Below are 288,358 nucleotides of genomic sequence, written 5' to 3'. Positions count from 1 at the left end.
TGTGCTCCTGTTGGGGAGGTAGGTGAAAGTCTCAGGGGATGCTGCATGTGCACCAGGTCTTCCACGATTGGTCCAGTAAGGAGCGTGTGAAGGAACAGAGACTGATCCATGGCAGAGACAGTTTATGGAAAGAGTACTGAGAGGTGAGGAGGGAAGCACTAAGCCAGCCTGATACAGAGTTGGTGCTTCATAAATATCTGTTGAATGGGGATTTGAAGGGGAAAAAATACTGTTAAAAATACCCAGTATACCAAGGCCAGATTAAGGAGTTTAACTATGATCTATGTAGGCAGTGAGAAGACAGAGAATCTTTTAAGGCAAGGAATGATGTAATAAAAAGGATGGTTCGGAAAAATTGATATGGCAGATGGTGCAGCAGAAGAATTAAGGAAGAGGGAGGACAAAGGCAGGGATAATGTGCAGTTAGGAGGTTTTTGCAGTTCAAAGAACAGATAATGGTTGGCTTGTTTCTGCAGGGATATTTTTTATAACTCTTTTCCTCATTATAAAGTAGCACATGGTCACTGTAGGAAATTTGGAAAGTACAGAAAAATGTAAAGGTGAGAAACATCCATGAGACCAATACACTGGGATAATTACTATTCACATATTTATTAGCTTACAGTTGTTTTTCTAAGCTTATAACTTCTAGGCAGATTGAGAGATAAAGAATGGATGGATGGATGGATGGATGGATGGATGGATGGATAGATGGATGGACAGGTAAACAGATAGATAGACAGACTTGATTGACAAAATTGGAATCATATTGCTTATAGTTTGGGATCCTGGGTTTCCTGCACATCGTTCATGTTGAGAATGTTTCCTGCATGCCATTAAATATTTCTTTAAGCAACCACATTTTAGGTTGACTGAAATATGATGTAAGCAATTTGCGGATTGTTGGATATTTTCATTGGTTCCTTGTTTTTTTTTTTATTTTATTTTTAATTTTTTTAACTTTTATTTTGTCGATATACACTGTGGTTGATTATTGTTGCCCCTTACCAAAACCTCCCTCCCTCCTCCCTCTCCTCCCACCCCCCCCCAACAATGTCCTTTCTGTTTGCTTGTCTTATCATCTTCAAGTAATTGTGGTTGTTATATCATCTTCCCCCCCCACCCCAGTTTTTGTGTGTGTGTGTGTGTGTGTGAATTTATATATTAATTTTTGTTTTTTGTAGTTGCAGATAGTGCAGGGAACAACCTGTACGTCAACCTTAGCCCTGTCTCTGAATATTTCTTCAGGTTCAATATTTCTTAAGAGCGCAATTACTGGGTTAGGTTAAAGCATATGAGCCTTTTTAGAGTTCTTGAGCTGTATTTCCAAATTGCATTCCAGGAAGACCGCAATAATTTGCACATCCACCAGCTCTGGGCCAAAGTCCTACCAGTGGATTGCACACTTTGCGTCAGCTTGTGAGTATCTAGCCCTGAATCATGTGGCTTATGCCAGACCACAGTTTCAAATTGGATTTTGAATATTTTGACTTGGATTATGTGTGAGATCAGGACAGTTCTTTCTTGAAGCCAGATTTGCTCAGTGTACTGGGGATTGGATAAGTGACCGGTTACATGTGGTAGTAGAAACAAAGGCTGATGCATTGAGCCCATAGAAAGGAATGCGACTGAGAGAAGGTCTTTAAAGAAATGGGAGGACTGGTTTTTCAGACACCTTATTGTTAGGTCCACTTCAAAATAGGTAATCCTGATTATTTGGGGCCTGATTACCCTGAATTTTTATCCCTTTTCTATCTCTTCCTGCTAAGCAGGGATTTAATCATTTGCTTTTCATTAACACCTCTACCAGAGGTCTGGAAGAAGGAATAAAAGGAAAAAATCAAAGCTGCCTAGGTTTCTTTTTTGATTGTGGGAGGATAAAATTAGAATGTAAGTGAACAGCCTGTCCTCTTTGATCTCCAAATCACAGAAAATTGAGAGGATGGAAAGGTTTTTCTTTCAATCACAAAAGATGCCTGATTTTCAAGCTCTGAGTAAGTCTCATCTTCATAGAACCTCTACCCTAAGAAGATCTCACATTTCTTCAAGAGACTCCCCGGGGTTTTGTACTATCTTAGCCGGCTTGTCTTCACAGCGTGCCCGAGTCTGCTTATCTGTATGATGAGCTGGAGGGGGTGAATTAGAGTACTGTCAACTCTAACCCAATGATTCTTTGATTCTAACATCTTAATCGAGGATAAATGACCACAAGGAAGATCTGGAGAGCAGAGGACCCTCTTTCCTTGGCATTTTCTACCATCAAACCATAGTTCCTTTTTATAACATGTACATCTATTCTAAATGCTCTACAAATATTATCATATCCAGTCCCCATGAAGACAGGCACTGTTAATAGTGCCATAATTTACAGATGAAGGAACTGAGACACAAAGAGTTTAAGTAAATCTCACAGACACAACTAGCAGGTGGCTGAGATGGATTTCAAACTAGGCCAGCTTGGCCCGAGTGAGTGCTCTCAACCACTGCACTGTGCTGCCGCCATCGTAGAGCCTTCTCACTTAGCTTCTGGATGGTTCAAATCCTGTGGCCCCTCCTTCCCAATATTGACACCTCAAGCAGATCTATGTCTCACCTTCCTCAAACCTAAAATGGAGACACAAATGCATACCTCACTGTGGTGCTACAAAACATAAACAATATATTGTTTTGCTAAGTAACTTTATTTATTGACATTTGCTAAATGTGTAAGCTTGGTCAAGTTTACTTTCTCAGTGCCTCTATTTGCATATCTGTCAAACATGATAATAGCCCATTTCAGGGGACTGTTGTGAAAATCAAATGAGTTAATACATGTATCGTACTCAGTATCTGGTGCAGAGAAACTACTCTTTACGTGTTGTTAATATTGTTATATGTCAGATGATTATTACATTATGCCAGGCACTGTGCAAAACATTGGAGAAACAGAGTTAAACAAGTAGGTGATTTCCTCCCCTCAGGTCTAGTGGAGGAAATATTTTGAATAATGACAAATGGTAAATGTTAGGAGAACTGCAGGTCACTGTGGGAGCAACCAATATAAAGCTGTAATGAGAATTGGGGATAAGGAAATTCCTCCATAAGAAAGTAATTTAACATAGCAGACACTGAAATCTTCATTTCTTCCCAGTTTTTCCTCCCTTGCTTTCCCTATTGCCTCCTCTCTTGTCTTTACTTCCACTATCCAATCCATGAATAAGATCTACAGGCTCTAATTCCGAACAATCCATGACAAGATCCATAGGCTGTATGCCCCACTCTCTTCAATTCCACTGCTACTACCTTCATTTGAGCCACCAGCTCCGCCTTGCCTCCCGGAGGGGTCATCCAAAGGTTCCCCCCCATGCTTTCTTAGTCATCTCTACCAGCCATCCTCCCCACATAACATCAAGGCAGATCTGAACCCTTGACCTCGGTGTTACAAGGCAGTGTTCTAACCATCTGAGCTAACTGATAAGCCCCCAGGGTAATTTTTTAAAAATGTAAATGTAACTTAAAATGTACCAGTGGCTTCCATTTACACTTAAAATCTGAACCCCTTATCCAGGGCCTAGAAAGAGATAGATTCTGCCCCACCTGCCTCTTTGATCTATCTTATACTTCTCTCTCTCCCTTACTGTGCCCTAGGAACCAAGGTCTTCTTTTTCTCCTTGACTTTACAAATTCATCCCTGCCTCAGGGACTTTGCACTTGCTGCTGTCTTTCTCTGGAGTATCCGTTTTTGGCAGTCAGGTCACAGCTCATATCACTCACAGGTGATCCAATCCAATGCATACTGCCCTCTCCCACCCAACTGCCACCCATAAGAGAACCTGAGCTGCCCTATCCCATTACCTTTTTTCTTCCTCTCAATATTTATCACCAAAAGAAATTATCTTGTACATTCATTGCTTGCTTTTTTATACTCTAACTTCCCAGTGCTAGAATATGAGATTCATGGGGCCAGGAGGCTTTGCCTTCCTGTTCACTACTTTCTCCAGCATCTAGAAGAGTACCTGGTATGTCGCAGGCACTCATTAAACATTTGTGATTTGAAAGACAGATTAATTTAAGCTGAAACGTAACAGAGAGATGAGAGTTAGTCAGGTAAAGATGAGGGGCAAGAGTGTTGCAGGCAGGGGCATGATATGAGCTAAGGCCTAGGTTGGGAAGAGCATGGCACTTTAAGTGAAGTAAACGAAGGCTAATGCAGCTGGAGTCCAGAGAGCAAGAGAGAGGGCATGGTCCAAGAGGAGGCTGGCACATGAGTCAGGCAGGGCCAGAGCATACCTGGACCTATAGGTCATGCTGAAGATTGTGAACTTTTATAAGGGCAATGGGAGGCTGTTTTATGGCTTATGCGTTCAGTTTAGTGTTTTTAAAAGAACTCTCTGTAGCCAATGCATGGGTTTAGGGAGGATATATAACTCCTTATGCCCAACCTCAATCCTAAGAAAAACCCTGTGGGGCAAGTATGATTATTTCCAAACTGTAGATTAAAAAGTAAGGATTCTGATAGTATAAACGAGTTGCTAAAGGTAAGAGTGACTTTACTCTGGCCTGTCCTGACTTGAAGCAGCCATGGACAAAGGAAACAGGGAGGTACTGAAAGAGCTCACCCAACCGAATGCCCTTGGCAATGATCGCAGGCATCTCCATCTCCCCTCCTAGGCAGGAGGGCATCGCATAACACATACCAGAACCTTTCCTGCAATCAATCTTCTACTTCCTTGCAAAAAGACTGTCATGAATCTTGTCTCTCAAAGAGATTCTCTGCTCTGTGAATTTTAACAACCTTTGTTAGGTAGAAACTTGGCCTCTTGTTGTCCCTGGTTAAAATCTGAATCTCAGATGAGTACATACATTATACTACTGGGCTGCAAGAATGATAAGGCCATTCATCCATCTGCCTTGAACAGTTTAGGGCAAGCTTTTCACCTGTAACTGATGAGCTCACTACCCTAGTTTGCTTTCACAACACTCTTCTCCTCCAGAAGAATGATGAGAGCCCAGAACTGGAGCTGCCGCAAGGGGAGAAAGGGAGGCAACAGTTACTGAGCACCTACTGTATGCCAGGTTTCAGGCATGGAGCCATACCCACTAATAGCATTTAATCCATACCCACAATCCCTGCCCGGTTTTGCTAATTAAGAGATCCAAATCACATCTTTCAGGGAAAAAACACTAAACCCCTAAGAATCTAAATAGATATCACTCTCTATTCTGACTGTCCTCATGCTGGATCTAACCTCAGCATCTCTCACATTGTAAGAACCATTTTAAAGGTGATTTAGCTCTTTTTTTTTTTCCAACTATTCCATCCTCTAGTACCACCAGCGTCATTTGACAGAAGCACAAAATATGATTGTATTTCTCCTCAGCTCAGAAACATTCCCTGGCTCCCCATTGCTTGCAGTTTACTGTCCAGTAAGGAATAAAAACAATAATGCTAGAAGTACAATAATAAAAGAGTGCCAGTAGAGCAGTGGGGGGGAATGATTCCTTAGGCTTCTGCTGGGGGAGTGGTGGTGGGGGCCAGAAAAGGCTTCACAGAAGGTAGCTGAGCTGGGTTTGATGGATAGAAGGGTCCCTCTAAAAAGACGGCAGCAACCAGCAGGAAGGCACAGAAAAGTGAAAGCTTGGCTCTGGCTGCCCCCAGGACACATGACTGGCTGTTATTGCACAACGGAATCTTTCAGGCTCTAAAGAGCAGCATAGCAACAAGCAATGATTTGTTTCAGTGAGGTTGTCAGGCAGTTTATCTGATGTTAGTGCTCACGTGAACTGCATGATGATTTATGAAACTCAGTTTCTCCACTAAAATAAGCAAACAGATTTAAATACACAGTTAGGTGAGGGCTTGGAGAAAGGAGGCCTCTAGAGAGAGACCAAGACTACCCCCTCCGTTGCTCCAACTCCACCTCTATGGAACACTAAAGCATTGATTTAGATCAAAGCTAAGGAAGATAGAAGTACAGCGTTGGGGCACAGCTTCCAGTACAATAAAGAAACTGATTAAAAAAAAAAAATCTCTGGAATTTGAATGTCATGTCTTCAGGTTTTCTCTTTTTGTCTTCTATATTTGGCTTTGGAAATATCTCTTCTCTCAAGAGGCTAAGAAAGGGGTATTTGTGCCCTGGGAACATTAAGTAGACATGACAAGGGTACCACAATACAGGGGTTCAGGAAAAAGGAGAAATGCCTCATCTGTCTGATAAGCCATTTCCTAGGCTAAACTTTAAGCTAAAGGGGCAAAAAGAGTCATTAACATTTTCCTAGTTCTGCTTATCTGGACCAAGAGCTCTACTGAGGGATAAGGCTAAAATCTTAGCTAATAATTTGTCCAGTCTTGTTCTCTATTCCTTTTGTTGCCCTTTAAACTTGACAGCCTAAAGTCGATAGTAGTTGGAGATTTGTCCCTGAGGAAGATCTGCCCCCAAATTTAGAGTTGCCATGTCCCAGGGCCACATAAAGAAGAAACAGGACTCACACTTAAGTCCTGTGATTGGATTGTCTGGGGTGATGGTAGCAGGAGCACAGGAACCCACAGCAGGCTCTAGAAGCACCAACAGGGACACTGAGTCAGCTTCCATTCCTGCATTCCACCGGAGCAGAATTCCCACCAATAAATGCAAATTAGCCATCCTGGGCCACCTGTCCTCTTGTGCTGCTTCTGCAAGCTCTTACACCTCCTCTCTAGGCTGGTGCAGTGTTTAGCCCGTCCATAGAGTCACTTTCTTGTAGGCTGGTGTTTGCTATACGCTCCGAAGGATATGAGACATGCACATCTTCCAGAATATGGCACCTCACTTTCTTTGGTCTTTATTTTGTGCAAGAAATACCAGCACAAAATATGGGAAAGGATAAATGGAAAGAAAATCAGATAACCTGGGCTTTCAGCATGGGGCCTATTGTCAGAACATGAAAAGAGGCTCCTTTCTTGATGTAAAAAAGGCACCTATAAGAAAATTGAAACTCCAAGAGGTTTAGAACATGATCAGTAGACAGGACATAATATGAAATTTGACATAGTATTAATCTTACTAGATATGCCAACACTATGTTGTCTTTGTAACTGAATCTAAACTTAAGTATGAATATATTTATAAATATTTGCTTTCAAAATATTTACGGCAACACACCTCCTCCTCTTTAAATTCAATGCTATTGTGCTAATTTAGGCACTTAACATCTCTTTAATTTGACTATTGCAAGAGCCTCCAGCTTCTTCCCCTTCCACACAGTCACCAGAGAGTATCTTTATCTGAAGCAAGCATGATCTTATCCCTACCTTGCTCAAATCCTTTAATGGCTCCTTGCGGTGCCATTGTGTTGATGTGGTGAGGCAACACTTCCCAGTTATTCAATCAAACACTGACCTAAGCATTGCTGTGAAGGTATTTTACAGACATAATTAAAGTTCATAGTCAGTTGATTTTAACTCAGGGAGATTATCCTAGGTAATCTGGGTGGGCCTGATCCAATCAGTTGAAAGACTGCAAGAACCAAACTGATGCTTCCCTGATGAAGAAGAAACTCTTCCTTTGGACAGAAGCTTCACCCCATGACCTAGATTTCCAGCTGCTCTTTCTGATGGCCCATCCTTCAGATTTTGGCTTTTCTAGCTAGCTTCCACAATTGCTTATGCCAACTAATTGCAATAAATCTCTCAATATATATCTCTTACTGGTTCTGTTTCTCTGGTTGAACATTCTATTTTGGCCATTCTTAGTTGGTGGAGCAATTAGTTTGGTTAACTCTAATTTTTTTAAAAAGAAAAAGGAGATTCTGGCACACTAACTAGTTATGCAACTCTGAGTCCCAAGATTCTTAGAGGGATGAGATAAGTGGATCAGCCACCCCAGATTGAGCATTAACAAGTTGGTGATGCCCTAAGATGGCCAGAATTGCACAGCTGCTAGCTACACTGATTGGCTCAGGGTGTGCCTGCCATATGCCAGAGGGTGCGAACAAGGGGTTGAATGCCATTCAAGATGCGAATTGGAATTACAATTATTCTACATGAACGAGGAATTCCAAGTATGAGTCATAAACTTGCATTGATTAAATCTTCATATATACAGCCAGTCACAAGTACCAATTATACGGTTTAGTGATGCCTTCAAATTGAATTCATGGCAAAGGCTATGGCTCTGGTTGAGTGCCAAGAAGATGGTTGAATTTGACTTTGTAAAAGAAGTTAAAGTTATAACAAGGTTTTCGTAGGTCAACCTGGAGAAGAACCAAGATCAGTTGTTTCTTCTTCCATGCCACACAGAGGGACCTGGTGCAGTGTGGTGGGCTGACTGCAGTCAAGAACCATGTGGGGAAGGCTCACCTGTGGATCATCCCAGGAGTGATCAGAGCTCAGTTTTTGATTGGACAGACTGACAGACATCTCTGAGGGAAGGTAAGAAGTCAGACACAGAAGACCACATATTGTATGATTCCATGATATGAAATATCCTGAAAAAGCACATTTGTAGGGACAGGTAGTAGATTGTTGTTTGTTTGGGCTGAGAATGAGAACCAGGAGAGTGAAAAGGGGCATGAAGGATCTTTTGGGGATAATAGAAATGTTCTAAAATTCTACTGTGGTTCTGGTTGAATAAATAACTCAGCAAACTCACTAAAAATCATTGAGTTTATACTTAAAAGGGGTGAATTGTATGGGATATAGATTATACCTCAAGAAAGCTGTTAATTTTTAAACAGTGAGTCAACTTGAAATTAGTTTACAGATAAGCTATAAGAAATGTGTAGCACAGTTAGTGTGCAGATAGAGTTTGAGGACAGTGCCCAGGTAATAGAAGTTGGGGACTCTTTCCCCCATGCCATTGAGCTCCATTCCAGGACTGATATTCCTTGATGCTAAGATGCTGAGTTGAAATCAAAATTTACCATGGAAGATCACAAAGACAGTGGATCTGCCGGTAACTTGCGGCACACTGTATATTCAAAATATCAGACCTCCATTTCCCAGAGCTATCATTATTAAAGAAATAACGAGTTTGTGGAGAAAATGTTTCATGTTAGAATTTCCATGTTGAATTAAGAAATCAAGACAGTATCAAAACTTGAACTGGTCCATCCTGTACCAGTGTCCTGATTTCATTAGAAAAATTTCACACAGTGAAAAATCCTAAGTGCTGTTTTACCCAGTTTTACCCAGTTCTCTGACATTCTCAAGTTCACTTCCAGATTTGAAAAGTGTGGGAAATATCTGTTTCTTGTGAGGAAGGTTAGCTATACTTAGGGAATAAATGAGCCAAACTAGAGAATTCTGGTGAGAGATCAACATGTGGGTTGCCATTATTTGTTTGCTAAAAATATGTTTACTGTAGTAGAACATATTTTCAGGCTGCCAAGATGTAGAATCCTCAGTTCATTCTTTTAACTCTCCATCTGTTCGGTGATCTGCCACTTTTATTTTTATAACATGAAGATAATTCAGTCTCAATAGAACAAGAGACTAAGAATAGGACAAGGCATATATATATAAAACATAATATGGCATATCTTAATCTATACACACACATACATAAGTAATGATGTGTAAAAACCTCAGAGTGTTTTTTTCCTAAATATAGTTAATTTTTTTTTCTATTTTTTCATTCTAAAGAGGAAACTCTTCCTTCATGGCCATGAGCAATAATATATCAAAATATTTGAAAATTGTGTTATGAAAAAGAGCTGTCTACAAAACAAGCTCATGTATAGGAGCAATTTGGGTATTGAAAAGAAGACTTCAGTTCTGATCTGTCTCACATTTTTAGGCTTCCCTTCTCTCATCTTTGAAGTACTGTAAGAGATTTAGGGAAGATGATCTATAAAGTGATTTCTAGGCCTAACATCTATGATTCAGACACTGTGTCTTTTAAAAAATGAATTTATTCAACAAACAACTGAACAACAGTTTTGCAGAAAATACTTTGCCACATCTTGGAAATACAATGGTCTTTGGAGTCAGATACTGCCTCTGCTACTTTCAAAATTTTGACCTTGGTTATTTCATCATTTTGAGCCCAAGTTTCACTATCATTAGACATGAGGTTAATCTCACATGTTTATGTTTTGTGAGGTTATACTTCATAGTGTTGGAGTATGGTTAAAGTAACACTAGCTGCTGTAACAGATAAAAGTCTCAGTAGATTACACAATAGAAGTTTATTTTTTGCTCATAAAAGATTACAATAGTGAAAGAGGCCAGGCTTCTACATCATGGTTCCACTGTTATTGACACATAATTTCCCAGGTTGCTGTGGAAGGGGAATGAAGCGTGGAGAAGGCATGTGCACTTCCTAACCATGTCACCTCTGCACAGATTTCACTGACAAAAACTAGTCACGTGGCCATATCTAGATAGACTTGTAGGAAGGCTTACAGGAAATACTGTCTCAGGTTGGGCAGCCAATTTCTACAAACGACTCTATACTACGGAAGGGAAGCACACATTTCATATGGAAAGCTAACTAGCTCTACCACAAGTTGTTAGAGAAATTAAATGAGCCTTTATTTGTAAAGTGCTTAGTATAGTGCCTATTACAATATAGGCACTAAAAACTTAAGATTTGGTAGGTACAGGGGAATAGAGCTAAAAAATTTGGGTTGGGAATATATGTACATACTCAACCATTTTTTTAAAATTTGTGTAGTACAAGATTAAAAAGTGGTGTCATCAGAGAATACATTGAAAGTGTAACGGGTCATTGTCTTAGTTTCCTATTGCTGCTGTAACAAATTACCAGAAACCTAAGAGCTTAAAGCACCACAAATTTATTATTTTACAGTTCTGGAGGTCAGCAGTCTGAAAAAGATCGTATAGGGCTAAAATCAATGTGTTGGCAGGACTGCGTTCCTTCTGGAGGTTTTAGGGGAGAATTCATTCTTTGACTTTTCCAGTCTGTAGAGACTGCCTGCATTCCCTGGATTGTAGCTGTATCAGTCCAATCTCTGCTTCCACTGTCCAATCTCCTTCTCTGACTTTGACCCTCCTGTCTCCCTTTTATAAGTATCTTTGTGATTATACTAGGCCCACACAGATAATCCCCAAAATAACCTCCCCATCCTTACCTTAATCACATCTGCAACACCTCTTTTGACTTGTAAGGTAACATATTCAAGGGTTCTGAAGATTAGCATGTGGATATCTTTGTTGGAGCAGCGAGGCCTCCATAGACATCAATGGAAGGAGAGACACTGGTTATAATTTAGGATTTAGAAAGTGATACAGACTTGGAAACCACCTGTCTTTTGCTAGCTAAAGGACCTTGAAATTTGCCCCACTTTCCTCTTCTGTAAAATAAGAATGGTTATAGTAACTACTTCATGGACATTGTAAGGATTTATGAGATAGTGCTTGTAAGTTCTCTGGCACATGTGTATGCTCAGGACAGAAGATCCATTATTATTTTACTATTTCATGGTATATGCTGGAGCCCACACATACTACTTGATCATCCTAGGGTCCTCTAATATCACAGCTGAAGCAGAAATGAGTAGGATGGTTACTTAGTATTATGAAAGTACAAAGGAGACTATCAATCATTTTCAGCATACTGACCTACTCTTCGCAGGAAAGCAGATTAATGCATTTTAGCAAACTTTGCAATAGCAAAGATTGACCAATATGGTTCCTCTGCTATACTGGTAACCCTTATACCCCAGGGTGTCATCATGACCTGAGTTGTCTGATGACTGTGGTTTTACTGTGTATTCAATTACTCGAGAAACCATTTGGGAGCTGGCTAGTTAGCTCCCTCAGTAAAGCAGGGTGTTGATAACACCAAGGTGAAGGGTTTGGATCCCTGTACCAAACAGCTGCCAAAAAAAAAAAAAAAGAAAGAAAGAAAGAAAAGAAAAGAAAAAAGAAACCGTTTGGCAATTTGGAAGGAGTAAGAAAACTGAAGCATTTTCTCCCATGAGATAGATGGTCACACAGTGAGCAGGAGTAAGGACAACTTCCTGGGAGGTCATTTCCTAGCACAAGAGTATCAGGGCTTCAGTGAACACAAGCTCCAGTCCCTTCACCCCACTTTTAGATGGTGTAGAAGCTTCCCTTGTTATTCTTGCCACAGCTATAAGATTTCATTCCGGATTAGAGAATTCTGGCTGGTATCCCACCACATACCAAAGATTTGCAGACTAGATTTATCATAAAAAATATTGCTTTAAAAAGCGATGATCATATTATAGTTAACTGTCAGGTAGGGTCTCATCATCCAACATAGCTTCAAAGTTTCTTAATTTCCTCATCAGCAAAACAATTACACTAATATAAGAGCAACTCCATTGTTAAATGGGGAGACCCCCTCCCAAGGTTAGCTTCAGATGTCTCAACTCGTAAGAGCAGTCCTTTGGTATGATCAAAGAAACGTTCATTTCTCAGATAGATGGGAGAAGTCCCAAGGCAAGGGATCAAGGCAATGGGTCTCCTGAAGAAGGTCCAGAAGAGAGAAGGTAGTGAGTATGAGCATTTTATAAACGGGAAGTCCTGCTGATGGGAGGAGAGCCCACTGTGGTGAAGGTTAAAAGAGGCAGAAAGACTGCACATAAGCTTAAGAGGCAGGAGTGAAGGGTGTGACCCTTATTGTACAGGAGTTGACAGATGGGTAAGAGCTGAGACTTAGAGTTTACTGGCACTAAATCAAATGTCAATTGAGGGTCCAAGTTTCTTTCATATTTCTTACCTGTTGTCTTCACAATTCATCCATGATACTTGGGTTAGCACCAGCAACCTCCCAGGTTCCCTATAAATAAATGTGTATTTGAGAGAGACCAAGTTTGCAAAACCAACCCAAAATAAAATAGAAATTATTATTTTAGTGCTCTGAAAAATAGTAGGGACTCAGTTGTCCCAAGCAGAAGGACACAGACAGGAGAAGAAATCCGTGGAGTCCAGGGAATCTCTTGAGTAATAATATTGACTATTTTGGTTTGTTGTTTTATCCATTTCACTCTTCTGGAAACCCTTCCTCAGTTTTTGACCCACATGCGGTAGGAGGTTTCCATCAAGGCACAAAATCGACTTTGAAATGTAAATAGATATTCTAATGCTAATCTGTTACCAGCTACTATAGCAACCAGAGAGCTTTGTCTCTTATTCATGGCATCTAAGGCTTGGGCTGTTTGATGTATGTGGGTTTCTGGGAGTTTTGACATTGTCTCTGTGGCCCCTCTGAGTTGAGCCTATGTAACAGAATTGAAAATACCTGAATTTATGTCTGTTATACCAAAGATTGTGATGAGGCCCAATGTAACAGAAAAAAAGGTGACTTTTTTAGGGAAGGCTGCATGAGAGAAGTGAATTCTCTAGGTGGATGTAGGGCGACCTGGGTAATCCATGTCCACAGGATGCAGGCCAGGCTGCATAGGTTAGAACGGGTGGGGGAGAGGGGCAGGGTATGACTCCCTATTGAGCAGGAGCAGTGCCACAGGGGAAGCAGGAACCTAAGGGTCTTAGAAGGAGGTATTTCTAGTGGGCAAATTTATATCATGGCAGACTTGTGAAGGCCAAATTATTTCAAAGGGTGTGGAGTGGGGTGGGAGATGCATAGCTGTATATAGTATTGATTGGTAGGGGAGGCTGGTAAGGGCAAGGGGTTCATGAAGTTAAGGTTCATGAGGAAGCACCTGGACAGGTCAAGGGAGAGCTGGGGGAAGCACAGGGGAGGGAGGATGACTGGACAGGATGACAAATATTTAGTATGAATATTACAGATCTTCAATGGAGCAGAAATTAGTTGTATAAGTGGTTGCTCAGGCTGGGGCACCTGGTAGCAGTCCCAGCACTGCTGGTTGTTTTGCTCTCAGGTGCCACACTGTTACTATTACGTAGATGTCATCCATCAGGTAGAGGAAAGAAAGGAGTGAAGGTGGTGACGGGGAAGAGTGCAGAGTGAGGGGTGGGTAGTCAGATGAGGGGAAATCAGATCTAATATGGTTGTAAAAATCATAGTGGGGAATGTTGTGGGGGCAGTTATAGGGGCAGTTATTGTAGCCAGGTGTCAACTATTTAGCATGGTGGGAATGGAGTTCTTCTAAGTTTTTGCATAGGGATAGTAGAGATGGGGATCCCAATTCAGGTTTTAGGTACCCGAGGGGAGAAATAAATGGCTAAGACCAATGAGTGTAGGTCAGCGAATTTGCAGAGTGCTGCCTTACATCAAGAGGGAACCCAATGAAGAGGAGAAAGTATGGGTCAAGCGCAAATCTAAATAATTTAATGGGCGTTCCTTGATGCAGTGGGTTAGGTAATGGACCAAGGCAGATCCCTGTGTAGTGTCATTCATCTGGGCTTGGGTATGGTCTAGGTAGTTAAGGGCCTGCCAATAAGAATTGGCTTCTTGCAGAATGTCCTTACCTTGTGTAGGAGAGGAATGGAGTTGCAGAGACATAAGCAGCATGGATGGGACCTGTAATTAAGCAACCATGATAGCTATGGTGACATTGCCATCAGCTGGGTTGAGAGCAAAGAGTAAGCAGGCCTGTCCACAGATTAAAATGCTGGGGTAAGTTAGGAGGTAAGAGGGGACATTTGGGAAGATGTAGGGGGTACAGGTGGTGTGGAAGAACCACAGTTGGGTTTAGGAGAAAAAAGGGGATTGGGAGCAGAATTGTTTTCGGGCAGTTTTCAGCATGGTGGTGTTGTCAGGACACCTTGGGTTACCAGTGTCATGACATGGACTATCAGTTGTCTTAAAGTTATCAGCTGGGATGCCTTCGGCTGCTAGGCTGAGGTCATTATCTGTGATGCATTTAGCTGCTGGGCTGAGATCATTATCTGGGATTCTTTGGTCTGCTGGACTGAGCTCATCATCTGTGATGCATTTGGCTGCTAGGCTGAGGTCATCAACTGTAATGTTTTGGTCTGCTGTGTTGAGTCATCGTTTGGGATTCTTTAATCTGCTGGACTGACCTCATTATCTGTGATGCATTTGGCTGCTGGGCTTAGGTCATCAACTGCGATGTTTTGGTCCACTGTGTTGACTCATCATCTGTGACACATTTGGCTGCTGGGCTGAGGTCATCATCTGGGATTCTTTAGTCTGCTGTACTGAGCTCATCATCTGTGACACATTTGGCTGCTGGGCTGAGGTCATCACCTGTGATGTTTTAAGCTGTTGGAATAAGTTCATCATCTGAGATGCTTTGGTCTGCTGGGCTGAGGTCATCCTCTGGGATGCCCCCCACCACTACCCTGCCTACCGTTCTACTCTGCTTCTATGAATTTGACTTTTTTAGATTCCACATATTAATGAGACCATGCAGTATGTCCTTTTTTAAAATTAATATATATATATATATTTTTTTTTTTTTTACATTCTATGATGTTGTGGAGCAGTTAGGAGGGAGGGGGAGAGGGGAAAGGGGAAGGAATTGGGATGGAAGAAGGAGGAAGGAGGGGGGGTGGGATTAAGGCCTATGGCACCTCCTCTTATTCCCACAGGGGAGACCAAGGGGCTTCCAATGGTGGCTTGGTCATTGCTGGGCTGGGTACAGATGTTGGGGGTATGTGGCAAAAGCCCTTGCCCCCCACCACCCCAGCTCAGGAACCTGGGACCTTTCTTGCTCTGTGGTCATCGCTGGGTTGGTGTTGCATGTGTTGGCGGGTCATGGCAGAGGACCTCAGCCCTACCACCGCCCCAGCTCAGGAGAGCCCAAGGTGCTTCCTGAGGCAGCATAGAGGTCATTGTTGGGCTGCTTGCAGGTGTCGGGAAGGCATGGCCGAGGCCCAAGGCCCCCCTATGACCCTGGCTCAGGAGAGCCCCGGGGGCTTCCTGGAGCGCCTCAGTGGTGGTTGTGGGTGTTGGGGGTGTGTGGCTGAGGCCCTTGGCCCCCACCCTCAGAACTGGTTGTGGGTGTTGGGGGCATGGCTGAGGTCCCCGGCACCTCCCACTTTCTGGTTTGGTAGTCCAGGGGACTTCAGTCCTTCTAGGTGTTACAAGTATTCTTTGGTGAAATGAGACCTTTACTAGTTAATATCAAACTTTGTTTCTGGTTGTAGGTATTTTGTTTTTTCTTCCAGTTCTGTATTAGATTATTTGCTGTTCCCACCACTTAAACTCTGTGACAGAACTAATTTGTTGTCTTTTGCTTACTTCTAAAATGGGGGAACTTCCTGTGCAACCAGCACTTGAGCTCTGCAGTTGAGCTAAATTGCTGCTTTGCTGCTGATTCCCTAGGGAAGGCTTTTTGTGCAGCTCAGGTTTTAATGGTTGACTTTATAGGTAGGTACTTTCAGGTCTAGTGAAATCTGGTGAACTTGGCTTGTGTAGAAACTCTGGTCTGGGCCTGAGTCTTTTCATCAAACTGCACCCCCTGCAGTTCTATATTCCTGACCAGTCTCCTCTGAGTGGTCCTATGCTGACTGGGGGGCAGATCAGTTGTTCTTGCTGCACCCGTTTTCCCCCCGCCATTGCCCATGCTCCAAACACTTCCTATGGGACGGGCCATGCTCCAGTCCCTTGTGATGACTCGCTGGCCCCTGAGTGGCTCCTTTTTTCAGTTGTTGTGGCTCCTCGCTCCTGTGTGGGTCCATGGGAACCCTATTAGTGGTATTGCTGGCCTGGGGGCCACCAAGACCCTCTTCTCCCCTTCCACCTCCAAGCAACTCCATCTGAAGGGCATGGCTGAGATTTTTGCCTGGTCCTGCTCCATGCACTCAGCAGCTACAGCCTGGAAGCAGCCAGGATTTGAAATGGTCAGAGAGGTTTTTTTCTTTCTCTCATTGTGGCTTCTCCTGCCTTCATGCACTCTGTAGGTGTCTTCTCCTCTTCCCCTGAGCTCTAGTGGCACCACCTAGGCTGTCGTTGCTTTTTTATAGCTGTAAATTGGCTGATTTGTGGGAGAGAGTGACCCTGGGGACCATCTATTCTGCTATCTTGACCAGAACTCCCATGCAATATTTCTGTCTGTCTTATATCACGTAGTATAATGTCCTCCTGGCTCATCCATGTTGTTGCAAATGTCAGGATTTCCTTCTTTGTTAAAGCTGAATAATATTCTACTGTGTGCTTGTGTGTGTATATATATTCTTTATCCATAATTTCTTTATCCATTTATCTGTCGATGGACACAGGCTGTTTCCATATCTTGGCTGTTATGAATAATTCTGTAATAAACCTTAGAGTGTAAATATCTCTTTGAGATACCAATTTCATTTCCTTTGGATATATACCCGGAAGAGGGATTGCTGGATCATATTGGTAGTTCTTTTTCAATTTTTTGCAGAACCTTCATACTATTTTCCACAATGGCCATATCAGTTTACATTCTCAATGGCTTATGAGGGTCTGTTTTTGTTGCTTATAACAAAGTACACTGAACTGAGTGATTTATAAAGCAAATGAAATTTAGGGCTGGCCCTGTGGCTCACTCAGGTGAGTGTGGTGCTGGTAGCACCGAGGCCGTGGGTTCAGATCCTATATAGGGATGGCCGGTGCGCTCACTGGCTAAGCATGGTGCGGACCACACCATGCCGAGGGTTGTGATCCCCTTCCTGGTCAAAAAAAAAAAAAAATGAAATTTATTGCTTACAGTTTCTGAGACTAAGAAGTCCAAAGTCCATCTGGTGGTGGTGACAGTGACCCAGGGGTCTCACATTGCAAGATGGTGGGAACAGAGAGAGCAGAGAGAGAGCAAGAGAGACACTCTCCTCTTTTAAAGTGCTCAGAACCACACCCCTGATCACCATTTCTAATCCATTCACTGTGGTGTAGTCCTACTATCCAATCACCTCTTCAAGGCTCCACCTTCCAATTACCATAATAGGATTTCCCACTCTCTTAACAGTCATAGTGGGAGCTAAGTTTCTAATACAGAAAACTTGAGGGACACAACTGAAGCATCAATGAGTTTTGGGGGGACATAATTCAACCCACTACAGTCCCTTTTTCTCCACATCCTCACCATCACTTGTTATCTTTTGTCTTTTTAATAATGACCATCCTAACAGATGTTAGGTGATATCTCATTTTGGTTTTAGTTTGGGTTTCTCTGATAATTAGCAACATTGAGCACTTTTTCATATGCTTGTTGAATGGGCCACTTTTTCATCTTCTTGCTGAATGTAATCCTTAAGTAAATGTTGAATCACCAAGCAGGTTAAATCCCCAATCTCAATCTAGGTTTCAACAGTAGTCATTTGGTAAAATCAAAGAAAAGTTTGTTATCCCCAAGGTAAGGAGAGAGGAAATGGTTCTCTGGGAGAAGGTCGAGAACAGGGAGTGTAGCAATTGTGCAGGCCTATGACAGTCCCACCAGCCAGAGGGCAGCACGTGGCTTGAAGCTTAAAAGGGGCAACAAGAGCGTGCATGTGCTCGTGGTGGTGGTGGTTGTTTGTGAACTTTATTAATGAACCTCATTGCAAGAGTCAGTGAACACAGGCAGGAGACTAGACTTAGAGGGTGCTGGCCCTAAATCAAATGTCATTGATTCCAAATTTCTCTTCTATAGGCTGTGCTATATAAAGCCAAGTAATGTCATAAGGTCTTTGAAAGTTGAAAATATGAGACATGAAAAAAAAACCCAAAACATTTAAAAAACTAAAAAGTGCTATAACAATGTAAAGTATTATTATTCTTTTGTAGCTAAGTTATTCAAGCTAATACTCATTCGTTGAATACCAGTTACCAAATCACAATTAAAAACACCGTTTTCCTGGTCAGCATGAATGATAAATGAATGAGGCAAAGGAAGAAGTTTCAAGAAATAAATATTAGGCAAGGTGATTACTGAAGAATACTAGGATACATAAGACACGAAAGACAGATGCGTCTATAAGGAGGAAGAGGGGGGAAGAGAAGGAGGAGAGAAAAAGGTAGAAAGCAGAGAGATTTGTTCTGTAGGTGGCTATAAGCAGAAGAACAATGGTTACAAAAGAAGCCAGAGAGTGAAATGTGCTACTTCTCACTGGAGCAGAGGCGCTAATGATGGGAGGAGTGGGAACTCTCACCCTTTCCCAGTGTACTTAATAGCTTCCTCTAATGCCTCTTGCTGAGTGTGTCATTTGTCCGCATTAGCATTTAGTTCTTTTTAAAATTCTTGAGATAATCACAGTAATTATTCTGAGGCTACAATCCACATAATTAATATATCAGGACCGGCTGTGTGAATTTTAGAGCAAAATCAAGGTTGCAAATTGAAGTTATACTTTCTTTTCTTCCAAGCTGGAGGCAAATGTCTCCCATCTCTGAACTTCCATAGCATTTATCTGTCTTGCTTTGTCCTCTGGCTTTTGTGTAAATTTGAATCATCTCTAATAGACTGAATTCCTTGAACAGAAGGACTACGTTTCTCTTGTCTTTGCTCTACACTGCCTAACACATATTATGGGTGTCATTAGATGTTGCTGAGTGAACAATGGAAGAATAAATTATTATCACATAAACTAGCCTATTCCTTGGCTATTCATTCTGGACATTTCTGGGGTGGATGGGAATGTCTACCAGGAACCACTAAGCTGAGATATTAGGGAAGGATATTTGACCACATTTTGGAAGTAGGCAGTTTTTGGCATTCTATGAAAGACAACAACAACAAACAAACAATTTTAATCACAAGTACTGGCAACTCACTCTGCCGAGAATTCGCAGCAATCTGAGGATTGTTCAGACCTCAGTGGCTTGACAAGACCATTCAATAGGATTTCTGGGAAGTTTATCAGTTTGAATTGGATACATAAGAAGGGGAGGGGCATAAGTTGTACAACGCAGATTCCTGTCTTGAGAGAACATAAGGGTTACAGCAGAAGCAAGACTTACCTATTTTGAACAATAAGAGCAAACTTCAAATCAGGAGCTAAATTGAGAGGTCAGGATGAGGGAGAGGTACCTGCACACTGAGAATCAAAATGGAAGGCTGAGATTAGGCATAGTGTGACTTAGTAGGAAAAGAATGAAAGTTGCTGCCATAAGACTCTGGAGTTGCAGCTATGTGAATGAATGATCTGTGTTAACTTAGATTCAAGCTTCAGTTTTCTCATCTGCACAAAACATTAATAATAATGTATACTGTGCTTACCTACAAGGCTGCTTTGTAAATCAGACAAGGTCATCTATATGAATGCATTTTGTTGGTAGAAGTGCTGGGCAAAGATAGTTAATATGAATGGGCCATGAAGGGTGGGTAACATTAAGACTGGCAACAAGAAAGGGTAGAGTGTCCCATAGAGATGAATAGCATAAGCTATAAGGTGTGGAAGTAAAAAGTTACAGGGAAGAATGAAAATCCTGGCCTAACTGGAGCATGCTATATAAGGCAAACATATATTAAAAAATAAATAAATAAATAAAATTGCCATTCATCTGAAATTCAAATTTACTTGTGTATCCTGTATTCTGATTTGCTAAATCTGGCAAACTACCCAGGCTTCCTCATCTGTATTGCCAAATTCCAGCCCATCTATCAAGGGCCAAACGCCATCTCTTCCACTGGGTGTTCTGTTTCTCCTGGTTGGGAGGTATTTCTCTTCAGCAAGGTGGGTGAACAGGGGGATGAGCTGTATGTATCATTTAGCGTTTAAGAGCTTAGAACAGCTGTGGGGTCACGTGTTCAGGTAAATCCTTTAAATAAGTTCATTCCTCCTATTGACCAATTGTGTGATCTCTGGGCCCTTTTTTTTTTTTTTTTTCTATATAAGAAAAGTACCTACTCCGTGGGATTGTTTTAAGGATTAAATAAACTCCACACACATTACTTGGCAGAGAGTAATTGTTTCATAAAATGTTCAGTGTTGCTTTTATGGCAGGTTTTCCTCTTGAGACTCTCCTCCTGCCTTTGGGGGACACCACTCTTTCCTGATTTTCCTCCACTCAGCACCCTTTGTGGACTCTTCATTCATTGCTCATCTCATAAATGCTAATATTGCTCAGGGCTCTATTGTCAGCCCCTATCTTTTTCTTGGCATGTTTTCCCTGCATAGTATCAACAATACATCTGTCTATAACATTTTTGAGTACATACTATATGGAAGGCAACTAACATACAGAAATGAAAAGACACAGACCTGCCCTCAAGGAATTTATAATCTAGGAGTGCATAGAAGTTTACACAATTAAAATAATACCAAGCTCTTCCAGTCCCATGTCTTTCCTGGGTTCTATCTGCTAGTGACTAAAAATCTTGTAGTTCCTTCCCAACAACTCTCCTGTATTCCAAATCCTACTATCTCCTGGACTACCTCCACAGCCCACAGACACATCAATCTCAAGTCCAAAGTGGGGCCCCAAACCTTTTGTCCTTTTGTCTTCTTTTACTTGATAAACTACATCATCTAGTCACAAAAATCACTTAGTCTTTTCCTGTTACCTGTTTTTTCATGCTATTAGGAACCAGTTTCCATCTAATGTAGTTTTTGCTGAAGTTCTTATTGCAGTTGTTGTTTTGTACCACCTGTGGTTGTTAAAATTCTAAGAAGTCTTCCAAGATTTCCTGCAACATACACACCATGCATAAGAAAAGGAGGTTATCAGGGTAGACCTAATCTAAGCACATAAGTCCTTTTTACTTTTTTTTTTTTTTTGCGACCGGTAAGGGGATCACAACACTCAGCACAGTGTTGCTCATACCATGCTCTGCCAGTGAGCACACCAGCCATCCCTATGTAGGACCCGAACCCACGGCCTTGGCACTACCAGCGCCGCACTCTCCCGAGTGAGCCACAGGAGCCGGCCCAGCACATAAGTCTTTTAAAAGCAGAGAATTTATTCAGGCTGATCACAGAAAGGGAAGTCAGAGAGACTCAATCCAGCTGACTTGAAGAAAACAAACATCGTGCTGTGAACTGTAGATGGAGAGGGGCAGCTTCCAGGAACGAAGAGTGGCTACCATCTGACAGCTAGCAGGAAAACTGTGGCCTCAGTCCTACAAGTGCAAGGAAATAAATTCTGTCAACAACTTGAATGAGGTTGGAAGAGGACCCTGAGTCCCCGATGAGAACTACAGCATGGATGACACTTTGATTTCAGCTTTGTAAGACCCTGTCCAGGGAACACAACCACACTGGGCCCAGTCTTCTGACCTGAAGAATTCTGAGCTAATAAGTGCTGCTGTTTTAAGCCACCAAGTTTGTTGTGCCACAATAGAAAATAAATCTACCATCTAATGGACGTGCCACTTTCTCCTCTCTCTCATGGTGCTTTGACAAAGTTGTCACCTGGACTACTGCAGCTGTCTCTTAACTAATCTCCTTGCCTCCACTCTCAAACCTTCTCATCCAGGTTTCACCTGATAGAAGGATTTTTCTAAAATGTAAATCTTCCCACAGCACTCTACTGCTTAAAAGCCTTCCATGACCTTCATTAACAGGTAGATTCCCAAACATCTTTAGCATGGTTTAAATGTACCTTTCATATTTTCCCTGTGCCCACCTCTGGGGCCTATACCACACTAGTGTGATAGACCTGCAGTGCCCCCAGCCTGTAAGATGCCCTTGCCCCTCTGCTCTTACTATTCCTTCTATCTGCATATCCTTCTCCAATTTCTGCTTTCAAAATGGAACCAGACTCAGCTATCCTATGCCTTTCTTGGGTATTCTTGCAGAATTAAACTCTTCCTTCTGTATCCCACAATATCTAATTGAGATTTCTATCACAGCACCTAAAATAATCCTGTACATGAGTGTTTGTTTATATATCTGTCACCCACGTGGAGAGGAAAGACTACACTTGGTCCATACACAGGTCCAAACACAGCGTTTGGTACATTCTGGGTGCTGAATAGATATGTGATCAACAAGTATTCTTTCAGTGAATAAACAATCAGCTATTGTGCTCCTACTGTGTTCTTTTTTCCTTCTTTCAGATTCTGTTCTTTACAAGTCAATAGTTAGAGACAGGTGCCTAGTCAAGACGAAAACAAATAGGATATTACCTGGGGCAGAAAGAGCTGCCAATGAGAGGCTGACATTAAACTAGATTGTTCCTGTTGTCTGAAGGCAGTTGCCTGCTCTGTTACTTTGTCCAGCATTGTGACACAACATTCAGGTATTCAAGATTACATATTATATGGGCATCTTGTTTCTCTGATTCCTTCTGTTCATCACTACCTTTTAATGTTTCTTTTTACTGTTTAAGGCTAGGCAAGGCAAAAAAAATAAAAATAGAAATAGACTTTATCAGTTAATTTCATTACTCATTAGTAATTCCCAAGATGTTAGGACAGTAAGAAATCTTAGAATAATTTGGTCCAAATCATCATTTTACAGACATGGATGTGCAGCTCTAAAAAGATAGGTATGCCCTGTAGGACACCACATCATTAAATGAAGGACAAAAAAACACAATCATCTCAATAGTTGCAGAAAAAGCATTTGGTAAAATTCAGCATCCCTTCATGATAAAAACTTTAGTGCAAAGCCATTCTATGCTTTCCACCCCTCCAGCCAAAATAGTTGAATCACAGTACTTGAATCAAGATGGGCTCATGATCCAATATGGTCTGGGACTTTTGTTCAGTTCTTAGAAAGAGAAACTGTATCTCCTTTGTAGAACTAGGAGGACTTGTCTTGGAGCTATTTTGTCACCTGAGGATAAATTCAGTAAGGAAAGGGGCAAGGTTGAGAAGTACAAAGGCTCTGGATCTTGCTAGAAATGTTTTAGTACTTGAATCAACAGCACTAGCTCTAGCCCTAGACTTTGCTGTTATATGAGGAAATACTTCTATCCATTTTGTAAAGAATCTATCTGTACAGGCTGATAGAACAAAATATCATGAATTGGGTAGCTTTAAAAAAAAAAATCATTTCTCACAGTTCCAGAGGCTGGAAGTCTAAGATCAAGGTATGGGCAGATTCAGTGTCTGTTCAAGGACCAGAAATGGGCAAGGACCCATTTCTTAATTTATAGATGGAAACTTCTCACTGTGTCCTCACAAGGCAACCCTTTGGGGCCTCTTTTATAAGGGCACTAATCCCCATTCACAAGGGCTCCACACTCATGACCTAATCACCTGCAAAATCTCCACCTCCCAATACCATCACCTTGCGGGTTAAGATTTCAATATATGAATTTTGGGAGTGACACAAACACTTATACCATAGTGCTATTGATTTACTTACCTGTTTTACTCAAGTCAGTTTCAGTTGGATTTTCTGTCTCTTGCCATCAAAACAGAGTCCTAATTGACACATATGCTAAGAATATAATTAAGGATATCAACAAAGATTTTGATCTAAGTAGAGACATTTCAGAATTACTTACTGTAGTGAAAAACTGGAAGTGACTGAGATGCCCAACAACGAAGGATGAGTTAATAATAACATCTAACACAGTCATAGAGGCACATTCTATTCTTAACAAGGCCTGCCCTCAGAAGAAACAATGTTATCAGAGCCTAAATTATTGAGGATATTTTAGAGCCTATCTGACATGGGGGAAGGATATTTCAGACCCTATGCAATCCACCACCAGCCCTTTCTAGCCCTTCTGTCCCACCTATGGGGCAGGAGAAACTGAGACGCACTTGTGAAGTTCACAGTCCAAGGGCACAGGCTCACTAAAAGACTGAGACCTAATCATAAGACCATAGAATACTTTTCCTCTCCCCACACCTTTCAACCACATTACTAAAGGCCTATTTACAGCAGTTGCTTTTACCAAGTACATTATGTCTATCAAGAAAAAGTTAAAAGGCATACTAAAAGGCAAAAAGTATAGTTTGAAGAGATAGGTCAAACACTAGAATTAGACTCAGATATGGCAGTGATGCTGAAATTATCAGACTGGGAATTTAAAACAACTATGATTAATATGGTAAGGAATCTAGTGAATAAAAGAGCATGCAAGATCAGATGGGCAATTTAAGAAGAAAATGGTATATTAGTCCATTTCTATTGCTTATAACAAAATAGCTGGAACTGGGTAATTTGTAAGAAAATGAAATTTGTTGCTTACAGTTTCAGAGGCTGGGGAAGCCAAAGTCCGGGAAACATATCTGGTGAGGGCCTTTTCTTGGTGGTAACTCTACAGCAACACAGGATATCACATGGTGAAATGGCAAAAGCAGAGAGAGAGCAAGCTTCTCATGTGCTCTCTTTTTAAAGCTATCAGAACCATGCTCACAACCACCATTAAATCATCAGATGGATTAATCCATTCACTATGGCATGGTCCTCACAGTCTAATCACCTCTTCAAGGCCCCAATTTTCAATTATAATAATAGGATTTCCCAGCCTCAACAGTTACAGTGGGGATTAAGCTTTAATGAGTTTGGGGGGACATTCAATCCACAGCAGATGGAAATTCTAAGAATCAAAAAGAGCATGTACAGATATGCTATCAAATGTGTAAATGTGACTATTTTTTCTTTTTACTTACCCGCATTTTTTTTCTTCAGAAAATATATGTTTCTTATGTATTAAATATATAACAGTAAGTAAATAGTAGTAAAAAATCACTCTTCTTTCCTTTTTTTCTTAAACTTGGGTCGTTGCTAATTGAAGCTACAATTATCTTAGATAAAAAAGTCGAATATCAGAAATTTCATATGGTTCAATGTAATAGCTAAGCCTCTTTGGCCACTGGAGATAAAAAAAAAAAAAAAAAGCATGGAAATTCAGCTTGTTTCACTGCCTTTCTACTCCCTCACTTTATCTCTTACATCTAAAAGAAAACTTACACGACCTCACCTTCATGGATCTCCTGTTTAAAAGTGTTGCATTGATTACCTGTGAGCTTTGTTTCCTTCTCAACTTGCCCTGCTCTTAAGATTTGAGCTGCACATTACTGCATTGTGCCTCATAAATCTAGAACTAAAACAGTAGGTTAATTGCCTACTGTTCCAGGAATTAACACACACACACACACACACACAACTAAAACTAGGTTACCAAAAATTATAACACAAGTATGACACAAAGATTACTTTGGTGCAGCAAAATAGAGTAATAAAATAGGGTAATAAAAAGTAATTTTTTTAAAAAAGTATCTTTAAACATTTAATAGGTATGCCTCAAACTCCACGATACTAGTGGAGCAAATGGAATTGCATATGAGTCCCATGATTCATCAGCCCAGAGAGCTCCCACTGGAATGAGACTATGCCCATGGGTGCCAATAGCAGATAAAAGCAGAAGGGAAGGAAAAGGGTCATATCTTGAAACAGCAGCTAGCGTATCCATTAGGAACATTGCTAGTAACAGAATCCCCAACTAACATTAGCTGAAACAAACATAGGCATTTGTTTTTTCCATAAGACAATAAATTTTGAGATAGGTGGTCACTAGCATGGACTCAGCCTCTAAAAGATAACATCAGTGAAGTCCTTTTAATCCTTTTACTCCCCTATGCTTAGCCTACTGGTTTTTTTGTCCTTATACTTGTGTCATGAATACAACATAATCATTGTAGCTTCTCACAACCACAATATGTATGGCACATAGGAGCTTTTCACAAATGTTAGTGCCTTTCTCTGCCTAATATCTGGTCCTTAGTGCAAGGCATAAGAGAATAAGAAAAGATCCACTTCCTCTTTGCTCACCCAGCAGGTATCTTCCTCAAAAGATAGAATTGACTGATTTACCCTCTCTCAGTACAAAGTGCTCCTACTGGGTATGAATTCTGCCTGCCCCCGCAGAGAAAAGAAAGAAAAGGCTTCCTGCTGCATGGTCAGGTAGTGGTCTGGTGCAGTCAGCCAGGCTGAGATACCAGGGCTAGATTCACCACAAGGGCACTGCCTGAACCACAGGCGTTCATAAAGAGGAGAGCCAAGCCATCTGGGCTTCTTTCTTTACCAGGTAGCTGTGTATGGGGTAGGATTCTGACATCTGAGACTTCCAAGGTTCCTCCTGTAAATTCTGCTCAGTGGAGTGACATATGTTTTTATGTGAAAAGCAGTCACAAGAGGGATGAGGAAGAAGGGAATGGTGACCTATGGGAAGCTGCTAGCACTACCAAATCAGATGTGAAATTGTCTACTTTTCCACTCATTCAACAGATATTTTTTTGTACACTCACCATGTGTCAGGCACTGTTCTAGGTACTGTATATAGCAGTGGATTTAAAAGGCAAAAATCCTTGTTCTCTATTTGCAACACACACACACACACACACAAAGCAATCCTTCCTCCTCCCTCGTCTACCCTGCTCTGTGTTCCAGGAGGACACCCCCTTGTAGTCCTCACCACCCAGGCTCCCTTGCCTTCTAGCTTTCGGCAGGTTCGGCCAATGGAAGACATAGCTGGAGACTGGAAGCTGAGAGGTAAGAGAGGTCGAGGTATCTCTTCCCCTCACTCCCAGGGCTATGGGCTGTGCATTCTGGTCATGGCTGCAAATGATCACAACCTCCTATTGGGTGACCCCTCCTCCATGGTCCCAGTTCTCCCTGGAATCTGTAACATATTTCTCTCTTCTTGCTTCTACAGTCATAAGTGTGGTAGCATCTCCCTACCACTGCTAATCTAAGTTCCTTCAACATTCCTGCTTGGTTAACCCTGCTCATTCTGTAACAAGGCCCTTACTTAAAGTCTCTTGAACCATCTGACTTGCATTCTATTTTCTGCCAGGTCTTTGATTCAAGGCTGGCTACAGAATTTGTAAGGCCTAGGGCCGGCCCGTGGCTCACTCGGGAGAGTGTGGTGCTGAGAACACCAAGGCCCCGGGTTCGGATCCCATATACGGATGGCCGGTTCGCTCACTGGCTGAGCGTGGTGCTCACAACACCAAGTCAAGGGTTAAGATCCCCTTACCGGTCATCTTTTAAAAAAAAAAAAAAAAAAAAGAATTTGTAAGGCCTAGAGCAAAAGGAAAATGGGGAATGGGGAGGGATTATTAAAAAAGCATTTAAAAAGTGTTGTTAAATGTACAAAATATAAAACTTTTTCCTTTAAAAATATTCTACTACTTATAAAATGTAATAGAAGTAATAGTGATACATGAATAACATCATACACTTGCATACTGAAAAACAATATTTCTGGCATACTATATACAGTATGTAAATATTGTATATTTAATATGATAAATAATATATTATTGTAATATCTTGATTGATCATAAGATTTTTGTCTAGCTCACTTTTCTGCAAATTAACTTATTAGGTCATCAAAATTTATACTCCTAGCAACTTCATTTCAACGGATATAATTAAAGAGACATTAATCATTCTTGGCAAATGCAAGATTGCTTTTTTTGGTAGCCAGCCAGTATGGGAATCCAAACCCTTTTCCTTGGTGTTACAAGGTGGTACTCTAACCAACTGAGCTGATAATTTTTTATAATTTTTAATTTTGAGAAATTTTTAATTTTGATAAAAATTTTGAGTAATAGCTGATGCAACTCTATTACTGAAGCTGATAAGAGTATTTAATAGGCCATGACAACATTGGGATAAATTTCAGAAAAATTATTTTGAAACATAAATTTTATTTTATTTAGAGTTGATGATTCTTATAGGACAATTTTTCTAGAAATATTTAACTCCATACTAAGGAGTTTCATGTAAGTCTACATTTAATTTCAAATGTAAATTTACACAATGGTAATTACATGTTTCCTCTGGTTTTCTTTAACTTAAAAAGATTGTTTAAAAAATTGAAAATGGCTTCATGATTGTATGTAATTCAAAATGCCTGTGTATGCATTCTATCACTGTATCTTCAATTACAGGGAAAAATTAATTTTAAAATTGTCTTGTTAATAATTGGTTCATCTGAAGCTTCATATGAAAATGGTGTTCCTTTCTGTTGAATTTAACCATCTTTAAATTTAATTTCTATTTCTAAGCTTGGGAATATTTATTTTGTAATGTTGCAGCAGTTTTTAAAATCAGGGATTCCAGACTCTGAAGAATTATAACTCCCTGTTATGCTTTATTGCAATGTCATTGTATATACTTTTGTTTTGTAATTATTTGCTGACAAAGTTTACTGTCTGAGCACCAGCAATTTCTGTCCTTGCACTTAAGCAAGAGTTCATATTTGTATAAAACCTCAGGAGCAGGCTCCAGGGATGGATGGGCAAGTCAGCCTCCCACCAGGGTCCAGTAGCTGCCCCCATGTTCATGCCTTCCTCTCTCCCACAGCCATGGCTACTGCTGCTTCTGCCACTGATTTCACTGTCACCACTGCCAATCTGAGCCTGGCCCTGGCCTTCAGCACTGTCTTGAGGCCCCTCAGCACATTCCAATGGTGTATGCAGCACCTTAGCTGGCCAGCCAACCGTGTGTGTAGGCACTGCTGCTGGACCACAGCTGCATGTGTGTGCTACTGTCCCATGTGCTACCACAGCTCGTCCTCCCCGTGCATGCCCCATTATGACACTGGACTTCACCCACAACACACGAGTTCAAAGATATTATTATTAAGAACTTCAAGACAGCAACAGCAGAGGATGAAACCAAGCACAGGGTCCTTCTTAGCCTCAGGCCCTGCTCAACTGCACAGATAACAAACACACTCATGAAGCCAGCCCTGGTGACAAGTACCCTTCAGGAAACGTATATTCTGGTGGAATATAGACAAGGAAATATATCTAAAAATAGCCGGTAGTGATAATTAAGTATTATAAAAAATAAGGCAGGGCAAGGAGACAGCGTGACAGGGGGTGGGGTGTATTTACTCTAGCTAGGGTGGTCAAGTAAAGCCTCTCTGATGAGGTACAATGAGCTGAGAGAGTGAATCTTGGTAATGACAGGGGCGAAGCATCCCCAACACAGGGAAGGGCAGGGGCCCAATTCCTAGTATGGGGACATGTTGGAGAGTTGAAGCAAAAGCAAGGGGGAGAGTGTGGTGGGAGGGCAACAAGCGGGGCCAACAGTGATAGGAAATGAGATTGGGGGAGGTCGGTGGGACCTTGGATTTTATTGTAAGCGTGTGGGACGCCACTGGGAGCGGACCGGCGGGAGTGGCGAGTAGCGATGTGATTCCGTCCCCCAGCACCTCGTCCCATCCCGGTCCTCCGAGGCCTCCTCCCCCAGGGAGCCGCGCTGCCGCTGTCCCCTCCGCCCGGGTGCGCTCCTGCCTGCTCGGCTCGTCCCGTCGGAGACGTCCCCCCACCCCAGGAGCCGACGCCTTCTGCCACGGATCTCCCCCAGGATTGCGTCCCAGCTCTTTCAAAGTTTCCTTCACAGCGTTGCCCACGGCTTATTCCGTGTTATCTGTTTATTTGCTTGACTGCCATTTGTAACTTCGTTTATTTATCTGTCTACTTATTTGGGGATTATCTCCCCAGCCAAGTGTAGACTCTGTGAGGGCGGAGACTGTGCCTGCTTGTTCCCCACTGTAAGGGCACAGCCTTCTCCCAGCAGCTGTGACAGGGTAGGTGATGAATAACTATTTGCCGAGTCGACGAGCCTCTCCTCTGTACTCTGTGGCTTGGCAATTCTTCTCCTGTGCTTGAAATGATAGAATTTCATTTCCACCCTTGCCATTTAATAAGTGTGTACTTATTGTTTAAGCCTTGGCTGCATACTCACCTCCACCGAGGGACGACTCACGTGTTACACATAAGCACACAAACATACACAGTTCAGTAGATCCGTCTATTGTTTCTTCCTTGTATTTCCAAATTTACCTTGTATCATAGTGTATTATGATTATTTCTTTATATGTCTCTCTCCTCTTAATGCTGCAAGGCCCTGGAAGGCAGAGATCAAATTCAGCTCATCTGGGCAATCCCAGCTGCTAGCACTGCCCTGGCACATGGAGGTGATCCATATATGTTTGGGAAATGAGTTGATGCATTCTAGAAGCTTCTTTATTGCACTGGCTGCTTCTGTGCAGATGAATGAGCATGACATTATTTACACAGTTTTATGATTTTTAAATAAAATTTTGAATGCAGTAATACACACTCAATTGCTTTTAGAGTCACACTGCAATTTGATATCCCACCCCACCCCCAATTGTGAAAGAGCACAGTATATTTGCAAAGCCTCAGGCCCAAAGAGTGAAGTGCTGATCCACAAAGACACCATGTTGTCTCCCAGCTGCTGTTATTAACCAATAACCAATGTTTATTGCAGGACAGAAACAGACCTGCAGTGGGAACAGGAGAAGCTAGTGGTGGAATGAAGCTCTACTTGGTGTCAGCTCTGAAACTAGACAGCCCAGTAATTTTTCCATTATAGGTACATACAGAAAGCCAATCTCTAATTGGCTAGGTGATCATTACCCTTAGGCTGGCAGCCAAAACATCATGCTGCCTCTGCCCCAGCCTGGCAGATGGAGCAAGCGCATTGCAGGGTGTGCTTATTAAATTCATTAGCGATCAGGGCTGCTCCTCAGAGTGTGATCAGTTCTAAGCAGGGCTTGCAGCTTGCCCTATCTCCTCACTTTCTGACTCTCCTGTCTCAGGCATAACACGTGGCGATCCTCTAATGTAATACCTCTCTCCCCAATTTCCTGTCTTTGGCTCCCACTTTTAAAAAAAATTATAACCTGTCTTGGCTTTATAACTCAAATATTTTAAGTGTGAAATTAAAAACTTAGAATCATAGACTCAAAGAATTATGAGGCTAGAAGGGACCTTAAAGATTATCTAGTTCATCTCCTTCATTGGACAGTGGAGGATAAAATGATCACAGACCCAGTAGCGGTATTCCTAGAACAGCCCAGTATTCCTGACATTCAGCCTGTACAGCCTGGGATGAGAATGCCCCAGATTAGGACTGCCCCATTGGAAACTCCTTTTCCAGTACTCAGCTATGATTATAGCCTGAGTCTGACCTGGTCCTGGTTTTCCTGTTTGTTCCCTTTCCTCATTAAACACCTCAGAACCTAGCATGAAGACAATATCCTCTCACCCACCCCCATCACAGAGGTGTTAACAACATTCTGCCATCCCAGAATATGAGCTGAGCCTTCCAATTTGCAGACTTTTTCCAGGTGAAAAATGGATGTGCTACCAGAGAAACTTGTGATGGAAGCAATTTTTGTACCACGCGGGGGAGAGGGGAGGGGAGAGGCCAGTGTTCTTTAAGTCCCATAGGAAGCTAGGCCCTTATAAGCCCTGAAAAGCCAAGACAAACTTGTTTCATTGTTCCAAGACATATGAAAGGAGTTTGATGTACAACCACTCAGGACAAAAATAAGCTTTCTGCCCAAATAAAAGCTATATTATGAGATCCCCAGAGTCACCTCTTTGGCTGGTGGCCTGGATGCTGAGCTTCCAAATCTGTGCACGAGCACAGTGGGAAGCCCTTAGCCCAGATGTCCACTCCAAACCCCTAAGGGAACAGGCCCATGCACAACCATGAGTCCAGTTCTGTCTCCACTCACAGAGCACAATACAGAAGAATCTTGGGGGAAAGCTCACATATGAACAGATACCAGAACCCACTTCAGCAGTCTTTTTTCCATCAAGCAGTGAAGACTAAACATGCTTACCAGCCTACAAGCAAAATTATTGCCAATGCCTTAAGAATCAGCTCAGATTCCCCCCTTCTCTGTGTTCCCTACCCCCCACAAAGCAATATGCATGGCTGTCTCTTCTGCGTTCCCCTCTCTGACTTAAAAATGTGAGCCTATAGGGCTCTATGGATCTTTTCCATGTCTTTTATGATACAACCACTGAGTTAGTAACCAGTGAGTTAGTGACCAACCACTTTCAAACCCAAGTTTCTCTCTCAGTCACTAGTAAATGTTTTGATAGATTTGTATATCAGCATGCATATATTGACAGAAATGAGTTTTACTTCTGGCTATTCCCCTTCTTTATGCAAATTATTTAAGCCAGTGGAGGCCAAGTTTCCTGATCTGTACAATGAGAACAGAATGCCTACTTCACTGGGCTGTCCTGAGATCTCAGTAAGAGCACACATGTAAAGCGATTTGCATGGTAGTTGATAGTCAGTGGGGTACTCAATAAATGTTTTGTTCCCCACTCCAGTCTCTCTATACAGGTATGTAATCCATACATAGAAATTCTTGCAGCCATAAGCATTTAAAACTTTAGAATTTTCATATTCGTAACACCCCCCTCATTGGGTCTGGGGTGGCACAATATATATTTAACATATTACTATTTTTCAGTGATATGTCTGAATACATGGCATTGTTTAAATAATTAAAATAAAGTTTAGCAATGCCTTTAAATCAGTCTGGTCAGATTTGCTGTCAAACAAGAGTTGTAAACTTCTGAAAAGTCTTTCAATCTCAGAATCCTTTGGACTTTGAAACTCTGGCCGAGGGATTACGGATCTGTGTTATGACAATTTATAAAGACGTTGGGTCCCCACTAGGTTTTAAGGTCAGGTTTAGCATGTTTTCCTTAGTGCCTCACTCAGTAGTAACTCAATAATCCTTTTTTAATGACTGAGTAAATGAAGAAAAGAATGTACACTCCTTAAGAAACATAAGGTCCCCTCCCTCCATCTGTCACAAGTCCCTTTGTTTTTCTTCCATATTTCACTTCCTGCACACATACAGTTAATCAGATACTGAAGGATGGGGAAAAGATACAACATCAGAGTAGACCCATGCTCAAAGACAAGGGAAGCTCAGGCTTTTTTCCTCCTTATAGTTGTGAAAATTATTCTTCCTGAGGAAGAAATATGATTGGAGATTTTTCTAAAAGATTTGACTTGAATGATTGCTCTGGCACTGTAAAAGAAATCAGCCAACTTTTAATTATGGTATAAATGCTCTTAAAGACATAGGTTAAAATTTAAAATTGCTTTGTACCCAAAGAGCTGAAATGTTTGTGATTTAAGTTTACCATAGTGCACTGAATATTATTTTCCCACATTTATGCCAACTAAACAAGAGGCATGATAAGAGTAACACTTTGTGCATGTATAACACAGCCTTGAGTTAAATACTGGGCAAGTGCAGAACAAGTCAGAGACGTCGAAGAGTTGGGAGAGTGTTTGAATGACCCATGAAGGAGTCCAAATGAAAAGGAATGTTAAGCACAAGATGAGGGATGGATTTACCATACTTGGAAAGAAGAATACCTTTTCTACTAATTTAGGAATAAAACTATGAGTGGGAGTATGGATTGGTTTATAGGTAGGGGGTATCCAGAGGATGAGGAAGTATCAACCCAGTGCCTGTACTTCCTTGGTGAAATAGGACACAGGGTTATCTGCTGAGTGGGGGAGCAGGGGGAGGGAAGGGTTGGGGGACTTGAGCACAGTGAAGCTGGAGAAGGAAATATGGAGAGTGGGTAGAAAGCTCACTTGAGAAGCAGAGGGATGGCCTGCTGCTGAGAGTTCTATAGGCAATGTGGCCATAACTTCATAATTACAGCAGTTGCCAAAGCTCTGTGGACTTCTCCAGCAGTGTTCAGTGTCCTGGCTTCAAGAGCAGAAAAAGCATCCCATTGATTGATTCAAGTTGCAGAGGCGGGGGGTGGGTCTTGTGAATACTACTGGAAGTATCAGAGGAAAAAAAGAGTTGAGAATATCACAAGGGAGTGCTGAAATCATTGACCATGTACTCTGATTTTAGGAGTAAAGGATATGAAGACATGGAAAAAGATTTTATCTTTTTCCCCAGATCTGCTCTTCCACATGGTGGAATTGCGTAGTGGTTAAGAACAGACTCTGGAATTGACTTTATGCTCTCAAATCCTGCTTGCTACTGATCTTGGGCAAATTACTTGACCTCCCTGTGCCTCTTCATTTTAATTTGTCAAAAAGGGATTGTGTGGAAAATTCTGTGGTTAAATAAAAGTGGGGAGGGAGGGAGATGTTAAAAACACTTACCTTACTGGGTTGTTGTGAGGATTAAATGCGTTAATACACTTAGACTGGAATCGACATAAAATAGTACCTATTTAAGTATTATCTATTATTCCTCTGGAAGTCTCCATTTCAGTAACTGCCCCTCATCTGCCTAGAAGGTCATCATACTAACTTGGCAGTCATCCTTAACACCGTCCTCACTTCATCTCAAATTCTTGTCACTTTTATCTCCAAAATAGATTTGAAATCCCACTACTTCTTTATTTCCACTGCCACTATTTAGTCTCAAGCACCATCATCTCTTGCCTGGACCACACCATTTCTCTCTAATTCATTCCCTGGCTTCTTGTCTTGCAGACTCTACAATCTATTTTCCACATAATAATTGTGTTTCTCAACGTCAGTACTATTGGTATTTTGAGCCAGATAATTCTTGGGTGGGGGGAGCGATTGTAATCCTGTGTATCTTAGTGTGTTTAGTAAGATTCCTAGCTTCTACCCAAGACACCAGTGGTTCCTCTTCCCCCAGTTGTGACAACAAAATCTCTCCAGACATTGCCAAATGTCCTCTGGGAGACAAAATCAGCACAGTTGAGAGCCATTGCTATAGGAAGATAGGACATAATGCAAAAAGATGCAGAACATATATGAAATAATATATCTTGACAAAAATAACTTAGCTAGAGATTGGTACAGTTAAAAGTAAGAGCATAAATATTCCAACTCTGATTTCAGTCCTCTTTCCATTAGGCCAAACTCCACCCTAGTGTTTAATTTAAATAAAATACAATTGAACACCAACATAAGATGATTATGTTACATGGCAAATGAGAATTAAGGTAGCTAAATCAGCTGACCTTTAAGATAGGGAGTTATCTTGCATTATCCTGGTAGACCTATTATAATCAAAGTGTCCTTAAGTTCGTAAGAGGGAGACAAGGAAGGTCAGAGTGAGGCAATCTGAGAAGAATTGGACCTGCTGGTGTTGGCTTTGAAAATGGAGGAAGGGGCCTTGAGCCAAGGAATATTGGAGCCTCTGGAAGCTGGAAGGGCAAGAAAACAGATTTCCCTTTAAGCCCCTAAGTCTGTGGTAATTCATTGCAGAAGCAACAGAAAATTAATACAACCTCTTTCTAGCTGTGGAGCCTTAGAGTTAGCTACCTAAGTTCTCTGGACAGGAGTTTCCTCATGTATTATAATAATAATAATGCTTAATCCTTGGTTTACTGTAAGGAATAAATGAAAAAATAGAAATAAAGTGATTAAATCAATTCCTGGTGTTGTGGACTGAACTGTGTTTCCCTAAAATTCATATGTTGACATAACAACCCCCATACCTCAGAATTTGACTGTATTTGGAGATAGCATCTTTAAAGAGGTTACTAAGTTTAAATGGGACTCTAATCCAATATGACTAGTTCCCTGATAAGAAGAAGGAGAGATGTCAGGGATGCTCAGGCACAGAGGAAAGGACACAGGAAGACACAGCAAGAAGACGGCCACCTGCAAGCCAAGGAGAGAGGCCTGAGGAGAAATCAAGCTTGCAGACACTTCCATCTTGGACTTTAAACCTCCAAAATTGTAAGAAAATGAATTTTTGTTGTTTTAGCCACCAGTCTGTGGTATTTTGTAGAGCAGCCTTAGCAGACTTACATACCTGGTTATATTAGACAGGTGATAATGAAACAGGTATTATTATCATTTCTTATTAACAAATTTGGAAAATAGTACTACCTTGTGGGATTGTATTAAGGAAAAAGGATGATATAAGAAACCTGGGTTCTTCTTTCAGCTCTGAATCCCTGGCAGCATCATCTTGTCAAAATATATCCATCATATGTGTTATACATTGTGTTGTGTTGATGTTTTCCCTCTTTGGTTAATGAGGGTCGATTGAATTACATGTGGATTTCCTCTGATCCCTCAGTTCCATTAAAAAGATAATAAAGGAATTCTCTTTTAAAAGTATAAACCCACAAGAACATGAGAGGAAATGAAAGTAACAAAATATTGGAAGCTGGAAGACAGAAGGATAAAGGGCAACTGCCTTGGCAGACCTCAGAACACTGAACACTCACCCCACAATGAGGAGTCCAAAAGCAAGCTGACAGGTCCCACCCAGCTCCAGAATGACTTGATCACTGGTTGCACCAGGGATCTCTGAGACTGGGGAAGGGGCAGCGATGGCTGGAAAACAGAGGACTGGTTGAAAATCTATTTACAATATAGTTAGATTTCCTCTCTTTTCAAAGCTGACAACTGCCCTTTGCCTAGAGAGAAAACAGAAAATGACTCTCTGGAGAGAGTAGACCAAAGGGACTCTGGATGATGGTCATCTGGCCTCCAATGTGAATGGAGGGCAAGGATAATGTACTGAAAACAGTGGGATTTGATAAAAATCCACAAATCAAGTTCTGAGAATCCCTCACCCCTTCCCCACTAGGTTCTCAGAAAGCTGACAGTCTTCAACTTATAGTCTGCAGGCTGGAGAAGGGAAGAGTCTCCTTTGAGTAATCTGATCAGCCCAAGAGAAAAGACATGTAGATACTGACATTACTGATTCTGACCCACCCACCATAAAGCCCACCAGCCCTGCTCATGCCCCTCCAAGCCCCCACTTGATGTTTTAACATCCTGCTCTTAAATATGTGCTGACAGCCAAGATTGGCAGACACTTGAAGAAAGCTTCTAACCTGAACAATGGAGACCAAAACTAACAAACACCAGGGAATTTGTAGAAAACAGAGACAATGAAGAAATAACTTAAAAGAGAAAAATAATTATTATTAATATCTTCATAGGAAAAGGAGACTCAGTTGCAGTCACAAAATAAGAACAAGCTGTTATTTTTACAAGGAGCATTCATAAAACAAAAAGAGCACTTAGAAACCTAAAAGTAAGAGAGTAAAAGGGAAAAGCTCAAAAGAAGAGCTAGTCAATGCCAAACCAAAAAAGTGTACAAGTAAAGTGTATAACTTATGGCTCCACTGTGAATACAATTTTCCTGGTCAGACTGATGTCATCAAATATTATAACTATTTTAAGAGGATGGGGAAGCAAAGTTTATAGTGTATGTGTGTGCACGTGTGTGCATTCATGCATGTGTATGTGTATGTGTTTTCTAAGAGAGGAGAGGAGAACTAAATCCTCATCTTCCATAGCAGGATGTCAAGACACAAGACCTAAATTGGAGAAATAGCAGTGTGAGCCTGTTATTGAGAAATACCGAGATAACTAAGGAAAGTGTTAAAAAGTGATCAAAGCAGTTGCCTCTGGGTAGGAGGAATGACATGTTGGGGTGGGGTGAGCATGGCAAGTGGGCTGATTTTCCTTTTAATGAGCATTTTTAACCATGCACATATAAAAGGTTTTTTTTAATTTAAAATTAAATTTTAAAAGACTAAATAGGTATAGCAATTATCACAGTGTCTGGCACACAGGCATTGTATATAAACATCATCATTTTTCGGTTCTTATAACTTTTCAATTGTTGCTTATACTATTCCATGGAGCATTTTTTTTTTTCAAAACTCCTTTCTGTGTATCAGCAAACACACTTAGGAAATGTTTTAAGCACATATGGTGACAATGCAGTAGGTGTCCTGCCCTCTTTGTGACCAACCCACCTCCCTGCCTCTGCCGATGAACTCAGGTACAGAACATGTCTAACTCCACTAGTTTAGACAGGGCCTAAGTGAGATGGGTCTGGGCATGGAAGGCAGGAAAGCTAATGGTCTTATTCACACAGACCTGGTCCAGCAACTATACAGCTGCAAAACTGAAAAATGAGATCGAGAGAAGATGAGGACTTGAGCAGCTCAGTTTCTAGGCAGCAGGGAGAGCTGGCAATTCTGATGCTTTATGCATGTACACTTAATTTGTTTCTCTGGTCCTTCTAAGTGGCAACTCATTAACTTCTCAAGGCTAATGGCTCACATTTTACATTCTCATTAAGTGTACACTAACATAATGGAATGTGTGGCTGCTTCTCTGGAAAAGCTGCCCTATTTATTCAGCCATCCTGGAGAAAACAGGCAGACTTTGCTTACAGAGGCAAGAAATACCCACACGTTGCTATTAAACACCTTGGAGTTTTAACTTTTCAAATGTTGTTCAGTTATGCTTCCTTGTAATGTTACATCTTACATATGTGACATTACATGATGATGGAAGAACAGGTAATATTATTGTTTGCACTTGGCAAATGAGAAGACCAAAACACAGAGATGTATACATGATTTGCCTGTAGTCACACAGCTCAATGAGAATGCGTCAGGGAATCCCACTTTGATTCTAATCTTGGGTTCTCTCTACCACACCAGATAATCCCATTACATTTGCTTATGTCCATGGGGGTCTAACCCAGACGTTTAGAACCAGCAGAGGAATACAAAGATGGAATGGCATTGCTGGGACACCATAAAAAAGGGCATTAAGGTAAGGAAGAGGTGAGAGGTATGATCAATGGCCTTGAGGCCATTAAAAAATATTCTAGAGAGTTAGGACATGGGCAGATGAACTATAAAAAGGGATTCTTCTCTAGTGAGATGCTTGCATGACCTGAGCCCTGGTAGAGGGAATGGGATGTAGAGATGTGAGCTACAAGCGTAATCCCAGGCAGCAGAGTCCCCTTCATCACAGAGTGCCAATCGGGGAGGGCTGGGGCTTCATCATGACAACATTCATCAAATGGTGGTAGCTGAAAAGGATTCTGTGGCAGGGACCAGATTTAGCAGGAAAGAATACCATGATCAGTTTGCAGTGTCTGTCAAGGGCTTAGGAGGGTTTTGAAAGCTGTGGCTAAAGTATTCGTCATCCCTGAGCAGGAGTCTCTATCAGAAACGACAGCGTTGTCCTTCAAGCCATACTGCAGCACAGGCACAAAGGTCCCATCAATAAGTCAACAGGTGATTATTGAACACCTACCACGGTGGTGCTCAGCCTTGGAGGTCCCCTAAATCAGTAATGGCACTTTACAAAAATACACATATCTGGGCCTCACCCTTTCATTCTCATTCTCATTCTCATTCTAATTCTGGGCCTGGAGTGGGGCCCAGAGTCAATATTTTTTAAAACTCCAAAGTGTATTTTCATGCCTATTCAAGATAGAGAACAATTAATCACCTATTTTGTGTGGGAGACCAAAACATGCTTTCCCAAAATATGGATGACTGTTGAGCTGAAGACAGATTCAGGAAAACTCCCTGCCTTCTCTGTATGCACCTAAAAGCAGGACATTGATTTACAAAGACAAAAGATACCCTGCACAACCATCACCACCAGAAAAAACAAAGCATAACCACTGAAGACAGTTTTAGACCCTCATCGACCTGAACATGATACCAGAGGAATTTATATTAACAAGCTTTCCTAACTAGCCTTTATCTGCCATTTACTTGCCTTTCCCCAAGTCATCACCCCTTAGAGACTCCTTTTCCTTTTCTTTCTCATTTGTCTTTTTTTTCCTTTTCCTTTGTCTTGTTCTCTCTCTAAAAATTTACTGTTCTTTGTTGAAGATGCTATATAAGCTGGAATTCAAAGCCACCTCTTTAAGAACTACTCATTCCCTCGGTATTTCCCATGTATATATGAAATATACATTTTAATTAACTTCTGATTGTTTTTTTCCTGTTGCTCTCTCTTTTGTATCAGGTCTGTTCCAATTACAAACTTGTGGGGGTTATTTTTTTTCCCCTGACATCATGATCATATCTATTTGGGGTGGGGGGGGGTGTCTTGTTGCCTCCTCTTCACCCCATTGGTGAGGGAAGGAGTCTTGCCCTAGGGCTCTGAGGATGACCAAACAACACCTGGATTGGACAAGTGAGACAGACAGTAGTGAATTAGTCACATATACTGACAGCCTGGGTTAGGAGGCACTACACACAGGGCCACACAGAGTTGCACTCAGCAGAATGAACAAGCAAGGGCTGTGGAGACAGGCTTTATATTAATAAGCAGGTGAGGTGACTCCTGGTTCCCACAGGAGGATGTGATTGGCTTGTTTGAATAACTCCATGGGCTGGCAGGGAGGTGAAACCCATTAGGTTGAGGACCAGATAGATGCAAATGATCTGGCTGATAGAGAACTTTTCCCACTGGGTGGGGGGCACATCTGGTGAGAGCAGGGGCACTCACAGCCAGGCATTTTGAGCCAGAGAGGCTCAAAGATATCAAGGCAGAACATGAAAATTAAGCCTTCCAATACAGGTTGTGTGAGGAGGAAGGGACATAACACAATGAGTGGGACAGAAATGGTTCTCTGGAGTTTAGCGGAAAACAAAGAAGGGCAAGCAGATTGTAACTTAGAGTGCTAGGATATGGGAATGATGCTCTAGGGCCACATAAGCAGGGCACTAAGTTTGATTTTTTTGAGGGAAGGGGGTTAGGGAAAGTAACATTTAACCAAAGAGGTAAGGGTCCAGAGGAGCTGGCACTATCCAGGGCTTTCTGACTCCAAAGCCCAAGCTCCTCTTTTTACTACACCAGAATGCCTTCTTCTTCAAGATTTATCACATTTATTAGCGCCATGCTGGACACATGGTAGAGACTCAATATGTCTTTTTAGCATGAATTTTTTCCTTAGAGCAAATTTAAAGGCATGTGGTAAGACTCAACCAAAGAAAAGGCAGGTAATATTCACATTTGTCTGGTTAAGGAAACATGTTTTTGTTTTTGTTTTTGTTTTTTACTGGGCACCTCCTGTGTATTTGCAGTCATTCCACCAGGCACTGGGGTACAAGGAGTAAACATTGACTCAAGCTCATTGAAGTTGTATTCTATTAGGTGACACAAGCAAAAACAACAGAAAAAACAATGACAAATGGTGATAAATGCTCTAAGGGAAACTAGTCACAGAGATAGAGAAAAACCACGGGAGGAGAGAGGGACTTTGGATAGTAAGGTAGGGGTGGAGGAAGGGCTTTCTGGGAGATAAAACCTAAGCTGAGACATAAAGGATAAGAAAGAGCCTGGGATGTGAAGGACGATTGCTGCAGGCAGAGGAATTGGTATGTGCAAGGACCCTGAGGCAACAACTTGGATTGTTGGTGGAGGGGGTGGTGGTAATGAGAGACAGCTCACATATCAGAGATGCAGAGAGTAAAGGAGAGAATTGACAAGAAAGAGGCAGCAAATGTAGGCAGAGATAGAGATACATAGACCAGGATACAGAGTTTGGATTTTTTTCTGGACGCAATGGAAAGATTGAAAGATTTTAAGCAGAGAAGTACTATGGTCTAACTTACATTCTTAGAAGGTTACTCTGGCTGACATTGTGGTAGACACATTGTAGGGAGAAGGGGAACAAAAGTAGCAAGCAACCAGTGAGGAGGTTGTTAGTTAAGGCAGGAGAAGGGTGTGTCCTCATCCAGGTAACAATGGGGGTGGAGAGGACCAAATGGCCTTGAGATGTATAGTGTTTTAGTGATGGAACCAATAGGAATTACTAGTGGGTGGGATGGTAGGTGGAGTATGGAAGAAAGCAATTCCCCTTTCTCCACATTCTGGCCAGCATTTGTTATTCCTCGTCTTTTTGAAAATAGCCAGTCTAACTGGGGCAAGATAATGTCTCCATGTGGTTTTGATTTGCATTTCCATGATGGCTAGTGATGTTGAGCATTTTTCTATGTACCTGTTGGCCATTTGTATGTCTTCCTTTGAGAAATGTCTATTCAGCTCCTTTGTCCATTTTTTAAACAGATTATTTGTTTTTTTTACTGTTAAGTTGTTTGAGTTCCTTGTATATTCTGGATTTTAATCACTTGTCAGATGTATAGTTTGCAAATATTTTCCCCATTCTGTAGGCTGTCTTTTCACTCTGTTGATTGTTTCCTTTGCTGTGCAGAAGCTTTTTAGTTTGATATAATCCCATTTGTTTATTTTTTCTTTTGTTGCCTATGCTTTTGAGGTCTTATTCATAAAGTCTTTGCCCAGTCCTACAACCTTAACTATTTTCCCTATTATTTCTTCTAGGAGTTTTATAGTTTCAGAAATAGAAAAACAATCCTAACATTCATATGAAACAACAAAAGACCTCAAACAGCCAAAGCAATCCTGAGAAAAATAAATAAATAAAGCCAGAGGCATTATACTATCTGACTTCAAATAATGCTACAAAGCTATAATAACCAAAACAGCATGGTACTGGCATAAAGACAGACACATGGACCAATGGAACCGAATACAGAACTGAACCCACAAATCAATCCAGATACTTACAGCCAACTGATTTTCAACAAAGGTACCAAGAACATACATTGGAGAAAGGACAGCCTCCTAAATAAATGGTGCTGGGAAAATTGGATATCCATGTGCAGAAGAATGAAACTAGACCCACACCTCTCACCATATGCCCAAATCAACTCCAAATGGATTAAAGACTTAAACATTTTTGAAGATGCAGAAGACTGTGAAAGAATGGGGTTTGGCAGGTAGAAATCAAGGACTCCTAGGAAGTCCAAAACTTAGTAACTTGCTTGAAGCCACACAGTAGAGAATGACAGAGCTTAAATTAGAATTGATCCCATGATTCCCTCATATATGTGAATAAATCATTACAAACTACCATGGTTTAATCTTGGCAAAAAGGGAAACAAATGCATTATGATTTACAGGCAATTATATTAAGCTGCAATCAAACCTTTGCTCTTTTGGAAATAAACCTAACAAAATAAAAATAAAAAATGTATAGGGAGAGGATTGCTAGAACAGATTATCAATGTGTATGTGCTAACTACTGTTTATGTGTACAAGACATTGCCAGGCACTTAGGAGATGCTGATATTTACAAGACTTGGTTCCTGCCTTCAAAAAGCTCATAGTCTAATTAAGCAGTTTCTAAATGGTTGTGTTCCAAGAAATATCTGTGGATGTTATGAAAATTGTTCCATGGGCAATGAGTTTAACAAACATAGGCAGATTTCTTTACTGCAAGATTTCTCAGAGTCTTTAGTCAATTAAGGGAATCTGTGAGACCCAAGTGGGGTCAGGAGTGGGGGGAATGGAACAGAGATTTGGTTTACAGCACTTTTCAAGATTATTTGACCAAATAATCTTTATTTGGCAGATCTTTGTCTTTTAACATTGTAATGCACTTGTGTTGCATTGAACAGCATTCTGGAAAAGTTTATCTAGTAGGGAATTTGGGAACATGAGGGTTACATACACAAAGCTACCTCTCTAACAGATTATAAACTTTGTAACCAAAGATATTACAGTAAAGGGACTCTTCATATTAGTAATATAATAATAATATAATATATAATATTAATAATAATATTAATATAGTAATAATAGCTAGCATTCACTCAGTTAACATACTACAGATATCAGTTGAGCCACAGCCAGATGCCATACATTGTTCTAAGAACTATGAGCAAAGCTGGGAAGAAGCCAGACAAAGTCTACTATTCCCTCATGGAACTTAGAGCACAGTGAAAAGACAATGCTAAGTCAATGAGCACACAAACAATGCATTAAGGACTGGGAGATTTTTGTAAAGATCAGTAGCAGACTAGCTCAACCCACATGCAGGATCAGAGAAGGTTTGCCTGAGAAAAGTCCTACAAGAAATCATCTCCTGGAGGTTGAGCAAAAAGTCAAACAAGAGACTAGAAAATCATCCAAACCAGAGGGGCTAACAGGCATGAAAGCCCCTACTCAGAAAGACCCCATATTGTTGAAGCCCAGTGTGGATGAACTTCAGCAACCCAGGAGGAGAATAAGCACTGAAAGTTGTATCATTTAAACCTCAAGTCAACCCTATGGAGCTGGTGATATTATTATTAGTATTTATATTTTACAGTTGAGGAAACTGAGGCTCATGGAGCTTAAATAACTTGCTCAAGGTAACACAGCTAATAAGTGCAAGTCAACCAACATCAGATTCAGAGACTGCTTAATTTTTTTAAATTAAGTAATTTAAAAATTTTTTAATTGACAAATAAAAGTTATGTATATTTATGGTGTACGACATGTTTTGAAATACATAGACATTGTGGAATGGTTAAATTGAGCTAACATATGCATTACCTCATACTTATTTTTTGTAGTACGAACACTTAAAACCTACTCAGTGATTCTTGAGTATACATTTTTATTAACTAGTCACCAGGTTGTACAATAGATCTCTTGAACTTATTCCTCCTGTTTAACTGAAATTTTGTATCCTTTGACCAACATCTCTCTAATACCAGCCTCCTCCCCAGTCCCTGATAATCACTATTCTACTCTCTACTTCCATGAATTCAACTTTTTTAGATTACACATATAAGTGAGATCATGTGGTATTTCTCTCTCTGTGTTTTGTTTATTTCACCTAACATAATGTCCTCCAGGTTTATCTACGTCATCACAGAATTTCCTTCTTTTTTAAGGCTGAATAGTATTCCATTCTCTATATAACATATTTTCATCATCCATGCATCTATCGATGGACACTTAAATCAATTCCATATATTGGCTATTGTGAATAGTGCTGCAATGAACATGGGTAGGAGCTATCTCTTGGACATACTGATTTCATTTCCTTTGGATATATGGCCAGTAGTGGGATTACTGGATCATATGGTAGTTCTCTAAGATTTGGAGGAGAAGGAAGGAGAGAGAAAGTGGACTGAGCTCACAGAAGGCAAAGCCAGCTGTCTCCACAATGCCCACTGCTGTTGGCTCTCCCCTCCCTGGTGATTCTCCCCAGAACGTGGCACTGAAGGCCCATGAGACCACCCTGCCCACCTGGGCTGCTGCAGCCTCCTAAGTCTGGGCCAGACTTGTCTGAACCGACTCTCTTCTGGCTGTCAGGTCCCTGCCCTTGGAAATCTCTCCAGGCTCAACAATTACCCCACCCCTATCCCCTGATATTTCTGCCTCTGAAAGTCTCAGACACCCTATGATCATTGAGGGGAACCCACAGATGGCCTGGGTGGAGGGGGAGGTCTATGTCTGCCCACACCTACACCAGACATGACCTTAGTGAGAGAAAACATTTCCCAGAATGTTAGACAACAGGAAACAAGTGCCCAAACTCACAGAGTTGGGGACAGAGCTGAAATGAACACCTGAGAGAGTGTTATAATAATGGCTGTAGTTCATGGGGCACTGGCTGAGTGCCAGATAACTGTCTCCATTGAGCCTCACAAGGACCCCATAAAGCGAGTATGATCAGGATCTCCATTTTCAACACAATGAAAGAAGCCAGAGAAAGGAAGTCTCTGACGCCAAGTCACACAAGGGCTTGGTGGCGACCCAGGGCATGAACCAGGGTCCAACCGAGTCCAGAGCCCTTGCTCTCAAGCCCCACCTGTGCATGAAATTCCTGACACTGGCCCTGTACCCTGCTCATATATCTCAATCCTGCCACAGCTATATACCGAATAGCAGAACTTGACATAAATTAACTAGACACTCCCAGTGAAACTAATTGTCAGTGCTTCTTAAAATCAGAAGCAAACAAGAAAACAAGAGTTTCTCCAAAGGTTAATTAATTCAACTCAAGCCATTAAATACTTTTTGAATATCAACTTAGTGACAGACAATGGTTTAAATGCTATGGGGATTGTGGGGGGAGCAGGAGGGAAGGTAAGAGGCCAGAAAGTGGGAGTAAAATAAGAAAATACTCAGTCCTTGTTCTCAAAGAGCTTTTTATCTGTAGGCGAAAACACCTAGTGATCAGAACTGGACCTACAAAAGTTTTTTTTTAAATGACTTCACTGGGGAAAAAAGGTGGATAAAAATATTGTCCAAAATGAACACAAGCCAGACTGACATTTCACTGGGCTCAAGTGTCAGAGACAGAGACACATACCCCAGTCTCCCCGGCTCTGCTCCACCTCACCATGGTAACCGTTGGGGGCCCTCATCCACCAGATGGTTTTTTATATCCTCTGCATGTAGTTAGGGAAGAGAGTATGCATGAAAGAATGGCCGAAGTACCCTCGCTCTCTCTGCAGCCCAGTGGCCCCAAATGTGTCTCTTAAAACAAATCCCCTTATAAGCAGCACATCTTATAAAATCTAATAATTCCTACTATGTATCAGAAAATAGATGCCTTAAACTGGTCCAGAACAAATCTCAAGTATTCCAGCCTGTGGGGACAAGCTGAGATGGAGTAGTCATTTGCTAGGGCTGCCATAACAAAGTACCATAGACTGGGTAGCTTAAACAACAGAAGTTTGTTTTCTTATAGTGCTTCAGGCTGGGAAGTCCAAGATCAAGGTGTTAATAGGTTTGATATTTCTCACTGTGTCCTCACAAGGTCTTTCTTTTGTGGATGCATCTCTGTTGTCTCTTTGTATATCTAAATTTCCTCTTCTTATAAGGACATCAGTCAGATTAGATTAAGGCCCACCCAAAAGACCTCATTTTTACTCAATCACCTCTTTAAAGGTCCTATCTCCAAATATAGTCCCATTCTGAGGTAATAGGGGTTGAGACTTCAACATATGAATTTTGGTGGGACAAAATTCAGCTCAAAGAGATGGGGCAGGGAAAACCAGGCTCTTATATGGGTCCTACAATACCCATCAGGGCCCTGGCCCCTCCCTCCAAAGTGTATCAGAATCATTTGAGGGGTGCTTGTTAAAATTCAGATTCCTGGGCACTCCAGAGTCCCCGTCACTGCCTGGGGTAGAGCCCAGGAAGCTTTGGGATTTCAAAGATGAGAAGACAACATCCTCGGCTTCAAGAATTTCCTACTCTAATAAGAATCAGACAGGTACACAATTACTGCACAGCATTGTACATGCATTAACTGAGGTGTAAACTAGATTCAATGGAGCACTACCTAAACAGGGGTGAAATCTGCCTAAGGAAGAAAGGGCTTCTCATGGAGGAAGATGCTTGAATTAGATCTTGGAGAAAGAAAGAAGAGGAGTCTGCCAGCAAAAAGACAGACACGATCATTCTAGCAAGAGAGGAGAGCAAGCACTCTCCTGAAAGAATGAGAAGCCTTGGTACTTCAGCAGAACAGTAGATAACTGTAAAGCTGGATCTTAGGATAAGGGGCAAAGGAAGGGAGGCCATGGGTAAGAAGTAGTAGGACAGTCTAGTAAAGTTGCCAGAGCTGGGTTATAGAGTGGCTTGTGGGTCAAGCCCCAGATTGGACTGGCTCTTATAGGAAGCAGGAAGCTGCTGAAAAGTTTAAGCATGGAAGCTGACTAGTCAGATTTGCATTTCAGAAAGGTCACCCAACAGAGAAATGATTCTCCGCCCCCTTTTCCCCTTTCAGAGTGACCCTGATGGCCTCCACTCCCCTCCATACTCTGGCCCGGTGATCTTTCTCAAATGCAAAACCCACTGTAGCATTCCTCTGAGCAAAATCCTTCAGAGATTTTCCATGGATTTAAGAGAAAAGGTCAAACTCCTCAACATATCAGACCCTCCATGGCTGGGTCTCCCCAGCCTTATTTCCTTCTGAAGCTCCACACCCAACCTCTCCTCCATCATCCTGAATCAGTGGAAATTCCCCAGTGCATCATGTTCCTGATGCCTGGAATGTTATCTGTCTACTACTTGTGACTCTCCCCTATTTATCCTGCAACACAAGGCTCAGACATCCCTCCCTAAGAAGACTTCCTTCTTCGTGGACCCATGGTTCCTCAGGCAAGCCTGGAATTCTAGGATTACCAATTCCACCATACTACACCATGAACTCACTGATTCCAGGGACTATAGTTTTCATCTCTGTAATTCCAGTGCCTAGCAAAGTGCTTGCATATTGTCAGAGTTCAATAAAAGAAAGAAAGAAAGAAACATGAAAAGATGAATGGATGAAGCCAGCCATGGGATAAGGAACTGGATTCTTCCTGGTTCTCCCACTAGTCTACTATGGGACCTGAAGAAACTTATTTCACTTCTGGATTCCATCTTTTTTATCTGCGTTACGAGGGTATTTGCTAATCTTGAATATCCATGCCAATTCTATCATCTTATGATTCTCGGCCAAGATACCAGCAGCTCCTGCTTTGTTTTTATTTTTGTTTTCTTACTTCAAAAAGGCTTTGGCTTCCTGCAGCTCCAGGGGTCTAATCCTGTCACTCATTAGTCATGTCAGTCACTGCGTCACCTCTGATCCATTCCTTATTTTCTCATCTTTCCCAGACTGCTTCCTAGCCTGTGCTCAAGCCATTAGCTCTGCCTTCCTCAACAAACTCTTTTCATCACTAGAGCCTCAAAGCAATTTTCTCCCTCTGTGAAACTTTCCCAACCACTCCAGCCCCTGAGCTTTCTCCTGTCCTGGCATTGATCACCATAGCAGTCAGAGAAAAAAACTGAAGTATCTCTGCTTCAGAGGAAAGGAACAAAGGGGTTATTCATTCATTTAACAAATATTTGTTGAGCATCTCCTCTTTGCCTGTATTCTACCCGTTGTCGGGGATACAATAATGAGCAAAACATACAGAGTTCAGCCCTAACGGAACCCATGTGTCTGACCTTGCTGGATAATAAAAATGCCAAATAATAACAAAAAAGCTGAAAATAACAAAAAAGCTAGGTCAGTCTGAGCCCAAAGATTGAGCTTTTTTCATTTCAATAAGACATCGCAAACATCTAATAATTAGGTGGTGGGGAGGGATGGGAGAGACTATTACAAAGGGGCAATGGGAAACTTACAGGAGCAATGATACATTCATCATCTTGATTGTGGTGATGGTTTTATGGGTGTATGTGTATGTCATAACTTAAACCACACACTTAAAATATGTGCAGTTTATTGTATGTCAAGTATACCTCAATAAAGCTATTGAAAAATAAAGTCATATGATCAAGAATATGAGAAATAAGATATGCATGTGTGTGTATGGTGTGTGTGTGGTATGTTTGTATGCATCTGTATGGGGGTGTATATGTCTGTGTGGTGTGTGTTTGTGGGGGATGTAAGTATCTGTGATGTATTTGTGTGTGCAGAGTGTGTGTATGCATTGTGTAATATGTGTGTATTGGGGGGTGTATGTGTCTGTGGTGTGTATATGTGTTTGTGTTTGTGGGGGGGGTTGTATGCATATGTGTGGTATGTGTATGTTTGTAGGGGAGTGTATGCATCTGTGCATGCAGGGTGTGTGTATGTGAACGTATGTGGATGTGTCAGGGGTGGAGAAAAGAAAGAAATTAACAGGAAGCTTTTTTTAAAGATGGGGAAGGAGGGTAGACCTGTTAGATATTTTATCATCTCAAATATCAGAGCTTAGAAATCATCTAGACCTATACTTTCAGTTTTCATTTGGGAATCTGAGGCCCATAGGGTCATGATGGTTTTTCCTAGGGTCCTATAACTCATTTCTGGTCATTCATACTATGAATAACAACTACCTTCATTTAGGCACCCACTAAGAACCATGCCCTTTAAGAGGTGCTTGAAGTCCATTATCTCACCAGTCCTCCCAATTTCCCTTATGAGTAGGCATCATTACTCTCTTGTATGAGGAATGAGAAAACAGGCTTGGTTAATAATTTGCTGAAACCCACATGTCTGGAAAACTAAAGAGCTGTAATTTAAAGCCAGGTCAGTCTGAGTCCAAAGACTGAGCTTTTTTCATTTTAATAAAACCTAGCACTAATACTTAACTACAAAGCATTTTGGTTCAAGTATAAGGTGAAAGTATCATGTCAATTTTTTGTTATAAAACACCAAGACCTTTGGGAGTGATGAAAATGTTTTGGAACTAGATAGAGGTGATGGTTGCATAACAGATGAATGTACTAAATGTCACTGAATTGTTTACTTTAATATGGCTAATTTCATATGTGAATTTCACATCAATTAACAACAAGGGAACAAATGTTTGACTTTAGCAAAACACATAGCTTTCTTCATCATTAAATTCAGTGAAATGGAGTTATTTCCAGCCCTAGATTTTATTAACAGACTTATTTTGAAAGCCTTCTGGAAATGTTAAAAAAAAAAAAAAAAAGCTGCAGAATAATAATATATGACAAATCAGAGCACATTAGCAGTACAGCAGAAAGAGCTCTTAACCACAGTTAGTGGAGCTTCATGGAGTCAGGAAGATTGGAGTTTACTCACCGTATACCTTGGGTGAGGCTCTTTGCTTTTTGAAAGCTTAGTTTGCTTAGTATGAGGATAGTACAACCTGCTCTGCTTGTTTCAAAGTCTTATTGTGAGGCTCAAATAAGAGAAATAGTTGCAAGCTCTTTGTAAACCTAAAAAGCGAAACAAAATTGAAGCATTATCATTATTATCCAAAACACTGTAATTTAAGGAAAAGAGCTCCTCTGTTACAAGGCCCCTGGTGAGGAGCAGAGATGATGTTCACTAAGCATCTAATGAGGTAGTCGTGAATCTGGACAGGCTCTGTGACTCATTTGGCCAATATAGTTTGGTAAATGTGATACTGTTCCAATTTCTGTGGTCAGTACTTAAGAAACTAGCAACTTCTAATTCCTGTCTCTTCCTGTCACCATGCAAAAAGTCTGACTATCCAAAGACCCTTGTGGTATGTGAAGTCTGAGCTAGCCACATGGAGAGGCTGGGTAGAGAGAGAAAGAGATGCTGTTCTAGCCATCCAAACCCAAGCACCAAATACATGAGTGAAAAGACCATTTCAGACATCAGTAGATGCAATGTGGAGAAAAACAAGGAATCCAGCAGAAAGTCAGAACTGCAGCCCTAGACATATGGCCCCAGCAGAGCCATCTCAGATATCTTCAGTTCCTGGGGCCACCCTAGCTGAGGCCCCAGTCATTGTGGAGCAGAAATAAGCCATCCCCACTGCTTCCTGCCTGAACCCTTACCAACAGAAGCATGAACATAATAAAACAGTTGTTGATTCAGTCCACTGACTTTTGGGGTGGCTTATGCAGCGATAGATAACTAGAATGCTGAGAGAGCAGGAAGACTATGGACCGTGGAACAAGGCTGAATTTGATTTCAGGCTTTTCCACTTACTCCTTGTGTGCTCTTGGGTACCTTCAATAGCATCTCTGAACCTCAGTATCCTCATCATTCCAGCAGGAACAATCACACCTACATTGCAGAATTATTGTAAGGAATAAACAAAACGTATGCAGATTTGCAGGCATTTAGTAGTACTTAATAAGTGGAAGCTAGATAGTTATTTTAATTCTTGCTGAGGTTTCAGTCCTCCTTCATGAAAAAAATGGAAACATTTTTGGAAACATTTCTGCAATTAATTTTTTAGTTTGATTCAATCAAATCCAAAGAGGCTGACAGATTGCTTTCCTAATCAGAGCCCCTTTACCAGGACGATGCCCTGTTGGGAGCTGCTTTTCCCTGGGGGTATCCTCTTCCACACCCTCAGCATCCTTTCCAGTCCTCCCCTTCCCATATCGCTCTGAACCTGAGGTTCTATGTTGGACATCCAGGGGCTCCAGTGCCACAAAAGGCTTCTAGGGTTAGGAATTATAGGGCAGGATTACAGCATGGGGGTTCATCCTTTCCACCTTTCTAGCTAATTAAGCCCCTGGCTGAGAGTCTGGCAGAGAGGCATGAGGTTTTATTTTGCAGCCAGCTTTAGACTAGGGACTCTGGCCAATCAATTCCACAGCTGTCAGTCCTGGATGGGGTCTATCTGGATCTTTGGCAGTGATAAGAATGTGAAATATCCCCTCAAACTCCCTCCTCTGTTCCTTCATTTGCTTTCTTCTACCATAGCCACTGTCTGGCACAGGGGCAGGGTGGGAACGTGGGCTGACAGCCCACCCCACCTCACCCCACCCCCCAGGCTCTTTAATTTCCTGTCCCTCCAAAATCCAAGTGGCCTCTTGGACCTGTTTAGAAAGACTGATTTATCAGTTCCAAATAACAACTGCAGGATTGCAGGGGATCATGAGCAGCTAGACTAGAGATTGGAAACGTGGCTTCTTTACAAATGTGTCAATTTCACTAGACAGAATTTTCCTCACTTCTTTTTCCTTATCCTGTAACAAAATGCAAGTGGGGAATAAAAGAGGGGCTGAGGGAATAGAGACAGTGAAAGAGACTACCCCCCTTGGGCACCTGGTCTTGCTTGTCACAGCCACGTATGGAACCTGGCAGCTCTGAGCAGTCTGACCCGCCACCCTCTAGATAAAAGGTGCCATAGTTGGTCTTGACCCTGTGAATCAGCAGCTGGAGAACTACAGTCTTGACATTTATTTCCCCATCTTCCTGTAAATACAGTAACCCCTTAATTAGTGCCCAGCCGTCTCTGACGTCAGACAGCAGCACTCCTACAGGCAGCAATCCATTTATCACTGACTAAGACAGGCCTGGCTTCCAGGAGCAATTGGTGCCCCCAGACGGCTTTCTCTGTCTGGAAAGAAAGAGCCTGAAGGGAGCCACGCCAGTGAAAAGAGAAAAATGTTCACGCCAACAGATCAGAGCTAATTTTCTCAGGAGCTTCTGGCTGTTCACAGAACCCTGACAGCAGTACAGTGACGTGGGCAGGGTAGCTGTGGGGTGCCTCTTCCCTCTCTGTGTCTTCTAGAAGGAAACTCACATTTATAGAACTCTGTTATATGTGTCTGCTTTTATCCCCATTTCGTGAAGAAAGAAGTTGAAGCTCAGAGAAGTTTTCATCACAAAGATAATATATTTATTTCAGTAAAAACTAAAATAAAAGCAAAAACAAACAAAGCCATTAAAAAATTACCACATATTGGGCAGCTGAAAAAGACAAGAATTTATTCTCTCATAGTTCTAGAGGCTAGAAGTCCAAAATCAAGGTGTCGGCAAGGCCATCCTCCCTGAAGAGTCTAAGGAAAGAGTTCATTGCCCCTTCTAGCCTCTCATGGTTGCCAGTGATCCTGGGAATTTCTTGGCTTACGGTAACATCACTCCAACCTCTGCCTCCATCTTTACATCGTTGACTTCCCCTTCATTATCTCTGTGTCCAAATTTCTCTCTTTCTCTAAGGACACCAGGCATGCCCTAATCTAGTAAAACCTAATCTTAATTTGAGTACACCTGCAAGGACTCTATTTCCAAGTAAGGTTATATTCACAGGTCCTGAATTTGGGGAGCACTATTTATCTAGGTACAGCTATATGTGAAGCCCAGGTCTGTCTAAGACTAGTGTTCTTTATGCCCAACAGACTGTTGCCAGGAATGAACTTGCAGTGCAGTGCGTGTCTACAGAAACTCAAAAACTTGATGTGTGAACAATAGCCACCCCTTCTCATAGGGACCTTGATGGTATAAGCAGGCATGGAGCTCTACGCCATGCCCCAGCTGACCTCTGAGACTTAACCCTGGAATTTCTCCTTCACTCCTGTTGTTTTAACACCCAGATTTTCCTCCTCATCCTTGTTGGGCTCCATAAGCACAACCTCAGAAAGAAGTTCCCCTGGGACCTGCCATGTAACACCCTAAATCTGATGTATCCACTTATAATTAACTCACAAATATTGTCATGCTTCTTTCTGTCACCCTACTTTGGCACTTCAGTGAAGGGACAAAGGTTGTCTCCCCAGCTTCTGTCCACACATGGCCTTCAGGTGCTCTTTTGTGTCTCTCAATTGGGGGTGGTCTGAATTCATAGCCCCTAACTCTAAACCACTTACATCATTCCTACAGGCTTGCTGTATACTCCCAGCTTAGTATTAGCTGCCTAAAAGAGGCAGCCCAGGTGACCGTGAGGGTTGATTTTGGGTGTCAACTTGACTGAATTAAGGGACACCCAGATAGCTAGTAAAGCATTATTTATTCTCATTGCTCCAGTGAGCACTGAGCCCATCCCTCTTCTACTGAAAGGGAAACCCAGGTGTTTTTGCTTTTGATTACAATGACTGGGCTGCCCCAGGTGTGTTGGTGAGGATGTTTCCAGAGGAGATGGTGTGTGAGTCCACAGACTGAGTGGGGAAGATCCAACCTCGAGGGGGACAGCCACCATCCAATCCGCTGGGAGCCAAAATAGAACAAAATAGTGGAGGAAGAGTGAATTCTCTCTCCCTCTCCTAGAGCAAGGATGTTCTTCTTCTCCTGCCCTTAGATGTCTGAACTCTCCATTCACCAGCCTTCAGACTCCTGGACTCACACAAGCATCCCCGCCTCTATCCCCCAGGCTCTCAGGCCTTTGGCCTCAGACTAAGAGTTACTCCATAGACTTCCCTGGTTCTGAGGCCTTCAGACTTGGACTGAGCCACACTACCAGCTTTCCTGGTTCTCCAGCTTGCAGATGGCCTATTGTGGGATTTCTCTGTCTCCATAATCAAGTGAGCCAATTCCTCTCATAATCCCTTTTCATGTATCCCTGTACATATCCTATCAGTTCTGTTTCTCTGGCAAATCCTGATTAAAACAGTGACATTATAGAATAATCATGTGATTTACTGGGGAGACCTTGAACTTTGCCTCATTCTAGCTGTACCAAAAGTTACCTGTCTTCTCTGAGCCTTGGTTTCCTCATCTATAAAACAAGTAAAATAATATTGACCTGATAGGGTTGCACTGAGAAACAAATAGGATAATGTGTGCCAAGTGCCTGGCACACCATAAAATGTTCAATAAATATAAAGCAGGTGTTGTCAGTGCCCTCCCTCCATCCAGATCCCTTGGCTCATACCACTTCTGTGCACTCCAGCCTGACTTCCAACTGCCAGCACCTGCATTTCCTTGCCTTTCTCCTGCTGCTGGAGCCTGTCTGCCACACAGAAGGCTGGCCTGAAGTGACAGAGAACAAATGTTCCCTGGGAGCAGCCCTCAACAAGTGACTGTCAGGGCCAGTGTTTGAACACCCCTGCTCCCTTGTCCCATGGCTTTGAGCTGCATGCTTTACAAGCTCCCAGAGGTGCTCAGTGGGATTAGTTGTCAGTGCTCCAGTTGTCTACAGTGGTGGCTGGCTTGGTAAAGTGCCGTTTCCTGGCTGTGTTGCTGCTCTGTCAATCTTCCTCACTCCTCTCTCTATGATTCCTCTTCACCCCAAATAAACTATAGTAGTCCCACCTTATCTGTGGGGATTCATTCCAACACCCCCAGTGGATGCCAAAAGCTCAGATAGTACCAAAACCTATACATACTATGTTTTTTCCTATACATACCTATGATACAATATACTTTATAAATTAGGCACAGTAAGAGATTAACAATAACTAATAATACAATAGAACAACTGTAACAACATGCCTGTATCGCAATTCTTGAGCTTTGGGGCCATTATTAAATAAAATACGGGTTACTTGAACACAAGCATTTCGATACCATGACAGTCAACCTGATAACCAAGACAGCTATTAAGTGACTAATGGGTGGGTAGCTTATACAGACAGCATGGATATGCTGGACAAAGGGATGATTCACATCCTGGGTGGGACAGAAAGGGACACCGTGAGATGTCATCATGTTACTCAGAATGGCATGCAATTTAAAACTTATGAATTGTTTATTTCTGGAATTTTCCTTTTAATATTTTTGAACTGCAGTAACTGAAACCACAGAAAGCAAAACCATGGATAAGGGGGGCCTACTGCACTGGCCCCAAATCCTTGTCTCAGGGTCAGCTTCTGGGGGACATCAAACAAAAGTAAAATCTGTTACTGTTACAGCCACACACATCTCATTGGTAAGACCTCTAATGACTAAAAATAATTATTTGCTATATTGGACTAACATCTGCCTCCAAGTAGGTTTGAACCATTAGTCTCAATCTTGTCTTCCCAAGCAATATGAACTGCTTTCCTTTCCTTTTCTATTCCAGAAACTTCTGAAAATAGCCTTTACCCCACTGTTAAGTCTCCTGTTCTCTGTTGTAAAATTTCCTGGTTACACCCTCATTCTTTATATTACAGATCTCCTGGTGTATCTCCCCCTGGTTCTGCAGGAGCCAGATCTATCTCCTCTTGGGGCAACATTCTCCACCCTGTTTCAAGGAATATCATTTGCTTTGGTTATGCTGAACCATTAATCAGATTTATTCTTATAATTATGGTTTTATGATTAACAGAGAGAGGAAGAGAAGGAAGGATGGAGGGAGGAAGGAAGGAGAAAAGGAGAAGAGGAAGGAGAGGAAAAAGAGGAGAAGGAGGAGGCAGTCAGGACAAGTGGCTCATCTTTCTCCTAGATTCATCCAGCTCTGCTCTCTAAGATTCATCCAGCTTTGGGTAGCAGAAAGCATGATTTAGGGACCACTCCGAGTTCAATTCTTCAGCATATACTCAGTACCTACTATGTGCTAAGTTCAGGGAATTGAGAAAAGAAAGATGCAGTTTCTAACACTCAGGAACTCCCTGCTAATGGAGCTTACCTGGAAGCTATTCTGTGTTATGACACGAGCACCCTAATATTTTCTTTGAAGAATATTCTCTTCATTACTTTTAGCCCATGTGCTTTGGACGGAGGTGACTACTAGGCCTCAGCAATCAAAACATACCCTTCTCTTGGCCACATAATTAGCTGGGAATGGACACAGACCACAAGCTGTACCAACAAGAAACCCTCTTGAGGTTTCTGCAGCCAAATCATTTTGAGGCTTTTTCTTTCCTCTGGAGTCGTTGAGCTGGTAAAATGTAAGCTACTTGTAATTCTTCTTTCATCTTGATAGAGAGACACATTTAATTTTGAAGCTAACACAGAGGGAGACAGAGCTGAGAGTTAGACAAAGAGAGAATATCTAATGGTTTCCATAACAATATCATATGAGCACCAAAACACGGCTGTGACTGAAGCCAGCTACCCCTGGCCTTTTCAGTTTAAGAACCAATAAGCTCTTCTTTTTGCTTAAGTAAGTTTGAACTATGTTTCTCTCACTTGCAACCAAAGAGTCTTGACAAGTACACAGTGGAGCCAGCACTTTTAGTATGTGATATGTGCTATTGGTTCAATAAATATTTATTCAATAAATATTTATTTATTAAGTGCACATTAATTTTCTGTATTTCCCTTGACCTAAACATTACAGACAATTAACAATTGACCACAAGGACTGAAAGACAAGGGAATGCTTCTCCAGGGGGCGGCACTGAGCTCAGTCCTGAAGGACAAGTCGGAGTTCAGCTGTAGTAGGGAAGCAAATTCCAGGCAGAGGAATCAGCATGTGCTAATGCACAGAAGCTAGAGAGATTAAAACACAACTGATGAAGTGTAAGTAGCACAGATGATTGGAAAAGAGCTGCATCATCATCTCTTAAAGTTTTGTTTCCTCATTCGTTAAATGGCTAACTTATAGAAGTACTTTGAGAATTAAATGCTGAATATATATAAAGCACCTTGTACAATCTATAATGTAGCTGGTGTTCCATAAATGTTAGTTTCTTTTCTGAGTGCTCATATATTATACATTATCTGTTCTAGAACTTTTCTGAAGATTCATGTTAAGCTTATTGAGCTAAGGAAATGGTAAGATGAACCCATAAAAACAAATGAAAAGAACTAGAAATGATGACTAAGAATGTTACTATAACAAAATCTGTCGATATATACTAGTTCTCCTTCCTTTTGTCACCTTCTCTAAAAGACATGAAGTTATATAAAGTAATAAATATAACAATGTATTGTTGAGTTTATAACATTTATAGATGAAATACATATTAAAAGATGCCACAGAAAGGGGTGGAGGGATATAGAGCTACATAGGAGTAACATATCTATATCTCACTGGAATTAAATTAGCATAAACCTGAAACTGATTGATAAGTTAAGATGTATATGCTAAGCACTAGAGCAACCTCTAAGAAAATAACTAAAAAATAAATAAATAAATAAAGGTAAAAAAATCATTAAAGAAATTTAAATGCTACATTAGAAAATATTCACTTAATGGAAAAGAAAGCAGCAATGAAGGGACAGAACATAATATACGTTCTCTCCAGTGCACACAGAACATTCTCCAGATAGACCATATACTAGGCCATAAAAAAAAAAAAACTCAATAAATTTAAAAGAATACATATAACTCAAAATATGTTATCTGACCACAATGGAATGAAATTGGAAATCAGTAACAGAAAGAAATCTGAGAAAATCACAAATATGTGGAAATTAATCAACATACTCTTAAACAATCAATGGGCCAAAAAAGAAATCAAAAGGGAAATTAGAAAACACTTGGAGGTAAATAAAAATGAAGATACACCCCGACATCCATATCCAGTCTGGCAACTACCAAGCTGCAGCTGGAAGCCCTCCTGGCTCCTGAGCTGGGGGTTGGGGGGACCTGCAGGCCTCAGCCATACCCTCCTGCTCTCTGCAACCAGGCCAATGAAGGACCTGGCCCTGGGCCAGTCCCGCTCCCCCACCTCCACCTCTGTCCCCCTACCCCTTTCCCCCTTCTCCCTCCCACTGCTCTGCAACATCTTAGAATGTAAAAATAATAGTAATAATTTTTTTTTAAATGGAGATACAGCACATCAAAACTTATGGGATGCAGCTAAAGTGGTGCCTAGAGGGAAACTTATACCTATCAATGTGTATATCAAGAAAGAAGAAAGATCTCAAATCAATAACCTATCCTACCTTAAGACACTAAGACAGTCAAACTAAACCCAAAGCAAATATAAAAAGGAAAATAATAAAGATTAGAGTGGATATTAATAAAATAGAAAATCAAAAAAAATGAAGTAAATAAAACCAAAAGTTGGTTCTTGAAAAGACCAACAAAATTGAAAAACTCTGAGAAAGATTGACCAAGAAAAAAAGAGAGAAGACTCAAATTACTAGAATCAGAAGAAAATGAAGACATTACTGCCAACCTTACAAAAATTAAAAGAATTATAAAGAAATACTCTGAAAAATTGTATGCCAATAAATTAGATGACTTAGGTGAAATTGACAAATTCCTATAAAAACATAAACTGCTGAAACTGACTTAAAAAGAAATAGACAATCCGAAGAGACCTGAAACCAGTGAAGAGCTTGAATTAGTAATAAAAAAACTACCTACAAAAAAAGTCCAGGCACAAATGGCTTAACTGCTGAATTCTACCGAACACTCAGAGAATTAACACGAATTCTTCACAAACTCTTCCAAAAAATAGAAGAGAATAAAACACTTCTCAAGTCATTCGATAAGACCAGTATTGCCCTCATATCAAAATCAAGGGCATCACAAGAAAACTATGGACCAGTATTTCTTATGAATATGGATGCAAAATATTCCCAACAAAACACTAGCAAACCCAACCTAGCAATATATAAAAATAATTATACAGAATGAGCAAGTGGGACTTATCCCAGAAATGCATTATTTGTTTAATGTCTGAAAATCAATTAATGTAATATAACAGTGGAATAAAAAATAAAATCCCATAATCATCTCAATATATACAGAAAAAGCACTTGACAAAATCCAACATTCGTTCATGATAGAAATACTCAACAATCTAGGTATGGAAGGTAATTTTCTCAACTTAATGAAGAATGGCTACCAAAAACCCACACCTAATAACATTCTTAATAGTGAAAGACTAGGTGCTTCCTCTCTAAGAGCAGGAATAAGACAAGAATGCATACTCTCACTGTTTCTATTCAACATTGTACTGGTAGTTCTAGCTAGGACTATTAGGGTAAGAAAAAGAAATGAAATTCATTCAGTTTGAAAAAGAAGTGAAACAATCTCTATTTGCAGGTGACGTGATCTTTTTACAGAAAATTCTAAGGAATCCACTAGAAGACTGTTAGTACTAATCCACAAACTCAGCAAGGTTGCAGGATACAAGATAATATACAAAAATCAATTGCATTTCTAAACACTTGCAATGAACAATCTGAAAATGATTCACTATAACCATTGGTTATTTTTCATAAAAATTAAGATAGGGTAGTTATATCTTCTTCCCCCCCCCCGTTTTTTTGTGTGTGTGTGTATGTGTGTGTGTGTGTGTGTGTGTGTGTGTGTGTGTGTGTGTGTGTGTGTGTGTGAATTTATATATTAATTTTTAGCTCTCACCAATAAGTGAGAACATGTGGTATTTCTCTTTCTGTGCCTGACTTCCACAATTACTTGAAGTTGATACGACAAGCAAACAGAAAGGACATTGTTGGGGGGGGGAGGGAGAAGGGAGGGAGGTTTTGGTGATGGGGAGCAATAATCAGCCACAATGTATATCGACAAAATAAAACTTAAAAAAAAAAAAATTAAAATTAAAAAAAATTTTTTTTTTTAAATTAATAAATAAAAATATTTTTAAAAATTAAGATAGGGTAGACCTTTTTCTCTCATGGTTCATTCTACCTATTGAAATTTGAAATTTTGAGGAAATGTCTCTGTTCATTGATTTAAAAATACTTTTTAAATGTCTGCTATGTTTGTAGTCTGTGTCTGTGTGTACAGACACCTGAGGGCATGTTGGTGATGTATTCTCTTGAGAATTTCAGACTCTGCACCATGCCTGTGGTCAAATCCTCATGGGGAACATATCAAGAAACAAGCTTCATTCTCACCTTGTGAAATAAACTGTGCTCAACATTTTCTAAATTACTTCTTTGCAACTCAGAATCCATTTTTGCCTTGATCTTAAAGTAGCCCACAAACATTTAACTCTGAATCTGGCTAAAATGTTGTCAAGTAAATTTCACTTACTCGAGAGGCTTGTCCCAAGCACTATTGAGTACTTCCATTATCAGCCTATCAACTCTCACGGCAAACACTGTATTGATTTAGTTATTTGCTTTTTTGTGTGTCTTCTCAGCAAGAGCAGAAGCTGTGTCTGCCTTGTTCACCCCTGTGCCTCTAAGTGCTCAAGATGGTGTCTGATGCATAGTAGGGAATCTGTAAATATTAACTGAATGAATGGACAGACCCTATTGGCCACAAATATTATTAAATCAAACAGAAAAATTAAGTATCAGGGTATAAGAAGTGCTAGAACGAGCACTCAGTGAAGAGGAAGGAGGCCCAATACAAGTCCTCTATCACCAGCCAGCCGTGTGAACTTTAGCAAGCAACTTTTCTTCTCTAAGTCTTAGTTTCCTCAGTATAAAATAGCTCTAAAGTTCTTCCCAGAGACAAAATGGTGCGGGTGAGTACTTGAATTTACTTATCTTGTACAATGCTACTTGACGAAGGACAAGCGTGATTAGAGAAAGATAGAGAGTTATAAAGAAACTTTCCCAGAGATTCTGAAGGAGACTTCTGAGGACTTTGAAGGACTTTGCAAGTGATGGTGCTGTTAGTATAATGTCTTCATTTTCCTGGAACACTTAACAGCTCTCTTTTTCCTAGCTCTAAGTATGTTGTTATGCCCATCATTTGTAATTAGGGCCACTTTTGAGCTCATGACAAGTCTGGAGAAAGAGAACTTCATGATATTATTAGGTTAGAGACAGAAAAGGACCTGGGTAAAGGAGATGTGTGTGGTCATGTGAGAAGGAGATGGCTTGAAGAGAAGCAAACTGGTCTGTAAGAAGTGAATGGCGGGGGGGGGGGGGGGGGTGGCGAAGCAGAAGAAATGATCCTCATGAGGAGGAAGTGGTGGGGAAAATGCTGGATGAACCAGCCTCATGCTGTGCATCTACAGGTGGTTTCAGCCCAGAGCAATTTGGAGCAAGCAAAGAAGAGTTTACTTCTATGTGAGAAAGGAGATAGCAACCACCCTTTTGTTGCTGTCTGAACTTTTTGTTAATAGAGGACATTCCCTTTTAACTCATACCTCTATTCTTGTGTAACTTGGTGCAATTTTGATGACTTCATCTATCATATATAACTCCTTCTATATGCTGACATTTAAGTAAGTAGTCAGTTCTGTGCTAGTTGCCTCTGGGGAAAAATGTGGCAGGACTGAAAGCAAAATCACCCTGAAAATTTCTCCCCAGGATAGCAATTTATCCTGGAGAATCATGAAGGGAGAGGGCTGTCATCCGGCTCAGAAAGAGACAGCCTAGGCTAGATGGAAGAGGAAGATGAAAGCAGAGTGTTCAGTCTGTGGCTCCTAGGACAAAAGGAATCCAAGACAAAGTGTCAGAGCCACAGAGGAGAGGGGACCTAGCCTGTGCCTCCTGGAATGCTGCAGGGTAGGGATGCAGGACTAGAAAAATGATTAGTGCCTTCTGGATCCTAGACATTCCAGCAAAATCCCTGTATCCCAAGTATGGCATGGAAGAGTGTCCCTGAATCTGAAGGGGATGATGAAGTTTGAGTGGCTTCTGGAGAGGACAAGACAACATTCCACACTCTCCAGTCCTCAATAAACATACACACCTCGACACCTTTAGTGTGCTGAATTGTGTCCCCCACAAAAGATATGTTGAAATCCTACTCCTCGAATATAGCACTTTGGCATACTGAATATTTTAAGCAGAAGGAATTTGAGAAAATGGCAGAAGCAGGAAGGTCTCCTTGACCTTCACCAGCCTTTTTCCCTTGAAATAGGTCTTAAAACCTAGAAAGGATTTTCTGACCTTTCCCTGAAACAAGTCATAAGAACCTCATGTGGGAGATGCCCTCCCTATATCCAGAGGAAAGGAGCATCATTATCTCCAAAGATCGAGGGACACAGAGAGGAATTAAAACAAACATGCCTTGCTTAGTTTCCCCTAGTTTAATACCTTACTTCATACTCCTTGCCCTGTCATATTCCTCCACAACTGTCCAGTCTTCATCAAACCCACTACAAAAAATGTTGAGGTTTAACAATTACAGATAGATCTACCATATGACCCAGCTATTCCACTGTTGGGAATATACCCAGAGGAAAGGAGATCATCATGCCAAAGGGGTATCTGTACTCCAATGTTTATTGCAGCTCTATTTACAATAGCCAAGTGTTGGAACCAGCCGAAATGTCCATCATTTGATGACTGGATAAGGAAACTGTGGTACATCTACACAATAGAATACTACTCTGCTATAAAAAAGAATGAAATACTACCATTCACAACAACATGGATGGACTTAGAGAAAATTATATTAAGTGAAACAAGTCAGGCACAGAAAGAGAAATACCACATGTTCTCACTTATTTGTGGGAGCTAAAAATAAATAAATAAACAAACACACAAACAAATCAAGGGGGGGAGGGGAAGAAGACAGAATAACCACAAAAATTCCTCGAACTGTTTAGGTCAAGTGAACAGATATGATGTGGCAGAGGAGGGGAGAGGGGTGGAGAGGAACGGGTAAAGGGGCATGAAAATAAACTACAATGTATATTGAGAAGTAAAATTTTAAAAAAATATTGAGGTTTAACTTCTTCAGGTCTTCATTTCCTAACGAATGTTCCCATGTCAGGTAAAACATATTAAATAAATTTGTATGCTTTGTTCTTGTTAATCTGTTTTTTGTTACAGGGGTCCCAGCCAATGAACCTAACATGGGTAGAAGGAAAAGATATTTCCCTGCACTACAGAAAGTGGGATCTTTGTAGATGTAACCAAGTTAAGATGAGGTCAAACTGGATTACAGCGGGACCTAATCCAATATGGCTGATGTCCTTACAAAAGGAGAAGAGACTTAGACACAGAGGAAAGATGGTCACGTGAAGACAGATATTGGAATTATCTTCCACAAGCCAAGGAAGTCCTTAGGCTTTCCAGAGCTGGGTCGTCCCCTAAACACTTCATAGTATAGCCCTGCCAACATCTTGATTATGGACTTCTGGATTCCACAGCAAAAAAATTTCTGTTGTCTTAAGCCACCCTCCTTTCAATTTAACATTTTCCTTAGGAAACTTGATATTGTAAATGCTTTGTCTGTGTCTTTGAGAGGTATATAAATCTTTTAAAAATCTAAACAAGACTCTTGCCAGTTTTGCATCCCCATAATGTGTCTTTCCTGTTGGCCCCAGAGCCATCTCTTTAACCATGAACTTCACAGAGGATGGTGCTGTCTCTGTGAATGTTTAAGCCTACCACTTGGCTCCATGATGTAACTTCCTGCTTCTTGTAAAGATAGGAGAAGTTGTGTTTTTCCTTTTGATAAAGACAATTAAGATAAATGCAGTGGTTTTATCTTCTGAGCCATATAAAAGCGTGAAATTTTTTTCTCTCTTTGCCATTTCCCTAGCAGATTGCCTGTGATGTGCATTACAGTTTATTTAATGCTTACAATTTACTGGGTTGGCAGATTTTATATTTAATTATTTCCCTTAATAACTTCAAGAAGGACTGAGACTGAGTTTTTCACCAGTCAAGTTGAGTTTGGGTCATGCAGACAGAAAGGAAATTGAGTCATTAAGAAGAGAAGTTATTCCATATCTCATCAATTCTAACAAGCACAATTTTTCACATTTTATCATTTCTAAAATTAGGGTACGTATTATACTTGATGGTATATCAGAGTTTAATTGACAGCATTTTTAAATGACACATAAAATAATCATGTCATTAAATTCAATGAAATATGGTGTTTCTTACATGATTATAAATTGAGTTTCATTCCCACTACACTTTAGAGAAATACTGGAGTGTTGTGCCAGATGCTCTGAGTTTGAATCTCATCTCCTGCACTTACTAATTGCCTAATAGTACTGTAGCCACTCACCTTTCTTGAGTGTTTGCATTATATACCTTCTAGTCATACTCTCAACTGATCTGTTTCTTCATATTTAAACTGCATCTTGCTCTTTTATCTAGTCCGACAGTCTCTGTGTTAATTGTAGTGTTTTTACATTTTATGCAATATTCGACGTGGTGGTGTTTAGGCCTCCCATCTTGCTATTTTTATATTTTTGCATATGTTCCTTTTTCCCCTGCATTCTTTGGGGTGAATCAGGTATGTGTTAATATTCCATTTTATTTTTTCTATTTTTTTTTTTTTTAGCTACATGTCTTTGTGGTATTTTTTGAGGTGGTTCCTCTAAATCATCTTTAACTTATTAACCTCCAAATAATAATACTGGGACAGATGAAACCTCAAACAGGAAACTATGAGGACATCCAGGGATTAGCCTCAATAGGAAGTTGCTACCAGCACTGAGGCTAGAAGAACAAAGGGGACAAATGATCCTAACCACTGCCCAGGAGCTGAAGATAATCAGTTGATACGGACCATGGAGTAAGAGCCTATTGGGTGAGAGCTAAATCCACTAGCAGAGATACTATTCAAAGCAGGGGAGTGCAAATACCCAGGCTTCTTCCTCCCTGGGGCCTTTGTTGGGAAAATATGACTAAAAACAAAATCTGCTCCCAATGCAGAAAACCTCTTCACAAAGGCAGAAGAGAAAACGACTTTATGTTTGAATAAGCATTAAACCAGAATGTGATGTGCATCACAAGCAATCCACTAGAGATCACAAAGGCAGGAAGAAATCTTTTTTGTGTAGCTAAGAGAATACAACCTATTACATTCATGTTTTCAAGACAAATTGCTAATTTTCTTGTATCTTTATGACTGGAGGTAAGGTTTGCAATTTGGAATCAGGTGACAGTTGAAGTTAGGCTCATTTTTTCCTAGGAGACTGGGAGATAGGGTATTATCTTTCTTGATGATTACATTTCAAAGAGATGGCTCTCAGTTCCTTGAGGGAGCATTTTTGAGTGTAAGACTGGCAGGAGGCTTATTTAGCTTTTCACCTTATATCCTCTACCTCCTGCCAGTGCCTTTTTATGTAGAAACTAGCCAGAACCCAACTGGCAAGAGAAACTAGGAAATGAAGTTTGCAGAGGAAGGGCAGAGAATGGATCTGAGAGTAAAGGAAGCATAACTGTTATTATTATTATTATTATTATTATTATTATTATTATTATTATTATTATTATTATTATTATTATTATTGGTTATTAATATTCATGGGGTATAAAGCTGATCATCACCACTTGTGCCCAAGATGTGATGGCCAGATCAATACTATCAACATGCTCATTACCACAAATTGCAATTATTCCCCATGTCCCCTGAAGTTCATCTCGAAAGGCTAAGAAGGCAGACTAAGTACTTGCATTTTTCCATCTTAAAGACCTATATACAGTGATAATAAATGATCCAACAGGAAATATACCCATACAAATACAAGAAATGACAAGGGGACCATGAGCAGGAGAGATTTCTATGTATTTTGAGAATATAAGCAAGCAGAAAAGGAAGCTAACACTCACAATATGCTCAGGAGATGGTTTGTGTATCAGGCAGAAGCCTACATAAGTTCTGGGATAAGAGTCAGCAAGTGAAAGTCAACCCTCCATATCCATGGGTTCCACATCCATAGATTCAACCAACCAGGGATTGAAAATATTTGGGAAAAAGAAAATGAATGGTTGTGTTTGTACTGAACATGTACAGAAATTTTTTCTTGTCATTATTCCCTAAACAATACAGTATAACAGTTATTTACAGAGCATTTACATTGTATTAGGTATTATAAGTAACCTAGAGATGATTTAAAGTCTATGGGAAGATATGTGTAGATCATATGCAAATACTATGCCATTTTATATCAGGGACTTGAGCATCCTTAGATTTTGGTATCCTGGGGGAGAGGGGTTCTAGAACCAATCCCCCACAAATACTGAGGGACAACTGTAACACAGAAGACTAGAGTGCAAATAATGCATTAAGATTCATTGAAAGCCCTATAAACAGAGAAGTATCCCTCCACCCTGTCTTCTCCCACTTTCACCCGTAGAAAGATATGCTGCCCATCCTACCAAAGACAAAGGACGTTTTTTATGAGGAAGTTGAATAAACTCTCTAGCATGGGCATTAATGCCCCAGGGTAAGTTCCACCTCATTTGGACTTGACAGCCATTTTACCTTCCAGCTCACTCTCAGGTGAGGCTGTGAGTTGACAAGTTCTGCCCATAAGCATGAAATTTCCAATCAGAGTTCTTACTGAGGAAAAGGGATGTATCTTATCTTCCTAAAATAATCAGCTGAATCCTTTATTCATAAGTATGAATGGATAAACAATAACTGCCAGACATATGAGAAATACAACAGAATTAAAGAAAAAATAATAAAAAATAGTACATAGAAAACTAACCCTGGTGGAAATATAGATAATTCAGGAAACAAAACAAACAAAATCTGTAATTAGTATAGAGAGAATCAGGAGACCTTTTCATACATTAAAAAAAAAAAAAAAGAGAGGACGACACTATAACAAAGGTGAAATCCCAGAAAAAGAAAGTGCTATTGGAAATTTAAATAGAATTGCCCAAATGAAAAAAACCCAATAGAAAGTTCAGAAGTTGAAGCAGAATAAATCTTCCAGAACACAGAGCAAAAGATAAGAAAAAAAAAAAAAAAAGAAACTATGGAGGAGATAGAGACATAGAGGACCAATCCAACATCTGACTAATAAGGAATCTAGAAAAGAAAGAAAGAACAAAGAAAATGGAAGGAGAAATTATCAAAGAAACAATAAAAGGAAATTACAGAGAGCTAAAGAGTTACATGTATCTTTGAATATCAAGGTTCATTCAACTCAATGCTGAAAAGAATGAATAAAGTCCTATATCTAGAGATATCATTTTGAAATTTCAAAACACCAAAGGTAAAAAGAAGATCCTAAAATCTTCCAAATAGAAAAAAAAATAGGACTTATAGAAAGAAATAACCCATCTTCAGCATTGCCACAAGTTAATGTAAAAAAAAAAAAAAAGGAAAAAGAAAAATCATATTATTTCCATGTTTAAAAATTTTAGTGGTTTCCCATGGTCAACCCACCGTCTAAATCTCTCAGCATTGTATCAAAGATTTTTACTATCTGACTACAACCTTTCCCACATAATCTGCCACATTGCTTTACAGTAGGATTTTTTTTTTACATCCTTACATGATGAGGGATGTCATATTGACCTGAAAGCCAAGGAAAAAGGTGGAGCTAGGACAAGTTTTCTAGTCCTGGTGAGTCCATGACTGTTTGACTTAGGTCAAAAAGCTCACTTCATTTCTTTGGTACCAACTTTTTTATCATTAAGACAGAGTTGTTATAAATAGTCTTGAATATACACATAACATATTACTGATACACATAGACTATGATATTCATGATTCTACCAGAATCACATTTGATTTTTGAAGTTGCTGACCACCATGATGCCCTGTACCTTGGTTGGATGGTCAAAGATGAACTCAATTCATGCTTTTCCTTTCCTTCAGATATACAAAGGGCACCTCCCACATGGGAGTCTTATGAACTGCTTCAGGGGAAGGTCAGAGATTTCCTCCTACCCCTGCCATTTCTCAAATTCCTTTGGCTTAACATATCCAATACGCCAAAGTGCCATATTTTGAGGTAGCATGTCCTGAGCTCCATCAGGTGGCTTCTTGCCTTCTGTGAAGAACAGATGTTGAGTGAACATGGTACCTAAGGCTAGACTATTCATCGATTCATTTATAAATCAAATACTGACTATGCACTAGACACTATATTAGACACTAGGGATTCAAAAGTAAATAAATCAGGTACACTTCACTCATTATCACAGACTTCCCAAGTACAGAAAATCTTCAGGTTGTCTGTGTCACACAAGCCCAGGGAACATTGTCCATATTGTGAATACATGAATAGAAACTGTCAGGGCTGGCCCGTGGCTCACTCGGGAGAGTGTGATGCTGAGAACACCAAGGCCCTGGGTTCGGATCCTATGTAGGGATGGCCGGTTAGCTCACTGGTTGAGCGTGGTGCTGACAACACCAAGTCAAGGATTAAGATCACCTTACCGGTAATCTTTAAAAAAAAAAAGAAAGAAACTGTCACCACAGCACCATCCCCCTCCGGAAGGAATTGTGCAACACCATGGCCTCTCTCAACTCTAACATTCAATCCATTTTGAAGGAGAATTTTAGGTAAGTCATGCCTAATATTATCTTTAACTTGAATAAAGCTAAATAACAAAGAACTCACTAAAAAGATCTTATAAGCTTTTCAGTCTCTTAGATTTTAGCTTTAAATAAGTCCAAAGTCAGAGAAGACTATAAAAGTAGTTCTTACCTGAGCATATTTCTGTTCTGTTTAATTCATACTAGAGCCAACAATTCTAATGGTTCAAGATGCCTCTGGATTGACATTGCCCAAAGTATGTTCTGTGAAACAGAATTAAAAGAGTTATCTGGTGAAAGCATCTGAGGTCAAATAAGTCTGGGAAATACTAGATTGAATAGGTTTCTTTATTGTAAAAACTCTTGGAGACACGGAAGTCTTAGTAAGGAATGTGGATCTCTAAGAGAAGGGAATAGTATTAGATCAACAGAACACTTTCTTCAGGAAGCAGATGTCAGGCCCGGCCTTCTGTCAAAGACACTTGGGAAAATCTTCCAGGTGATTCTTTGACCTTGGTCAGGATCATTTGTCAGTACACATATCCACAGGGGATATAACATAATGGCAATATGCAGACCTGGGTGGGGGTCGATGGGGGAACAGGGCACCGTGTGTTCCTTAGGGAAAAGGTAAACTTGAATTTTACGATACTCTATGCACTGACCTTCAAAGAATAAGAACCAAGACAAGACCTTCAGCTCCCTGAGGGCAAGGATCAGGTCTGCCTCCTCAGTGTTTGGGACAATACCTAGCACAAGCTGGCATTCAAGAAATGTTTATTGAAGTAAATTTAATGCCAGGTATGCATACATATCACTGGCTTTACATAGTATATATGGGCTTACATGCATGAGCAACCACTTAATTCATCATAAACGTTTTGCCATATTAGATCTCTAGCACTGCATTTAGGAAAAACTTTTTATCGATGACACAGAGGATATAGCACTTCTTACTTGTAATTTCCTCTGAAAGCCATCAGCACTGTAATCAGGAGAAAATCAGCCCTGCTGCTGAGACTGAGAGGCACTTCCAGGTGACCTTTTCAGCATGGAAATTGTTACCCTCTTGGCTATGCCTGGACTGAAGCTTCCCAGCACTGGTCCCAGCTACCAGAAAACAGATGGAGCAACAGTACCTGTTATTCTCACACCCTGGCTGGTTGGGGAAAAGCACAGAGCAGCCCCAGAAACAAACACATATTACTTTTACTACCCCTTTCAGAAGAAAAACTCAGCAGCCATGACCTTCTGTGGGTCAGATTTTCCAGACAGTATTATTTTTCTTCTGGATTTTAGGAAGGGGATTGGGGGTGGGGGGGTTCCAGAGAAGCCCAGGCTGTGCCGTTGTTTTCTTGCTTCTCTCTTAGTGTGTACCAGCAACAAGTCCATTGTGTTAAGTATTTTGTGGGGCTATTTTTCTTTTCTAAAATGTCAATGCTGTTGTAATCTAAGCGAAGAACCCAAGCCCCTAGGGCAACAATTTGGAGAGAGGCTTAGTCATCAGGACACATGAATTGATTTTACCTGCCATTCCCTTGGCTCTGCAAGGATCTGGAACTTTCAAATAAACAGAGCCTTTATTTATTACCTCTGTCTTTTGACCGAAGTCTCTCTGTTAACAAGGCTGAGCTACTTTTTTAAAAAAATTTTCTTACTGTGAAAAATTTTTAATATACTCCAAAGTAAGATAATTCAATCATTATGAAGGCTTTGTCACATAGCTTCACCTATCCCCACTCCCTTCTCTTGCTGAAGTATTTTAAAGTAAATCCCAGGTATCATGTCTATTTGTCCCTGCATCCTAGATTATGCATCTCTAAAAAAGAAGTAACCAAAATAATGTTATGTCATCCAAAATGTGACAGCATAACTCATAGAGGGTTATCACATTTGAAATATTAGAGTATTTTCAAATTCTCCAATTGTCTTATGGTCATTTTACTCAAATGAGGATCTAAAAAAAGGGTCACACATTACAGTTGTATGTCTCTTAATTTTCTTTTAATCTAGAGCAGTACCCTCTCACTTATTTTTTTTAATGCCATTAACATGTTGAAAAAGGGTTAAGCTACTTTAAAAAAGAAATATATCCATAATATTATTCCCTCTCCTTGCCATCCTCTCCTCTCTACCCAGGAAAAAGAGAGCATTAATACCCATGGCAGAGACCACTCATTACCAACATTATTTCTCCCCTTCTTCAAAGTGATGGGATTTTAATCCAGGCCCTTAAAGGTGACGTTTCCCAGCCACCCTTTTAATTAGGTGTGGCCATGTATGCACAAATGAAGGTGAGCTTTGCAAGTTCCAGATTGTGTCCTGCAAAGACAGAGGGATGTTGTCCCTTCTCATTCTTCCCCACTGCCGGAACTGTAGCTGTGGTGTGACCATGCACACATGACATCACCCCTGGAATGGCAAAGCCACTGAATGAAAGGAGTCAGGATCACTGCTGATTTTGTGGAGTAGAACAGCCATTCCAGCTCAGACTTTTACGTGAGAAATAAATGTCTACCTTATTTAAGCCACTGTTACTTTGGGACTTTGTCACATGCAGCTATATGTATATGCTTACAAATTTAGTATCCATATTTCATATGTCTTCAAGCTAGTTTTCCCTTTCTGTGCTTTTGGGAAGGTATTTCATCTCATTAATTCTCCTCCAGTGTTAAAAGGAATGATATCAATACCTAGCTCATAGCATTGTTGAAAGAATTAATTCATGCACGCATTTATTCAACAGATATATCCTGAGTATCATGTGTCATTATTGTGCTGTGCGCTGGGCATATAGTTTAAATGAGACACTTTTCTGCCCTGCAGGAGTTGGCAGTCTGTCAAGAGTCTGTCAATAAGTAAACAGATAATCACCTTACAATGCAGTAATTTTATAATAGGGAAAATTGGGCACAGTACACTGTGAAAACACATGGGAGGAATGCTCAGCTTTGTCAGCGTGAGGAGTATCCTTGAGTCTGAGACCTGAGGGAAGGGCAGAATTAGATTAAAAGGAGCTTTTTATTAACCATCAAGAGCTCAACACCTTTGGGAGCTATGCCTTTCCTACTTACTGTTCTGCTCCCTTTCCTACTTATTCATTTGACAAACGTGTGTCGATGTTCTTTGTTGTACCAGGTACTGTGCTAAATGCTGCACATACAGAAGTTACTAGAATCCAGTCTGTGTTCTGATTGGAGGAAGTACACAGTCTAGTGAGGGACACGGATGTTAAGAGATAAACTATAAAACACAGTGGGAAGTACTTCAACAGGACCCTAAATACAGAGGTAGAAAGACAGAGAATAGTTAAAATTACAGTATTAACATTTGCTGAGTTCTCACTACAAACTCAGCACCATGCTATTCACCTTATAAACATGCCTGATTTCTAATGGTAATAACAGTGACACTGACAGGATTTGAGCCAGGCACTCTTCAAAATGATTTAGATGCATTGATTCATTTATTCTTCACAATTATAGCCCTAAAAGGTAGGAAATATCTCCATTTTTCAGATGAGAAAACTCAAGTGCAGAGAGGTTAAACAACTTGCCCAACATCGCGTGGCTGGTGAGTGGCATAATCAGGACATGAACTTGGGCTCTCAGGCTCCAATTCTGCACTCTCAGCCACTCTGCTGGGACTACCCCTGCAGAGCACCTAAGCACATGTAAAGACCGGGGAAGGTTTCTGAGGAAATGCAAGTTGATATGGACCTGACCTAAAGCAGAACAGTGAGGATAAAAGAGGAGAACTTAGCTATCTGAGAAAGACCTGACAGGATTGCGTGACCTATTAGACACTGGGGAGGGGTAGAGGGGAGGTAGAGAGAGCTGGGTTTCTGAAGAGGGACCCTAAGAGGGTCTAGCATAGGAGAGTGGGAGGATGGCAATGCCATTCATCAAGAATATGAGAGGAGGACTGATACAGTTGGGGAAAGATAAAGAACCTTGTTTTGCTCATGTTCCCTTTGAAGGGCCTCATGGATATCCAAGTGCAGATTAGAAGCTGGAGCTCAGGGAAGAAGATAAGCAGAAACAGAGATAGCCCGATCATCAGCATGGTCATAGAAGCCATTGTCGAGATCATACATGGAGTGTGTGTGTGTTTGTGTGTGGCAAGGGTAGGAGAGAACCAAGAAAGAACCCAGGAGAAAACCCAACACCTAAGAGTAGATTGAGGAAGCGAAACAATAAAATAAATGGTATTAGGTGAAAGTTTTCACCTTCTTATTACTGTTAACTTGGATATAAATTCTGGGGCTTCAGCAGACATCTTATAACCATGATGTAACAAGGGAGGGAAAGATCAACAGAATCACAGCTATGTTGATCCTAACATAGTCAGGCATCAAATTGCACTAGTATTTGGCTCTCTATGGACTTCATTAAGGTACTCATTAAGCAGTAGTGATTATTGTTGGCTATAAAATGAGAATAGTTGTCATACAGAAGAGTTGTGAAAGCTAAGCCTAGAGCAGTGTTTGTTGCATATTTCACACTCATTAAGCAAATGTGGCACCAAGATATATGGTTGTAAAATATTCTTAACCATTTACTCAATAATCTGGAACAGGATCAAAGAAAGCAAATGATCAGTATCTCCAGAGTTGGCCACCAATTACAAGGGGTAGGGTAAAGAGAATGGTTTACAGAGAGTGGATGGTGAAAACACAATGTTTCCTTGACCACTGGGTCCAAGTTGGGTAGGGAGGGAAGAAGATGAATCCAGGTGGGTGTGGACATTTTTCATCTTTCCATCTTGTGGAGAGGTTGAGTCCTCAATGAGGACAAACTACAAGACTAGTAGTTAAAGACGGATGGAAGGGTTAGCTCTTGTGATCAGAGAAAGGAATTCCTGTAATTCAAAATTTTAGATGTGAAGTAGTCTTAAATTGTGACAAGACCAGATGTGGATGGTTGTAATGCAGTAGAAGTAAAAGCTACTGACAAAATAATTAAAATTACTAGTCAACATTTCATTTTAGTTTTTGTCTACCAGATTCCAGATGTATTAGTTTGTTAGCACTGCCATAACAAAGTACCACAAACTGGGTGGTTTAAAAAACAGAAATTAATTTTCTCACGGTTCTGGAGGCTAGAAGTACAAGTCAGTGGGGTTGGTCTCTTCTTAGACCTCTCTCCTTAGCTTGTAGATGGTCGTCTTCTCCCTGTGTCATCACATAATATTTCCTCTGTACCTCCTAATCTCCTCTTTGTAGGAAGACACCAGTCACATTGGACTAAGACCCACCCTATAAAACGTCCTAACTGCCTCTTTAAAGGCCTTATCTACAAATAAACTCACAGTCTGAGGTACTACAGGTTAGGACTTTAACATATGAATGGAGGGGGTAGCACAATTTAGCTCATAACACCAGGCAGTGTGCTAAGTTTGTCTACATATGAGTGCTAAGTTTCTCTATATTTCATTTCATTCTCATGCCAGCCCTTTGAGAACAAAAGTATTTTCAATTTTACGTATAAAAAACTAATATTCAGAGAAATTAAGTAAATTGCTCAATGTCTTAGTTCATGCTGCTATAGCAAAATGCCCATAGTCTGGATGGATTAAACAATGGTCATTTATTTCTCACAGTTTTGGAGGCTGGGAAGTCCAAGATCAAAGTGGCTTCAGACTCTGTGTCTTATGAGAGCTCTCTTCCTGGTTTGCAGATGTTTGTCTTATCTCTGTGTCCTCACATGGCAGAGACAGAGCTCTCCTTTTTCCTCTTTTTATAAGTGCATTAATCCCATCATGAGAGCCCTACTCTCATGACCTAATCTAACCCTAGTTACCTCTCAAAGACCCCACCTCCAAATACCATCACATTGGGGTGATGAATTCAAGATATGAATTTTGAAGGGACACAGACATTCAGCCCATAGCACCGAAGTAAACATTGCTGGTCCCTGGTGGTGCTTGTATTCAAGCTCAGCTCTACCTGATTCCCAAGTTCATGTGACTTCTTTTCTATCTTGTTTCTTCCTCTTATTTAAAATTTATACCCTATGTCATTCCAAAATGGATTAGAGGAAGCATCTTATAATGATTTCTAACATGAGTCAAAAATACTTTTTATCCCCCGTCTCTGTGCTGTGATAAGCAATAAAAAATAGAGAGGGGAGACCAATTATGACTTAAGGGAACCAGTAAGGAAGTTTTAAAGGAAACCAATGTAGGGAGAAGAGCTAAGCAATCTCCTGAGGGGGGTGTGGATGAGGCATAACCCCAGGATGCTGTGTTTCTGTTTAACTCTGGTGTTCATTTCCATCGCTGCTAAATCAATCACCACAAACTCAGTGGATAAATGCAACATAAACGTATTATCTGAGAGTCCTGGAAGTCTGAAGCCCTGAAGTGGAGTCTTAGGGAGCTAAAACCAAGGTGTTGGCAGGTCTGCATTCCATCTGGAAGTTCCAGAGGAGAATCCATCTCCTTGACTTTTCCAACTTCTAGAAGGCACCTACAATCTTTGGCTCATGGCCCTTTTCCTACATCTCTAGGGTGCATCACTCCAGCTTCTTCTGTCGTCACGTCTCCTTTTTCTGACTGTGCTCCTCCTCCCTCGTCTTTTATAAAGACCCTACTGATTACTTTGGCCCTTCTCAGATAATCCAAGATAAACTCAAGTCAGGATCCTGAAATTCATCACATCTACCAAGTCCCTTTTGCCACATAAGGTAGCATATTTGTAGGTCTCTGGGACAATGGCATGCACATCTTTGGGAGCACATTATTCAGCCTAGAGCTCCTACTAATGGTTGTCCAGTGAATAGGTGAAATAGGGGGGAAAATAGGAGGGAAAGTACAATGGAAGTGACTAAAGCAATTCTCAGCATTTTAAAACTTTTGGAAGAAGGAATTGGGAGTGTAATCACTGATGAACCAGTTGAATAATGTTTCACAATATAATGAAGTTGTACAATGTGCACGGTAGAGCTAGTCGGAGCTGATGATGATTGCTCTGAATAATGAACATCTCCAGGCATAAGATGTATGACTCATATTATGTTAATGTTTGGGAGCTTAAAAGCAGAGCCTGAATTATGTTCATGATTCATTCCTTTACGTGAGATGTGAAAGGGGCAATAAAACATTACTATTTCAAGCATAGGTCTTTAAGAGATCTTAGGCTAGTAAGGTGTACTTTCTCATCTGGAAAAGTGGAATAATAACTTCCTTGTAGTGTTGTTTGGAGCTGAAATGGAGGTGGGGGTTATATGTGAGAGTACTTTGTAATGTGTCCCTGAATTAGACCACCCACTCTACTGCACCACTATTCACCAGTATCTGGTACCCACTCCCTCCAGACTCACAGGAAAATTGCCTTTTTCCAGTCCTTTTGATGTTAGAAGGAGCCATATAACTTCCTTTAGCCAACAAAATGTGATTGAAGACTCCAGCTACACTTTCCCTGCAGTGGTTATCATAGGAGCAAGCCTTGATATAACATGTCATAAGCACAAAATGCCTAAAATCCTGAGCCTGCACATGGAGGGCAGTCACACTGCAAAGCAGCCCAGACTCAAAGCAGAATTTGTGAACAAGAAGCAGACTCTTGTTTAAAGTCACAAAATTCTGGGGGTTTTGATTCTGTAGAATTAAACAACTTAATCTAACATACTATTATAGAGGTAAACCTTTAAAGATGGGGAAAGCTGTCTTGGGGGAATTTTGATGCTAAACTGCTTCAAAGCTTCAAGGTTTTCAGACTAAGTATGTGTAGCAGCAGTAATCATAGTACTATAACCATTATTTGTGCTTATTATACTCAAGGCACCACATTAAGCACTTTAGATTCTTTGTATCATGTCTATATTGTTCACGCTAGTATGTGCAGTGCCAAGAACAATATAAAACACATAGTGAACACTAAATTAATGTTTGCTGAATTAATAAATTTCTGCTTGCTGTTAGGAAGAAATTTTCGCACTAAAAGAAATCTAGAGTTTGATTAAGTTGTAATTGATAGAAGTTACCGGTAACTCACTTTTACATAAACATTCATTTGCTTTTCACTCTTGCCCTTTAGTACTAATTGTCTTCATTAACCAGTGTACTGAATGTTTACTCTGTGTAGAAGAAGTCTACTTTGATCTTTAATGATTTGCTTAGGTGCAAAGGTGAGCAAGCAAGCGACAACACGTGTCTTTAGAGGGCATAGTAGAATCTTATTTTAATTGGGAAATATATCCTAAATTCAAGAGTATGTATGTCATATTTGTCTACTTTAAAGAGTAATAAGGAAATACTCATGCCATGTACCCTCCCACAGTTTCACAAATAGAAACTCTGTTACCTCTGAAGTCCTCTCTGTGCCCCAACCACCCCAATGGTCTTCCCCTTCTCCACACACACATGGTCACCCTGCTGAACTCATTCCCTTTTTATTTTAAACTTGTTCTTCCTATGTGTATACAGTATCTCTAAAGAATATATTTTTTGCCTGTTTTTGAACTTTATACCATACCTGGAATCATATTGAATATATTTTTCTGTGAGTAATTTTATTTTCCCTACTGTTTTTGAGATCCATCCATATTGATGTGTATAGCTGTCATTCAATTTTCGCACTAAAAGAAATCTAGAGTTTGATTAAGTTGTAATTGATAGAAGTTACCGGTAACTCACTTTTACATAAACATTCATTTGCTTTTCACTCTTGCCCTTTAGTACTAATTGTCATCATTAACCAGTGTACTGAATGTTTACTCTGTGTAGAATAGGTCTACTTTGATCTTTAATGATTTGCTTAGGTGCAAAGGTGAGCAAGAAAGCGACAACACATGTCTTTAGAGGGCATAGTACAATCTTATTTTAATTGGGAAATATATCCTAAATTCAAGAGTATGTATGTCATATTTGTCTACTTTATTTATTTATTTATTTTTATTTTATTTTATTTTCTCGATATACATTGTGGCTGATTATTGCTCCCCATCACCAAAACCTCCCTCCCTTCTCCCTCCCCCCCTCCCCCCCAACAATGTCCTTTCTGTTTGCTTGTCGTATCAACTTCAAGTAATTGTGGTTGTGATATCTTCTTCCCCCCCCCGTTTTGTGTGTGTGTGTGTGTGTGAATTTATATATTAATTTTTAGCTCCCACCAATAAGTGAGAACATGTGGTATTTCTCTTTCTGTGCCTGACTTGTTTCACTTAATATAATTCTCTCGTCTACTTTAAAGAGTAATAAGGAAATACTCATGCCATGTACCCTCCCACAGTTTCACAAATAGAAACTCTGTTACCTCTGAAGTCCTCTCTGTGCCCCACCCACCCCGATGGTCTTTCCCTTCTCCACACACACATGGTCACCCTCCTGAACTCGTTCCCTTTTTATTTTAAACTTGTTCTTCCTATGTGTATACATTATCTCTAAAGAATATATTTTTTGCCTGTTTTTGAACTTTATACCATACCTGGAATCATATTGAATATATTTTTCTGTGAGTAATTTTATTTTCCCTACTGTTTTTGAGATTCATCCATATTGATGTGTATAGCTGTCATTCGACCATTTTTATTAATGTAAAGTACTATATGACTTCACAGGAGAAAATTCTATCCGTTCAATTTTTTATGGACATTTGGGCATTTCCTTATTTCTGTAATGATATGGATATTGTCGGACATATGCAAAATTTTCTCTAGGTATTCTCTCAGTCTTGGGTTCAGTCTAGAGTGATAGAAAACCAAAATAACAATGAATTAAACCAAATAGAAATGTATTTCTCTCGTATGCAAATGAGGCCAGGATGGAAATGCCACAGGGCTAATATAGTAGTTCTGCTCTCCTAAGTCCCCCAGAGACCCAGGTTCTTTCCAGTTCACAGCTCCATCATTCCTATGATGTGGCTGCATCCTCACAATCCAAGATAATAGCTTTCTGCATTTCAACCAATGAGATGAAGGAAGAGTGAAAATACCATGTAAAGCACACACTCATCATCTGTCTATTAAGGAAGTTTCCTGGAAAATGCTACACAACATTTGTACTTATATCCCTTTGGCTAGAAATGATGTGGCCACACCTGGCTTCAGCGGAGGGTGATAAAAGAAATCTTTATTCTGGGCAGTCATATGACCAGCTAGAAATTCTCTTTTCATGGAGGAAGGAGAGAGTGGATATTGAGAAAGAGCTGAAAGGTTCTACCATAAGTACATACCTAGGAGTGAAACTTCTGGTACCAGGGTATGCATATGCTCATTGTGGGCAAAGTGGTACCAAATCATTCTCCGAAGTGTTTGTACCAGAGAGTAGAATTGAACACATTCATTTATTAAGCAATGAGATATTGAACACCTACTATGCACCAGCATTGCTTTAAGAGCTGTGTATTACTCTGCTTCTGTTGCTTATAACAAAATACCTGGAACAGGGTAATTTGTAAGAAAACAACAATTATTGCTTACAGTTACAGAGGCTGGGAAGTCCGAAGTCCATGGAACACATCTGGTGAGGGTCTTCTTTAGCAGTAAAGCAAGGGTCTCACATGCAAGAATAGTGGAGCAGAGAGAGAGACTCTCACATGCTCTCCTTTTAAAGCCCTCAGAACTACACCAATGACTGCCATTATTAATCCATTCATTAGGGCATCGTCCTCAGAATCTAATCACCTCTTCAAGGCCTCACCTTTCAATTACCCACCCTCTTAAGAGTCACAGTGGGGATCAAGCTTCTAATACATAAAACTTGGGGAACACAATTCAATCCATATCAAGCAGGGATATAACAGTGAGCTCACATTCTAGTGAAAACAAACAATAAACAGGTAAATAAATAAATGTTACAAATTTGGGATTAAAGCAAAGTGAATAGCAGTGAAGTAGAGTAGCCTATAGAGATTGTGGGAGTGCTAGGTTTTAGAGATTGAGCAAGGAAGCCCACTCCCCAGGAGGCCTTAATGACTGGAGCTGAAAGGGTACAAGTGGACTAAATTAAGATCCTTCTGTGTCTCCCCTTGGCACTTAATAAACAATTGCCTTCTGGTGCATTAAAAGACTGAACATAATGTTACTGATACTTTATCTAAAAAAGCATCATTCTGGTGGTGACCTTTTACCTGGAATGCAGTAGAGCTAGACAGAAGTTCAGAGTCCAGTCTTTCACTTACCATTTATTCATCAACTATAGCACATGTCAAAGCATTGACCAACTGAGGGGGTATTACAAACACACAAAACAGAAGATGGCAAATGCTAGCTTGCAAGCACAAAGATAATGCAGTTGGACTGCCACTAAGGTGGGTTCAGGAGGACAGGTAATCTGCCACAACATGTGCAAGGTGCACTTACTTATGAGGTACAGGGTGTACCTCTACAGGAAGCAAGACCCAGGCACAGGTGCTCACAATTAATTTTCCCAAAATATGCTGGGAGGGCTCCTTCTGGAAATAGCAGCCAAGCTGAGGGCTTTTTCTTTACTACTGTATTTATAATCCTACCATCACTCTTCTACCTCCTCTCGCCCAGGGAAATTACATATGAACCAACACAACCTGAACATTATACAAACCTCTCTCTCTCTGTCAATGGTGTGTGAGATAAATGGTATTGTAAAAACACATGTTGTAGCATAACATATTCTCCTTATATATTCATTGTATCTTCCACACTTGACTATCCAATCCTGAATACAGATCTTTACTTGATATAACTCAACATCCCCATCTCCCTGTCCCTATCACACTATTTAATCACAGCTTGCTGACTAAACTTTGGCTAAAACAGTCAAGTAACAGTGTGATGCCAATTTACGTACACCTGGCTTGAACTTGTAGCCTTGTTCTAATTAGGCCTCAGCTTCAGGCAGCTGAGCAAACCAACCACAAACAGCAAAGAAGCTGAAACAAGGAAAGCAGCCACCATTCAATGAACAAACACACCAAACACGAATGTACAAAGCATTCTCTGTGTGAACGCCGAAGTGGACCCTACAGGGTGTCTGTCCTTGAGAAGAGAGCAGTCTAATCAATGGGTGCAAAGCTACAGATTATGCCAATTGCCGGGTTAGGGCAATAGCTACATGAACTGTATGGCTAGGCAATTCATAAGTAAAGCCAAAATGTCTCATTATTTTAGTTACACTACGTTTTCCATTTGTATTGTCCAGGCTAGGGCTCAGACCCTTCAAACCCATTATACAGACTGGGTCATGGACCCCTCACATGCAGGTCCACACTAAGTAATTGGGAAAGATCCCAGGAGCCATTGGCCGATGACAAGAGCTCAGTCCTCAGCAGCAGCAACAGCCTCCAGAAGCAGTAGCAGCCTCCCCATACTCCACCCCCACCCCCCCAAACATCCCAGGGGCCTGTGGATCAGAGCCACTTGTCCTTTATACTTAAGTCCATAACCCAGGACACCTGGGTGCACATGCGCAATTACATTAGACAATACCCAAGGAACACCTGAGTGCATGTGCATATTTACATCAAATGCTTGGCAAGATTTTGAACATCTGAGGAGCCCTGACCATCTTTCTGTATTTTCCCTACAATGGGACATCAGATCTATACAGAATATTATAAAGCAAAAACGTGGGATGGAGTAAACTCTGTGCAACCTGGTGATGAACAGAACTTGTTGCTTCTGGAGCTCCACAAAGATGCTTGTGCAAGCTCCATGTTGCTGCTTTTGTAACAAGCTAGGACCATTTATTACACTGAACCAGACAGGACTCCTTTTCCCCACACACTACATCTTCGAAGTGATCTTGGCATGTAATTCTATCATAAAATTTCATCAACCTAAAATATTCTGAAGATATTAAGTCCAGAAACGGAGTAAGATATTTGGTATTTGGCAAGCCCCTTCCCCAGGTTGCCAAATTTCTGATTTTCAGAGTGTCCTTTACTTCACTTATGAGATACAGACCTGGAATTCCTAATTTTTAGCTTTTCTGGGTCCAGCAGACCATCACATTGTCAGGGACTCATTGTCAACTGGGTCCTCTCCTCTCCTCTTTTGCTTTTGTTGGAACCTAGGGGTTCCAGAATACTGTGGAATTCAATGAGAGGAAACGGGGACTTCCTTAACCAATTATTGTCTCCAGTCTCCTGTGTTTGTCCCTGTATTGCTACCAGACAATTGTATTGCTAGGGCTAGGGCTCACAGACCCTACAAACCCATTGTACAGACTGAGTCACAAACCCCTTACCAGCAGCTCCACAAGTTAAGTAATAGGAAAAGATCCTGGGAGCTGTGGGTAAAAATTAACAGGCTTTATTCAGATACAAGCTTAGGTAGCTAGTGGCATCCTGAGGGTACTGTGGATCAGAGCTGTTCGTCCTTTATAGTTAAGGCTGATAACCCAAGACACATGGGCACACATATGCAATTACATTAGACAATAACCAAGAAACACCTGGGCACACGTGCATATTTACATCAAATGCTCAGCAAAACTCCAAACCCCTCGGGGGACCCAGACCATTCATATTTACTTTCCCTACATTCCTCTACGTAGCCATACCAGAATATCCTTTACCACCCCACAAAGGGGAGGGGGGTCACTTCCTTTTCCTCTGGAGGCCTTCACACTTCACCAATTCACAGATCTTCATTTCCTGCTCAACCCACCTCCATAACACCCCTGCATTGCAATAGCCAACAGCTGACGCATCTAATGCAATTAGACACCTAACATTTCTGTGTTTAATCAATGTGGAATGCATTGGGTTTGGTTAATGTCCTGCTGCAGCTCTGAGAATTCTGAGAAATAATTTAGTAATTCTAACTGGGGAGCTGGGGAAGGCCTTCCAGAGAAAATATTTGAGCCATACCTTGCAGGATGGAGTTGGTCTTGGTAGGCAAAGAAGGAGGTCAGGCACCCAGGTTAATGGAACAGGATGAGAAAGGCATGTTCAGGAAACCCAGAAATTTGATAACAGTGCAGATTGTATGAAGTTGATGGGAGATAAAACTGAAAAAAAAAAACCTGGAGTCATCATGGAGAATCTTGAATGCCCCATTAAGAATTTGCATTTGACTCTGTAGATGATTGGGAGCCACTGAAAATTTCTGTGAAAAGAACTTCACCTGTCCTGTAGAAAATCAGGGAGACAAACCTAAATGCCAGTTAGAAGGGTACTGCAACACTCCAGGTGAGAGATAGTGGAGATTTATCATAGAGAGTAGCAGCGGGAATTAAACAAAGGGGACAAGATTAGCAAGCCATTGGAGAAAGTCAGACTTGGCTACTGATTTTCTAATTACTAAATTGAGATGGTTTGTACAACCTAAGGATAACTAGAAAAGTCATGAGACTTCCCCATCCAAGGGCAGGGGAAGAACTAGGCCTATTGAATAAATGTAGAGAGACATGGGAGACACAAATAAAACTGATTTGTGGTAAAACTCCATGAGTCATGCACTTTGAGCACACTGGTTACTTTAGGGTCTTTCTCACACATTCATCATGAACCCCAGTGTTATCTCAAAGGGCAAGTCGGTATCCTTATTAAGTGGGAACAGCTTCATTCATTTATTCAACAAATATTTATTGATCTCTTACAATAAGCTAGGTGCTCTGTACATAACGAACGAGATACAGTGCTTGCCTTCAAGTTGTTTATCACCTGGAAAGATGCAGGGAGTCACATGAAAGAGGCTTTTTCAGCAGAGGGCGTAGCAATTATCACAGAGGCAAGTACGGGGTGCCCATGAACACTGAGGAGGCAGCTGACTGACTCCTGAAGGAATAAAGGGACATTGGCAAGAAAAGCAGGAGGGCAGTGAAGGGAAGGACACTCAAGTCAAGAAGAATAGTCTGAATGAAAACCCCAAAGTGAGAAAGGGCTTGGTATGTCTGAAGGTAATAAGTCACCCGCATGGTAGGCGATGAGATGGGGGTGGGAACAGTGAGGACAATGCTGCGTTCAGACTGTGCAGCCTCCCAAACCATCCCAGGGAGCTGGGAATATCCCAGGGTAGTGGGAGCCACCAAAACCTTTTAAACCAGGAAGCGAAGTTTTGTGCTTCAGAAGTCTCACTCTGGCTTCTGGAAGGAGCATGGATTCTGATGAGGCTGTGGCATGGGGGAATACCATTCATCATGTGGCTGCCCTGCCCACTGCACCCTTTGGCCTGTGGAAATCCTCCTCGTCCATCGAGATCAGCTCTGTGCCACCTCCTTTATGTCAATCACAGACAGTTGCTCTTTCTTTGGTATTTCCACCCTCCTCTACCCCTTAGTTCTCTTGGTAAGCCCAGCTCTACAACACCTCCTGAAACACTGAAATTATGAGAATGCCCTTTGTAAATTATAAAGTGTTATACAAATATTTGCAAAACAATGATAGTAGCAGTGAGGTTGTTTGCCTTCCCAGCTAAACTGGAAGATCTCTGAGAACAGTGATTGTGTACTGAATCTTCCAAATCCGTATGTCTCAGCTTGGCTATGTCCTCAGTTCAAATGGTCTTTCATGCTGAAGGAGTGCAGACATATATACTAGAAAGGACTTTGGAGCCAGACAGACCTGGGTTGGAGTCCCAGCTCCTGACTAGCTGTGTAGTCTTCAGTTCATTTTACCTTTCTGAGCTTCGATCTCTGTATCTGTAAATAGAAATAAAAATATTTAACCCAAAGGTTGTTGTGAGGATCAGAAGTGACATACAGAAAGTGACTGGCATGGTACTTGGTACACAATAGGGGTACTGCATAGTAGTGGCTGTTCTTATGTAGTCTCCATTTGTATACCCACGCTAGTGAAACTGAGTCCCAATTTAGAAAATGATATTCCGAAGAAACTAACAGATGAACAATAAAAGCTGCAATGAAAATCATTTTGCTCAGATAAAATTCAATGACTTCGCACATCAATTGAAGATTTTTTTAATTAAAATTTAATAATTTTAATTAGTTTAAAAAAATCAGACTTCACACATCAATGAGTGTGTGTCCCATGAAGATGAAAAAGTTCCTCATAGTGCCAATATATTCAAATAAAGTTTTCTGCCGTAATGGAAATGTTCTAAATCTACACTGACCAATATGCAGTCACAGCCCACATGTGGCTCTTGAGCACTTGGCATGTGACTGGCACAAATTTTTAATTTTTAATTTTAATTCATTTAAGTTTAAATAATGGCATATAGCTAGTGGATACCATGTTGAACAGTATAGGTACATGCTATGCACTGGGCAGCCCTATAAGTGTGTGTGCTAGTGGAGAGAGCTTAGGAAGCCTGTGCAAGGGCAGGAGGGACGGATGGGGAGATCTGTTTTCAAAGCTGTCCAGAAGGATTTGGCCAGTCTGAGTACAGCAGTTATAAGAAGTTATAAGAAGGAAAGGCCACATTGCCAGGCAACTAGGTGATAGAGGTTAAGAAGAGAAGACACCACATCACAGCGTAAGGACAGGGATGATCAACGCTGTGTGCAGGGAAGGGAAAAGCCATCTCCAGAAATCTGTGCTAAGTGCAGGCCCTATCTAGGTATAGTATCCTTATGGTGTCCTTGCAAATGAATTATATCATCAGGTCAGATGTTTTGATGTGTAAGGGTTTTGTGATCTTGCCTCCTGTCCTTTGGCTGAACCCTAGATTTTACTCCATAGGAAATGCAGTTCTGGAGAGTGGTGAGCAACTGTCAGACTCCGGGGGAAAGACAAAGTGTGTCCTATATCCCAAGAGGAGGAAACACCTGCTCTGAGGTCTCTCCTCTCACAGTATCAGGCATGCATTTCACTCCGGATCAAGAGAGGAAAGGGGACCAGAAGCCGGTTTCACTCTCCTGCTCCTTTTGCCTGTCTGCATCTGGAAGTCTGTCTATTGCATTCCAGGTCACCATGGAAGACAGTCCCAGGGAATGTCACTCTCCTCCCTCTTCATGGAACCATCAAACAAGCCAGAGGAGGAAGGAGGCGGACACCACACCCCTGGCCACGCAGAGGAGGGTGATAGCCCAGCAACTAAGAGAGAAGAGGAGAGAGGGACTAGGGTTTCAGCTTGGTGGTATCTGAAATATCTAAAAACTTTGGGGAATCAAGAGAACATTATCCTATGAAACCTATGGCTACTTCCCATTCTGATTTTTATTTCTTAGTCATATAACCAAAAGTTAAGCTTGCACTTAAAAAAATTAGCTCAAATCAACAAATGTTTATTGAACATCATTTATTAGCCAGGCTCTGTGCTAGACCCTGAGAGGATATATAGGAATTAGACAAGATCTCAACCTTCTAGAAAGGAGACAGGAGACACATGGTAACTTGTCAGAGAGGAGTTGACAAAGCCCAGCCAGAGCAAAGAAGGAGAGGGATCTTGATAAAGTATTCAGAGAAGTCTGCATAGAAAGCTGATGCTGGAGCTGTGCCTGGAGGGGTACAAAGAATTTTAATTAGTTAAAAAAAATCAAAATTTCTGAAAGAGAGATTGAGTGAACAAAGGCCCAGAGACACAGAAGTAGTATAGGACAGCTGTGGTGTAGGCAAGGACAGGTTGTGAGAAGAAAAGACAGAAATGAGCAATGGCCAGGAAATTGATTGTGGCAAGATTTGAAGGTGCTTTGAGTGCCATGCCAAGTTCTTCAGACATCAGGCGAAAGGCAGTGGGGAGCCAGTGAAGATTTTTATGCAAAGAAGTGGCATGCTAATTTATGTTTTCTTTCCACAAACTTTTCTGAGGACTGCTGTTCATAAAGATGAAAAGTCCCGGTCCCTCTAGTCTCGTTCTCAGAGTGTATATGACAAGATTCAGGCTTTTCAAAGGACCTAGGCAGTGATGCAGAGGTTAGAGTGGAATGTGAGGGACTGCAACAAGGAGACAAGTTAGGAAGCAGCCAGTCATGAAAGCTTAACTCAGGGGAGGTGATGGAAACAGAAGGGAGACTTGGTCAAGTGGGAGATACTGAGTTAACCAAGTCAATGAGACTCAGTGGCACATTGTGAAGGTTAATTCTAGGTGTCAACTTGATTAAACTAAGGAATGATGAGAAACCTGGTAAAGCAATCTTTTTAAGTGTGTCCATGAGGGTGTTTCCAGCAGAGATTAGCATGACAGCCTGCATGGACTGGGTGTATCTTTTCCAATATGGGCGGAAACCATCCAATCCACTAGGAGCCCAGAGAGAACAAAAAAAGAAGAAAAAGATGAATCTCTCTCTCTCTATCCACTGGAGCTGGGATACACTTTTCTCCCTGTCCATGGACATCAAAGCTCAAGACTCTTCAGCTCTTGGGTTCCAGTACTTACACCAAGGACACCATTGGCTTCCCTGGTTTTGAGGCCTTCGGACTTGGACTGAGACATGCTACCACATCCAGTTTGCAGACAGCCTATCGTGAGACTTTTCTTCACAAATTGCATGAGCTAATACCCCCGATAAATACCCTCTCACATATTTATAACATATCCTATTGATTCTATCTCTCTGGAGAACCCTGTTACAGATCTTGGTATCAGGAATGAGATTGGGTCCCCAAGTCCTCAAACAGCTCCACTTCTATGGCTCTCCTGGTCTGAGGCTACGCTTCAACTCTCCCAGGATGGCACTGCACACTGGTAGCTCCACAGTTCTGGGATCTCCATGGAGGTCCCACTCTCACAGCTGCGCTAGGCATAGCGTTGATGGGGTTTCTCTGCTGCGACTGTGACCCCATGTTTCCACTCTGCATTGCTTTGGCAAAGGCTCCATGCAGTGACTCCGCCCCTGTGACAGATTTCTTCCTGGGTCACCAGGATTTCCTATACATCCTTTAAAATTGGGGTGGAGGCTCCCAAGCCTCCACAGCTCTAGTGTTCTGCAAGCCTGCAGACCTAACCCCATGTCGATGCCACCAAGGCTTCTAGCTTGTATTTTCCAAAGCTGTGGGCCCAGCCACACCTGTGGTCAATTTAGCCACGGCTGGGCAGCTGAAACAGCTGGGGTGCTGTTGTGGGAGCAGCATCCCAAGGTGGCCCTGGGCAGTGAGCCCATGGAGGGCATATCAGGCTTGTTCCCCGGGACCATTCTATCTTCCTAGACCTATGGGATTGTAAGAGAAGACACTGCCTCCAAGAGCTCTGAAATGCCTTTAAGGTCTTTTTCCCCTTCTCTCAATTATCACTGTCGTCTCCTGTACTCACCTCCTAAGCAAAGGGTCCCTAGGCTATACCCTTGCTTTTGCAGTCAGGCTGAAAGTTTTCCAATTTTTTATTCTCTGCTTTCTTTTGATTATAAATTCTGGCTTTACATCATGAAGCTTTTTCTGCCATAACTCAGCATAGGCAAGTTATGGCAGAAAAGTTGCAAGTTGCCATGCAGCTTCCTTAATGCTTTGTTGCTTAGAAATTTCTTCCACCAAATACCCTGGGCAAGCACCTTTAAGTTCCACATTCCAAAAAACTTTTGGGTACAAACAAAAATGCAGCCAAATTCCTTGCCAGTTGATAGCAAGGGTGATATTTGCCCCAGTTTCCAGTAAGTCTCTTCTCATTCACATCTGAGATCTTCTCAGAATGGCCTTTACTTTCCATATTTCTATCAGCATTCTGCTCACCACCATTTAACCAATCTCTAAGAAGTTCCAAACTCTCCCTGATTTTCTTGTCTTCTAAACTCCCACCAGCAGCTAGGCTTTTTCTAGCCTACTCCTTCAAATTCTTTCAGTCTTTCCTCAGTACCCAATTCCAAAGCCACTTCCACATTTTCAAGTATTTGTTACAAGCAACACCCCACTTCTCTGGTACCAATTTTCTGTATTAGTGCATTACTGTTGTTTATAACAAAATATTTGGAACTGGGCAATCTAAAAAAAATGAAATATATTGCTTACAGTTTCGGGCACTAAGAAATCTGAAGTCCAGGGAAAACATCTTGTAAGAATCTTGGTGGTGGTGACAGTGACCCAGGGAGTCACTGTCAGAAAGGCAGAAAATGATGAAGCAGAGAAAGACTAAACTCCTCATTCACTCTCCTTTTAAAGTCCTCCTAACCATGCCCCTGACCACCATTATTAATCCATTCACTACAGTATGGTCCTACAATCTAATCACCTCCTGAAGGTTCCACCTTTCAATTACCATAATAGAATTTCCCATCCTCAACAGTTACAGTGGGGATTTAAGCTTCAATGAGGGTGGAGGGGCATCCAATCTACAGCACCCATAGTGTGGAGATGTGGGGGGATTGCAAGGAGAGGCCGTTTGAGGAAACAGGAAGTGCACAAAGGGACCTTCTCAACCTGTTTGGAGGAAAATGAAAGAATCAACTCTCTTCTCTCTGGTGAAGTCATTTGTAAAAAATAACAAATCAAATCCCAGGGCAACCATCCACACATAGTCAGTACTGATCACCATTGAAGACCATCAGTCATTTTGCTAGCCTGTCTTAATAGCTCTGGATCTGCAAGGCATGTGCATGCACTGCATGCATGTGTGTGTGCGCACACACACATTCATGTGTGTGTCACAAACGTACTTGAGCTGCTACTTGTTTTCTCTTACTGACCACTCTTACACTGTTGTCATCTAGGGGCAGCCATTGTGTATTCCACAAGGCAATATCTTATGTTGAAGAAGAAATGACCAGCTCAGGATTTACCAACATTGTGGTATGTCACTGTGTATCTACAGTAAGCTTACATTTAAGTTGCCAAGTTTGCCCAGTGAAGGCTGAAGAAAAGAGGGCACCAGCAAATCAGGAGAACACTAAAACAGTCTTAAAGTTTTTTTAAAACTTAGTATTCAATGGTTCCCAAAAAATGTCTGGACATTATTAAGAAAGTGAAAGGCCAACCCAGAGAATGGGAGAAAATATTTGAAAATCATATATCTTATAATGATCAAGTATCTAGAATATATAAAGAACTTTTATAACTCAACAATAAAAAGATATATAATCGAATTAAAAATTGGGCAAAGGAATTGAAAAGACATTTTTCCCTGGAAGTCATATAAATGGCCAATAAGCACATGAAAAGATGATAAACATCATTAGTCATTAGGGAAATGCAAATCAAAAATACAATGAAATACCAATCCACACCCACTACAATGGCCATGATCAAAAACATGGACAATACCAAGTATTAGCAAGAATTTGGAGAGATTGTAACCCTCATACATTGCTGGTGGGAATGTAAAACACTCTGGCAGTTCATTAAAAAGCCAAACATAGAGTTACCATACGACCCAGCAATTCCAGTTGAACGTATATAACTAGGAGAATTGAAAACATATGTTCACACAAAAACTTGAATGTGAGTGTTCACAGCAGTATGATTCATAACAGCAAAAAAGTGGAAACAACCAAAATGTTGATGAATAGATCAACAAAGTTGATATCCATACAATGAAATATTATTCAGCCCCCAAAGAGAATGAAGTACTGATACATGCTACAACATGGAAGAACCTTGAAAACCATATGCTAAGTAAAAGAAGACGGATACAAAAGGCCACATATCGTACGAAGCTCTTTATACGAAATGTCAAAAATAGAATCCATAGAAACAGAAAGTAGAGTATTGACTGCCAAGGGGTGGAAGAAAGGAGTGAAATGGGAGTGACTGCTGACGGGCGTGGGTTTCTTTTGGGGATGATAAAAATGTTCTGGAACGAGGTAGTGGTGATCGTTGCGCAACATTGTGAAGGTACTTTAAATCACTGAATTGTATACTTTAAAATAGTTAATTTTATGATATACGAATTACATCTCAATTTTTAAAAATCTGCTGATTTCGTGGTCAGTAATCTAGGTGTTATTTTGAGGGGAATCTGTCTTCTTCTCTTGCTGCTTTTAATACACACTATGATATACCTAGGAATGTATTTCTTTTAATTTAACCTGCTCAGAATTCATTGATTTCATTGGTCTTTCTGAATTTGAGGATTAGAGTCTTTTATCAATTCTGGATTTATTATCTTTTCAAAAATTGCATCTTCTCCATTATCTCTCTCTCTTCTCATTTTGGGACTCCTAGACTCATGATAGATCTTTTCATTCTCTTTTGCATACCTATTAATTTCTTTTTCATATTTTCCATCCCTTTGTCTCTGTTTGTGGCATACCAGTTGATTTCTTTAGATTTATTTTCCACTTCTGTTTTGAGTTATATCTAATCAGCTGTTAAATCATCAATTAAGTGTCTACTTTAATCTATTATTACCATCCAGGTATTGAGAATTCAGACTAAATAAGACTGTATTATGCCTACTAATGCTGAAGTGGATATTCATCATTTTAATAGATACCTAAGCTCAAGTTAGGCAGTTTTTCCCATCTGTCCTCTGTTGAAAAACAGTGTGAATATTTTCATGTTTGTGCATGAGCAAAAATTCCTGGCAAAGTATGAGTGAACAGCAAACAAGCCTTCGAAGTTAAAGATAGTTTATAACCCCGGAGAGATAAGGAGGTTTATCTCTCCTGGAGCTATTTGTTTCCTTCCAATAGGTTTTATACACCCAGGGACCTTCCCCTTCTCTTCCCGGAGAGGAGAGCAAAGGTTTTTCTGCCTCTCTGCAGAGGAGAGGATGGCAGCTGTGCCTCAGTTCCTACACAAACTCTGAGATGCAGGATTTGAGGGATCCCCTCCTCTAGGACAGACATCCTCTGTACATGAAGAGTGAACATCTGCCCTTACATAACCACAAGGGGGTAAATGGAGCATGGGGAAACAGTAATGTTACTGTTATAAGTAAATAATTGTTATGATCTCTGATCCAGAAACCTCAGGTTTACTATCAAGATAAAATAAGTACAGATGAATATAAAAACTTATCATCCCCTGGTGGGCAGGGAGAGAGGGGCTGGCTTACGTTTTGGTCAACCTTGCATTGAGGTGTAGTACTTCAAGCTTTCAGCTTTGTACAGGTGCTCTTCTATTAAACATTCTCACTTTGCTTTTTTTCTCCTTTCCCCCTTGCCCTTCCAGGGTGTGGGAGTGAAGCTCAAGATCACCATAGTTCGGTGTATGTGCTCAGGGTAAAAACCATTTCAAAGCAATGTTTACTGTGAGTTCCTGCTACCATTTTGTTTTTGTGCAAGTTAGTCTGTTGTTTTTTCTGTTTTGTTTTGTTTTTTAGCAACTTTGTCACTGCTTAATTGAAGTACCATAAACTGCATATATTTGATCAATTTTGTCGATATTCTCTCATGAAACCATCCCTATAATCAAGATAGTGAACATTTCTATCACTCCAAAAGTTTCCCCCTGCCCCTTTCTAACACATCATTCCATCTACCCCCATCCTCAGGCAACCACTAACCTACTTTCTATCATTATAGATTCACTTGTAGTTTCTAGAATTTTATACAAATGAAATAATACAGCATGTATTCTGTTTTGCCTGTTTCTTTTACTTAGCCTAATGGTGTTGGAATCAATCCATATTGTTGCTATACTTTGTGAATAGTTTGTTCCTTTTTATTCAGTTTTGTTTTGAACTCTAAAGATTCTCTACTAAGATCAAAGCAGAACTAAATGGAATAGAGACCAAAAAAAAAAAAACTAAAGAGCAACGAAATAAAGATTCCCTATTTTCTTTCCAGCTCCTGCTTGCATTTATTTTTTTAAAATATTTTATCCAGGCTTTGAAATTGTTTTTGGTAGAAGAGTCAGTCAGAGCATCTAGTTTTACATGCTTCCAGAAAGAGAAATTTCCTCTTAATGTCCTGCTGAAAAAAGTGTCTTCTGAGACCTCTTGACGGCTATTACTGAGGAAGTGAATGAGTCATGAATAATAGGTCCACTCCAGAATCCCTATCTCCCTGAGAATTCTTTCTTTTTTTTAATTAAAAAAAATTATTCCTATATTTATCATTCCACAGTGTAATCATTTTTTGTGGCCCTTTACCAATTTCTCACTAACCTGTCCTTCTACTCCCCGCTTCCTATCCCTGGTGGCCTCGTTTCCATTCTCTCCTTTTGAAAGTTCAACAAATTATTGTGATTGTTGTGTCTTTATTTTTTGTTGTTGTTGTTTATTTTTTCTTTCAGCTCTCACTTGTGAGTGAGGACATGCAGTTTTTTCTTTCTGTGCCTGGCTTATTTCACTTAACATGATTTTCTCTATGCTCATCCATGTTGCTGCAAATGGCAGAATTTAATTCCTTTTATGGCAGAGTAGTATTTGTATGTGTGTGTGTATATACACACACACACACACACACACACACAAATTTTCCTTATCCAGTCATCCATCGATGGACATTTAGGTTGATTCCAACTCTTGGCTATTGTAAATAGAGCTGCAATAAACATGGGAGTGAAGGTATCTCTTCAAGATGATGATTTCCATTCCTTTGGGTATACACACTGCAGCAGGATTGCTGGATCATACAGTTCTATCTGCAGTTGTTTGAGGAACCTCTGTACTGTTTTTCATAGTGGCTGCCCTAATTTGCAGCCCCACCAACAGGGCAGGAGTGCTCTCCTTTCTCCGCATCCTCTCCAGCATTCGTTATTCTCCGTCTGTTTGATGATGGCCAGTCTGACTGGCATGAGAAGATATCTCAATGTGATTTTGATTTGCATTTCTCTGATGCTTAGTGATGTTGAGGATTTTTTCATGTGTCTGTTGGCCATTTGTATATCTTCCTCTGAGAAATACCTATTGTGCTCCTCTGCCCATTTTTAAATCAAGTTATTTGTTTTTCTACTGTTAAGTTGTTTGAGTTCCTTGTATATTCTGGATATTAATCCCTTGTCAGATATATACTTTGTGAATATTTTCTCCCATTCTGTAGGTGGTCATTTCTCTCTGTTAACTATTTCTTTTGCTCTGCAGAGCTTTTTAGCCTGATATAATCCCATTTGTATATTTTTTCTTTTGTTGCCTAGCTTTTGGTATCTTATTCACAAAGTCTTTGCCCAGCCCTACTTCTTGAGGTGTTTCCCCTATGTTTTCTTTTAGTAGTTTTATTATTTCAGGTCTTACATACGTCTTTAATCCATTTTGAGTTGATTGTGGTATATGGTGAGAGGTATAGGTCTAGTTTCATTTTCCTACATATGGATGTCCTAGTACTACTTATTGAAGAGGCAGTCCTTTCCCCAATGTATGCTCCTGTTGCTCTTGTCAAATATCAGTTCGCTGTAAGTACATGGATTGATTTCTGGGTTGTCTATTCTGTTCCATTTGTCCATGTGTTCGTTTTTATGCCAGTACCATGCTGTTATGGTTACTATAGCTTTGTAGTATAATTTGAAGTCAGGTAGCATACTGGCTTTGGCTTTATTTTTTTGCTCAGGATTGCTTTGGCTATTTGGGGTCTTTTGTTGTTCCATATGAATGTTAGTATTGTTTTTTTCTACTTCTGAGAATTTTAGGGTTTTTTTGCTACATTATACTAATGCATTTCTGGCATTTCAGCTTCATTTAGGTAGCAAAAGGGATAGGGCTTTATTTAAAGATCTACAGGGTAGTTTGAGATAGGGTTTAACTTCCTCCTAGATCTCCATCAGCCCATTATTCTTTGATGTGCACAACTGGTATTTTTTTCAGTCTTATGTAAAGTTCCAGGCTAATGCAGTCAGATGTATCCATGTATCTTTTCCCTTCCAATGTTATTGCACTGCTTATTTCCTCCTCCATTGGCATTCTAAATCTCAATAGTGTGTAGGAGAAAGTTGTAAGATCATTTTTCAAAAAATCAATGTCTATTGTGTCAACATGTAGGGTCCAAGACATTGAAGAAGCTGAGGAAGTGATAAGGGGCTCTCAGAAAAAGCAGAAGGTGATGGCTGGCCCCAAGGTAGTAGGATGGCTATAAACAGGGTCATTCCTAGAGGATGGTTGTCCTGGAATTTAACCCATGCACTACACCTCCTCCACCTCCCAACATGTTTAAGCAGGTAAAATGTAGTTAAAATGAAGCACTATGGCAGTCCAAAGGTGAGAAAAGAAGTCTAAAGGCATCCTATGTCAAACTGTCTTTCACTATTTGTGCTGTCCACAGATCCCTTAGCATGCAGTAGGTGCTTAGGTAAAATGTATTAAATTGGGTGACCTATTTAGGGATAAATACTTTAAGCACTGGAGATGTCCTACCTACACAAGGTTGAGGTTGGACTTGTTGACAAATGCTTGCTAAATGTTTGCCAAATTCAATCCAAATTCAGAATAGATATTTTCATCATTCAGCATGAGCCAGAGAAAGAGAGACTGTCAATAAGGATATTACGGAAAGAATGTGCATGGTGTCAGAAAACCTTGGGTTCAAATCCAAGCTCTGTCACTTATTAGTTGTGTGGACAAGATGCTTTGGAGGGAAGAAAGCTGTCTCTTTCCTTATCTTTAAACAGAAAAAGAGAAAAACAAAAATCTGCCCTGATTACCTTGTTACCTTACTGATTGTTATAATCAACAAACAAGGGAAGACAGGCGGAATCTCTTTGAAAACTGTGTAGTGGTAAATCAATGTAAGGAGTAATTATTTTTTCTGTTGATAATAATATTAAGAACTCATTCTGCTCACCCATTTGTATGAATACTTTAATACAGAAAACCCAAGCAGAAAAATGTATTTATTGCTTTTGCAAGAATCTAAATGGCACATTCATCAGGTATGTCTGAGTGACAGCTTTGCTTTCTTCTCTCCAACCTCAAGACAAATTGGAAAAGGCCTCAAATTGAATGAGAAAATATTAACAATAATAATAATAATAATAATTAAATGACAACATTGTGTACCAGATACATCAAGAGAGAGTTTGCATAGGTTCGACTGTGGCGAACATGGGAAGCTCCAAAAATAGACAACCACCTTATCCTGACTCACAGAGATGACTTTCCACTCAATAGTCATTCCCTATTCTTCTTGAAAACAAGGCTTACATTTTATTCTGGTGTTTAATCACATCCTTGCATGACTCAGAAGGAAAATCCTAGTTAGTGTGAGTCAGTCTTGGTGAATAAATCCCTTTATTTATTCAACAGACATTAATTGAGCACCTACTATTGACACTGTTCTAGGTTCTGAGGAATCAACAGTGAACAAAACACAGTCCCTTCCCTCAGTCTGCAGAGTAGGTAGACCACAAATATAAAAATATACCTGAGTATGTTATGTCATATGAAAAGAAGAGCTTTAAACAAAAATGAAGTAGAATGAGGGTTCAGAGAGAGTCACAGGGGGTATTTTAGATAGAACAGTCAGAGAAGGACTCTCTGAGAAGGTAACATCTCAGCAGAGTCTTAAAGACAGGTTAAAAAAAAAAGTTAACTATACACACATCTTAGTACATCAGTACTGAAGTGCTTTTGGAATAGTTGCATCTTCTATTTAATCTTTCATTATATTAGTCTTTCAGTATTCAGAATGTGTAAGCCCAGGAGCAGACAAGCGCCACAGGTGACCGTTGTCACACACAACAATATGTAGAATCTCTGCCAGTCACTGATGGCTGGGTTCCCACTGCCTGAGTACTGTGATCATGTTCATCTGCTCAGCTACTGTAACAAAACCAGCTGTACGGTGTTACATAGACATCTATAGGGAGAAGGCAGCATAAGCTGAATGAAGAGCAGGCTTCACAGATGCTACTTACAGCAGCATGGGAGAAGCAAATCCCCATCTCATCACCGCCAAAATTGTGACTATGTAACATGCATGGCCAACCCCCAATGAGTTTGTTTAGGGGTGTCCATGTGGCTCAGTTCTGCCAATAAAATGTGAACAGAGGTCTGATGGAAGTATCTGGTCATGTTTTTCTGGCTCTTAAAGAGAGATTCATGTCCAAAAAGGGTACATACTGTATGATTCCAACTACATGACATTCTAGAGGAGGCAACACTATGGAGAAAGTAAAAACACCAGAAGTTGCTGGAGGTTGAGGGGAGGGAGGGATGAACAGGCAGAGCACAGAGGATGTTCGGGGTAGTGAAACTATGCTCTGTGATACTATAATGGTGGGTACATGTCATTATACATTTGTCCAAACCCATAGAATGTACAACACCAAGAGTGAACCCTAATGTAAACTATGGACTGTGGTTGATAATGATGTGTCAGTGTGGGTTCATCAACTGTAACAAATGTTCCCCTCAGGTGTAGGATGTTTTAGAGAAAGTGAAGATAAATGGTCAGGGTCCCTCAAGGGTTTGGAGTCTTGCTGAGCATTTGATGGAAACATGCACATGTGCCCAGGTATTCCTTCGTTGTCTAATGTAATTGCGCATGTGCACCCAGGTGTTCTGGGTTATCAGACTTGAGTATAAAGGACGAGTGGCTCTGATCCCTGGTGCCCCCTACCCCCAGGGGGACCACGGGGAGACCGCCGCCACCACTGCCGCTGAGGACACTGAGGACGGAGCTCGTGTCATCTGCCAATAGCTCCCAGGATCTTTCCCAATTACCTAGCGTGGACCTGCGTGTGAGGGGTCTGGTGACCCAGGCTGGCATATGAGGAGTCTGTGACCCAATCTGTACAACAGGTTTGAAGGGTCTGTGGGCCCTAACCTCTAGCCCTGACAATACAAATGGAAAACTTAGTATAACTAAAATAATGAAACATTTTGGCTTTAATTATGAATTGCCTAGCCATACAATTGGCATAGTCACTGAGCAATACAATTGGCTATGTTGGCAGGATTCTGACCATGGCCCCTAACCTGGCAGATGTTGATAGTGGAGGAGGCCATTGGTGCATGGGCAGGGGGTACATGGGAACTCTTGGTACTTTCTGCTCAGTTTTGCTGTGAACCTAACACTGCTCTCTACTTCCTGTGGCTACTTCTTCACTCACAACCACTCTCCAGCCCTGGAGTTTCATTCCCCCACCCCCCTTACTTAGGGTGACCAACTCATCAAGGTTTGTCCAGAACTTCCCTGGTTTTAGCACTGCAAGTCCCACATCCTAGAAACCCTCTCAGTCCCAGGCAATGGGGAATAGTTGATCACATTAGTCACCACTTTACAGAATCTACCATGGCAAAGGACATAATCTTCTCTCCATTATGAAATACAATGGACACTTTTTAAACATTATTTGATTTAATCTCTCTGGATTCTGACACCATTCACCACTGCTTCCTACTCCTATAACTTTGCCTTATGCAGATTCTCCTTCTGTATCTGGTTATTCCCTCTCAGAGGTTCCTCTTTTTCCTTGCTCCCTTTAAATGTTTGCCTAAGGTTTGATCCTCGGCCCGCTTCACTTCTAACTCTCACGGTCTCCAAGGGGCGATCTCATTTACTCTGTGACTTCACCTCCCATCTCTAAGACCACAATTCAATCATCTTTCTCTTAGAATTTCTCATGAGCTCCAGACCCCCATAGCCAACTCTACTGGATGTCTCAGATCAAGATTCGGTGTCCACAGTGGCAGGCCTGATGACAGATCCTCTTTGAAGGCCGTTAACAAAGCTCCTTTACATCAGGGTGTAAGTTACACCAGGAGATACACAAATATGAATTAAGTCATGTTCTCCAGCCTTAAAGTACTGTATTCACAATATAGTAAGAAGGACTGATTGTTTTTCAACTCTCACTAATTCAAAATAGAAAGTACCACAAGTGAGGTCTAAGGACAGTGACAAGAAGTACAGAGGAGGAAAAGTTTGCATCTAGCTAGGAAAATCAAGAGAGCTTCAAAGAGTCGGGTATACAAGCTGAGACAACAGATTGAGTAAGACCTGTGGTGATGGCATGAAGGACATTCCAGATGATGGGACTTAATGTGCACAAATGCACAGAGGCAATACAGCTTGGAAGTTGGTATAGCAGGCTGCCTGGGTTGTATGTGTACCCACACCTGTGCACACACCCTTACAAATAAAAGTGGTAAATTAGAGATTGCCCACACTACTATTTTTCCCCATTAACAATGATAACCAACAGCTTACAATTTTTTTTCAGATTGCTTTATGATCTTTAGTACCAGTGTGGTCATTTAGCGAGTGAACTCCACTCTAGAGAAAGAAAATATCCCGTGGGTCTGAAGCCTCAGGTCTAGTTCTCCCTCATTTGCTCCTTTTCTCTGAAACCAACAGGCTTGCAATTTTAAGAACAAGCAAATTAGTAGAAGCAGCTGAGATGCTGACATCTCCACAAAAGACACGAGAGAAAGCACCAGGCTATGGTGGAAAGAGCACTGGATAGGGAGTCAGAACACCAGGATTCAAGCCTCAGTTCTGGTATTTATAACATGTATAAGCTGTGTGATTTGGCAAAGTTACTTAAGTTCTCTGAAACTATTTCTTTCTCTTTTGTATGGAGAAGTACTCACTGTTTTATGGGTTTGTTCTAAGGATCAAATGAGATAACAAATGTAAAAGGATTTTGCAAAACAAAAACTATTATATAAGATATCTGTTGTTACTATTTTTTTCCTTTTTGATGAGACACTTGTCCAAAGAGATTGTGACTATTTGAAAGGCATTCTCCCCCAAAGGAAAAAAAAAAAAAGTACAGACACACAAAACTATATAACTCATCATAGATTCAGCCAAGCCCCAAACAACTGCATTAGTGTCAGCTTGTGATTCTAATACTAGCAGCAGAATCTCCCACTGGGAGAGAAAAATTCATATGCTATGCACACTTTTTTTTTTCCCCCAGATCCTACACAGTGTTCCTAGCAACTGAGGAAATGAGAGCTACAGCTATTCATTACACAATAGGGAGTTCTACACTTTAATTAAAAACAAGACAAAAAAACATTACTGTCTTCCTCTTTACCCAACTTGTGGCATCATTATTTGTGGCTGAAGCATCCATATGGATGAGCGAACCCCCACTCCAGCCCCTCAATTCCAACGACGTTTCCTCCACGCCAACCCAGCCACCGACTGCATGGTCATTTCCTGCTCTTTGCCATCACCAGAAAATGAACCACTTCTCACATCTAGATTCTAAGGACACATTCTCCCACCACGCCACTGTCTTTTCAGCTCACTTGCTCTGGCACGCCCACTTGTACAATTCTAGGACTTCTACAAGATCTAATCCATCGACCCTTCCATCATTTTCCTCCTTCTGCATATATTATAAGTTATTATATGCTATAATATATAACTCATATGACTTCTGCAGATTAGAGTCTAAGGCCATCATCATCACTACTTTCTTGCAAATATCCCTAGCAACCTTGCCCACCCCTCACAGGGTACTCTCCCCACTTCTTTAGCCCTGAAAGAACCTCACCATCTGCCTCACCTGTCCTGCTGACATCTAGCTGGGACACTCTGGGACAGACAGCTTATGGCTGGCATCGGCTGTAAATGATTTTCAAAGGTGGATTTACTGTGAAGCTAATGAGGCTTAAACTTCAGAGCCCTCACATCTTTCAAAGAAACTAGCCATGTATTACAAGGCCATATGAGTTTTGTTTTGTTTTGTTAAAAAATAAGCTTTGAGAAGATATTTTAAATTTTCTTTTCTTAAAGAAGCTCCCCAAATTGTATAAGCTTCAGACCCCACAAAACCAGGTTCACCCCTTCCAGGTGTTGATTATTTTAAATATTAGCCCTGAGCATTACCCAAGTAGCTGGACATTGCTGTGTAATAGATGCAGCATGCCTATCCATGGCTGGGATGATCTGGTCCCTGTTCATGTCCCCACCCTTGTCTGCTTTTCTGCCATATTCCTCCTCACTCTCCAACTCCAACCACACTTGTCTCCCTTCTGACCATCCTCACTGAAGCAGATGCCCTCCCATCCCGTCCATCGGTCCCTTTCCATCCCCTTGGTTGCTTCCTTCCTAACACTGCAAAATGAGATTTTTAAATTTTTCCATTGACTTGCTTTTTTATCCTTCCCCACAAGTACAGGGATGGAGTCTGTATGTTCCCTATTGTGTCCCTAGCGCCTACCATAAAGATATTTTGAATTAATTACAAATAACACAGACTGGGGTTGTCAGTGAGGGTTTACATCTGAAGGAAAAGTCTGTGGTGACTGTTTATGCCTCTTTCAGACTTCTCTAAATTCCTTCTGTGGCTAAGCAGTGAGCTTAGCCAGGCGTAGGACAGGTTGGTTTTCCAGATTCCTATGGAACCCTAAATATTTCCAAAGTCTTTGCAGGAAAGCATAACCATTTTGTGACACTCTACGAAAGCCACAGTGTTTCATCAACTCCTTTGCTGTTGGCAGGAGCAAGGCCTCCCGTGTAGGCACCTGGATGCCTCCTCCTTTTCCTTCAACTTCTCTCATCCCCTTCCATTTGTCCACTCCCTCTGGGCCCTGACAATTGTCTGCTATATTTGGGGATGGTTCAAGGAAAAAGTCACCCCTGCTCACATAACCACTGCAGGGTGCACTATTTTATTAAGTTGGAGACTATTGAACTCAGCATGCAAAATTATAAAAATGTTCATGCATATGCATGTGAATGTTAATTATGGGAAATTTATGTTCTGAATGCCTGGGGCTGGAAATATGGTAACTGTAATCAAGTTGGTCCCTGAGGGAGGTGATGCTGACAGCTTGCCTGGGTCATGAGGGATTCCAGGTGTGTTTGTGAGGAAGCTGTTCTGTAAGAGCATCTGCTTTGTATTCCCACCATCAATTACTGTTGAAAAGCATCACCTGAACTCAGTTTCTGAATGGAACACTGTGCTAGGCACTATTACCTGCCTTTACCTGCCCACTCTAATTTCCATTTGCACAGTGTACATTTTTAAAAACATTTGCATATGCATTAGCTCATTTAATTCTCAGAATAACTGTGAGGTGAGGGAAAGGGGTATCATAAGGCCCCACTTGTGGTAGGAAACTGAGGACATTCAGAATCAAGCAACAGAAGGTAGTGTATGATATACAGCAATGCCTGAAATGTGAGCTACAGGTTGAACCCTACAAATCTAATGATGTATTGGAGGAAGACAGCACAGCATAGAGGGAAAGGCCAGGCCTAGGGTTCCAAACATCTGTATCTGGTCCCAGCTACTCCCCAAACTAGCCTGTGATGCTTCACCACCCTTTTAAATGTTTGCTTCCTTGTCTACTAAATGAAACCATTGGACTAATCACTGGTTTTCTACTTGGGCTGCACATTAGGATCACCAAGGGAGCTTTTTTAAATCCCCATGACCTAAACACACTCTAGACCTATTATATCCAATCTCTGGAGCTGAGAGATTCAGATTCACTCATGTTTTTTTAATGCTCCCTAGCTATTCCAAATTGCAGCCAAGGTTGAGAATCTTGGCTCTGAACCCACTGATCCTTTGGATGTTACAGCACACTGTAAATTTCTATCTGAAGACAACTTGTAGCCTCTGACTGAAATAAATATTCACTAATTGAACATCTGTCCCCAAAGATGTCCCCAAAGAAATTCATTTAATAATGTTTAACCAGGATTCTCCCAATCATATGTAACCACAAGAGCCTTTTCGTATGTGTTAATTTGTGAAGTATGCATAAAACAAATGTACTTCACAGGGCCTGGTTTTCCAAAGCCTTGCAGTTTCAAATATTGACCTTGCAAAGGACAGGAAATGTTCCCCAGGCTATATAGTCTCTGTTGTAAGATAAAGAATTGTAACACAGCAAGGTTGCTGGCTCAAAGACAGACAGGTTACTGATTGATATGTAAAGATACTGGGAAATTGCTGCAAAAAGAGAATGTTTGCTAAAATCAAGCTTTTGTTGCAAATTGCATTATAGAATATCACCTTACTGAATGTCACCAGCTTCTATTGTTAAACTTGTTCAACTGTACTTAGCAAAAACCCCACCTATGTTCCTTTCCTGTAACTTCCTGGTCTGGAGAATAAATGCGGGAAGAGAACCCCAATTTGTGGTTAATTTCCCAAATGGAAGGAATGCCTCTATCTTGAGGGTTCTGGGAGATTAACCCCTTTTCAGGGCTTCTTACTGCTCAGAAGAGATGGGCTTTGAGTAATCTTTGGCAGTTCTGTTACCCAGGGGAAAAGGGGTGAAAAATCCATGGGAGGCAAAGCAACATTAATTATTAATACTCTACTAATATTCCAGAGTACATTAGAAAGGAAAAATATCATTCAAGTTTCACCTCTAAAAAAAACAGTTTTGGAAGAGTTTGATTCTCTGAGCTGTTTGGGGCACTGTAGATACATGCCTTAAGAAACACTCTCTTGCAAACTGCCAGCACCTACCAGCACATCTCCAGAGGGGATGATGACCACTTCTATTTAACTCTCTTGTTTGGGGGTTTGGCTCTAATATTAGAATTCTCTTCATCATATTCTGTCTGTAGATAAGAAAAGAGGAACTTCCACTTATGTTTACTATGTTTCAGATGTTAAAAAGAGCTTAACATGAAAGCAAAACCATAAAAGTATAAAATAAAATACAGCAGAATAAATAAAGGCAAAAAATGCAAAAGCAAGAAAGAAAAGATAAAATAAATCTGAATACATCAAACTTAAATGGCAGAAGACCCCGCAGACTAAAAATGAAAGAAATTATACACTAGGAGGAAATATCTGCAGCATACATAACAAATCGCAAACACATGGAATATATATGTATATATAAAGTCTTATAAATCAACAAGACAGAGACCAATAGACCCAAGTAAAAATAAAGATATGAGGAGGTAATTCACAGAAGAAAGGCAAATAGCCAGTGTTAAAAGATGAGAAAAGATGTACAGCCTCACTAGTAATCAGAGAAAAACAATCTAAAATAATAAGATATTTTTCACACAGGAGATTGGCACAAAATGTAAGATTGATAACAGCAGGTTTTCCTGAGGAATAGCAAAAGGCATGCTGTTGGTGAGGATATAAACTGAAAAGGCCTTTTTGGAGGACAATTTGGAGTATCTATTAAAACTTTTAAAATTCACATTACCTCTCACCCAGCAATTCCACTTCTCGGTCTCTACCCTGCAGGATGATTTACAAGTTCACAGGAAGGCATGTGCAGGTATGGTCAATGCTGTGCTGTTTACAATGGAGAAAAACAGGGCAAAGTCTCAATAGCCACCAAATGCCTATTTGTAAATGCAAGAGAAACAAATGGACCACCAGGTGGGCTGGATTATGGCAGTCAAAGTAAACTGCTTTATTCGTATTCTTTAATTTCTTTTTTTTTTTAAATTTATCATTATACAGTGTAGTTGATTTTCATGGCCCTTTTGGTTGATATTTTTGGCTTTTGGTTGCCTGTGCTTTGGGGGTCGTATTCATAGTCTTTGCCCAATTCCTCCCTTTCCCCACTCCCTCTTCCCCTTTCCCACCCCCCTCAACATAATATTTGTTCTCTTATCTTAACAAGTTCAAGGAATAATTGTGATTATTGTGTCTTTTATTCTTCTGTTTATTTGTTTGTTTATTTATTTATTTTTATTAGCTCTCACATATAAGTGAGAACATGTGGCATTTCTCTTTCTGCTCCTGGCTTATTTTACTTACTGTAATTTTCTCTAAGTTCATCCGTTTTACTGCAAATGATAGTATTTCATTCTTTTTTACAGCAGAGTGGTATTCCATTGCATAGATATGCCACATTTTCCTTATCCACTCGTTTGATGATGGGCATTTAGGCTGGTTCCAACTCTTGGCTATTGTAAATAGAGCTTCAATAAACATGGGAGTACAGGTATCCCTTCGACATGATGATTTCCATTCCATTGGGTATATACCCAGAAGTGGGATAGCTGGGTCATATGGTAGATCTATCTGTAGTTGTTTGAGGAACCTCCATACCATTTTCTATAATGGCTGCACCACTTTACAGTTCCACCAATAGTGTTAGAGGGTTCCCTTTTCTCTGCATCCTCACCAGAATTTATTATTTTCAGTCTTTGGATATTAGCCAGCTTATCTGGAGTGAAATGATATCTCAATGTAGTTTTGATTTGCATTTCCCAAATACTGAGTGATGTTCAGCATTTTTTCATGTATCTGTCAGCCATTCCTATATCTTCCTTCGAGAAAAGCCTATTCAACTCCTTTGCCCATTTTTTAATTGGGTTACTTGATTTTTTTACTGTTAAGTTGTTTGAGTTCTTTGTATATTCTGGGTATTAATCCTTTGTCAGATGCATATTTTGCAAATATTTTCTCCCACTCTGTTGGTTGTCTTTTCACTCTGTTAATTGTTTCTTTTGCTGTGCAGAAGCTTTTTAGTTTGATATAATCCCATTTGTTTGTTTTTCCTTTGGAAGCCTGTGCTTTGGGGGTCATATTCATAAAGTCCATGTCCAATCTTACTTCCTGAAGTGTTTTCCCTATGTTTTCTTTTAGGAGTTTTATTGTTTCAGGTTGTATATTTAATTCTTTAATCCATTTGAGTTGATTTTGGTATATGGTGAGAGGTATGGGTCTAGTTTCATTCTTCTACATATGGATGTACAACTTTTCCAGCATCATTTATTGAAGAGGCAGTCTCTTCCCCAGTGTGTGTTCTGGATGCCTTTGTCAATGATCAGATGGCTGTAGGTATATGGGCTGATTTCTGGGTTCTCTCTTCTATTCCATTGGTCTGTGTGTCTGTTTTTATGCCAGTACCAAGCTGTTGGGGTTATTATAGCCTTGTAGTATAGTTTAAAGTCAGGTAGTGTTATGCCTCTGGCTTTATTTATTTATTTTTTCTTTGCTAAGGATCACTTTAGCTATTCGGGGTCTTTTGTTGTTCCATATGAATGCTATGATCGCTTTTTCCATTTCTGTGAAGAATGTCATTGATATTTTGATGGAGATTGTGTCAAATCTGTAGATTACTTTGCGTAGTATGGACATTTTCATAGTGTTAATTCTTCCAATCCAAGAGCATGAGATATCTTTCCATCTTCTTGTGTCCTCTTTAACTTCTCTCAATAGTGATTTTTAGTTATCATCATAGAGATTTTTCACATCCTTGGTTAACTTTATTTCTAGATACTTAATTTTTTTGTTGACTATTGTAAATGGGCTAGCTTTCTTTTTCTGCTAGTTCATTGTTCAAGTATAAAAAGGCTACTGAATTTTGCTTGTTGATTTTGTATCCTGCAACTTTGCTGAAATCATTTATCAACTCCAAGAGTTTTTCTGTAGAGTCTCTAGGCTGTTCTATGAATAGAATCATGTCATCTACAAACATGGACAATCTGACTTTGTCTTTTCCAATCTGGATGTCATTTTTTCTTTCTCTTCTCTGATTGCTCTGGCTAGTACTTCCAATACTATGTTGAATAAGAGTAGCGAGAGCAGGCATTCTTGTCTTGTTCCTGTTCTTAAGGCAAAAACTTTCAACATTTCCCCATTCAGGGATTTTGTGCTTTTTTTTCTGGACAAAATTGTCTTAACAACAGTGTCCAAGTCATAAAGTCATTGTAAGTAGTAGATGAGTGAATATACATAAAGCATGCAGTGCCTGTCCCATAGTAAGTACCCAAATAAATGTCACTAGTAGAATTTTATCATCATTTTAACATTCAAGACTGGTGTTACAATAAATGTCTGTTGCCCAGGAATGTCCTTTTCCCTCTCCTGCCACCGCTGTGGAAGTCCTTATGTCACCTACCCTGACTTTTGGATAGTCCTATTTGTAAGTCCCTTCCTCCTCCATTCAACCATGCAGTGATCTCTGAATTTAGCTTTTCTGTGTTAAAGTAACAGAGACTGTGCGCTTTTTTGTGCATCTGACTCAAGCCTCTGAGGTGGAGATCAATCACCATAGTTCTCACGGGAAATGCACAAACATCAGTCTTCATGCTTAGCAATGGTGCTAGCTGACTTCGCAAAGAAAACCCATTTTCTGCTTCTTCAGGGAAGACATGAGGCCCTGCTGGATGTGGGATGGGGGAATGGAAGGGGAGAGAAAAAGAGGAAAGGGGCATCCCATGCTTGGTTCAGACAAATTCTTAGTCTAAAAGACTTCTTAAAGAGGCTTGTGGTCAAGATGATGTAATAGATGGTCGCCAGCATCATTCTCTCCCATGAATCAACCAATTTACAACTATAAAAAAGCAACAACAGCCAAGCTGGGGCCATTAGAGCTCAGGGAAAGAGGAGAAGAGACCTACAGAGTGCATAAAGGCAGGAGAAGCCACGATGAGAGAAAGCAAAAAAACCTCTCTGACCACTTCAAATCCTGACTGCTTCCAGGCTGGAACTGCTGAGTGCACGGAGCAGGACCTGGCAAAATGCACAGCTGTGCCCTTCAGATGGAGTTGCTTGGAGGTGGCAGGACGAAAGAAGGCAATGGTGGCCCCCAGGCCAGCAAGGCCAATAATAGTGTTCCTGTGGACCCACATAGGAGTGAGGAGCCACAACAACTGAAAAAAAAAAAGATCCACTCAGAGGCCAGTGAGTCATCGCAAGTGACCAGCACATGGCCCATCCCATGTGAAGTGTTTAGAGCATGGGCGGTGAGGAAGACAGGCCCACCAGGGGAACATTGGGGCACAGCAAGGACAGCTGATCTGCCCCCCAGTCAGCATAGGACCATTCAGAGGAGACTGGTCAGGAATATAGAACTGCAGGGGGTGCAGTTTGATGAAAAGACTCAGGCCCAGACCAGAGTTTCTACACAAGACAAGTTCACCAGATTTCACTAGACCCAAAAGTACCTATAAAGTCAACCATTAAAACCTGAGCTGCACAAAAAGCCTTCCCCAGGGAATCAGCACCAAAGCAGCAATTTAGCTCAACCACAGAGTTCAAGTACTAGTCCCCACAGGAAGTTCCCCCATTTTAGAAGTAAGCAAAGGGCAACAAATTAGTTCCAGTGCAGAATTTAAGCAGTGAGAACAGCAAATAATCCAACACAGAACTGAAGGAAAAAACAAAGTACCCACAACCAGAGACAAAGTTTGATATTAACCAGTAAAGGTCTCACATCACCAAAGAACACCTATAAAACCTAGAAGGACCAGAAATCCCCTGGGCTACCAAACCAGAAAGGGCAGAGGGCTGAGGGCCTCAGCAATGCCCTGGACACCCACAGCCAGTCCCAAGGGTGGGGGCCGAAGGACTCAGCCACACACCCCCGACATGCGCAACCAGCCCAGCAATGACCAAGCCACCGCTGGAAGCCCCCTGGTCTCCACTGTGGGAATGAGGGGGCTGCCTCAGGCCTCAACCCCACCCCTCCTCCTTCCTCCTTCTTCCATCCCATTTTCTTCTCCTTTCCCCTGTCCCCCTCTCTCCCAACTGCTCTGCAACAACAACCTAGAATATAAAAAAATAATATTAATAAAAAACATAAATAAATAAATAAGAATTCTTGAAGAAATTCTTAAAGAAAATTCTCAAATTTCTTAAAGAATTCTTTAGAAGGTCTTAAAGAAAGGCTTTAGCAACAGCCTTTCTCAGTTTCTCTAAAATGCATGTACTTTAGCCCTGGAAGAATTTAAGTAGCCACAAAGAAAATGTGTTTCAGTAAATTAATTTTTCCCCACAGCACTGATGAGGCAATGGCAGAGGGTGGGGAAGGGCTTATTTTAGAACTTGGTAAATTGGCATGGCCCCAGGAAGAGCATTACACTGAGGACCTAGTGGAGACATGGGGGAACCAGAGACACACACTCGAGGAAATATGCACCTTCCTGGAGATTTGTTCACTTTTTTTTCTCTCTCGTTGCTTCCTCTACCATAGTATTTTTTTTTTCTTTTTCACTTTAACCTGGCAAGTAAGAAGACCATACATTCCAAATAAGCCCTATTAGCTTTTCCTCTCTGATGCTGTCTCACTGAAAACCTGTTTCCTTTTTACCTCTCTTCACCCCAAGCACTGTTTCTGGACTGACTTGGGCTTTTACCCCCTTTCATCTCTTTCTGAATTTGACTGAGTTGACTCCTTCTCTTCTACTCATCCCCTTAAAGAGGTTTCACCCAGAGATTTGGTCCTCTTTTCCTGCCTTTCTTCTCTTCCTCTCCGTTAGGAAATCTCTCCATGCTCAAATTTTCTTTTCTGTTTTGGGGTGTATGGCTTTAGTGATAATTTGCAGACTATGATTCTGCCTCTGACTTCCAGAGCACTTCTCCCACTGCATTTCCCTGGGCTTCCACTGAAGTCCCAGCTATGCTGTGGGCACTGAAGGGTTACAAAACATCCCCTCCATGTCTCTTTGTCAGTGTAAATCTCACCAGGTCTAATTCAGTCCCACCTCTCCTGAGAAGCCCTCTGGTACCTCCCCAGCCAGAAGTGATTTCCCCTTCTCTGAATTCCTGTGGCAAATTAATGTTTATATCACTTGAACGGCCCCACCATCTATGTTGTCTGAACTGTGGTGACTATTGAAGGCGCTGACCGAGGACGCTGTTTACCCGTGTTCACATAAACACTACCTTCTGGGTACAATGCTAGGCACAGGCAATGCAGAGATCATCAAAGAATGGTTCCTCCCTTCATAGGCTTTTATAGTCCAGGAAAGAAAACACAAATTTAGCCACATTTTCACCTTATACTCAAACCCTCTGGTTGAATTGGATGGTTGGAAGTATTACCATTTGGTCATTTGGAGGTTGATGTCATCTAATTCTGAACTAGTCGGTATGATTTGGGGCCTTTTATGTGAGAATAGATAGATGCTACCTTAATCAGGACAATTTTTAGATTAATTCCCTGAGGCAATTACTTTCATGGGATAATTCCTCATGGGTACATTCCCTACATTTTTTTCTCATTACAATAAGAAATATCAGACATACAGAGCAAATAACCATCACAAAATCAAAATAAAATATACATTTAACAGAAAATGCTTCATAACATACATATTTCACATTAAATATGCAGACCACATCTAAACACTGAGAATCCCTGGGTGATCTCAGTTTCTGAAACTCATTCATTTTTCCCACCTCAACTGTTACTCTGACACTTGTCACGGCTGGACCCACTTCTGAAGTTCAGGTTTTCAATTTTCTTCCCTATTCTCACTCTGCTATATGTGTTGATTTAGATTCTCTCCAAACCTGTTGTGGAAGCAGCTATATCAAGGTTATATGTTTCCCTTACCCACAAGATGCTCCCAGGATTCAGGCTGAGCAGAAAATTTTCCCTAAGTCTCCCTAACACTATTTCTCTATAACACCTAGACTTTACTGGTCACTTTTTTGGGCTCTCTCCCTTTGGTTCAGAACTTTAAAATCTTTGTGTATTCTTTTAAAAAGTCCATTTTGTTGGCTGATCTCTTCCATTTCTGTTCTATCTTAGATACATTGACTCTCTCTCTCTTTCCCTTTACTTGCTCCCCTGAGAGTCATTTCAGGTAATCCTTGGGCCATTCCCCTCCAGCCAATCAATTTCAAAAGATTGCTCTCTACACATTGCATTCCATGTAAATCACTCTCTGTTCCATCACTTCACCTGTCTCCCAGCTCTAAGTTATTCCTCCTGCATCAGAACTCCTGTGAGACATTCTGATTCTCTCACAGTACTTCCCACTCTCTGTCTCAGTCTAGAATTACTCACCTCCATAGCTGACATCCCTAGTGTATTATAAATTCCTTGAGAACAGGATCTATGACAGACTGCCATTTCTATTTGTCACAGTACCTAGTATGATGCCTGACTCAGAAGAGGCACTCAAAAATTTTTGTTAAATGAATTAATGATGAAAGGGTGGATGGGTGGATGGATGGATGGAATGGACAGGTAGTAAATATAAAATGAAATGGAAAAACTTTGGACTTAAATGCAGAAGAATGAAGTTCAGATCCAGTTCCACTACTTCCCCTCCATGTGGCCTCAGATATGCCATTTCACCTCAATTTCTGCTAAAGGAAAATGAAGATATTAAGACCTGTCTTAGGGCCAGCCCCGTGCTGCACTCGGGTGAGTGCGGCGCTGGGAGCACAGCAGTGCTCCCGCCGCGGGTTCGTATCCTGTATAAAAAACAATCCTGTATAAGGATGGCCGGTGCGCTCACTGGCTGAGCGCGGTGCCGCCAGTCACAAAAAGACAAAAGAAAAAAAAACCTGTCTTACCTAAGGTTGTTCTGAAGATGAAATGAGGTAATTTATGTGCAAGTACTTCATGAACTATGAAGAATCTAAAAAAAAATACAAGGGATCAAATGTTGATTTGTGGGCCTTCCATGTGAATTGTATGCGAGGTATTTAAAGGCATCTAGCTTATTTCTTTCTCTGGTACCATCACAGAACACAATGATCCTCGGCGTTGTATAAATATCCACAGTCTTAAGGCCAAAGACTAAAGATTCAAAGACAATTAAGTAGATAACCATCAACTACCCTTTTAAATCATACTCCCCATAGCAAGCAGAAGTGGATTTTGATAATAAGGTGAGTTTATAGCACTTTTATCTTAGTTACAAATAGGTTACAATATCTTACATTACAAATTTGTGTTGAAAAGCATAAAAGTCTTCCCTGTGTTTTATAAACACTGCATTGCTATTCTCCTTTCTCCTTGGGGAAAGTTTAGTGCTTTGCTGGGCTTAGAAAAAACAACATGTGACTGTACTTCCCAGGCCTTAGCCTAAAGGAAGAGTAGGGGTGAGTAACCAAGCAGCAGTTGTCTCGCTCTACTGGTGATTTCCAAGCTTTGGGGACTCTCAGGAGACTCTAGCAGCCTCCCCCCTACCGCAGTGTTCTTTAGGCCACTGTGCTTTTCTGCCACTGCTGCTTGGGCACCCTTCTCCTCGTGGGGTACACAAGTCCAGACTGAAGTCCAAATTGATGCATCTTCCACACACCTTCCAATGCCTTCCAGTGTCACTAAGGCCTATAATGCAGCTCCTGGGAGGTGATCTGGGAAGTCTGGATCACTGACCAGTCTTGCATGATTCTAAGATTCTCAAGTATGGCCTCTTCAAGCCAAGTGGAGAAATACTCCTCACCTACAAAGCATTGTATTCTTATTTCCACTCCCTTTTCCAGGTCTTGAGCAAAAGTTCCTGGAACAAAGGACAAGACCAACAGAACTGTGGTAGGACACCTCCCATTCTACTGCTCCCCCCAATAATGATCCTTTATCCATACCCAAGCTTGCCTCTTTCAACAGCCTCTCCTCTTAAATTAAGTTCCTTCCCATGAAGATTCCTGGACCAATGGACAAGACCACACATAGACCTATCCCTCCCACTATGCAAACAAGCATCAACATACAGTCATGCATTGTTTAACAACAGGGATACATTCTGAGAAATGCATCATTAGGTGATTCCATGATTGTGTGAACAACATAGTGTACTTACACAAACCCAGGTGATATAGCCTACTACACACCTAAGTTATATGGCATAGCCTATTGTTCCTAGGGTACAAACCTGTACAGCATAACACTGTGCTGAATACCGTAAGCAAGTGTAACACAATGGTAAACATTTATGTATTTAAATATAGAAAAGTTATAGTAAAAGTACAGTATAAAAGATTTTTTAAAGTGGTATCCCTGTATGGGACACTTACCAAGGATGGAGCTTGCAGGACTCACAGGTGCTCTGGGTGAGTCAAGGAGTGAATGGTGAGTAAATGTGAAGGCCTAGGACATTACTGTAACTACTGTAGACTTCATAAACACTGTGCACTAAGGCTACACTAAAATTTTTAAATTTCTTTCTTCAATAATAAGTTAACCTTAACTATTGTAACTTTTTTACTTTCTCAACTTTTTAATTTTTTTAACTTATTGATTCTTTTGTAGTAACACTTAGCTTAAAACACACATTGTACAATGGTACAAAAATATTTTCTTTCTTTATACCCTTATTCTATAAACTTTTTTCTATTTTTAAAATTTTTAATTTCTTTTTTACTTTTTAAACTTTTTTGTTAAAAATCAAGGCACAAACACACACATTGGCCTGGGCCTACACAGTCATGATCATCAATATCACTGTCTTTCACTTCCACATCTTGTCCCACTGGAAGGTCTTCAGGGGCAGTAACATGCAGGGAGCTATCATCTCCTATGATAGTAGAGCCTTCTTCTGGAATACCTCCCAAAGGACCTGCCTGAGACTGTTTTACAGATAACAGAATTTTTTTTTTTAATAAGTAGAAAGAGTTCACTCTAAAATAACAATAGGGCTACGGTCACGATGGCAGTATAGACACTCCCCAGATCACTCTCTCCCACAAATCAACCAATTTACAACTATTAAAAAACAATGATAGCCAAGCTGGCGCCACTAGAGTTCAGGGGAAGAGGAGGAGAGATCTATGTAGTTCATGAAAGCAGGAGAAACCATAACAAGAAAAAGAAAGGATCACTCCCCCCATTTCAAGCCCTGGCTGCTTCAAACCTGGCTCTGGTGAGCACACAGAGCAAGAGCTGGCAAAAGCCACAGCTGTGCTCTTCATATGAAGTTTCTTGGAGGCAGCAGGGGAGAAGAGGGCCTTGGTGGCCCCCAGGCCAGCAAGACCACTAACAGGGTTCCTGTGGACCCACATAGGAGCAAGGAGCCATAACAATTGAAAAAAGGAGCCACTCAGAAGCCAGTGAGTCATCGCAAGGGATCAGCACATGGCCCATCCCATGGGAAGTGTTTGGAGTATGGGTGGTGGGGGAGACAGGCCCACTGAGGGAACACTGGAGCACAGTATGGACAGCTGATCTGCCCTCCACTCAGTGCAGGACCACTGAGTGGAAACTGGTCAGGAATATAGAACTGCAGGAGAAGTGGTTTGCTGAAGACTCAGATCCAGACCAGAGTTTCCACACAACCCAGGTGTACCAGACCTCAAAAGACCTGGAAGTGCTTACAGGGTCAACAATTAAAACCTGAGCTGCACAGAAAGCTTTCCCCAGAGAATCAACAGCAAAGCAGCAATTTAGCTCAACCACAGGGCCTAAGTGCTAGTTCCCACAGGAAGTTCCCCCATTTTAGAAGTAAGCAAAGGACAACAAATTAGTTCCAGTGCAGAGTTTAAGTGGTGGAAACAGTGAATAATCCAACATAGAACTGAAAGAAAAAGCAAAATACCTACAGATCAGAGACAAAGTTTAATATTAACCAGTAAAGGTCTAACACCACCAAAGAACTCTTATAAAACCTAGAAAGACTGGAAATGCCCTGGGCTCCTGAGCCAGGTCAGTGGGGGCACCAAGGGCCTTGGCCATATCCCCTGACATCTGCAACCAGCCCAGCAATGACCACTGAGCCACCACAGGAAGCACCTTGGGCTCCTGAGCTGGGGCAGTGGAATGCTGAGGGCCTCAGCCACACACCCCCAACTTCCACACCAAACCCAGTGATAACCACCAAGCTGCTTCCAAAAACATCCAGGGCTCCTGAGCCAGGGTTGGGGATGCCAAGAGCCTTAGCCATGCCCACCCGACATCTGCAACCAGCCCAGCAACAAACATCAAGCTGCCACCAGGAACACCTGAGCTCCCAAGCCAGGGCAGTTGTAGGCCAAGGGCTTCAGCCACACCCTCCTGACATCTGCATCCAGTCTGGCAACAACCGAGCCACCTCTGGAAGCCCCCGATCTCCCCTGTCAAAATGAGGGGGTGCCACAGCCTCAACCATGCCCCCCTCCTTCCTCCTCCTCCCTATTTCCCTCTCCCTTTCCCTCTCCCCCTCCCCATCAACTGCCCTGCAACAACATCTTAGAATGAGGCATGGAGCCAGGGGAAGCAGGGGGAAGCCGAACCCAGCCACCACCAGGTAAAAAGCACACCAAAAACACCATTTCCACGCAGGTAGCCCACCATAGCCACCACAATTGCCATGGCTGCCACAAAAGCAGCTAGTATCTATAGCAGCAATCACAGTCACCATGCAGATGGCACACCAGACTCTCAACGGCATTGACACAAGGAGAGGCACCAGCAGAAACCAAAAAAAAAAAAAAAAAAAGAAGAAAAAAAAGAAGAGGTCCACTCTCTCCACAAAGCACACTACAGAGTAATAGAAGAAGCATCTGCTTTATGATAATAGGGGAAGATTTGATCACACCTGTCTCATCACAGATCATCCAGGCAACAAACCAACAGAGGAACAGTTAATCTACAAGATGGAGAGAACAAATCTATGGTTAGGGGAGGGGAAGTAAGGAGGGGAAGGGGAGAAGGGGAGGGGGGCAAGGGGGAGAGATTGGAGAAGGGGCATAAAGAATAAGTATGATTTGTAATAATGAATATGCTAATTAAAAATAAATTTAAAAATAAAAGAAAAATCTACAATTATAATTAAATTCTTTCGACACTTCTGTTTCAGTAACCAATAGCACAAGTAGACAGAAAATTAGCGAGGATACAGAAAACCTAAACAACATCATCAATCAAATAGACCTAACTGAATTTACAGAATATTCTACCCAACAGCAACAGAATACACATTCTTTTCAATACAAATGGAAAATTCATCAAGATAAAGCAAATTTGGAGTCATAAAACAAACCTTAAAAGTTTTTAAATAATTGAAATCCTGCAAAGTATATTCTCTGACCACAATGGGATTAAACCAGATATTAATAACACATAATAGAAAAATCTTCCAATACCAGGATATTAAAAAACAGATTACGTAAGTTTTGTGTCAAACAGGAAGTCTCAACGGAAATTAGGAAGTATTTTTGACAACAAAAATGAAGATATAACCTATCAAAATGTATGTAATTTTGCTGAAGCACTGCTTAGAGGGAAAATATATTGCATTCAATGCTTGTATTAGAAAAGAGAAAGACCTGGGCCGGCCCCGTGGCTCACTTGGGAGAGTGCAGCGCTGGTAGCACCGAGGCCGTGGGTTTGGATCCTATATAGGGATGGCCGGTGCGCTCACTGGCTGAGCGTGGTGCAGACCACACCGTGCCGAGGGTTGCGATCCCGTTACCGGTCAAAAAAAAAAAAAAGAGAGAGAGAGAGAGACCTCAAATCAGTAATTAAGCTTTCTTCACCTCAAGAACTGGCAACACTGTAAAAGAGCCAATGTTAATTTTCTGTTCTTCACTAGTGACTTAGGAGATTCCATTTCAGTTCTGGAATGGTAACTTGAGGAATGTAGGATTACATGTAGATATTCAAACAACCAATAATATAAAATAAATAAATAAATATATAAATAAAATAAAATAAAATAATGATAACAGTATAGTAAATATATAAACCAGTAACATACTTGTTTATTATTATTATCAAGTATTATGTTCTGTAGATAATTGTATGTGCTACTTTTATATGACCGGCAGTGCAGTAGGTTTGTTTACACTGCCAACACCACAGACAGGTGCACTATAACATTATGATGGTTATGACATCACTAGGTGATAGGAACTTTTCAGTTCCATTATAATCGTATGGGGCCATCATCATATATACAGTCCATTATGAACCAAAATGTCATTATATGGCACATAACTATATTTGTATACCTAGCTCCCATTATAGTACCCTGAAAACAAGTTCATCATGTTTTCCCTGTGCTAAGTACAGGCCTTCATCCAGAGCAGATATCATAAGATCTCAGATGTGGTGCCTTTTTAAGAGTCTGCCCTTGTGGATGGAGGCATTATAACATAGTAATTAAGAGGAGAGACTTAAGAGCCAGGGTACCTGCATTTAAATTCCAACTCAACCTTGAACAAGTTTTTTAACCTCTCTAGTGCCAGTTTCCTTATCTGTAAAATACGGCCATAATAATGTATATCTCACAGTGTTGTTGTGAAGATTATGCAAGTAGTCTATAAACTGGATCATAAGCCAAGTCTCAACTAATTTAGAAGTATGAAAATTATTCAAAGTACGTCTTCCAGAATTCAGTTAGAGATTAATAATAAAAAATTGCTTGCTTGGAAATTAGGTAACTTGTGGCTTGGATATTAGGTGACCCATGGCTCAAATAAAGTGTTCAAGCCTTGTCCACCTGGTTTTCCTATGTATACTTATATCCCTGTATTATAAGTAAAAAATGCTGCAGGAAAAAAAGCTGCCCAAGCAGGGAACCTAATCAAGTGCAATCTGAGTGAAAAGGCTCCCTTAATCATCACATGCAGAACACTGAGTGATATAGGACACTCCAAATCATGGGCTGGGGTTTTTCATCATGTGGGAACATGCATTCATACTAAACATGAGAGTCACCCCTTTAGTACACATATTTGCACAAGCATACAACTAGGTGAATTTCTGTAATCACTTTGTAAGGAACAAACATATTTTGCAGACTCCTGAAAAAGAGAGTTTATGAGCAAGGCACAGTTTACCCAGTTCATCCTTTTCTCTTCAATAAATATGGGAATCACAGAAGGGCAAATCCAGAGACTAAAGACGCTATTTCTGAGAAGCAGGTCTTACAGACCAGAGGCCTTGAGGGGCATGAGGGGTGCTATCTGACTCACTAATGTGCCAGCTGGAGGACTGTAAATTCTTCCAGCTTGCTAAACAATTTTCACTTGGCTGGGACCAGGACATTCTGTATTTGCACCCATGCCCAGCATTTCCGTCACCACATGCTAAGGATATATCTCCTTGGAAACATAAGAGATTGATGATAAAAATGTGAGTCATCACCCAGGGTTATGAATTAACCAATCCCTTAACAAACATAATCCCACTCAACAAACATTTAGAGAGCAACTATATTTAGTTAGTTAGACAGTGGGCTAGGGCAACAGTGCCACTAAACGCAAGCATCCAGATGGCTTGTTATAGAGAAAGCATTGAATCTTCACATCAGTTTCACAGACAGGCTAGTCTAAGAAGTGAACAATGGATATGGAGTTGGAAGTTTTGTGTCCTAGTTCTAGCCCTGGCATAAACTCACCGTGCATAAGAAACATGTAGAGAATAAATAACCTGCCCAAGGACACCTGATTAATATCTGGACAAACAGGGATCCAAAGTCAGGTAGTCTGTTCATATAATTCACTCTATTACACCACTCCACACTGCCTCCTGATGTTCTGAGGAGATGGCGTCACCATAATGGAAAGGTTAATAACCTCTGCTCTAGAAGCATAGCTCACTTATCTAGCCATCATCTGTAGAACTCAGTCTACTGACCATTTTTTTCCCCATTTCCAGGCTGATGTGTTATCCTGGCTGAGAAAATTACATATTTCATTAAATTACACTTTCTTTCTCTGGCACAAATCGATACCAAGCCATCGTGATTTCCTCTAAAAACATATTCAGCAATGCTGTCCCAGGTCTGTTCTTTTCTTCTTCAACGTCATATTCCGAAAAGCTATAGAAGAATCATTTATTTTAACAGGAATGATCTTCCCTTTGTGACACTAATTGAAATGTTTTTCATATTTCAGAAGACGTGTGAACAGAAAATGTCAAATTTAATTTGTTGGTGCCTTTCTAAAAGTCACTGTCCACGTCAGGGATGGTTGGTTAGACATCCTTCAGCTCCGTTCACTTAATTGGAGATCTATTCGTTGTATTTTTGTGGAGATGGTGGTTGATGCATTCCCCTTGCCATGCCCCTCTCGCTGCCCTGTTTTAATCACCCATCAGCCCATTTTGAGCTTCTTTCCAGAAACTTTCAATGTAACCTGCCTGTTTTGAGACTGAAGCTGAAGCTGTTGCTCCTCTTGGTTTCAGTTATTTTAGCAGACTTCAAACTGATACCCCACTGGGTCACTTGAATAAACAGAGTCATCCTTTATTCAGACAAGGCCCACATTTTCTGGCCCTCCTTCATGCCATTAACTCCGTTTTCATGCCACCAAAGCAATATCCTCACTCCCAGGCTTTGGCTTTATCATTACCTTCATTTCTAACACTTCATTTCAAATTAGACTTAGAAATCTCACTACCTGATCATAACTTCCTGACCTTTGATATGTAGACCCATAAAACCATCTCAAAACTCTCTTCCAGAATCCAGTACCCTTAGAGCATCAGTCCTCATCAGGTTTCACTTTCTTTCCTGTTCAACCTGGATCCCAAGGTCAAAACTCTCTTCCAGAATCCAGTACCCTTAGAGCATCAGTCCTCATCAGGTTTCACTTTCTTTCCTGTTCAACCTGGATCCCAAGGTCAAAGGCTTCAAACCTAGCAACAACCACATCCTCAGTTCCTCTCTCAACTATCATTCTGGTACATCTGCCTGAATGGATCTGAACCCTTGGATAATCCATAAGTCTGTGCCTCTGCTTCTGCTCCCAGGTTGACAAGAGTAGAGAAAAAGACATGCTTAGCCAATTCATGACTCCCTCAGCTGAGGTCTCATCTTGTGAATCCCTTTACTGGACCCTGCCTAGTAAGTTCCCTTTCTTACTCACCACAAGACTGTACTAAAGCTTTAACATGATCCTGTTTTAATTAGGATTGTATTTGGGTACATATGACTGAAACCCAAAATAACAGAGGCCTAAACATGCTAAAAGTTTATTTCTCAACCAGGTAAAAGAAAACCAGATATTGGAAATCCAAGTGTGCTATGGAAACACCACAAAGTCACCAGAACCTAGATATCTGTCTCTCTGCTCTGTCATCCTCAAAGACTGCTTCTATCCTGAAAATCACCTCAGGATCCAAAATGGCTGCTGGCACACCAGTCATCATATTCACATTCTAGACAGCAGGAAGTTGAAAAGACAAAACAGCAAAACAGCACCCCTGAAAGCTGAGTTATCTCCCTTTAAGAAGCCTCCTTGGAAGTCCCATACAAGAATTCTTTTGACATCTCACTGGCCATACTTAATCACATGACTTTAGAGCTTCTGGGCCCACCCCGAGCCTGCTGGGCCAGAGAAGACAGACGGGGTGGTACTTCTGGCCCAGGCTGGCCCCCACTGCCTGGAGTGACTTAAGAGGCTTGGGGGCCCCCACACCCCAAGTCAGCTATGCTGAAGAAGACAGGCAGGGTGGGACTTCTGGCCAAGGCCAGTCCCCACTGCCAGGAGAGACTTCAGAGCCTCGGGGCTCCCAAACCCCAAGCCAACCATCCTGGGGTGGGATTTCCGGCCCAAGCCCAGTCCCTGCCACCAGGAGAGACTTAAGAGCCTCAGGGCCCCCACACCTCCAGCCAACTGTCCCAGAACAGACAGGTGCAGTGGGAACCCCAGCCCAGGGTAGTTCCTCCTTACTAGAAACAGCAGTCCCTTCAGGATCCAAGCAAGACATCAGGGTGAAACAAGTGGACCTTGATACCCCCAGCCACAATGACAAAACACCAAATGAAAGATACCAGAATTATGAAAAATGAAGAAAGTACATTGCCACCAAAGGAAAATAATAACTCTCAAGTGCTAGATCCTATAGAACAGGAAGTCTTTGAAATGACAGACAAGGAATTTAGAGTAACGATTCTAAGGAAACTAAATGAGATATAAGAAAACTCAGTTAAACAACACAATGAAATGAGAAAAAATATAATGGATCTGAAAGAAGAAATGTACAAAGAAATCAATGCCTTGAAAAAGAATGTAGCTGAGCTTGTGGAGCTGAAGTATTCATTCAATGAAATAAAAAAACACAACAGAGAGTTTAACCAGCAGACTTGAACAAGCAGAAGAGAGAATTTCTGACCTTGAAGACAGGCTGTTTGAATTAACACAGGCAGAACAGAAAAAAGAAAAAAGAATCAAAAAAATTGAAGAAAATCTAAGAGAGATATCAGACAACCTTGAGTGCTCAAATATCCAAATCATGGGTATCCCAGAAGGGGAGGAAAAAGGAAATGGCAATGAAATCATATTCAATGAAATAACAGTAGAAAACTTACCAGGTATAGGGAAAGTCACAGATCTCCAGATTCAGGAAGCCCAAAGATCCCCAAACACATTCAACCCAAAAAGATCCTCTCCAAACTCTTGGAGGTGATAAATGATTTCAGCACAGTAGCAGGATACAAAATCAACACACAAAAATCAGTGGCATTTCTATTCTCCAATAGTGAATGTGCAGAAAGAGAAATCAAGAAAGCCTGCCCATTTACAATAGCCACCAAAAAAATAAAATACTTAGGAATTGAGTTAACCAAAGATGTGAAAAATCTCTATAATGAGAACTACAAACCACTGCTGAGAGAAATTAGAGAGGATACAAGAAGATGGAAATATATCCCATGCTCTTGGATTGGAAGAATCAAAAGAGTGAAAATGTCCATACTACCGAAACTGATATACAAATTTAATTCAATCCCCATCAAAATTCCAATGACATTTTTCTCAGAAATGGAAAGAACTATCCAGACATTTATATGGAATAACAAAAGACCACGCATAGCCAAAGCAATGCTGAGCAAAAAAAATAAAGCTGGAGGCATAACACTGCCTGACTTTAAGCTATACTACAAAGCTATAATAACCAAAACAGTATGGTACTGGCATAAAAACAGACACACTGACCAATGGAATAGAATAGAGAATCCAGAAATCAACCCACACACTTACTGCCATCTGATCTTTGACAAAGGCACCAAGCCTATTCACTGGGGAAGGGACTGCCTCTTCAGCAAGTGGTGCTGGGATAACTGGATATCAATATGCAGGAGAATGAAACTAGATCCATACCTCTCACCGTATACTAAAATCAACTCAAAATGGATTAAGGATTTAAATATACACCCTGAGACAATAAAACTTCTTAAAGAAAACATAGGAGAAACACTTCAGGAAATAGGACTGGGCACAGACTTCATGAATACGACCCCAAAAGCACGGGCAACCAAAGGAAAAATAAACAAATGGGATTATATCAAACTAAAAAGCTTCTGCACAGCAAAAGGAACAATTAAAAGAGTTAAAAGACAACCAACAGAGTGGGAGAAAATATTTGCAAAATATACATCTGACAAAGGATTAATATCCAGAATATATAAGGAACTCAAACCACTTTACAAGAAAAAAACAAGCAACCCAATTAAAAAATGGGCAAAAGAGCTAAGTAGGCATTTCTCTAAGGAAGATATACAAATGGCCAACAGACATATGAAAAATGCTCAACATCACTCAGCATCCGGGAAATGCAAATCAAAACCACACTGAGATACCATCTCACCCCAGTTAGGATGGCTAAAATCCAAAAGACTCTGAATGATAAATGCTGGCAAGGATGCGGATAAAAAGGAACTCTCATACATTGTTGGTGGGACTGTAAAATGGTGCAGCCTCTATGGAAAATGGTATGGAGTTTCCTCAAACAACTGCAGATAGATCTGCCATATGACCCAGCTATCCCACTGCTGGGAATATACCCAGAGGAATGGAAATCATCAAGTCGAAGGTATACCTGTTCCCCAATGTTCATCGCAGCACTCTTTACAATAGCCAAGAGCTGGGACCAGCCCAAATGTCCATCATCGGATGAGTGGATACGGAAAATGTGGTACATCTACACAATGGAATACTACTCAGCTATAAAAATGAATGAAATACTGCCATTTGCAACAACATGGATGGACCTTGAAAGAATAATATTAATTAAAACGAGTCAGGCACAGAAAGAGAAATACCACATGTTCTCACTTATTGGTGGGAGCTAAAAATTAATAAATAAATTCACACACACACACACACACACAAACGGTGGGGGGAGAAGACATAACAACTACAATTCCTTGAAGTTGATACAATAAGCAAACAGAAAGGACATTGTTGGGTGGGAGGAGGAGAGGGAGGAGGGAGGGAGGTTTCGGTAATGGGCCACAATAATCAACCACATTGTATATCGACAAAATAAAAATAAGGACAAAAATAAAAAGATCCTCTCCAAGACATGTGATAATCAGACTGGCAAAATTCAAAAACAAGGAGAGAATCTTAAAAGCTGCAAGAGAGAAGCAGCAAGTCACTTATAAGGGAGCACCAATCAGAATAACATGAGACTTTTCATCAGAAAACCTAAAATCCAGAAAAGAATGGAATGATATATTCAAAGCACTAAAGGACAAAAATTGCCAGCCAAGAATACTTTACCCAGCAAGGCTATCCTTCCAAAATGAAGGACAAATAGTATATTTCTCAGGCAAACAAAAGCTGTGGAAGTTCACTACCACATAACCAGCCCTGCAAGAAATTCTCAAGGAAGTACTGGGTTTAATACCCCCAAAACAACAATCACTGCCATGAATTCTCCAGAAAGAACAATACCTACCAGCAAAAGAAAATGCTAACAAAAGAGAAAAAAAGTAGTTTATCTATCACCCCAAGAAACCAACAAACACAGAAGACAAACAGAAAATTAGAAAGAAAGGAACAGAAGGTACTTAAGACATCTAAACAAAAATTAGTAAAGTGCTAGGAGTAAATCAACACATTTCAATAATAACTCTAAATGTAAAGGGATTAAATTCCTTGTTCAAAAGACACAGACTGACTGACTGGATTAAAAAGATGGACCCAACAATATGCTGTCTTCAAGAGACTCACTTGACCTGTAAAGACACATATAGACTAAGAGTGAAAGGATGGAAAAAGATATATCATGCAAATAGAAATGAAAAACAAGCTGGACTAGCTATTCTTATATCAGATAAAATAGACTTTAAAGCAAAAACCATAAAAAGAGATAAAGAAGGCCACTATATAATGATAAAAGTATCTATCCATCAAGAAGACATAACAATCATAGACATATATGCACCCAATGTCAGAGCAGCCAGATTTACAAAGCAAATGCTATTAGTTCTAAAGAAAGAGATACACACTAACACCGTAACAGCAGGGGATCTGAATACTCCACTCTCATCATTGGACAGATCATCTATGCAAAAAATCAACAGAGAAATGCAAGATCTAAACAATACTTTAGACCTATTGGATTTGGCAGATATCTACAGAACCCACCAACCTCAGAATATTCATTCTTCTCATCAGCACATGGAACATTCTCCAGGATAGATCACATGTTAGGTCACAAAGCAAGTCTCAACAAATTCAAAAAAATTGGAATTATTACATGTATTTTTTCCAATCATAATGGATTAAAATTAGAAATCCATACTAAACAAAACTCTGGAAACTATAAAAACACATGGAAATTAAACAACATTCTACTTAATGATATATGGGTCCAAGAAGAAATTAAACAGGAAATGAAAAATTTCTTGAAACTAATGAAAATAATGACACATCATACAAAACCTGTGGGATACTGCAATGCAGTATTAAGAGGGAAATTTACCACATTAAATGCTTACTTCAGAAGAATGGAAAGATAGCAAATAAAAAACCTAACACTTCACCTTAAAGATCTAGAAAAAGAAGAACAATCCAATACCAAAATTAGTAGACAGAAAGAAATAATTAAAATCATAGCAGAACTAAATGAAATAGAGACCAAAAAAATACAAAAGATCAATGAAATAAAAATTTGGTTTTTTGAGAAGATAAGTAAAATAGACAAACCATTAGCTAGACTAAGGAAAGGAGAGAGAAGACCCAAATAAATATCATAAATAAAAAAGCAACATTACAACTGATACCACAGAAATACATGGACTATTATGAACAGCTATACGCCAACAAATTTAAAATCTGGAGGAAAAAGGTAAATTTCTGGACACATACAAACTGCCAAGACTGAACCAAAAATAAATAGAAAATCTCAACAGACCAAAAATGAGCAATGAGATTGAATCAGCAGTCTCCCAACGAAAAAAAGCCTAGGGCCAATGGCTTCACTGCTGAAATTCTACCAAACCTTTACAGAAGAATTAATTCTGATCCTTTGCAAACTATTCCAGAAAATTGAAACAGAGTCCACTCTCCCACACTCCGTCTATGAGGCCAGCATCACCCTGATACCAAAACCAGCCAAAGATACAACAAAAAAAAAGAAAACTGGAGGCCAATATCCTTGATTAACACAGATGCAAAAGTCCTCAACAAAATATTAGTAAATAGAATAAAGAAGCACATCAAAAAGATTATACATCATTATCAAGTGGTATCATCCCAGGGATGAAAGGATGGTTCAACAAACACGAATCAAAAAATACGATGCCTCACATCAACACAATCAAGGACAAAAACCATATGATTATCTCAATAGACACAGAAAAGCAATTGACAAAATTCATGCATCCCTTCATGATAGACTCTCAACAAATTAGGTACAGAAGGAAAGTATCTCAACACAATAAAAGCCATATATGACAAACCCACTGCCAATATTGTCCTGAATAATAAGAATAGGAACAAGACAAGGATGCCCACTCTTACCACTCCTATTTAACATAGCATTGGGAGTAATAGCCAGAGCAATCAGGCAAGAGAAAGAAAGAAAGTGCATCCAAATTAGAAAAGATGAAGTCAGATTATCTCTGTTTGCAGATGACATGATTTTCTATGTAGAAAAACCTTAAGACTCTACCAAAAAACTCTTACTGTTCATAAATGAATTCAGTAGTTGCCAGATATAAAATCAACATGCAAAAATCAGTAGCATTTATATACTCAAACAATGAACTAGCAGAAAAAGAAATCGAGAAAGCAAGCCCATTTACAATAGTTATGAAAAAAATTAAATATCTAGGAATCAGTTTAACCAAGGAGGGGAAAGATCGCTACACAGAGAACTACAAATCACTGCTGAAAGAAATTAAGGAGGACACAAAAAGATGGAAAGACATTCCATGCCCTTGGATTGGAAGAACTAATGTTGTGAAAATGTTCACACAACCCAAGAGATCTACAAAATCAATGCAAACCCCATCAAAACAGCAATGATATTCTTCACAGAAATAGAAAAACAATCCTAACACTCATGTAGAACAACAAAAGACTCTGAAAGCCAAAGCAATTCCAAGCAAAATAAAATAAAATAAAATAAAATCAGAGGCACAACACTACCTGACTTCAAATTATACTACAAAGCTATTAACCAAAACAGCATAGTACTGGCATAAAAATAGACAGGTGGACCAATGGAACAGAATAGAGAACCCAGAAGTCAATCCACTTACTTACAGCCAAGAACATACATTGGGGAAAAGACTGCCTCTTCAATAAATGGTGCTGGGAAAACTGGATACACGTGTGTAGAAAAATGAAACTGGACCTATACATCTTGCCATACACCAAAATCAACTCAAAATGGATTAAAGACTTAAATATAAGACCTGAAACTATAAAACTCCTAAAAGAAAACATAGGGGAAACATTCTGGAAGTAGGAATCGGAAAACACTCTTATGAATAAGATCGCAAAAGCACAGGCAACAAAAGAAATAGGTAAAATAAACAAATGGGATTATATCAAACTAAAAAACTTCTGCACAGCAAAAGAAACAATCGACAGACTGAAAAGACAACCTACAGAGTGGGAGAAAATATTTGCAAACCATGCATCTGACAAGGGATTAATATCCAGAATGTACAAGGAACTCAAACAACTTAACAGTAGAAAAAAAAGTAATCTGATTTAAAAATGGGCAAAAGAGCCAAATTGGTATTTCTCAAAGGAAGATATATGAAAGGCAAGCAGACACATGAAAAAATGCTCAACATCACTAAGCATCAAGGAAATGCAGATCAAAATTACATTGAGATATCATCTCATGCCATTTAGACTGACCATTATCAAATAGACAGAAAATAATATATGCTGTTGAGGATGCACAGAAAGGGGAACCCTCCTACATTGTTGGTGGGTCTGTCAATTAGTACAGTCATTATCAAAAACAGTATGGCATTTCCTCAATGGCATTACCATATGATCCAGCAGTCCCACTGATGGTTATACACCCAAAGGAATGGAAATCATCAGGTTAAAAGGATACTTACAGTCTCATGTTTATCACAACTCTATTTACAATAGCCAAGTGTTGTACTCAACGTAAATATCCATCAGTGGACAACTGGACAAGGAAAATGTGGTATATATACACAATGGAATACTACTCTGCCATGCAAAAGAATGAAATCCTGCCACTCACATCAACGTGGAGGATGAATTGAGAGAAAATTATGCTAAGTGAAATAAACCAGGCACAGAAAAAGAAATACTTCATGTCCTCACTCATAAGTGGGAGCTAAAAAAATAAATAAGAAAGAAAGAAGAAAAAACAATCACAATAATCTGTTGAACTTTCAGAAGGAGAGAACAGAACTGTGGTTACTAGAGGTTAGAAGGGGGGAGGGAGAAGGGTTAATGAGAAATTGGTAAATGGACAAAAAGAATGAGTAAGTTTTGTAATGATAAATATGCTAATTATCATGATTTGATTATCATGTATTGTACACAGGTATCGATATTCAACTCTATACACTACAGCTATGTATAATGAATTATGTTTCAATTTTTAAAAGGAGAAAGATAAATAAAAGCTTCTGCCACATCTCCTTAACTCTTCTACTCTCACACTTAATACTTTTCATTTCAATCTGACAATCCAACTCCTTTACTGGGAAAACAAACCATTTAAGTGTCAAGTCCCTTAATCTCAGCCCCTTCTACTTTTAACTTATCCATTTATAGAACTCACTCTTATTTCCTCCTGTCCTATCTCAGAGAAAGAAGTGTCCCTATCACCCCTTAAGGCTAAAACCATGCTTTTAATATGTGCAGTTTCTTGTATGTCAAGTACACATCAATAAAGCTCTTTTAAAAATGTAAAGATTTAAAATTCTTATACTTCTTAATCTCTTACTATCTGTTTTCCACAGTCATTGTTCTCCTGAGACTCTTAGCTATGGTCAACAGTTACTGTCATATTGCAAAATAAAAAGTAAGTTTTTAAAAAAAGTTAGTTGGTTCCTCAAAAAGTTCAACATAAAATTATCATATAACCCCAGAATTCCACTCCTAGGAATATACTTCATAAAATTAAAAACAGATACTAAAAAAAGTACGTGTACACATGTGTGCCTAGCAGCAGGATTCACAATAGCCAGTCAATAGAAACAGCCCGAATGCCCATCAATGGATGAATGGATAAACAAACTGTGGCATACACATACGATGGATATTATTCATCCATAAAAAGGAATGAAGAGTGGATACGTGCTACGATGTAGATGGACCCTGAAAATAGTATGCTAAGTGAAAGAAGCCAGGCACAAAAAGTCACATGTTATATGATCCCATTTATATGAAATATTCAGAATAGATAAATCCATAGAGACATAACACAGATGGAGGTCACCAGGGGCTGATGGGAAGGAAAATGGGGAGAAGCCACTGAAACATACATGGTTTTCTTTGAAGTAATTAGAATATTTTGGAATTAGATAGAGGTGGTGGTTTGCACAACACAGTGAATATACTAAATGACATCAATGGTTCATTGTAAAATAGTTAATTTGAGTTATGCGTATTTCACCTCAATGCTTTTTGAAAATCCATTTTCAGTCCTCATTCCACTAATACTTTCCACCACTGACCACCATCTACTTCCCCCAATTCTTCCTTCCCTTGGGTATCATTTATTTATTTATTTTTGCTGTTGTCTTTTTATTTATTTACTTATTTATCTGTTTGGGGGCTAGGGGTGCAGTTGTGACTGGCCAGTAAATGGATATCAAACTTTGACTTTTGTGTTATCAACATGTGCTCTAACCAGCTGAGCAAACTGGCCAGCCCTTTTGCTTGGCTTCTTGAGCATCGGTTTTTTTCTGGTTCTCCACCTACTTCTCTGTCTTTTGTTGGTTCAACTTTTTCTTTTTTTTCCAAGTATCACAATGTTTATTGATAGATAGATAAAATCAGGGCATAAACATGACTTGATAAATTAAGTAGACTTTACTTCAATGCTGTAGTAAGAGAAACCATTTCAAATTCTCACCATTTGTTTCACATCCACAAAAACCACTTCAAGGACATTAACAATCTCTCAAAACTGATCGGTTTTGTGCAAGTAAACTATGTTTCTTTTAAAAAGACTTGTGCACTTGCTCAGTCTCAAGGATATTAAAATCTAGCCCAGAAAGTCCATTACTAGAGGTCGAAATACAGGCAATATACTAATATGTTATTTTTTAAATTTTTTTATTTTAACTTTTATTTTGTCGATATAAATTGTGGTTGATTATTGTTGCCCCTTACCAAAACCTCCCTCCCTCCTGCCTCTCCTCCCTCCCCCACAACAATGTCCTTTCAGTTTGCTTGTCGTATCAACTTCAAGTAATTGTGGTTGTTATATCTTCTTCCCCCACCCCCCCGGTTTGTGTGTGTGTGTGTGAATTTATATATTAATTTTTAGCTCCCACCAATAAGTGAGAACATGTGGTATTTCTCTTTCTGTGCCTGACTCGTTTCACTTAATATAATTCTCTCAAGGTCCATCCATGTTGTTGCAAATGGCAGTATTTCATTCGTTTTTATAGCTGAGTAGTATTCCATTGTGTAGATGTACCACATTTTCCGTATCCACTCATCTGATGATGGACATTTGGGCTGGTTCCAACTCTTGGCTATTGTAAAGAGTGCTGCGATGAACATTGGGGAACAGGTATACCTTCGACTTGATGATTTCCATTCCTCTGGGTATATTCCCAGCAGTGGGATAGCTGGGTCGTATGGCAGATCTATCTGCAATCGTTTGAGGAACCTCCATACCATTTTCCATAGAGGCTGCACCATTTTGCAGTCCCACCAACAATGTATGAGAGTTCCTTTTTCTCCGCATCCTCGCCAGCATTTATCATTCAGAGTCTTTTGGATTTTAGCCATCCTAACTGGGGTGAGATGGTATCTCAGTGTAGTTTTGATTTGCATTTCCCCGATGCTGAGTGATGTTGAGCATTTTTTCATATGTCTGTTGGCCATTTGTATATCTTCCTTAGAGAAATGCCTACTTAGCTCTTTTGCCCATTTTTTAATTGGGTTGCTTGTTTTCTTCTTGTAAAGTTGTTTGAGTTCCTTATATATTCTGGATATTAATCCTTTGTCAGATGTAAATTTTGCAAATATTTTCTCCCACTCTGATGGTTGTCTTTTAACTCTGTTAATTGTTTCTTTTGCTGTGCAGAAGCTCTTCAGTTTGATATAATCCCATTTGTTTATTTTTCCTTTGGTTACCCATGCTTTTGGGGTCGTATTCATGAAGTCTGTGTCCAGTCCTATTTCCTGAAGTGTCTCTCCTATGTTCTCTTTAAGAAGTTTTATTGTTTCAGGGTGTATATTTAAATCCTTAATCCATTTTGAGTTGATTTTAGTATATCGTGAGAGGTATGGGTCTAGTTTCATCCTCCTGAATATGGATATCCAGTTATCCCAGCACCATTTGCTGAAGAGACAGTCCCTTCCCCAGTGAATAGGCTTGGTGCCTTTGTCAGAGATTAGATGGCAGTAAGTGTGTGGGTTGATTTCTGGATTCTCTATTCTATTCCATTGATCAGTGTGTCTGTTTTTATGCCAGTACCATACTGTTTTGGTTATTATAGCTTTGTAGTATAGCTTAAAGTCAGGTAGTGTTATGCCTCCAGCTTTTTTTTTTTTTTTGCTCAGCATTGCTTTGGCTACGCGTGGTCTTTTATTATTCCATATAAATGTCTGGATCTAATATGTTATTATAACAACAACCATCAATTACAATTAAGAATTTAGTGTAATTTTGAAGAATTCTCCAGATTCCATTTCGGTCTCCTTCTGTTCTTGGTCTCCCGGGGTCCTGACATCCATTAACTCAGCTCTATTAAAGGAAATTTCAAAAAAAAAAAAAAAGGAAACTTCATGCTCCTGTCTTCAGGTTCTAGATACAGGAAACTTCCATTCCCAAGAAGGAACAGTATTGGAAAAACTCTCCTGAATGGATCTCTTTCCTCACACAGGAGGAGGAGTGATTTATCTGACACCCACTTTTACACAGTCCTTTATAAGGAAAGGTTAAGATGTTAAAGCCCATGGTTCTCATGTGGCCTGTCCTCTCTCTATTTGTACCAGCCTGTCTGTGGAACACAAATTCCACTCTCCTTTATATGCTAAGCTGACCAGTATGCTTTTGGAATGAGGTTAGTAATTGCAAACTAGAAGGGAGAGTTTAGATAGATCCAAACCATATTCACTAGGCCTGCCTTGTTAATAATGACACAGATATATTGGTCTCCATCTTTTGGCATCTTTACTTATTTCTCTACTGCTTCTTAACTCAGAGGGAGAAGGATATGGTCTAACTCCCCTTAAGCCCCAATGGGCTCCAACCACCACATCTGTGCCAGTTGCTCCCAAGCCTTTCTTTCTGGCCCTGACTTATAGTCAACGAACCATCTGACTGTCACTTTTACCCATCCCCAACATGCCCTACATTATTTTTGGTGGCAGCGTTGGTTTTTAAACCTTGAACATTATTTAAGCATGATTTTTGAAATTAAATAATATATGACTCTCTTGAGCCTCAAAATTATTAAACATGAGAGAACTATGTAATTTATAAATATTACAAAATTGAGCAATGTCAGGAACAGGAAGATTTAAGGTGTCATCTTTTTCATATTCTCAGTCTTGAAAAATGGCACCAGGGCTGGCCGGTTAGCTCAGTTGGTTCAGAGCACGGTGCTGATAACACCAAGGTCAGGCTTCAATCCCTGTATTGGCCAGTCCCCACTTCCTCCTTAAAAAATGGTTTAAAAATGGCACCACCAACCACCCTGTCTCAGAAGAAGATCAATGGCAGATCCTTACAGGAGCCTGAAAGAGGAACTGGGAGGTCATCAGGAACCAAGGCAGCTGTCCTTGTCTCTTTCTAAATCTTCTCATCATCCCAAGAGATACTCCCATGCCCTTCTCACAGTGCTCCTGTTTTACTTCACGTTACTTTAGAGGATTTCTTTTACTTGTAACCAACATCTGATGTTTATTACATTCTTTATATTTTTCATTATTTTCCAGGTTGTTCTCAAGCATGTAATACTTAATTTAAAGCACATATTGGGTTTTTGGTTGCTTTTATTTTAATTTGTATTTATTTATTTATTTGTTTGTTTGTTTATTTATTTATTTATTTTGTCAGCTGGCTAGTAAAGAGATCCAACCAACCCCTTGACTTTGGTGGTATCAGCACCATGCTCTAACCAAGTGAGCTAACCAGCCAACCCCTTAAAGCACATGTTTTTAAGTATAAAGGAGCCCATCTGAACCACCCTTTATTTGCTCTCTGTGGTGTACGGGTGGATTGACTTCCTCCTTGCTTCCTTTTCTCACTCCTGCTTTTTTGCAGAAGCTGGAAAGCTTAAAAACTGCATTTCCAGACTCCTTTGCAGCTAGGGTATAGGTAAAAATTATTTATTTGTAGGTCCCACCAAATAAATGCACTTGTGAAAGATATAGAAAGCAGAAATGGGGCAGAGGCCTTCTCCTTGCCCCATTTGGGCTGTTTTTCTTCTGGCCAACACTATCTTGGAGACAGAGGTTTTTTTCTATAGCAGGATTGCAGTGTCTATTTTCTAGTTTCCTGGGTGTAGAGAAGCAGCTGTGATAGAGGCAGTGGGGATAGTAGCCTCTTGATTTGGCTACCTGATTCTTGAAGGTGTCATTCAGATCATGCAGTGCAGGATCCTTGGCTACAGGGTAGTGAGTTCTACTTCTACTCAAAATTTCCAGGATCGGCCTCAGAGCTGTTGACTCCCACAGGCATTGGAATTGCTGTGTCATTCTGGGAGCAAGGACTTTTCTCCTCCCACCCTTTCAATAATTTTTATTAGCACCTACTTTCTTGCATTAAATCCCTCCTTGCATGAAATACCTAAAGTGGCTCTCTTTCCTGCACTGACCCCTAACTTATACATGATCCTATTTTCTACACCCAGTACCAGCAAAGTTAGAGTGGCATGTTAATGATTTTATGGCCAGGGACCTAGGAATGCCCAAATCCTACTCTATCTCCCCTTCTATTGGAATTCCTGAGGGAGGAGACATCCACAAAAGGAGCAATAAATAAAAATCAGAGTACCACTTATTACTAATTGTGCATGAGATTAACTAACACCAAATTCAATGCCTTAGTAAAGGTTGCTTCAGTGCATGAGATTAACTAACACCAAATGCAATGCCTTAGTAAAGGTTGCTTCAGGACCTCCTGTCCCAAATGTCCATTTTAACACCTTATCACTTTGGCTGGACATGGGCTGGAAGGAAGTTGAAGAGACAGCAAGTAAGCAGCGTCATTGGCATCCACTTATGCATCCAGCTGTAAGAAGTAAGACAGAAAAAGAAGAGTCCTTGCCCACTAGTCAGCATGGCCCAATCAGTCATCCTGGACTCTGACCACTAAAACTAACTCTTCTCCATTGGGGGGACTAGGGAAGGAGGTGAGAGAAGTGGGATGCCCATGAGAAGAGGTCATGGCTTCCAGAAGAAGGGGCTGGCCAGGCAGAGCAGAGAGGCAGGGACCATGAATATCCTTAGTGAATGTTATAGTCTCCTGCCTCATTGTGAGTGCTTTGATGGAAATTTACAGTCTTGTCTGTCGCTCTGAAGTCACTTGCAAAGCTAAGGCCTTCTAATTTTCACAAAGTTGTGACAGACTGGAGTGTGTGCATGAAGGAAAAGTAGGTAAGAGTGATGGGGTGAGGACCTGTTTGTGACGGTATCAATAAGGCAGGAGATGTTGATCATCTTCATCAATATGCATGAATTTAAGATTAATTGGCCTTAATGAGAATACTGGGAGAGACACTGAAAGAAGACACTGATTTTCTGAGAGGAAGGGACTGCGATCAGAAATCCTTCATAAACCTCTAGCAGCCTTGTTGATTTAACCTCTCTGGGAGAACATGGGTGACATGAACATTAAAGCTCCTTCTAAAATTCTGTGATTCTACTCTGTATCTGAAAGCACCCTGGAGTTTTTGAAGTATCTAAAGAACTTCCCGACTCAAACAAATCAACAAATACTAGCCTCTACACTCGCAATAACTTTCTCCTTAAGATACCCCTAGAGATTCCCTTTATTTGTGTATGCACTAAGAAAAAAAAAAAAATACCTCTTTCTGAAAGCAAAGAAGCTACATTTCCTTTTTTAAAAAAATTTCAAGTTGATCCTTTATGAAAATAAGGAGGAAGTCAGAAAAGTTAATTATCCATAAAATAAAATTCTATTTTGTTTATATTGTTAAAAGTATTGCTTATATGGTTGAATGATCTGATCACAGATTGCTCATGTTTACAGCCAAGTCCTTAACTAGCATTCCAACAATATTTAGGGCCTTACATTAATAGCGTTCATGAGAATATAATCCCAAGAGTTGTGTCATCTCCACCAGAGATGAAATTTCTTGGAGGCAAGGACTGTGTCTTATTAACACCTACACCCTTCACAGCATAGGTGTGACACAATGACACAGTGGACTCCGGGAACTGTGGGTGATTAGCAAGATGTGGGGGTTGATGGCTAAACAGATGCTTGCACAGATGGTTTGATGGATAAATACGATGAGTTATTTTTGTTATCTCAATCAACACACTCCTTTGGAAAGGCTTCCAGATGAATGTGTATAATATTGAATGCTATTGAAAGAGACAGGAGAAACCAGGGATTATAGTAAAACCCAGACAAAACATAACAAAACAAATCAATATTAAAGATTTTTTAAAGCTTCGCATTCTGAAATCCAGAACCCTGATTAAATGTTTTACTTTTCATAGTTTAAAATCCTATTTTTTATTCTTATCGTTTGGTGTCCTCAAAATAATGCCGTGTCAATATTAGCTCCAGGAGGGTATTGGAACACAGCTGCTCTGGTGGAGACCTAGCTACTGAAAGTGCAGTTCACCGAACAGCAGCATCCCCATCTCTTGGGACCACGTTAGAATCTCAGGCTCCTCCCTAGACCTACTGAACCAGATCTGAATTTTAACAAGTTCCCCAGGTGATTCCTATCACACTAAAGTCTTCCAAACACTTATTTAAATTCTAGGTAACAGTGAGTGGGAAGTGGGAATGTCCCAAGCCATGGCCTGTGGCATCAGAGATTTAGTCTAAACAAAATGTAATCCCAAGTAGTGACCTGCTAGGGGAGAAGTGTTAGGTGCTGATGAAGAGAGTTCAGTATGTTGAAACATGAAGAGTGAGCTTTGGAGGTGAAGGATGGAGTCTGTGGGAATGAAGGACAGTTTGTATGTATACAAGGTGGAGGGGACAGTAATAAAATTCATCTGAGGAGTAATGAGAACCACGGGAAAAGCAGGAGGCTACACTCAGCAGACTGAAGTACGGTGTAAGGCCTCCACCAGCTTCCATTGCCCAGAAAGAGGATGGAAAAACCTGGGATACTCAAAAAACATGTCCCCAACAAACCTGACTTGCCTGATATCACTGCAGAGACCTTCAACCTCAGGAGGTGCAGCCAAGCCCACATTCTTCTGGGAAGGGGAATAATTGAGATTTCATTGACCAGCCATGTCAAATTTTCTAACTTTTGTCAGAGGCAGCCTGTAGCATGCTGGATGCTTACTCCAAAGAGTTAAGGAAGATCTAGGATGGGAAGGCAGAGCCTAACAGTGAGGATGAATGGCTGGTATTAATGTCTTGAGTTGACACATAGAGAAACTGAGGCAGAGAAGTGAAGTGTCTCACTCTCCCTAGCTGGCTAGGTGACCCTGTGCAAATCAATTCATTTGTTAACTGTATATTTTTAGTTATTTTAACAGTTGCTCCAGAGATTACAATACGTATCTTATTATAATATACTTCAGGTTAATACTGAGTTAATTCTAGTAAAATAGCAACTTTACTCCATATAGCTTCATTTCCTTCTTTTTCCTTTGCGTTGTTATTGTCTTCTGTATTTTATCTATACGTATTATAAACCCAGCGGTATAGCACCATAATCATTGCTTTGTACAATCTTATGTCTTTTTAAAAAATTAAGAAAAAAAGAAAGAAGTATATATTTACAGTGACTTTTTATTTACCATTTCCAGTATTATTCATTTCTTTCTGTGGATTCAAGTTACTGTCTGGTATCATGTCCTTCCAGCCTGAAGGACTTCCTTTAGTGTGTCTTGTAAGGCAGGTCTGATAGCATTAAATTCACAGTCTTTGTTTACACAGGGATGTCTTTATTTCGACTTTATTTCTGAAAGATAGTTTTGCTGAATATAGAATGCTTGGTTGACCTTTTTTTCTTTCAGCACTTTGAATGTGTATTCCATTGTCTTCTGACTCAACTGTTTCTAAGTCAGTTGTTAATCATATGGTTGTTCCTCTGTGCATGATAAGTCATTTTTCTTCTGTTGCTTTCAAGATTTCTTTTTATCTTTGGCTTTCAGTAGTTTTTCTATGATGTGTCTGAGTGTGAATCTCTTGGTATTTATCCTTTGCGGGGTTTGCTGAGCTTCTGGTGTCTATACATTTACGGGGCTTTTTTTGGTCACATTTGGAAATTTGTCAGACATTATGTCTTCAAATATTTTTTCTGCCTTCTTTATCTCTCTCCTTTTCTTCTAAGATTTCTATTACATGTGTATTAATAGTTAATGTCCCACAGATCTATGAGGGACATTTTTCTTCAATCTTTCTTCTCTGTTTTTCAGATTGGATAATTTCTGTTCATCCAAGTACCCTGACTCTTTCTTCTGCCATACCTGCAAATCTGCTTTTAAGCCCATCTAATGAATATTTTTTTTAATTCTGTTATTGTACTTTTTAACTCTAGATTTCCATTTGTTCTTTTTTTTTTTTTTTTGGTTGGCTGGCCACTATAGGGATCTGAACCCTTGACCCTGGTCATTTGTTCTTTTGTTGTAGTGTCTATTTATTTATTGAGATTTTCTATTTGTTGAATTGTTTTCATCACATTTTCTTTTAACCCATTGAATGTCATTTCCTTTAATTCATTGAATAGGATTATAACAGCTGCTTTAAAGTCTTTGCTGATTTCAACATCTGGGTCCACTGAGAAATAGTCTATAGTAACTGTGTTTTCCCTTAGTAAGGTTTACACTTTCTAGTATCATCATCTTCGTGTCTCCTAATTATTTTTTGAACTGGATAATTATCAAAAATTATCAAAATAAATGATAGTAACTTGGTTCTGATTTATTTCCCTGAAGCATTGTTGGTTTTTTGTTTGTTTTGCTTTATTTAGTAACTTGCCTGTACTTAATCTGCAGAATCTGTCTCTTCTGAAATGTGCAGCCACTGTTCTCCTCATCTCTGTTCAGTATTCTTTATTCTTTTTTTTTTTTTTTTTTTAGGCTAGCTTTCTAGGGGCTGGCTCTGTGTCATAACTTAGTGCTAGTCTGTGACTGGTCAGAAGATGCTCAAACATCTTCAGCCAATGCTAATGGACCTGAGTTTGGGTTGGAAGGTGCATACAAAGTTTAAGTAGGTTTCAAGTTTGCTCCAGCTTTTACTTTCCACTGGTCCCCACTGGGACTTCTTGTGCATGCACGTCCTCTCAATCAGACAGTGATGGGTGGAATGCTTATCTAATCCCTAGGTCTCCCTGTTGAATTTCTGGCCCAATCCTTAGGCTAACAAGGCTGTGGACTCTCTCTGTTTGTTTCCTAATGAGTTTTTTAATTTTACTGACAGTGCGCTCCATCCAAATTAAGTCAGCCCTCTCTGACAGCAAGACTGCTGGATTTCACAGGATTTCCACAGACCCAGAGTACTATCATGCCAACAGATCTGGGGCACGAGTATGAGGCAGCCTCAAGCCAAGAGATGAGGGAGCTGGGGTATTTATTCTAGATAGTCATTGGTTAAGGGCTGTCACCAGAGAGAATGTTAATTCTTAGGCACTTTCATCCTGTTGTACACACAAACGAAGTGGGTTCCAGCAGCATGGGAGTAGCCTTCCAATAAAGATGCGGGTGGGGGTTGATCTTTGGAAGTCAGGCTGGCCTGGAAAGAAATGGTAAGGGGGTTCTCAAAGATGTGGGCAGAGCATTGACAGCATCAGCTAAAGTGATGCAGCTCTGAAGTTAACAATAACTTAACCGCTACTACCCCTAGGCTTGATACAAAGAGGAAGGGACTGGGGTTATTGAATCCCAGTAGCCAGGCCTGTGTGGTGGAAGATGAAATCATCATGGTGGGCTTGTTCAGCAGATGCTAGAGCCATAGAGGACACTTAGCCACTCCCAGAGACTCCACACAAGACACAGAGAGAGGCTTCTTCTGACCTCCTGCCCTCTAGTCTCCCACCAGTGCCTCCCATTGGCCAAACCCAGCTGGAGGACACTTGACAAGAGTCTGGGAAACCAGCTTGCCCTCTGGTGATAGCAGAATAAGTCCAAGGGACGGCAGACCAGACCAGCATTGGCAGGCTACAATGACATGGAGGGGCTCTATTCTCCCCAAAGCGGAAGCATCAGAATTTTTCTTCAGGCAGCTCGTTTAAATACAGATTCCTGGGCTTTATTCTTGGCCTTACAGATAAAGTTGGGGTTCCAGGAGTCTGTATTTTTAGCAAGGCTCTGAGGAGATTCTTATGGAGAATAAAATTTGGATACCATTGTAGAAGTAATTCAATATGTTAAAAATGAAATGGAATGGAATATGTAACAAGATGCAAATTCTATTTCTTGACAATCCAAAAAACTCATTTAACAAAATGGTCCTTTCCAACTGCGTAACAACAAGTCTTTGATTTTCGTTTTACAGAAAAAGTAATCAAGTTCAAAGGATATTGGAAAATATATTCATAAAAGGCTGCAATAGCACTAGGGATCAGGGTTCAAATTGTAGATGCTTGGTTGGTTCACTTGTCATACCATACTGCTATGTACTTATCTGTCATAGCTGTCTCCCCTACTAGATTCTGAGTTCCTTGAGGACAAGGATTATGTCATTAGGTTCTGCATGCCAAGCACAAAACACTGCCAGTTACACAGCAGGAGTTTGATAAATGTTCATGGAATTAAATTCAAAACCTAAAGCTACCCCGTAGCCGGTAATGCATCTGAAGGTGGCTCTTTCAGGCACAAGCCAGCTCAGAATGTGGCCAAAGGACTTTTTTTTTTTAATTTCTAAAATTCTTTTAGTTTTCCACTAAATTGGCTTTTATAACTTCTCTTGGTTTTGAGAATTTGTTGTGGTAAAGTTGTTCGGTGATGCAATACACATGATATATTGTGTTTATTTCAGAATAATCAAGCAATTTTATCATATAAATTGTATTACTCGATTTTATTAAGGAAAAAAACACTTTTCCTAAGACAGTAATATATTCAGATTAAAAAATATTTCAAGGGCTGAATCAGACAAAAACATTTAAAAGCGCAAGTCCAAAATAAGAAAAAGATTAACTGTGTTCTAAAATGAGATGAAGAAAAATCAATTTATCAATTATACTGGTTCAAGGGAGTGGACAAGAAGATGAAAAATGCATTTAAAAATTTCCATTACCATAAAAACTCATATGGGGACATTTACTTACAGGGAAATAAAATAGAAGCAGAATGCTGCATGTAAAATAGGTAGTCTGTTGGCCCCAAAGCTAGAACCATTTGGTAGGCAGTTTCCAGAAATTAATTAAGAGGATTTCCAAAATCAACCAGACATAGGTTGAAATCCAGGACCCACTATAAAATAGCTGTGTGATCTTGAGCAAATTACAAGCTCTGTGCCTTTATCTTAATTCTAAAATAGGAACAAAGACACCTACTTTAGAGGGCTGATTAACCAGTGTCCTATTCAATTATGAACTACTATCTTACTATTTGTAAAATTTGTAGCTAAATAAAAATACAAATTGTTCCCCTAGGATAGGCTTCTGGCTATCTAGCATATCTAATGAAATGGGCATATGCCAGTGGGGCATGAATCTGAGTCTACCATAAAGAGACATCAAGTAAGGGGCAGAGGGACATAGGAAAGCAAATTATTCCCCAATCGAGCAAGTCAGAGGGCTCAAGTTTGTGTATCAGTCTATAGTAGGTAGTTACAGGATCATGATGAAGAGCAGGGACATTTCAGTCACCCTGGGTTCTAATCCTGGCTCCATCACCTACTAACTAGCTTTGTGATATAAGGAAACTTACCCAGCCTCTCTGTGCTCTGGTTTTATCATTTAAAAAAATTGTGTAATGATGCCTACGTCACTGGATAGCTGTCAGAATTAAGAGTGATCATATGTATTGTATGCTTATGACAATGCTTGGCACCTAATAAATTCTCAGCAAATGCTAGCTGGTAGTCCTATCGCCAGTAGTAATAGCAATTTTAGTAATAGCAGTAGAGTCTCTGTTTCCAGGCTTTTGTTCAGGAATAAAATGCCTGCCTCAACATGATTAAGGATTGAAAAGGAAAAATTAGAGTCATGGATCTATATAGACTGCGTTGTCAAGGCAGGCACTTGGAGCAAAGGTACAAATACAGAAACAAAGTACATGTGGGAGACCAACTTATAATAACAGGGTAGAAACGCAGTAGCGTTAATGCTATTGCGGAGCCCTGTCTGATTTCTTGCACAGCATTTAACACTACTCGGTATTTCTTGTTTATTTCATTAAGCATGATCTCCCTCCCCACACTGCAATGTGATCTTATCTCTTTTATTCGCTTTTGTGTCCCCAGTACCTAGGACAGTGCCAGACACCTAAGAAATGCTTGATAAATATTTGTGAGATTAATATAAATGAATAAATCTGCCCCAATTTTTTTTAAAGGAAATAATCTACAGACTTTAAATGATATTACTGGATACATAAGAGTTACTTGCAATCCCCGCACTGCTGATTGGGTCCTGCCAGTGGCTGAGAATCTCCACTATGCCCGATGATAAGAGGCATAAATGTTTTCTCACAGGAGGCCTGAGTGATGAAGAAGGTCTTTTAGAGAGGTGAATTTGGAGAGCATGTGCAGGACACATCAGAAGGAGACTGGCAAGAGCTGAAGTGGCCAGTTAGATTTCTCTTTTATCTGTCCAGTTGTGAAGTGACAAAGCCTGGCAAGAAAAGGAAGAAACAGATGCAAGGACCATTGTGTTGGAGGCTGATTAGATTTGTGGAGGGAGCCACAGGGGTGAAGGCCTGGGGGCTCAAAATCTGGCAATAATCTTCTCCCACTTGTACCAACACTGCTTTATATAAATGGCAAGCTGATTGATTTAATAAAGAAATATAGATTCATTAACTTGTATAGCAGACTGTTCCTTTTTAATTTGATTTTCCTTACATGATAATCATAAAAATCACACATTCTTTTCAAAGACTGATGGAAAGATTTATTTGATATCAATAAACACATAATTTAAAGTGTTCAAGTAGTTATAGCTATGTACTATATGAACACAATTATTTTGAGTGAATTTAATTAAAAATAACAGTTTGGCCCTGTTAGTCTTTTTAACACTTTGATAACTTGGCTATATTTTTCACATTACATATACTTGGTGTGGTACATTAGTTTCTATTGCAGCTCCAACAAATTACCACAAACTTAGCAGCTTAAACACAGTTCTGTAGATGAGAAGACTGGCACAGGTCTCACTGGGCTAAGATCGAAGTGTAGGCAGGGCTACTTTTCTTTCTGGAGGTTCTAGTGGGGAATCCTGGCCTCTTCTATTTTCTGGAGGCCACCTACACCCCATGGCTACTGACTCCTTCTTCCATCTTCAAAGCCAGCAGCCTCACATCTTTCTAACCCTTGTAAGGACCCTTAGAATTATAATTAGATTGGACCCACCCATAGAATCCAGGACAATTCCCCATCTCAAGACCCTTAACTTAATCACAGCTGAAAAGTCTCTTTTGCCACAAAAGGTAACATATTCATGGGTTCTGGTCATTGAAACAGGGCATCTTTGGAAGGCCATTCCTCTGCCTGCACATGTGGTATCCTATAGTTCCTATTTTTACCTATAAGAAGAAATGTTTTAAATGTCGCCTTTTGCTGTGTTTTATAGCTGGATTTTCCTAGTAGCTACTCACAGTCATGGGAGGAAGAGACAAATCAAAATTTTATTTCCAATTTTTTAGAAAGGTATTTTATTTCATTTATGTATAGCCCCACCTAGGAAAAATTTAAGGACCCTTAAAACTCCTTAAGAATATGGTAAGAATGATGTGTCCAGTACAGGAATGGCAGCCTCCTCTTTATCTTTTCATATGGATTGTCTTGCAACAGTAGAGCCTAATGGTTCAGAGCACAGGCTCTGGGTCAGACTGGTACAGGGATGAACTTATGCCTGGCTCTGTCACCCACTAACTGTGTCTTTGCACACATTACCTAATTTCTCTGTGACTCAGCCTCCTCACCCCTGAAATGGGAGTTCATTCATTCCACCAATATTTATTGAGCACTTACTATATGAGAGCATAATTCTAGGCACTGGAGATTCAGCCAGAACACACAAGTACACTGGTTGTTAAGAAACTCCCATCTTCATCCCTGACTTCAGTCTGTCCCAACCTCTGCACCAGGACTTCTGGACTTCCCACAATCTATCAACTAAAGAGGTGAAACCCGGCAGAGCAGGGGCTCCCCTGACATCTGCCACAGTGCTCCTGCCTGCATCTGTAGGTCCCTGCACAATAGCAATCGCTCAGTGTGTTTCAATATGACCCCTAGATACAGAATTGAAAAAGAAAAAGACAAAAATCCCTTTTGTATCCTGATACATAAAAATGGGGCAATAGGGCTACGGAGAGAAACCAAGCAGGGAAAAAGGAGAGAGAATGTCAAGTTTAAATAAGGTGGTCAGAGAAAGCATGCTGAGAAGGAGACATTGAAGAAAAGACCTGAAGAAGATGAAAGAGTGATCCCTGAGGGCATCTGGGGAGGAGCAAGGAGGCAAAGACCTTGAGGGGGAAGCGGGTCTGGCTGATCCTGGGAACCCCAAGGAGCATAAGAGAGTCTGGAGTGGCAGGAAATGACAGAAATGTCATACAAGGACCTACTTCATAGGATAGCAGTGAGGATTAAATGAATTACATTTAATTTATTAATTAAATCACTCTAACCCTAACCCTTAAGCAAAGTCTGGCACATAACCTTTTTTGAGGGTTTTTTTTTTAACATTAATCTTTTTTAACTTATTGAAACATAATTTTTTTTATATCCAAATCATTTATTTATTTACTCATTTTTTTTACTGTAACATAATTGTACATATCTGTGGGATACAGCATAGAATATCAATACCTGTCTGTAATATGTGATGCCCAAATCAGGATAATTAGTATAATCAACATTACACAACGTAAATCAACTTTTGTGGTTCTTACCAATTTCTTACTAACTCCACTCCCCTTCCCCTTTTCCCACCTCTGGTGGCCTCAGTTCTGGTCTGTCCTTTTGAAAGTTAAACAAATTATTCTGATTGTTTTATCTTTCTTTTTATTAATTTTTTTTTTTTTTTTTTTTTTTAGCTCCTACTTATGAGTGAGGATATGCAGTATTTCTCTTTCTGTGCCTGGATTATTTTACTCAACACAATTTTCTCTAAGTTCATCCGTGTTTCTGCAAGTGTCAGAATTTCATTCTTTTCTATGGCAGATTAGTATTCCATGGTGTATATATACTACAGTTTCCTTATCCAGTCGTCCATCAGCAGACATTTAGGTTGGTTCTGACTCTTGACTATTATAAATAGAGCTGATAAACATGGGAGTGCAGGCATCCCTTTGACATGATGATTTCCATTCCTTAGGATATATACCCAGCAGTGGGATTGCTGGATTGTGTGGTAGATCTATCTGTAGTTGTTTGAGGAACTCCTATGCTGTTTTCCATAAAGGCTGCACTAATTTACAGTCCCACCAACAGTGTAGGAAGGTTCCCCTTTCTCCACATCCTTGCCAGCATTTGGTATTCTCTGTGGCACATGACAAGTTAAAAAAAAAATGCTATTAATTCAGGAGTCTTCCCCATTGAACAAAGTTCATATGTTTCCCTTCAGGGCTATAATTTCATTCCTCAAACACCATCTTAGGGTGTTCCAGTACCTCATGGGTTCCATCATGACCTGAAGAACCTTCTCTCTGCACTAGCAGCATGTCAGATCATGTCTATGGAGGTGTGCAGGCCTCCTTTCACATCCCAGGACCCTGTGACATCAGATCCTGTATGCCCTTCCTATAAGGAAAGATTCTATGATATTTAGAAATTCAAGACTTGAGTTGGAATCCTCAATAGTCACTTTCCACATAGTGCCTTGGAGATTCAAGATAAGGTACCATCTTCTCCCACTCTGATAAGGCTGCTCTTGTCTTCTCTTCTCTCCCAAAGACCCTACTGGCCACTCTGTATCTGCCCAGGAGTTATAAAGCCTCCCCCTGGGGCTCTTTTTCTAGCCTGTGCTTAGCACAGCTCCCTCATTTCCTCCCAATCAGCAGTGAGTGTTCCATTGTAAGGGTAGTGGCCATTATCCTAATGCTTTAAGACATGTGGTTTAAGCTGAGAGAAACACATTTTGCTCACCAGGAGCTCCAATCACTAAGGAGCTCCAATTCTAGGGAAGTGACCAGTCTATGAGGCAGATATGCAGTGCCCAAAGAATTCTAAAACCCAACTTGGACTCTTTCCACGCACGCACGCGCGCGCGCACACACACACACACACACACACACACACAAAACACACGATACAACCAGTAGGTCTTGACTCTCAAATTCAGAGTACAAATATGGCCATATCTCCCTTACTTTTTACTTGAATACTTAAGCACCCTCATGCTCTATTAACAAGAAGTGGTAGCTTGGGTTATCCTCAACTCTGATTAGTCTAACCATCTCCCTGGACCTTACACAATGCAGCAATGTTCAGACCTGCCCCATCATGACAAACTGAAAGAGAAGTCATTCAATGGGTACAGGGCTGCTGTGTCCTCTACCTGGTATCACCGTGGGGGGCTAGTTCTGCCTGGTCCTTCCCATGTTTGCCTCCTCACTTGGACTCTGAAGTTACAGGCCTTTCCTATGCTGCCCTCATTCTCAGAAATTCTTCCCTTCATTCTCTTTACTGTTCCAGGGTAGTTGGTCCAGGAGAGCTACTAATACGAATGGTGCAGTGTGTAGGAACCAGTCCTACCTCACAAACTCTAAGGTCTTGATCCCAGGTCATCAGCCTAGATGTCCCCTATGCCCTTTATGCAAGGAACCTTATAGCCCTTCTCTGCCCTGGGTCTAAGGGGAGCCCTTCCACCCTTCCTCAGCAGCTTGACCTACCCAGACCTCAGGGAACAGAGTTTGGAATCTTGGCCCCTTGTCTTCCAAAATGCCTTAGGTTCTTATGAAAATCAATTGTCGTCTTACACCAAGATCAGTTTCCTAAAGTAGCAGCCTTGCCTAATTGACAAATCCAGAATAATGAGTGATGATTAGCCCCGAATTAAACTACTAAGGGGGCCACTCAAGAAACAGCACAGCAGAGAGACAGGCCTCTCTTGATAACTTGCATATCCAGACATTTGGGTTTAAAAAGTAAAGGCTGAGGACAAAATCAGATAATGCTGTGTAAGCTAGTTGTATCAGACACATTTTTATTTGATCTATCTAAACATCATAATACATTTTATTAATTTCCTCTTTATCTGATTTGGGTGAGCCCTGGAAGAGTTGAATAATTAAGATATGCCCACAGTAGTACAGACAGTGTAACTTCTCTTTAAATATGTTGGCTACTGACAGAGCTTTCAGAAAGATAGTTTGATATAAAAACTCCATTCCCTCCTCAGTTAAAAACGTTTGTTAGGAGCAAATTGCTAGCAGATAGATCCCAAAAGACTCCAAGAGGAAAATTTTGCTACAGTGGGTAAGCAAGGCACGAAGTCCAAAGAAATCGACCTGTTTCCTCCTTATGCTAAAAAGAAGTGATAGCAGAGTGCGGCATTTAGTCTTAATCATGTATTATAGCATAGAGACATAATGCTTTAAGACACATCATTTAAGTAAGCTGGGAGAACAATTCCACTCACCAGAACTGTTAAATAATTTGTGAAACAACCCTTTGGGAAGAGGATGACGCCTGGCCAACAATATCTGTGGCCGTCTTAATCTGCAGATCAGTCTGCACAGGTCTTTTAGTCTGGAGCTTATTAAAAAAAACTCAATTTCCTTTCAGAGGGAGAACTGAGTGGGAGTCGGCTCTTTTAGTCTCCAAACCATGTACACCTAAGCCAGGGATAGCAAACAGGGCCAGCTCAGATAGATAACGGAGGCTGCTGACAGCCAAGAGTAATGTCTGCTTGGGCACAGGAGGGGCATGAACAGGGCGAGGAGCTTGTCTTGTTCACCTCTGTATTCCCAGTGCTTGGAACAGTGCCCAGCTCACAGAAGGCACTCAGTAGAAAAGTATGTTGAATGAATAAGTGAGTGAATTAATTAATTAATCTATCACCTCTGGCTTATATCTTTGAATAAGTGCAGTGTCGTAGAAAGCACACTAAAAACTAGAAGACATTAGTTCCAGGGCTAACAACCAGCCAGTTATGCCTCTTCACTACTGAGTCTCAATTTCCCTCTCTGTAAAATGAATGTAGCAATATCCACCCTGATTGATCAGCAGTTAAAATAATGAGTTATAATGAAAATGGCCCAGCACCATGGTTTTCTGTAGATGCGTCCATCAATTCACACTTTTCCATCAGCTTCTCAGAACAAACCTCCCTGTCTGAACCTCGAGAACTTTCTAGAGACATGCGTGATTATTTTTCAGATACTCCTGGAAACCAGTCTTGGAAGGATGGAGAAAGAGGGACAATCATAATATCAGAAAAGGTACTTTGCAATGAATAGACTCAGTGATGAAACTGTTAGCTCCTCAGCAAAATTACACTGTGAACTTTACAATAACACAATAAAAGGAGAACATGAAAAATCTAAGTACTACACGGTGACATTTAGATACAAAAGGAGAGGTTTCCATAGGTATCTCCTTGACAACCAAAGGCAGAGTGGAGGAAGCGTAACCTTCTGCAGCCTGTTGCTGTCAAAACAAACTATCACCTCATTACCACTGTTCTAAATGGGGGGCCTCTGAGTGTTCCACACACACACAAAATCGTATTATTCATTAGAGTAGATTTTCTGCTCTGCTTAAATGATTCAGAAATAAAATTCCAGGGACATTTTTCAAACTATTTAGGGTAGCATTCCAGCTCTGATCAGGCCCCATCTATTTGCTCTCCTTCACTCAGATCTCTCCAAGGACTTTCCATCCACTTGGAATAAAATCCAAAACCCTTATAATGTTGACAAGAGCTGCATGTTCTGGCCCACCATAGCTCCTCCCCACACGCACCTGCTACTGCTCTGCCCCCACCCACTCTTCTGTACACATACTCTCCCTTAACCTTGCCATATGTGATCCCCCTCCAGACTTTTGCATTTGCTGTGCTCTTGCCCTGGAACACTTTTCACCTAAAGATTGTATTTGAATGAACAGCTCCCACCCCAACACTCTGGGTTCTCTAACCCTTTTAACGTTTTTCTTCAGTGCTCTTATATCATCTGACATTTTTTTCATAGGTGTTTCTACATGTATATTTAAACATTTGCTTATTTGCTTGTGTTTTATCTCCATTCTTAGAACTTAAACCCCTAAAGGTAAACATGTCATTTTGATTTCATTACTACATCCCCAATGTCTAGAGTGATACCTGGTGTGCACTCAATAAAAATTGTTAAGTGGATGAATCAACCCATCTACCCAGCTGTCATGGGCTGAATTGTGTCCCCCAAAGTTTCATGTATTAATCCCCACTGGAACAGTGTTGAAAGGGTGGGGAAGCCTATTATGGTAATTGAAAGGTGAGCCCTTTAAGAGGTGATTAATTGTGAGAACCGTGCTCCAGTGAATGAATTGATCTATTGGTGGTTTAATGGGTGGTAATGGGCATGGTTCCAATGGCTTCGTAAGGAGAGCCAGTGAGCAGGTTAGTCCTGTCTGGCTCAAGCCATTCACCATATGATTCTCTACATTGCTGTGAAGAGTCACCACCCTTATCACAAGTCACAAAGCCCTTATCAGATGTGTTCCTTGGACTTTGGACTTCCCAGCCTCCAAAACTGTAAGAAATAAATTTTGTTTCTTTATATATTACCCGGTTTCAGGTGTTCTGTTATAAGCAACAGAAACAGACTAGTACACCAGCCTACCCTCACATCACACTCATCTGCCCTCCCTTCCCCACACACCAGGCCTCAGACCTCCATGCTCTTGCCATTCCTCCACCTGGAGTACCTTTTCCCTCGTTTATGGTTTTTCTGTCTACTGCACACAAGAGCTGAATTGACTGGGAGGAAAGGACTGGAGTAGGAAGGTAGGATTTGAAAAAGATTGCAGCAGGAAACAATTGTGACAGGGAACACAGAGAGAATTTGAAAAATAATTTATTATAGAGAAGGAGAAGGGAAAGAGTAAGAGGGGAGACACTGAGTAACCATCCCCACTGCTGTGGATTGGGTGTCCCCCCAAAGCTCACTGAGACCTAATCTCCACTGTGAGTGTTAAGAGGGTGGAAAATGCTATTATGGTAACTGAAAGTGGGGCCTTGAAGAGGTGATTGGATTGTGAGGACCATACCCTAGTGAATGGATTAATCTATTGATTGTTTAATGGTGGTTATGGGCGTGGTTCTGATGGCTTTAAAAGGAGAGTGTGTGAGAAGCTCTCTCTGTCTCTTGCTTCTTCCATTTTGCCGTTTGATACCCATTGTCTCTGTGGAGAGTCACCACCCACCAATGAGGCCCTTGCCAGGTCTGTTCCCTGGACTTTGGACTTCCTGGACTCTGAAACTGTAAACAATAAATGTCGTTTCTTTACAAATGAACCACTTTCAGGTGTTTCTGTCATAAGCAACAGAAATGAACTAATCTACTCACAAACCTCAGCTTCATGCCTCAGGTCTGCATCTAAGTGTCTGTTTGGCTTCCAGTGTCTAGAATGTGGTCCTCCACTTCTCCTTTCTTCCCACCTTTCCATCAATCGAAATCTTGCTTATCCTTTCAGGATCAATTTAAATGCTCACTCAGAGGCTCCCCCACCCAACCCTCAGAGTTCATGTGCCCCTGCAGCTTTAGTTAGAGCCTCAATTCAGCATTTATGTGACCCTACTCTTGTTAGACAGGGGTTCGTGGGCTTTTACTTATTTTTTTCCTCCAACTAGATAGTAAAGTCCTCGGAAAGCAAAGGTATAAGATATGTTTGAATCTTAACTCCAATACTTACTACCATATTTCATTGAATCTAAGCTAATGTAAGACACAGCATTATTTTATATACCTCTAAAAGCAGAAAAATACTGCCAACTCACTGTAAGATTCCATCAACTGTAAATGCATCCTGATTTCAGAGATCTGTGAATATGAAAAGGATACATCAAAGAACTGATAAAATGTGGAAGGCGTGTGGCCTTAGACATGTGACTAAGTCTCTTTGAACTTCAGATTTTCCATTTGTGAAATGAAAACCATACTTTCCATCCATTAAGCAAATATTACCTGAGTGCTTAAGTGTAGGGATTTTTTTTCGTAGCTGAAAAAAACAGGAACTGACTCTGGCTAACTTAAGAAAGAAAGGATTTACTGTAAGGATATTAGGAGCTCAGAGACATAAAGAGAGGCTGGAGAAGCAGGCTTACGGATGGCAGGATCCAGCGGAACACCGAGACTTGGAAAACAGGAACCATGGCAACAGCCCGTCACCAGAAAGAGTCTGGTCTGGACAGAGATGCTGGGACTCAATGTGTCCTCTTGTCCTTGGGTGATTCAGGAGCCTCTGATGGATGAAACCTGCCCCCTGGTGTAGGGGTTTGGGGCAGCAACTGCCCCCTTTGGCATCCACAGTAGGAGGCAAACACTGGATCTCCTATCCCATCAAGACCACACACAACAAGAGAGACGTAACTCCCCAGAGTAATTTGCAACACCATTAGGAAGGAAAGGAAGAAAGAATGGATGCTATGTGGCCAAAACCAAAAACAAATTCCACAATGGGTTCCTAATATGTGACACTATGCCCCCAAACAGTCGTGGTCCCTATCCTCATACTGGTTACTGTCCAGTGAAGGAGGCAGAGGCTACCAAAAAGAAAAAGAAAAATTAAAATACTTTCAAAGAAGAAAACAGACTGCTGTGAGAGAGAATAACTGGGGAGACCTACAGCTTGGCTAAATCCACCATTTCAGTCTTCATTTTACATGAACTGTCAGTAGCTTTAGACAGAGTTGATCACTCCTTCTCCATGAAACACTTTATTCCTGTAGCTTCAAGGAAATCGTATCCTCTTGTTTTTCCTCCTCCTTCATTAGCTGTTCCTGCTCCTTTGCTGGAGCCTTTATCTTTCCAACTGTTAAGTGAGGGACAGTGCCAGGGCTTAGTCCTCAGACCCTTACTCTATTTACACTCACTCACTTGGTGAGTCCATCCAATCTCAAGGTTTTAAATAACATCTGTAAACCAAATTTATTCATCTAGCCAGAACCTCTACACTAACCCCCAGATTTATAAATGCAACTGCAGTCTCAATATCTCCATCAAGATATCTAATTTCAGGTTCAAATTTATTATTGTAGTGGATCGAATTATGTCCCCCCAAAACTCACTGAGGCTTGAATTGTTTCCCAAGTTTTATGTATTAGAAACTTAGCCCCACTGTGACTGTTAAGAGGGTGAGAAATTCTATTACAGTAATTGAAAGGAGGGGCCTTGAAGAGGTGATTGGATTGTAGGACCATGCCATAGTGAATGGATTAAAAATGGTGGTCAGGGGTGTGGTTCTGAGGGCTTTAAAAGGAAGAGGAGAGTCTGTCTCTCCCTCTCTCTGCTCTCTGTGCTTCCACCATCTTGCAATGTGAGACCTCTGGGTCACTGTTGCACAAGAAGGACTTTGGACTTCCCAGCCTCAGAAACTTTAAGCAATAAATTTCATTTTTCTTTATAATTACCCAGTTCCATGTATTTTGTTCTAAGCAACACAAAACAGACTAATACACATATCTAAATCTAATTCCTCATCTTTCCTCTGCCAAGCCTGGGCTCCCACACCCCCATCCTATCTTCTCATTTCAAGATACGGCAGCTCCATCCTTCCACAAACCTCAAAGTCACTTTGACTTGTCTTTCCCTCACACCTCCTTGCTAATCCATCAGCAAATGCTGTTGGCTCCAGATCTGACCACTTCTCATACCTCTGCCATTGCCACCCTTGTCCAAGCCAAGCTCATTTCTCCTGGACTATTACAATAGCCTCCTCTTTGGTCTCCCCACTTCTGACCTTGCCCTCCTACTTTCTAACTTCAACACAATGCCTTGAGTGATCCTTTAAAAGTCTAGATCAAATCATGCTCCCCTCCTTTAAAAATCTCATAATGACCCCCAAATCCTCACACAATCTGCCTTCTAAATTCTCTAGACTTTATCTCCTGGCTCTGTCATTCATTCACTCTATTCTAGCATGTTTCTTCCTCCAAATTTTTGCAATTGTTCTTGCCTCTTCCTGGAATGTCCTTTGCTCTAGGTAACCACATGGCTGTCTCCCTTACCTTCTCCAGGTTTTTACCAAAATGTCATCCTCTCAATTAGGCACTCCCTAATTATCATATTTAAAATTGCAGTGCCACCACCCCCAAACACATACCCATGCACAATCCCTCTCCCAATTCCCCATTTTATTTTCTCCACGCTATTCATTACTATCAGGCATATTATACATTTTATCTATGTGTGTTCCCCACTAGAACATAACCCGCATAAGGACAGGGCTTTCCTTCACTGCTTACAACATTGTCTGGCATATAGTATGCTCTCAATAAATATTTGTTGAATGAACCAAGTTACCTAATCTTTCTGAACATCAGTTGAAGAAAATGTGAGAAATAACCCTGCTTATAATATAAGATTCACATAAAAAGCCAATGAAATACTGTGTCTTGAAAACTGAGTGCACCATACATATATGAGGAAGTCTGAGAACCGGCTTTCCACACGGCCACATTTTAACACCCTGCCCATTTAGCAATCATTCACACAAACTTTACAACTGCAAAATTTGTTTTGCTGTCTTCAATACAGGTTAAAGGCCAAAAAATCTTTTCCTTTCCTCCATGACAAAGGTACATTCCCATTCCCTTCTGACCATGCCCTCATGACCCCTCTGCCTCACACTCCTCACACATTTCTGAAAACATATTTTAAAACCCCCAAATATTTTAGGCTTTTATAAAGGAAAATTAAGCATCTGGTAGCCTGAGCTAGTAGAAAAGGGGGAAGTAGAGAAATACAGTGGTGGGGATGCTGGCTGACCCTGCTTATAAGTATTCCCTGTGGCTGAATCACAGTCATCAGCATCAAGGCATCGAGTTGACTTCTGCCCCAGGCAGATCATTTTTTTTTTTTTTTTGGCGTGGCTGGATGGTACTGGGATCTGAACACTTGACCTCAGTGTTATCAATACCACACTCCCCTAAGTAAATGGCCAGCTCCTTCCCCAGGCAAACCTGACCTATATTTATACTGTGTCAAGATCCAAACAGAATGAGTGCTTGGACCTGTCCTACCTGGGAGGCTGAAAATATATGATTATAACAGATAGCAATTGTACATGTTTCAGTTGATTAGGAAAGGCAACTAAACAGACAGTCGAATTCAATGCAGTGTGTTGGGAAGGTGCTGATTTTCCAGCATTTGCATTTCATCAGGAACTTCCTCCCTCTCCATGTTTATGACTTGCCAGTCCAATCAGACAGGTCAATGGCAGAAGGACTTCATATTGTGTAAGTGCAATTGGAAGGAAGGATTATCAAGGAGAAGCACCTGCCAGGAGCCAAGGCTTAGAGGACTGAAAGGGAGTTGGCCATTTTGCCATGACTCGTGGGCTTTGCTGATGAGATCCTGCCTGGAAGGCTGCCCATAACCCAGACTGGCAAAGAGTAGAGTCTTGAGGCAGGGAGAGTGGGGATAAGGGTCATTGTGGAGATAACATAATAATAAGAGCCAACATATATTAAGTACTTACTTTATCCCATGTCTGTGTTAGGTACATTATAGGCATGCATGATCTAATTTCACACTCACACTAACCCCACGAGGTTGGTACACAAGATTCTACAGCTGAAGAAAGAGGCTCAGAGAAGTTATCTGAGGCTTCCAATGTTACTCAGGTGCTAACACTAAAAGCCCTTAGGTTTAAGGGGCTTTTCATGATATGAAGCACCCAGTCCCTGGTGGAAACACATGGACAAACACAAGCCTCCTTGTAAGAGGCCACAGAAGGATCTAGCTCATAAAGCCACCTCCACCAATGTACATTACTAGAAGAACTCAGCAGGATGGGCTGAGTTTCAATGATTTTGACTAGACTCTGGCTGCAGAGTCCACCTTGATGTAGCTGAGAAGGTATGGTTTCTAAATCTGGGTTTTAATAAAGAAATGTTGCCATCTGGTGGACACCCAGTCACACATTAAAAAAAAAAATCGATGAAAAAATTTAAAAACAAGGGAAGGGTGATTGATGTATTTTGAACTTGAGTTGATCTCTTTTAGCCTCAACTACTTCGGCCTCAGTTGTAGAACCCTTGTGTGTACTATACAATCAAATGGGGCTTCTTCTTTTTGTAGACACACTTCAAAATTTACATTCATCTGAAAAATAACATGACCACTATCCACTGCCTTCCTCTCCCCATACAAATCAAGTCCTCCTATTGTTTTCACCATCTTGGTAAAGTCATCTTCATCAATCAGGTTTGTCAATCAAAACACCTGGAGTCATCCTTAAGATGTTCATCTTCCTTCCCCCACTCCGCCCCCAAAGCCATACAGTCTCTCGCCATGTCCTGTCAGTTCTATCTTCAAAATACACCTCAAAATCATTCATTTTTCCCTCCATCCCCTTGGCTACAATGCTGGTTCAAACCACCATCTCTTGCACACACTGATTCAATTTCTCTCTTTCTGGTCTGGGCCCCGCCTGGACTGCTAAACTCGTCTCACATCACTCTTCCACTGTTACTCTGCATTTCAGCTACACTAGCGTTCTTTGGGATGTTTCTACAGCATCTCAAGCTCTTCCCTGCCCCAGGACCTTCACACATGCTGCTCTCTTGGGTTGTGTTGCTCTTGGACCCCGAATATCACCTACTCTTTTTTCAGGTACAATTTGGAAATACTTGACTCTCAATGTAGATTGTCTCCATTATTCTTTTTTATGACATCTAGGTTTTCTTTTGTTTTTTTCTTTCAGGGCACACCTTTTTTGTATTTATTTTATATACATTTGTGTATTTATTTTTAGAAAGAGTATTCCAATTCTCCATCCATTCAAGATTATAAGTTCCATGAGGGAAAGAGCCATAATTGTTCAGTTTACATTTGTATCCCTGTTGTCTAGCACAGTCTTGAAAACAAGATTTTTTTTTCAAAAAGGTAGGAAAGTAGAAAGCTTACTAAGTTAGAAAGTTATAACTAATATTACCAACACTAGTAATAATAATAATAATACCCTACATTCTTTTAGCACATGGTATATTAAAAATGCTTGTTATTTCACCAAAAAGGACATACAGATGGCAAATAAGCACATGAGAAGGTGTTCAACATGATTAGCCATTAGATAAATGCAAATTTAAAGAACAATGATATATTACTACACTCCTATTGGAATGGCTAAAATAAAAAATAGAGATAGCACCACCAAATGGTGGCGACGGTGCAGAAAAACTGTATCACCCACATATTGCTAATGAGAATGTAAAATGGTGCAGCCACTCTGGAAAATAGTTGGTGGTTTCTTATAAATTTAACACGCTATTACCATAGCCAGTAATGCACTCCTGGGCATTTATCCCAGAGAAATAAAAACTTATGTTCACACAAAAACCTGTACACGAATATTAAATAGCAGCTTTATTGGTAACAAAAATGGAAATGGTCCATACATCCTTCAAGGAGTGAATAGTTAAACAAACTCAAGTTCCATGCTCAGCAATAAAAAAGGAATGAACCATTGATTCACACAGCAACTTGGATGACTCTCCAGAGAATTATGCCGAGTGAAAAAAAAAAATCCAGTCCCAAAAGGTTACATAATTTATGATTCTATTTATATAACGACTTTTGAAACGGCAAAATTATAGAAATAGAGAACAGATTAGTGGTTGCCAGGGGTTCAGGATGTTGGGGAGGGGGAAGTTATGAAAAGAAAACACTAACAATCCTTGTGATGATGTAAATGTTCTGCATCTTCATGTATCAATGTCAATATCCTGGTTATGATATTATGCCATAGTTTTGCAAATGTTTCCAGTGGGGAAAACCAGGAAAAAAGTACATGAGATCTTTCTCTATTATTTCTTACAATTGTGTGCTATTAAAATAAACTTTTTTATCTCAGTGAAATTTTTAATAAAAAAATCCAAAGAGGTTCCTACACATCCTGTACCTATCATAATGGGATGGAGTGCCAACTCTAGGAATTTATCTTCTGAGGGGTATGCTGGCATACTCCAGTCCCTAGTCATTTCACTGCAATGGCAGGCTTCTGAAGCTTTGTGGAGTTCAAATACCAACTTTTGGCACTCTTTATCATATCAAGGATTCTAAGTTGTTTATACTTCCTGCAGAAATCTATCTCATTAATGCAATAAAAAGATTTGACAAATTGTCTTTTCTCTTTCCCAAGTGCTTCTATCACTCAAATTTCTGTGTGCTAAAACAGTGCCCATCTCCCACACCAGCAGTGGTACAAGACCCATCCCCTCATAGCACCCACACATAGTTGCCTTTTGCATTGAGGACAGAGGGAAGAGATGTGGAGAAACATTTCCCCAGAGTGTGAGCAGTGTTAGTCATGAAAGCATATGGCTAGACATACAGGTTGCACTGGGCCAGGGCTGAGCACTGAATTCAAGTGAAAGAGGTCCTTGTATGTACTTTATGGCACTGAAAATTGGTTTATCAATTAATTCATTTTGATTAGTGGGCTGTCTCTTGTATAGGTTCCACACTAGAGAGTCATGATAGAGACCTCTCTTTCCTGGGTCTAAGGTCAGTACTGTCTGGCAGAAAATAGATAATTAAGTTGATGAAAGTTTAATAGTGGCTATTTACAAAGATGCAGGAAGAGTTGAGGGAAACTAGCAGTGAGAATGCAGTGTTTAGAAACTAGCAAGACCTGGGAACCAAGACCACTACAAGACCACCCCCAGGCCTGAAGAGGTAAGGGGAGGGAGCAGGTTACTGGAAATTAGAGAGTTTAGCTGTGTGGAGCCACCTGATAGGAGCTGTGGCTTTCACAGGGAGGAGGCGGGAGGGGGGAGAAAGTGGAGGGGAGTGAGGGGGATGCCATCAATCCACTGACACCAGCAGGGAGCGAACTGGAGGAATAAATATTCTGATCTCACCCTCCTGCTTTGATTTCCTCTCATTGGCCAAACCCTACCAGAAGCCAGACAATAGGGAGCCCATTGATGCAGTGCATTCAAGTCCGGCTCTTGGGGCATGGAGCAGGATCTGGAGGGCGAAACGAGATATAAGGTACAATGAATTTTTTTAGAACCTACCAAAAAAAAATAATAATAATTCAAGTCTCTAAACTTATGTGATTGCGAGAAATCTGACCACTCTCCAAAAAAGTGCCCGAGGATTCCTAAGGAACATGTAGGCTTCCTGGTAAAGATATACATCTCTTGTTGGCACTTGCCACCTCTCGTTCAAGACAGCTGCTCTGTCCTGGTCTCCTGGTTTCTTCTAACCATCTCATAACTGCTTCTACAGGCTGCTGTCTTGTCTCTGTATTCACTTGCTTCAGCTATGAACAGAACATGTCCTTCCCTTCCCTAAGTCACTAGCCTAATGCTGGATTGTAGTGATTAATCACCGTCACTAAAGACTTGAGGATATCCTGAGGTAATTATGATACAGTGCATGTATACCACATAAACACAGTGTTAGACATTACTACTCCCAGTATCTATGAACCATTCCACAGTCATAGTCAGGCCTCTTCAGCTGTCACTGTTTTGGACCCATGTATTGGGGCCCACTCCTACTCAGATCAAAGTGTCCCCTTCTATTCCCTCTCTCCTCAGAGTCTTTGTCGCTCCCTAACATTGAATCTTAGGCACCACCGTCATCCCTCCCACCCACCCCTCACCCCCTACCTCCAGGAAAACAAAAACCAGTTAATGTCAGAATATTCTGTCTACCCAAGAAGAATATCTTTTGAATTTTATTATCCTTTGCAGTTTTATTAAACTGTGCATCTTTGTCTCACTCTTCCTGTCCAGTCTAGGCCCTAATTCCTGCCTTATGTATAACCAAAGGGCCACTAAAGTGTTTTAGAAACAAGAGCAGTTCTTTTCTCCAAAATCATGTCAACAAACCTCCTAGACCAATGTTTTTCAAGTTGAGGGTCCCAACCTATTAGTAGATAAAGAAACCCATTGAGTGGGTTGCAACCAGCATTGATTTAAAAGATAAAAAAAGAAGGGAAGAAAAATCAGAATGCATCATAAATAGTAAAAACAAAAAAACCAATATATGTATTACTGTGGGCCATGGTAAAAAAAAAGTGTTTTGAATTTAGAAGACAGAATCAGCCACAAGCAATGTTTAAAATATTAGCATTTTTACCTCCACAAAACAGAAATTTTAAGAAGGGAACCTACTCTTTCTTTACACCTTTTTACCTCAACCCACAGAACAGAGACCCCTTCCACCCAGCTTCCAGGAGAGAGAACATTCCCACCCATACTTCTCAAGGCCCCTTCACAGTTGCCCCAAGGGAGGAGTGATCAGGTGCCAATCACAGTGGTTGAGGCCTAATTCACATTGGGACACCTTTTTAAAAATTTTTTTGGCAGCTGACCGGTTTGGGGTTCCAAACCCTTGACCTTGATGTTGTAACACCATGTTCTAACCAACTGAGCTAACTGGCCGGCCCTGGGCCATTTCTTAATGGCTGCCTGATCTGTTACCTGTATCCTTTTCTACTTCATGTGCTCGTCTCTCCTTTCTGTCCTCTATGGCAATCACGCCCTGAGCACAAGCTGTCCCTTTGAGGTAGGCCGATCAATACTTGTGTCTCTGGTCAGCTTTCTGGTCTGCAGCAGTGTGGGTGAGGCAAGCCAGCCTTTCTCCTCTGCACAGCTGGGTAGGTCAGTGGATTAGAACTTGCTGTGCAGGTTTCACGGTTCTAGACTCAGCCAGTCTCCACTTGAGGGAATAGAAAACTCCACGCTGGTCTCCAGCACAGGTAACCAGATGATCCCTGCTATTCTGTCAAATAAATCTGGTTCTTTGTTTTCTAATTTTCTTTGTCTACAACTCTCAGGTGTGCTATCCCAACACTTAAAGGCTTGAAATAACCATTTTATTTTTTTCATGAGTGTGTGCGTTTTATAAATTCAGGAAAGGCTCAACAGGACAGTTCATTTCTAGGCTACTTGGCATCAGGTGGGTAGGGCCAGGGCCAGAAGTTTCTCTTGCAAAATGGCTTCTTCATTCACATGTTTGTCTCCTTGGTGCTCCTTGCCCCCACCCTCCACACACACACACACACACACACACACACACACACACACACACACACACACACACATGCTTACAGTGTGTTGTAGCTTAGCTTTTACTCATTTGCTGCTTCTGTAAACTACTCTTATGGTAAGTATTTTAGCACATCTAGAGTTAGTTCGTTAGTCCCATCATCTCTTCAGTAATTCAGTCTGTTAACATGTACTGATGGAGCCTAGGAAATATGCATGACCTTGTATTTATTGTTCTGGGTCCATAGTTTAGTAGTTAAGTGGAGCTAACAGGCTTTATAGAGTTGAACTAAATACATATAAATCTTGGCTGAGAACAGACCCATGTTCTTCTGAAATCAGAAGCCTGTAGGCGAGGTTCAGTGCATTGTAAAATTATAATGTGCTACACAAATGTGGAGGCTCATTAACAGTTGTGGACTGAATACTGTATCTACATTAAAAAAACAAAACTCCCTTCTTTTCAACTTCGGCTTGCTGTAAAAATTGTTAATAATGAGGCCTCAGAAGTTTTCGACGTTGTTTGTTCATTTTGGAGAAGACAGGAGCACAATCAGAGGTGCCTTGCAGGAAGAGTAGAGGGGACTGGGAGACCAGATCTGTGATATCTAAACATTTTTTACTGTGCACTTCATCAGTAAGGGCTTTGAGCATGTAGTCTCAATACGTGTCTTTATTAATAAATTACATACCTGAACTACTATGCTAACAAAAGAAAAAGATTTTTAAAAATGTGATTTCTAACATTTTTTCTTGCATCCAGTGGACTGTCTTTGAGACTAGAGTCAGAAGGACCAGTGGAAAGGCTTTTGTAATTATCAAGTGAGGTTTTTAAGAAAATTGTTCAATTGTCAAGTCCATCTTTAGGACACTGACTAAATAATTTTTAAAAATTGGTAGAGACAGTACCCTAACCTTTCTTTTTTAGGAAGGAGGAGTAGGCATGCTACAGAACAGGAGTGCTGAACACTGGTCCCAATGTTACCAGTCTAAGAAAAGAGGGCAGGGTGGCAATTCCATTGTGAGACATAATTAATATTTGTAAAGGGCTTAGAGCCAGTCAGATTAAGAGGCAGGGTTAAAAGCAAGATTCATTATTACTGCCAGGTTCCTGAATTCCAAGCAGATTCCAAAAATGTGACCTAATCTGCTAAGTTTTGGCAGATTTACAGACATACAGTAGTTTGAGTAGAGTCACCAGCATTTCACGCCTAAAGGTCCTCAAACTGCAATCGAGTAGAACTTGACCTATATCCTTCTGGTTTTAGAACAGTAGCCTCTGCTCTCAGCAAAATCAGTTTAATTTCCTTGCTCGGCATTCAAGGCCTCCTGTGATCGCTTCCTGGTCTAGCTTTCCTTCATTAATTTAATACCTAATGAGCACTGCTATATGTCAGGAAACGTTATAGGTGCTGGGAAGACAACAGTAAACAAAACAGACATAATAATTTCCCTCATGGAGCTTAGAGCCTAGGGAAACAGACAATAATATTAGACAACAATAAGTGAGGGGAAAAAAGAATAATGCACAGTTTAGAGTGACAGGGGGACTTCTGCTTATATTCAAGATGGAGTAAAGGAACTGATTTTACCCTCCTACTTGAAACAACCAAAACACAGAAAAAATATATGAACCAACAGTTTGCAAAACACTGAACATCAAATGACCTAAGGAGAATGATCCCCGAGTGTTGGAAAACAAATGAGGTGAGTCCTCCACCTTCCCCAGCATACTCCCTTGAGGGAGCTTCCAAGCCACAGCATCAAGGGGGAATTCAGGAAGAGCCTGGTGGACTCTTTGAGTTGAGGAGATGGAGACAAGAACAGAGATTAAGGCCACTAGAATTCACAGGACAGAGAACCAGAGAGAAGAGAGCTGTACAGGAAGAGAACCCAGAGACAAGCAGCAGGTCCCCCTTGGGTACAGTGATCAGTATGAGTGATGATGAAGTCACGCAGGTCAAGCAACTTACGTGAGGCCAGGGAAAGAACCATGTGCAAGGATCAGAGATAACAGAGTCTCTCTCCCATCAGACTGGGAAAAACCTCAAGATGTATGGAACACGCGCCTTGCTTCAATAGAGGGAGAATTAGGCCTAGAATGAGAAGTACTCCAATCCTGCTGAATAAATCTTAAAAGCAAGACCTGGAAGGATAAATCTGTTTCCAAGTAACTTAACTATATTCCAGAACAAAGCTCAAGACTATTTATAGGAGTACAAAAATATGCAGTGCAATCCATCAGAAACCTCTGGAAGTAGATCCATGCCTAAATTGGTACTGGAACCATAGATGCCTAATAAATATAAGAAAAGATGGTCAACCTCCCTTGTAATCCAGAAAACAGGAAAGAAAACAACAATGATACACCTGGGGGGTTAAACAGGAAAAGAATGCAGACAGAACTCTTTAAACTAATGCAACTTTATTATCTCCAAAATTTTAATGTGGTATATAATTCTCAGGGTAATCTCAAGACAGACATGGTCAATATTTTTATTTAAAGGAAAATACTGAGATAATTGAATAATACGAACAATAATGCCAGGATTTCAGTACTCTAAAATATCATGTAATACTGGGATAATAAAATAAAATAGCATTTTAATCATATTTTCTGAGATTCCTCCATACTCTGAAAAAACATTTTAGATATTTTGGGAACCATGTAAATTGAAGTCACAGAAGTTGCAGGCTTGGTACTTTCCATTTTCACCAGTATCCAAAACTAATTAAATTAACAGGGTCAGTTATCAGAGTGCCAGAGTAAATACTTTCCATTCTCATCTCAACTTAGCCCACAGGTCCACGTAGTCGGCTGCGTATGAGTCAAGACCCAACAGCATAGACTGTAGATGGACCAATAATCTAATCATCATCTCACAGGCTGCTTCCCTTTCTGACAATGCAGGAGCCTATATTTTCTTCAGGGATCACTGGGGTGAGTGGTTGACAAAGAGAATGTTTCTGCTGAACCATGTAATTACTTAGCATTTGAGTATATTCCATATCAGGGCCAATATCCAGCTCTTCTGGCTGAGTTCTGGAAATGAGCAAGGGCCTGGCATTTTCTCAGGCTGGCATTGGTTACCCTGCTCAAGTGGTTTCTGCAGGTGGGAGTTTTGATGCTGGGTACCACTGATGGTGGAGAAAAATCCTAAACCTCTTCTGTGTACCTGGAGGCTAGATGAATTGTGTGGGAAGGCTGTGATGGAGGAACAGAAGAAGAGAGAAAATATTTGCCCCAACTAATTCCCAGACTTTTCTCTGGAGCCTGACACCTCCTCCTCAGCTCCCCTCCTTCAGCTTCCCTGGTTTTTTTTCCCCTCCAGATCTTGGTCTATTCTTTAAGACCTCATACCTCCTCCCCCAAGATAATTTATTTTGTCTAGGACTTCTTCAATCATTCTATCTTGAAGAGACCCAAGCCAGAAGGAAAGGGAAGCCTCAGTCCTTCCTGGCCCTCTCTCAAGGGGAACAGCATATGAAGGCAAACTGTAGAACAGGATGGTGACCTTACTGATGCTGGAAGAGAGGGTTTGGGGAGGCCCCATACCTGGCCTCAACCCACTCCATCCTCTTACCAGGTTCTTGACACCACCACAGGAAAGAATTCAAGGGCAGCAGAGTCACAGCAGAAAGTGAGAACAGGTTTAACATAATGAATAAGAGACAGATTTCACAGAGTGTGACATAGCTCCAGAGATTGAGCAGGGTCCACACCAAGTTTAATACAAAAGTAAGAAATTCACACTTAAAGTACAGTACAGAGTGCAGGCTGGATGAAGAAAGTGAGCAGCTGCTTTCTGAAAGTAAGCTGGATATGAAAGGAAAGAAATACACACTCCACAGGCAGGGTGTGGGCTGGTCTCAGAGAGAATGAGCAACATCCTGGCCTTCTGCTAGGATTCAGTTTTATAATTTTGCTATCTAATACATATTCATTGTATCTAATGAATATTCAACTAAGGGGGTGGTTCCCTGTTATGTAACATAGTCTTGCACGTGCTCAATTGGTCTCTTTTTAGGGCATGTTCACTGGTCAAATTCCATCACATGCACCAGACATATTCAAAAATATTCTGTGCTCTTTGGCTCCCTCCAGTGGAAGGTTATTCAAAGGATAAATTCCACTTTATTGAGCATACTTGACTATTAGGGTTATATAACCCCAATCTACTGAGCATGCCCAACCACTGGATTTGCATAAGCCAGCCTCTTGTGGTCTCAATTTCCCCATGTTAGTACCAAAAATAGGTCCAACAAGCAACAGTATCTCTCCTGTAAGGGAAGGTTTAAAGGATGGGCCTGAAACCTTGGAGAGTGGCTTGAAACCCAGAAGTATGTCCTGAAACCCAAACCCAGGGAAACTGAGCTCCTCCTATTTCATTATCTCATCAGAAGAATAAGAAGGAAAAAGGAAGAGCAGGAGGAGGAGTAGGCAGAGAAAAGGAAGAGTAGGAGGAAAAGAATAAAAAAGGGAAGGACGAGGACAAAGGAGAATATATAGAACTTAACTACCCAAATACCAGTATTGTCACTTTGCTCTGTTATTATAATGACTATTTAGAACTGAGAGGTACTTTAAAATATACAGACCATATACATATTTTTTAACAGAAAGTCAGATTCATTAAAATATTAAGATCTGTTAAAATCTAGGTTGCAATTTGCCATAATGAAAAAGTTATCTAGTCCAGTTGTTGACATTGAGGGTTGCCACTTTTTCCCAAAAGGGGCGGATAAATATTCTAGGCTTTGCAAGCCATGAGTTCTCCATCACAACTACTCAATTCTACCATTGCAAAGCAAAGCAGCCACAGACAACAGGTAAATGAATGGGCGTGGTTGTGTTCCAGTGAGACTTTATTTACAAAAACAAAAGGTCCTCTGGTCATAGTTTGTCAACTCCTGGTCTACACAATGCCTTTTTTCTTCTTATAATATGGAAAAAGATACATTTATAATATAAAAAAAGACACATGATTCATAGAACAGCTATGCATTTATTGTAAAAAAATTCATGCAGTATAAAAAAATGTAATTCACCCGAAATACCACCACCATGAGAAAGTCACTGTTAATATTTTGCCAAACATCATTGCAATATATTCATAGTTTCCTCTAAGTGTGTGTATATGATTTTTTAAATACATGAACAGGAAATTCTATACATGCTGTCTATAACTTGCTTTCTATGCTCAAAAATACATTCAGGCCATCTTTTCACATGAATATATTTAGATCTATATATTTTTCACAGGTTACTTTAGAAGGAGCTACCATATTTCCTCTAGTGGACATTTGGGTTGCTTCCCTGACATCCTCTGTACCTCCACTTTCTGGTTGACCACTGGGTCAATTCCTCCAATGATAAGAAGGTCACTAACTCTTGAGCCCACATATTTGACCTCTAGATGACAGTATCTGGGCATTTCCACTCTCCAGAGCTAGGGGACCTATCTCGGTAATAAAACAGAAAGCTTGGGGCTGGCCAGTTAGCTCAGTTGGTTAACGTGTGGTGTTGATAACACCAAAGTCAAGGGCTTGGATCCCCCTACCAGCCAGCCACCAAAATAAGTAAATAAATAAATAAACTAGAAAGCTCATATTGAGCTAGTAATCCACAACCTGAGGAGTTTCCTCCATTTGGGGCCACTCTCACTGAGGCCCCTGAAGGCTTCCTCACAGCTCCTTCTGAGGATGGAACTATGTTAATTGCCTGCTGATCTGTAGCCACAGTTTTGGTCATAGTTCCTGCCTACGGCGATACATGTTTCAACAGGTTACTTGGGGATTTCCAAGACTGTGGGTGCTTCTCCCTGACCTAACTTCCATGTGGGAATACGACAGCCTCTGACTGAGCAGAAAAACCAGTTTGTGAAACACTTACCCGGGTAACCTACTCAAAAGGAGCTAGCTCTCCATAACTTCTAGGGCAGGTTTAGACAAAGAGTATAGCCATGGGCCACAGGACAAATAAAATTCGTAGGAAACAAAACTGATACCCCATAAAAATTGTTCTGAAGTCTGTGGAAACCTGGTCACCCAGAAATTGATTTGCCTCATTTTTTTTTTTCATATTTCTTCACCACTTCTTTCTGACTGATGCTTTAGTAAGGGTGTTGTTACTGAATATTGAATAGAAGTTCACAGTAGATTGACATATGAATTGCAATTAATTTTAAAAATCTGCTGTCCCAAGCTTTAAAACCATTTCTCTGGCTTGCTTTATGAAGGATTATATAGTGCAGAAAGATACCTCTTTTGCAAAATGTAATTTCCATAGAACAGGGACTTTATTAGGCCACGCTCTAACCAACTGAGCAAACTGGCCAGCCCAGAACTGGAATTTTAGAGATCATTCTTTTACAGTCCCTTTATATTATTTTAAAGACAAGCAGAGACCCAGCAAGATTAAGTGATTATCCCAAATTCACACAGCTTGCTAGTGGCAAAGCCAGGACTTAATCCCAAAACCTCATCTCATAAGGCATTAATTTCAAATTCTCCACTGCCACTCTTTCATAGATAACTGATTTGTTTGTTTGTTTGTGTTTCGAGTGCCACTGGGGGAGGGAACGGAAAATAGTTGAGCAAGAACATAAAAAGAGAAGGAAAGAAGAGTTTAAAAGAAGTCTGGAGAAAGAAAAAAACAGAAAATTAAATAGGCTCATAGTATCAGAAAGGTAAGGTACAACCCCAGTGCTACATGGAAGACCAAGGTCAGGCCTTCCTGGGTTGGGCTGTGTATTCCTATTATGACCGACTGTAAGCCCACATGAGATTCTGGAGGTAACCTGCCTATAGTTTATACTGTAGAGCTTCTCCCAGATCCCCATTTCAGGGCTGACACACCTATTCCCACCCTGCTGGGATTGGCTCCTGAACACTCACAGCTGTGTCCATCACTGGGCACTGCCCTGGGGAGCCACTTTGCCAAAGGTTATACCTCTTTCTAGTCACATAGATATGGAGAGATACAATGGCCCAACCCTCTGAACTCAATTTGGGCCAACTCTGAAGAGCTACCCAACTCCAGGCATCAGCTGTACTCTCCATGAGAGGCAGCTTCTCTCTCTGCCCAATCCCGCCAGCCTCATTTCCTTATAGATGTATCTTTTAACCACTCACCAATAAACCTTCTTCATGCAAGGTATGTTTCCACACCTTGTGGGAGCTCAATCTAAGACATCACTCAAATTCAAACTTTGTGCGTATCACTCAGTGATAGAATTGAGACTAAAACCCAGGTTTCTTGATCCATCATCTCATTAATCTAAACCATTTTCAACTATACCTCTTTCTGTGGCCAAATCTCTTAACATATAACTTGTTACAAAGTGGGCCTCCCCTACAAAGTGGGCCTCCCAAGATGTGGGATGCTGACCACCAGTGTGTTACACAGATGATCCTGGTAGTACCTGGATAGGCTTGTTTTCTCTTTAATAATTATTATTCTAGCTTGAGAGTCTCCAGAAGCAGACCCCGAGATGAAGAGTTGAGTGAAAATGATTTATTAGAATCCAGGACAGCTTCTCTGATGTGTGATCTTCAGAGTCACATACCTGTGCAGTCACACAGAGCCCTATGCTTGGTTTAATACTCTGCTGTTGTCATTTCGAGATTCTCTATAATTTATGAACATTTTTCATTCTGTATTGGGCCCCACAAATCAGGTAGTGGGTCCTGGTTAGTATTCCCAGGAAAAACTGGGAGGGGAGTGAGAAGTGGAACTGGGAAGAGTAAGAAGCCTGAGCAAGGATGTGATATCAAGCAAAGTCCCATGGGGGAAGGGGAGAGTTTGGCCCAAATGTGTAGGGAGCTCTGTAGACAGTGTACATCTGAGAGTAGTCCCAATTAGGGGCAAAGGAGCTGGAGTATGTACACTTCCACACTCCTCCATCACTGGTTAAAGGCTAGCTGTGGGGGTAGAGGACATTAATCCCCAGACACTTACAGCTGTCCTGTGTGCAGGCAAAGCTAATCCTCCAGTGAAGGTGGTACTCTGATAACGAGCGAGACGCAGATGCTGGCAGGTGGGAATGAAAGCACGCCTGGAACCAGTGTGCACCAAACTGGAAAAGAATCGGAGGGTACATGGCTGAGCTTAGGCATTACTTTAATGTGAAGTAGGGTAAGAGACTGATGTTGGCTTATCCAACCCATGATTTCATGGGTGGAATTACTAACTGCAAGGGTAACACATGTAAGAAATAACAAAAGTGAGTCACTCAAAAATATAAATAAAAAATAGGAGGTACAGTGATAAGAAGATGGAATGTGAATCACTGAAGTTCAGGAAACATCAGCAGAGTAGAAAGAACACTGGATCCAGGGCCATGGGTAAAAGCATAAAGTGCGGGGCCAGGTGCCCTGGGTTTGACTCTGACTCTGCCACTTTTGGACTGTATGGCTCAGCCTTCCTGTGCCTGCCTACCTTCTAGAGTTGCTAGGAGGATTAAAAAGATTTAATATATGTAAAGCACTTAAAGCAACATCTGCCATGCAGGAAGTGTAGGTTAAGTGTTAGCTCTTACTATTCCTGCATTGCTACTAACTTGATCAGTGCTTCTTAAACTATCTGTGGTATTTTATTTTCAATCTGTTGCACTCTGATGCCTTTGTACAACATGATAAGTATAAAATGGATAATGAGAAAAATGAAATAAAAAGACATACAAAATACAAGGTCACATTTTTAATTATTACATTCAACAGGCATAAAATTACTCTGTCAAATTGCTATAGAAGTTTCTACATGCTCATCTCCAATTTCTATACTTATCCCATTGCAGACGGGTAATGGTTCACAGACTGTCACCATTCTATGGACAATATTTTGAACAGCATTGAACTAGAAAAACTTCAGCAAGCCACTTAAGCTCTTGGTGCCTCAGTTTCCAGGTTTTTGCAAAAGACTAATGAGAGAAGAATAAGATTATGAACATGAAAGCATTTAATAAACTATAAAGTGCCCCAGAAAGGGAAATTAATGGTATGGCTATTGGAGTCAGTTCTGTAGTTTGGGGCATAAAGATACAGACTCCAGTAAATGACTCTCTCAGTCCCTGTTGGTGTCAGGCTGTTTCATCTAGGGTGTATCTTTGAACTGTCTGTATCTATGAATCAGTCAAGCATTTCCTAATGCTGTTCAGAGCAGGAAATAAAGGGCTCCTCCGGCAGGCTGTGGCTTGCACCCCAACAACCACTGCCATGCACAGGTTGCTAAGACCACACTCCTGGAGCAAGGCATCCAACCATACACTTCCTCTACCAGGGACATCCCTTCTGCACCCAGTCAAAATGATTTCACTGTGACTGATCCTTGAGTAGGAGTCAGGAAGAAAGCAAGAGTGAAGATAATGCCCTCACTGCAGTCCTTAGCTCCCGGCTTCCTTGGTGAATCTCACCAATGCTTTTAGACTCCATTTCAAATGTGGACTCTGCTCATACTGGTTCTAAGTGACCTACTTTGGCCTCACCTCTTTTATCCACCCTGTCGAACAAGAAAGCAGATATCTAGAGATACTCTAGAAGTCCACTGAGTGGTAAGATTTCTGTACATCCATCTTCATTCTTTCTGGGCTCTAAGCTTTTTAAGGGTCATGCCCTTCCCTCTGCCCCCGTCTGATTCATTTTCGTATCCCCCCATCACCTTCAGTACCATGCTTGGCATACAGCAGGTGCTCAGTACTGTTTGTTGAAGTCTGTTAGCAGAAATGGCTCTTCAATCTCACTGACCCTGAATCCATCCAGCAAAGACCAACCAAATCCAATTAATTCATTCCGCAGAACCGTGCCAGGTACTGGGCATTCGGAAACACAAATGTCAAGGGGTCGAGGGAGATGGAGGGGAAGGTCCTGATGGGTGGATGTACTTTAAATCGAACAATCCGCAGTCATACGTCCACTATCTGGGAAATAAAATCTCTCCGTGGCCCCAGGGCCCTTTAAATGTTACCGTGACTATTTTCCTCAGAAATTTCTGGAGCAGAGCCTAACTTTTGTGTAGGGGTTTGGCAGCTCATCTTCGCTGCCCAGGGGACCGTGGGCATCAGGGCTGGCGAGGCGTTCGCACGCGAAGGAAACTTGTGAGGAGTCAGAGCGGCCCTGAGCAGTGCGGGTCCTGAGCTGGGGGCCCTCGAGTCCTTCAACTTCAGGTCCTCGGTGAGAATTCGAGGAAGAGGGGTGACCAGGGGCGGCCAGACGTCGACGAAGCTCCTCCACTCCCGACCTCTCCGCTCGGCGGGTGGCCGCGCGCCACAGCCAGGGCGTCTGCGCCGGAGGGAGGGCCCGGCGCGCAGGACGGAGAGCGGGGCCGTCCGCCCCGCCCACCCGAGCGAGGCGGAGCCGGCGCCCGGAGGAGCGGGAGGGGGAGAGGTCGGAACCGTCTCCAGGAGCCCTTAGAGACCGAGTCCCCGGCGGCGGCGGCAGCGGCACACCGGCAGGAGAGTGAGCACCGAGCGGCGGGCGCGGGTGGTGAGTCGGGTCGCCGCGGGGACAGGGGCGCAGCGCGGGCCGTCGGCCAGCGAGTTCGGGGACCGCCTCTGAGTCCCGAGTGCTGGGAAGCGAGATGGAGGGAGGGAGCGGAGGAAGGAAGGAAGGAAAGAGGGAAGAGTGTGCCGGAGGGCGGGGACTGGTCGGGGCACTAGGCGCCAGGGAAAAGGGGTGGAGGAGAGAGGGCAAGGGACACCGAGACCCGGAGGCAGAGACAGCGCGAGCCCTCGACGGGCGGCGGCCCGAGGGCACGGGAAGCCGGGGCCCCCAGGGCTGGGACTGGGGACGCCGCGCCTGGGCTGGGGACGGGGGGGAAAGGTCTCCCCGCTCTCTGTCTTCCTCGCCGACCCACGTCTGTGCGCCCGGCGCCGGGTTGGGAGGCCCTCCGTGTTCCCAACCCTTGCTTGCGGTGGTGGCAGGCTTTGGAGGAAGGCTGGCAGCTGGGGGCGACAGGGGCGCCACGCCCCACTTCCCCACTTTCTGCCTCTCTTTCTTGGGACTAGCCGCCGGGAGCGCAACCCTGGAAACCCGCTGGGCGCTGGGGGTCTAGCGGGAAAATAGCGGGTTGTCGGGAGGAGAACCCCGATGACACACAACGCGAGGGACCCCCGAGCGGTGACCCGGAGGCTGTCCTTTTGCAGACTGTAGGTGGTAAGGGGTAGGTCAAGGCTCAGATTTGATTCTTGCGTGATTTTTAGAAAAAGTATTGCCCGGACACTTCTTCCGCGGATCGGGATGACTTTTTTTTTTTTTTTAATTAGGGCATATCCATTAAAGCTAATTTTAAAACGCTCAGTAGCGTCTCCGACACTCACTTGTCCCTCGCCTAGCGTATCTTGTAAACTTGACTTAAACCATTCATAACTTTCGAAAAGGAACCGGCGATTCTCATTAAACTCGCCGCGGTGGAGTGAAACTTTGGACAACTGGAATGTGAGTGAAGGAACTGACGAGGCCTGTCATCTTGTGGCCATCCTGTCCGGGCGTGGTTGTATACAAACAAGCGGAGAGAGAAGGAAACAGCCGAACACCGGAGTTAGGAGGGAGGTCCCCTGCGCCCACGTGTCAGGGCACGTTTAATGGCTGCTCGGAGTGGAAGCAAACCAAGAATTTATTAGACCTTGTGGGGTTGGACAAACTTCACATGATAAGCTTCCTTCCCATCAGTTACTCCCCCTACTCCCCCGCAGTCTTTCGGACACTGTTTATATTTCCTAGGGCGGTTGTGTAGCTTCGCCTGAATAGATTGTCTATAATGAATCTTTTGGATGTTGTCAGAAGCAGGGTCTGTGTCTGTGTGTTCTCTCTTTTAGAAGTGGAGTTGGGCTTTGTTTTTAAAGTGCTAGTCACCACACTGCACCACTGCTGGTGCTTTTCAGCTCTCCGTGTAAATTATCGCAGGATCTCGGCCCTCACCTAGGAGAACCAGGAAGGCAGGCAGCGCTAGAATGACGGGGTTGAATTTTACTGTTGCCAAAACAATCACACTCAAGTACGGAGCTAGTTGGTTTAAAAAAAAAAAAAAAAAAAAACCGGATTATATGTATTAGCAAGCTCCTTTTCCAATAAACAAACGTGTGATTTACACACACACACACACACACACACACACACACACACAATTTTTTAAAGTAATCAAACATTTTACAGAGATTTAAGTGATAAAAAGACTTTTAGATCAAATATTCAGTCACTTTGCCTTCCCTAACAGTTAAGCAGCACCAGAAAGCCCTGGTTTTTTTAAGTCCAAAAAATGATGAAAAGTCTAACTGCTGTGTCTTTAGACCTTGTAAATAATGCAGTCTTATTTTTGCTGTATTTAACCCAAGTAATTTACTAGGTATTGAACCCCAACGGGGTGTACAGCTCTTAGACTGTGTAGAAATATATAAAAATGTGAATCTGTGTTTCACAAGAGACTGAAAAAAATTAGTATTATAAAAGTTTTCTGTGTGGAAAGCTCCAATCTTATATGAAAGACTAGCTCTCTAACAAGATTTGTGGTGTTCGGTTTGTGTTGTCACTTGTTACAGAACATGGATGGTTTGTCAAGTTGTGATTGCAAAGGACTTCATAGCCAAAAAACTTGAGGAAATGGTTAGCTAATGCCAAATTAGTTTTGGTTTTTTGTGTTGAAAATATCTCTCTAGCAGGAAAAAAATTCAAATTTAGAATTATGTCATGTTCTGTGTTGAATTGTTATTAGTTTTCTTTTTTTTAGTTTTATGTCAGCTTAAGCTTAACGTAGAAAGGTAAATTATGGAAGTCAGGTACCTTTTTCTGAACCTTAACTTGGAAGAGAAGCAATTTAATAGTGGTTTGGGGTGTGCGCTTTGTTTGTCAGACAGACCTGGGTGAGAATATTAGTTATTTAATCTTTTTCAGTCTGATTCGTAACATGTGGATAATAGTGGTCTCTATCTCTAGGGAGAACACTTAGACTGATCCCAACACAGTAAATGTTTGAAATTATTAGATATTTTCTTATCTAGCTTGCTCAAGCAGCAGGCTATGGGATAAATTACAAGGCGGCAGCTTGAACCTTCTGGAAATGCTAGATAGAGCAATTTTAAATTGCAGAGAAGGTACCTGATTTGTGTGTGTGTAAAATATTTATGTGTATGTGTGTACGTCATGTTTCTACCACAGCAGTATGAAAAATTATGATTAAAGGATTAATAGTTTTAACATTCTTTTAGTGCTGAAATTACGGTTACGTAGTGATTTTAGAGCCAGGCAGTCAGAAATGTTTCATTAGTTATCTTTTAAATTTAAAGAGAATTTATATTTCAGACAGTTGTGTTTATTAGCCCTGGGTAGGAAATTAAGCCAGGAACAGTAGAAGTATTTGTCTTTAACCAACTATAATTTTTAATTAAAGTATGAAAAAATGTGACCCAAGCATATCCGGTTATTTACTTTTGCTTTTACTGATGTTCAAGGCCAACAGATAAGCTGTGAGAAGTGTTACGACTGATTATGAACATTTGTTTTATTTTTAAACTTTCGTGAGAATGGGTATTCAGTTAATTTGGGGAATCTACTCATCACATCATTGAATCATTTGCTAAAATTTAAAAAATGCTTCCATCTTTAAAATTTTTAAACTTCTCTCTTTCTCTTTTTTTCTTAGTGCACATTAGCTGCACAGAATTGGACTAATCCACAATCTTACCTCTTGCTACAGATGACTTCTCATTTTACTAATTGTTCCACAGGGACACAGAGATGGTGGTTTATAATAATTTTAAATAACTGTAAAGGGTACAGTGTTCTTATGAACTGTTTCTTGCCTGTGACATTATACTGTGAAGCAGTAGAGGCCTTGATTGAATAAATTATTGATTCTTTTCACTCCTAGAGCGTCATAGCATAATGATATATTCCTAGCTCATACTTCCAGGTGTGTAGACTGTGGGCAAATTACTTAATCTCTCCATGTTTCAATAAGATGTTACGAAGAATAAATGAGTTAATCTTCATAGAGTATTTAGAACCATGCCAGGCACATAATCTGTGTTCAATAAATATTAACATTAAGTTATTATTGAAATTTTCTCTTTCTAAATTTTATATAATGAGCATGCATTATTTTTGTAACAGGAAAATAGCTATATGAAATTTTAACCTCTCCCCCAAATCTACAAAAGCTTAGTAACTTAAAAAGTCCTGCCAAATAATACTCACAAAATAAGAGAATATAATTAGGCAATAATTATTACATCTTTTAAATGTGAAATGGATTGAGATATTAATTTGTTGAACAAATCAATTCTTCTAGATCTTGATTCCATTTTTCTTTTATATTAGAAACTTTAAAAAAGTCAGTAATGCATGATGTCTTTTATAGATTAAATAGAGGAAAGGCAGTGCACACAGTTACAGTGCATTATTACAATTACAAGTTGTTTTTTAAAAAAAAAATTTTTAAGTATACATTTAAAAAGTCTAGAAGAAAATACAGACAAATGGGCGATGGGATATTTCCCCCATTTTCCCCAGTAAGCATGTATATATAATAAACAATTCATTTGTGTAATAGTTACTCAAAAAAAATATTGGTTTATTAACTACAAATAGCAGGATTTTATTCTTGTTTTGGAAAAAACACCAACTTGTATAGCAGTTGAAGGTCCTTAAGTTAAATGTCAAAACCTTTGCAGTGAGAATTGTATAGCGGTAAAAATAGATGCCCTTTCAGAAGTTTTGTAGGTGTATCTTCATAAGGGATATTTGAAAAGTCCACCAGTGGGTAATTAGGATCTGTACATAGACCAAGTCCTCCGTGACGTCATGGAATTTGCCACTTCCCAGACCTGCATTGACAAGCTGTGTTTGTACAGTACCTGCAGTATATCAGACACCTGGAAGACAGTAATGAGGAAGATATTGGTGCACTTAGTTTTACAGGAAAGTTTGATAGATAAAAAATAATTACATCACAACGTGATGCCATTTATTGAACAGTTCTGTATCCCGAGCCCTTTCTGTATACAATCTTGCTTAGTCTTCACATCAGCAGAGAGGAGTGCGCCGAGGTTCCCTAAGAGTCCCAGCCTTGCTCAAGTGGTATATTAGTCCATTTTTGTTGCTTATAACAAAATGCTTGGAACTGGGTAATTTATAAAGAAAACAAAATTTATTGTTTACAGTTTCTGAGGCTGAGAAGTCTAAAGTCCATCTGGTGGTGGTGACAGTGACCCAGGGGTCTCACTTGCAAGGTGATGGAAGCAGAGAGAGCAGAGAGAGAGAGAAAGACTCTCCTCTTCTTTTAAAGCCCTCAGAACCACGCCCCTGACCACCATTTTTAATCTATTCACTACTGTAGGGTCCTGCAATCCAATCACCTCTTCAAGTCTCCACCTTACAATTTACCTAATAGGATTTCCCACCCTCTTAACAGTCACAGTGGGGGCTAAGTTCCTCATACGTAAAATCTGGGGGACACAACTCAAGCTTCAGGGAGTTTTGGGGGTACATAAGTCAATCTACTACAAGTGTCAAGAACAGAATTTAATCCAGAGTCCTTCCGACTTCATGTTTCATGCTCTAAGAGCTCAGCTAGAGATGAGAATGAAGAGGGCTGTATGGAGGCAGTTTCATTAAAAAGCTGTAAAGCAGATCAAGAGAAACACGAGGAGAGGCTCCTTTGCTGAGTGAGGCGGCCCACCCGAGGAGAACAATCGATGCCTCTCTGTCGGGCTCAGCCCTCTTCAGCAACGGCCCCCCGCTGAGGCCCTGCCCGCCTGAAGTGAGAACAAAGGCCTGGCCCTCAGTGATCTGTGAAGTCCACCTCTCCCATTTCGCAACTCCCAAAAGGGCCTTGATGATACAGATGAAGGAACTGGCCCGCTAACTCCTGTTCTAGAACGAGCTCATACCAACAAGTCCTGATCGCCACACTTCTGTCTTAGGAACAATAGGAGAGTAGCAAACAGGTAGCTTGGATCCAGGGCACAGAGTGGAGGTGATTTGACTGAAGGGAACATCAAGATGGATTATTCCATTTATTGCAGAGTCTCTCTTGAAAATCATTTCCATGTCACTTAATTGTTTGGTTTATCATGTCAGGTTTTATTAGGTATCATAAAAGTGCCTGGCTACAAATGTCTGGGTGCCATCCTTTAACAAGGAGAGTTTTTGTCTTCTTTTAATGGGTCTGCATTTCAAAGGATTACTATATAATAAAAAACAAAGTGTTGCACACTGTTAAGACTTTTGATACTTACAGTTCTGCTGGAGGTTTAGTAGCTAAAAGAAGAACCTTTTTTTAGGTCTGAGTGAATCAGTGGTAAAAATCTTCTGTAATTTCCATGTCATTTGATTGTAAGTGGGTGACTTTGGGGATAGACGGTCAAAAGGCCTTCTATTCTGTGTACTCTCACACAGAATGGGCTACCACTCCCCTTGCACTTAAGGTCATGTAATTGACATAGGATTTCCTTTGGTTGAACAAGGGGAGAAGCATAAGCTCTGGTTGAACTTGAGTTGGTGTGATCACAGTGCTCACTGGAGTGGGGTCTGAATCAGTTGTCATGTCTTCACTTGCATCCTGTGTATACAGAATTGCCTTCATGCAGAGTGTCTATGTGCAAACCCACATGAGCCCATTTGGGGTGGAATCTTAACTTCACTGATGTAGAATAATCAGGCTTTTATTTAGCTGTAGATGCTGCCAGCCAAGATGTCCCTGACTATTGGACACTAAACCCTTAGCTCCCACTGGGATCCTGACTTGGACCCCAAGTCTGCGGTGACCTCAAATTTTGTCTGCTTTTCTGGGAGACATTATTGCAGAGTAGAAGCATAAGACCTCTCCTCAAATGAAGACTCAGACTGAAATCTGTTAAATCTCGACATGAGCTAAATGTAAGGATGGAAAAAGCAATCAAAATTCAAAAGCTGCTTGGACTTTATTGAGCTTACTGAAGACCTTATTGAGATAAAACAGTGACACCAGGTTTATTCAGCCAGAATCTCAGGCAAATAATAAAGATGTCAAAACCAGTAGACTAGAAGGTGCCTCAGCTGTACCTAGACTAATGAAACCTTTTGAATCATTAGATCATGCCCTGCACATTAGACCACAGGACTTCACATGGGGGTATAATGTCAGGATTGGCTGGCTGTTCAGACAAGTTGTCATGGGAGGGTTGGATGTCTGGCCAAGAAGCAGAAGGATTGGATTGTGACTTCTTGACAGGGCTGCCTTAAACTGTTGTATGGGTTGTTCACTACACAAGAGTGCCTGTTCAAGGAGGCAATGGGGGGCTCAAATCTGCTCAAAAAACCATGCATCTTGGGGTAGGACTGCCTCTGCCAGAATGAAGGAACAGTTCTTTCTGATGCTATCAAGTCTGCAAGGCTAGGTCCACTTGGAGGAGTTGTCTTTTTCTTTTTTTTGACCTGTAAGGGGATCGCAACCCTCGGCACTGTGTGATCTGCACCACGCTCAGCCAGTGAGCGCACCAGCCATCCCTATATAGAATCTGAACCCACGGCCTCGGCGCTACCAGCACCGCACTCTCCTGAGTGAGCCACGGGGCCAGCCCAGGAGTTGTCTTTTTCTAACTCACACAGAGGCACAATGTGGCTAGCAACAGCTCTGCCTCTCAAAACCCCTTCAGCCACAATAGCCCATTATATTACCATGAACTGGCAGAGTCTAGCACATAGTAGGAGCTTAATAAATGCCAGTGGAGTGAAGGATAAAACCATGATCTCTGCAGTGTGTGCCAGCCAAGTGCATGAGCTAGTGTTCTTTTTTTTTTTTTTTTTAAAATCAAAACATTTAAAATTGATCATAATTTGCTAGGAAACATTCAATGATACACCTTCCCTCTTAAGGGCTTCTTTTTCTTCAGATCATCATTTCCTGAGGGGCAGGTAAAGACGAGCACTTGTGTTGTTGTTGACATTGTTTACTATTAGTCGAACACCAACAAATGCTCAGTATTGCCTAATACATGCCGGGGTACCTTGTACCCTCTATGTAGTCTGCCTGATGCAGGGAATAGAGTAGTAACTCCTGGGACTATGAAAAGAGATGTTATTTATTGACCAGCTGTTGGCCCTCCCCTTGGAGACAGAATGCAGTGGCTGCAGAAGCCTTTGGAACTTACCTATGAGCTCCTGCTTCTTTTAGAAAAAGACTTTTCTAGTTTAGGGGGAGCAGTGGAGAGCCTTGTTGCCAAAACTACCAAAAACTAAGAAAAAGAGTTTATCTGTGTCCTCCTTAGCGCCAATTGGCACTTCTTGCACGCTTTGTCTTTTAAATTGATCCTTTAGAAAGCCTACTATCAGAATTGACTTCCTCTTCCTGGCTCCTCTCCTGAGAGGCATTTGTGCAGCAGGTAGAATCAGCCATATTTAGTGGATGTAAACGCTAAGGCAGTGGTGCTAAGGATAAAGGTGCTGGTTTGTACTTTGGACCTTGGCCTTCTGATGTTTTATAGAGAGACTACACCTTGTGAAAAATGCCAACAGGTGCAGAAGCATGAACACCTTTCACATTTAATCTGGTTAACTACAGCCTTCTCAGACAAACTCAGAGTTCCAAAGCAGAAATAGATGGCAATTCCTTACAAGGATTCCCTACAGAGTTTCTTTAAATAGCGAACTCACCTGTTGCATTGACAGTATTGTTTGATTTTACAAATTCCCAGAGTCTTAACTTTTCAGGAATATCTCTCTGTTGAATTAAGAACAATATTCCGGCACATGCTTTGCGCTCTTTTTTACATAAATATTTAATGACCAGCATGCTTCAGCCATTACAGTTTAAATCCAGAGAGCAAATAAATGCTGCTGGCATGCTGCCTGGTAGGTAATCCTAGTGTTTCTGTCTTTGCCTCCCATTCACCTACAGTTGGCTGACTTCCTTCTGGCTGTAATAAATATCAGGGGGCTCAGGGCCACGCACACCCTGCAGATAATATAAAACAGGGCAGAAATCAACCTCTCCACGCTCACCTTGCTCACCTCCTGAACTCTGGACTGTGATTTCTCTGACTTGCTGACTTCCACATGAGAACTTAACCTGCTAAATCCAGGTTTCTCAGATCTCTTCTCCTGGACTGACCACCTCCTTAGCTTTGCTTCTTCCAAGCTGGTCTTGTCTTGTTCTTAACCCTTCTGGGAAAATAGGTTATACAACCTCTTTAAAAAAAAAAAAAAGTAATATACTTATATGGTCCCCCAAAACCTCACAACCATATAAAAAGTAAACACTGATATTTCTTGCTCCCATCCAGTCCCCTCCCAGGCTTTCTCCACATCCTCTACAAGTAGCAACTTGTGAATACAAGCAAATAAGAATTACGTATTTTTATTCTTCTCCTTTCTTTCATGAAAGATGATGTATTATATATACTCTTCTGTGCCTTGCTTTTTTTAATTATCAGTACGTACTGGGGATCTTTCTTTATCAACACTCTCCATCTCTCCCTCCAATAGCACAATAGTTTTCTATCATGTGGATGTACCATGTTTTATTTAACCAATCCCCTACTGCTGGACCTTTGTACTGTTTTCAGTCTTTTGCTATTACAAACAATGCTGTGATGAATAAAGGTGTAGTACGTCATTTTGCTCTTATGCAGCTGAACCTAAGGATTGATTCCCAGAATTGGGATGCTGAATCACAGAGCTCTGTAACCCCCTGCTGGAAGGGTTGAATCATTTTGCCCTTCTACCCACCGTGTGTCAGTTGGCTGGTTCTCCACATCTCCACCAGCAAAAAGAGTGTCAGTTCTTACCATTTTTGCTAATCTGATTGGTGAGAATCGGTAATTTAGAGTAGTTTAAATTTTTCTAATTATGAATGAGGTGGAGGTTTGGGATCATTTGCATGTCTTTTCCTGCATGTTGTCTAGGCCAGTAAATCCTCCTGTGGGCATTATTGGCCGTTCCTCTCCCATACATCTCTGTCAGAATCTCTTAAATGCAGACTTAAGAATGTGATGGCTCTTGTGAGCCTAAGGGTAGAGTGGGCTGCCAAATTGTCAGTGCAAAATCAAGAGAAGTGGAAAGTAGAGTTTTATGCCAGTTGCTAATGTCTGAATTATAAATAGTTTTCAGCTAATGGTATTATTAAACTGGGGCTTTTCCAAAACCATGGTGAGGATGATCTTTTAGTCTAGAATTTCTCTCTCTCAAACAAAAACAAGAGAGAGAGATTGAGAATATATAAATTCCAATGGCATTTTCTGCAAAATCTCTTATGAAATCTAGAATTTTCCATTTACACATATTTATTGAAATACGTATGTATTTATATGTTTGTGCCGCAGTTTTTTTTTTTGGTTTACTCCCTGAATCGGGCTCTTGTTCTTGCTTTGATTTCACCATCAGAGATGGTCTATTCTATTTCCAAGCTAAAAGAGAAGAGGAAGGTAAAAGTACGATGTAAGAAGACAGGCTAGAGCTCAGGAATTTACAAGGGATGTGGGGTTGGAGTTGCATAGAATCATCTTTCTTTTTGAGGTATTCTTTCAGTCAGCTCTTGGTATGCTATTTGAATCGATGAAAGTCCTTCAAAAAGTTTGTGGAAAGATTTATATTATCTTTTAATTCTATTTTTCCACCAACATTTTGAAGTACCCTTGTAAAATTAATTTTTGTCTTTTTAAAACTGAATTTCATCATAAGAAAAGGAAATTGTGGTTTGGTGAAAAGATGGCTATGGTTTTGTTTGATTTTTGTAAAAAAAAACAAAACCCAAAACAAAAAAAAAATCTCTCTTTTCAGTGTTCCCACTAGCAGCAAGCAACCCCTGTAAGATCCCAAAGAGAGGATCTTATCTTTCAGGCACAGGGCTCTGTTTCTTTTCACCTCTTGAATATGGGGCTTTTACTTTTGTGAAGGTTTGTGGAAAGCTCCATAGATGCTTTGTTTTCCTTCTAGCACTTATTGCTATCTGTCACTATGGTATCAGTCTCCTCCACTATAGTGTCAGCTCCTTAAGGACAGTGTCTTGGTCTGTTGTTCTAGCCCCAGTGCCTACAAGGGTACCTAGCACCTTTGGGTGCTTGATCAATAGTAGATGAATGAATGCTGCTGAGGGTGAGTACCTTCTGCACCCCTCTGGTTCTTTGCAGTCAACTGCGTTAGGAATCTCATGTCACACACATGCCTGTGTAGGTCATGTTCGCCATTCCCTGGCCTTTTGGCAGGATACTCTAGTCCTTGCGAGCTCTCTGGCAATGTGCATAGCGGTTTAGAGCTCAAATTTGCAATCTCTGTCTTCTGGAAAAATCACCTGACCTCTCAGATCCTCTTTGAACATTTGCAAAACAGATAACACTATATTTCAACAAACCTAAATGCCGTCGATTATGAGACATGCCATTATTCTATGTGCCACTAAGAAGTAAGAAAAAATGCTGCCAATTAAACTATAATCCACATCAACTGTAGGGATGTCTTAGTTTTCTGTGGCTGCCATAACAGATCACCACAAATTTAGGAGCTTAATACAACACAAATGTATTATCTCACAGTTTTGTAGGTCAGGGTAGGCTTGGCTGGTGTTTCTCCTCTGGGTTTTACAAGGATGAAATCAAGGTGTTGACCAGTGGGGCTCTTATTGCAAGGCTCTTGGAAGAATCCATTTCCAGGCTCATTTAGGTTGTTGGTAGAATCTAGTTCCTTGTAGTTGTAAGACTGAGGTCTTGTTTTCTTTGTTGTCTCTCATCTGATGGCCACCCTCAGCCCTTGAGACCTTTCTCTGGTCCTTGCCCTTGGGCCCTACATCTCAGAGCCAGCAACAGAATGACAAATCCTTCTCATACTTGGAAGCTCTCTGATACCTCTTCTACTCCACCTCTCTGCCTTCAGCCAGAGAAAATTGATCAGTTTGGGCCCACATATAGGATACTCCCCCTATATGAAGGTCTGCAACCTTAATTACAATAATGCAGAGTCCCTTTTGCCATGTAATATAACATATTTATAGGTTCCAGGGATTAGGATACAGACGCTTTGGTGGGGGGGGGGGTGCATTCTGCCTACCGTGAAATCATCCCAGTATTAGGGAGTTAAAATGTGAACAAAACTTGCTCCTTAGAATTGATGAACTACTATCTTTGGCTTAGGAATAAAGGAGCTACTGATGTATATAAAGCCCAGTATGTTAATAGTAACTGCTCAGGTGTTAACTGTTGTTATAATTGACATTATGATCATAGTGGTCACATAAGACCCATCACCCTTTAATCTCAGATGAAGTTATTTGTACAGTTAAATGCATTTGTCAAACGCTAATTGAGAGAGTGTAGTGTGCTGGTAGTAAATTCCGTGATAATGTTGTTAGTCCACAAGTGTCAAGTATGTACCAGCATGTCCTATGAGCTTTACATACATTTTCTCACTCCCCATGGTAGCCCTCTGAAGTAGGGAATACTGGCTGCATTTACAGGTGGGGAAGCAGGTTCAAAGAGGCTAAGTACTGTGCTTAAGGGCACAGTGGCAAGTGGTGGTGACATCCTGCTTTGAATCCAGGTATGTCTGACTCTGAAGTCGGTGCTGTCTTCATGGTGCCATGTTGCCATGTGAAAGTGCAACAGGAGGGTTGTCCACCAGGTGGGCTGGGGGGCATGGCCTGCCAGAAGGGAAAGGGACACAAGGGAGGAGACAGTGTCCTATATTGCCTCTGTCTTGTACGGGGATGTTTTTATTAGACATTTAGCTCATTGTGGACAAAATCCCTGTCTCCTCATCTTTTTTTCAGTTTTTAGTAAATACCAAAATAATCTTTTTTCATTCAACAAATACAAGGGTACTTCAAAAAGTTCGTGGAAAGATTCATATTATCTTTCAGTTCTTTCCATGAGCTTTTTGAGGTACCCCTGTATTTATCTATTGCTTACTCTGTGGGCATACAGCTGTAAACAAGATACACAAAATTCCTTGAGTAAAAGCTGCCATTAACAAGATCAGTTCAGACAGGTGACAGAGAGGGTAGTTGAGGCAAGGAGAGAAGAGGATGAGGGGTGGCTGCTTTAGTGAAGGTAGCCAGGAAAGACCACTTTGCAGAGGTGACATTTGGGCTGAGACCTCAGTGAGGAAGAGGCAGCCAGATGAAATCTGGGAGAAGGGCACTCCAGGTAGAGGGAACTGCCAGTGCAAAGGCCCTGAGCTAGGAATGAGCTTGGCTTGTTTGAGCAGAAAAACAAAGCCCCGTGGCAGAAGTATAAAGAACAAGGAATGAGTGCAAGGTGAGAAGTGAGTTTGGAGAACTAGGCAGGGGCCAGATCACACAGGCCATTGTAAGGAATTTGGATTTAATGAAAATGCAAACAAGACTTCTCAAAGAAATCTGTTTTTTGTTCACAAATAAGTGATAAAGAGCAGGAAGTGTGGTATCCTGGACACGCACTGTGTGTTACTGTCAAAGAGAGGGGAGTTTAGGGTTGGAGATCTTCTGCTTTTTAAACTACTTGTTACATATAACCAGAGCAAAAGGGAAAGATGAGGAGGAAAGTGGTTTAGCAGAACTGGGGCATAAATAGTAGCTACCTGAATTCAATAAACTACTCTAATTTTCCCAGGACACAACTGCAGATTGTCTGTCTTAGGCTCTTTTAATTCAGGTGGATGTTAAATAAAAATTATAGGAGGCCATTGTTTTGGAGGAGTTTCCCATACTAGGGCCCAATAGACCGGACTAAAAACCAAAATGGAGTCACCCCTGCTAAATTCCATGTCACTTAGGTTGTGGTCTGATCTTCCAAGAAGTCAGAAGAAAGAGATAGTCAATTTCCCTAATAGGCAAGTTTAAATTTCAATAGGCAAAATAGTGGAGTTCCTTCTGCTTTAATCCGTACACAAGAGAGATAGCCTGAAGTAATCTGTTGTTAACTAAATCAGTTATTTTTCTGCTGTTCTGTCTCCCTGTCCCCACCTTACAAGGAAAGTAATTTTGAAATGACCAATCCACTTTTTGTTGTTTCTGCTTTCTGCAGCCATTTCTGTCTATAAAGCTTTTGTTATTTGTAATAAACTTTGTAATAGACTTCTCTGACTGTTGGATGGTGTTTCCAGGTCAGTCCTCACATTTGGTTCCCAATAAACTTCACAAAATTATTTCTGCCTTGACAGTCTTAATCTCAGTCAACATGGACATTGTTGAAAACTGACCTCATCATCTTCCCCTCAAAACTTGCTGTTCTTCCTGCTTTCTCTTAGTCAGTGCCAGACATCTCCATCCACCCAGGTTGCCAAGCTCTGAACCCCTGAGTCATCGGAACTCCTCCCCCCTCCTCACCACGCTCCAGCCCAGTCACCCCTCCCTCAACCTAAGCCTGCTGCACTTCCTTAACAGCCCAGAGTCGAGTGTGCTGTTCCCCACCCCCACTGCCTCTAGCAGGGATTGTTGCCATGGCTTCCTAACTGACCTCTACCCTCACACTGCCACCAGGGTGGTCACTTCCTGGCGGAAAGCCCTCACAGTTTAGTAGTGAAGAGTCCATTCACACCACTCAGGTTCAAGGCCTGGCTGCGCTTCTGGAATCCCAGAAACATTTTAGACGGCTCTCTCTCAGTTTCCCCATCTCTAAAATGGGAGTGGTAATAGCACTTACCTCACAGATAGGTTGTGAAATGTAAATGAGTTAATAGGTGTGAAGCATTCAGAACAGTGGCTGGCACACAGAAACCCCTGATGAACATTATTACCTCACTGTCCTTGATAGCAGGACTCCAGCTCCTTTTCCCTGCTGCTCTCCACATCAGCACCACCCTCTGCCCCCAAGTACCTTGCAAATTAGCGTCTGCAGACCTGTTAACAATCTGCAACTAGGTAAGTACAGACATTGAAAGTACACATTTAGTAACTTTTATAGCAACTTGACAGTCATTTCTTATCTGTGGAATCTAATAAAAAATTGGACTGCATTTTGTCCAGTTTTTAGCAGTTAATTTTTCCTGCATTAGTAACTTAAGACTAGAGGGTCTAGTGGGGCAAGGAGGAGGAGCCCACATGAAGTCAGGGGTTGGAAAGTTTCAAAAGCTCTTGTGAGGATATCCAGAGGGTCATGAATCTGTTTCTTAGACTTCTTTCCCACACTCCGTAAATGTCTTGATACGTTACCCTTCCCATCCTCTTCGGAAGGGGTACCCTTTACACTCTGCTCGGGAATATATACTGTGCTCTATCACTCAAATTGGTTTTAATCTTTATTATGTAGGAAGGGCAAAGGGATGAATTCACACTAAGGACTCTGACCTCAGACTTTCTTGACTTGAGAAAAGTTTAAAATTTATGACTTCATGCACTATCTTATCCCCCTACCCCCTTTAATTAGAAAAAAAGAAAAAGAATTCTCAAAGGAAATAGGATCTAGCAGCTCCATTAGCCTCACTGAAGGCACAGGTGACTGGGGCAGTGGTTCACAAACTTATCTGCACATTAGAATCAGCTGAGGAGTTATTTTGTGTATCATGAAGACCCAGTGCACCCAGACCTATGGGGTCAGCCCCTCTGATGTGGGGCCCATGGGGGCAGCAGTCTCTTCCAGGTGATTCCAGTGTGTAGTCAACTGTGGGAACACTGGGAGAGTGGCCTTTTGCTGTCTGAGTTTACTTGAGTCTCTGTAGTGCAGATAATTGACACGTGCAGAAATTGGGATTTGGCTGCTGAGGAGTCTTACAGATTCTGGCTCATTTTGAGCACAAATCCTCTCTCCATGTCAGCCCACAGAGCTCCTTGTCAAAACATGCTGAGCCCTAACTTTGAGCTGTGTAATCCATCCGTTAAAACAAAACAAAAAACAAAAACCTCTTCCTACTTTCAAATTATTGTTGCATATTGTTAGGTTAAAAAACAAATATCTTTGAGGGGAGTATCACCTTTCTCATTTTGACACAGTAACCACAGGGTAACAGCACAGCAACTCTGAGGGGTCTTGGCCAAGACCTTTCTCTCTGGCAAGTCACACTTCATGGACAGTTCTCATGAGAAAGCTGAATCTGGGGATTCTGGGATGTCAGTATTACTCATGGCCAGGTTCATTATATGGAGCCTGGGAGCAAATTATTGTTTTTGAGGAGCATATGTAGGCTCGTGAATCTTGACTAGAAATAACTTTAATGGTCACATTAATTTTCTTTCATGTCCAGCAGTATATTTTGTTTTCATCAGGGATTTAGTAAAGGAAAAATTCTGAGGGAAAGCAACCTGTAAAATTCCTATTCGTACAAACAATTCGTGGCTTTGTTTTGCTGGCTACAAATACACTTTTTTTTTAGAGGTTTTGTTTGGATCGAATTTCCAATCCACGTATGTTTCTCCATTCCCTCTTGAGAGCTAGAAGCCTTTTGTATGCTAACACTTATCAGAAGTACCTGAAAGTAGGAGTCCCTTGGGAACTTTTTTGGTAACAAACTGAATAAAAATGAAAAATGAAGTCTAAAGAATGCAACTTGGTTTTGGAACTAACTTTTTACAACTTTCATTATGGGAAAGAAAGGGAAGTAACTTTTTTTGTGTGCCTCCTCTTGAGCAGGCATTACAACTCCATAAAGATAGTTTAGTCCATTTTAAGACGAGGAAACTACAACTCAGAGAAATTTAGTAATTTGCCCAAGGCTGCACAGCTCATAAGGAGCAGAGCCAACATTTAAACCTATGTCTGTTTGACTATACTACTCCTAGGACTAAAAAAACACACATAACTTGTGTTTGTTTTCTAGTACCTTTAAGAGACTGTTTTCTTTTTATTGTCTATAGGAGCTTGTCCTGATAAGCATATGAAACATAAAAGCATATAAAGAATTGTAAAACCCAAGGCTTAACAGAGTCAGTATCTACATGAAGATAGAAAGTCTAGGGAAGAGAAAGTGGAACTATTTCCTGGCAGGTACCATGTTTATAAAGAGCCTGGCGATCACTCATGCAAATTGGTTTTTAAACTGACTCATAACAGCTGCAGAGACTGGAATGATCGGTTCCCAACTCAATTGTCTTTTTATTATTTGTGACCCGCCCTTGTTAAATAAGGAGTTAAGATACAGCTTTGCTGATCATTAATATGCCTTTAGATGATTGTTACACAGAATGTAAGCTTTTTGGTTATTTTACCGGAAAACAATGCTGAGGAAGTTTAGAGTAAATGTTGGAAAAGTGACAGAATTATAGGGTTGGCATTCTCCAAAATTTCTAAACAGGAAGGGCTCTGGGCTGGCAGTCTGGAAAGGGTCCTAGGGGACAAATCTGGAAACTGTTTGCTAAGCAAGCTCTCTTTTTCTTTTTACTTTGCCAGTGTGTTTCTGTAATGTTTTCTGATGATGTTTTTAATTTATACTTCATAGGAAATGTTCATTGTCCGTGTTAAATGGGGGCTCAGGTATCTGACTTGAGAGCAGAAGCCTGACTGGCAGGGTTTAAATCCCAGCTTTGCTACTTGCTCCCTTTGTGACTTTGAACAAGTTACTTAGCCTTTCAACGCCTCAGTGTCCTCTCCTGGAAAATGGAGATGATAATAGCATCTTCCTCTTGGGGTTTGTTGTGAGGCATAAGTTAATATATATATATAAACTGCTTACAGCTGTGCCTGACACTGAGTAGACTAGACAATAAATGCTTGCCATTGTTATTTTAATTAATTGGCACTTAATTTTAGTTGGAGGAGATGATAGAGACAGTGGGAGGGAAAGTTATAAAGTTGCCACAATCTAGCCTTCTGCGAATTCTTCAGGAATTCTGTTCAGCTCAGTGATTTGAGGTTTATGTTTTTTATTCTCTCAGTGCTCCAAATTTATATTTTTACAATATGGTATAGTGAGAAGATCACTGAACTATTTGATTTTTTAAACATGTTGTCATTTTAGTTCTACTTCCAAGAAGTGTTAGATGTGACCTCTGCTGAGAATGTATTTTCAGTGAGGTCAAGATAAAGCCCAGGAACTCTGTATATGAGACATAATTAGTTGTTTCAGTTGCTCTGGAAAAGAGGCCTCCCACATGCAGACATTAACTGATGCCTAAAAATCATATTAAGCAATGTAGTTTTCATTCTGTAGTGAAAGGAAACGTAGAAAAGTGTAGAAAAATACACTTTTTTTCTGGCCCTAAAATGCAGCAAATTCATCATGTAGGTCCTTATGGGAGGGACACTGGGGATAGGTTCTTCAGTATCTTCAGCAATCCTTCCTGGTGAATATTTAGAGATTCTTCTTGTGGCTGTTTCTTATGTTAACCCTTGAAATAATTAGAAGCATGCTATTTAATTCATATTCAAAGACCATGTTTCTATAGGAAATAATGAAGTCCAAGTGCATTGTTCTCTTGCTCTAATTTGATAAAGGCCCAGCATGGAAGTCCTAGAAAAGAAGAGTGGGTAGAGTCCAGAGTTTGCCATCTGGAATGTTAGGTACAGAATTATGGGATGTTACAGCTGAAAGAGGCCATTGTGGAGTTCAACTTCTCCTTTTTATAGATGAGGAAACAGAGGCCCAGAGATTTGCCTGAGTTCACACAGCTAATTGGTGGCAGCTCCAGTATTCCTGATTCCAGCTGTCCGTTCCAACTACATCCTTGTCATAAAGGGTGTCCTTCAGAGTAACTCTGTGCAGAACATTGTACAACAATAGAAGTGTTCAGTTGGATAGAGCATGGTGCTGATAACACCAAGGTCCAGGGATCCCTGTGCTGGCCAACTGCCACACACACAAAAAATGTTCAGTCTGCCCAGTGTGGTAGCCACCAGCCACGTGTGGCTCTTGAGCACTTGAAATATGACTAGTATAACTGAGGAGTTGATTTTTTTGCTTTATTTAATTTTAGTTAATTTAAATAATTGATAATATAATTTAATAAGATAATAGCCACCTATAAATAATTTATACAGCTCAGCTTTAGAGACATTGAGGAGAAAAAGGCCTGCCCTCACCTCCTACCTCATTCTCACCAGGTGAGAGGCTCTACTTTCCAGTGGTTCAGGTGCAGTTGGTCTTGTGCCAAACCAGGAGTCTCACCCTGGACCAACCACCCCTCACCCCCCTCTCTAGATGAAAGGTAGCTCCTCTGTAAAATGAGCGGGGTGGACTAGATCTCTCTCTTATGCCTCTTCCACCTCTGAAGCATTATGATTATAGACCTGGCTCTCTACTAATCATCAGTGACCTTATGCAGGGCGTTTAGCCTGCCTGTGCCTTAGTTTTCTCATCTGTCAGCTGAAATTAACGCCTGTTCTGCCCCTCTCTCAGAGATGTTGGAAGAGGCTCAAATTAGGAAATCAGTGAGAGGAACTCCCTTTGCAAACTTTATTATTTTTTTTTTCAATTTTTTTTTTTTTTTTTTTTGGTAAAGAGGCTTTGGTGTCTGGAGATATTTTTGGTTTTGATACAGGCTGTGGATGGGTTTTCTTTTTTCTGAGATGCTGCAGTCAGATCAACTTATTGTATCAAGGTGATCCTCACTGTCAGAGTATAGACAATAATAACTTACAGCCCACATGAAATTTGAGCTGGAAGACATGGCACTTAGGGAAGATGACTGATTTGGTCAGTGAGTGCTAGTTTTCGTAATAATCTTGCTTAACTAGGCATTACCTAGCCTATCACTCCACAGTCAGCTGTTTTATCTGAGAAACCAAGTGGATCACTACTATTGAGAACTGTGGCTCTCTATTTTGATTTTTTTGCTCTTGCTCCTTTACTCATCATCAGCCTATATAAGTCCTATTTTGGATACTAGATACTGTGTATTTTCAGTAAACAAAACCCTCTCATGACTGTGTCCTTGGTTATAGCCTCCACATCAGTAGTTTCCAAATTTTATTCCTAGACGTGATTCTCAGCTGGTGTGCCGGACACTCTCTGGTGGGCCTCAGCTCCCTTAAGGAGTGTGCCACCAAATTGTGATCAAGACATAAAATGTATTTTTTGCTACTGCAGAGTAAGTAAGTCTTCTGACAAGTTGGGGTACAACTTGCTCTGAATAGGAGGCAGTGTAACACTAAGCTGGGGCCAAAGAAAAATCACTAGGTTGGCACTTGTGAAGTTTGCCCCAAGAATATAAGATAGCCCAGTCTGGCCTGCAGTGCGGTGCCGGAGGGTGACCCAGTGCAAAGTGGCTTAGCTGTGGATGCCCCTCAAAACCACAGTAAGTATTGTTTTACTACAGTAGGGTTTGCCTTGTAATTATGGTTGAATGGTTTAGTATTGTGTTGAGTCTTTTAATTCTTTCAATGATGCCACCGAAAATTGTAACTATGCCAGATACTGTTCCCCACCCCAGAGGCCCCTCAGGAATGGCTGCAAGGAAGGAGGTGGGACCCTGAGTGCACATGTGGAGCTCTGTCTACTCAGTTTAATCATAGTCTTTACAAATTTACATGTTTCACAAATCAACCTTTTGAATAGGTCTCTTTTGAAGAAAAGCTTCTCTGTTGATTAAAAAAAAGTTGAAACCACTGTACTAGAATGGCAATTCTCAAATTTTAGGAAGCATCAAAATCATCTGGAGAACTGTTAAAACACAGTGCTGGGCCCAACCTGAGGGGATTCAGTATGTCTGAATTGTAGCTTGAAGATTTACACTTCTAACCAGTTCTCAGGCAATGCTCATGCTGCTGATCCACGGACGACCCTTTCAAAACTGAACCACTGATCTCTAGAGAACAGAAATGATAATATTAGCTACCTGTTGTGTGCCAGGTGCTGTGTTAGATGTGAAAAATTTATTTGCATTTGAAACTAAAAATCTTGTAAAATATTTCTATCCACATTTACAAAGGAGGAAACGGCGGCATTCAGCATTCAATAACTCATCCTATTGCTGGTCACCACAGAACTGGAATTTGAACCAGGTCTGGGTAAGGCCAGACCCCTTCTGTATCCAGGATGCTAGTTGCCTTTCTTATAGACCAGTGGTTCCCAACCAGTGGTCCAGGGTGAGTGGGAGTATTGCAAAGAGTTTACAGATCCAGATGTAAATCAGGCATTGCCTACAGACTGGATGTCTCACAGATCAATGTGTTTTTCTACATTTAGTTAAACTTTATTTTCTAGAGCAGTTTCAGATTCACAGCCAAATTTAGCAGAAAGTACACAGAGTTCCTGTATACTTGCTGTCCCCACGCACCACAACCTCTTCTTTTGTAGATTATGCTTTTGGTGTTATATTTAAAAAGTCGTTGTCATACCCAAGGTCATCTACATTCTCTCCTATGTTATCTCCTAGGAGTTTTATTATAGATTTTCATTTCACATTTAGACTTGTGATCCATTTTGAGTTAATTCTTGTGAAGGGTGTAAACTCTGTGTCTAAATTCTTTTCTTTTTTTTTTTTTTTTTTTTTTTTTGCATGTGGATGTCCAGTTCTGGCACTATTTGTTGAAAAGACTGTCTTTTCTCTATTGTATTGTCTTTGATCCTATGTCAAAGATCAGTTGACTATACTTATGTTGGTGTATTTCTGGGCTGTCTATTCTGTTCTATTGATCTATTTGTTTATTTTGTCAATGCTACGTTGTCTTCATTACTGTAGCTATATATTAAGTCTTGAAGTCAGGTAGTGTCAGTCCTCCTACTTTTTTTTCTTCAGTATTGTGTTAGCTATTCTGGATCTTTTGCTTCTCCATATAAACTTTAGAATCATTTTGTAAATATCTATAGAATAATTTGATTTTAATTGAGATTTCATTGAATCTATAGATCAGGTTGGGAAGAACTAACATTTTGACAGTATTGAATTTTCCTGTCCATGAACATAGAATATCTCTCCATTTGTTTAGTTCCTCTTTGATTTCTTTCATCAGAATTTTTCAGTTTTTCTCATATAGATCTTATACATATTTGGTAGATTTATACCTAAATATTTCATTTTGGGGGTGCTAATGTAAATTGTAATACATTTTAAATTTCAGATTCTACTTGTTTATTGCTGGTATATAGGAAAGCAATTGACTTTTGTATATTAATCTTGTATTTTGCAACCTTGCTATATAATTGCTTGTTATTTCCAGTTCTTTTGTCAGTTTTTTTCAGATTTTCTGTATAGATGATTATGTCATCTTTGAACAAAGACAGTTTTTTTCTTCCTTCCCTATCTATACCTCTCCTCTCCTCATGCTCATTATCACGTTGAGGGAGATTCCTTCTTTATTTATTTATTTATTGATGGATGGATGGATGGATGGATGGATGGATGGATGGCTGGCTGGCTGGCTGGCTGGCTGGTATGGGGATCAAAACTCTTGACCTTGGTGTTATAACACTGCACTCTAACCAACTGAGTTAACTGGCCAGATTAGATTACTGAGAGTTTTTATAATGAATGGGTGTGTTGGATTTTGTCAAGTGCTTTTTTCTGCATTTATTGATATGATTGTGTGATTTTTTCCTTTTTTAGCCTGTGGATGTGACAGATTACATTAATTGATTCTAAAATGTTGAACCAACCTTGCTTATCTGAGAAAAATCCCATTTGGTAACAATATAATTCTTTTTATACATTGTTGGATTTTGATTTGCTAATATTTTGTTGAGGATTTTTACATCTCTGTACATGAAAGGTATTAGTATGGAGTGTTCTTCTAATGTTATATGGCTTTGGTCTTAGGGTAATGCTGGCCTCATAGAATGAGTTTTCTGTAAGCTATTCCCTCTGTTTCTCATATATTCTGAAAGAGATTCTAGAGAATTGATATAGTTTCTTCCTCAAATGATTGGAAGAATTCATCAGCAAACCCATCTGAACCTGGTGCTTTCTCTTTTGGATGGTTATTAATTATTGATTCAATTTCATTAATAGAAATAGGACTATTTATATTACCTCTGTCTTCTTGTGTGAGTTTTGTTAGGTTGTGTCTTTCAAGGAATTGGTCCATTTCATCTAGATTATCAAACTTGTAGATGCAGAGTTGTACATAATATCCTTTTATTATCTTTTTAAAGTCCTTAGCATCTAAAATGGTGTCCCCTCTTTCATTTCTTATATTTGTATTTTGTGTTTTTTCTCTCTCTCTTTTTTTAGTTAGCTTGGCTAGAAGCTTATCAATTTTATTCGTCTCTTCAAAGAACCAGCTTTTGGGTTCATTAATTTGTGTGGTTTTTTTTCCCCCTCTGTTCATTTCTTGTTTTCAGTTTCATTGCTTTTTGAATCTAATTTTTATTAATTTTTTTCTTCTGCTTTTTTTTTTCTTTTTTTTGCAGATGGCCAGTATGGGGATATGAACCCTTGACCTTAACACCACACTCTAACCAACTAAGCTATCTGGCCAGCCCTCTTCTGCTTTATTTGGATTTAATTTGCTTTTTTCTAGTTTCTTAAGGTAGAAGCTTAAAGTAATGATTTTAGATATTTCTTCTTTTTTAACATATGCATTCAATGCTATAAACTTACCTCTAAGTGCTGCTTTTGCTGTATTACACAAATTTTGGTAAGTTGTATTTTCATTTTTATTTAGTTTAAAATTTCTCTTCAGATTTCTGTTTTGACTCATGTTATTTAGAAGCGTGTTGTTTGGTTTCCAAGTATTGTGACATTTTCAAGCTATCTTTCTGTTACTGATTTTTAGATTAATTCCATTGTGGTCTGAGACCAGACGTAATATGATTTTTATTCTTTTAAATTTGTTTAGGTGTTTTTTTATGGCCCAGTATGTGACAGATCTTAGTGAATGTTCCATGTGAGCTTGAAAAGAATGTATAAGCTATTGTTTTTGGATGAAGTAGTCTATAGATGTCAATTATACCCAGTTGATTGATGGTATTGTTTAGTTCAACTATGTCCTTAGTGATTTTCTGCCTGCTGAATCTGTTCATTTCTGATAGAGGAGTGTAAAAGTTTTTTCAGTTATAATAGTGAATTCATCTATTTGTTTTTGTAGTTCCATCAGTTTTTGCTCCATGTATTTTAATGCTTTGCTATTAGGTGCATACAATTAAGGATTATTATGCCTTCTTGGAAAATTGACCTTTTTATTGTCATGTATTGCCCATCTTTATCTCTGATAACTTTCTTCTGAAGTCTATTCTGTTTGAAATTAATATAGCTACTCTCACTTTCTTTTGATTAGTTTTAACATGATATATCTTCATCTCTTTACTTTTCATATATATGTGTCTTTACATATTTAAAGGGGGTTCCTTGGAAACAACATATAGTTGGGTCTTGTTTTTTGATCTACTCCAACAATCTGTATCTTTTAATTGGTGTGTTTAGGCCATTGATGTTTAAGGTAATTATTGATATAGTTGGATTAATATCTATCATATTTGATATGGTTTTCTATTTGTTGCCCTTGTTCTTCCTATTTTTTTCTCATCTTTTTTCTGCCTTTTGTAGTTTTATATGAACATTTTATATTATTCTATTTTCTCTCCTTAGCATATCAAATACATTTTTTAAAAAAACTTTTAAAAAAGTGGTTGCTCTAGAGTTTGCAATATACATTTATAATTAATCCAAGTCCACTTTAAAATAACACTGTACTGCTTCATGGGTAGTGAAAGCATCTTATAATAACAAAGTATTCCTAGTTCTTTCCTTCCATCTATGTGTCATTGCTCTTACACATTTTACTACATAAGGACATGCACATGCATAATTGAATACATTGTTGCTGTTATTATTTTGAACAAACTGCTGTTAGATCAATTAATAAAAAAATATTAAGTTTGTATTTTACCTTCACTTATTCATTCTTTGATGCTCTTTCTTTCTTTCTTTATGTAGAGTTGAATTTCTGACCTATATCATTTTTCTTCTCACTGAAGAACTTCTTTTAACATTTCCCCTGAGGCAGGTCTACTGGCAGAAAAATTTCCTCAATTTTTCTTTATCTGAGAAAGTCTTTATTTCTCTTTCAGTTTTGAAGGATAATTTTGCAGGGTATAGAATTATAGGTTGGTGGGTTTTTTTCTCTCAACATTTTAAATATATGACTCCACTCTGTTGCTTGCTGAGCATAATGTAATTTTTATCTTTGCTCCTCTTTAAGTAAGGTGTTTTTTTCTTCTGGCTTTTTCCAAAATTTTGTTTTAATCATTGATTTTCTGAAGTTTGAATATGATATGCCTAGGGGTAGGTTTTGGGGGGCATTTATCCTCCTTGGTGTTCTCTGAGCTTTCTGGATCTGTGGTTTGGTGTTCAGTTTCTTCAAATTGTGTATTTTGCCTTTTACTATGCCTTGTAGTTTTTGTTTAAAGGCCGACATGATGTGCTGGATAAAAGCAACTGCAGTAAATAGGGTTTTAGTAATGTGGTGGTAAGGTGGGGCAGGGGGAAACATTCTATAGTCCTATGATTAGATCTCAGTCTTTTGATGAATCTCTGTGCCCAGACTGTGAGCTTCACACATGCTTCTCAGTATTTTTTTCCCTCCTCTTAGGTGGGACAGGACAGCTAGAGGAGGCTGGAGTCAGGTATTTCCTTTCCCTAAGTAGGTTAGGTTCTGGCAAAACAGTTCCTCTTGAGGGCAGGCCTCGTTAAGAACAGAATGCTCTGGCTTATTTCAAAATGATTCCTTTTCTCCTCACACTGCTGGAAGCATGATGTGATTTTTCTCCATTATTCACTATGAGAACCTACTTGGAATCCTGAAGATAGAACTCGTAAACAGGTGGTGCCCCCCTGTGAGTGGGTCCCCTGGAGTTTTTAACTCTCACACTTGTCTGCCCTGAGACTCCAGCAATTTGTCGGTTACAGTTCAGGTTTCCTACTTCAGCATTGGTTCCCACGGGGGTTTCTGTTCCTGTATGTCATGATTCTCTTTATCTGCCTGTCTGTCTCTCTACATTTGGGGGCAGCAGTTTGCCCTGTGACCTCACTTCTTCAATAAAAGTTGTTCGTTTTTCAGTTTGTTCAGCTTTTTATTTGTTAGGACAGAGTGACGACTCCTGAACTCCTTACATGCCCAACTGGCTCGATGTCTATTTTTCACATTCATTTTCATAATAATGACAGTATAGAGTCATATCAGGTGTCTCAGCTGGACAGGGTTAATATGGATCTAGCATTTTCTCAATGTATGCTAAAAGTACAACTTTTAGTATACAACTGAAATTATATAAAATTATATAAAAGTATACAACTACTATTACTAAGTGCCTGGTAAGTTGTTTTTGGTTTTTGTTTCTGATAGCAAGAAGTTGTCTTCATATTAGAGAAGACTGAGAATTATTTCACTGAAGCACTGTGTCTGGTTGTCTTTTCTAAGTCTAGGGGTAGTGGTAGATAGGGAGGCATACTGTTAATCGATTTTTATTTGAGAAGGTTGCTGGAGAAAGTAATGCTATCGTGTTGATTGACTCCACCAGGAATTCATGCCATCTGCCTTTAGCTGCAGGGCCCCAGTTGGGACAGGATTTCTATTCTCCTGCTCTTTCCTGAGGCCCTGCCCCCAGAACTTACTCTCAACCCTTAACCGGCTTTCTCAGCTTCCTTCCTGTCCCTCTTTTTTTTCTGTTGCTTGCCAAAGCCAGCCCTTCCACTCATATTCTATCCCGTCCTGTTGCCTAGATTCTTTACCCATCAACCGATTAATTGTCTCCTTTCCCAGTTGCATTTTTTGCTTCTCTGGTGGCTCATTTAAATAATATTTCTTCAGTATGCTCACTGTGTAGGAGAAACTTCTTCCCCTCTTTCAACAGATGCGTTCAGGCCTGCCACTTCTGCTCATACTTATGATAATTAAACCCCTACCATGTGTTAGACTTGTACTAATTTGTGGGTCCTTGGACAAGTTACCTGCATTCTCTAAGATTCTGTAAAAGGGGAACATAACTTCACAAGGCTGTTGCGAGGACAAAAGTAAAATTCTGCAAGTAAAGCAGGGCCTGACATGTAGTAAGTGGTCACTGTAGTTATGGTGAAGTCACTAGCTTCTTCTGGACATCATCATCCTTGGTCTTTTTTAACATTTCTTGGCTTCTCTGGCCAACACTATTATATCCTCTGCCTTCTGCTTCTCTTATGGCTCCTTCTCTGTCTGCTTTCCTGGTCCACTCAACCACACAAAAGGGGCTGAGCATCTGCCTCGTGCACAGATGTCCAGGACAGGGTCACATCTAGGGAGAGAGACACACACCTAGCTATACAGCAGTAGGGGTGGACCAAGGAGTGGGGAGCAGAAGGAAGAAAGTCCAGTGTGAGCTGTGGAAAAGGAGTGAACTAAGGTTGCCTAGACTGGGGTGGAGGGGAGTGTGTTTGTGGTGAGGCTGGAGAATGCCATAGGCAGGGTGAGAAGAGGGGCCTGGGACAGGACCACCTCGTGGAGGAGGAGGGAGCCCAGGGCTTAAAAAGTACCACTGTGACACTGCTTTCCCTAATGATGTTTTAGTATTGTTCTGTTTTTCCATAAACTTAACATATGACCTTAAAAATAACAAGTGCCACAAGAGCCACTTTTTGAGAAGCTGTGCTTCTGGGGAAGAGGCAGTGAGAGCAGAGTACACAGAGGTCTGGTACTGTGAAAGTGTGAAATATCAGGTTTGGCAGAGCAGCTGGAATGGCTAGCTGGACATGGAGGTAGAGCCGAAGCATGCCTTGCCAACAGAGGTTTGGAGGCAATAAGTGGTTTTAAGCAGGTACTTCCTTTTCATGTCTCTGATCCTGTTTTCTCCCTTTATCCTCATTTACAGTGCCACATGTGCCCCTGACATTTGTTGATCCTTTACTCTGTGCCTTTCCCTGACTTTATTCCTTCTCTGCAGAGGCCTCTGGATCTTTGTCGGAAGCCTCACTCCTTTGGCAGCCATGGTACCAGGCTCCTTGGAATAATCTGATGTTTCTTTCTTATTATTTGGTTAAGAAACCACAAGCAGGGCTTATAGACTTTCTCCCCCTCTGGCACTGCCCAGGTTCACTCAGGCATTCCACAAATATTTCCCCTCCTCCTGCCATTTTTCCTCCCTCTTCCCTGTTCTTTCCTCCCACCTTTTTCTTCCTCCCTTCCCTCCTCCCTTCCTCTTTCCCTTCTTCTTCTTTTTTTTTTTTTTGTAGAAATATTTATTGAGCCAAGAACTGTGCTGGTTGCTCTGTATGCATTTATGCATTTTTTTGTTGTTGTTGTTTTCATTTAACCCTCACAACAACTATGAAATTATTATCCCATGGTGCAGATAAAGAAATTAAGGATCAAACAGGCAAGGTAATTTGTTCAAATTCACACAGTTAAGTGTTGAATTAGAGGAAAACTTTTTCTTTTTTGGCAGCTGTCTAGTAAAGGGATCTAAACCTTGACCTTGGTGTTACAACACCATCCCCTAACCAACTGAGCTAACCAGCTGTATTAGTCCATTTCTGTTGCTTATAACAAAATATCTGGAACTGGGTGATTTGTAGGAAAATGAAATTTATTGCTTGCAGTTTCAGAGGCTGGGAAGTCCACAGTCCAGGGGAAACATCTGGTGAGGGTCTTTGGTGATGGCTTTATGGCAATGCAGGGGTCTTACATAACAGAAAGTGGTGGAACAGAGAGAGAGAGAGAGTTTGTCAGGCACTCCCCTTTTAAATCCCTCAGAACCATGCCCCCATTCCAAAAATGGATCAATCCATTCACAGGGGTGTAGTCCTCACAATCCAATCACCTCTCCAAGGCTCCACCCTTCAATTACCATAATAGGATTTCCTACCCTCAACAGTTAAAGTGGGAATTTAGCTTCTAATATATGAACTTTGGGGGACACAATTCAGTCAATCCACAATACCAGACAGCCCTAAAGAAAATCTTTGAGGTCTCTCACCCCCAGTCATGATTTCCACCTAGACCACTGAAATAGGACCCAAACTGGTCTCACTTCCTTCTGTCTCTCTTCACTCCAAGGCATCCCAGATCCTGCTGAGCTTAGACTTTCTACAACATGTGTGATCATGTCACTCCCTTACTAAAAATTTCTCAGTTCGTAGACTACCTGTACTGACACCAAAGACCCCCTATTATCGCCTTTGTTTCTGTCACTCTGAAGACATCAGCGTGTGCAGAAACAACATGGGATTTGGTGCCTAAAGACCTGGATTTAATCCTGGAGCCACCACATCCTAGCCTGTGACCTTGAGTAGATAATTAATTTCTCTGAGCCTCATTTGTTTATTCATTCAGTGAGTATTTATTGTGTGCTTTCCATGTGCTGGTCACTGTGTGAGGGTTTTGAGTATTCATTAGTGAAGAAAGGAAACACTGTCCCTGCCTTCCCAGAGCTCCCAGACTGACCTCAGTTTCCTCATCTGTGCAACAGGTATGTTGATAACACTCATCTCCCTGGACTGTTGTGGACAATTGACAGAGGTAATGTGGACATGGCACACCTTGCTGTGTGCAACATGCTAGGCACCTGAAGTATTTTCTTCTGCTTCTTCTCTTGGAAAGTCCCTGCCCATTCCTAGCTCTTCATTTTTGCTTTATTACTTCATTTATTGTGCTCCTCCCAGCCTCCTCTCCTCTTAAACATTCTGTGTGGTCTTGATGGCCCAACTGAAAAGGTCTCATATCAAACCTTTCCAGAACCTTTCTGCTTAATATGAAGCTCTATTCATTTATTGAGAGATTCAAGAATATTTATTAAATGCTTTTTAGAACAGTGTTTTTCAGAGCATGGTTCATAGACCCTGGGGATCCTTTCAGGGAGCCCACAAGTTCAAATTTATTTTTATAATAGTATTAAGATGTTTTTTGACACTTTCATTATGTTGACATTAGGAATGATGCTGCAAAAGGAATGGTATCTAAAACTGCTGGTGCCTAATCATTAAGGCAGTAGTCACATTTCTTACCACCACACACTCAAAGTAAAAAAGCAAAGCAAAATGCCGCTTTCACTTAAGAATGTCCTTGAAGCAGTAAAAATTATTTATTAAATCTCATAATTATAAGAGCACACATCTTTTTAATATTTTCTGTGACACAATAGGGAGAATAAAGCTTTTCTGCTGATAATAAAGTATGATGGTTGACTCTAGGAAAAACACTTGTGGAATTATTTCAGTTGTAAGCTGAACTAGCCACTTTTTCCACCTTCTACCATTTTTACTTAAAAGAATGTCTGACAGACACACTGTGATTATTTAGACTTGGATGTTGGCAGACATTTTCTTGAAAAAGAACAGAGGTAGTCTGTCACTTCGAGAAAAACAAGTCGGTAGTTGTTGCCAATGATAAAATTCTAGCTTTCAAGCAAAAATTAGAATTTTGGAAAACTTGTATCTGTTACCACGCACTTGACCACGTTCCTATACTTAAAGACTTTCCAGATAAGACCAGTGGTGATATTAATTAAAATTGAGTGTGCATTTTTTATGTTGTGCACTGTAATGTGTCAATATTTGGAAAACCTGCATAACTCAGTAAACTAATATTTTTCAGTGACCAGTGTGTGATATTACAAACCCTGCATGGGTAAAGGTCTATTCCAATGCAAGATCAACTAATCAATTTTAATATAACAGAATATGAAAAGTTCATTGAAAGGGTTTCAGCTAACCTTTAAGAAACCACCACTTGTCTAATTTTGGTGCATTATCAAAGAAGAATATCCACCATTACCTGAAAAGGCTTCCCATCTACATGTGTGTGAGACCAGACTTCTTGTCGTCGTCGTCGTTGTTGTTTGGCAGCTGGCTGGTAAGGAGGTCCAAACCCTTGACCGTGGTGTTACCAGCATCATGCTCTAATAAACTGAGTTAACCAGCCAGCCCTAGACTTTCTTCGTGTACTACAACCAATGCAACCTATCACAGTAAGTTGGATTTAGAAACAGAAATGAGAATCCAGCTGTTTCCTATTGGAGATTTGCAAAGAGATTTGACATTAGATTTACAAAAATGTAAAACAGTTTTCTTCTCACTAAAATTTCTTTTGTTTTGGGAAATATAGTTTTCACAAAAAATTTTTTTTAAGATCTAATAAATTTATCATTATATTTTAAATTAATTTATAATAAATATATATTTCTAATTTCTTATTTTCTAATAGTATATATCAATAGCTTAAGCCAAGTAAATGAAAGCACTTTAGGATTTTCATTTTTTAGGCACATAGAAGGGTCCTAAGACCAAAAAGCTTGAGAACTGCTATATTAGAACTTTGTATAAACAGTTCTAGTTGCTGGTGTACATCATTGAAAGCTAAATCCTATAATGAAGTGGATCCATGAACATCACTGTGGTCTGGATTCACTGGCACTACCTATCTAGGTACAAAGCAGGACCAATGGGCATGAAATGATTATAGAATACTACCCACAGCTCTGCTGTCTGTGGCCAAGCCTGGGGATGCATAGATGATTAAAAGTGTATTAGAGATGTGAAGAAGAGCAGTTCACAGGACAAACTGGTAAACACGTCTGCCAGGCAAATAGCCTCTTCTAAAAAAGGCCCAGTTTCTGCTGAGTGAAGCAACCCCAGACTGTTGTGTAAAAATGGGTGGTCATGTTCCTAACTAGCATAATTTCTTCTCCCCCTACCCTTCTCCCTTAGCCACAGCTGATGGGAGACCCTTGACCCTAAGGCAGCCATAAGCTGACAAGCAACACTATCTGCTATGAGAAGCTCAGCCCAGTTTAAAGCACCAGTACTCAATTGTATTCCTTAGATGAATCTGTGAATGAAAGGCACCAGGACAGAGTGAGTTGGCAAGTGGCGTTCCAATCTGTGGCTAGGGAGACAGTCGCAGTGAGGCCCTGAGGCTCTGAATGAGCAGAAACTATGAGTAAGCAGAAGCAGAGGGGAGGCCCAGGTCTAGGAGGAGCAGTGGAAGCAGAGAAAGAAAGTCATCGTCAGTGTGGGGCATCCCACACTCCAATGGTTAAAGGAGGCCGGAGTCCAGACCCTAAGGCTGCCTTGGTTCCTCTCAGTTCTTGAACTGCCCTTTTGGTCTCAGTGAGGCCTGTCTTCACAGCCCTTATTGTCATGGGTATCCTTACAATAAATCTCTAATATTTGAGGTCACCCAAGGGAGTCTTTTTCTTCCCACAAAAGGGTTTACCATGAAGGTGATTGGAAGGAAGTCGGGGTGGGGATGCGAAGTCTCCTTGGAGGAGATGGAGTTAGCAGGGCCTGACAGGATGTGAGTGGCAGCACAGCAGAGGCTGAGAGGTGCATGTGAGGAGAGGAGGGGGATGGGAGGGGAGGTCTTCAAAGTAGAGTAGAGAAGAGGTTGGTTAGCTAAGTGGCCTCATGGTGTAGGGCATTGGAAAGGCAGATTAAGGCAAAAGTTTCTGGTACAGAGGACTGAAATGGAGCTTGGAGAAGGGTAGACCAGCCTGGTGAATAGGAAGGATCTACGAAGAGAGCGTTTGTTTTGTTTTCTTTCATTTTTATTGTTTTTTGGTTTTTTTATTGAAACATATCGATTATAGATGTTTGTGAGGTACAGAGTTGAATGTCAGTACATGGATACAATGTGTGATGATCAAATCAGGGTCCTTAGCGTATAGGAGAGAGCATTTGAGTCAAGGAGGCTGCTTCTGAGGCCCTGGTAGTAATTTGGTGGTGCCAGCAGAGGCATTTGTCCCCTCAGTCCTTTTTACGATAGGCCTTGAAGAGCCTGGCTAGCTCCATCACCTGAGAGAGGTCTTAGCTCTGAGGGGATAGTTTTCCTGTTAAGTGCCTTTTGTGTGCCTATGGTAGGGAACATCCCAGAAGTAGCACCCCTGTTGACTGGAACTGGACTGGTATTTTTTCCTTTTCCCACCCCATTTTCTAGGTCAGAACCTCTTCAGGCAAACTATGGAACGTTTAACTGGGAATCATTTGAATAAAACCAGTTGGGAATTTTCCAAAAGTCAGAACTACTACAGCAAGGGGCCCTTTTTCCCTAAGCCATGTACCCCTGCTTGGGCTTCTTTAGATTTCACATGTGGAGTTTTATTTTATTCTTGTGCTTTTCATACTTGAATTGCAGTTTTGTTTGCACGGTTCGTTTAATTTATGGTTTTGTGCTGCCTGACTCAATTAATTATGCTTATGAATCTCAGCATTCAACAAGCAAGACTGTCTTCCTCTGCATGGTCTTCTTGGTACTTGGTGAGACATTTTAGGAGAGCAGTCGTACCGCCCAATGAAGTATAAAGGGTAGAGGAATGGGCGTCTGTCTTTCAAGGGCATATATCTTAATGGCGGGACAAGTTAGGTGTGAGTAGAAAGATAATTTTAGAACTTATTCTGGTGAGCATGACTTTTTGTGTTTTATAACTCATACAAATTTGTTAACTCATAAAAGTGTATTCCAAGTGAGAATGAGCCAGGGATTGAAATGTGGTGAGCTGAGGTAGCAAAATGTTAGCCATTAACCAATTGACTTTACCTCTCTGCACCCCATCTTTAAAATGCTGATAATTATAATACCTCCTTTGTGGTGTGGACATGAGAGTCACATGAACTAAAGTGTAACTTGACTAGTAAACACGTGTGTATTGAGTGCCTACTTTTTGTCATCTACTCTGTGTTTGGGGTTATACTGGAAAACAAGATCAAAATGGGGTTCATTAGGAAATTGCTTTAAAATATGCCTATTATGAAATATTCAATAAATGATAGCCATTATTATTGTTATTTGAGAGAGATACAACCAAGTTCAGAAATTCTTAAGCCAGAGTTAGCCAAGGGAGGGATGTAGAAATGCAGGCCTCAGGCACAAAGCATCCCGTGTGTGCCAGTCACAGCAAGGAATGGTTGTCCCTGCAAAGCAAAGACTGGGTTATCTGAATGTGCAATGTGGAAAGAGGCATGTTATTGGGCTTTTCACTTACACAGCATTCACTATCATGTGGCCTTCAGACACTAAGAACAGTTTATATGTTTAGCCTCGCAAATAAATGGATGTCTTTTATCAATAAGGCATTCATTTTTATCATAGGCACATAGAAGGCATGTTTTTCAAAATTGGTCACATGTTAAGTGTGAACATGCATTTTGTGAGAATCCTGTAACATTGATTGTAAAAAAGGCTGTGGAGAAAATATAGCAGGAACAACCAGTTGTCAACTACTTTATTAAATTCTGAATTTTTATAGTGCACTTAAGACAGGAAGTATTCTTATGAGTTCGGATTCACATTTTCATGCCAGTTATCAATTTTCAGTTTGTGTAGCTGGAGTCAGTGGGTTCATTCTCTTTGTTGGCCTGTCTTTGCATCTAACCTTGGTTCATGTTGCCCTTTTCCCGTGTCTTCACACTCCATATCCTTCTCCTTGTAGTGGCAATGAAATAAACCCCTGCCCTGATAAGTGGCTGTTAGTTTAACTTTTTGGCCAAATACTGGACATTTGTGTTGTTTCCAGCATTTCACGGTTAGGAACCTATCTGCTATAAACATCATGCGCAAAGAGTTTAGTCAGCAACTTATTAAAGACCTTCTGGAATGGAACGCAGTTCTCTGCCAAGGACTTTGAAATGATATCAGCTCATTACATTAAGAGTCTTAAGAACTGGCATTCAGGATTTCCTGAGACAGCATCTTATTCTTTGGCTTACTTTTCTCCATACATTTAATCAGCAGAGATGTAGGAGGACCTATCATGTGCCATGGAGAGTACCAGGCACGAATGAGCAAGGGGCCCGACTCATGGTACATGCAGCAGCTGGTACATGCAAGGTGAGTGCTGATGGGGAGACATCGTCATAGTGGTGCTGCCATTCTGCAGGCATATGTCAGTTCAACTTCCAAGTGAAAACTGTACCTTTGGTGTGGGTGCAGCAAATGTCTAGAAATGGTACAGTTTAACTTTATTTGTGATGGTTGGATTGGGGGCAGTTCAAACTTTAGAATATTAAAAAGCAGTACAGTTTTTGTTTCTAAATTAGGCTAACAAAATGATGGCTAGTGTGTGAAGCTGCATGACATAGTGCAGCTTTGGGTAGTTTGTATTTCCAGTGTCTAGTGTAATGCCTGGCATAGGGTAAGGGCTCAGTAGTCAGTTGTTGGTAGGAAAAAGTAGACAGATAGATGGATGGATGGAGTGGCCACTCTGGATTGAAAAAGACTAAGAGCCTTTGAGCTAAATAGTATAAATACATCTAGAGCAAGTCATGTTTTCCCTTTTGGCTTAATGTTTCTTAAGCAACTTTTCTAATTTCTAAGTAAGAGAGGACCAAATTCAGAAGCCAATAAGACCCTCTTTTGTCTTCTCATTTATAGTCACGCATCGCATAACAACAGGGATACATTCTGAGAAAAGAGTCATTAGGTCAGTTCGTTCTTGTGTGATCATAGAGTGTACTTACACAAACCTAAATGGCATAGCCTGTTACACACCTGGGCTATATGGTATAGCCTATTGCTATTTGACTGTGAACCTGTATAGCACGTTACTGTAGTGAATACTGAAGGCAATTTTAACACAATGGTATTTGAGTATCTAAACATAGAAAGGTAATATTTTGTGCTAAGACATTACAGCCTCACTAGGCAATAGGAATTTTTCAGCTCTATTATAATCTTACGGAGCCACCGTCATATATGCAGTCTTTTGTTGACCAAAATGTTATGTGGTAATTACTGGATATGAAGACTGTAAGTAACAGAAAAGAAAAGCTGAGACTAACTGTGGCCCTAATGAGTAGTATATTGTTTCTCCACATCTTCAAAAAGTCTGGAGGAGACAGCGGCTTCTGCTATTTACTATTAAAGACCTATGCTCTTTTGTTCCCTTTGATCCATCCTCCTTGTTGTGTTGAGTTTTTAAAATTTAGATTTGTTTTCTTGTGGTCAACAGATGATTGTCGCTATTCTGTGTCTCATGACCAGTGTCAAAGTTGAGAATCAAGGAGATGCCTATCACACAGTTCCTGTCTATTATGAGGAAGCAAAATCCTTTCCCAGTATCCTCACATTTCCCTTCAGGCCTCATTGGATTTAAGAGAGCTCATACCTACCTTTAGACCAGGGCTCCCACCCTTCCTGAGCTCACAGCATTTCTGTGCAAACAAACGTGGGTTCTGTTAGCAGGGAAATGTTGAGGACTCTCTGGTGGATGACAACCATAGTGTTGGCCACGTTTTTACCCAAGTAAATAGGGAAAAAAACAGAAGGCGAAAGTTAAAATTTAGTAGATATGATTTACTCGTAAAACACTGTTACCTGTGTTAAGGGATTCAGGATTTGGGAAGCCCCCAATTGAGGTTTTTAAGATTCTATTGGTTTTAAGTTTTTGTGACTGTATTTCTGGTTGTCATATGTGTGAGAGCTCCCTCCCCCCCCCTCTTCCTTTTTGGATGGCAAAAGAAAAGAGGAACAAAAGAGTTCAAATAGGGAAATATTTTCTGGAGTTAGTGCTCAGCCTCTAAAATGCTACAACCCTGACTAATGCCAGAAACCCTGTAATGAAACTGGCCAACGACTGTTAACAAAATACTTCCCCAACCAAGCTAAGCAAAGAGAAAAAAACATAAAACACTATTTGAGGAAGGGGAGGGGTGTGCAGGGAGGATTGGCAGTGAATCTTTGCAGAAGAGTGCAGGAATTTGGGGGTTCAAAATGTCACCAGTGTGTGGTTTATGTTGGCTCCGCCCGTGTTCAGTGTTCAGAGAACAGAGGAAGAAAGGAAGCCACTTACATACCCTGAGAAGGATGCAAAGACTTCTGTGGAATTAAGTTCAGAGTTAAATTGCATGCACACATATTCTAGTAATTCAGATTTGGGGTTTAAAAAAAGTATTTTTGTGGGAGCTTTTGACTTGGTGACAAAATGCTTAATAATCTATGTCTACCATTTTCTTCTTTTAAACAAACCACCCAACAACTTAAATTTCTAAACAATTAAGCAGGATTTCATGTCACAAGCATCAAAACTTTTAAGCTTTAATGAAATGTTTACATATGTAAATAAAAGTTCACTAAGACTTGAATATGATTTATTGTATTTTATTTATTAAGATAAAAGGCCAGAGCTGATACTCATCAATGTTTTTTCTATTTATGTTTTCCCTGTTAGAATTTGAGCAGATCCTTGAACTGTGCTGTGCCTTACTTATTTCTCAAGTGATTAGACATTAAGAATATCTTGTTTTTATGTAAAAATTCCATAGTCTCATATATAAAAGCTCCAGAAAGGTTATGCTTTTAAAAAAAGGAGAAAAGACACAATACACAATTGCCAGTTGACTAAACTTTCTGAAGCTGAGGTTTGCTACAAGATCAAGTAAAGGGCAAGTAGAATTTGGGGAGAGAGGTAGTGGTCTCTGTGGGATGGCATTCACCCCCAGCAGGCTGGGGAAAGGACTGTCCCCTTGGAGCTAACACTGCCCACTTAGTGCATCATAATAAATGGAGCTCATTCATAAAGGAAAACACTGCTCTTCTGGCCAAGTGTGATATTGTGAAATATATATTCGGTCTTCCTCCCTGTTTCCTGGCTCCAACTCCTAAAATCCTTGGAATCTCCAAAGTGATAAATGTTTTTGTATGCTAATGAGTCGACTGATGGCTGGCAGCCCCCTGGGATGGGGGCTGGTCACTGGAAAGACCAATGCCTGAGTAGAGGGTTGGGACTTTCAACCCCACACCCCACCTTTGGGGAAAGGAGAGATGCCAAAGGTTAAGTTGATTACCAGTGGCCAGTGATTTAATCAGTCATGCCTACATAATGAAGCCACCATAAAAACTCAAAAGGACTGGTTTGAAGAACTTCCAGATAGCTGAACAGGTGGAGGTTTCTAGAGGGTGCTGCACCTGGGGAGGGCATGGAAGCTTCATGCCCCTTCCCACATGCCTTGCCCTCTGCATCTCTTTATCTGTATTCTTTGTAACATTCTTTATAATATTCTGGTAAACGTTAAGTGTTTCCCTGAGTTCTGTGAGCTGCTCAGCAAATTAATTGAAGCCAAGGAGGGGGTTGTATGAGCATTGATTTATAGCAGGTCAGTCAGAAGCACAAGTAAAACAACCTGGGGCTTGCAATTGGCATCAGAAGGTGGGCAGGGGGGCAGCTAGTCTGTGTCACATGTCACTTCAGGCACTGGGAGAGTTCAGTAGTGAGCAAACAATGTCCTTTTCTCATGGAGTTGACCTTCCAGTGCAGGAGAGGGCTCATAATTCAATAGATAGAAGATAGAGTGCCAGGAAGTGTTAAGTGCTATGAAGACAGGCAAAAGCAGGGAAGGAAAGAGAGTAGGGCCTTTCTGAGGAGAAGATGCTTGACGCAGAGACCTGAAGGAAGCAAGGCAGTGAGATGCAGGCCAGCCATATGGCTGTGTGAGTGAGGAGTTTGAGGTGTGGAGAGGGGAATCCATGTCAAGGCCCTGAGACCAGGGATTGCTTGGCCTACTTGAGGAGAAGTTCAGTAGAGTGAGCCAGGGCCACTTCTTTTAGGGCCTGGTGGGCCTGGAGGTAGACGCCAGTGAGTGTGCTGAGCGTGCAGGGAAGCTGTTGGAGAGTTTTGAGCAGGAGAGTAAAGTGACTGATTGAAACTCTTCCTGTTGGGTGGAGACCAGATTTGTGGGCGGGTAATGAAGCCCAGAATCAGTAGGGGCGTGCTGTTGCAGTCAGCCAGGTAAGAGATGCCGCCAACTTGGACCAGGTGGAGTGGAGAAGGTATTTTAAAGGTAGGGCTGATAGGATTTGCTGATGGATTGACTGGAAGTGGAGCTGGTGAGAAAGGAGCCAAAGATTAATGAGGATTTGGGCTCAAATGAGGTTGTGAATGGTGTTGTCCCCTGGGGAGCCCCAGGAGGAGAGCAGAGTGGGGAGATTATTAATTTGGTTGTGGCCATTTTTAAGTCTGAGATGCCTAGTAGTGTATCCTAGGGGAGATGTTAAGAAATCAGTAGAGTAATAAATCTGGAGTTCAAAGAGAAGGCTGAGACTGGAGACAGACTGGAGAGTCATCAGATTTGGGGAAGAGGAGAGAATTCAGCAAAGGAGACTGAAAATACATATCACAGTTTCCCAAGACAGCTAGGGGGGTAGGGAAGAACATATCAGAATCTGGTTAGAGAGGGTAAGGTTTTTACAGTTATTAAAAATGGGTGTGAATTTTAAAAGGTTAAGAAAGACTGTCTTACATCATCAGTATCAGCTGTTCGTGGAATTAGGGGGGACATGTTCACAGGAAAAAAAGCTGGCTTTGATGATGGAAGATAAATAGGAAGCAAATTTCTAAATTAGCTATTCCATTACCCTTCCCCTAAACCACTATGGACATTTTAGTTATAGATAGAAAATATATATCTATGAGTATATTTATATTAGATATAAACATATACATCCAGAACTTTTTCCCCCCTTTATTGAAAACCTAGGGTATGTCAAGTAAAAAGCTAATTCTTGTGGAAAGGAAAACAAATACATAGAAAAATAAGGTGTGGCATAGGCAGTCAGAGAACCTTACCATCAAGTTGTCGATGCAGATACATAAACAAGTGAGAAATAGGAGATTCCGAGGAGAAGGGTTAAGCATGGAATGGGCTAGCTTCACAGTTAGGACATTGTTGAATACCCTGAGCCTGCCTTTTTAAAAAAATTTATTATTATTATTTATTTTTTTATTGAAACATAGTTGATTACACGTATTTGTGGGGTACAGAGTTGAACATCAATACCTCTGTACAATATGTGGTGATTAAATCAGGATAATTAGTATATCCATCATTATACAATGTAATAATTTTTGGTGGCCCTTTACCAATTTCTCACTACCCCTCTCCTCCCCCTCCCCACCCCCATCCCTCTTGTGGTAACCTCAGTTCTGTTCGCTCCTTTTGAAAGTTCAATGTATTATTGTGATTGTTGTATCTTTCTTTCTTTTTTAAATATTTGGGGTTTTTTTTAGCTCCCTCTTAGGAGTGAGGACATGCAGTATTTCTCTTTCTGTGCCTGGCTTAATGTAATTTTCTCTAAGTTCATCCATGTTGCTGCCAATGCCAGCATTTTGTTCTTTTTCATGGCAGAGTAGTATTCCATTATGTATATATATCACATTTTCCTTATCCAGTCGTCTTGATGGACATTTAGGTTGTTTGCAACTCTTGCTGAACTTGCCTTTAAATTCCTTCTCCGTGATTCAGTGGTGTGGTGGATGATAGATTATTTTTTTTCTTGGCTCTAAATTTTTTTCGTTTGGGTTTTGGTTGTTTGTTTTTGCTTTTTGGTACAGTGACTATACGCTTTTACACCTCCCCAAAGGATGGGCAGCAGATTTTCTATGTAGTTCACAGTGTATGTAAAATGGGAAGGTGTTTAAAGGTGTCTGTTGGAGGGTGGTGCAAAGTAACATTACAGTAGGGGCAGCAAAGGTGGCTTTCTCTGGGCAGCAAGTGATAGGATAAGAACTGTTGTTGTACTGGGTAGGTTGTACGGGTGTGCTGGTTTTCTTCAGATTTGTCTTTTTCCTATTGAATCGGGGCGTTATGTGGATCATGTTGAACACAGTTGGATTTTTGTTTGTTTTTATTGTTGGTCCTTTCATGATACAGGTAAACAAGTCCTGAAAATGTCTGTATCTTACCTATTCCTTTGATTGGTTTTCAATGACAAAAAAATTCTCAGTGCTCAACCATGTTTTGGGCACTAAAATTTAAGACCAAACTATTCAGTGAAGTCAAAGCCCCAGAACCAAGGCTGGGTACTCCATAGCACACCTGCTCCACCTGCGTTTGATTTTTGTGTTTTTTGTTGTTGTTTTTTTTTTTTTTTTTTTTGGCAACTGGCCGATACTGGGATCTAAACCCTTGATCTTGGTGTTATAGTACTACACCACACTCTAACCAACTTAGCTAACCAAGCAGCCCTCCACCTGTCTGAATACATAGGTCTCGGAGGGAGCTATTAAAGCTCAGTAAATAAGTGAGAAGCACTTATTTACTTCCTCCAAGTCCAAGGCCTGGGGAAGGAAGCTCATCCATACCAAAGATCTGGCACAGTGAAAACAAAACCTTCTGTGTCTTGTTTTTCTGGTCCAGGCTCGGGGCAGTGCCCTTTGCTGCATCCTGCTCCAACTGTGCTGTACCTGCCTCTGTGCAGCGGACATAACCTGAATATTTCTGTGATGACTCTGTCTTGGTGTCTGATAGAAAGTGTGTCATCAGAAAGAGTGATATGATTATGGAACTAAGCCTCATGGGCAAAATGATGATTTTCAACATATAGCAAAGTCTCAGTTACCTAGAATGCTGCAACAAAACTGTAATTTTTAGAGCGAAATATAGTTATGTATCACCAGTGAGAAATGCTGCCAAATATCACTCTTAATTTTTTTTTGTTTTGTTCTGTTTTCTGAGGCTAATAACAATACAACCTCACTGAGAAGTTTTTTCTTGAGTAGCTCTACTTAAGCATGGTTGGATTTTGAAATATTTTTTCATTGAAAACTATCCAAAAATGTGTAGGAGATCATTGTTTTTGGTCAGAGAAAGATTCTAAGGCTTATATCTTCATCCTTCCTACTAACATAAGAACATTGAGCCTGGATGACATTCACTGAGCTTCCTGGGAGGAGGCCTTTTGAATCCCTTATGCTTATCAGTTTGGTCTTTTGCATCTTCTACTGCCCCTATTGGAAGGAAGACAATGCTCTTAAAGAGCTTTTTCTTCCTTTTGTCAGAAAAGAACCATGTGCAGCAGCTCAGGTTTCCTGCTGCCTTAGCCAACAGCGCTGCAGCAAAAGCTCAGGTATAGCCTTCATCTCATCCACAAGCCTCAGCATTTTCCTTTCTGTAGTTCTGTATGGCTCAATTTTCCACCATCACTCATTCTGTTAAGATTTATCAGCCACCCTCAGCTTGTCAAATCTTGCCATAAAGTAATACCCTATTGTGACTATGTTTATTAGGAAATATAGTGTCTTCTTGTTGTCTAAACCTTGTTAATGCTGTGGAACAGTAAAAATGGAAGCCATTGCAACGGGTGATGCATTGTAAGGTACCTAGTTAACAGAGATTTGGGAAAATATGTTTATTTAGACTCTTTTAAGAAGATTTTCAATATCAAAAGTTACAGCCGAAAGATACTTGTTTAACTCTCAGTTAACAACAACAACAAAATTAAAGTGAGACTCACTCTTCTGGCTAATTGCTGTTTTCCATTGGTATTAAGTATGCATTTCTTAGGGGCTGGCTGGTTAGCTCAGTTAGTTTGAGTGTGGTGTTATAGCACCATGGTCAAGGGTTAGGATCCCCATACCAGCCAGCTGCCAAAAAAATAAATAAATAAAAATTGAAAAAAATAAGTATGCATTTCTTTCACTTTAGCAGGACAGATAGTAATCACTAGGTACTCATCTAGTCTTTGGCTTTCCAAGTATTAGTCAATATGAATTATTACAAATGATATAGGAGCCACAGAGAAGCCCCCAAGCTATTTCAGAGAATCCCATAGCTCAAAGCGTTCAGGTTTGGTTGGGGGGGGGTGTAGATCACAGTCAACTTTGTACCAGTTCCCATACAAAAACCTGGGTCATGAATCCTATTGCCCACCTTCATGCACCTCACAAACTCTGAGTAGGGTGACCACATCTTGGCTTGTATGACAATAGAGGATTCCTGGGAGAGGGACTTTCAATGATAGAACTAGAAATTCCCAGGCAAACCAAGATGATTTGGTTTCTCTAGTTAGAAGCAGAATCAATTAACAGAAAGGAACATCAATAAATATTATCTTCTAAAATGAGCAACTTATCTGTAAAATGGAGATAGTTCTGTCTTTCTTGTGGGGTTGTGATAAGGCCTGCTCACTTTTCCCATCTGTTGGGTTGGGTATCTGGCTATTGGTTTCTCCTTGGAATTGGGACTAGCATTGTCTCTGAGGAGGTTGTGGCCATGGGCAGTCTGTCTTCTTGCTCTCCAGAGGCCTGTTACCTAAAAGGGCTCTGGCTGGTCCCTCTGCCAGTGCTAGATCTTTCTGATGTGAGGATGTTGGAGATTCTGACTCGTTTCCATTGCCCATGGTTCTCACTGTAGTTATCCGCTTTGGGTTTCGCCTGACTACCACCTCTTAAGTCGTGAGGCCTCTTTCTGATCTGCAATTCTTTGCAGCCCCCGGGTGTAAGTGACTTCTTTTTCTTTTGCCTCTGCACAAGCTGTTTTCTCTGCCTCACTTAAGCCTCCCTCCTTTTCTCTTCTGGTTGACCCTGGTCATTCGTCACGGTTCAGCTTCAACACTGCTTCCTCCTGGAAGCCATTCATGGTCATCTCAGATTGGTATAGGTGCCCTCTTCTGTGCTCTCAGAGCTTCTTGTACTTACTGCAATTATATTACATGCCACCAGAGCTGTAGTTGCCTGGGACTTATTACAGCCTCCTGGAGGAGAGGGACTATATTTCATTTTCTGTAGTATCCCCAGCACCTTCCATGTTGCCAAGCACATAGCAGGTACAGAGAAGCTTATAAGGAGTGGGGTGGTGGAAGAGCCAACAAGCTACAAACCCCCTTCATCTACAGTTTGATTTGGCCTTGCTTTGTGGCTTTCGGTCACTGTCCTTCTAGTTCTCCTTGGGAGACTTAGCCACATAGCTTTCTCAAAAGAGCCACATCCTCTCCAGGGACTGCCATCCAGTTTAGTTAGGTCTTTGTTTGTCCCATAAGATGCTGGTCACATTATGAAAACACAAACAAAATAGCCAACCCAAACTGCCAAGGGTTACATAAATATCAGTGAGAAACATAGGATAACTTTATATTTATTTGTAGATGCTGGAATAAAAATATTTGTACTGTGACAAGTATTCAATAAAATGTGAAATCTTCACCTCAGTTCTAAAGATCCAATGACTCACAGGCTATATACTGTATTAAATTATGAATTTTGGATGTTTTCATTTAATAATTTGATCCAGATTATTTTTCTTTTTCCCTAGTTAACATTGTTTCCTGTGAATTTTCCTGATATTAGGAAACAGATGCTCCATATTTTTATCTGAGTTTTTCCCAAATACTGACCATGACTTTAGTGCTTTTGTGTGTGTGTGTACACCCAGTGAATTTTTGCGGAATGAGTTATATCAGAATTTGCACAGAAAAACATAACAGATGTATCTATAGAATTATACAGATTTGTTCAAGGTTGGAAATGTTTTTGGACATTCTGTTGAATGTAGTTTGTATCACTTCATTAATGCAGACTTCTGGCCTAAGAATGCATTTAGAACTGTCTCATGGTAATATGCTTGTCAAAATAAGGAGTGGCGTAGCAAAGAGCACACACTTAGTGCAACCTACAATTTAATACTTTTGTTTTAACCAAACTGTACTTTTTTTTTTTTAACTGTTGTATCTTAACCACATAAAATTCTTCCCGCATCTCTCCGTAAAACACTGAATAAGTGCTCCTCTGTGCAGAGCAGAGTGGTAGGCAATTTAGGAGATACAAATACAAATAAGACATGGATCATTGTACCTTACCATCCTGTATAGAGTGTAACGTATTCTGAAATACTTGTGATAAAAGGTAGAAAATAGAGAAGGTAGAAATTCAGGGAGAAGGAGGAAATACTTGGGAGAAAAAGGAGAATTCATGCCAGATAAAATAATAATAATATAGCAAAATAAGTTAGGTCTGCTATTTAAATTATTTTACCTGCATAAAAAATTGCGTAAGGATAGTCCATTATGCACGCCATTGATTTGGTGGATCTGCTAAAATAATACTAACATTTCTCGAGAGCCTCCAGTGTGGCACACTGTTCTCTGATGCTTTTGATAAAGGCTTTCTAATAGGAAATGATGTAGAATTGGTGCTTTGAGTAATAATCCATTTTGCACAAAATATGTCACTTCATTTCACCTCATAAGCTTTCTTTTATGAGGAGTCATGTGGTTCAAAGAAACAAGGGTTCAGAATCTGGCCTTGGCCAACTCCAGGATTCAGTGACGCTGTCTCAGTCACCTGGCCTGTCTGGGTCCCAGTTTCTTGGCTGTACAGTGGGGATTGTTACACTCCCCAACTTGCTTGCCAGGTAGCTGTGAAGATCAAAGTGGATGTAAGATGGACTTGGAAAAGCAATGAAAAGCCAAACATTTTGCCAAAAAGCAAAGCCATAGTGCATGAGACTTACACAAGAAATAGCTGTTGCACATTATTTATTAAATTCTGCATAAATAAAAAGATGGTCATGTTAAAATTGCAAAAGTTTTGAGAATATATTTGTAGCAAATACATATACTGTTGATTGTCATGCACTATGAAGAACTCATTGAAATCCATATGAAGAGTCTAGTATATGAATGAGTAAAGAATATAAACTTATTTTTCATGGTGACGAACCATGAAAAAATGTTCATCCTCACTTAATTAGTTCTAAGATAATTCTTAGAACTGCAAAATAAAACAGCATTAAGAATACCATTTTATGTATAAAATACCAAGATCTCAAAAACTGACCAATGTTTCATTGGTAGTATTATTGTATGTTAGTTAAAACACCTTTAAAAGCAAAAAACTAGTAATTCTTCTGTTAGGAATTTAAGGAAGCTAGAGAAATAAGATAAAGGAATGAAAAAGCTAAAGCATGAAGATGCCCAACGTAATCGTAATAAAAACTGGCAATACATATCCAGCATTGGGGAGTGATTTAGTAAATTATGGCTTTTCAACATGAAGCACTCATGAATATGCATAGAAATACAAAAATATTCACAATTTAAAGTGAAATTTTTTTTAAAAAGAAATAATAGCCATTATTCATGGAGTTTTTCCTAGTGGCACTGTGCTAACATTTTCCCTTTTTATCCTTACAGCAACTATATGCAAAGGACATTATTAGTCCCATTTTACACTTTAGGAAATTGAGGCTTAGAGACAAATTGTCCAAAGACTTGCAGCGTTTTAGTTGAGGATCCAACATTCAAACGTAGATCTATCTAACTCCAAAGGCTTTACTAGGTTTACTACCAGTGGCATATAAACTACAGCCGTAGTCGTATAAAAACACCTATATCTATCAACAGTAGCAGGCAAAAAATAGATAGCAGCACTAGGGTGGTGGGAATACACGTAAACTCCAAAGAAGCTTACTATCCTTTTAAAACTGCCTTTGCCCTTTCAGGGAAAAAAAAAAAAAATGTTGACTGTAACATTTTAACTTATTGTTTTAACTTACTGTTTACTCTTTAATATTATTCTCTTAAAGTATGATGAAATGGGAATCCATGTTTATTTTTTTAATTTCACACTGGCTTTGGCATTATCAGAATACTTTCCTCCCAACTTATCCACAAATTAGTTGAGGACATATACCCGCAGCTCTTCAATTAAAAACAAAATTTTAAGTCTCCAGAAGCTCCCGGTGGATTAAGGACAGTGACCAGGTAGAAGAGTTTCTCCTGAAGAACAGCCCAGACCAGCTCTTCGAGCCAGGAGCCAGTCTCAAGGCAGAGATAATGGGGTGATACCATTTGGTGAAAGTAGGCCAGTTCCCCCTCTTGGAGAGTGTGCCGTTCCCTGGGAGAAGAAGCCCTTGCACAGTAGGGCAAAATGTCAGTATTTTGCTTCCTATTTTGTTTTACCTTTGGAGCTCAAGACTTAATTTGTGATTCTTCGAAACATGTAGCATTACTTCTTTAGTCCACAGCCCTGCCAACATCTAGTAACAGACAAATTTCTCTGATAGACTTAAAGCACAGAGTAAATTTCTTTCAACTTTGCCTCACCTGTGTAGAACATGTACCTTTTTTGCCTACAGTAGTGTCCTTTATGTGTGTAAAAGGCCCTTTTACATCTGTTTTGGCATGTGAGATAACATGACATCAGAATTTGGAAGTGAAAACATAATAGACCTGACTAGAGAACAGTGAAGATGTCTCCAGAGCAGGAAGCATTCTCCAGCATACCTCTCAACATGGTCCATTCAGGTTCACTCCCCATTTTGTAGGTGGGGAAATCGAGGCACATATGTGGGTACTTCAAAAAGTTTGTGGAAAAATAGAATTGAAAGATAATACGAAAAAAAGGAAAAAGATAATACTAATCTTTCCATGAGCCTTTTTCGTGATAGTACGAGTCTTTTCCATTAAGTACTCTTCGTATAAAATAAGTGACTTGCTGAAAGTCAAAGTAGTGAAGACAGAACTGGAAGCCAGACCTATAAATCCAGTGTTCAGTGCACTTCTCCCATGGTGCCTGTATTAAGTTATTTTCTAGAGGATTAAAGTGAGACTAGAAACGAATATATTCAGACCAGAATTCAATTGCCATTCAAAGCTGAAGATCTCCCAGGGCAATAATTTTGTATAATTGCAATAAACTTTATAGTAATGAAAGGAATCCAACAGGTTGTCATGTATGTTCTAGACAAGCCCTGTTCAATAGAACTTTTACAGTGATGGAAATGTTCTATGCCTGTGCTGTTCCATGCAATAGCTGCTTCTGTGGCTACTTGACCACTTGTAATGTGTCTCATGAGACTGGAGAAGTGAGTTTTTAATTGTATTTCATTTAAATTTGAAAGACCCACTTGTGCTAGTGGCTGCTGTATTGGACAGCACAGTCCTAGACTTCTTAATGCTTTCTTGACATCTCCCCTTGGATGTCTCAAAGTTAACCAGGTCAAATCAGAATTCTTGATTTTCTGCCTCTCTCAACCTGTTTTTCCCCCTTAGCCAATGAAGCCATTATTGACCCAGGTAATAACCTAGGTTCAGGGGAAAACCTAGGTGCTTCAGGAAAGAACCTAGGTTTTATCCCCCACCTCCACTTCATCAGCAAGTTCTAATTGTTTTACCTCCAGAACCTACTCTGAGTCCATCCACTTCTCTCTGTCTCTACTGCTACTCTGTAAGCCAAGGTATCATCATATCTCACCTGAACTATTGAATGGCCTCATAATTGGTCACGTTTATCTGCTGTTGCCTCTTGCAGACTCTAGGGCTGCCAAAGCAACCTTATAAAACTCTTCATTAGGTCACATCTCTCTCTGCATGCATGAAAAAATGTGTAGAACTTATCACAATTTGAAATCATCTTATTTACTTCTCTGTAGACATGTTTATTTTCTGTCTCCCATTACAAAGCAAGGGCTTCAAATCAGGAATGTTGTTTACCTCGTTCATTGCTGTATCTCCAGTACCTACCACCATGCCTGGCACATAATTTGCTTTCAGGAAATCTCTCAGTAATAACTAAATTGATGTTGTTGTTATTATCATGCAAGGAAATGAGATAGCAAGAATCAAAATGCAAATTTATGATTTGGTTGTTAATGGCAGGTGATGCTGACCTCCATGTGCATGGGAAGATGGTAGTTTCTTTTATCTTCTGGATGCAGTAGGGAAGGATGGATGTCACGGCTAATCGCATTTACCTGCGAGTGGGTAGGTCGGGCCACAGTCCTGACACAATCTCTGACATGAGCTTCATCTCTCCCTAAAGGTCTGTGTATGTTCCAGATCTTGAAATTTTTGTCTTTCCCACTGTTAGAATAAGAGGAGAGTGTCTTCCTACAAGGTCACTTTTCATAGCCATCCAAGGGGAGTTTAGATAGTAATGGAAGGAAACACATTACGGAACTCCAGGTAGAGAATGTCCAAACCATGTCCAGGGAGTCATAGGAGATTTTTCAACGTGCCTTTTCTGGCATTCCTTTATGATGGTCAGCTAAGACCATTGGTGTGCTATTACTTATGCAAGTTATACTTAGATTCATGTACAAAAAAAATGAAGTTGACGAGCTCACGCAAAATAAAATGAAGCTGATGAGCTCATCAGAGGTATGATCAAGTCTGCCAAGCTCTTACTTGTTTCTGTTTCCTCTGGTACTGAAGAGGGCTAGGAAGTGACTGTTTCCTTGGTACTGGCTAGATTTAAAAGATGAAGTTAAAACTTGCTTTCTCAAAGTGCATATTCCGAGACTCCTTATCCTGGTGTTTTTATTAGGTTTGAGTTTATAGCCCTGCCTCCCATCCTTTCAGTGCTGTTCCAGTATTTTCCTGTATGTGCCTTTATTGAGCATCTACTATATACCGAGCACCTTGCTAGGTCCTGGAGAGAGAAAGGTGAATTAGACAAATTCTCAACCTTCAGGGATTCTGCAAACAAATGGGCAGAGAGACCAGTAAATGAAAAACTGAAATATGGGAGCTACGTGCAATAACAGAGGGAAGTATGAGAGCACTGAGAATAGATAGCAGTGGAACCTAGTTGGAGGTGTAACCATTAAGAGAGCAGGCTCTGGAACCAGATTGTCTGGGTTCACAATCTGGCTCTGCCACTTATAAGCCATGCAACCTTAGGCTACTGGTTTAATGTCTATGTCTCAGTTTGCTCATCTACTAAATGGGGTAATAAAAGAATCTACCTCATAGGATTACTACAAGGATTAAAGGAGGATGTAAAGCACTTGGACAGTGCTTGGCACATAGTTCCATAAAAACCAGCTTTTATTATTATCAGTAGTTCATAATTGTCAATTGAATTGAATAAATACTCCTTTACTGCTACTGCTACAGCTACAGGGAAGTTGTCCCGAAGCCAGTGGAGGGAGTTCACAAAGGCCTCCCAAAAGTGGCGACTTTTGAACTGAGACATGAAGACAGGCTGATACTGTAGGGAAAGGACGTGTTTGGCCGAAAGAACAGAATCTGCAAAGGCACAGAAGAGTGAGAGAGTGGGGGATGTTTAGGGACCTGTAAATAGGTCTGTGTGGCTGAAGGATAGGATACCTGTGGGACAGTGCCAGACGGGGCCAGTCCCGAGGTCACAGGGCCTTTAGACTGGGCTGAGGAGCTTGGACTTGCTCCTAAAGCCCAGAGAGAGCCACAGAAGGACTTTGAGCAGGGTCACAACTCTCCACATGACACTGGGAGGGCACTCATGTGTGCAGGTCTGATTTAGCTCACTGGAGGCAATTTCTTTGGTGCCCATGGATTAGTAAAAGTGAAAAGAATGTGTTTTCTTAATTCTTCTCTACTTGATTCTTCCTCTCTAGCTCCCTACCTCTGCTAAGACAGATACAGGGATATCTATCTTACAGACCCCTTTGAGAACCTAATGAAAGTAATAATAGATCCTTCCCTTAGAAAAATCACAAAGACAAGATTTTCCATAGCTTCATGTTAACCCTCCTTACCCCCAGGTTAGTCATCCAGACAGGAACCCAGACCTAGTGCAGTCTTTTTGACCCAAGGCCTGTTTGTGGTTTTTGCATTCCCACCCCAAATTGTTTTTAATTTAATTTGCTAGCACATCCAATAATCCTTCCATCTGCCATTGCTGCTATTATCTAACTATGTTATCATAAGAGCAGACTTGCATCATTTGATGGTTATAATTAAAACTGAAAGTAATTGTCTTATTTTGAGCTGTTCAAATTTAATTGAGAGTATAGTGGCTAAGAGCACAGTCTCTGGATCTGGAGGCAGACTACTAGGATTAGAATCCCAGCTTTGTCACTATCTGATAACCTAGGGTAAGTGACTTCACCTCTCTGAACCTCAGTTTCCTCATTACAAAATGTGGATGATAATGTACTCACCTCATAAAGTTATTGTGAGGATTAATTGTGGCAACACAGGAATATGCCAAGAACAGTTCCTGGCACATGGTGATATATAAGTATTGGCTATCATTATGTTTCAATTTCTGTTAAAGTGACATTACTGGGAGAGGGAAAATGGGTAAATAAAATCTCCATTGCATTTGACTTACTTTGGAGACTTGCCAGTCCATGGAAGCCAAGAATATACTCCTAGACCTGTGCTGTCTAGTGTGGCAGCCACTAGCCACATGTGGCTACTAAGTACTTGAAATGGTGCTTGCCAGAGCCGAGATGTATTGCATCTCAATGATTTAGTATGAAAAAAAGAATGTAAAATATCTCATTAATGATTTTTTATTGATTATGTGTTGAAATGATAATATTCTGGATAAATTAGGTTAATTTATATATATTAAAATTAATTTCATCTGTTTCTTTTGCTTTTTTTAATGTGACTACCAGAAGAACCCTTAATATTATGTATGTGGCTTGTGTTATATTTCTACCAAGAGATACTACCTGGGGCTCTTCATTATCAATAAGACAAAAATTTGTGGTGAGTTACATTATCAGATGACCACTATTAGAAAGCCTTGCACACCCTTCCCTACCCTGCAAGTTATGTTGGACCTCCAGTTTTGTAATCAGTTTCATAGAGGGAGCCGTGGCTTGGTCCTAGCAGAAGGGGGTTGAAGGACCAAGGCACGAGAACAACTAGAGAGGCTTCCGCTGACTTGGAGTGGTTTGGACGAAAACACTACCATTTATAGTTATACTGGCCTCAGACTTTCAGTGCTCCCTGAAGTAGATGAGAGAATGCTCTCTATTCAGAAAGTTGAAATATGTACCAAAAAACACTCTCTATTCCATCAAGAGCCAGAAAAAGCTTTGTTAATCTTTAGCTAAAAGAATAAATACTCAACATTAGGGCAGGCACTTGGGATCAAAAGCACACCCTTTCCAAATGTGATTTTACTTATGGAATGTTTGTTTAATTCTATTTCAGATTCATTCCACCATTTAAAACCTGAAAACTTTGGACCACACAAAGTCTTACTGGTAAGTTCTCCTTAATTTTTAAAACAAAGTGACTGACATTATTTTTGAAATGACATTCACACTTCTAAGTTAGGTGCATCCCTACCAGTACTATGATTAGATGTCTATTTATTTGCACTTTTTTTTCTCTCCAAAATGATTTATGATGTTTCCATGCCTTAAAAAAAACAGAGCAACCCATGTTCTTTTGCTAAGAACATGGCAGGAAAAAAGATCTATGATTACATGCCAAATACTATGAAAATAAAAACATTTTTGGGGGTAATGAAACTATTTCCAGGCCCCTGTTGATGGTCTGCTTGTTTCAAGCAGTATCCAAAACTGTTACAAAGTGTTACTTCAGCAGAGGAATTCATGCAGTCCTTGCAGTGTGTTGTAATAAAAATTGGCTCATGGCTACAATGTATTAGGGCTCTACTCTTTCTTATTGCTCTATTTTTTTCCTCTCATCTCACCTAAGTGTGATTGTTGTGAGTTAACAGTTCTGCAGTGGTAGAAAACTTCCTTTAGGGCTGGAAAAGTAATGTATGTGCTCTTTAAGTGAATAAACTTTTGGAGCTTCATGTGACATGACTCCATGAAATTGTGGCTATAATGATATTTACAGTGTGTATCAGTTAGCTTTTGCTGCATAACAAACCATCCCAAAATTTACAGCCAGAACTTCGAGCCAAAATTTATTGGCTCAAGCTAACAATTATTTCTTTAATTCACAGTTCTGTGGATTGGTGATTTTGGTTGGGCTCAGTTGTGTGATTCTTATGGTTTTTCTCTGGGATTGTTTATGTGTCTGCAGTCAGCTGTAGGTCTGGGTCAGCTAGGCTTTGTTTCTGGGAGGCACCTGGCTGTTGGCTAGAGTGGATTAATAAGTACAGTGACTAAGCCATGTGTCTCATTGTCCTGCAGGTTACCCTTTGTTCATGTGATTGGGCAGGTATCAAGAGAGAGCAGAAGCATCTAGAGGATGAGGCTCAGAACTGGCACAACATTGTTTCCACTACATTCTGTCAGCTAAAGCAAGCTATATGGCTAGCCTGGATTCAACAAGTACAGATATCGATTCTACCTCTTGACAAGAGGAGCTGCAGAATCACATTGCAGGGAGCATGGATACAAGGAGGGGAAGAGTGTAGCCATTTTTTGCAGTCTGCCACAGTTTTTATGGGACATGTGAAAACAGCTGTGGCAGAGTGCAGAGAGCATGGAGAGTGAGAGGACTCAAATAGACTCCCAACTTGTAGTCCATCTTTTTGCCCCATTCTGATTGCCAGCACCCTAGAATCCTAATCTTACTCCTTGCCATCTGGCACCTCAGTCAGTTCAACAGGTGCCTACGTGGTCTTGCCAGTACCAGGTTTTCCACCCTTCAACTCTCCTTCCTGGTTATACAGCACTGCCACACTAGTTGTCCTTCAGTTCATCCTCCAGGAATTACCCATTAGCTCAGAAGCCATCTGTGCCTGCCTCTGGATACCCACCACTCCAGCCTAGACTCTTCTCTTTGGCTTTTCCGCTCTCATTATCTGGCCCCATTCTCTGTGGCTTACCTCTTGCTATTCCATTTATTCTTGCCAAACTAATCTATTTACCATCATTCTTGAAGACATCTTGTTTTGCTTACCCCTTCTCTACCTGGAAATGCTTCCCATTTTGCAAGGCCCCAGTAGAATCTTCACTTCTCCATGAGGTGACCTTCTTGCCTACTCCTGTCATCTGTGATCTCACCCACTCTGACCTCTTTTAAAGCCAAACAGCGTCTTCTGTGGTTCACTCTTCTTTTTCCTTGGCTAGTCTTTCTTCCTCAGTTGCTTTGTCAGTTTCGTGAGAGCAAGAGGCTGCATCTGCCTTCCTTGTAGTACTCACCACAGGGCTGAGAGTATAGCAGGTACTAGTCAGTCAGGAAGCAGCATGGACACTGTGCTTGTTCACCCAGCAGCAGCTCATCAGAATCACATGAGCACCTGCTGAAATGTAAACTCATTCAGTCCCTTCCACTGGGCCATCAACGTTCTTTCTTAGGACTAGGGTGGGCCCTACAGGTCTTAAAGCACTCAGATGATTCTGATGTGACTACTATGCCATTGGCAAGCACTTGTTATAGAAAAAACAGGAAATTTATACAAGATCTGGGTTTGAGCCTGGCTCTGGGACCTTACAAACTCAGCCTTTCTGAGCTTCAGTTTCCCAATCTGTAAAATGGGAATAATATTTAACTTGAAGGTTGCTGGGAAGATCAAAAAGAATAATGTAAAGTCCTTCATAAGTCCTTCATAAAAGTTGTTAAGACAAGTGAACAGATATGAGGTTGATGGGAGGGAGCTGGACAGGGAGGGAAAAGGGAGGATTCGCTAAAGGGACACAAAAATCAATCACATTGTATACTAATAAAATAAAATAAAATTTTTTAAAAAAGTGCTTCATAAACCACAAAATGTAATAAAAACACATTGATTGATTGTGGATCTCCAGCTAGCCAGTGTTATGACGAAAGTGGGTACCCACCTGGTGGGGTGGAGGAATAGACAGAGTGCAGTCGAGTGGCAGCAGTGGGCTGGTAGAATTAATAACAGCAACAGTAGTGATAATTAGTGTTCACTGTTTACTGAATTCTGTGTGCCAGGCACTGTGCTAACTGCCTTACATAGGAATCATTTGCGATTTACAGGAATATTCCCTTGTTCAATTGTATCTGTACCGTTTTTGTAATATATTCCACCATTAGTGAATTATTCCTGTGATTATTTTTTTCCTATTCAGAATACCTGGTTAAAATGTACCTGTTCTGAAATAGGAAAAATGTTACTCTTTTTATCAACCGTTGATAACTTATAGTCAAGTCCAAGGTCCTTCAGAGGTATGAAGCATTTTGATCTGGTGGGAGGAATTTGGGAAGGGAGAGCAATAATACTAGAGAGAGAGTAGGTATATGGATGCACAGGATAGACTGGAGGGCACCCACCTGCACAGGGAGGGATGCAGTGTGGGGAGGTAAGTAGGGGAGTAGGGAGGAAATGGGGTACCGAGATATCTGCTGACTTGGCAGTTGGGCCCAGGGCTATTCCTGGTCCAAGGCCGCCACCCTCAATCTGCTCACTGGGAGCTTCTCCTTAATGACTGCCACAGCAGACAGCTTGTGTAAAAGTGGCCTCCACTCACCATCCAAATTGTTTCATGTTGTTTTGATTGCTTTTGATCTAGTGTATGCGCCTGTCTTCTTTCAAAGATTCTTGAAGTGGCTTTTTAATGTACATATACTATTATGAGATTCAAAAAAGGATAGAAAGGAAATTTGTAGGGAAATGCATGGTGAGAGCTGTTCATTTGCTGCTGGGTCCCACAGTCTTGCCTCCAAGCTCCTGAGCAGTCAGGACCACAAGGAAAAGTCAGTTAACAACTCACAATGGCTGGAAGATAAGAGCGCACTAGTTACTCAGAAGAAGCAAGGTGAATCATGATTCAAGACTTGCAGAAATCTCACCAGAGCACTCATCAAGAGGCTACCACACAGCGCAGCAAACAACATTTCCGTAATACATAGAATAATGAGGACACCCTTGTTGTAGTCAAATGATGTAACACCGGAGTGCAGTCCAAGAAAAGCCCTTCCGGTCCAGGTGTGCATTTCTCTGTTGGCCTTGCCTAATCCGAGGGTAAAATTTAATGGTTTCAGCTGGAATAACAAATACATATATTCCTCTTCCCCACCACCCCCACCCACCTCATAATGGACTTCACAGGTCACCACGACTCTCCTGACTCTGAGCCTTGGCATTTAGTTGTGGACCAGAATTGGCACACAAATTGAAATCTACTTACCATCTCTGTTCTAAAAGGATGACAAACAACTTCCTGACAGTACTCTGTGAATATTATCCTCTCAACTCCCGATCGTTCTGCTCTATGACTCAGTCTGTGGAGTGGCTTTTCGGTACACAGAACTTACATTGACCCTGTCTACTTTGACCTGTATGACCCTCTTCCCCTGCTCCACATGTGTCTCTCCTTCCGTTTGAGCCCCGTGGCTCTAGGTCATTTTTTATACTGGAGTGTTCTGTACCTTTTGGGAGCAGCTTGAGAGAGTTTTGTGGGACTTGACTCCAAGTATCTGTTTGGTGTTAGCAAGCTACTGTTTTCCACTTGTGGGTCTCCCTTCTTCCTTCCAGTCATGAAGTTTAATATTTATCACAAGAGGTAGCATCTGATCAGTGGTAGCACTGGTAAGATGAACTGTTGGTGCAGATTGTGATATGGGGTAATATTAAGCCTAGACTTTTTGTATGAATATCATAGGAAGAAAAAAATTTTAATACAGTTGGGATCATTGTCAAAGAGAAGCCCAGAATCCCACAAGGACTATACATGAAGGGATATTTCCTTTTTTGGCATTATTTTTCTTTAGATCAGGTTTATTAGTTAGAATTATTTTGGTTGCAATCAACAGAAATCCAACTGAAATTAGTTTCTTGACTTGTATTATTGTGGTGTCCATGCTGGCATGGGTTTCAGACACAGCTGTATCCAGGGGTTCAGAAGATATCATCAGGCCATTATCTTTCACTCTATCTCTTGGCTGTGCTTAACTCTGTCAGCTTCATTCTCGGGCTCGCTCACCATGGTGAAAGAGGTAGCTGTCAGCACTAGGTTTCTGAAATCCTCACAGCGATGGATCTCAATGAAGAGAGTGCCTCTTTTGTCATAGTTCTAACAATAGTACCAGGGAGGGATCTTGATTGACCTACTTTGAAATGCCTGCTTGAATCAATGTGGCCAGAAGTAGGCAGTAGACAATAAACAGTATCTCTTTGGCCAGGGTTGGTTTGTATGCCTTGGGAGAGAGGGTAAATGTCACCAGAATCACATGGGATGGGTTCCCCATGGGAAAAAAAGAGGGGTTTTGTTACCAGAAGAAAGAGGGTAGGAAAGAGGATGCCAAGTAGATTAAATTTCTAGGCATCAGAGTCCGCTGGTTCAGAAATTCTTAATTTGAAGTTTGTTACCCTTTTTTTTTTTTTTTTTTAAAGATGACCGGTAAGGGGATCTCAACCCTTGGCTTGGTGTTGTGAGCACCACGCTCAGCCAGTGAGCGAACCGGCCATCCCTATATAGGATCCGAACCTGTGGCCTTGGTGTTATCAGCACCGCACTCTCCCGAGTGAGCTAAGGGCGGCCCTGAAGTTTTTTTATTCTTGAAAGGTTGAAAATTAGATTCAGCTTCAGTTATGTTGACTACCTGTGTCCAGTTTAGTGTTACAATCCAGACTATCAACAGTGAGCATGTGGCAAGGACAAGGATGGGTGGCCCCACTGTGGGGTCCGATGCAGCTTTTGGCCTGAGGGCCTCATATTGCATCCCCAGAATTTACAGGAGTTCTTAACTTGGAGACAGTGAATGGGCTTCAGTGGATCTGTGAACCTCCTGTAATTATTTGCAAGTTTGTACATATGCTCTTTTTTACTAAAGAAAGAGATCATGCTTTTCAACAATTTTCTCATAGGACCCAGTGGCCCCCTGCTGCTTAAGAACCATTGCTTCACACTTACTCTAATTGTTTTAGATTCAGCTAGCTTAATCTTAGGCATTCGTTTCTGGCCTTGGTGCAACTAGTAAAGTTAAGTGTCCATGATAAACATAGCTCCTTATGGTGCAGACACAATGACGTCAGTGGCTGAGCATGTTACATTAAATTATATGTTGAGGTTCTTAAGCATATATGTAAACTTTTCACAATCATAGTTGCCATTTATCTAATGCCAGGCTCTGTGCTAAGTGTTTTACATGCATTATCTGAACTATATATTTATATACATGACTATAATTCTGTGAACCTAAGATCTGTTATGGTACCATCTGCTGGAACCAGCTCCTTCCAGCTGCCTCTCTGGGATCACAGGATACAAACCCTGGGTTTTTCCTCTTCCCCATTTCTGCTGTTGTGGGTCTACTTCTTTCTACCTTTCCACCCACAGATGATAGAATCATGGAATCCCAGAATTGGAAGAGACTGCTGAGATCAGGCAGTTCAGTGGGTTTCAAACTTTGCTCTTGGTTTTCTAGCTCAGGGACTCCCAAGGAAGAAGGATAATGGGCAGGATCCAAGACCCTGTCCTGCTTCAATCACAAATGTTCTGCTGAAAAGCATTCATCTGGGAGATTAAAAGAGTTCAGGGTTAGATGTCAGACTTGTACAGATTCCGACGACCTTACTTACCTGCCTGTGTGACCCTGGGCAAGTTGCCTAACCTCTCTGAGCTATACTTTCCTTATCTGTCAAAGGGGATCATAATACCTGCCTCATGGAGTTGTTAGAGGGACTGAATGAGATAATGTCTATGAAGTCCTTGGCCCAGTGCCTGGCACACAGTCAGTGCTTAGCAAAGGTTAACTGTAACTAGTACATAGCAAAACATGACTCGTGAGACATAATTAAGACAGAACTTCATTCTTGTCTCCTACTGTTCCTTTAAAGTTTATTCAGTGAGGTGTTTTTTTCCCCATTTCCTGATAAAAACTTGATCAGGCTCATGAGTTTTCTGGCTACCCTTGGATAATGAAAAGTCCTAAGGCTGCTTGAAGTCAGTGTCTCTCTCACATGTACACACACATATACACGGGTTTATTTGGGAAATTTGAAATGCCCTCTCTAGTCTATGAACAGTATTCATTCTGAGGAAAGACTTTCCTTCCTCTACCAGTGAGGGCCACCTCCTCTTCCAGCCATCTCTAGCTTCAGGCCTCTCCAGGTGGTGGGGGCAGGGAGAGAGGATGCAGCAAGTCCTTACCTGACTGGCACACCTGGCACTGAGTTCTCTGAGCCTGGCTGATGGGGAAAGGGGACTTCTTTCCTCTCCTGGCTGCTTCTGTGGCTTTCTCCAGGACACACTGCTGGACCTTTCTCTCTCGATCTTTCGTGACTCGGGCAGTGCCTTTCATCCTGCTGGCTACTGCTACCCCTCAGCAGCTTCTAGTTTCTACTCAGACTCTCTCTTTGGGATTCTCTCACTCTCAAGACAAAACCCTCTTGGGTAGAACCTGTTCTGAGGGGACTCAGCTGACATTCCAAATGTTCAGGATTCACGTTCCTTTAAACCCTTCATAGGGGGAAGGGGAAGGTGCAAGCAGTCACAACCTGACACAGCTGTCTACTCTGCTACCTTAGGTGGCTTTAGCCCCACCCCCACCCTCATATTTTGGTTCCTCAGGCAGATGTCACATGGCGGTCCTGGAACTCTCAGAGACACATACCAAAAAAGTTCCAGATAGAGCCTTGGAAACCCTTTCCTTTAGGCTTCAGAGACTGATCCTTTTCACCCCACCCACCTTGGAGACAGTAGGAATCAGAACATTTCCGAGGAGTCTTCCTCACAAAATCCTTTGTGTCTTTCCACTGTCCTGACCCGGTTTATATCGTCCTTATGGGTCTTAGAGCTGGCTAAGTCAGCTTATTAGAAATTTCCACATAATGGTCTGGCTCCTTACTTTGGAATTTCCTATCTGTTGCATCTTGATGCTGCACTGGAAACTTCCACTTTAGCTTCTTGTTATGTTAACTTTTAGCCCCTGACCCAATACAAGAAACTCTTCTTAAATACTTCTGAAAGTGGTTCTTCATCTTGTGCTTGAATTGGTCCAGGAATGGGGAACTCCCTACCTCTGTCTCCCCCTCCCTCGCAAATCATCCCATTCAGATTTTCAGATAACTAAAAGTCCTTGAAAAGTTGCTGCTCCTATCAAGCCAAATCTAGCTCCCTGTAAGTTCTCTTTAATGGGGTCCGAAGTGTGTGTATGAGCCTCATCTGAGAAAATCAGCCTGAGTGGTGGGGATTCCCAGGTGAGACTCAGATACCCTGTGCTCTAAGCCTACAGGGAAGCCTTTGACCTGTGTCTCTGGGTAGGTTTTCTCTGCATGCTGAAGTGCACTTGGTATAACCCCGACAGAAGGCTAGTATTTGGAAACTGTGCTCAATCACCATTTCTCATGCTCATGACCCTGACGTGGTTTCTCTTGATCTGAGAGCTGATCAGATCAAGATTTGCTGTGCTTCATGGGGGCACTCTGAGCAGGACTCCATGCAGAGTTAATGAACTCTGCAAATTCAAGCCTTGCAGAATATGCCCGACCTCCCTGCAAAGACCTTCTTCTCCCTCCCCCCCCCACCCCCCACCCCATGTTTTTTCTTTTATGCTCCAGTTTCTTTAGAGTCAGCAGGGTTTTTTGCCCTCTCTGGCCCCAGCACTGTGAACCCAGCCTCTCTGTCAATGTTCCCTCCTTTGTCATGTGCATGTTGGGCCACTGTGATGTTGGGTCCTGGAACAATTAGGTCACTCTCTGTGTTTAGGCCCCCCCATCCATGATGAAAAATGAGCAGGTGACACATGCTAGCAAGACACTTGGATCAGCCACAGTTGGAGTCACTTTGGAGACAGTGGCCTTAAAATGTATTAAATGCATTTTGGGTAGTTCCGTCATGGACGGGTTACCTTGGTAAGATTCAGCATTATGTATCCAGATGTGAACCTGGTTTATGTCCTTATGTTATTTTTACTGGCTGTTTACAAAGATGGCAGGATATAGCTCCCTCCCTCCCACCTCCCCAGACCCATCACACAAGCCTCATGCCCCAGATGATGTTGGAGACAGAGGCTCAGATAGCAGAACTAAACTCTACTAGGACCGCTTACCTATCTTCTCTTGGCCTGAAAGAATATAGTGGTTTACATTTGGCCATTCAAAGATCTAGATATATATGAACTATAACTAAAACATGCTTTCTTTTGTGTACCTTTTACTATAGGGCATAGTATAGGCAGATAGACTAAAGCTAGATCTTTCCTTGGCTACTGAGACACTTGAACCTCTCTGAGGCTTGATTTCCTCTTCTTTTAAATGGGGATAATACCATTTGCCTCACAAGATAGCTGTATTAAAGGAAATAATGTATGTAATGAACTCAGCACAGTGACCCATCACATAGTACATCTTCAATAATGGTAGCTATTATTATTTGCATTTGACTATTGTGACAATTTCTAAACACTTTTAAAAACTTTGAAAAAAGTAGCCCAATTCTCTAACAAAATTTTTTTCTTTAAAACACATAGGAATTTGAGAAAAAATTAAATATATGCAACTACCTGCTTTTAAAAAATAACTATCTGGCAAAAGTCATTAGTTCTTTATAGTATACAAAGTGATTTTTGGTTGCAGAGGCAGCATAGCACAGGGGCTAAGAATATGGCTCAACCTGCCCAGCCTCAAATCTATCACTAAATACCAGTGTGACCTTGAGAAAGTCACTTACATATCTCTTAAAGCCTCAATTTCTGCATCAATAAAATGGAGATAACACTGCATAGGGTTATTGAGAGGATTACATGAAATAATCTGTATGAAATGATTAGCACAGGCATGGCACGCAGTAGGCACTCACCTAATAGTGGCCATTATTTTCCCACCACAGTGTTATCTCCATTTGACAGATAAGAATATGCGTAATACTTTTTTTCTTGTGATAAATGACTTCGTGAAGACACTTTTATATTTAAGAAGTTGTTCTCACTGTTTTTTTCAGGAAAGAAGAATGTTTAGTAGCTGGATTGCGTATAAATACCAAACCCTAGCACATAGGAAAACAAGCTCCATTAAGTAAACTAAACAACTTTCCATTTTTTTAGGCCTTGCCTCATTTCATTAAGGTTTGGGTAAGTGATTTTGCCGCCAGATTAGGAGAAATTTACAGATTATTTTTACAAGGACTGTGAAAATATGCAAACATAACTATATTTAGCTGAGTGCTCTAAATTCAGATCAGTTTATTTTGCTCTCTTTCGATAAAGACTTGCATTTTGGGCGCCTTTGTGCAGCCTGACGAGGTGTGGGAAGGGGACATGACCTTCCTGTGGGTGGAAAAAGAGGAGGAGAAGGCAGGGTCTGAACTAATGGGATGGCCCAAAGTGGGCATCGAGGCTTGGTCAGGCAGGTGTGGACAGCCAGTCCATGGCAGAGCTGGGATTGCTGATGGAGGAGGTTTGTTCCCTTTCACAGGGCAGTGCAAGTGTCCCGCCAAAGTTCCTTCCCAGAATCTGTCTCCAGGCAATGGGCAGCCCTAACCAGGTGGAGAGCCAGTCCTCCTGTGCCTACCATTTGCCTATGCTGTGTCCAGTACAGGGTATGTATGGAATGAGAACCACACCATTATTTGTTGGACTGAGTTTTGAAGTTGTATTAACTCATGCCTGGGCTACTTTAGTGAGTGAATTACTCACGTGAGCAAGAAACCCACATTTGTGTTAAATCTGACTTTACATGCTTCCTGGTCTTTCTTTATGTGGAACTTGAAATGTGGCTAGTAAGCCAGAAGGAGGGCAGCAATGCAGACTTAAGGGGAGGAACGAGTGAGTGGTACAGCAGCAGGGCCACTTCAGCTGGTTCGTCAGCGAGTATTTAATGAGCATCTGCCATGTTCTTGGGGCTGGGTAAAGAGGTAGACTCCAGGCTTCTGTCCACTTTGCACTTTTCCTTCCCAAGCTCCTCAGTCCACTCCCTGCAACAGAGGCTGAGCCACATGGCCTGAGAGAAAACATCATTGCTGTTTTGTAGATAAGGCTTGTAGGAGCCCATTGCCAACATGCTCCTCAACTGGCCAGGCCCACCCAGGAACTAATAATGGTTATGAAGCCTAAGTTTCAGGGTCTTTCACTGGCAACAACCCCTTCCAATGCCCTATATGGGTATCATATGGTATTCCTAATTATTCTGTTTCTAAACAGGACCCCCCAAATTGTATAAGGCTCAGTACCCCCAAAACTGGATCTGTCACTGGGCAAAGGATACACCCTCCAGGCCTTTCCCTCTGCCCTGTTGTGGGGTCACCAAGACACTGACACTCACACTGCAGTCTCTCTCAGGAAGGAGCAGGCTTTGCCCCTGTGTGTGCCCCTTCTGCAGCTAGACCTGCCAGCTTCTAACCCTTTAAGTGAGGGATAGGGGAGGAACTTCTAACCCGTTAAGTGAGGAGGAAGGGAGGAACCGTCTGGGCTCCTTCCTGGCCACCAGACACCTTCCATGGGTTGGCGTAGAAAGGTCCCACCATTCCTGCAGGAAGGCAGGGCAGGCCTTCTCAGACCTTTGGAGGCTTTGTGGTTTCTCAGAGGGAGGCCCTGCAGAGGAGACTGGGTAGAAGGGAGCCCTATGGGAGACATCAGCCTGCTGAAATAGACCCAGTGGAAAATTCTCCTTAAAAAAAAAAAAAAAGAAAATCCTTCAAATTGTATCAGCTCTGGCAAAATCATAGCTGATCTCAAGTTTTAGGAGAATGGGCTGGCCAGCCTACAGGACTGTGCTGAGAAAGCGTCCCCACTCACTCTCAGCTCTGCTCACATGCCTACCTCCAACTGCACAAAAGGGCTGGAGTGCTTTGCTACCCAGAGTGAAAAGTATTGAGAAGAAACGGGAAGAGAGAAAGGTCCCTCTGTAGGTGAATATCTCTCTCGCACTATGCAAAAATCAGTTTGAAAATAAGTTCCTTTTTCAATGAAATGCTGGCCAACTTCGCCCCCTGGAGGAGGACTAGAGAATTGTTTAAAATGAGTCATTCGAGGCATCCTCATTGTTCTGGTTGATAATCTGTAAAGATTGTCAGCTTGCGATGGGTCCAGACAGTGAAAGGGGCTTGGCCTATGAGGTTTTTTATTTCTGTTTTTTGCTTTGAGACAATTATTGTAAATTTAGGGTTGACTATTCCATAAGGAATGGAATGGTTAAAATGCCACAAGGTTTAAGGCATACAACTATTAAAACTATGGTAGAATGTTTTGCCAAGCCTCCACTACCAGTGCTAGTTATGGCAAATTATTACTAGTCTTGAGCATCCTTTCACTCCTTTATGCTGTGGCTGGGACATAACACCAACCAAAAAACAGGAATTTTCAACCACAAACTGGTTATCTATTAATAGATACTAAATTACAAACTTCAGCTACAGTGCTCACATTAAAATCTTTTGATTTAGTCCTGCTGGTTTAAATTATTTGCATCAGTTCACTCATAGTTGCTATTAACAACTTCCAGGAAGTAGCTTTAGTCACAGTTAGGTTAACTAGTTAATAGTTATTTCACTGCTACTTCTTACACTGTATATTTTGAAAAGGAACATGCAAATCAGATTCAGAAAGATAATGGTTGAACTATAAAAACCTTCCCATGTATTTTATCTTCTTTTAAAATGCGATCATATCCTGACACCTGTATTGATCCTTTGTTAATTATTCAGCTGCTTTTAATGATCAGATCTGACCCAGTTATTTAACTTCTACTGTGTCCTCTATAAATAGAGGCTTCATAATAAAAATCTCATCTCCTATCTTTTGTTCACCAAGTGGTATTTTGTGTCCCTGGATGAATGTGTTTATCATCTTCATTGTTCTGGATCTTCATCCTCCAAGTGGAGGATACAATCTTAGTGTTTATATTAGTAATGATTTTAATTTTTTTTCTTTATTCTCAGAAACACTGAGGTGCACTTCAGTATTTGAAGGCATGGTATTGTTAATAAGCTACTTGTTACTCATACATCAGACTAATTGCTTCCTAGGTGTTATTTTTCTGTAAAAGAAGGATGTGAAAGGAAAAGAGTGTGCATACATCTTGTAGGTTATTGTGAATTATATTTTCAATATTTGACAGAGGCTTCTAATTATTATTGATAATATTCTTATATATTTTGTCTACTTTAACTTTTTATCTTATGCAGTTTTTATATATGAAAAAAAAATTGACAGTATTATCTATTCGTTTTTTGCCCAAGTATATGGAAACCAATTTCCCTAAGCACCAAACAGGCTTTATTTGGGGGAGGGAGGATATATGAGGGTACTTCAAAAGTTTGTGGAAAGATTCATATTATCCTTCAATTCTGTTTTTTAGGAACTTTTTGAAGTATTGTCGCATTTCTATCAGGACTAGTTCCTGGAGTCTCCTCTCTTTTCTTGCCTCTTGACTTACTCTGACAAGGTCCAGAGGTGATGACGGGACCTGAGGATCTGGGATTTCTGCTGGGCCAGACTGAGCCAAAGCAGACTGGTTCTTTATTTTTGGGAGCACCCGTCTTCCGTGCCTATGGCTGCAGACACCACTCCTGTTATTTGGAGGAGAATACACACATACCCCCCCCCCCCCGCCACACACACACACAGCCGCTAGTACCTTTTTGTCTTCTTGGGCACCTGTCCCCCTTGCACTGTTGAAAGTGGCCATTAATCTAATGCTGAGACAGCCTGATTCATTAATGGTCCCTTGATGTCAAGTAATTGCAAGGCTGAGCAACATCGGAATGGTATGTGAGTTCCCTCTAATTTGAAAGCATTTTCAAGCTTTCTTTATCATTCACAAATTGCAACATGCTAAAGTTTAGACTCTGCTGACTAGGATAGACAGGAAGGAGAAGGGCAAGTTTTGGAAATGGATACTTGTAATAGGTCAGAATAGGGGTTTGTATTTTTAGTAAGGGCAGCGTTTTACAGACATTTTGGTGGAATTTCGTGGTAAGTCCTATAAGATGGAACCAGAGAGGCAGCAGAAACCCTCCCTACCCTGAACCCCTCCTCGTGCTCACCAGCCACAGCCACACTGGCTCTTTCTAGTCTACCTGGAGCACTACGTCCAGGTCGTTACTCACAATTGCACCAACCTATATATTTCATCTTCCTTAGCACAATCCATGTTATCTTGTCTATTTCTTTACTTGAGATCTTGATCTCCCACCTAGAATACTGGCCCAGAGTAGACACTCAATGAATATTTACTAAGTGAATGAGTGAAGAAACTAGACAACTAACAAACAAATGTATTCAGGGTCATGAGAGGAACAACGCCCTTTGTAACATACTATCAGACGAAAACCACTAAAACAGCAATGCAATACTATTTTTTGGCTTTCCAAGTTAAAATATGTTTTCTAGCATGTCAGCATGCAAGGCTAGCTAGGCTGAGGTGGAGTAGACACTCATCCGTTGGACTGCACATTGACAGCTTTCTAGACAAAAGTCATTAATACAGTATCAACAGCCATAAAATATTCTTTTAACTCCAAAGGAAATTATTAATATAGAAAGTAAAGGAGAAAAGCTAGTAGATCGATAGATAGTTTATAGGGAAGGAGGTTCATTTTGGAATATAGAAAAATTATAAAACAACCTAAGATTCCACAATAAGGAAATGGCTTTATGAAACAGAATCTCATTACAACCATTAAAAGTGATGCATGTTTGCTTCTGTGGTATCCCTGTCAAAAGTGTATAACCTTCATCTAGTCAGGAAGAAACGTCTGACAAACTCAAATTGAGGCACATTCTACAAAATAACCAGGCTTTACTCTTATAAATATCAATATCATGAAATCCAAAAAAAAGACTCAGGAAGTGTCCCAGATTAAAGAAGACTAAAAAGACATGACAATTGAACTTAGTATATAATGTTGGATTTTCTTTTGCTCTAAGGGACACTATTGAGACAAATAAGGTTGTAAATTAGATAATAGTAGTGTATCAATACTATTGTCCTGATTTGAATATTGTAGTGTGGTTATATGTGAGAAATTCCTATTTGTACAAACTACACACTGAAATATTTAGAGGTAAAAAAAGTCTTGTCTATATCTCTTTCTCTCTCTGCTGTCGGGGAGGGGTGGATTTTAAAATAACTATAGAAAAATGTTGACGTTTGAAAAATTCAAATCTGGGTAACAGAGTATCAGAATTCTTTGTACTATTTTTTCTTTCTTTGTTATTATTTATTTATATATTTTTAAGAATTCTTTATACTATCCTTGCAACTATTCTCTAAGTCTGAAATTATGTCAAAATAAAAGTTTTAAAACGTCATGCTTACAAAGAGTTTATAATCACATAGGGAAATACTTTTTCTGAAAAGGAGCAAAATATAAAATTGTATAGCGGAGTGTGATTTCAGCTACTTTAAAAGGAAATAAGCAACATAAAAATTGTTATCTGCTATCCACTTGAATCTGTTTTACAAATTTTTCTCTAAATGACATGTGTTTCTTGAAAAATTAGAAGGATGAGAACTTTTTTAAAAAGATAAACGGCTAACAACTCTCAAAGAAAAGTTTAAATGGATCTTTGTGTCTCTACCAATATGTACCTCATTCTAGTAGAAGGCTGCCATATATATGCATGCATGCAAGTATGAGTGTGTATATGTACACGCATATATAATACACACATGCTTTTTAACTGTTCTCTTGTTTTTCTTTCAATGACATTTTGAGGAAAATCCTATATTGGGCAGCAGTTTAAATGAGATGACCTCTTAAGCCTCTTCCAGCCTTGGAATTTTTTACTTTACTTTCCAGTTTTGGGAGTCAGCATTTCTGGGATCCAGACACTGTGCTATGTACTGAGTACATAAAGATGAGTAAGCCACCTCAGTCCATCTTGTAGAGATAGATGGTCACAGTCCACAGGGATAGGCAGATAAACAAATCAGTGATTATGATCCTGTGCTAGGAACTATGTGAAGGTAGCAGTTCCTACTATGGACAGACTTGGATTGGGGCAAGGTTCGTAACAAGGCTTAACCAAAAAGAAAACATTGATCTCTGGACCTGCCTTTCTGAGGATACTAGCAGAGCATTGTAGGCTGGACATTCCAGCTTATCTAGCATATTATGTTCTTACCATGGCCTGCCAGAGTATCATTCTAGAGACCCTGGCCAGAGAGGCGAGAGTCTTATAAGACCTTTTAAGCCCCAGGTTCCGTCAGGTCTGCTTTCCCAGGCATGGGAGGAAGTGGTCTGGCTGCAAGTAGCAGGAGGTGTTTTCTATGGTCCTGGAGCAAAGCCCTGATGGAACTCAATGTCCTATTTACAGAATCACTGTGGGAGTTTGCCTGAGGGTCCCCGCCACGGAAAGCAGTTGCTGCACAGACATTCTCAGGGAAGATGGAATAAGAGTGATGGCAATACCATGTTGTAGAGTTTGCTGATCTCTGATGTACTCAGTTGAACTGCTGGAATGTGCCTTATTCAAGGGGCTAAGTCTGCCTGTCACTTGGTCTTGCAAGCTCTATAGATATTTCTGGAGACCCAGCATTACCTCAAAGCAGTGCTGTTGATCAGTATGCTCCCCGTTTCCCTGGACAAGAACTCTGCCGGGGCCTGTTATCCATTCCCTTCGTGAGAGCCTATGGACAACAATACTTAAGTGGTTGAACGCACAATGTAACTAAATCAAACAGGCAGAACAGTGGTTAAGAATCTTGCAACTGAGTTCGGTTGCAAAAGCCTAGCCATTTACCTTGAGAATTTTTTTTTAACCATTTTAGAGCATGATTTTTTACTCAGTTATTATTTCCATTTTAAAGACATCTCTTGGGTTGTCACTGAAGATTGCACAAGGTGATACAAATTCAAGGCATGGCACCTAGTAAGGGATAACTACCAGGTATTATTAATAAACGTTGACCAGAACAGCATATGGAGAGAGAACACTGAATGTTTGGCCAGGAGACCTGTTTTCTTGTCCCAGCTCTACGTAGAAAATCATAGAAGTGAAGAGAAACTGTATTAGAAAGGGGCCTTAGAAGCCTTTTTGTATCTAGTCCAATAACCTCATTTTCAGAAACTTAAACCTAGAAAGGTTTAAGAGCCCTAACTGTGTTACCTATAGCTTAAATGTTCTCCCACTCATTTTTAAAGCAAGGATGATAATCATGGCCCCATTTGAGGATTAAGTAAGTATATGTCAAGTTCTTGGCACAGTACCTATCCAGGTGCACAGTAAGTACTTAATACATAGTAGCTAGTGTTGTTATTGTCAATTCTCTGTTAATTATCTTCCCCTCCCATTTGACTGTGGATAAAGACTTGTCTTCCTTGCTTACTGTCACGTCCCCACCATCTGGCACAGTGGATGCCATAGCAGGTGCTCAGTCAGTGTCTATTGAATGATTGAAGGCAGTCTCTTGCTGAGGGCAGAATCTAGGCAGAGTCTGAATTGGAACATGTGCTCTATCTCTAGGGTCCAGGTTTTCTACATGGTTCCACATTATCTTTGACTTTAAGGCAAGTTGCTTCATTTTTCTAGGCCTCAGTTTCCTCACCTCAAATGTGATCCATCAGGTCCCTCCTGGTTGTGAACACCCTGTGAACACTCTGTGTGCCTTAGATAAGGGACCCACCTGTAAGCCTTTTGAAGAGAACCATATTAGTGCTTGATTGGCCACTAGGTGTCGTGGGTGGTCAAATATCAAAGAAAGCAAAAAAGAAAAAATAAAAAGGCATTGAACTGGTTGCCTTACCAAGAGTATAGTAGAAGTGATCTTACAATTAGAAACTGGTTGCCTTTGGATGAGTTGGCCAATTGCCTTGGGGAGGCAGGGAGTTGCCAAGGATTTGCACACATGGACTTTGAAGCCAAGTGTGGGTTAGGGCCCCACAGCTCTGCTTGCGCCAGCTAGGACCTCGTACACACTGGAACTAACTCCACAGGGCCCTTCTTTCAGCAGTTTAATGCATGTAATATGCTTGGTATTTTGCCATGAGTGAAGAAGAGCTCCACAAAGTTAGTGGCTATGGGGACTACTTCTGGTATTTGATACTGTAAAATGCCGCTTTTCTGTTCCCTGCCAGGCCAAGTGCCAGAGCTTTGCATGCTTTGTACCTTGTTCCATGTTTCAGAAACCAGATTTTTTAATAGCCCCTTAAATGGCTGAGTGGATGGTGTATTGGAACCAGGTTAAAGGGCAGCCTAGGATATCTGGAGGGGCATTGGAACTCTTTGGAGTGTCACTGTGGCGCTTAAGCAGCAGAAAGCAAAGGGTTTTGTACCTAACTGGGATTCAGTGTGGAGGGGAGGTGAGAGTGGACTTTGTCACAAAATGTTCCTTGCTGAAATTGTTCAAAGAATGGATTTCTTCGTTGCATGGACCATCATTCAGATCTGAGTATCTTATTTTCAAAATAATTTGAGGACACTCTTCCAAGAATAACAATGACTAGTATTTATTGCACACTTACTGTGTGCAAGCTGTTATGCTAAACACCACACATGCATCATTCCATTTAATCCTCACAGCAAACCTACGGGGTGGGTATAGTTATAATGTCCATTTTATAGATGAGGGAGGAAGTTGAGGTAACAGAAAGTAATAATAACCAGTAGGTATGAGCTACTTACGGGAGGTCAGGCATTATTCTAAAAGAGCTTTAAATGTCACTTACAATACTCTATAAAGTAGGTACTGTTACTACCTTAGTTTTACATATGACGAAACTGAAGCATGGAGAGGCTATATGGCTTTGTCAAGGTCACACAAAGAATGAATGGAAGAATCAGTACACAAACCCTGGCCCACCTGATTCCAAAGGTCTTTTTGTTAACCCCTGTGCAATACTGCCTCCCACAGTACTTTGTGTGTAGTAGGTACTTGATGAATGTTTACTGAGCTGAATAGTTCTCAGACTGTAATTAGCCAACACAAAGGCTCCGTAAGTAGGTACTACACAGACCTTAACACTTCTCCCACCCAAAACCAAACCTCCACTGGCCTCCATTAGTATTATGGGATACCGATGCTATTCCGTGTGCTGGATTTTACTCCTAACTTTTTGCTAGTAATAAGATACTCTTCCATTTCAGTCAGAAAAAGGCTCTCATCACAGCAAACATTTTCAAGAAACACTTCCACAGGGGGCCTCTCAGCTAATTTTATTTGCTTCATGTTTTTCTGGCAAGCACATTTCCTGGGTGCATTTGTTCTGTTATAGCTGTGGCCAGCTTTGTCTCTGCAGACTCTAAAAGCCAGGACTTGGTGATACACCATCAGCATACGCTCCAGTATGCATATGGCACCCACTCAGCCCGTGTGGCCCGCTCTGCAGTCTTGACACCAGGCCATAGCCATGGGGCATGAAGAGCATAGGGGGTCTGCTGCCCACTTTAGCGAGCTGGCCACCATATTTGGTGACCATGCCAATGAGGTCTGAGAAAGGAAAGCAGGGCCCAGTCACATTCATCATTCTCCAGGTGTAATAATCAGTTCCAGATATTTGGTTGCTTCTTGTTGTTTTTTTTTTTTTAAGGTGTCACTGCAATAGGAAACCCAAATGAATCTAGACAAAAATCTCCTCCTCACACCTGTGATTCTGAGCACTGAGACTTGTTTTTGTACCTCCCTGTCCAGTGCTGCATTTTTAAGTGAGCTGAGCCATCTCAGTGTTCCTCAGAACTCCTCAACACTCCCCACCATCTCTGGGAACTCCTGGTTCAGCCTTCTCAAGGAAAGAATACTTTTCCTTCTGAATTTTTCTCCAAGTACAAGATTTTTTTCCACTGTAACCAAAATTATGCATATCAGAGGAGATAGAGAGCTTGGAACTGTTGTAGTCAGTCTGTAGAGCAGGGGCCCCAAGAAGGCAGGAGGGCATGAGGGTGAGAGCCCAGTGGAAAGGCTCCCGTTGTCCTTCCTCACCTTCCCTGTAAACCTTGGGAAACAGCCTGATGTTTGCCTTGTCGTTAGAGAGCTAGTGGACACTTGAGTGATGGAAGGAGATGGGGATGGTAGGCCAAAGGAGCTCCTGGGCTCATGTGGACATTTTTCTTCCTACCTATCTTCTCAGAATGGCGCACCTAGAACAGTGGCCCTGTAGTTTGGAGGAAGATGCGCAGCTGCAGGCTCTGGGCTGCCCAGGCCCTGCCTGGCCACCTGGGGCTGAGGCACACCTGACCCTCAACAAGGCACACTGGTTGAGAAGCTCTGGTCCAGAGAATCATAAACTTTGGAATGCAGATGACCCCTGCAGTCCAAGTGATTGATTTTAGAGATTGTGAGGCCCAGCCCCTTGTGACGTGTGAAAAAGACTGAGAGTTAAAAAGGCGTGGCCATTGAGCTGGGTCACAGAATAGTCAGTGGGGTACTGGGACCAGAACCATCCCTGTGCTCACATAACTGTGGGATGAGGTGAAAGAGGGGCAGGGCTTCACGTCACACATACACACACTTTCTCTCACACCAGGTTCAGCAAGAGCTACTCTGCTTCTTTGAAAATACCAAGTGTCCATACTTCATTTCAACAAAGTGTTTTATAACCAGAAAGAAATTTTAAAACCACTGCACTCGGCCATGTTTCCTCCAACTCAAACCCATCCTGAACCTGGAAGATGGGAGGCTGGTATCCAGAGCCGTACCTTTGAGCAATAGCCATATTGCCACAGGCTTTTGGTGACCCACTCCTGACATCATTTATCACCCTGTTTCTAGCCTGTGATACCCCTGTTACTCTGTAGTGAATTCCTATAGCAGGCCCCCAACTGGTCTCCCTGACTTCAACCTTGTCTCTCCCACCCCATAATGTACCCAGAATGGGCTTTTTATAAACTACAGACTTATCTTGCTACTCTCCTTATTTCTTTCTTTGTCCCTCTTTGATGAACTTACCCCTTGTGTTCAGATGTAGTGGAAATGTTCCTCTGGGAGTCCCTATTGCTCCCCCACCCTACCTGCTACCTGCTACAACGTTACCACACTGTTTTGAAGTTGTCTGTCTTTCTTCTTCCCATCTCCAAAGACTCTAAGCCCCTTGAGGACAGTGGGACTGTCTTATCTTGGTTGTAGCCCTGAGGCCTGGCACAAACAAGGTGGGCATTTAGTGCATATCCAGTGGGCAGCTCTGCTGCTCAAACTTTAGTTTTTGCTTCACTGTACAATGCCCAGCTCTGCCTGTTCTACCATAAAGCTTTAGCATCTTGGTGGTGTCAAGGCTCTCATATAAACAAACAAAAACCTACCACTAGTGATGTCCTCAGACCAGGATATATTTAGCACAATTTGTTGATAATTACTGTTCATCATTATGACCCTAGGACATTATAAAAGTCTTATAGAAAAGTGCTCTTGACTCATCAGAGGCAAATTAAATTATTCATTTAGCAAACACTTCTAGTATCCACTTTGCACAGAGCACAATGAGGTATGTAAGGATGGATGAGACAGGTTTTGCCTCCTAGAGTAGACCATAGAGCTTTTATATTTTGTTCATGTTTCTTCTTATGTTAGACGTTAAAAAAAAAAAAAGAAAGAAAGAAAGAAACAGATTAAGCCCCTTGAAGAGGCCCACCCATCTTAAGGGTATTGGGACCTTACAGTGTGAGGCCAGAGGTAGTGGTGATTCTTCATTCAAATGCAGGAGTAGGATAAGCCACCTGCCTTTGGGAGATAACAGGATATATCAAATCCAAAACCTGCCCTCAAAAAGCTCAACAGTCTAAAAGAAAAAACGGTATTTGTGCCTAAGTACCTTTCAAAATAGGAAGCAAAAATGCCCAAGAGTCTGTAGCTATTTGAGCTACAAGTAATAGAAAACCCAACTCAAAATGTCTAAACCAAAAGGGGGCTAATCATCTCATATAAAAAGAAATTCACATGTAGTCTGTCTCTCGTTCCCTAGTTCAGCAGCTAAACAACCACACCAAGTTCTTCCCATCTGTGCTTCCATCCTCAGAGCCCCAGCTAGCTCTCCCCCTAGGTGCAGAAAGGTTGCAGGCATCCCATACTCTCACACCAGCGCCAAGGCAGAGAAGAAACTGTCTTGTGGATCTCTCTTTAAGAATAAAGAGGCCTTTTGAAATCCCCCAGCTGACTTCCCTCGTGTCTCATTGGTCAGAACTGGGATACATGCTCATCCCTAGAGTAAGCAGGACTTGAAGATTGCAGAGGGGTGTGGTGGAGAGCAAGGAGTCCAGGATGACTCCAGGGCGTCTGGCTTGGGCAGCTGCCCAGACGGCAGCAAGGCCACTCCCTGAGCTGGAGACCACAGCAGTAGGCAGGAGTTTGTGGTGGGGACAGGAGTGATACGTTCAGGTAAGAGTGGAGCTTGGTGTGTGGGAGGCAGGAAGAGGTCATCAGGATCAGAGGCTATACTTGATCCTCCTGAGAATTTGTGCGGAGTTGGTGGTGAGGAGAAATGGAAGAAAGGAGATGCTGTGAGCAAAGTTAGGTCACAACTGAAGGCACAGGCAGCAACAGCAAGTTGTATGTGACAGTCAAAGGGGCTGCACAGAGTGGACTAGAGGAAGAGGGCAAGATGGCCAAAGAGGGACGGGGACGCACTGGAGTGACAGCACCTGCCCTGTGTACAGCAGCCTCATGCTTACCCGCTGTGACACTTACTGCTCACCACCTGCCCTCCCCATTAACAAACATAGACGCAACCCAGACAGAAACTACCCAGGGAGCAGGGCAGTTCTGGAAGTAACTCCCTGTTCCCGTCTCAGGCCAGCACTCTGTTTACCATAGACCCCTTCAGAGAATCATAATTCACCACTGACCATGCACTTTGCCAAGTGATAGGGACATAGAGCACGGGCCAATATGTACATGCAGCAGAGAAAGGCAAAAAAAAAAACAAAAACGCAAAACAAAACAGCGAAGCCTGAAGGCAGAAACAGCCATGAGTGACCATGGCACTGTGAAGCTCACACCAAGAGCAGCCTTGTGCAAGTCACTGGGGGCAGCCCTGCCTTGGCACACCTTGCTTTATGATGTAAGTAACCTCCAGTGGTATGGTTGTCATGGACAACCCCTTCCTTGTAGGGCATGAGTTGAAACTCAGAGTACTTGAAAACAGGAGCTTTTTAAAAAAAAACAAAACAAAAACATCCTTTTAACATATCAAATATCCACTTGTGCTCAGCAGTGTTGCAGGTTCTAGACATCCAAGGTAAGACATGGGTCTTGCCTTCATGGAGCTGAGTAGGGAAGATAGTTGCATGAACAGACTGTTGTAGTACAAAGAAGTAAATGCAATGATGGTGCCGTAGGAGGCCAAAGGGAGGCCACTAGTGCAGCCTCGTCGTCATCTAGTAAAGTTGCTGGAAGCTGTAATACAGATCAGATTCAAGCTACCTTTCCCAGCCGTGGGATTTTTGTAAGGACACAGGAACATAAGTTGTCACTTAGTGTCTAACGGTGTCTGGCAATGGATAGTAGCTCATATTTGTAGCTCAGATTAGTGGAGGGATTAGCTGAGAAGAATAGAGAATGTTGCTGAAATAATGATACCTTAGTCAACTGTCAGTTGCATAAAGGTAAGAAATTAAAGTGTATGAAATCAATTAGAGCAGGAATAGCTAATTGTTTTCAGCTTATGTGCCACCTACAGTTGATTGGAGACAGGTGTTGAAAAGAGGTATCAACGCATGTCTGTGATCCATTAGTGCTGTCTGCTGTGAGTGCAGGGGAGAGAAGAGACAGCCTACATGCCACACATCTGCCATTCTTAATTAGAATAATAGCTCAACTAACTGTATCTGACTGCGTAAAACCTATTAACCCTAAGCCCCTGCACACTTGGCATTTTTTGACACAAAGTAAACAATTATACTTTCAAAGTGTCAGTTGGAATCCAGGTACACTCAGAGCAGTCTCCTATATTTGCTACCTCTAGAGAGCTGCCCTCTTGTCACTGGTCAGACCTGGAAGTAGAGCAATGTCCTGAAACACCAAGGAAAGATGAATATGGGATAATTTATTGCTACATTGATTTAATTATATTTCTTCCACTGGTAGGAGAGTGAAAGAATATATGTTCAATTTTCTGTAAGAGCTGATCTAAGAAAAGGGCTGCTAATAAGAATATCCAGAACTTCTCATTAAAGAGTCAGCCCAATCAAGGATGAGCCATGCTGGGTTACAATGAGCTATGATGGGGTGGGGAAGAGACCACACTTTGTGTCTCAGTAATAACCCTTGCTTAAAGACAGAGGTGATATAAGGTACTGGTGCTTATCACACTTCATAGTCATTAACCTGACATCTCCGTTTTGCAGCGTTAAAAGCTGACTTAGTTTAGAAAGACAGCCGTGAACTCCAAAAGATGGGAGGAGGTACATTTCGTTTAGTACATGTGTTTATCATGTTAGCTTTGGGAGAGGTTCCTGTTTATTTACTTGTCGTTTGGGTTTGGTTCTTCAGGATTATTCACATGATAACCCTTTGTTCTAATCTTAGAGCACAAATAATTTCTTACCTGTTAATGTTATTTTTTAAGTACCTAATGTGTAGATTATTACCTGATGCTACATATAGTGTCATAAAATATGAAATATGACCAATAAAGGGGGGAATCTGTGCCAGTCAGTGTGTTACTATAACTAAAATGAATCATTAAAGTAAACTGAAAGAACTGAAGTTTATTCTGGAATAAAAGCTGACTTCCATTTTCACCAAAAATAAAGATAAAATTTATTCTGCCAGCTTGATGTGAGTCTGAGACAAGTGATAGAGTTCAATAAGAGGGTATATAGATATGTGTAGGATTATCTGAGCAATGAGTGGGCCTGGAAACCTAAGCCCCAGTTATAACACTGTTTCTATGGGAAAATATGCTCCGCAAGTACTTCTTTGAAACCAACTTCTGAAACCCTGCCGATTTATAAGTTGGGGGCTAATGATATGAAACGGTTACCTACTGATCTGTAAAATTCTCAACTCTAGTCTGTCATCAAGCATTTATCGAATAACTGCTGGGTGGATTACACGGTGATAAGCATAGCAGGGTGAAACAGGAGAAATAAAGGAGCATTTCTGCCCTCAAGAAGTGTGGACCTAGCTGGAGAGAGAAAACCTGCATACAAAGCAACCTGAGAGCTTTCACAGTGGGAGAGCCCACAGAGCAAGAGTCCTGCAGGCAGAAGGAGGGTAAGAAGCAAGTGTGGTTAATCAAGAAAATGTGGAGCTCCACCAACAGAGCATGTTCCCTATTCACTTGCAGTCCCCAGAGGCACACCAAAGGCTCTTTCTCATTCTTCCTGAAGCACCTCACACAAGCATGAAGCGTGAAGTGGTGGCTGTGGTGAATGTCATATGATCCCAGCGAGCCCAGCAATTCAAAACCACAAATGGCATGTGGCATTACCTTATTAGGAAAGGTTTGGGCCTTTTTCTTTCTTCTTCTTCTTCTTCTTTTTTTTTTTTTTTTTTTTTAAGAAGATAGACTCTTGGCAGGCTGGGTGGTGGGTACCTCCCCATCCCCAGTTCCAGCTTGGAAGCACGCCCTGGTGAATCAGAGCCTTTCTGAGAGTGCCCGAGATTTGGAGCCTGACTTTGTGTTTTTGTGTGATTTGCTGGGAGAGTCTGCAAATGAGACAGGCCCTAACCAGTGACTCAGTACCAGAGAGGAAGAGTCCTTGCCTTACTTGTAAGGCAGAGCTGTTGCTTTTCATTTCACGCAAGCCTCTAGGCCACCAAAAGGGAAGAAGGGAAATCAGGAGGGGGGACAAGTTGGCAATAGAATTCCTGAGTCTGGGGCTGTGGTGCATGCCACTGGGAATGCTGACAGCCCAGCCCGTGCAGAGGGGGATGTGGCTGAGGCTGCTCTGCCAGGTAAGGCATCCAGATCAACCAGTCTGTCCTGATTAGAGCCTCCTAAAATAAGCCCTTTGCTCTGGTTGTGCACACTGCCTCTGAGAAGGGCTTCCCAGGGCAGCCATCCACAAATAATTGCACCCGGCCCCTTCCTTAATGATACTACTATTTAGCTTTTAGAAGCACTGAATCTTTATTACTGTGTATGCAGTAGGGAAGAAGATGATATTCCTATCCAAAGGATTTACATAATCGTAAGTAGCAGGGAACGTTTATTGAATGCTTACTCTGTTCCAGGCACTGGAAGCACTCTATATGCTTTGTCTCATGTATTTCCCCTTACAGCTCCAGAAGGGTTTTTACATTATTAAAAGCTCCTGATAATATTATCCTAAGATAATAATTTCACCCTAATTAAAAGTTTCATTTTGCAGATGAGAAAACTGAGGCTTAGGGAGGTTAAGTGACCTGTCCAAAGCCTCACCACTATTAAGTGACAAAAACAGGACACAAACCCAGATCTGTCCACCTCCAAAACTTAATTACCAGACTATTATTCTCAGACACCTTTGTCTTTACAGTTGCTTGCAGATCTTACTTCTGCTTCATTCTCCTGCATTGTTCAGGAAGGGGTGGAGCTTTTTTCCCCCAGGGAAGTGGGAAGAGGGGTAAGCCTTGGAAAAATAAGTCAGGGATGAATTTACTTTGAAAAAGGAGGGTTTGTGAGGGAAATGTTGAGTTGGTTGCCAGAAAGGGAGAGGCTGTTCTGGACTTCGCATGTGTTATGGAAGAATGCGTGGAAATGAGTGGGAGAAACAGAAAGTAAACCAGGACGGGCAGGATCAAATAGAAGGAAATGTGATCGTCGGCGAAGAAAGGGGCAGCTCAGCCTTCAAAAGTGGTGTGTTAATGATTAGACTCCACAGACTTTTCTGATCTTCCGTGCTCTCAGCAGTATGCAGAACTCCCTTGTTTGGGGGAGAGTGTTGCTTTCCAAAGAACAAAACCATGACATTTAATTCTGAGTTTCTATAAGGACTAGATGAAATCACCACTGGAAAAACAAGAACGGCAGCTCATGTTAATTATTTCAGGAACTCTCCAAGGGTGCAAATAAAACAGCTGCCATGGCAAGGAGAGATGCTGCAGTTCTTCCCCCACCCTCTCTTCATGCTGCCCACTCCCCATCCTAGAGTTCTGCTTCTTCTGCCTTTCTGGCTTCTTCTGTTGAAGGTCCCACATCCCTGTGTTTCTCTGAAAGAAAAAAAAAATGCGTGCAAGAGAATTTTATAAAGCAAATTGCATCTTCCCAGTAGACTATGGTATGGTTGTGGGGCCACTCTGAATTTTACCAATCAAAGATCTCATTGATCTTTAATTGGCAGCCTGCCTCCTAACACTTTAGTTTTCTCTGCCACCAGCCTCTGGAAAGCCGGGGATTTCTTTATTGATCTTAAACAAAATTCTTAAATGCCTGGGACTTCCCTGCTTTGAAAGAAACATTTTGCAAGCAGAAGAGTCCTTTAAAAAGTGAATTGTAGTCTACTTTGCAGGTTTTCTCCATCTCAGCCTGCTCCCCCCACCCGCCCCCACCAAGGAAGTTCTCTATCCCTAGCCTCTCCCTCTTTCCCTTTCTGCAGACTAACAGTCTCTTGTTCTGATATAGCAAGTTCTGTAATTATTTGTCCTTTGCAGATTAGGATAATGAAACATTTCAGCCACTCTCTGCGGGTTCCCACTTTGCCCTGTGAATAGAACTATGCTCCACCATCCTCCTCATGGCCAGCAGCCTCAAGACCCACAATATCTCTGTCTTGGCACAGGGAGCTGACATTGTTTGCATAGCGTACATTCCTGGACAATTGAAATATCCAATTTAACCTTCAGAGCATCCCCATTGGTTTGTGGGTGTTTGTTCCGGGGAGAGGGGGAGAGATGGTGACTTTCATTGTTCACACATGATGCTATACACACACACACACACACACACACACCACACACACACACACACACACACACACACACACAAATCCAAATCTTTGTATTCTAGAGATTAGCTGAAAATTGTGTTGCTAAAGTTCACATGTAAGATAAAACATTTAAGGTACTTCAGTCTTTTTGTCCAGAAGCAGATAGTATTAATATTTGCTTTTTATAACACTACCCACCCGGCCCACTTTCATTATGTGAAAGCCTTTTAAAAATAGCCCAATTTTATGTGAAATTAATCTTCATTACTTAAGATGCTGTAATAGGGGCCGAGCCCGTGGCGCACTCGGGAGAGTGCGGCGCTGGGAGCGCAGCGACGCTCCCGCCGCGGGTTCGGATCCTATATGGGACTGGCCACTGCACTCACTGGCTGAGTGCCGGTCACGAAAAAGAAAAGAAAAAAAAAAAAAAAAAAGATGCTGTAATAGCACACCTTTCTGGAAATACATTCTGGTTATGATTGATGGCTAATGAGGGAGACTTTAAAACTCTTATTCCAAATACCAAGTCTTGAGTCACCCAAGACTCAAAAGATTCTTTATGCTTTTAAAGTGGCCTGTTAGGAATTATATGCAGAACTATATTCTGAAGGTTGGATTCAGAAATGACATCAGGAAAGATAGGAGTAACTAAGTTGAAACTCACCAGTTTTTCTTTTATTTGCTTGGAGTGAATTATAGCACCACCACCATCTCCCCCCGCCAAAAAAAAAATACTTTTAAAATGTGTTGCTAGCTTTGGGGATGTCTAGCTGCCTTTTGCTTTCAAACTGGAATTAAACCTTCTAATCATATCAGCCACCTTCCCTTTAACTCCTTTCACCTTTCCTCAGACTCTGAGAGAATAAACATTTGTTCTAGAACCTTGGAATCAAAATAAAATTGCAGACTCCCTGAATTACTTACTGATGCTAACAGGGTTTTAAGCATGATTTTTTTGCACATAATTTAAAAATCAAAACACCAACTGGCGCAGTAAAGCCAAACTCCCTATTTTTAGAACAGTATTTTAAAAATGGCAGATTTTATTTTAGGCCACACAGACGGATAGTAATGGGGGAGGCTCCTGGGCACTTCTCATCCCTCAGTGAGGAGCTGGTGTGGCCACCTCCTCCCCAGGCAGCTGCCTCTCTCCGGATGCCTTCCCCAGCACAAGCCACTTCCACGCCTCTGATGAATTGGTTACTGAGAAGAAGGGGTAATGCAGGCTTAATTTAAAAAAAAAAAAAAAAAAAAGTATTTTGTAACTTTCCTTTTAGTTCTGGTGAATTTAAGTGCTCATTGAGCTTGGGGGGGGTGGGGACTTATTTAAAAATTAAGAATAGAGGAGAAAAGTTTCCTTATGTATTCTTACAGGAATCAACTTAATTATGCCTTTGTCAGCAGGTAGTTTATAGGGAAGTCAATTAAAAAAAGGAGAAGGCTCTGGCCTTTAATTATCCCAGTTGGTATTCAGCTTTAGAAAGTCTGTGTACCTGCTGAGTATGTTAATTTAACCACTTTATAGCATCTTAACTGTGCCATTCCCCAATCAAACCACCTCCCCAAATAAAAGAGAGAGGTCAGGTAATGCACTGAGATCTTTATCCCTGCATATCTTCACTTCTGTTGTAGTACTTTTGGCTTTCATTAAATTCTTTAGGTCAGTTTGTTTGCTACTCATGTAACTTCAAAGTCATTTATTCATCGATTCATGTATTCATACTTTCTACAGATTCAATCAGTATTTATTGGTGCTGAGTTTTTACCAAGTGCAGGGATATAGACAGATGCTCCTGTTTTCAGGGACCTTAATGAAGTGTCCACCTGTTAGCCAGCAGTAGGTAGTACTCTTGGAGAGCCCTGTTTGCAGAGAGCCTCTCACATTTGCTTTCTTACCTGCTCCCAACTCTGTGAAATTGGAAGGCGGGAACTATTTTCTTCATTTTAGAAGAGAGGAAATTGAAACTCAAAGAAACGAAACAGTTTCTCCAAAGTTGTAGAACTTATATGTGGGTTCTTGGGCTTATTTCTGGGCTCTTTCCTTCCCTGTGCCATGCTGCCTTGTCATGTGGGGCCAGCTTTTAGCGTGGGAGGAAACGAGGCCCAGAGAGTGAAATGCCTTTTCCAAATCACACAGCTAATTCATGTCAGATCTGGGGCTAAAGCCTAGGATTCTTTTCCAAATGCGTCCTTCAGTTCAAAAGTTCCAATGGAGAGCTACTGGCTCCCACAGCCAGTGTTTGTGGTGGGCTTGCCGCATCAGCCTCTGGGACAGCTGATTTATATACATTTTCCATTGACAATACATCCATTACCCTGCTTTATTTGCCATCTGTGTATAGGTGCCCACATAAAAGAGTTTTATGCTTTATTTATTTCACACATGTAAATATTTACCATGTGCCAAACACTGGCACTGTTCTAAACACTTAATATTAATATTAATATTAATATTAATGCATTCATTCCTGAATACAACCCAATAGGATAGGTTCAATTATTATTCTCATCTTACAGATGTGGAAAGAGGCATAGAGAAAATAAGTGACTTACCCTCAGTCATATAGCAGATAGGTGGCAGAGCTGGTCAGACCCAGACAGTCTGGCTCCAGTCTATGAACTTAGCAACTACTCTTGGCAGTTGTTTTAAATAGGTTCACATACTCCCTTAGGGGATAATGCTAGTAGGGACAGAGGATTTGGAGCTAGACCAGCCTAGATCCAAATTCTGGATCCACTGCTTACCAGGTGTGTAATTTGGCACAAACGATTGAAACTCACTCTTCCCATCTGTAACATGGACTAATGCATACTCTGTAGGGTTGTAGTGAGGATAGAAAGAGAGCATATACATGACCTTTCACAAAAACACCTGAGTCCTCCTAGCAACTGCTCAATGGGTAGCGGTTATATATGCATCATTCTAGAACCTTCGTCTATCTGTTTTCATAGAGCTGGACTAAGATATGCTCTCTCAGCCAACTACAAACTGGCACTCCTTCTCACACACACAATCAGAAGTTAGTTCTCATGCACATTGACTGCACATTTTTGTAAGTGGTAACAGGTACATAGGTAACCAAAGCAGAGAGCTTGTTTGGTGAATGTTCATCCTTGTTACTTTTCCTGGACAACCACACATGGTAGGGTATGGTACATTCTTATTCCTTTGGCCCAGATAGCTTTGTTGAGCCTGGTATCAATGTGCACATCTGGAGTCCCCATTTCCTTCATGGCAAATTTCTGGATCTCTTTGAGTACCGTCAGGGCATGCTTCTTGAGGCCCACTCCATGGATACGCTTGTAAATGTTGAGGTGTATTCTCTGGTCACCACCTCAGAATGCAAAACAGCCACACTTCTTTGCAGGAGCCTTTCTCCCAGCAGACCCAAGTTGGAAAGGAAAAGCCAAACGTTCCTTACCTGTCTGAAAATCAATGATTTAGAGAAGTGCCTGAGCACAGTGTGGAGCACAGTGGAGAAGAAACACCAGGGGTAGGTCTGCCTTTCCTTGGATACATGAGAATTTCCACTTGGGCTCCAGACTCACTACAGCAGTTAGCAGCACAAAATGCTGCTGCTTAACTGGAACCATTCTTGCTTAAAAAGCAGCCGAGGGACCAGAATTTAAGAGGAATGGTTTGGAGTCGATACATCCAGGGTCAGATCCCAGTTCTGTGACTTACTAGCTCCAACTTAATTTCTTCGTGCCCTACTTTCTCCATACATCAAGTGAGAATGATCATAGTACCCTCTCATAGGGTTAGTGTGAAGATTAAATCAGATAGTCCTTGTATAACACTTAGCACAGTGCCTGGAACATAGTAAGTGCCCAATGAATACTGTCAGGATTGTTTTTAGTATTATCATCATCATCATCATCATCATTCAAACAATGCCCTTTGGGGATCTCCTTCCACTCCCCTTGTGCACGCACACACACTCACACAAACACACCCAAGTGGCTTATTACATTATTTCTACTGACCATTTTCAGTACTCTCTATTGACAAAAAAATTACCATTTTCATCATTATTATATATTTCCAGAAAATTGTTTTTAACATCTCACTAATGTTCCCAAGTCTCTTAGAGACCAATACCCTTGAAAAAAGCTGGATGACTGGCCCACCTCCTAATTTACCTGTAATTTGCAAACACAATTCAGCTTATTGATGAATAGAAATATAGAAATATCTCAAGCATTTATAGCAGTCTATGTTAATTGTTCTTTGAGTGTTTTGAAGTTTTAAAAATATATGTCATGAATTTAGATAGAGCTTTTTTTTAAGGGGTCAAGAAGCAAATTCAAACAAAGGCAAATGTAAGTGAACCTACAATGTCTTGTGTCCCTGGGGTCCCACTTTGCAAAGGATCCCTATATGCAAAGGAATTCTGGCCTGTTCTGGTCCTTATCTAATCCAGCCTTATCTGGGTTTCACTATATCATTCTGTGGCCTTAGGCTGTGTTGGAAGCAAATTTTAAAAATCGCTATCATTTGCTGTATGGAAACATTGGATTAGGTGCATTTTTTATTGTTTTAACAAAAAATGCATTGCATTTTGTTTCATTTGACTATTTTGTTTATTTTGCCTGCCTGGATAACAATGGCACGGAAAACCTTACTCTGCTTCAAATACTAGGTTCAGTACATACTAAATTTTGATGCTTAGAATTCAAGGTTCAAATTTCTAAAACACTACACAGCACAGCATTTCATTCTCTCTCAGCCACCTCTACTCCACTCCTTCCCTACTAGTCTGCAGATCCAGGAAGGTGGCTTCAATAACAGACTCTACCTGGGAGTACTATTGTTAGTGAATCCAGTGTTGATAACAGACTTTACCCAGGAATGCTGTTGTTAGTGAATCCAGTGTTACTGTGAATTTTGTACTAAGTCGTCAGAAACGTTTATTCTTCCTGATTAGCAAGTAGACAGCTTGCATCTTTACTCTCCTAATAATTTTGCATATCACCGTCAGAGTGTTTATTAGACCTGCATGCCATCTAATAATGTTTGCTATTTTTATTTAAATCTATTTTAAATTAACTTGCTTTTTAATTTAGCCTTGTCTCAAGCAATATCATCTATAAAACCAATATAAAATCAAATATAGTGTGGTGTGTAATTATCTATCTTTTTCTTACATTAAAATAAGTATTAGCTATTTCTAGTAAAACAGAGAATGTACCTCTGTGTACCACCAAAAATCATTGTATGTTCCCAAAAATGGAAAATTGAAATCTCAGATGTAGAGACCAATCAAATGGTAAAATTTGCCAGTGATCTTTCACTGAAATTTAGTGACTTTATAATAAAAAATTTCTTTCTTTTTCGTTTTTTGTTTAGATAATGTATGTCACTTTATTTTATTATTATTTTTTTTTTTTTGTCGTTTTTCGGTGACCGGAGTGCACCAGTCAGTCCTATATAGGATCCGAACCCGCGGCGGGAGCGTTGCCGTGCTGCCAGCGCAGCACTCTACCAAGTGCGTCACGGGCTCGGCCCAATGTATGTCACTTTATACACGCTGTTCTGCACTATTTTTCTTCAGCTTCTTATACCTATCATTCCAGGCCTCAAATTTATTCCTCTTCTGAGATAATAATCATACTTGTAGAGTAGTTGTGAGAATGAAAGTGCTGAGCGTGTGGGAGTTTCCTTCTAGCTGGATTTCCAAATTCTTGGGGTCAGAGCATTCCTGAATTCTTTGTGAGTCTGTAGCATTGTGGCTTGCCTCTAGAAGATGTCTAACACATATTAAATGATTAAAGATTAGGTAGTTTTAGTGTAGGTCAGGGGAAATAAACAGAGACTGGGATCATGAGAATAAAACATTCCTTAATATTAATCAATTAATGCACATTATGATGGATGAGTCTTTTTTGTGATGTGAATCCTTAAGTAGTTTCTGGAAGAGTGTTAGAGAATCTGCCAACCTCATTCATACCTCCTTTAAGTGGAAAAGCAAAAAGAACTGAAATTCAGTCTCAGCACTTTCAAGTTTTTGATTCCTAAACTTGTCATTGGTCTCATCACGAGCTTGAAACATTGGAACAACTTTCCATAAAGATGGCTTACCTCATGGTCTCAATTTCAGATGCCTGCAGCACCCAAGCAGGCACAGCATTGCAGGGAGTGAGGCCAGGGCCTGTCCTGGAGTACACCTGCTACTAAGCCCTAGCTGAGCAGCCACGAGGGAATGTGCTCTCTATAAAAAAGCCAGAAATCTGGATTTTTATGTGAAAACTTCCAATTTCTAAATGTTGGCTCTATTTTTTTTTTTTTTTTGATAGTTCTCTGTGGGCCAACTAAAACAGGTCTGCAAGCCAACTTCAGCCCTCCACCTGCCAGTTTGTGACTTTTGACTTAGACTTTACTTCCTTGATCTGATTTTTAAATTTGTCCTAATTTATACAATACTTTAAATAGTTTATTCTAATGTCAAACAGTTCAATTGTTATACACTCTAAGATTGTTGGAATCAAAGAGCGATTTGTAGCTTTGGCTGTCAGTTTCTGTTTGGGGTGATCCTGGCCCCACCAGATTCTGAGAATGAGCTGTCCTTTTCCTCTTGGCAGACGGAGGAAACAGATGCCAGGCAGTTAACAGCACAGGTAACTTGTTAGGGATGTCGGATGGAATATGGTGAACTTTCTTCCAGATCAATGCATTTTTGTAGGGCAATAAGGAACAGCTGAGAAGAAAAGTTCCTGTCGTCTGCACGTGTCAGTGACTTTACACAAGAAGGTGGTGGCTGTGAAGTCCAGGTGTGCGATCAGCCGCAATAGCCAGGAACTCTGACTTGTTTATTCTTCCCAGAGGCCAGAGAAGCTTTTGAAAGCAAACAAAGCCCTCAAATTGTAGGAAATGCTTTTCAGTTCTCAGCATAAATCTTTAATGTAAGAAGCATTTCTCTGTCTCCTTTTCTGAATCTGTATTTTATGAAAATGAACTGAGGTTCACATTAGATAATAAACTAATAAGCTATCTGATTAATGAATGACCTTCATATCCAAGTTGAAGTGGAAACAAACAGTGAGGAGTTTATTGAGGAGTAGTTAGTTTATTCCTTGGTTTTGTTTTTTAAGAACTAGTAGATGAAAGTATAAAACATGATTCTCTGTTCATTCATCCATATTCATGGAATACTTGCTAGGTTATTGTCTTAGGCTGTTCAGCTGTTATAACAAAAATCCCATAAACTGGATGGCTTATAAACAACAAACATTTATTTCTTACAGTTTTGGAGGCTGAGAAGTTCAAGGCTCTGGCATATTCAGTGTCTGGTGAGGGCCTGCTTTCTCACATGGTAGAAGGGCCACTGAGCTACCTTGAGCTATACCCTCATGAGCTAAATCACCACTTAATACCATCACCTTGGGGGTTAGGATTTCTATTAGGAATTTTGGAGGGACACAGACCTTCAGTTATGTATGTGGTGGGCTTCTGGAATGAAGCATGGTCTTTTCCTTACACTAAATCAGGAGTTAGCAAACTTGTTCTGTAAAGGGCCATGTAGAAAATATTTTAGGCTTTTGGGGGCCGTATGATCTTTGTCACAGCTACTCAATTCTGCCGTTATAGAGCAAAAGCAGCCAAGGATAATACATAGATTGGGCATGACTGTGTTCTAATAAAACTTATTTTATAAAAATCAACAGTAGACTGGATTTAGCCCACTGGCTGTAATTTGCAGACCTCTCTAAACATAATATAAACATAGGAGACTTGTTATATTTTAATTGTTTTTGTTACTCAAATAACAGTAGTAAAAAAGCATTCATAGTCCTGTCTAGCGATTAACTTTAGTTTTGTATGTTCTGCATACTCTTTGTGCATTTCGTATATAATTTTTATATACCTATGAGAATCACAAGTAAAATTATATGATTTCATATAATACGTTACTTAATGTAATATGCTAAACATATTTTATATAGCAATACTGTCTCCAAAAATTATACCTTCAATGGTACAGAATGCTCCATCCGGCTGACATGCCATAATTTATCCATTTCTGTATTTTGTGAACTTTTATTATTTTCCTTCTAGTTAGTTAGTTAGTTAGTTAGTTAGTCAGTTAGTTAGTTAGTTAGACCGGTAAGGGGATCACAACCCTCGGCGTGGTGTGGTTCGCACCATGCTCAGCCAGTGAGCACACCGGCCATCCCTATATAGGATCAGAACCTACGGCCTCTGCGCTACCAGCACCACACTCTCCCAAGTGAGCCACGGGGCTGGCCCTTCATTTTCAATTTTTTAATGAATAATACTTTAGTAAATATCTCCATGCACATACTTTGGATTATTTCCTTAGGATAAATTTCCTGGGTTAGGTGAAAGGATATGAACATTTCATGCTTTTTAAAAAGCACTGAAAAGTGGCTTTAAAATAGAGTTATAACTACTTATTGGCCCATTGTTAAGTTTCAGTTTCACAGTGGCTTTATGGCTGGGTTAGGCTTAGACTAAGCAGGTCATTTGGTCTCCGATTTTTTTGTTGGTGGTGGTGGTGGTGGTGGCTGGCCAGTACAGAGATTGAACCCTGGATCTTGGTGTTATCAGCACCACGCTCTAACCGACTGAGCTAATGGTCTTCAGATATATGAACTCACTGTGTCTGGGTCTGGCCCAGCTCTGACTTGCTCTGGCTTGTAGGAGTGGAAACAACACTTCCCTCACCACTGATGTTCATTTGTCAGATATTTTGAGTAATGAGAGGGTCATTTGGAGTGAATCCCTAACCTTCCAAGTAGACTACTTTGAAGTGGGCTCTTCCTTTGAAGGTGTAAATCTTAAACATTACTTTCGAAAGGCTGTCCCTGATGCCTGGGACTAGTTGGTGCTCCTTTGCTCTGTGATTTCCCAACATTGAGTACATCCCCATACAACACTTTTCCGCTCCTATGCAATAGCAGCCTGCTCTCTCTTTCTCCTATATCTTCATGTGGGGGCTGGCACATAGTAGGTGTTCAATAAACTTACATTGAATTAAAACTATACTGATCCCTGCAATCAACTATCTACAGATATCACCTGAGGGAAAGGATCTCAAAACAGGAAGTCTTTTGGGCCCGAGCATTTGGGTGAATGATGTTGCCATTTGAGGGATGGAGAATGCCAGCAGAGGAGAGATTTTGGCAGGCACTGGGAGAGGAATCCAGAGGTTTGCTTTACACATGTTAAGTTTGAGGTGCATTTTAGATATCCAAGTGGAGATGCGGAGCAGGCAGGTGGAGATTAGAGACTGGAGCTCCAGGGGGAAGTTGAGGCTGGAGATAAACAGAAGAAGGAGTGTTCAGTGATGTGATAAAGATTTGATGTAGACCAAAGATCTGTGAAGACAGTGACTGTCCCTGTTTTATTCACCTCTATATACTTAGCACAAGCATTCAGTGTATGTCTGATGAATAAATTAATCTGTGGCTATTCTTGCACAATAAGTGCAGTTTGGTGCAAAATCAGATCACTAACTGAAAATTTGCTTTATTATTCCAAATAAAAACTTGAAAACTGGTGTGTAGTTTCTTAGAAATAATTGGCTCATGATAAAATCAAACTTAACACTTAAAGGAAACTGAGATCATTTAATACAAAGGTTTGAAATTTACAGGCAAAGAATAGTAAAGAGAGTGGACAGTTTATTGCAAAGGGTGAGAGAATGTTTATAGGAGCCACACATTGACAGTAAACTGCATAATAATGTCTTAAACATAAAGGCAGTACTCTTGTTTAAGCATATGAAGATGTTGTTCCAGTTAATAAAATAGAATATTTCTGTTAATTTTTTGTTATTATGTATTCTCATAACCCAGACTCCAAAAGAAAACTGTCCTTGGAGGGGAGAGAATCTAGTATGTGTTTGTACATTAAAAGAAGTGTTCGTATTGAAAAGGGTAGGAAACACTGATCTAATCCAAGCCCTTTGTTTTACTGATGCAGAAAGGGAAGGGGAGGAGGATTAAGTGACTAGCATAAATTACACAATTAACTAACAATGGCCCAGATAGACCTTAGGTCTCTTGACCCTTGGCCCAAAGCTCTTTCCACCATCCATGGGCCTGTTCTGTCTTTCCGTACCAACTTTTTTCAGACCAATAAATGAATTATTGCCTTAGAACAGAAATTTTTATATTTGGCTATGGAGTCATATTAGTGATTTATTTTGTTAATGATTTAATATGAGAATTATAATTAGACTTTGCTTTAGCTAATTTTAAAATCCATTTCCAGTTCCCTAAGCACATTCTACTTGGCAGTGCAAAAGAATAAGTAGCCCAAGAAGGGTGGATGAAAGTAAGATTTTTAATTTGCAGTGATAATTTACCAAGTGGGTAATGCTCAGGTCAAAAATTAAGACTCGGTTTTAGTTGCAAACATCATTTTAGGAAACCTTAGAAGCCTATGTGGAATTTCAGGAGGGGGCACATCTGAATTTTCACAATTGTCAGTTCAAATCCTGGCTCCACAACTTTAGAACCTCTGTGGATGTTGGCCATGCTCACTCACTCCTCCAAGCTTCAGTTTACACATCTGCAAAATGGGGAGTGAGTTCCAGCATTGCCATGAACATGACAGCACACACATTTGGAGCCTGCACAGATAAGACCCTGAGAAATGATGCATCCTTTGCATCTTAGACATGAGGAAACTGAGGCTGACTCTGAGAAGTAACCCAAGGAAACCATTCTGAGTTCAGCCTGAAGTCCAACTCTCTGAGTTTTAATCATCCTCCAGCTCTGTCCCCATCTCCTGAGGTTCCTGGCCCCTGTCTTTCCCAGACTGTGCTTGCCAGGGACTTGTCTGTCCCTACACATGGATGGTAGTCCTGGCAGAGGCCGTGCCTGCGAGGGGCCACTGCTCCTGGCATCAAGAGCATGAGACTGCCCTGGTGGCTTCACTACTCACATGTCCTTGCCACGTGGCACAACTGGGCCCTGGGCCCAGCACAAGGTTCATTTATATGGTTGCACAACAGGAAGCAGGTCTGGTGTTTAGAGCTGCTCTGGCCCACTGCGAGCAAATTGCTTCAGGTGCCCTGGGTCCTAGAGCCCTGGGCTACGCTCTTGGCTTCCACTGTAGCATCCAGAAACAGTAGCCTGCTGCTGCAGCCTTCTCCCTCCTGCTGCTCGGTGGGACTTTTTGGGTCTTTTGTTTGTTTTTCTGTGAACTCTCAAGTTTGGTGGGTATGATGAGAAGGTTGGGGCGGGAGAGTGTTGTGTCAAGCTGTAGCAGCTGCCTTTTGTGGATCAGGGTTCTTGATGAACAAAGTCCTCTAGCTCTTCTCCCACAGTGGCTGCAAGCGAAATGGCAGATGCATGAGTCACTTCATAAGACAGGAACAGGATGACATCCTGTTGATGCTAAGCATTTTCAATTCAGTGATGGGAATTTACCCCCAAGAAGTTAGCATGTATCTCCCTCCTTTCCCCAAGCATACTGCGTCCAGAACCTGGCTCTTTCCCTTGTGAAGGATGGCTCAGCTTGGTTTGGCACTCAGGAAATTGGCCCATATCCTTGTTCTGCAAATGTTACAGTATCATAGGATCTTCTTTGCCAAAGAAACTTTTTGTCTGAGCTACTTTTTAAAAAATACTTTCCCTGTTTCTCCTTCTCTTAGAATGGTAATGCACTCTGAGATACTTTAGGGTTTTCTTTCAGGTAAGAATTTTTCATGTTTTTCTGACAGGAACTGTTGTTAGTGAAGATCACTCAGAGGTTGTATTATTTGCAGTGATTCTCTGCTCCTTTTAATTAAATTCTCGTAATTCCTTTATTCTTAAATTATTTTGTATTCTTTGTAATCATTATAATAGCTCCTACTTATTGGATGATTAGAGTCAGGCACTATCTTAACGTTATATATGCATTTAATCTTCAAACAGTTCCATGAGATGTAGTTACTATTACTATTATTCCTGTTTTGCAGATATGAAGACAGGCTTAAGGTAAGCAATTTCAAAAGACACACAATTAATTAAATGACAAGAATCAGAAGTCATGCCGTGTTCCTAACATCTCCCTTTGCCAGCATTTACTCAGTGTGGTCAGCAGAACACTGATCTCATTAAGATGTTCCTAGGAAAACATTTCCGTGTTCAAGTAATTTGGGGAAGTGCTGCAAACCATGTGCCTCTTGCAGATCATAAGTGCATCTTAATGTAGGAAAGACCCTGAGAAGTCTTGCATGAAAGAAGCTTGCTTATCTTTGTTCGAACTATGGCTTTTAAAAATATATATGATATGGAACCCTATTTCCATATATACTGATTAAATTGTAAGACGTTTTGAGAAACATCACACTAATCTAAGAAGAAATGTAGTGTGATGGTTAGGTGGATGGGCTTTAGAGCCAGAGTCCCTAGGTTACTACTCGCTAGATGTCATCTACTCCCTAGGTAAATTATTTAGCTTCCTATGCCTCACTTTCCCCATCTGTGTAACAGGGAACATATAACACTCTCTCATGGGGCGATTGTTATAACTAAATTAATAGTGCATCTAAAGAACAGAGAACACTGTTGTGCACATAGAGAAGTACTTAATGTTCTAAATGCAGCAGAAGGAATCAAAACATTTGCTACCTGTGGGGTCAGGCCACAGCCATGAAAAAAAATGCTTTTTCATGGGTCTTAAGAAAACATATCAGGGAGGAAGCACATCCCACCCCTTTCCTCTGGTGCTGTCTCTAGCTGCCGTGTCTCTCTCTGCCCCTCACCATCTGGTCGCTCCAGATAGCAGCCCAGACCTGCGCTCAGGTCTAGGCAGTAGGTCTCTGCCCTTCAGTTAGTATTAGCATGCACTCCTCCTGGAACAGGAGACAGCTATCAGGGTTAGCCACACACTGTGGGTGGCCACCGGCAGCATCTGCAAAAAGAACATTTGGGTGAGACAGGAGCTCAAGTTCCCTGTATTTGAGCAAGGCAATTGCCCTTGCAAACCACGGGACTTGGATTTCATAAGGGAAACAATGGCAAAGCACTGCGCTTCCACTGAACTTGCCGCTGCCCATCACCTGTGACTGTCGCAAGCAACTCCTCTATTCCAGGCAGCTCCTCCAGGGGGAACAGGTGCAGGATGAGGAGCCCTACAGTTCTGCAGACTCAATTTCTGGGCTGGGGCCACTTATGGGAAAGTCCTGCAACAGGTAGATATCATTTGGTTGGGTTTTGCTCCTCTCCTCCCCTGCATGTTCTGAAGTTGGTCCTGCATTGACTCCCGGATGGTTTAGGGGAATTCCACTGGGGAGAAGGAGAGCAATTGCAGGAATTTACTCATTTTCACAATTGACTTTTGGGATTTGTTAAGTTGGTCTTTTTGTTTTTTTCTGTTTCCTCTTAGATGTCTCAAAATGAGAAATTAAAATTAGAAAAATACAACAACCCTCTGTATGGGCAAGGCTGGTTGTTCATGATATGTTTATTGTTGAATGAAAAATGCAATTTGCCGAACTGTATGTAATTATGATCCCACCATGTGTATGTTTGTGTTTGTAAAGGCCAGAAGGTGTGGAAGGAAAGAAAAAGACTATTGACAGTACTTTACCCCTTTGGAGTGAAATTAGAAGGAAAGAGGTTTAACTTTTTAGTCTATTCACATGCACGTATTTGAACTTTTTGACATATTCTTTTATTTTTAAAAAAAGAAGAAATGGCAAACACCCTGAGCTAGCTCCAAAAATAGGGCTAAACTAAATAGTGGTGGCTAGTAATGGGTGTTACCTGACTGGCAGGAGGTCTTTGCAGTAAGGAGGAAGGAAGGAAACTCAAACCAGAAAATGGGCCAATTCCAGTGGCAGCCAGCACTGCACGGGACACACTGAACTGGGCCATGCAGTGTGTGGCTTTGGAGCCTGTGCAGTTGCAGATGGTATGAGTTTTGCTTTTCCTTTCCCACACCCTCCCTTGGGTAAGCCACACCAGCTGCTCAGATGCTCCAAGGTTCAGCTCCCCATGTATTGCCCTTGGCAATGATGAAGTGCTTAATCACCCAGGCCCAGACCAAAAGGAGGGACCCACCCCAAGCACAAACACCAGTGGGTACCACTGCCAGCGGGACAGTTGCCATCACTGGTCACCTCTGTGGATTCTTCACTGCTCCCTGTGAAAGCTGCTCCCCCAGAGACCATGAGTCGAGTGGAGAGGGCCTTGTCTGAGAGTCAAGAACCTGGGTCTTTTCCCCAGTTCTGAGGGGCCTTGGGCAAGTCATCAAGTCTACTTTTGCCTCAGTTTTCTCGTATGTTAGTCAGACAAAGTAATTTAATTACAGGGTGGTGGTGAGGAATGATAATAGAAGTGGAAGAGCTTCAAAAGTAAAAGGTGGTGATGTACAAACAAAAAGTAGCAGAGTGAACATTATTATTAGCTGCAATGAGCTGTGGAACCCGCCAATAAGTACCTGAGCTAATTTCTCTCCCAGTGCAGTGGTTTTTTCTCTCTTGATTTAGAGTCAGAGCACCTTTTTTTTGCACATTCAAAGTACTTAACCCCCTCTTTTTAGATGAGAAACTCAAGAACCTGAGAGGATGGTTTATCTCTTTTCCCCACCTTCCAGATCCACTGGAAGTCTGGGATTGGGGCCAAGGGTGAGGCTGGACTCCCTGATTCCATGTTCTAGGTGCTAAGCATTGAACAGGACTCTCTTGCTATAATAATCCCTTTATTCTGAGGGCACCCCTAACTGATAGTTAGTGGTTCATTTGAGAACATAGGATGGGACACCACTCCTCACGTATACTTCATATAGAGTCTTAAGGAACTTTAAACGTTCTCCTTTGCAATTGTAGTTTTTTCCTCTAGATGTCAGTCATTCAGAATACTGAACATTTAGGCATAGACATAGAATCTGAAGGTTGAACGGAACACCTGAACTTGTCCGGCTCATTTATATTACATCCTTTGTGTTTTTTCTTTTTTATCTTCTCACCATCTTTCCTCATTCATTTAAAAACAATTTTAAGTGAACACTGCACATTCATTTGTTAAGTAAATGTTTACTGAGTGCCACAGTGTGTAAGACAGTATGCTAGCACTAAAACCATTTTGTCGTCTGTTAGCTTAAGTCATGTCAGGGTGGAGAGACAAAAAAATAAGCACAAAAATAACCATACCATAAATCAAAAGGTAGTGACGTACCATAGAGGCAGAACAATGTGTTTTAGACCCTCAAAGGAGGAAGAGATTATCTCAATCCATCTGAGATACTAAGGCACATCTCTGATCATGTCATGCTCTGCTTAAAATGTTTCAGTGACTTTCAGTTGCCTAGAGCATCAAATTCAAACTCCTGAGTCTGGCAACCAACCTTTTAACTAACCCACACCCCTTCTAACTCTTCTTCATGGTGCGTCTGCTCTGGGACAACCTAACTACCTTCCCTTCTCTGCGTGGGTTCAGGGCTTTCACAGCATTAGATTTCTCCCCTGTGTGTACAATGCCCTCCCCTCCCAGCTCCAAATCCTGCAGGGCAGTGCCACCTCCTCCCTGAAGCCTGCCCAGATTTCCCCTAAGCCAGAAGGAATCACTCACTCCTCTGAACTCCTCTTGGACATACCTTGTTTCTCTTCTGATGCTTCTTTTATTTTCTTCTAATGCTGCTGCTTTTATTTGTGGATGTATCTGTTTTCCCCCCACTAGGTAGAAAGCTCCTTGAAGGCAGAGATTAGGGGTTGTTTATTTGTATGTCCTTAGTGCCTACCAGGGTATCAAACCCCTGATAAATAGCCATGGTTGGTGGAGGAGGAGGAGGGTAGTTTTTGGTTGCAAGATTAGCAGAGCTTTGGTGGTAGAACTGACCTGATGTGCCCTAGGTAGAATCTCAACAGGGGAGGAGTTAGAGTGGGGAGGGCTTTCTAAAGGGGGAGAAAAAAAAAAAAGGAGCAAGTCACAAAGTTAAATTCCAGGAACCACATGAAGAACAGCAAGTAGACGGATTGTTCTTTACCTTGTCTGGATTGCAAGGCCCCTTGGAAAATCTGATGAATGCTATGGAATGCTGTGAATGCCTCTTCCCAGAAAATGTACATATCCACAGCATTTCACTTGGACCCTGTAGGGGTAAAGAGTCCCCCAAATAAAATGAGAGAAGACTGGAAAGGTAGATTACAGCCATATAAAAGGGCTTCTGGGCCACAGTAAAAGTTGCATTTAGTTCAACTGTTAGTTGGTAGCATTTGACAGTTGTTTTAAGTTTTCTATTGAAGCATAATATTATACAGAAAAGTACCCAAATCACAAGAATAATGATTCATTGATAAGGTAAACACACACACATGGCCAGAACTTGGAAGTCCCATTCTGTTTCCTTTGCCACCTTCCCCTTCAGAGGTAACCGCTGTCCACGCTCCTGTCGTCTAACAGCATGGATTAGTCTCACCTCTTTTTGTACTTAGTGTGAATGGGATCATACGCTGTGCACTCTTTTTTCACTCCGGCTTCTGGCTTCTTTCACTCAGCTGCCTGGTTTTTTGTTTGTTTTGGCAGCTGGTCAGTATGGGGATCCAAACCCTTGACCTTGGTGTTATAATACAGTGCTCTAACCAACTGAGCTAACCGGCCAGCCCTTGCTACCTGTTTCTGAAGCTTGTTCATTGCCATTTGCTGTATAGTATTGAGTCATTCATTATGGTCCTGTTTTGGTTATTTGGGCAGTTTCCATTGGAGACATGTTTTAAATAGTGCTGCTATGAATATTCTAATACTGTCTTTTGGTGAACACAGGTACACGTTTCTGTTGGGAGTACACTGAGGACTAGAATGGCAATATGTAAATGTTCTGCCTAAGTGAATACTGCTATAATTTACATTCCCACAAACCAGCTGATGATTTTTGAGGGCTATAATATCATTAGAGCTGAATTTCAGGAAGATTTATCTGACTGTGGTATCTCTGGTGGCTTAACAGCAGTGGTTTCAAGGTGTGTTTCAGGGAGCTCTGAGAATCTGCAGAGTCCCCTCAGGGACTGAGAGAAGGGAAAGCTGAGTTAGGAACGGTTCTCTGGGCTCCTCATCCCCCCCCCACACACACACACACAGTAGGCTTGTTCCTATCTGTTTAATTAGCTTTTGCTAGTTATCTAGGATTACTGGACCATGGCCAGCAGTGACAGGTCAAAAGCCGTGGAGAAGAGCCCAAGGGAAACCAAGAAACCCAAGGCTGTTGCCATCATCTCCCAACACATATCAAGGAAAAGCCTGAACAAAAGGTTGATGGCAGGGGCCAGAGAGCGAGGCACTGCTAGGAAAATAGAACCAGTGGGACCAGTCGACTGGATGTGACAGGACAAGGTGGTGTCTCAGAAACAGAACTAAGGTTTGAAGTCTCGGTAACTCTAATAAAAGTTGTTCTATAGCACAGAGAGAGAGAGAGAAGCTGAGTCCAGAGAAGGGCCTCCTGTGCAGAGGAAGGGCAGTCTGACTTTTTGAGTTCAAGAACTTGGCATGCTGTCTGGATGAGGGTGCGGGTCCTGCCAACAGGTCTGAGGCCAAAGACAGAGATGTAAGAGTCCTCTGCAAGCCTTTGGGAATAGGATGAGAAGAGAAAGGAAGAACAGGCACCTAGGCAACATCTTCAAAGAGAGCTGAGTTTAGAAAACTCGGAACGGGAAAGATGTCAGCCCAAGAGACAGGCAGGGCCAGTCAGAAATGTGAAGACATGCGCAAGGAAGGGCCAGGGCCTGAAACGAGGGCAGGCCAGTTTAGCAGTGTTAGTGCCATCAAATGGACTGGTTCAAAGAGGTCTTCAGTCTTATCTGAAATTTCATGATTTTCAGATCTGAAATCCTAAAATTTTGCACAGGTGACTTTTTAACCATCTCTTATGTTCCAGGTTCAGTGTGTATTATGCTGTTACCTTTGAAAATTATCAACAATGGTGCCCTTGCCCATGGTAACTCAACCAGAAATTTTGATTTGCTCTGATACACTTTCCCAAAACATTCTGGCTGAAAGAGAGTTTACTATATATGTGGGTATATATATATTTTTTAAACATCCATCAACATTATTTTTTCTCTAAAGCTTACCTGCTTTAGAACCACCTTGGTAAGGAAAGCTGCACTGTCCTTCCCCATTTGAGCTGGTCCCCAGTTGCCATGTCATCTGAGGCTTCAGGAGCAGCTAAGTGCTGACCCCCTCTCCCTCCCCTTGTGCATAATTCTGTCAGGTACAAGATGCAGCTATTTGTATCACCTATACAGTTCACTGTAGTGATAATCCCCACCTTGATCATTATGGTAATATGTAAATATTAAAGCTTAAACCTGAGGCCTGAGTAGTTCTGAAGAGTGGGAAACAGAGTGCTGTTCAGATAGAAGCAAAGAAGGGGTGCACAGCATCTATTTTGTTCTCCTTTGTTAAGGATAAAGAAGCTGAGATCCAGCAAGGGGAAGTGACTTGTCCAAGGCTACCAGGTAGAGCAACTAGTGAGACCTCACTTAGCCTTGTGACTGAACAGTCCTGACATGTTCCAGACCCTGGCTCTAAACCACATCAAAAACGTCCAGAGCTTTCCTAGAATGCACTTCTACCAGGTCCTACCCCTGACATTCTGATTCTGGAGGTAGGGGGTGAGGTTTGGCCCTGCGTACATTGAAAGAGCTGCCCAGGTGATTCTGAAAGGCAGCCCTGCTGGGAAACAGTCTTCTTGTGGCTTTGTGGTTTCTGTCTTTCACTCTGCCCTACCTCTTAAACATAGGTATAATCTGCTTCTAAGAAAATATCATCAAATAGGTTTTATTTAAGAGAGAAAAAAACAATACATTCCTCTGTTTAAGATCTATGTGAAATTATTAAAAGTGAAAATACACTAAGTATTAAGAGGGAAATCACCTGACAGGCTACTAAGAAATGAGAGTCTCGTGAAGCAAAAAGATTGTTTTTTCTAATTACATCTGTATCTGCAAAAATATCTTACTTATTAATCTTGCTTGCTTGCTGAATTCCAGAGGTTCACACAAGTCCATAAGTAGAAATGAAAATAGAAGTAATTAGTTGACGCTAATACAGATGGTATATGAGAAAGTATTTTGTAATTTGCAATCTTTTGATGGCATCATTACTATATCGAGCTTACCACATTAGAAACAATACCAGATTTCTACATTGGGTAAAGGCAGAGTGACATGCTAACACATGGCAGCGTCTGCATGTGACACTTAGGTATGTTTCCCTAGAATTCAGCTGGGAATAGTTTTCATTTATCAATCCCTCCAGCCCATGAAGTCACAGTCATCTAGCAATCATGTGAATGCCAGATCTGTTCATTTATAAATGTTAACACTGACAGGTAATGGCTAGTTGTAAGAATTGCATGTGTTTATTCACTCTACTAAAATCAGTCTCATAATTTCCACATGTAACATAAACACACGTCATTTATTTTGACTCACATTATGCATAAAAGTGTTCCAAAGAATCTCAAGAACTTCTGAAAATATCTCAAGGACAGACTTTTGATAGAATCTGCTTCAACCTTCTGAGACTCCTATTTGGTCACAGAAAACTAAATGCCCATCTGCTGTGATCTCTCTCAGGAGTTCAAGTCCTAAATATATTAAGTGTTAGGAAAGTTTAATTAACTTTACAATTAAATACTTTAGTAAATAAAAGGCAGTAATATTGTTGTATTAGCTATTAGGATTTGCTTGAAAGTGTATGTTATACCCAGTGCTGCTCATGAGATGAATTACCCTTGGAAAGCAGTCTCCTTCCTCTGCTTTAGGTGCCTGACCTGCACAGAGCTTACAGCATCAAAAGTGTACTTTCCTATATCCATCTTTGATACAAGGGGAAAGTGCCACCAAGGACAGAGACCAGATAAGGAGCTGCTTTTGAAACGAGAGGTAGCAGGTAGCTTAAAAGCAAAGTCCGAATCACCCTCCCTTTTATAGGAGTGATTCAATATAGGAATGATTGTACAAAGTATTGTACTTTGGAAACTTAAGTGGAAGTGTGCTCAAGACACACAAGAAGTTGTGCAAAAATGTTATGTTTTAATTTTGAGATGTTTGTTGTTGTTGCTAACTGATATTTAATTAGAACAGTCAGAGCTAAACAATTAGTTTCTCTGACTTAACCAGTAGATAATACATTTAGGAAAGTATCCTCTGAAGGAATTATTTTGCAATGTGTTGTCATTCCTGTTTGTTTCAGAAATTCTTATCTTCATACGTTGGGGTTCAGGCCCTTGTCATCAATCACCTAAAGTACTGCCACAGATTCCTGTGTCATCATTTCATTGGACTAAATGTTTATGGAGTTCTCACTTTGTGCCCAGCAACAAGAATATGTTGACCCTCTGTTTATGAATTATGAAGAATTGCAAAGCTCTCACTTCCTACCAAGGCCTCATTATAAATCAGATCAGCATATATTTATTCTTTGTGTATTACATATGGAAGATATAAAGAGTTATATAATATGGGGTGCTTGGCCTCCAAGAACCCACCATCAGGTAGAAGATTAGATTCAGAGAGACTCTGATAGGTAAAGTAGATATCAATATTTGGGAGGAGTATGATGACCATGGTTTTAAAGTCAACTCTTGGGACTCGTGGTCTGATAAGTTACTATTATACCAAGAGAAGCCCAAATATTTCAAATAGATCTGGCCAGAAAAAATGGGGCTGAAAGTAGCCATAGAAATTATTTGGGGGGGCTTTCAGATGGGAATCTTCCCATCCATTCCGTTTAACAATCTTGTTTTGTGAAATTCTTGAATTTAAGTGAACAAAACTTAACAAGTTGTTTGTAGTAACATGCTACATATTTAAATTGGTGTCCTTTTCCCAATCGTTTTTGGTTGTGTTGTCATGATTTGATTTGACTGTCTTTCTTAAAAGTTCTATACCTCATTTAAAGAAAAATACTAATGAACTTTAGTTAATTCATATTTCTAAGGAATTTTATATCACTCCTTAAGATGAACTGGAGACATTGTGAAATTTTATAAGACTCATGAACTAAAGTAGAAGTGTACCTTTTGTATGTCACATTATTTAAATTACACTGATGTTGCTAATGAGGTTTAGACCTTAAATGACTTGGCTTCATTTCCTGTTCTGTGTTTCCCTCAAGTAATATTTTTTAAAAAGAAGTTAATCAACAGTTTTGGTTTTAGAGAATGGGTTTAGAACTACAAGAAATAAACGTAGGAAGCTCTTATATCTTCAGTCCTTTTTCTTTTGAAAACAGATAAACATTTAGGTACTCAGAGGCTCAAAACAACTATTTTAACCATGAGGGCCAACACAGAATGTTTATCTTGCTGGTCACCCCAGATATTCCATAGACTTTGCTCTTCCTCAAAGTCCAGACAGGTTTGAAAGACATGTTTCCTCAAGTCCAGACATGTTTGAAAGGTAGTGAGGGCATGTTTCTTTGCTTTAGTTTCATGGGAGAAGGTGAGATGAAGGAAGAAAGAAAAAGTTAAGTATCCTATTTTACAGTTTTTGGCATGTGCAAGTAATGCCTGTAGTGTTGGGCCTTTCATTTTTTGTGGGTGCCTGCAGGAAGTGATGCTTCCTGGCAAGTTAAACTTGGGCATCTGTGACCCAGAGCCTGAGTGCTGTGTGAAATGGGCAGAGTGCCCAGACTGAGGCTGTTGTAATCCCATCTGTGCCTCCTCAAAAGGCAGTTACTTCCTTTGCACTGTGGACATTGGACATTCTTGTAGATTGTGATCAGGAGAAGGAAATTATAGATAGTAATTAACACATCCATTCTTTTTTTTTGGTAGCTGGTCAGTATGGGGATCTGAACCCTTGACCTTGGTGTCATTAGCATCACACTCTAACCAACTGAGCTAACCGGCCAGCCCTTATTGTTTTTGTTTTTGTTTTTGTTTTTGTTTTCCATTCCTTAATGACAAATCTCAACTGATAATGTTAATAATTATTGTGTAATATGTTACAAAGTGTTTAAGATCATAGAATTTTACTTTTAACTTTTTATTCTTAAAATTTTCAAACATATACAAGAGTAGAATGAACCCCATGCAACTTAATTGTTGAAGTCACCTGGCTTCAACAATTAGCAATTAACTCATGGCCAGTCTTGCTTATATCACACTCCCCTCTGTCCACTCTTGTAATTTTCATCACCATAGATTGGTATTGGCCTGTTCTTGGTCTTTATATGAATGGAATTGGACAGGATGTGCTCTTTGGTGACTGGCTTCTTTTGCTCAGTATAATGTCTGAGAAATTCACTCATGTTGCTTGCATAGGTAATTCGTTTCTTTTTTCTCTCACCTATGAGAGAGCTCTCAGCCTGAACTATTTCACTCCCTGCTCCCCTGCTGTTCCACTTCTGTGTGTCTCTCCCACGTCTCTTATCTCGGCCCCTCCTCTTCGTAATTTCCAAGCTCATCCCTTCATATTTCTCAGTTAACCTCTCCTTCGAGCATCTTCACTCTCTCCCTAATTTCTCAGGACTCCTCTACTTTTAAAAATGCTCTCATGCCAACAATCCTCCCTCCCCTGAAGCATTCTGTCCAATTCCTTTTCTTCACTACCCTGCCAGATTTCCCTAAATATTCCCCTCTACTCACTGCCTGCATCCCTGACTGAATAGTTCTCCCTTCAGCCCCTGATCATTGGACCTCCATTCCTTCCACACTGTGGAAACCACTCACTGAAAGGTCCCCAGGAACTTCCCAGTCACAGAGTCTTGCTCTCTACTTCCTTTACCCTCATAAAGTGACTAATCACTATCCTTCCACATGGCTCTGTGAATAACAATTACTGTGTGTTTTGTTTGTTTGTTTGTTTGTTTTATAAAAGTATCATATGTGGTTAAGAGCACAGAATCTGGAGCCAGGCTGCTGGGGTTGGGGAGCTGACTCCTCCGTTTACCTTCCCTCTGACCTTGGCTGGGTTGTAAGTGGCTACCTCCCTCTGTTCCCTTAATTCTAAACTGGGAAGAACAATAGTAACAACCTCATAGCATTGTTTTGAGAATTAAGTAAGTTGATATCTGTAAAGCCCTTAGAACACAACTTGGCAAGTGTAAGTGCTATGTAAGTGTTAGCTATTAATATCAAAAAAACCAGCCCACTAAAAATCCCCTAAAATTTTCCCACCTAGCAGTGGCTACATTTTGGAGTATATTCTTCTAATATGTTTTCTGAGTATAATATATTTTTAATGAAACATTTATATAGCATTAACTTGCCCTTCTTCCCTAACATTTCCTCTCTTCCCCTAGCTTTTGTGATGGTGTTGCCCCAGTCCAGGGCAGTTCCCCTACCCCTTCAAATAATACTCACTTTACTATGATCTCCAGAATATAAGGCTAGTTAAAATAAAAACAGGCAATGCATATAACATGTGCCTATTTGTATTTTTTGAGACAGATAAATGCGTAATCATGTCTGTATACACATGGGATGTCTTCAGAAGGAAACATGAGAAACTAATAACAGTGACCGCCTAGGAAAGTGTAGAGTATAAGGAGAGCTAGTTTTTGTTGTATACCCTTTTGAACTGTTTAAAATTTGAGAAATTTAGTTAATGAAATAATAGTAATCTGTTTTTCAGGGATGTTGTGAGCAATGAATAAAATAACTTTACCTAAAGCCCTTAACACAGTGCCTAGCACAGAAAAAGCACTCCATAAACATTAGCTTTTGTTTTCGATATGAAATAGTTGTTCAATACATCCATTCATTTATTCATTCATTCATGGATAAACACAAGACATCTGGCTATCCTAAGCCAGCCATGCAGATATAAAGAAACCTTTTCTAAGCCAGTCTTACTACAGTAGGTAGAGAGTAAAACTTGTTTGTAAGCATCTTTCTCAGTCACTGTCAGTGTTGACTGTAAATACATAACCCTGCATAACCCAGGCCCAGCATAGCACAGAAGGGACTGGATCCTGCACTTCTGTGGGTCACCATCAGAGGGCTGATCCCCATGGACCCATCTTCACCAACTGAAAACCTGTTTGGGGCACGGTATGAGGGTATGTGACAACATGACCCTTGGATTCTGGGTGCTACCCAAGTGGCCATCCCATGCTGGAGGTGAAAGTTCAAAGTGCCAGCAACCGACCCTGATCAAGTGCATGGGAACCCCAGGAATTCCACCCAGGCTTCTCCGGGCTAGGCAGAGAACCAAGTAGGTGGGTATCTATTGGCTCAGAATAGGCACTATTTTCTGGGATACCTATGGGAAGAAGTAACAAGATGTACCCTGTTCCTAAGGAAACAAACACTGGGCACACAAACACCCCAGGGTGATAGATTCATTTTGGCTGAAGTGTTGGTTGCTACATCACATGTCTTAATCTAACCCAGGTATTTATTGAGGCCTCATTCTGTGCATTAGTCAATATGAGAGAGAAGGTGGCATGGGATAACTCACCTGCCTGATCAGGGCATGGCTTTGAAGTTGAAGAGATCTGGGTTGAGATCCTGTTTCTACTACTTACTAGCTTGATAGTGTGATCTTGGGCAAATTACGTAAACGTCCTAAGCCTCAGTCTCAATAGGTATGATAAATGCAACCTCTCCTGGTTGCAGAGAAGATTAAACAAACTAGTATATGTATAGAGTACTTGACACAGTAGCTGGTACATAGTAAGTAATGAGTAAGTGTGGTTGCTGTATTATTATTATTTATCTACAGTTTAGCGGGAAGACAATATTTATATACACAAAGTCAGTTACATAACAATAGGCATTAAATAATACAGTTAAGTACTGAAATAAATAGTGTCACAGACCTATTTGAGAGCTTGATGATAGCTATAAATCCTCTCCTCAGAAAGAAAAAAAAAAAAAAAAGACATGCGCAGCCAGTTTTGCACACAGTTGTAGGGTATTCATACACAACTCCCCCTGCCTGCCCTTTTCATGTATGGGCCAACTTCTCAGGAGTCCTTGAACCCCTCAGCTGTAAGCATGTAGCAAGAATACGTAAAGTGAAGTAGTCACTGTAAGCAAATTAGACAGGGAGACTTTCCTTTGAAGAGTTACAAATGTAAACTAGGGCCTAAAGAGAGAAAATTTAAATAGGCCAAGAGAAGCAGGCAGAGAACTTGAGCAGAGGTGCACAGGCAGGACTTGTATACACAGCCCATGAGGCCAGGGAATAGGATGACAGCTTCCTGACACTGCATCAGTATAGCAGTAGAGGTTTGGGCCAGGCCTCTGCTATCAGCCTGCCTGGACTTAAATCCCAGCCAAGTAGCTTGCCAGCTGTTTGACACTAGCCACACAGTTAACTTCTCTGTGTCTCAGTTTCTTCATTTATAAAATGGGGATGAAAACAGAAACTACCTCACTGGGTTATTGTGAAGATTCAGTAGGATAATGTATTGACAGTGATTGGCATCTAGCTCGGTGTTTGGCATATAGTAAACTCTATGTAGAAATAAGCCTCTTTTATGATTAGGATTTTTATTATGGTGGCAGAAACATTAGAGAGGATCTTGGGTGCAAAGCCAAGCCCTTTGGACTTTTCCTGGGGGGTCTGGGGAAAGTCAGAGAGAAACAAACTAAAAGTGGTACAATATCTGAGCATAGTGGTCAGGACAGATTAGACTGGAGAAAGACTAGGGGCAGGAGTGCTGTTACAAAGCTGATGCAGTAGCTGTGACTTGAAGTGCTGGAAGCCAAGACTCAGATAAAATAGAAGCCAGGAGAATGGGGAACATAAAACTGAGGGGTTTGTCAGAGTAGAACTCAAGAGATTTGGGAAGTGCCAGAGTCTTAAGTTTGTATTGCCTAATAAGTCTAATAAGGCACTGTGACTTCTGAGCACTTGAATGTGGCTGGTCCACACTGAGATATGCTATAGTGTAAAATACACACTGGGTTTCAAAGATTTAGCACCAAAAAAGTGTCTCAATAATTTTTTACAATAATTACATGTCAATTTTGTTCATATTGTACTAAGTAAAATATATTTAAACTAATTGCACTTTTTTCTCTTTTTAAAAAATGTGAAATCACATATTTGGCTCACATTCCTATTGGACAGCACTTAACCTAAGGAATTAGGAGGAGGGCTGAGGCAAAAGGATGCTTCAGTGATCAGAACAATGGTGGTGTCGCTCTTCGAGAAGGGATATCAGAAAGGTTGGGGGCAGAAAGTGGAGTTTCAAGCAGGTTTTCCTGTGTTGTGTTTGAAGCAACTGTGGATCATTCAAGTGTAAATGTAAATAGGCTATCATTTAACATTGGAATTCAGGTAAAGGGTCAGGGCTGTCTGTGAAGTTTGTTGGTCATAGCTAAAGTCATAAGGGTGGAAAGAGGACCTTTCCTGAGGACCAGTGTGTGCCAGGCATGTACTAAGTAACTTAACATGTGTTCTCTCAATTCATCCTGGTAACAAGCCTTGAAGATAGGTGCTATTATTATCCCTTCCCATTTTACAGATGAGGTAACTGAGGCTCAGAGAAGTAAAGCAACTTGGGATAGTAAGCAATGAGCCAGGATTTGAATTTATCTGAGTGTAAAAGCCCTTGTTCACTCTGCGACCCCCAAGTTCCAAGACTGAGCCCCTGAGGATACCTGGTCAGAAGAAGGAGCAGGAGCTGTAGCAAAGAAACATCACTGGACAGAGCAAGAACAGGGTAGTCTGGTTTCACGGAAGCCAGGAAAGAGACATGTTCCAGAAGGCAATGGCTCTTAAGAAAACAAATTTAGACTTTTGCAGCAAAGAAGTTTGTTAAATGATAAGAGCAATTTCAAGCCGAAGGAGGCTTAATTCCACAAGTTAAGGTCATTAAAAGGAGTTAGAATATTTTAGGGCTTTTTCAGAGCTTTGAAAAATTAAGCATAGATAGGAACTAGCATTCTTTTAAATTGACATGTTTTAATTCTGGGGCAGAAATAAACATGGGCAAGATCCAGAGGCATTGACTCTGATCATCATTATTGGTGTTTCTCAGGATGACCTATATCAGAATCACCTAGGACACTTACAAATACAGATTCTTGGGCTGTGCCCCAGACCTACTGAATCAGATTTTTTTTTAAACAAGTGCCCCAGGTGCTCTAGACACACAGTGAAGTTAAGAACTTGCTGCCCAGGCTCTGCAGCTCACTCTCTTTGGGATTTATCGCCCAGGATTGGCTCATTCTTGTGGCACCCTGCCAGCTTCTCTAGGGCACAGGAGGATGATGGGATCATCTTGTGTCTTTAGCAATAGCCTTGCCTAGAATCTGGGACGGTCTTTCTTTTAAATAAGAACAAGAATTCTCCTTCAATTCGTCTTCTCACAAGGCCACTTAACTCCATGCTTCCTACTAACATTTCTATGGGGACCGCCTATTTGAATGAGCAATGGCACCTAAATGAAGGCCAGTGTCTTCCTTTAGTGCTTCTAGCTGACACTTGCCCCTCCTTTCTTCCAACTTTTTTATTGTATTCTTGCTGTTTAGAGGCAGTACAGGGTGATGAGTAAGACCATGATCTTGGGAGTCAGGTAGCACTGAGTCTTAGCCCCACCATGTGAACCAGTGTGACTTTTTAGCCTCTCTGTGCTTCATCTGTAAAACAGAAATGATAAAAAAGATTCATCTCTGAGAGTTGTTAAGAAGATTAAATGCGATGATGCATGGAATTTACTTACCTGGCACAAGTACTTGGTAAATAGTGGTAGTTGTCAAAATCAATCATTATATCGTATTATCTTTATTATTCAGGGACATATACCCTGGATGACAGGTAAAGTCAACTAATGAAAGATACCAGATAAAGACTTCAAAAGGGTTTACAAGTCTAAAAACATGCTACTTTTACAGGATGAGCTCTGTTGAGGTCTTGAGAGAGACTCTTTTCATTGTTTTTCATTCTGTGAAACTTCTCTTAGAAGAGTTCTAGACACTCTCTCTTCCCCATCCCAAGCCACATTTCCCACCTTTCTGTGCAGGCCTCTATCATCTCTCACTCTCATTTTTCTCTTTACTAAGCCAGCAACATGTTCTTTTTGCCCTTTGCTCTCAGAACTGTGCAAGAGGAGGACAAGACGTGCAGCTGGCCACAGGTTCAACCACCCTTGGCCTCATGACCTGCAACTTTGGTCACGGAGAAGGGGAAGGAGGATTTTATGTCTTACTCCTCCCTCCTTTCAAGTCTCAGAGTTTGGGGTGTGCAGCACTGACAGCACGATAATAGAGATAATAGTAGAAATCATAGCTAATATTTGTAAGTTAGTTATAGTTTACAAAACAACAGATTAACAGTTATGTATCAGTAGGGGTTCAGTTATAGCAAACAGAAAGCACTCCTAGAAATTTTAGCAGAATGGGCTTTAATACAGGGAGTTAGGTGCTTGCATAATCTTTGGAAGGGCTTGAGGAGCAGGCTCTCCATAGTCTCTAGGAATGACTTGCAGACATTACCGTACAACTGGCCACCTGGGCCCAGCAGGGAGTGGAGAATAGGGAGGCTGCTGCAGCCACACAACTTCTCAGTACCGTATGACTAGTGACTCGACACTGGGATACCCCCTTCTCCACAAAGAGCAACCTCCCCACTACCCTGTTTATCAGCAGAAATAAGCCAAGCAGCAAGAAAGTGGCCTTCTGTAGACTTCCACCTGCCAGATCTCTCCTGAATGCATTGAATTGGCAGGTCCTGCATCACTAGAGCCTGAGCAGCAACGTAACCTGGGTGTATGAGTTTGCTAGGAGTGCCATCACAAATTACCAAACTAGGGGGCTTACACAACAGAAGGTTACGTTCTCACGTTTCTGGAGGCTAGAAGTCTGAGATCAAAGTGTTAGCAGGGTTAATTTCTTCTGAGGCCTCTCTTCTTAGGTTGTAGATGGCCTTCCTCTCCTGCCTTCACATGGTCTTCCCTCTGTACCCATCCATGTCCACTTCCCCTTTTTATAGGAGCACCAGTCGATTGGATTAGGGTCCCCCCCCCAATGACCTCACTTTAACTAAATTACCTTTCTAAAGACCCTGTCTCAAAATACAGTCACATTTTGAGTTCCTGGGGGTAGGACTTAAGTATATGAATTGGGGGGGGGGGGGCACTCAGTTCAGTCCATAACCTAGGAGATGTAGTTTTTCACTTTCCAGCCCTGAAGTTCAGTGAAGCACACTAGGAGGAGGGTAGAACTACAGCTTCATACTAATCCTCGGGACTTCAAAGTGCTTACTGAGGATGCAGGTACTAGATGCTCAGAAAAAGTACTCTTTATTACACTCACATGCTCATTTTATCTGATGCTATTAAGAGTCCTTTGATATAGGAAAGTATTATTATCCCCATATTTCCCATAAGAAAATTGAGGTTTAATTAAGTTCCAAGTCCTACCCAGGGCCTCAGAGCTAGGAAGCAGCAGGGGCAGAAATGAGCCCAAATCCCCTGGCAAATTCTTGAATGTGTTCCTGGAACTAAATATCCCAGGCATCGTGTAGAGGTTGTATCACAAGTTCAAATAGAGGGCCCTGCATGAGCACCAGCAAATGTTAAAGGGGCAGCTGCTACTCACATCCAGCCCAGTTTTGTAGGATTTTTTTCAGAAATCTTCCTTTTAAAGTGAAATCTCCATTTTTCAAATGTTGACAATTAATTTAAAGCTGAAACACACACAAACACACATGTACGTTATTGACTTAATACTATATGGGGCCCACCAAACACATCTGTTGTCGGGACTTAACCTACAGTCTCTGATGTGAATAATTAAGTGTTCATGAGACTAGAAAAACTGTTTTTAAGAGTCTGACTCGGCACTCCCTGCATTCCCTGGACAGCCATATTAGAAAGTTGTTGCTACCTGGTCACATAACCTTGAAATACTTCTGTATTTGTTTCCAAGCAAATGTGTTTTTCACCTTGTTAATGATCTTAGGGGCCCAGCATTTTATAAGCACGTGCAGGGTGCATTACTGAGAGTTGCTCCTTTTTGTCTTCTGATAGCCCTGCGAGGCAGGTGTTGTGTTCCCCCTTTTATAGAGAAGGGGCAAAGAGGTAGAGTAAGACATTGAAACTTGAAGTCAAGATCAGAGGCAGATCAGTGGAATCCTGTGCCTTTTTCTTTTCTTGTTTCTTGTTTCTTTTTTCTTTTTTTAACCTGCTCGTTTATTACAGCCATAAGGGGTGTGTTTGCTCATGAAAGTTGGCTTCACTCCAGTGATTCAATTACTGGCCAGGCCATGATGACTTGTGATTCAGATCTTGGAGCTTCCTGGTGCCTTCCTCCAGTGTGCTGTGACACTATTTCCATCTCCACCCTTTTCTCCCTGCTTCAGGCCCCTCTCGACAGAGATTAAAATGCCCATATTTCCCCAGTGGGGCATCTTGTTCCTGGGAATGTCTAGGAACCTGAGAATTTAGGTGAACCACAGCATTAAAACCAATGCAAATTATTTGAATAGCTAAATACTACAAATGGTTATTCAAATCTGCTACCCATATGTAAATATGAAAGCAAGGCTGCAGAAGTGATAGCCAGAGTTTTATCAGACCACAGTCTGCACAAGCACGCACAGGCCTTGGTCTGGGTGGGATAGAAGCCTGGTGGCTTAGGATCTCCAGATGCTGACTTCAGTCCTTGCCTAGGTGCATGCAACAATAAGAACATTCTTGCTTAGTTTGAGTATATGAGAGGGGAGGCTGCCCTCCAGAAACTAGATGGACAAACAAGATGCCTTGTGCTCCAGAAGGGGTGTTGCACAAACACAAACAGGTAATCAGCAAGACCCCAACTCCAGGTCACGGAGTGTCAAAGTCACTGTTGATTCAGAATGACCTTGTGCAATGTTCAGTGGTGGCCTAAGTGTTTGTAGATCAAATGAATTGGAATTGCATCCTTTCCTTGGTGCAGGCAGAAAGGGTGGCTTCTGGAGGGAAGAGTGTTACAAGCTGCTTTAAAGCTTATGAGCTGGGTTAACTTGAAGCAGGTTTTTCTAACTTCAGTTGCCTCATCTATAAAACAAGGATGGATAGTAATACACCTTTCAGGATCAGAGTGAAGCTTCACGGAGTAATGCATATGAAAGCAACATGTGTGTTCTCAGGTTCCATACAAATATCAGGCGGTGTTTGCCTCCGAAGCTATAAGAATAAAGCAAGCTTTTTATCCACCTAGTAGCACAAACAAACAGCCAGACATCCCCTCCACTGAGAGAAGACCAAAGAAAACCCTCCAAAGGCACAGAGATGTTAGGAGATACTTGTTTCCTCAGCCCAGCTGTTGATGTGCAAAGCAGCAGCAAGCAGGAAGGAAGCCCTCAGCTAGACCTCCATCTCCTCCAACACCTCCCACTTCTCAAGCAGCATGGCCCTCTTTGCATAATAGACAAGTTCCTCAAAGAGACTTCTTAACTTGAAACCATGTAATTTTGATCTGATTTCTTGGTAGGAAGAATGTTATAATCAGGGCTGGCCAGTTAGCTGAGGTAGAGCATGGTGCTGATAACATTGAGGTCCAGGGTTCAATCCCTATACAGCCAGCCACCAAAAAAAGAAGAATGTTATAATCAGAGATTATATTCTTTTCCAGTGGCTCAGTGTACAACTCTTTCTAGGAGTGACCATAAATACCTCATTCAATTGCTTTCCCAAAGCTTTTTCTTTTCTTTTCTTTTCCTTTTTTTTTTGGGGGGGGGGGACTGGTAAGGGAATCGCAACCCTTGGCACAGTGTGGTCTGCACCACGGCCTATATAGGATCTGAACCCACAGCCTCAGCACTACCAGTGCTGCACTCTCCCGAGTGAGCCACGGGGCTGGCCCCCCAAAGCTATTTCTTTTTTTTTTTTTTTTTTTTTTTTTTTGTGACCGGCACTCAGCCAGTGAGTGCACCGGTCAGTCCTATGTAGGATCCGAACCCGCGGCGGGAGCGTTGCCGCGCTCCCAGCGCAGCACTCTACCGAGTGCGCCACGGGCTCGGCCCCCAAAGCTATTTCTATACAATATTTAGTAGAAAGTTGTTTGCATTTAATTTATAAAGCCTTAAAAATCACCCATCTCTTAAAGATTAACTTATTTTCTGGGTGGGGTTGTCCACGTACCAGCAAAAGGGAAGGGACTTTCAGAAAAGAAATTGTACCTGAGTTGGGAACCTGGAGAGGCGGCAGTGCAGGAGGAGGGGCTGGGCTACCCCTGAAGCAGAAGAGGAAAGCATCTAATTACTTGTGAAACATTGTCTCTGTGAGGGCAGGAGGTGTGTCTGTCATACCCATTTATTCTCAACACACTGTGCCTAGTACCAATAGCTCAATTAAAGATGTGTTGCCTTTGTAGGTCCTGGAACCTGCAAGATTCCCCCAGTGGAAGGGAGCAGGAAGCCATCTCTCTCTGTGAAGGAGCAGGTCAGAACAGATGTCAGAATGGGGGAAGTTGCAAGACACCTGAGCTGGCAGGCATGAACTGTGAATTGCTCGCTGTTTTTAATACTGACTATATCACAGTTGGGAAATAAGAGAGTCCTCCATGTGCTAGATTCCAAGTTTCTCACCAATTTTAGAGGGACCTACCCAAGCATTTTTTTAAATGAAGCCTGACTCTGGACTATTTGCTTACAGCCACGTGGGTGGGAGCATTGATTGGTCCAGCAGTCCTGACACATGTGAATTATTCTGCAGTTTACAGGAAAACTTGCTCAGGCCTTGGAAACTTTATGCCCTGGAGGTTGAGAAGAAGAAGAGAATGCTTGGTATTAGTCTCATGCAAAGGGAACATTTAGAAAGTCCTTAAGGTGCAGCCTGGAAACCACAGTCCACTTAGAAAGAGTATCATGTTCTCCTTCTACACTCTGGGGGCCTCAGAACCAGCGCCATCTGGAACAGGAGCCCAGTTTAACATGCTGCAGGGAACAAAGCAAGTAACCAGCTTGTTGCGAATCAGGGCACTGCACACTATTCAGGATGAGGGTTCCCAACGCCTCAGTCACATTCCAGATGCTCTGTTAATAAGCACTGGCCTGGGAGCACAGAGGGGGTCTGGGCCAGGCTTCTGGGTGTGAGCAAAGTCACCAAGAGGAGACCCTAGGCCTCTCCTTTGGGTGGTGCAGGGTGGCTGAGGAATCTGAGGAGAAGGCAGCTAGTCCGGGAGTGTGTTAAAATGAGGTTGCCCACAGCCTAGGGCAGGGCAAGGCCACACTGCCCTGCCACACGCTTCCTCCTCATGGTTTCCTGTACTGCTAGTTCTTCCTTATTCCTAGGGGAATCCTCTGTTGACTGTCACCAGTCCTTTCATTCCACACTGACACTAGAGTGGGCAGAATTGCCTAGGGACATGCTAAAAGGGCTGCTGCCATTGCCCCAACCAGACCCAGTCAATCAAAACCCCCAAGGCTTATTGACCAGGTAGAGGGGGGGAAGACAGACAGGTAAACAGGGAATTTCAGTTCATCATGCTTTGTGTGACACCTGCCCTGTCCCTCTCCCTTCCTCCCCAGGTAAGAAAAAAAAAAAAAATAGCAACAGCAATTAATGGAGTGCCGTGGTCCTATGCTAAACACTAGATGTGTATCGGAGAATTGAATTCTAAAAAAAAAAATCCCTTTAAGGTGGATAATAGTATCCTTATATTACAAAAGAGAAAACTTGGGCTCACAGCGATGAGATAACCTGCCAGGTTTCACCTGTTTAGTAAGTGTCAAAGGCAGGGTCCAAACCCAGGAATATGAAGCTTGCTGATTAGGCTGATTTCAAAGTTCTGCACACAGCTGAAAGCACAGTTTTATTTGTACATTTGACCTAAAGCTTCCTCTGACCTCTGACCTCAGAGGGTACAAACCCTACCCAAGTCCTTGAACTCACCATTGGAAACATTCTGAGTCTGGTAGAACTCTGTGGAGCACCATGGGGGACACCAAGGAGCCTGTGGCTTGCTGTTGTTTTTTGCAGCCTTGTCTGGTATAAGCCTTTATGGCAGAATTACTTTGTGCAGCCGTGGCCTCTCCAGAAGGCTGAGTCAGCCTGGGTTTGCTGCCGGCGCCACAGTGCCCTAAGACTTTGCTGAGCCCTTGCAGAGTGCCAGGGAGGCACACCTACTGTCCACCTGCTCCTATGAGTCATAAAACTGCCACATGCCGCCAGGCCTGTCAGCTCTGCATTTCCCTCCAGTTGCCACCATGCCAAGAGTGAACTTAACCGTATATGGCAGGGGTACCTGGCGGCACTTTTCCCTGGCTGGCCTTTCTCTTGAAATGTGCCATTGGACAACCAGACAGGTCGAAGCTCGAGGGCCAGCATATTTCCATTGCTTTACACCAGGGGGCTGGGGGGAGAGGGCAGCGGGGCAGCCTAGAATCCCAGGACTCAGGCCAGAGAGGAGTCAACCCTCAAACATATGGTAGGGTGACAAGATTAGTAAGTGCCCTGACCACCTGGGTGAGGCCAGGGAGAGGTCAAACGTGGGAATGACGTTTTATTAATTATGTCAGACTTGAGGCTACTCATGTATCCCATTTGATATTTACTACGGGTCTGTTTGTCATTGACAGTCTTTCAGCTGAAAAGTTCCCACTTTTTCTTGAATAAAGACTTCCTTATCTGCGTAACTAACATTCTCAAAACGATTGCACATCTTGATTGCACCTAAAATGCATGCTTTATGCAAAGTTCTCTAGAGGAGCTCTCTCTACCTGTGTTTTGTTGCCAAGCCTTGCACCAGCCTAATGATTGGGTAAGAAAGACCAAAAGAAATAGAATGAAACCTTCTATTAAAGTAGGTAGCAGCAACATTAAACTGACATGTAATGTGGCTGCTGGTGGCAAATGCTCATTGTTGCTGGAGGCCCCCTAACTACTTCAGATGTTTATTTGTATTTGTTTCCTCAGAAGATCCTAGAAAAGGCTACTTTTATGCTATATGTTAGGGTGCATTGATAGATCTGCTAGTGCTGGGTTTCTGCAAGTCAAACATTTATTTAGGTGCTCACCTGAATGACAAGCTTAGACACCTGGACCACCACTTGAATTGCTGAGGGGCACTTTAGTAACTGTCTCCAAGAGGCTGTGATGACTGGAAAAAATGCATCCATTTTCCTTAAAGTAGCACAAATTATTGTGAATGTTTAAATAACTTAAAGATGACAGTTATTCACCTTTAAAATTTTTCTCTTAATGTTTCAGGTAAAAACAATAATTGAAGATGTCCAGCAAAACCACAAGCACCAACAACATAGCCCAGGCAAGGAGAACTGTGCAGCAGTTAAGATTAGAAGCCTCCATTGAAAGAACAAAGGTAAGAACCCTTGCTTGGATTCGAAATGCTTTGTGTTCAGTTCCATGTGCTCTTTGAAGGCTGGGCCAAATGTCAGAGAAGATAATGCCATTTCATTCAGCTTGCTTCCAGGGGTTTCCTAGAGTTGGCTGAGAATCTCAGTATCCTAACTTTCATTTCCTACCTAGCATGGGACTCATTTCAAAACAGCTGAGAAGCCAAAGTGTCTCTTGGCCCCTCTGTTTATAAAACTCTGCACAGGATTTCCTGAGGACCCGCCTTCCCTGAGTTAATGTGGACAAGTCCAGTGATCCCTGTGTTCTAAGTCGGGACAGGGGTTCCAGGTGGACTTCATAAACACTCTCGTCATCCATCTGGAATTTATTAAGTGTTCTAGACTTCTCAGTGCAGCTGAGGTGGCCTTGCATAACAAGTCAACAGTCAGGGTCTCCTTTTTAGGCAAATGGGTGTGGCCCTCCATGACCACTTTCTGCACCCAGGGAGGAGAATGCAAGCTTTAGTTGAGATCTCATGGAAAAACCAGAATATTTATCTTAGGTCACCTGACTTTGACGTCTTTTCCCCCCAGATCCCAAGAGAGGACTGGGCAGTGAGTTCCCTGGAATGTTGTGACTAATGCTGTTTTCTAGAAACTGAGCAGTCACCTGATAAATTCCTCTGTGCAGGAGATAGTCACCTGTCTTCAAAGCATGATGCTGCCTACGCTGTACTTGACAGGGCTCAGCTGCCCATGCCCCGCACCTTAGGACCCCAATGTGACAATTGTGTGGGATCTCCCTCCCAGACCTCTGACACAAGGCATGGCATTTTCCATTTTTAATTCATACTGGAGTGAGGCACTGCATCTTCCCATGCTGGTTTTGTCCCTCTTTTTATTTCCCCAAGCCCAGTCTCTAACAGTAAATCTTGAAGCTCTACAACTGGGCTCCAGAGTTTTGGCTCCAAGCCCATAGTTCAGTCTTAAACTCTATTTTTCATTCCAATCTATTTTTTCTTGGATAGAAACTAAGATACAATCTTCCCTTGATTCACACACACTTCCTGCCCTACCTCAACTTTTTATTTTGAGAAATTTTAAACCTACAGAAGAGTTATAACAACAAATGTTTATATATTCTTTACCAAGATTCACCAGTTGTTAACATTTGGCCATATTTACTTGCATACGTGCTCTCGTGCGTGCTCTCTCTCTCGCACGCGTGCTCTCGCGCTCTCTCCCCCCCCCACACACACACACAGAAAATACATGCAATTTTTTCTTTAAACCAGCTGAAAATTATTTTCAGTTCAGGATTATCTAATAACAATGTCTGTCACACAATCCATCTTTGAAGAATTAGGGCCAGTCATTTTGCAGAATCACCCTCACTTTGGATGTGATTATTTGCTGATTAGGTTCCAGTGAAATGTTTTGTCACAGTGCTAGCCAGCTAGCTGGTGGTGTGTCCTCAGTACTCACATGAGGGGACACATGAGGCCAGTTTGTCTGATCCTTGTTAAGTCTGATCACTTGGTAAAGGAAGGCCTTACCTGCCAGATTCTCCATTTTCAAGGTACTGTTTCCCTTTTTCCCTAACAAGTCATCTGAGAGCATTGCTCTGAGTTTCTGATTACCTGTTCAAATCAGTCTTCCACTGCATGGCTTAGTATTCAAATACACTCTAAAAGTTTGTAAGTAAAGTGTTTTCTTTGTTTGTTTGCTGTGGTTTTGTCTCCACGTTAGGTTTCGAAGGCATCCGCGGACCTCATGTCCTACTGTGAGGAGCATGCCAGGAGTGACCCTTTGCTGATGGGGATACCAACCTCAGAAAACCCTTTCAAGGATAAAAAAACTTGCATCATCTTATAGTGGAATAATGGAACAGTTCCTCACCTCTTCTCAACAAAGCATATTATGAGCAGGTCCTTGAAGAGATTTACCTTAAGCTTATTTGATAACCACTGCTAATAACTAAAATGCTCTTAACTTGGAATAATGGACGCAAGTCTTTATTTTCCAAGTTGTGCTTTCTCTAAAATGCCCTTTACTGATTTAATACAGAATATCAATCTTGTTTTCCATTTGGTCACTGTGGTGTTATATTGGGTTACTGTTTAAGGAAAGTTGGTCTGAGCCTTTTTAAAAACATAATTATATACTTTAAATATATAGTTGATTCAGATATGTCAAGACCTAAATTGCCTAGCGCCTGTCAAATTAAAATGCCAAGAGTAACATAAACCCTAAAACCTTTATATCATATTATGTTCTTAATAGGGTTTGTGCCAACCTGTATAGTATACAAGGAGAAGGGGTGTATTGTGTATATATATGTCTTTGTGTATACACATATCAAAGCTTATTTCCTTATTAAAACTTCCCTCTCTCCATACCATCAGTTCCTCTACTCTAGAAGTTATACCTTTATCTTGATCTGTGTGTAGGTAGAATAAAAAACTCTTTTCATGTAGTTATTGTACAAAAAGTAAAGAGCATCCTAAAGATTGTATTCATTGTAATCCAGTAATGCAGTCATCTCTCCTCTCTTGAACTTCCTAGGCTATGATAAACTGGGCCAATTAAAAATTTAAAACTGAACTAAAAACCCTTTGATAATATGAGGTATTAATTCACAAAGAGCTTTTTGGGCTTCAGTGATCCTGAGTTGAGAAAAGGGGAGGAAACCCTTGGGAAGACCCTGGGCAGCTGTGCTCCCAGGGCTCATGTTCTCTCCTGGATTAGGGGTAGACACCTCTGAAATTTCCACCCTAATTATTGGAATGAGACAGCATAAACATGAGCCCCGCCAAGAGAGAAGCAAAAATGTGTGAAAACCAGCTGCTCTTCTTGGCCCAGCTCTGTGGTTCAGCCCTCTCTCTTTCTCTCTGCCTACCCTGTGTCTTTCCTCTCCTGCTAGAGCATGTGTTTTCAGAGGTAATGTTCCCCTCCCCAGCCCCAGGTGGGTGGAACACTGTGGGAAAGAAATGTCCAAAAAACATAAAGATATCAAGACACTTAAGCTCTTTCAGTTATCTGCAGCTTCATCCCTACCTTGTCCACTAACTGGGAGGAGCACAGGTCACCCAAAAGAGGCTTGGATTCAGTGGTGTTCTACCTGGGCACAAGGGTTCTGGCAGCTGAGAATTGGTCCCCTTGCTTTTCCTCTGGACATGAATATAACCTCACATCCTCAGAATTTCTAGTGGGATCTCAAAAGAAGGAATCTCCTATGGCCAAGAGAGTATCTTTATCAAAGAGGAAGCGAGGGTCTGGAAACAAAACCATACACTAGGCCTTTGATATTTTAATTCATCTTCAGTTCATTAAAAGTAACTACTAATGAAGGATTAAAAACCTATTCTCAAAAAGGACTCAACCCCAAGAGGGAATTAGTTACAACTATTTTCCCTAATTCTGTACAATCTACCCTGCAAAGCAAGCCCCTTTTAAAACCTCAGGTTTGGGCTTTAAGTAGTTCATTGAGAATGAACAAATGCAGTTCTATTTTTAAACTGCTCAAATATATTTAGTATTTCTCCAAGTCACCCAACTACTCAGCATTGTGAACTGCCTTCACTTTTCCAAGACCATGTGAAGATCATGGCACTGCCTGAACCTTCTGTCATCTACTGCTTGATTCTGCGATAGGCCCAGTTCCCAAGTAAATTATAGACACCTACTTAGGAGAGAGAAAGGATTTAACTTTCAAAAGGTGAAATTTGAAATGTACTCTAAAAAGACAACTTTACATTTAATGCTTCACTTAATGAGACATTCTTTTTTTATATGACAATATTTTTCTACTGATAGTTTCAGAACACTAATCTTATTTTCACTCTGATTTTTAGCATATTTCTTTAAATATTTATAATACAACTTATTACAAAATATTTTCATGAAATTACTTTTAGTATACCATTATGTGCACATTATTGGTAGGAAGCATAGTATATTCTTTAGTACTATGACATGTTTTTCACCTAACAGTAAACAAATATGTTTTGCTATATATTCATTGATATGTTTGTAGTGGTAAGAAATGGACTTGAGTTCCTAGGAGATTTCATTTTATGTTCACTGGTCAGATATAATAAAGGCTATGACTATAAATGTCTTGTAACTTCCTAACCAGGTGTAGGGCATATTCATGAAAAATGGATTCAAATTCTTTGATGCTGGAACCAAGAGGGGAAAAATTGTAGCTAAATGTTGATATAACTAGACATCTATGTGAGAAAGTATAATATATGTATACATATATATAATATGCAGAAGTCACTTTTATTTATCAGGCTTTATTCTACTTGTGAAGCCACAGTCTGTCTACAGCGGTTGGTTTATGATAATGATAGACAAATGCCCAGTGTGTTTTGTTTTTTCCAACTACCACTATAATGATACACTTACTCATATTTATACATGCAGCTTCCTGACTTCATTTCCATGATGCTATTTTAATATGTTCAATATACTTTGTTTTTAATGCTGCTTCTGTTAACAGTGATCTCTTCTCTTTCTTTTTTTAATCTTATATCTCCATTAGTTCATCATAAATCTGTCTAGTTGAGGCCTCAGGACTATGGCAAGATAGCTAGATAAAATTTCATGACTCCAAAGTATTTTACAGAAACACCTTTTTTTAATAGGGAAAATATTTTATATGCCAGGTGGTTCACGAGCTATGGGTTGTAGCTAAATACTTTTTTTTTTCCTAAAAAAAAAAAGTCAGGTTTTTAAATTCCTTACCTTATTAGAATGAAAAGTGCCATACTTACCTTTTAAAGGAAAGACTTGATTTTCTTTTTCCCTGTTGAGACTATTTTTGTATTTTACTAACAGTTAAACTATCAGAGAAAAAAAACAACTTTATACTGATGATTTAGTAATTTGGAGGCATAGGTTAGTATACATAGTGGAGGATGTGCCAAACTTTCTCTTCAAATGCCACCTGCTTGACCAATTTATAACCAAGGTAGTGTCATCTGACTGATTATTCTGAATTTTGATTTAAGATATATATTTATATATAGGCCCAAAAAGTGAATTGTATTGATTTCTTTTATGGTGACCTGTCAATAGGAAAAAATACATCAAGTCAAATAGAATTATTTATGTATATTGAACTAAAGCACTTACCTGAAATTGGTGGCCTAGATTTTAGCCCTGGATCATTTTCTAGTCAATCCTGTGTTGTGTGACTTTGGACAAGGCACTTCATCTCTCGGGGCCTTCATTTCTCCATTTGTAAGACATGGGGCTGGAAGTAAAGGATGGCTAAGATCCCATCCTGTTCCCAGATGCCTCAGTCCAGTGACCCTCCCCCACTGCTGGTCCTGCCAACAAGTTGGTGCTATAAGCTGCTTCATATATAGAATAGGCTTGTCTATAATGTATGCTCATTTAATAGCTTGTGAAAGGCCTTTTTGTTATACAGTGCTTTTTTTCTAGTTTTATGGACTTGGTGACTGTAATAATGTCTTGTTTTTTAGTCGTGTAACTATAAACATACATTCTCTCGATGTCTCAGTAAATTTGGATTTGATATATCATTGATGAGATCTTGTTCTATAACATTCTTTGGCTACTCATCTGTCCAGCATCTTATTAACCTAAACACTGTGATTGTTGTTTGAAAATCTGTTTCTATGGAAAGAATAAAAGCATTTACTTCACAGCTAGCATGTTCACAGATCTGACAGATATTTCATTAAAAGCACCTTTGCTTTCTTGACTGGATCAGTGGCTCATTGTATCATCCTGCCCATGTTTTGCTCAATAAATTAATAAAAGACCATTTCTCCTCCCCTTTGCCTTTATTCATTCAGTTACATTTCTGAGCACTTGCTGAGAGTGAGGTGCTGAGAGTAAGGCTCTAAAGACACCCAAATGAGTAAGACTCACACCAGCCTGTGAGAACCTCACATTCTAGAGCAAGGAGGGTGGGAATGACAGACACACAAACTACTCATTGTAGTACCACGTGAGAAACCCACAACTCAGGGGAACATGGTGCAGTAAGGGCCCAGAGGAAGGAGGAACCAGCTCCATGTCCGTGAACCCTCCCGAGAAGGCTTCCAAGGGAGGTGATGTTTTAGCTGGGTCTGTGTTCACGGGGATGAAGTCTTGGGAGGAGATGCCAAGAGGGAGGAAAGTGAACTCAACACTAGTATGCAGAAGGTCTCCCGTACTACTTGTCTATTCTGTAAGCAACAAGGAGGCCATAGAGGGTGTTAGGAG

At 40.9% G+C, this 288,358-nt stretch overlaps 1 protein-coding gene across 6 annotated transcripts; it reads left to right on the top strand.

The window, feature by feature from the left end:
• The first annotated feature begins 168,580 nt into the window (after positions 1–168,580).
• On the top strand, positions 168,581–287,909 carry GNG12 (G protein subunit gamma 12). 6 transcript variants are annotated; one of them, XM_063106267.1, is made up of 5 exons: positions 168,581–168,705; positions 219,573–219,625; positions 279,193–279,260; positions 282,030–282,141; positions 283,865–287,909. In XM_063106267.1, exons 4-5 carry the CDS (start codon positions 282,049–282,051, stop codon positions 283,988–283,990), a joined length of 219 nt encoding a protein of 72 aa, XP_062962337.1. In that variant the 5' UTR covers positions 168,581–168,705; positions 219,573–219,625; positions 279,193–279,260; positions 282,030–282,048; the 3' UTR covers positions 283,991–287,909. The 6 variants fall into 6 exon arrangements, with proteins under 6 accessions (XP_062962337.1, XP_062962338.1, XP_062962339.1 ...); XM_063106268.1 differs by lacking the exon at positions 279,193–279,260 and adding an exon at positions 258,908–258,926; XM_063106269.1 differs by lacking the exon at positions 219,573–219,625.
• Positions 287,910–288,358: the final 449 nt, after the last annotated feature.

This window comes from Cynocephalus volans, chromosome 8 (genome assembly GCF_027409185.1).
Source record: "Cynocephalus volans isolate mCynVol1 chromosome 8, mCynVol1.pri, whole genome shotgun sequence".
NCBI lineage: Eukaryota > Metazoa > Chordata > Mammalia > Dermoptera > Cynocephalidae > Cynocephalus > Cynocephalus volans.
This window is presented reverse-complemented; position numbering and strand designations above follow the sequence as displayed.

Excerpts from the sequence above, each read along its gene's own strand:
- GNG12 (XM_063106271.1), top strand. The coding sequence starts at position 282,049 with ATGTCCAGCAAAACCACAAGCACCAACAACATAGCCCAGGCAAGGAGA. Across the intron at positions 282,142-283,864 it reads CCTCCATTGAAAGAACAAAG|GTTTCGAAGGCATCCGCGGA; the intron begins GTAAGAACCCTT and ends TCTCCACGTTAG.